Genomic DNA, 288,358 nt, shown 5'->3' with positions numbered 1-288,358 from the left:
GTGATTATTTCTTAATATCACTTTGCAAGTGTTTTATTTTTGAATTATTTGTTTATGTCAGTTTAAAAGACTAGAAGAACATATATAGTATTTAAGTGCAGTCTTGCACAATCTAGCTATAGGCATTACTTTTGCAGAAAAATGCTTTTGCACATATCTGACTTTTATGACAAACAATGGTGCAAAGTGGATCCTGTAAATTCTTTTCTCATTTTGACTGAACTTCTGAATTTGACCATATAGAACCCAAATGGCTGATTGTAGAAAATGCAAACAGCATCTGTTGAAGGATCTGAGGCAGGATGCAAGCTTTTCAGTTTCTTTTCTCCAGATAAAAAGATACTCTTTTGAAATGAGCTTGATTTATTTATTTATTTATTTAATTTTATTTATATGCCGCCCTATCCCAAAGGACTCACCTGATTATGAGCACCAATCCTGAATATCTGTTCAATTGTCAAAAATACAAGTGTAGTTTGCCATTGGCCTTGCCTTGCTTTCTTCAGAGATACTTTATTTTTCAATTTTTTGGCCTAATCTATAGTCTCTCATTCAAGTTCGAGGTGACTCTGATTATCTTTGAAAAAACAGATAAAGTGACAGACTTGAACACTGGGCGCTATCTAACAAAATGAAATTCAATGGTGAAAAAAGTAAGGTTCTACATTTAGGCAAGAAAAACCAAATGCACAGGTATAGTATAGGTGGGACCTTGCTCAATAGTAGTAACTGTGAGAGGGATATCAGTCCTAGTGGACAATCACCTAAATATGAGCCAGCAGGGTGCTGCAGCTGCCAAAAAAGCCAACTCAGTGCTGGGCTGCATTAACAGAGGGATAGAATCAAGATCTTGTGAAGTATTAATACCACTTTACAATGCCTTGGTAAGGCCACACTTGGAATACTGCATCCAGTTTTGGTCACCACAATGTAAAAAAGATGTTGAGACTCTAGAAAGAGTACAGAGAAGAGCAACAAAGATGATTAAGGGACTGGAGGTTAAAGGAACGGTTGCTGGAATTGGGTATATCTAGTTTAATGAAGAGAAGGATGAGGGGGGACATGATAGCAGTGTTCCAATATCTCAGAGGCTGCCACAAAGAAGAGGGAGTCAAGCTATTCTCCAAAGCGCCTGAAGGCAGGACAAGAAGCAACAGATGGAAACTAATCAAGAGAGAGAGCACCTAGAACTAAGGAGAAACTTCCTGACAGTTAGAAAATTAACCAGTGGAACAACCTGCCTCCAGAAGTGGTGAATGCTCCAACACTGGAAGTTTTTAAGAAGAGACTGGACAGCCATCTGTCCGAAATGGTGTAGGGTTTCCTGCCTGAGCAGGGGGTTGGACTCGATGACCTCCAAGGTCCCTTCCAACTTTATTATTATTATGGATCATCGCACAGTCAGCCAGATGTTCAGACTGGATTTGGCATTTTGTCTACCTATCGAGTCCTTACCCAGGACCTGGGATAGGCAGATGTGGATGTTTGATGGTATTACAGATATCGTCGCAGGATGGAAGCAGTTCCTAATAAGGCCGCCTTTTGCAATTGACTAATAGCGAATTTGTCAATGCCAATGGTGTTCAAGTGGTGCTCCAGTTGTTTTGGGATTGCACCCAAGGAGCCTATTACTATTGGTACTACCCTTGCTTGCTTTTGCCACAGTCTTTCTATTTCTATTTGTAGGTCTTTGTATTTTGTTATCTTCTCCAGTTCTTTCTCTTCTATTCTGCTATCTCCAGGCACTGCCACGTCCACTATCCAGACTTTTTTGTCTTTCTTATCGACAATTGTTAAGTCTGGGGTGTTATGTTGCAGGTGCTTATCTGTTTGAATTCTGAAGTCCCAGAGCAGTTTAATTTTATCATTTTCTATGACTTTCTCTATTTTATGATCCCACCAGTTTTTGCTTACAGGCAAATGATATTTTTTGCAGATCTTCCAATGCACCATTGTTGCTACTTTGTCATGCCGCTGCTTGTAATCAGTCTGTGCAATCTTCTTGCAACAGCTTACCAAGTGGTCCACTGTTTCTTCAGCTTCTTTGCATAGGCGGCACTTACTGTCTGTTGCTGTCTTCTCAATTTTGACTTTGTATGCATTTGTCCTTAAGGCTTGGTCTTGCGCAGCCAGAATTAGTCCCTTGGTCTCTTTCTTCAATTTTCCTGCTCTTAGCCATTGCCAGGTCTTATTATAATCTGCTTTCCCAGCTATTTTTTTCACGTATTGGCCATGTAGTGCTTTGTCTTCCCATGCCTCTATTCTGTTCTTCATTTGGTCTTTCTTGTAGGCCAGTTTGGTTGTTATTTCTGATTCTGGATGTTGTTCTTTCCAGAACTGGTGCATTCGTTTTAGATATCCTCTTCTTGTTGGACTTGATCTGTAGTAACAGATCATTATTTTTTTGTTTTCAATCACTGTGTATCTGCGACAGGAAACACCTTTTCTTCCAGTAGTTCTGCAGCTGCTGGCCCTGGTTGCTCAGCCAACAGTCCTGAGTCCTGTAACCCATTTTTCACCAGATATCCAGGAACTCCAATATCTAGCATGGATCTTGTTAATCTGGGCGACATCCGAGCCGGTGTGGCATTCTGTAATTTATGTCTCACCATATTTTTTATGGGAGAGACACTCTTTGTCTGACTCCTCTGATGAGACCTGTCCAGTATGGTTGAACCTCTGGCATAGCTCTCATCTTCCTCAGAGTACACAAGCCCCATAACCACGCCAAGGTAGTGCCTCACTGGGGGTATTATTATTATTATTATTACTATTATTACCTGCTGTGACCCCTTTTCTCGAATTATATCCCCCAAACTAATGTAGCTGCCTGTGCTGTAGAAGAAATGCAGTTAGAACAATGTATCAATAAGATACATACTGTGCATATCTATGTCTGATCTGCTCTGAATTGGAGCTTCTGCACTATTTGTTTCTCATTTTTTCCTAATTTGGGGAAGAGCTTTTTGTCTTTCTCAGTGCTGAATCTCACTATCTGCACTATGCTATATCTGCCATCTACTGATGACTAAATAAATTGCAATACAATATAAAAAGTTGCTACAGAAGCAAACATAGAAGAGGTAGAATCAATGCATATATAGTATGTGTTGGGGAAAGCAAACACTTCAATGTACATATATTATGTGCCTATGTATATAAGTACAGATAGCAATATCGAGAGGATTAAAATATACAAAATAAAACATTCCTAATGAATTTGGGTCCTACTTTCAGCACTTTTGGAATTCTGTCCTTGATGTGCCAGGCCAGAGCCGGTGGTGCCTTGAATTGGGCAAAATTGTGCACCCCCATTCAGAAATATTAAGCCTGTATTAATTGAAATTACATGATAAGTATTTATGGTAAAACCATAATCCAATCTTTTCTTTTCCTTTAGGTTGTGCCCCGTGCTGATGGAAAAGTTCATACTCTTGTTCTCAGGGATGTGAAGCTAACAGATGCTGGTGAAGTCACACTGACTGCACAAAATTTCAAAACTAAAGCAAATCTTTTTGTAAAAGGTAAGCTTTGAGGATGGATAGGGTATATGGCAAGATTTCAGAAGTGGTTTGCCACTGCTTCCCAGGGCTAAGAAAGAGTAACTCACCCAAGATCATCCAACAGGCTTTCTGGCAAAGGCAGAACTAGATTTCACAGTCTCCCGGTTTTTAGCCAGGTGTCTTAACCACTACATTAAACTGTCTTCCTGTGAACCAAATACACAAGATCTAAATATCTGGTTTATTTTGTTCTTCAGAACCACCCATAGAGTTTACTAAACCCCTTGAGGACCAAACTGTAGAGGAGGAAGCTACTGCAGAATTGGAGTGCGAAATATCCAGAGAAAATGCATCTGTGAAATGGTTCAAGAATGGTCAGGAAATTCACAAAACAAAGAAATACGATATCATTGCTGATGGCAGAGTCAGAAAACTTATTATTCGTGACTGCACATTGGATGATGCTAAAACATACACCTGTGATGCTAAAGATTTCAAAACCTCTTGTTTCTTGAATGTTGAACGTAAGTCTGCTTGTACTTTCCTTACAAGATGCTTTGATGTGTTGTTCAGTCACTTCTGATTCTTCATGACTCAATGAAAGTAGTTCTCTGGGACTGTCAGCCATTTTTTTCCCCCTTTGGGATCTTGCAAAATTGTGTAACCTTCTTGCTTCTTGATGCCTTCTTTTCTATAGCCTTCAATTTTCCCAAGCTTCTCCAAAGGTTCTTGCTTCCATATTTTGTTCCTTGAACATTGAAGCCTTAGTTTCATTGCTAGCATTTCCAGTAAATATTCTCATTTTAAAAATGCATTTAATTCAGTTTGTATTGCCACTTTTCTCACAGTTTAAAACAACCAACAGTTTAAAACAACCAACCAATAAAAACAAATTGAAAAACAGATATACAAGCTTATAAAAGTATCAGTTGCTACATTCAAACAAGCAAACAAAAATCCTCCATGATCAGTGGCAAAATCCATCATTGTATCAAATGCAGCACAGCCATTGTAAGAACTTCCCCCCAAGCACAAGAAGAAGCCATATCTTCAAGGCCTTCCTAAAGTCCAGCAGGGTCAGAACCATTTAGTATTCAATGACTTGTTCTTGCAGGGCAAGTATTCACCCTGCATTATCATTCAAAGGCTCAATGGTACTATATCCCCCCCAAAGTGGGTATGCCAGTCTTTTTAGTATTGATAATCTATAAAGTAATACTGGAGGTTTGTATCTGATAGTCTGTTGACACACAGTCATCTACCTAAGAGCATGCAGAGTTTATCCTACATTATAAAACTTCTCCAACCACTTGCATTTTATTTGATTTTGCTCTTCTATAAATGTCAAAACATTAGCAGCCCTGGTTATAAACATTTATTTCTATATAGGTCTGCTCTTAATTGGAATATACACATTTTCTCTTCCAGCCCTTCGTGTCGAGTTTCTTAAACCTCTTACTGATCTTGAAGTTAAGGAAAAGGAAGCAGCTCGGTTTGAATGTGAAATTTCTCGGCCATCTGTTAAGGTTTGTGATTTTTAGTAAATCTAATACCTGAACTTTTGATTACATTTTATTTAGAAAAACCTAACACTTATCAGAATCCATCCTGTTTCCATCAAAGAGTTAGATTCTAGCCATTATGTTTACCCTAAATACCTGCATAAACCAAAAGTTGTTTACTAGGCTTTGACTTGTAGGCAGTCATTATCCACCACATTCCTATAGTTGCTTCTTTCCTGTCATTCTCCTCCCTAATAACAAAGATTAAAAGATATATAAATCTTTTATTCTATAACTGAATCCAATATAGACGGAATACATTTTAATACATATTTCATTTGCATATTTTTAATTGTAATTATTATTGGTGTAAAATAACAGTTGCCATTTTAAAAATATGCAAATGAAATATGTATAAAAGTGTACTCTGTTTATATGCTGGGCTCAGTTAAGGAATAAAAGATTTATATATCTTTATTAGTGGAAGTCTTACCACATAAATATAATGGGCTGTCAACTGATGGCAAAATTGCCCTCATCCTTCTTTGCATCTGTATATACTTTAGGTTCTCTTTGTCCAAGCCAATAATCCCGTCATAATAGCTAAAGCCATTCACATGCCATCCTATCAAAACAGATTCCCAATCAGCTGCATTTGTGAGAATATCCTTCTACACAAATTTTGATTGGTCATGTGGCCAGGGTTTTTTTTTTTTTAGAAATAAAGCTCTGCTGGTGCAATCTTCCACTTGTTCATTCAGGATTTGGAATTCTGGACACAGCACTCTTTTATATTAGCAATTCCTATAAAGGGGCACAGTACCAACAACAACAAAAAGGTTATTCTAGCTAGATAACCACACCTAGGAAGTGAGGTTGGGTTGCTTGGTTCAAACCATCAACTTCAAAATATCAAATGAAACAATATGGATTCCAATATCATTAAATCGAGATTCCAGTGCTTTACTAACATTTTGAAAGCTTAACTTCTAATACCTATTATTATCTATTATTATCTTTGAGTCAATTTCATATTTTGTCAAAAATGTTAATACAGGCACAGTGGTTTAGGGATGGAGTCGAAATTAAAAAAGGCAAGAAATATGACATCATTGCAAAAGGTGCCCAGAGAATACTTGTCATCAACAAATGTTTACTTGACGATGAAGCAGAATATGCTTGTGAAGCAAAAGCAGCCAGAACTTCGGGCATGCTTACAGTGATAGGTAAAATTGAATCTCTCTTTTTTTGCATGTTTATTTTATGCAAATTTTATCCAAATTGTCATGGAATAAAACTATGATTCCTTTATGCAGAGGAGGAAGCTGTCTTTACTAAAAACCTGCCCAATGTGGAAGTTAATGAAACAGACACCATCAAATTTATTTGTGAAGTCTCCAAACCTGGTGCAGAAGTAACATGGTTCAAAGGAGACCAGGAGTTGCCAGAAGGTGGCAGAGTTGAACAAAAAGTTGATGGCCGAAAGAGAATTTTGATCATTCACAATGCTTGCCTAGATGACGCAGGAGCCTACAGCTGCAAGCTTCCAAACGCTCAGACTACAGGCAAACTCAAAGTCAACGGTGAGATGCTTGCTTTGATAGCTTTCAGGATCAGAGAGTGGGTGGGCAGTTAAAGTAGGCAGTGAAATGCTGAGCTCATTTGCTGCTTAAACATAAAAAGTTTCAAGTCTATTCCAAAGCAATCTCTGCTTATGTTCAGCCACAGTTCCCTGTATGGCACCCAGGAATATATTTCTAATTTAAAAATGGAAGGTTGGCATTCTGCAAAAGAAATAGAAGCTTTAGCATCATTTTTAATTCCAAGTTCTCTGGGCCCATAAGCTTCTTAGAAAATAGTATTTAAAAAAAAAAAAAAAAAGCCTGGTGGCTGCACTCAGTTGGTATTTGGGAAGCGAGCAGGGATGCCAAAAAAGAAAAAGAAAAAGCAAGTTTAGATAATAGAATGAATCCTGCTGGTAAATTAATTCCTTAGATTAGAAAGCCAACAATCAGTTTGTGAGAGTATAAACCATCAACAGGATTTCAAATTTCCAAATGTGGCTATCAAAAGACTGGGAATTCCAAGTATAGGTCATCTGCTGAGTAAAACAACTACTTTTAAGTTAAACTGAGTAGTCTGTCTTCTTTTTACTAACAGCTAAATCATAATTCATAATTTCTTTTACAGAGCTTTCAGCAGAGTTTATAACTAAACCGCAAAACACTGAAGTTATTGAAGGACAAAAGGCAGAATTTTCCTGCTCCGTGTCTAAAGATGGTGTTGACGTGCAGTGGCTCAGAGGCGATACTATTCTTGAAGCAGGCGACAAATATGATATACTTTCTGATGGCAAAAAGAGAGTCTTGGCCATTAAAGAATCCGTCTTGGATGATGAGGGACGTTATACTGTCATGCTTGGAGATGTCAAAGCAAAAGCCCAGTTGAAAGTGATTGGTAAGGGTTTTCTCTCTCTCTCTCTCTACGTGTCTGTGCATGCTGTTATCGTATGGTTCAGTATGCAGCTTACAAATGATGCACTAATTCCATTTACAGAAAAACTCAGGATTGTTATTCCACTGAAAGACCAAACTGTTAAAGAAGGAGAAGAGCTTGTCTTCAACTGTGAAGTTAATACAGAAGGTGCCAAAGCTAAATGGTACAAAAATAACGAACCGATATATGACAGCGCAAAATACATCATGGTCCACAAGGATTTACTGTATTCTCTAAGGATCAGAGATGCTCATCTGAATGACCAGGCAGTTTACACGGTGACACTAACAAATCCTCGAGGAGAACATGTCAAGTCCTCTGCTAATTTAACTGTGCTTGGTAAGTGCTCTACACTAGTAAATGATCTGGGATATCAGTCATACCCAACTTTAGATAAAAACATAAAATAATTACATTTAATTAATCTCTCACCACAGAGGAGGATCTCAGAATTGTTGAACCTCTTCAAGACATTGAAACCATGGAGAAGAAATCTGTCACCTTCTGGTGCAAAGTTAACCGTCTTAATGTAAAACTTCCCTGGACAAAGAATGGTGAAGAAGTCACTTTTGACCGCCGCATTTTATACAAAGTGGACAGATACAAGCATTCCCTTATTATTAAAGATTGCGGGTTTATAGATGAAGGGGAATACACTGTCACTGCCGGCCAAGATAAATCTGTTGCAGAGCTTATTATCACAGAAGCACCTGCTGATTTCATCGAACATTTGCAGGACCAAACCGTTACTGAATTTGATGATGCTGTCTTTAGTTGCCAGCTTTCCAAAGAGAAAGCAGCTGTGAAGTGGTACAGAAATGGGCGTGAAATAAAAGAAGGCAAAAAGTAAGTGCTACTTCAGCCATGTGTTTTCTGCTCTTGTTTCTGCTCTTGTTCCTTAACAGAACGCGTAATCCTGTTTTTTTCCCGTCTGATCTAAAGGTATCAGTTTGAAAAGGATGGAAATCTACACAGATTAATTATAAAAGATTGCAGACTAGAAGATGAATGTGAATATTCCTGTGGAGTGGATGACAGGAAATCCAGAGCAAGACTCTTTGTGGAAGGTACGTTTGCAATTTTGGTTTATGTGCCTTCCCAAGTCTCAGTACTTTTTTTTAAGTTAAAAGATAGAGTGATAAAATACATGTTTATGGATATTTCTATCAGAAATTCCTGTTGAGATCATCCGCCCACCAGAAGATATTTATGAAGCTCCTGGTGCTGATGTCATCTTTTTGGCTGAACTGAATAAAGATAAAGTGGAGGTCAAATGGCTGAGAAACAACATGATTATTGTCCAAGGTGACAAACATCAAATGATGAGTGAAGGAAAGATCCACAGGTTGCAGGTCTGTGAAATAAGGCCCCGTGACCAAGGAGAATATAGATTTATTGCCAAAGATAAAGAAGCTCGAGCTAAGTTAGAACTAGCAGGTAAGTCTTTCAAACTGATTTATCATACCAAGAAAGATCATTTACAGATGTAACAAAAATCTTTCAATTCACCTTCTGAATATTAATTCCAGAATTCTTAATTTTAATGGGAATGAAAATACTGTCTCCCATAAAAACCGTGTAACATCTTCCTTGTGTGTACCACTATGCAATTCTATTATGTCTTGATTTCATACCTCATTGCTATTTCATTAATATCTAGCACTTATTTGTTCTATAGGGAGGCTTTATCAGTTATCTTGAACGTCGCGGTGTGAAAATCTTACATTATTATTTGAGATTTTATATACAATATATAAATGTAGTTTTTATGCACTGAAATCTCTGCATTTGGGCAAGCAGATAACTTTACCCATCTTAGATAAATTATCTGTGAATTATGAAGGCAATAACAAGGTCCCATTGCTTTGCGGTTCAAGACACACCCAAACACCACAAAGTACAATAAATTATTTTTAAAGTTCAAGATTCACTTAGCTTTGCTTTTATCAAACTCAGTTGAATGCATCATTTCTGTAACCTATGTTCAAACGCTAATTTCTTTTTATTATTTTTCGTAGCTGCTCCAAGAATAAAGACAGGCGATCAAGATCTTGTGGTAGATGTTGGCCAGCCATTAACCATGGTAGTTCCATACGATGCTTATCCACGAGCAGAGGCCGAGTGGCTTAAAGAAGATGAAGCCTTACCCACTCAGACTGTTGATACTACAGCTGAGAGTACTTCTTTCAGAATTCCTGCAGCCAAGCCATCACACAAGGGAAGTTACAAAGTTATACTGAAAAATAAACATGGAAAAGCAGAAGGTCGCATTAATGTTCAAGTAATCAGTAAGTTCTTAACTTCCAAAAACTGTCCTTTTAGTTTTTCCTTATAATAGTAGTTTAACACCGGTACCTGTAATTTTAATACATAAAGCATTCATTTAATAGTTAAAAGTTCATAATAAAGAGGTTTGATTTGATGGCTAAAACTGAAATTAAAATAAATAAATAGTCATGCAACCCATTGAGCTATATAACTTACATCAGCCTCAAGATTTGCCATTCCATTGAATACATCCTTTTCCCCTAAAGATGTACCTGGCCCGGTGAGGAACTTGGAAGTCACAGAAACATTTGATGGTGAAGTCAGCCTTGCATGGGAAGAACCAGAAAGCGATGGTGGTAGTAAGATTACAGGTTATGTGGTGGAAAGGCGTGACATCAAACGCAAGACCTGGATTTTGGCAACTGATCGTGCTGACAGTTGTGAATACACAGTAACTGGCCTTCAAAAAGGCGGAGTGGAGTACCTCTTCCGTGTGAGTGCGAAAAACAGAGTCGGCACTGGTGAACCTGTGGTAACAGATAAACCCGTTGAAGCAAAGAGCAGATTTGGTAAGAAAATAGTTCCAGGTATGTGAGAAGATTAATTTTGTTTAAATATTATAGAGTAGAAGTAACACATGTTTGTAATTTTCTCTCCATTTTGCAGAGGTGCCGGGTCCTCCTCTCAATGTACAGGTGGCTGATGTGAACAGATCCAGCGCAACTCTTACCTGGGACCCACCAGAATATGATGGAGGATCTCCAATTACAGGCTATGTGATTGAGCTGCGTGACCGAGGATCAATTAAGTGGGAGCCAGCCATGACTACGCCAGCCCATGAATTATCTGCCACATTGACGGATGTTGTGGAGAACAAAGAATACTTTTTCAGGGTCAGAGCACAAAACCAAGTTGGAGTTGGCAAACCCAGTGCATCCACACATGCAGTGAAGATAACAGATCCCATTGGTTAGTATGCAGACAATAAGAGAATCGTTTTCCAGTATCTCTCAGTGATAATTTTATTTATTCATAAATACATATAAAGCATAGAAAAGATTTGAAGATAATTAGGGGGGAAATATGAGAAAATGGGTTAGGATTTAAGAAATCATTAGCTATGAGAAAATAAGAGACTAGAAGTGTCATGTTCAAAACAGACGGCCAATTTCTTTCAAATAATTTCCACGTTCACGGAGGAAGATGCAACAGACTTGAAGGATATTTCATTAGAAGGTTCTGGCCAGGTTCTACTGTGCTATTTTAGGAATAGTCTGAGATTTCTACAGACACAATTTCATCTTTTTATTTTTGGATTTTGTGCATTCTTCTTGAAGGGACCAATATTTAAACCTTTCAAATTACTATGTCTTGCAGAAAGACCAAGTCCTCCTATTAACCTTGATCATTCTGAGCAAACTAAGTCATCCGTGAAACTGACATGGGAGCCTCCACTAAAAGATGGAGGTAGTCCAATTTTGGGCTACATAATAGAACGGCGGGAAGAAGGAACAGATGACTGGATTCGCTGCAATGCAAAGCTGGCACCTAAGCTTTCTTATACCGTAAGTTGTAACTTCTTTCTGGAGCACATGAAGCATTGAAACATTTTCAGAGATGTCATTTACAATAATTGCCCCTGTCTTGGCAGGTGACTGGATTGACACCGCTAGCTAAATATTATTATAGAGTCTCTGCAGAAAATGCTGCTGGTATATCAGATCCAGCTGAGGCTATTGGACCACTAACCGCAGATGATGCACATGGTAAGCAAATTTCATTGATCTCTGACATGTCAGCAGTTCAAAGTAAATGTTATATAAGCTTATTACTAAAAATCAATCCTCAAGTTCTTGCAACTAAAGCATCCGGATAGATAGATAGATAGATAGATAGATAGATAGATAGATAGATAGACAGATAATCTTTATTGCCATTTTTTGATAAGGGCACAATGGCACACATTAAAAATGAAATTTAGTTGCTTGCTCTAAAAGTATACACATATATAACACACATTTAAACATCCTATATACAACATATGTATAGATGTACAACCTCACATATACGTAACATATAAATATTAATCCCTGTCCATCTTGAATACATAACAGAAGGAGGAGCTTTAGAGTTAACAAGGTTAATACTGTATGGAGCAAAACTGTGACTGAATCTGGATGTTCTGCTTCGGATACCACGAAGCCTCCTCCCAGAAGGTAACAAAGAAAACAGGTTGTGAAGAGGATGTGTAGTGTCCCAGACAATCTTGTGGACTCTACTCAAGCAATGCTTATATGCTATGTCCTGGATGGAAGGACAATAATTTTTTCAGCCATCCTCACCACTCTCTGCACCGCCTTCCTGTCTGAAGCAGTGATGCTTCCAAACCAGACTATACTGCTATACAGCAGGATTCTCTTGATCGTTCCTCTGTGGAAAGTGGTAAGGACAGGGGAAGGAAGATGTGCTTTTCTCATGCGATGCAGAAAATGCAGGAGCTGCTGTGCCCGCTTCACCAGTGTCTCGCTTATTGCAAAATAGGAGCTATGTGCAGATCATCTGTTGTAAGCAAATCTACTGCAGCCACCCAGAGGTTCAGTTGGGCTACTTTAAGGCTCTTTTGAGTATGATGGTAATAGCTGGCAAAGCAAGGCTTTGGCAGGCCTTGATGCAGGCACACGTTTGCAGCTACTTCACATATTCACAATGTACTGTAGATCCCGAGGTAGACTTTGCCATGAGCAAAGATCTTGTCAAATATTCCTTGCAGATGTCATCACCGGGTAGAACTGGAGAATATGATAAATATTTCCATGTAGTTCTGAGATGTAATTCAGATTTATCCAAAGAGCTATTATTTCATGTTGCCTGTTAAGCACATAAATAGTACCCTTATTCTTCTATAAAATTGTTCTTTAAGCAGAACAGGTCTTACTATCAGGTTTCTTCACTGCAATTGTATCAAATTGGGGGGGAGGGGAGAAGTCTTACATCAAACAGAGGAGTCATCTTATAATAATACTTCCAATTATGGCAACTATCTTTTCACAGCTGCTGTAAATGAAAATTAAGCCTATCATAGAAATTGGCACAAATTAATTGGCACAACGTATGTTTGTTTTCAGTTGGACCTACAATGGACTTAAGTGGCTTTAAAGATGGACTTGAAGTGATTGTTCCAGAGCCAGTCAAAATCCGTGTTCCCATCACTGGCTACCCAGTTCCCAAGGCCACATGGTCAGTGGGTGGCAAAGTTTTAGAAGATAGTGATCGGGTGAAAATTGAGACCAATATTGCCTTTGCAAAACTGACTATTACGCCTAGCGAACGGCGAGATAAAGGCATTTATACTTTGAAATTAGTCAATCCTGTATCGTCTGTATCAGGAGAAATCGATGTTAATGTCATTGGTAAGCATTCAGTTTTAATATTAAGTAAATGTTTGTTATACAGTAAATTGTCGTAAATTAAATGAACACTCTTACAACATTAAATGACCAAACAAATATCAGCACCTTTCAATATATATAAAAACACTCAATTACAGTATCTTCTACTTTCTTTTTCACTGTGAAATTCCAAAATATAAAAATGTTGTCATTAAATAAATATTCAGGATATCATTTTATATGCAATACTCAGAATTAAGCACTACTGCAAATATTTGGAAGTAATTTTAATTTTATAGGTATAGGCAGCTTTTAGTAAAGTATATTTTTATATTTATACTCTCCTGGTGTTCGTATTTTATTTGTATCATATATATATATATATATATATATATATATATATATATATACACACACACATATATATAAAAGCATGATGAACTAGGGCTAAAGCCAGTTTCTATATGCCCCTTCACCAAATTATTTCATCTCAAACATCATCATATAAATCTTTATTGTGATTCTGAAATGCCATTAAACCTTAGCTCTTCCAAAGGATCTTTGGAAGTGGGATGAATTTTAGTCCCTGTGGAGATCCCAAATGTGCTTTTTTCAGGAAGCAACAGGATTTTCTTATTTTTCTTTGAAGAAGTTTATTTATTTATTTATTTATTTATTTTCAAATATTTATATCCCAAAGGACTCAGGGTGGCGTACAAAGTTAAAACAATGATAAAACAATAAAATAAAACAGTCCGATCATATCCCGGCCCCCTGGGGACATCAGCCCCAGGCCTGCCGGAAGAGGAGAGTTTTAACGGCCTTCTTAAAGGCCAGCAGGGGGGGAGTAGTTCGAACCTCGGGAGGAAGTTGATTCCACCAGGTCGGAGCCACCACAGAAAAGGCCCTTCCCCGAGGCCCCGCCAGCCAACATTGTCTGGCCGACGGGACCTGAAGGAGGCCCAATCTATGGGACCTCACCGGTCTCTGGGAGCTGTGCGGCAGAATGCGGTCCTGTAAGTAACCTGGTCCTATGCCATGAAGGGCTTTAAAGGTGATAACCAACACCTTGAATTGCGTCCGGAGACCCACAGGAAGCCAGTGCAGCTCGCGGAGGATAGGTGACATGTGGGCGTACCTTGGCGTGCCCACAATCGCTCTCGCGGCTGCGTTCTGAACCAACTGCAGCCTCCGAAAAAGTTTCATTTCTTATCCAAGAAGCTTCTTCAGCGCTGACTGGTTGGTGGGAAATGGAAGGATTTATATTCCTTACAGACAGCTGGTCATTTGCATTCTTTTAGAAAGTCATTGAAGCCACTTGGAGGTTTATCTGTGTCTTCACAGATAAACAGATGTCCTCAGAGACATTTCTGTGGAGATATTAGTTCCCATGTCACATAGTATATGGTTGCTATGGTGTTGTGTTGTATTAGGTTTTAAATTTGATTATTGTATTTGGCATGTAAGCTACTCAGTCACTAATGATTAAAGTGGTATATAAGTATTAATTAATCAATATATGTATAGCTGTGTTATAGGTTTTTAATATAATAAGCATTTATTTTCAGCTTGCCCAAGTGCACCAAGAGAGCTAACAATTGGAGAAATAACCAGGAACACAGTGCAACTAACATGGGAACCTCCTGAAAATGATGGTGGAAGCCCTTTGACTGGCTATCTTATCGAGAAGCGTGAAGTGAGCCGCAAAATATGGATTAAAGTATGTTTTGAACCAAAAAATATTTTTTACTAAAGTCAGTTTTTTAATTTGGAAATATCCTGGGCTACGATACGAAAAAGAGTGTCTTGTTTCTGCAGGTGATTGACAAGATTCTTGACCAAGAGTTTATTGTCCCAGATCTTGCCCAAGGCAAAGAATATTTATTCAGAGTTTCAGCTTGCAACAAATGTGGACCAGGAGAGCCTGCTTACATTGATGAGCCAATTAACATGACAGCACCTGCTAGTGAGCTTTTTTTTTATTAGTTGTTCTAAATAATTTTGGATTTCTGCATGTTCTGTATAATTACTCAGGCTAAATGTTGCCAGTTAACAAACCCATTGAAAAAGGAAATTACAAAGGCATACATTTCTGATGGCACCACAGGCTTTCTAACTTGCTCCTAGTTAATATATCCATCTGCATATTTGGAAAAGCTGTTTGTTAGACTGCAGGACTTAACAGAATAATAACTGTGGAAGATTATTATGGGGAAAGTAGCAGGGGAGGTCACAAAAAAATCCAGATACCACAAAGTGGAAGTGAACATTTCTTTCCATTCACACTTCACCCACAACGATAAGACAACACATTTTCCCTCTTACAGCTGTTCCTGATCCACCAGAGAATGTTAAATGGAGAGATCCAACATCTAAGTCCATTTTCCTTACATGGGACCCACCTAAATATGATGGTGGCTCACGTATCAAAGGCTACATAGTTGAAAAGTGCCAGCGTGGCACTGACAAATGGGAGCCTTGTGGTGAACCTGTAATTGAGACCAAGTAAGTAGCAGCAGTAGATGGAATTCTTTTACAAATGATTCTTATGGCACTTAATGATACTATTAATTAACTGAAATGGTGTTCTGATTAACAGAATGAAAGTGGCACCACTTAACGAAGGGGAATGGTATGCTTATCGGGTGAAGGCTCTGAATAGACAAGGAGCCAGTAAACCAAGCCAGCCCACAGATGAAATCCAGGCAGTGGACGCAATGGGTAATTAGTTGCCAAATTATATTATAGCAACATATAATTTTTATTTCTGAAAATATTGGGGGGAGGGTGTACAATTATATGAAATGAGCTGTTAGATGGGTAACATATTTTATTCATGCTGTTTTTATTCTCTGTAAATCAGAGGCTCCAGAGATTTTCTTAGATGTGAAATTACTGGCTGGAATCACTGTCAAAGCTGGAACTAAAATAGAGCTGCCTGCAAGGGTAACTGGAAAGCCTGAACCTCGGATTACCTGGACAAAAGCAGAAAATATCTTGAGACCTGACAAAAGGATCTCCATTGAAACCAAACCTGGCCATTCCACAGTAATAATATTAGACAGCAAAAGGAGCGATAGCGGCACCTATATTATTGAAGCTGTAAATACCAGTGGACGGGCAACAGCAACTGTTGAAGTTAATGTTCTAGGTATGCTATTTCTGTGATTAATTCTCAGCATCTTCCTAATTCCGTAGCTGAGGTGGAAACTCAAACTGTTGTTATGTCTCCACAGATAAACCTGGTCCACCAGCGGCTTTCGATGTGTCTGAAATAACAAACGTGTCTTGCCTTTTGACATGGAATCCTCCTCGAGATGATGGCGGATCCAAAATCACAAACTATGTTCTAGAGCAAAGAGCTGCAGACAGTGAAATATGGCACAAGTTATCATCTACCATCAAAGAAACAAAATTCAAAGTTACAAAGCTCACACCCCTTAAAGAATATATCTTCAGAGTCAGTGCAGAAAACATGTATGGAGTTGGAGAACCAGCACTATCCCATCCTATCATTGCTAAATATCCATTCGGTAAGTTTGTTCATCTGAAAGGCAAGGACACTTATCTCTGTATTTTGGTCATATAGAACCTATTTCAGTGGGGAGCAGCCACTCCAACCAGTGAATCGTTTTGTGAGAACCACATCACCTCCCCATCATTTTTGAGGTTGCTGATACTGTGGGGCTAATTTTTGCAGAAGGTGTCAATGCATCAGGGGAGTTAATATGAGCAGCTTTCCTGGCAGAGCAACAGCCAGTAGCAGCAGCCATCTGCATTGAAATTACAAATACGTGACCGCTAATTTTGACTTTGTATTTCTTGGTTCAGATACACCAGGTCCTCCAACAGGTTTAAAGCCTGTTGAGATCACTAAAGATTCTGTTACATTAACTTGGACTGAACCAGATGAAGATGGTGGCAGTCCTATCACAGGGTACTGGGTTGAACGGTTTGACCCTGATCAAGATAAATGGATACGATGCAATAAAATACCAGTTAAAGATGCAACATTCAAGTAAGATCATTATATTCTTACAGAAGAAAAATCATATTTTCAAATTAAAAACAAACACATATACTTGATATAGTATTATGTATGAAATATGTTATTAGCTCCAAATAATTGTCTTGCTGCCCATCACTTGAATCCTCATATGCTGGTGGCAATATATATCACAAATCCTCTCCATAGTCATCTTCTCTGCAATGTAGGAACCACAACTGGTGTGGTAATAAAGTAACAACTGATGTTTGTCTGTCACTGAAGCAGTTCAAGAGGATTTGTGTTGATAATGGAACCTCTTGGACATTTTAGCTTTCTAGTAACTTAAAGCATTTAAATCATTCAGAACTATGTGTTGAATCTGTTCCTTTCTAAAATAACACACATGGGTCCTATATATTAGCTCACAAATGAGTGGAATATGTATATAGTAAGCTTTTTTTAAAAAAATGTGAATGTCCTGCTTAAAGTACAGACTAACAACCAAAGGAAAGACATCTACCTGCCCATCATTTTTCCTTTTATCTGCCCTTCAGGTTTCACCAATCTTCCAAGTGAAGTGGAGAGAATGCTATTATGTCATTAGACAGGAAAAATTGTATTTCACAGACACACACAAACACACAAGCACACACAGGCAATTAAGAGCATCTCATTTTATAAATAAATAGCAAGACAATATCACCTAATATTCTTGGCTTTCTTAAAATATTAAACAATATACAAAATATGCAAAATATTAAGCAACGTACAATATTCATGTGCATTATCTGATTACAGATTTTGTATTGAGCTTCAGTGATGGCAAAAAAAAATCCTGGGATGAGAAAGCTTTACATAAGCATTCTTCCACAAGTCATCTCTTTATAATATTTATATGGTAGATGTAAATGTATTTAATGTTTCAATAGATGAGAATAGATGTAGTTCAGGTTTGATCTGTGAAGTCCTTGATGCTCTCTGAGCTTTGTTGTGTTTGTAATGAAACATCTGCAAGCAAACAACCAAGCTCAGAGAGCACCAAGAACTTCTCAATGTTTTTTATTTACATCTGTGAAAAGATATACAGCAACATAGTACATATGTTTAATAATATTTACTGCTCAATGAACATTGAAATATATATATATTTTCATTATTACCAGGGTAAAGGGTCTTACAAACCATAAGAAGTACAAGTTCCGAGTCTTGGCAGAGAATCTTGCTGGGCCAGGAAAACCAAGCAAACCCACAGAGCCCATCTTAGTGAAGGATCCCATTGGTAAAAATTAACCTAGATTGATAATATAATTTAAACTCTTGTTTTAAAGTTAGCCCGCCAGATCTAAATGTTCAATTTATGTACAGATCCACCATGGCCTCCTGGGAAACCAACGGTGAAGGATGTTGCCAAGACGACATGTTTCCTACAGTGGACAAAACCAGAACATGATGGAGGTGCCAAAATTGAATCCTACGTGGTGGAGCTGTTAAAGACTGGTACAGATGAATGGGTGAGAGTGGCCGAAGGTGTCCCCATGACAGAACATTTCCTCAAAGGACTTATGGAGAAACAAGAATATTCTTTCCGAATAAGAGCTGTGAACAAAGCTGGGGAAAGTGAACCCAGTGAACCCAGTGATCCTGTGTTGTGCAAGGAAAGGCTAAGTAAGTAACTCCTCCTGAGAATCCAGCTTGAGGCTGAACAGAGCTTGAACACTTTAAAAACTTGCTTGCCTTTATCCTGGAAAAAGGATAAAATAGAAATGCGTTCATAACTACTTTCAAAAAGAAATGGAAGCCATTATCTCTTTTTTTAATCCTTTATTTCTTTTTCTTTCTTGTTCACCATTCTTTCTTCTTTTGTTTCTTCTCTACTGTTTATATTGTTTTTTTAACTCGTTAAAAATTTCTTCAATAAAGCTACATTTAAAAAAAAAACATGAAGAATGATGGCGGCAGACCAGTTCAGCAGTAATGTGATTTATAAAGACATTAATGGAAATGAACAAAGACATTGCCTTTAACCCCCTGCTTGCTTTTTTTCCAAAGTAAAACCATTTTGTTAATGTCTTCACAGATCCCCCTTCACCGCCACGATGGCTTGAAGTCATTAATATCACTAAAAACACTGCAGACCTTAAATGGACCGTGCCAGAAAAAGATGGGGGTTCTCCTATTACAAACTACATTGTTGAAAAGAGGGATGTGCGCCGGAAAGGCTGGCAGACTGTAGATACCACAGTAAAAGACACCAAATATACTGTGACACCTCTGACTGAAGGCTCTCTCTACGTATTCCGTGTGGCTGCTGAAAATGCAGTGGGGCAGAGCGATTACTGTGAAATTGAGGACTCAGTTCTAGCCAAAGACACTTTCAGTAAGTTTTCTGGGTTCATGTTCAAAATTCTGTGCAACAAGCTAGCTCCTGTTTCTAAAATTCTGGTTTATCTAATATGAATTTCATTTATTTTAGCTACCCCTGGAGCACCATATGCCCTTACACCAGTTGAGGTGACAAAGAGACACGTTGACTTAAAATGGGAACCACCTAAGAATGACGGTGGCAGGCCAATTCAACGGTAATGCTATTAATAAAGAAATATTGGACAATATTTGTGTAGAGATTACATTTGCTGTGTGTAAAGTGTTACTGTTAAAAAAACCATTTAAAAATATATGACTGGAGAGGAATTAATAAAGTTTATATATTCAGAGCACCCATTTCCCACAAACCAGTAGGAAATTTAGGTGAAGAATGGAAAATACATGAAATATGTTGAGTAATCAATAGAGACAGATACCCATTTCCCAAGTGATAAAGATATGCTCTGTATTGAGAGAAGTGGGATATGATAATTTTTGATATGCATTCTAATGTAGGGTCAGGTTAGTTATCTGTATTCAAAGGAAAAAATCAATTTAGAAGTTATGTAAGTGGTGTAATTTGTAAGTAAGATGACATAAAGGAATTGAATCACAAACAGGATGCTTAGAAAATAAGTTTGGTAAGAATGCTATTAATTTGCTAGATAAGGTGATAGAACTAGTAGCAGAACAATTCGTTTAGGACTCCAGTGCTGCAGTGCTCCAAAAAATCCAAGGCCTGGTTAGTTATTAGTTGCAGTTTGGAAAGGAAACAATGAAGATGGAGAGCTGTGTATAACTATTCCCTTCCTGACAACTTTCTGGATCCTTCTCCTTATGCCACTTATTTCAAGTGGTGAAAAAAGTCATATAGGCCAGGGGTCTTCAAACTTGGCCCTTTTATGACTTGTGGACTTCAACTCCCAGAATTCTGGGAGTTGAAGTTCACAAGTCATAAAAGGGCCAAGTTTGAAGACTCATGATACAGGTCATTCAAATAATTGGTCTGAGTTTGTCCCCCAAAACAAATGAGAGTTTAGATTCCTTCAACTCTCAGTTCCTCCTTGGCCAAATCCCTTTGGGGACTTTCTGGAGTCAACATTTCACTTCACTGATTACATCAAGCCATTTCAAGGTAACCAGTTTTCTGCTCACAAAAGTAAAAAAATTGAGCGGGCAAAGATTTATGAACGCAAATTACACATCAGAAAAGAACACAGCAGGAAACTGAGCTCATCCTTTAAATCAGGGGTGTCAAACTGTCGGCCCACGGGCCAGATGCATCATGCTGAAACCTGGCCCACCCCATTGCCGGCAATGGCAAAAAAGTTGCAATATGTTGTGACACGTCACGTGATATTGCGAGTTTGACACCCCTGCTTCAAATGCTTCTGAGGTTTATTATTTGCATGGAATACTATAAGTATTACACCAGTGATGCAACAAATAATCAGTGTAGGTACATTTCAATTTTGTTTTTTATTCAATGTCTCAAATTGATTTCATTGCATAACTCCATACCATTCCTCTTAATACAGATATGTTATTGAAAAGAAAGAGAAGCTTGGCACACGTTGGGTGAAAGCTGGCAAGACGGCTGGACCTGACTGTCAATTCAGAGTAACAGATGTCATTGAAGGCACGGAGGTGCAGTTCCAAGTTCGTGCTGAAAACGAAGCTGGCTGTGGTCATCCCAGTGAACCAACTGACATCCTGGCTATTGAAGACCCCACAAGTAAATTAGAATAAAAACCATAATGTAAAAAGATTACCGTATATTCCGGTGTATAGGGCGACCCAGCGTATAAGATGACCCTCTAGTTCGACACCGGGTCGCAAGACGATCGACGCCGAGTCGCAAGACCATTGATGCCGAATCGCATGCCTAGAAAGTCATCTTATACGCCGGAAACTATGTTATTTCCGGTGTATAAGACGATCGATGCCGAGTTGCATACCTAGAAAGTCGTCTTATATGGCAGAAACTACCTTATTTTCGGTATATAAGGCAACTCAGCGTATAAGACGACCCCCAAGTTCAGAGGCTGTTTCGATGCTCTCAAAAGTCATCTTATACGCCGGAATATATGGTAAGTTAGGTCAAACAGTTTTATGGGAACTAATACACTTCTCTCCATTCGGACAGGTCCTCCTTCACCACCTCTGGATTTGCACGTAACAGATGCAAGCAGAAAACACATTGCCATCGCATGGAAACCACCTGAGAAAAATGGTGGAAGTCCTATTATTGGATACAATATTGAACTCTGTGAAGCTGGAACTGAAAAGTGGATGAGAATAAATTCTCGGCCGGTCAAAGACTTGAAATACAAAGCAGAAGAAGGCATTGTACCCGACAAGGAATATATCCTCAGAGTCAGAGCTGTGAATGCTATAGGAGCTAGTGAACCTTCAGACATTTCAGAAAACGTTGTAGCCAAAGATCCCGATTGTACGTATATTTCTCTCCAAAGCAGTCATAAAACATACAGCCACAATAAAATTGCTCTGTAACACAGATTGAGGTTATTTTTCTCTATTTTTTAAATAGGTAATCCAACTGTTGATATAAAAACCACAGATATTATTGTGGTGGAAGGTCAAAAGTTAAGTATTCCAGTTCCCTTCAGAGCGGTTCCTTCTCCAACCATTTCATGGCATAAAAGCGGGAAGGAGCTTAAAGTGGGCGAAAGAACCACCATGAAGAGCGACTACACCTCTGCCTTGCTGGAAATCACAAATGCTGTCCATGCAGATGCCGGTGTTTACACCATTACCTTGGAGAATAAGTTGGGTTCAACTACTGGCACAGTGAATGTCAAAGTAATAGGTAAATGGGTTGTTTTCTGTTAGCAGACATTTACATTCGGTTCATAGTGCTGAGCCAATGCAAGGAGCACTGTTTTACACACAAGGAAATTGTCTCTGGTGCATAAGCTCTCAGCATACATACAAAAACAGAGTAATAGGTCATGGATTATAAATCATAGTTACAATCATTAATCATAAGATACAAACAATAAGTGATAAATCATAAGATACCAATAGGAGAAGGTATAGGAAAGACGAGAAAGATAAGGTGTGAAAACGGTACTTGCCGTAAGCCAACTTTAATGTTATCTAGGTATTCTAGATATGATGGAGATCAAATAAATAGCCGAATTGTCTTTTATTCTAAGGAACTGTAATTGGTAGGCATGTCATTTATCACAAGTAGGGATATTCTTCACATTCTTTGAATTTTTGTTGCATATTTTTCAAACTTAAAACCTGTATGTACCTTCATCTAGGTCTGCCTGGGCCATGCAAAGATATTAAGGCAAGTGAAGTAACTAAAAGCTCATGCAAAATTACCTGGGAACCACCAGAATTTGATGGCAATACTCCCATATTACACTATGTGTTGGAAAGAAGAGAAGCTGGGAGGAGAACATACATACCGGTGATGTCTGGTGAAAACAAATTGGCATGGAATGTAAAGGATCTTATTCCAAATGCTGAATACTATTTCCGTGTTAAAGCTGTCAATAAAATTGGAGGAGGTGAATACCTCGAATTGAGAAATCCAGTGATTGCTGAGGACCCAAAGCGTAAGTTTATATGTTAACGAAGAAGTGCTTAGAGTGAAATTGTAATTTTCCCCATACCTTCTGCTTATTTCTTTAATTTTAAATTTTCAATACACAGAACGACCAGATCCACCTCTTGATCTTGAGACTCATAATCCGACATCAAAGTCAGTAACGCTCACGTGGAAACCACCATTGTATGATGGAGGAACGAAAATTATGGGTTATGTTTTGGGAAAACTGGTTAAAGGAGGAGATAAATGGGAGAGATGCAATGACTATTTAGTGCCTCTTTTGACTTATACTGTAAAAGATCTTGAAGAAGGCAAAGAATATCAGTTCCGAGCCCGTGCTGAGAATGCTGCAGGAGTTAGTGAACCATCTAATATTACTCCTTTAATCAAAGCAGTAGATCCTATTGGTACGTTTTACACTTTTTTTCTCTCCTTATTCATTGTTAATACATAAAAATGATATTATGCTATACAGGTAGTCCTCAACTTATGACCATAATTGACACCCCCCCCAAATTGCTATTGCTAAGCAAGACATTTCTTAAGTGAGTATTGTCCCATTTTACAACCTTTCTTGCCACAGTTGTCAAATGAATCACTGCAGTTGTTAAATCAGTAACACGATTGTTAAGTGAAACTGGCTCCCCCAGTGAAGTTGCTTGTCAGAAAGTTACGGAAGGCAACCCCAGGACATTGCAACTGTCACAAATGTGAGTCAGTTGCCATGTGTCTGAATTTTGATCACGTGACCCCCCCAGGCTTGCTGCAAACGGTCATAAATGAGAAAAAAGACCATAAATCACTTTTTTCCAGTAACGTTTTAACTTCGAGTGGTCACTAAATGAATTGTTGTAAGTCGAGGACTAACTGTAATTGTCACACATAAATTAACGTTGGGTTGTGTTTTTTTTTTATTGTTACAGAGGCTCCAAAAGTCTCCCTTAGTGCTAATTTGCAGGCTGGCCTTGAAGTGAAGCAAGGTGCTGATATTCCATTAGATGCACGGATTTCAGGTTCACCTTACCCAGAAATTGCTTGGTTATGGAATGATGAAATTATCCGGCCGGAAGAAATTAAGAAGAGAGTCATCAAGGTTTCCAGGAAGAAGAAAGGTGAAGCTGAAGAGGACGAGCCTTTCCGGTTATCCTTACCTGAGCGGCTAAGCATTGACAACAGTAAAAAAGGAGAGTCTTCTCTGGTTGTTCGAGACTCACTCAGAGCAGACCATGGCACATTCACTATACGAGTTGAAAATGACCATGGGGTAGCTAAAGCTTCCTGTGAAGTCAATGTTTTAGGTACGTCCCTGTACATAATTTACTCAGTTTCTTATTTGAAAGACATGTTGTGATACATGCAAGAGTTAATCGTTATTTTTGTTTTAAAAATAGATGTTCCTGGACCTCCGGTCAACTTTATTTTCGAGGAAGTTAGAAAAAATTCCATAACTTGCAAATGGGATCCTCCTCTTGATGACGGTGGTAGTGAAATACTGAATTATGTCTTGGAAAAGAAAGACAGCGCAAAAACTGAAACTGGCTGGGTCACAGTCACTTCCACACTTAGGCATTGCAAATATAATGTGCTTAAATTGATTGAAGGAAAAGAATACGTCTTCCGTGTGAAAGCCGAAAACAGAGTAGGACCTGGACCACCAGCTCTTTCCAAACCTGTTGTAGCTAAAGATCCATTTGGTAAGTGTTATGCCTTAAAAGAAATGGTGCATCATTTCCCTTCAAAAAAAACGCATATTGCCACATTTTTGTAGCGATATTAATTTTAAAACTTTGATTCAGAGATGGCCTTCCACTTCTGTTTTATGTATTGCTATGGAAGCCTCATTTTGGGTTTATGCCTGAGATCTACAAAAGAAAGGTCTAGTCTAGTGCAATTTCAATCCTTTCAGAAGAGGGAAGGTTAATTTATGAATAGATTAAATAGAGTGTCTTAAGCCATTCTCTCTTAAATTAAAACCATCCTAGATTGGTGGGAAATCGAGAGACTTATCTGAAAATAAATAGTGTGGAAATCATAGATATTTTTTTTCATGGTAACCACTGGTAAAATTCTATTGCGGTTAGCAACCGACATTCCGAATAGAAGATACTTTGAGAAAAGACAGCATAGCTATTTGAAATTTGTAGTATAATCCTATAGTTTATTACTCAGAAATAAACCCCCTTGATGTATTTCTGTAGGACTGTATTGAACATTTTATAAATAATGTAAATACTCTATCTGTCAAATAAAATTCTTGCATGAAATTTTAAATACATGTGTTCTGGCATTAAAAATCTGCTTTTTTCTTTGTGTATAGGTCCTCCTGATGCACCTGACAAACCTTTAGTAGAGGAGCCTACCAGCAGTAGTATGTTGGTTAAATGGAATGAACCTAAAGACAATGGCAGCCCCATTCTGGGATACTGGATTGAAAAACGTGAAATCAATGGCACTCATTGGGCTCGGGTGAATAAAGATCGTGTGAATGCTCTGGAAACAAGAGTTGAAGGATTGTTGGAAGGATTAACATACGTTTTCAGAGTTTGTGCTGAAAATGCAGCTGGTCCTGGCAAATTTAGCCCCCCATCAGATCCTAAAATTGCGCAAGATCCAATATGTAAGTTCTTTATAAATACAGTTATCATTGGTCAAGATAAAGGAGCTTTAAATTACTATCTATTAATATTGGTTTATGTATTTATTTTCCTCAGTACCACCTGGCCCACCTATTCCAAGAATCCTTGATACAAGTTCAACATCTATTGATCTAGCATGGGAAGCTCCACTATACAATGGAGGTGGAGACATCACTGGATACCATGTTTATAAGCAATTTCTGGGTTCAAATGAATGGTCCCGTTGCACCGAGAAACCAGTTAAGGTTCTAAGCTACCTAGTTAAAGGAATTAGAGAAGGTGCTGATTACAAACTTCGTGTGACTGCTCTTAATATTGCTGGAGAAGGGCCTCCTGGAGAAACAGAACCTGTAACTGTTGCAGAACCTAAAGGTATTATCTTTTTTTAATTTGAAATAAATTCTTGTGTGAAATAATTACACGAGTCATTATGAAATAATCAATGCTCTTTCTTTCTTTCTTTTTTTGACTATAGAACCTCCTACTGTGGAACTAGATGTTTCTGTCAAACAAGGTGTTCAGATACTGGCAGGTCAAACCCTTACACTGCCTGCCACTGTAACTGGACGTCCTCATCCTACAATAGTGTGGACTTTAGAGGATGGGGAAATTGACAAGGACCGAGTGGTGATTGAGAATGTTGGCACTTCATCAGTATTAAGTATCAAAAATGCACTCAGAAAAGACCATGGAAGATACGTGATTACTGCAACTAACGAGAGTGGCTCCAAATTTGCTGCAACCAGAGCAGAAATCTTTGGTAAGAAATACTACATTTAATGAAACTATTTGAGGAAGTATTTGTGCCTTTGTTATTATACTTTGTATCTTCTTTTTTCAGATGTTCCTGGGCCAGTAACTGATCTGCATCCTGTTGTGGTGAACAGAAAAATGTGTCTGCTTAACTGGGACGATCCCAAAGACGATGGAGGAAGTGAGATAATAGGCTTCATCGTAGAGAGGAAAGATGCCAAAATGCATACTTGGAGACTCGCTGTGGATACAGAGAGATCAAAATGTGATATTACTGGTCTTGTAGAAGGGCAAGAATATAAATTCCGTGTATCTGCCAAGAACAAGTTTGGCTGTGGTCCACCAGTTGAACTTGGGCCACTACTTGCTGTTGATCCCAAAGGTATTACTTTTTGTTAATATGACTCGTGAGAGTATTTTGAGATACTTTGACTCTTAATTTCAACTGAAAAATATTTGTATTTATCTATAACACCAAGATTTTTCTGTTGATAAAAATCATTGGACTATTTTTTTCACAGTTATAGCTGAGGCATATGCATTTCTTGGAAGAATACTATAGTCCTATCAAAAGAACAGTTTCAGCATTGCTAATGCCTGCAATCTAATGTTACTAGCATATTGATTGCTTTTGGGCAAGATAGAACATTTTTTTTAGTGATTTAATATAGTCAAGGGAGGAACTATTGCCAATATAAATAAATATAAATCTAAATAAATAGCCCATCTATCTTTTATACGCCTTTCTGTTCATAAGCATATTGCAAACAGGCTTGGGCAGAAACAGAGAAGGATCTCTATGCTGTTCTCTGGGTGATTCACAGTAGATCACTCATGGTTTCCAGCTAAATAATAACCACAATATATTTTGTATACAAATATTATGAGTTCAATCTAGTTCTGATAGTGAAAGCAGATTTGTCCTCAAACACCCTTCCCCTGGTTTTTGTTGCATGCTTTTTGCAGTTGTCCCTGTTTGGTGGATCTTGGGGTTTTTCTCGAAATGCAAAATAAATTTAGCAAGACTGACCTCTGCTTACTTCTGGTTTAGATTATTTATGATTAAGAACCAAACTGAAGAAATACAGTAGTCCCAAATTAATTTATCCTAAAAGCCTGGGGAATAAATTTGGAACTCATATAGAATATATGTAAAAATATCCATTGGGATATCAAAACGCTTGACTACCAAGAGAATATTAAAAATATTAATATTTTCAAATTCAAATCATGATCATGAAAATAGACAGAAATATTAATTATATTTCTTGCAGAGAAAGGGAATGCTTTTACACTCTTTCCAAGTTTTGATGAATGCACAACCACTTACCTTTAATCACAACTGTAATATGAATATTACAAATATAATCATAATTGTAATATGAAAGCTGTCTGTTGACTGACTCGGTCAATGCCTCCTTTTACCAAAGTGCTTTTTGGAATGATAACTGAATGGCAGGGACACAGAAATCTTCAAAAATGCATTCACATGGGCAGAATAATATGTGTATCTAATTCTCTGAAAACAGGGATGTAATACCAAATGAATTCATTGTTTAAATATTTCATGCCTTAATTTTAAGTCATACTACTGCATAACCATAGATGGGATTTTAAAAAAAACCTTCTTCCAATGCAAGTCTGTGAATTAAAGCTATCACCATAACTTTCTTCTCACAATAGGCCCTCCAACTGCCCCTGAGAGGTTCATGTATACAGAGAGAACAAAATCATCAGTTACCCTTGACTGGAAACCTCCTCGTAATGATGGAGGCAGCCCCATCATTGGCTACCTTGTTGACAAGAGAAGACATGACTCAAATGAATTTGAAAGAGTCAATAAAACACCTTGCCGAGCCACCTCACTTCTTGTGGATAATCTTGCCGAACTGCATATGTATGAATTCCGAGTCAAGGCAGTCAATGAAATTGGAGAAAGTGAACCTTCACTGCCCCTCAATGTTGTTATCCAAGACGATGAAGGTGAAGTGCTTTAATAATTATGCCTTAACTTTAAGCATGAACTGGGAGTCTATTATTAATATATTCTAAAGAACTGCATTGTTATTGATTGTGCTGATTTCCTTTTAGAACCTCCGACTGTGACATTGCGTCTGGCCGTTAGGGGAGATACTATCAAAGTCATGGCAGGGCAGCCAGTGAACATTCCTGCTGATGTGACGGGTCTTCCCATGCCAAAGATTGAATGGTCCAAAAATGAGGTTCCTATTGAGAAAACATCAGATGCGCTTAAGATCACCAAAAAGGAAATATCTAGAACAGAGGCCAAAACTGAACTCAGTATGCCTGCAGTAACTAGAAATGATAAAGGCACTTACACAGTTACAGCTTCCAATCGTTTGGGCACTGCATTCCGCAATGTTCACGTTGAAGTATTTGGTAAGTATCTAATGAGCTGCTTCATTGATTAAAAATGTCTTCCATTTGTTCTGATATAACACAATGTTGAAATGGGTTTTTAATCTAGATCGTCCTTCTCCACCGAGAAACCTCGCCGTTTCTGACATTAAAGCTGAATCTTGCTGTTTAACCTGGGATGCTCCACTTGATAATGGTGGCAGTGAAATTACTCACTACATTATTGAGAAGCGTGATGCAAGCAAGAAGAAAGTAGATTGGGAGGAAGTATCCAGCACTGTGGTAGACAGGCGATATGGGGTAAATTTGATTTTGAAGAAAAATGCATGGTTTTAAGATGAAAACTACAGGATGCAAATATGACCAGAAGAGAAGCATTAAAACAATTGTTTATTGTATTTTGATTAAATTCAGGGCTAAGAGATCTTTTAATGCAATGTCAGCTTGGAACGAGCTACCATATGTTAGAACTGCTAATTATAAATAATGATTATGTAGTACTTGACTTTAACATTACAAAATACTTGCAAACTATTGATGTAAAGCATACCCAGACAATGTTTCAGAATGATTTTTTTAACCATTCTAAATATTGTTAAACAAAAATAACTGGAATGACCAATTCATGTTTAACCACTTATGTTGAAATTTGTGGAAATAATGTTAATTAATGACACATAATATTTCATGGTTTTTGTTGTTGTTTTTTTCAGGTCTATAAACTGACAACCGATGGTCACTATCAGTTTAGAGTTAGGGCTGTAAACCGATATGGAACAAGTGATGAATGTCTTTCAGAGAAAGTGGTCATCAAGGATCCTTATGGGCTACCTGGGCCACCTGGAAAACCAAAGGTCATCGATCATACTAGGTCATCGATGCTTGTAACATGGACACCTCCTTTGGATAATGGTGGAGCACCAATTACCGGCTATTGGCTAGAGAAGAAAGAAGAAGGAGGTGTCTATTGGTCTCGTGTTAACAGAGCACCTGTAACAAAACCCTCAGTGAAAGGATTGGACTTCAATGTGTTGCGTTTGATTGAAGGAGTAAAGTATCAGTTCAGGGCGATGGCTATTAACATTGCTGGAATTGGTCCTCCCAGTGAACCATCAGATCTTGTTGAAGCTGCAGATCCAATCTGTGAGTATACAGTATAGGGAAAGCATTAAGTGTTCCATGACTTCAAAAGGCATCCTCTGCCATTTAGTTTCATCTACCCTGAATCTGTCTAATAGCAACCCTATGGTTTTATCCCATGAAATGTGGGTGTTAATATATTGTGAATTTCCTCTCATTGCCATAAGAACATATCTTCATAATCTATAGCAACTTCCCTTAATTGTTTGTTTTATTAGAAAATATATAGCCTATATCTTTAGCATTTGAAGTTTTTTAACTTCAGCCAAGTAGAATCTATATTGCAGGGGTTTTTTCCCCCTAAAACAATGAAGATATAATTCTCATTCAGAATATTTTACATTTGCCCCGTAGTTCCTCCTGGTGCACCATCATGCCCAGATGTCAAAGACAGAACTAAGTCAACCATATCTCTCGCATGGAAACCTCCACAAAAAGATGGCGGCAGTCCTATTAAAGGTTATATTGTTGAAATGCAAGAAGAAGGTATGGATTGGAAGAATGTGAATGAGCCAGACAAGCTGTTCCCTACCTGTGAATGTACCGTTCCCAACCTGAAAGAGCTAAGAAAATACAGATTTAGAGTAAAGGCTGTAAATGCTGCAGGGGAATCAGAGCCAAGTCTTGCTACTTCAGAAGTACCATGCAAGGAAATTCTAGGTAAGAATTCTGGAATATTTTCTGTTACAATGTGAAATAAAGTCAAAGACTATGAAAGATCGAATAATGTGTGAATGGAGAATCCAGAATAGCTGCCCAACTTATTCTTGTTAATTAAGGAGAGGTGAACAGTGTCTAGAATTTCTGCCATTCCTTTTACAATCTACTGTATCTGCTACTAATGTTTTACTGTATTATTTTTTATATAAGCAGCTATAGAACTTTGTTAAAATGAGAGACCTAGCTCTTTTATACATGTATATTTTTCATGAGAAAAAGACATAAATGATTATAAGTAAATTAATTTCAGTTATGTGATTTATATCTTGTAGAAGAGCCAGAAATATTTATTGATGTTAAAGCACAAGATTTGCTTTCTTGTCGTACTGGCTCAGCTATCAAAATCCCAGCAATTATTAAAGGACGCCCAGTTCCCAAAGTAACTTGGGAATTTGAAGGAGATGCAAAGAAGGCAGTAAAGGTCAGTAAGAAAAAAAATAACACTATTTCAAATTTCAACTACATTTATTTAAATATCTTTAGATTTACTGTTTTCTCTTTTATTTAAAGGATGGACATAATATACCCGAAGATGCTACAGTAAGAAATAATTTATATTTGAATTCATTACATTTAATTTTTATTTCAATTTAAATAAAATTAAATTTATATATCACTATATTCACTATTATAAGACTTAACCGCTTTAATTTTAAAATAATTTGTAAGTGAGTTCATTTGGATTTTGTCTACATAGGTGGAATCAACTGATACCAGTTCAGTAATTACTATTCCTGAGTGTAACAGAGGTCATTCTGGAAAATATAGCATTACAGCAAAAAATAAAGCAGGACAAAAAACTGTAAACGTGAGGGTGAATGTTCTTGGTAAGTTTATTGAATCTCAATTTTGCACCATGTCTCCAGTAATATGGTTTAACTAAAGCTAAATAATTCTGTGTTGTTTTCTCATTGATAGATGTTCCTGGGCCACCAAAAGACCTGAAAGTAAGTGATATAACAAGGTGCAACTGTAATCTTTCATGGAAAATGCCAGACAATGATGGTGGAGACAGAATCAGAAATTATATTATAGAGAAGAGAACTGTTGAAGGGAAAGCCTGGACCAAAGTTAATCCAAACTGTGCTGGAACGTCATTAATTATTCCTGATCTCATAGCTGGACAACAATATTTCTTCCGCGTACGTGCAGAAAACCGCTTTGGTGTTGGCCCACCAGCAGATACAATTCAAAGAACTACAGCACGAGATCCCATCCGTGAGTTAAATCAGAGTGAAAAACTTGCTTTTATTAGGATAATATAATGTTTACGAGTGCTTACTCTGTTCTGTTTGTTTCTATTTAAAAAAAGAACCTCCTGATCCACCAATTAAGCTTAAGATTGGTGTTATCACCAAGAATTCTGTCAATCTGACTTGGAAACCTCCAAAGAATGATGGTGGTGCTCCTGTGACACATTACAATATCGAGTGCCTTCGTTGGGATCGTACAGGTCAAGGCAAGGAGGCCTGGCGCCAGTGCAATAAACGTGATGTGGAAGAAACAAAGTTTACAGTTGAGGACCTTAATGAAGGTGATGAATATGAATTCAGAGTGAAAGCAGTAAATGAAGCAGGTCCTAGCAGACCATCAGCTACAGTTGGACCTATTGTTGTCAAAGACCAGACATGTAAGTGTCATCATCATCATCATCATCATCATTTATTTCAGCGATTGATCAACAAAGTTTATAACAATGCTAAAATTAAAGCTATCCCACTGTGCCAATACACTAATCTACTTATTGTAAGAATAACCAAAATTTCAGGTGCTAGCTACTATTACATTTAGAAATATAATTAAGATTACAAAATCAACTATGAATGCAGTACTATATGAATCTATGTAATTTGTATGCTGTTATATAAAAGTATATAGAATGCTAAAAATGACCAAGTATTCATAGTATGATTGTCTAACACAGAATATAAAATCACAAAATCACTAAAATTTTACAGATATTTCAAAACTGAGTATTAATAAGGTGACTATAAAATTATGATACAAAAATGTATATAGAACATAAAAAGAGATGGCAGTGAATCTAAAAGAAAAATACCCCTCCCCCAAAAAATACAATTATGGGCATTGTTTCAATTGTTCTAATAGCTCCAATGACAAACATGTGAATTATGGTTAATAGGTGTAACAAAATGAATATAATAAAACTATGTCAGTGACTGTTACTGACAATTTGCAGGCAAAATTTACAAATAATGTAACTATATTTTACTATATAATAATGTAACTATATTTTGCTATATTTGAGAAGCAATAAGAAGTTTTTCACTTTAATATTCAAGTAAAAATATTTTTACCTCCATATGCTTTATATTGATAGAATATTTTTTACTTGGTTTTGTTCGTAGGTCCTCCATCAATTGAACTCAATGAGTTTATGGAGGCAGAAGAAGGAACAGATATTAACATTGTAGCTAAAGTGAAGGGTGTGCCTTTCCCTACGTTGACTTGGGCTAAAGCTCCTCCAAAGAAACCAGATGACAAACTACCAGTTATATACGATCAACATGTCAATAAAGTTGTGGGTGAAGACTCTTGCACGTTGGTGATACAACAGTCTCGTAGGAAGGATACAGGCTTGTACACCCTAACAGCTGTCAATAATTTTGGAACAGATTCAAAGGAGATGAGACTAAATGTTCTAGGTAAATATTAATAATTTTTGGTTTTGACAATCTAATGTATTGTTTATTACATAATGTTACAATTTGCTTCACTATACCAAATATATTTCTCAGGTCGCCCTGGACCACCAGAAGGACCCATTAAATTTGAATCCATTTCAGCTGATCAGATGACATTGTCTTGGCTACCTCCAAAAGATGACGGTGGCTCTAAAATAACAAACTATGTTATTGAAAAAAGGGAAGCAAACAGAAAGACATGGATCAAGGTTACCAATGAACCTAAGGAATGCATTTTCACAGTTCCCAAGCTGGTTGAAGGCCATGAATATATCTTCCGCATTATGGCACAGAATAAATATGGCATTGGGGAACCTCTTGATAGTGAACCTGAAACAGCAAGGAATCTTTTCAGTAAGTACAAAATTGTTTCAAAAAGATTTATCTAGAAATCATAACTGAAGAGGAATCAGATTAATCACTATGATCATTACAAACCAGAGTTGTATCAAACATTACAAATCAACAGTTATTTCAAATGTATTTATAATGATTAAAGTCTTCAAAAATATTTTTTCTTTACAAAACTTGTATAGTTTCTCAGAATGCACCTTAATTTTATATTAACGCTCAATTTTTAATTGTATTGAATTGTATAATTTTATTTTATTTATTGTATGTATTCTATTGTATGTAAAATTGTATAATTTTTTAAATATATTATATGTATTCTTTCTGGATAGCCCCTTTATTTTTATCAGTAAAAACATATTAAAATCTCTCAATTAGAGTCCAAATACTTTATTATGCATCATTAAATATAGGATTCTGACAAAGAAAATCCTATTTGCTCCAGCATCATGAACCAATCATGCTGCTCGTGGGATCATCTCACATGTGAAATGATGGTGGTTGGCAGAGAATGCAGTAATTGTATTGACCCCTATAGCTTTAAGAGGCTGGATTTAAAAATTGTCCTCCCCCAATTGCGGATAATTTGCTGATGGTTCAGTAAGTAGGAGAATTTGAGAGATGTGAGTTACAGCTAGATATCCCAGTCCCTCTTATTTTGCACAGTTCCATGTAAAAGCTGCAAACTATAACGAGCGATAGCACTTTATTTTACAATCTGTGTATCTTTTTTTCCTAGCTGTTCCTGGAATTTGTGACAAACCAACCATAAGCAGCGTCACACATGACTCCATGACTGTCAACTGGGAGGAGCCAGAATATGATGGAGGCTCTCCTGTGACAGGTTACTGGCTGGAGCGCAAAGAAACCACTGGAAAGAGATGGACAAGAGTTAACCGTGATCCTATTAAGCCTATGACCCTTGGCGTTTCTTACAAAGTAACTGGCCTCATTGAAGGCTCAGATTATCAGTTCCGTGTATATGCTATTAACGCTGCTGGTGTGGGTCCACCAAGCATGCCTTCTGATCCAGTCACTGCAAGGGACCCAATTGGTAAATGGCTTCAGTTGCTTTTTGTTTCCTATGAAAAGAGGGAAAGAGAGGCATTATCAAACAGCTGGCAGTAAGGTTTATTATAAATAAATGTTGTTATGTTTTTCAGCTCCACCTGGCCCTCCAATTCCAAAGGTCACTGACTGGACAAAATCATCAGTTGATCTCGAGTGGGCTCCACCATTAAAAGACGGTGGCTCTAAGGTTACTGGTTACCTTGTTGAATTCAAAGAGGAAGGGAAGGAAGAGTGGGAAAAGGTAGGTAATGAGATGCCATGAAAATGTATTTCTGACACATTATGGCAGGGCTTGTTAATTGGACATATTCAGGAAGCAATGATAAGCACTGAGCTCCATCCTCCAAGATGTCTCGGCTTCATCAGTCTGACCTCACAACAGCAAGATCACTGCTTTGGCTCTCTTCAGGAAGCTTTTACAGAAACATGGAGAACCTATGGAGCAAGAGGAAGGAAGAAATAAAAGAGGAAAGGTGTAAGGCATTTGTATCTGACAAAGCCTTTGTGTCTGACAAAGAACTGAAAAGAAAGAGAGGAAGACAATGTTGCCTGTGCCCAGAGATACTGCTTATGTTACATCAGCTGCCATACAGGATGTTTCTATACCAAAATACTAATCAAACCACTTATCTGAGAAAGTGCTAGAATTTATAAAAAATAAATCTACTAGCGGTGACTACCATCACTTTTAAAAATGTTACTTTATATACAGATCATCTTAATGTCTAAAATAAGACTGTATTTAAAAAAAATCATGGCACGGAACTTTACAGTCAATTGCCATATAAGAAATGTGCATGCCCATATGAGAGTCACCCATATTCCTTTCTGTTCTAGTTTTTCTGCCCTGCAGGAAATGTCTTGGGTGACTCTGTGTTATTTTTCATTTTCAGGCAAAAGACAGAGAAATAAGAGGAACCAAGTTTGTCTTGGCTGGATTAAAAGAAGGAGGCTTCTACAGATTCAGAGTCAGAGCAATCAATGCTGCTGGTATTGGAGAGCCTGGAGAAGTTACTGAAGTTATTGAAATAAAGGACAGAATAGGTATTTCTTAGGATAAAATATTATCTTTTTTTTTCTTGAATGGGTAGAATATTGAAACTCTATCTTATTTACCTTATACAACATCTTAATGAATTGGGAAGTGTTTGAGTAAATAAAGGGAATCTATATTCTGAAAAAGGTAAACGGCTTGAAAGATTAGGTGAAAAACCTCCATTGCTCGGGAGGGCCTGTTTTCCTCATAAATTTAATTTTGAACTTATTCTTTTTGTACCTAATTACATCATTATATAACTGTCATTCTGTTTTATTCCCCCCATCTTTTTCTTACCTTCCAGTCTCACCTCAGATGACTCTTTCCCTATACCTTGTTTCCCCCCCCCCCGGCTCTCAGTCTTCTTTGAATTGCTGCTGGAAGAAAGTTGTATGTTTTAATGCAGTGGTTCTCAACCTGTGGGTCGGGACCCCATTTGGGGTCGAACGACCGTTTCACGGGGGTCGCCAAACAAGGCTGTCCGCCATTTTTCCCCCTTTTCTTTGGCCACGCCCCTGGCACCCGGTGATATATAAGTGGTTGGGGGTCACCACAACATGGGGAACTGTATTATGGGGTCGCGGCATTAGAAAGTTGAGAACCACTGTTTTAATGGATAATGTATTTCAGCATATAAGTGTCTTTTGGCCATGCCCTTTTTTAGACTGTTACTTCTTATGACAACACTTGTGCATGAAAATACACCCAGAGAATTATATCATATGTAATGTAATGTGTTATATACACATATTTAGACAGAATCTTCAGAATTAGTTTTATTTGTTGAAAAGGAAAGGCATTGTACAGGGTTTTTGTATTTGCTTATACTTTCTTTTCTATCTATTCCATTTTCCTTTTTGAAATGGCATATGGCATAGATAAAATGCATTCTTTGTTTCTACAGTACCTCCTGATCTTCAGCTGGATGCCCACGTAAAAGACAGAATTGTTGTTCATGCTGGTGGGGTCATCCGCATTATAGCTTATGTCTCAGGAAAGCCACCTCCAACTATTACTTGGAGCCGGGATGAAAGACCTCTGCCGGAAGAAGCTAAAATTGAGGAAACTGCTATCAGTTCTTCTATGGTCATAAAGAACTGCAAGAGAAGTCAGCAGGGTATCTACACCCTCCTTGCTAAAAATGCAGGTGGAGAAAGAAAGAAGACTATTATTGTTGATGTGCTAGGTAAGCTGCAAAAGCTGAATATCTGGGTCTCACTATTCTTGAGGATCTTAGTTTTTGGAGGCAAATGTTCATCCTGAATACATTTTTCTTTTTTCCTTTTTCCTTAACAGACGTACCTGGCCCCGTTGGAATTCCATTCCTTACGGAAAACCTAACCAATGACTCTTGCAAACTTACGTGGTTTTCTCCAGAAGACGATGGAGGTTCAGCTATTACCAACTATGTTATTGAAAAGCGTGAAGCAGATCACAGAGCTTGGACACCAGTGTCTTATACAGTCACCAGACAAAATGCCACTGTGCAGGGACTGATTGAGGGCAAAGCATACTTCTTCCGTATTGCACCAGAGAATATCATTGGCATGGGGCCCTTTGTAGAGACAACAAAGGAACTCCTAATAAGAGATCCAATCAGTACGTAGCTTTATCTCTTATCTGCACAGATTGCAGTAAAAATGGACTTAGGAATATATATTTAATCTGCTGTATATGTTTATTTCTAGCTGTGCCAGAGAGGCCTGAGGATCTTGAAGTAAAAGCAGTAACTAAGGACTCTGTTACACTGACTTGGAACCCACCAAAGTATAATGGTGGCTCTGATATAACCATGTATGTTTTGGAAAGCCGACTCATTGGAAAGGATAAATTTACTAGAATTACAAAAGAGAAAATGCTTGATCGGAAATACACTGTGGAAGGATTGAAAGAAGGTGACACGTATGAGTATCGCGTGAGTGCTTGCAACATTGTGGGACAAGGCAAACCTTCATTTTGCACAAAACCCATCACGTGCAAAGATGAAATTGGTAAGTTTGATCTCTGGAAGCCAAACCACTAGCACACGCTGGTTGATTTGTTATATATTTTTTTAAAAAAATGCTGATTTTTCTTTTCTTTTTCTTAAACAACATATTTAGCTCCTCCCCAACTTGAGCTTGATATCAGAGAAAAGCTGACAGTCCGGGTAGGAGAAGCATTCAGTCTGACTGGCCGATATTCAGGCAAGCCAACACCGAAGATTACTTGGTACAAAGATGACATTACAGTGAAAGAAGACAAACGAACTATGATCCAGACTACTCCGGCTACAATTTGCTTGGGTATATTAAAATCTGTCCGTGAAGATTCAGGCAAATATAGTGTTGTTGTAGAAAACAGTTCAGGATCAAGAAAAGGATTCTGTCAAGTTACTGTTGTTGGTAAGTCTTGTTCTAGGACTCAGTTTACAATATTTGCTTGGAAGATCTGGGTGAGGGTTGATTGAGTATAGTTAAAAAAGCATATGAATTGTTAATGTGTTCTTTGAATTATAAGTGAATTATAGCACATGGAATATAATGTCCTGCTGATTTGAAAAATGACCTGACCATAAGGTGCCTCTGCCAATTGCTTCTTTTCAGAGCAGTACCTATACTAAAAAGAGTCCCATTTTTGTGAGATGGGCAGCTATATAAATATGTTAAATCAATGAATGAATGAATGAATGAATGAATGAATGAATGAATGAATGAATGAATGAATGAATGAACAGTGCCAGTCCTCAAAGGATGTGAGGGCATGACAGAGGAGTACAGAACAAGGAAATCTGATTCTCTAACAATGTTGCCTTGATGTGCCTTTGAATCTTAACCAAATTAGAATTTGAACATTTTGGTTTTTTTTTACTATAACTAACAATGACCTGCGGAAAGTTAAAAATAGTATGCAAGAGGATGCTCATTCCAAATGGTATAGTGGCCACTTTAAAAACCAAGATGAATTGCATTAACAGGATGGGAAAGTTGGTCTAATACTTCTCAGTTATCTGGTAACTAAGTTATACACTAATTTATAGACTAAAATTAAAATATGTAAGAATAAGATTCTTGTAAAAAGAACTCTATCTCTGAAATTTTTTTTTTCATGGATTGGAAAGATTGAAGGATCTTCAACCGAGTACAGTGAAATAGAACTTCCTTATTTCAACAAAAAGTCATTCCACTGTTTGCAGTGGAGCCATATGTTCTTTGGAGTAGATATGTAGTGCAACACTTGGCAGAGTAGGAAGCAAGAAGATTCCCAAATGAACAGGAGAAAACAGATTTTGAAATAAGTTTTACATCTAAAATATAGAGTTCAGAAAGTGCTTACATTTTAGAAATTAATTTCTTATTCATGCCTCTTTATCAGTTACTTTTTAGTGCACCATTTCCCAATGGTTGCCCTCTAGACTCTGCCAACAAGACTTAAGCAATGCAGTATTTACTTTTTCCAAATATTCTGTCTGATTAATCCACGAGGTTACATATCTCAGCTCTAATTCCCAAGTGATTGAATCTGCTTTTGTTAAGTAGCAAAATACAGCTGATGTATACATAACTTTACCCTATTAAGAATAAATCAGATTTGGTAAGTTGGGAGGGAGAAAAGAATTACAAATTTCATTTGCTAATAGAAAGCAAAGTAACCATATATTTAGCTTTATCGACTGTCACACATGTTAGAAATTAGCACTGTTTATCTGCTTTAGGTGTTGTCAAATTTGTGCATTTTTATTTGAATTGTTCGTGTGTATTTACATTTATATTTGTATGCTTTTCAACAGACCGTCCTACGCCTCCAGTGGGGCCTGTCATTTTTGATGAAGTACATAAAGACCACTTTATTATTTCCTGGAAACCTCCCTTGGATGATGGTGGTAGTCCAGTTACAAATTATATTATTGAGAAGAAAGATGCTAATAGAGATCTCTGGATACCAGTTACATCCGCAAGTGTCAAAACAACATGCAAAGTTCCTAAATTATTGGAAGGAAGAGATTATGTTGTCCGAATTTATGCTGAAAATCTGTATGGCATAAGTGATCCACTGATATCTGATGAAATGAAGGCCAAGGATCGTTTTAGTACGTTGCCTATTTTCCAATCTATTTTAATTACTTATCTGCCACAGTCTTACGTTATATTTCATATACCTATTGTTCTATAAATGGGTTTAAAAAGTAATATGTTTTTTTTAGGTGTTCCTGATGCACCAGAGCAGCCAACTGTTAAGAATGTCACCAAAGATTCTGCATTAGTTACCTGGAACAGACCACGCGATGGAGGAAAACCAATAACTAATTACATCCTAGAAAAGAAGGAAACAATGTCTAATCGATGGGCAAAAGTTACACAAGAACCTATTTATCCAGATACCCAATTTAGGGTACCTGATCTCCTTGAAGGTTGTGAATATGAATTCCGGGTCGCGGCACAAAATGAAATTGGCATTGGTGACCCAAGCCCCCCGTCAAAACCAATCTTTGCTAAAGATCCAATTGGTATGTTTTAAAACACTTTCTTACCTGCTCTTATTCAAATCAGCATTCTCAAACAAATATTTTCTCTTCTCATGGCTGCTGTTCGTTTTCTTTTTTTTTAATAGTTAAGCCAAGTCCTCCAATTAATCCAGAAGCAGTGGATAAAACTAAGAATTCAGTGGATTTGTCCTGGCAACCACCACGTCATGATGGAGGAGGGAAGATTATAGGCTATCTTATTGAATACCAAAAGGTTGGAGATGAGGAATGGAAAAAAGCCAATTATACTGCTGATTCTTGCCCTGATACAAAATATAGTGTAACTGGCCTCACCGAAGGTACTAAATATAAATTCAGAATCATGGCAGTTAATGCAGCAGGTGAATCAGAGCCAGCCTATGTCCGTGATCCAGTGGAAATCAAGGACAGACTTGGTAAGCAGAACATTAACTTTTGTTCATTTTAAAGGCATGACATATATGTGTGTGTGTGTGCGTGCGTGCGTGCGTGTGTGTGTGTAGGTCTTTGGTTATTCAGGTTTTCTCCCGCGTAAAATTGGAAGTGTCTTGGCGACGTTTCAACGAAGTCCCATTCGTCATCTTCAGGCTGGTGTTTTCGGCTTCGTGCTTCTAGGAGCAAGCACGAAGCCGAAAACACCAGCCTGAAGATGACAAATGGGACTTTGTCGAAATGTCGCCAAGACACTTCCAATTTTATTATATATATATATATGTGTGTGTGTGTGTGTGTGTGTGTGTGTGTTTTCTGAGGTTTTCGCGGGTATTTGTATGTAGGTCTTTGGTTGTTCGGGTTTCTCCCGCGTAAAATTGGAAGTGTCTTGGTGACGTTTCGACGAATGGGACTTCGTCGAAACGTCGCCAAGACACTTCCAATTTTACGTGGGAGAAAACCCGAACAACCAAAGACCTACATATATATATATATATATATATATATATATATATATATATATATATATACCTTGAATGTTTCTTGATGCACCCTGTTGGCCCAAATATGGGAGAAATAAATCTTCTTTCTATATATATATATATATATGTTCAAAAGATAAAAGACGAGCACCAGGAAATAAAACAATCAAGTGTTTAATAGATAAATAACCTAGCTTTCGATGGCTGTATTGCTGCCATCATCGTCAGGGTGTAAAAGCCCAAGGGTGGGGGAGCTTGCTTATATATATATGCTTTCTGAACACAAAATCTTTTTTTCCCAGAGCCTCCAGAATTAATCTTGGATGCTAATATGGCACGGGAACAGCATGTTAAAGCTGGAACTACACTGAGACTCAGTGCTGTAATTAAAGGAATTCCATTCCCAAAAGTGACTTGGAAGAAAGAAGATAAGGAAGTTTCTACGAAAGCAGATATTGAAGTTACAAAAGTTGGTAGCAAACTGGAAATACGTAATGCTGCCCATGAAGACGGAGGAATTTATTCCCTGACTGTGGAGAATCCTCTCGGATCAAAGACTGTTTCAGTAAAAGTCGTTGTGCTAGGTAATTGTGCTAATATGATTTTCAGGTATTACTGGGAAATAAGATAAGAAGCATGAGCAAGTAGTAAAAGAGGAAAGAATATTGATCCGCTCCATCTCATTTTCATATCTCTTTGCAAATTTGGGGATGAAAAGTTCACAGGGCTTTTCACTTATTTCTGTTGACCTAGGTGGCCTTTTTTATTTAAAAGACTAATGATAGGTATTATTAAATATATCAAACTAATTTCAATGAATCATTGTTCCTTATTAATATTTTTCCAGATAAGCCTGGGCCTCCTAGGGATTTTCAAGTGAGTGAAGTTAGAAAAGATTCTTGTTACCTAACTTGGAATGAACCTGAGGATGATGGTGGCTCTGTCATTACCAACTATGTTGTGGAAAGGAAGGATGTTGCTGCTGCTCAGTGGTTACCAATATCATCCTCTTCTAAGAAACGGAGTATGTTGGCTAAATACCTTATGGAAGGCACTCAGTATCTCTTCCGTGTTGCTGCTGAGAATCAGTATGGACGAGGACCTTTTGTTGAAACTCACAAGCCAATTAAGGCTATGGATCCACTTTGTAAGCATATTTCAGTTGTTGTTTTTTTTGTTCATACAAAATGCTGTCATGCAATAATATTAATCCACAGCATGTAATATGCATCTTCATATTAGCACAGACCTATAGAGTAGTTGGACTCATTGAGTCTAATCCCCTTGCAGGAATCCAGATAAAAGCACATGATTATCCATACTCTGCTTTTACACATCCAGTAAAAGAGAGCTCACTATGTTCTTAGATGATTGGCTCCAGTCAAGCACCATCAGAGGTTTTTCCAACATTCAGCCAAAATATGGCTTCCCACAATTTAAGAGCCTTGATCTATGTCCTGCACTCTGGTATGATGGAGAACAGGATCGGACCTTCTTCTCAGTCACCCTCCTTCTGATATTTGACAATCACATTTCTCCTCAGTCAAACTTCTTAAAGATAAACACGCCCAGTTTTTTTATTTCTCCTCATAAAGCTTATTTTTATTCCAAATTATTCCTTTTGCCTTTCTTCCCATCTATTCCAGTTTCTCAAGCGTATGATGCCATGAACTGGACATGGCACTTGAAATAGAGTCTGATCAATGTAGAATGTAGTAAAACTTTTACCTCCCATGATTTAGAAAATACACTTTTACAGATGAGCTATCAATTTTCATGTTTAACAAACGTTAAATACGTGTTTTATATGTTTAAAAATAGAAATATAATTTTACTGTCTTCTTGTGTTATAAGATCCACCTGGACCACCAAAGAACTTACATCATGTAGATGTTGACAAGACAGAAGTCTCTCTTGCTTGGAATTGGCCTGATCGTGATGGTGGTGCTGAAATAACTGGATTTTTGGTGGAATACCAAGAAGAAGGAACAGAGGACTGGACGAAATTCAAGACAGTCCCTGTGCCAGAATGTGTTGTTACAGGCTTACAACAAGGAAAGATTTACAAATTCCGTGTGAAAGCCCAAAATATTGTGGGTCTTAGTCTTCCAGACACAACTATACCCATTGAGTGCCAAGAAAAGATAGGTAATTTCTAGTTTTATGGCTGTCATACATCATACTAATAACTATTGCCTACTTTAATTACTAAGATAAACCACATGGTAACTTTTATTTATTTATTTTTTATTTCAGTGCCACCATCTGTTGAGCTAGATGTGAAATTAATAGAAGGACTTGTTGTTAAAGCTGGCAGCACAGTAAGATTCCCTGCAATCATGAGAGGAGTGCCTATTCCCACTGCAAAATGGGTTACTGATAATACTGAAATCAAATCAGAAGGCAATTACAAAATTGACACTGACAACTACTCAACAATTCTTACTATTAAAAGTTGTACAAGAAAAGATACTGGAGAATATTTACTCACAGTATCCAATCTAGCTGGAAGCAAAACTGTAGCTGTTCATTTAACCGTCTTGGATGTTCCTGGTCCTCCTACTGGCCCAATTGATATTGTAGAAGTAGCTCCAGATCACATGGTTATTGCTTGGCGGCCTCCTAAAGATGATGGTGGTAGTCCTGTAACTAATTATATTGTTGAAAAGCGAGAGTCAAAGAAAGAAACCTGGGGAGTAGTCTGTACATCACTTAGTCAAACAAGACTTAAAATTCCACGCCTACAGAAGGGTGCTGAATATATCTTCCGAGTTCGTGCAGAGAATAAGATAGGCATTGGTCCACCTCTTGATTCCCAACCAGCAGTTGCTAAGTCTATGTTTGATCCACCATCTCCTCCTGGTAAACCAACAGTTCATGATATTACTGAAAATGCTGCAACAGTAAATTGGACTATACCAAAGTCTGATGGAGGAAGTCCAATAACTGGGTATATTCTTGAACGTCGTGAAATCTCTGGCAAATGGATACGAGTAAATAAATCACCAGTACTTGACCTGAAGTTCAGAGCTACAGGCCTTTATGAGGGCAACACATACGAATTCCGTGTTTTTGCTGAAAATAGTATTGGTCTAAGCAAACCATCTCCAGTTTCAGACCCAATAAAAGCAACACGTGCTATCTTACCTCCTGGGCCTCCAATTAATCCAAAACTCAAAGATAAGACCAGAGAAACAGCTGAACTGGTATGGACAAAACCACTCAAGGATGGTGGTAGCCCTATACTGGGATATGTCGTAGAATGCCTGAAATGTGGAACAACTCAATGGAATAGAATTAACAAAGATGAACTTATTCGACCATGTGCCTTTACAGTACCTGGGCTAATTGAAGGAAATGAATATAGATTCCGTATCAAAGCTGCAAATATTGTTGGAGAAGGAGAACCTAGAGAATTGCCTGAAACAGTTCTTGCTAAAGACATTCTGACTCCTCCAGAGCTAGAACTGGATGTGACCTGCCGTGATGTCATTACAGTTAGAGTAGGCCAAACAATAAAGATCCTAGGCAAAGTGAAAGGTAGACCAGAACCTGACATAACATGGTCGAAAGAAGGCAAAATACTGACGAAAGATAAGCGCACTGACATAATTCAAGAAGTTCCACGCATAGAGCTACAAATTAAATCAGCTACAAGAGCAGACCATGGCAAGTACATTATTGCAGCTAAAAACAGCAGCGGACATGCCCAAGCATCTGCCATTGTTAATGTACTTGACAGGCCTGGACCTTGTCGGAATCTGAAAGTCAGCTACGTCACTAAGGATTCCTGTATGATCGCTTTTGAGAATCCGGAAGATAATGGTGGCTCCGAAATTACAAATTATATAGTGGAATATCGCCAACCAAATCAGAAAGGATGGTCAATAGTCTCTTCTGATCTTACTAAGAGGATGGTAAAAGCACATCTCATAGAAAATCATGAGTACTTCTTCCGTGTTTGTGCAGAAAATAAAGTTGGTCCAGGTCCAGTTGTCGAGACCAAGACTCCAATCCTTGCCATTAATCCAATTGATAGGCCAGGTGAGCCTGAAAATCTTCATATTGCAGAAACAGGAAAGACATTTGTGCATCTGAAATGGAGAAGGCCAGACTATGATGGTGGTAGCCCCAATTTATCTTACCACGTTGAGCGAAAACCGAAGGATTCAGATGAATGGGAAAGAGTACACAAAGGCAGCATTAAGGAAACACAGTATATGGTTGATAAATGCATTGAAAATAAAATTTATCAGTTCAGAGTTCAGACTAAGAATGAAGGAGGAGAAAGTGATTGGGTAAAAACAAGTGAAGTTGTTGTTAAAGAAGAAGTGCAAAAGCCAGTACTTGATCTGAAATTGTCTGGAGTACTCACTGTGAAAGCTGGTGAACCAATTAAAATTGAAGCAGGGCTTAAAGGCAAGCCGCAACCGGAAGTATCTTGGTCAAAGGATACTGAAGATTTATCCAAATCTCCAAGGGTCAAAATTGAAACAACTTCACATTCATCTAAGTTGCTTCTTGCAAAATCAAGACGTACTGATGGTGGTAAATATGTTATAACAGCTACTAATCCAGCTGGTAGCTTTGTAGCGTATGCTACTGTAAATGTTTTGGACAAACCAGGACCAGTAAGAAATCTCAAAGTCTCTGATATTTCAACTGACAGATGTAAAGTCAGCTGGGACTCGCCCGAAGATGATGGTGGTTGTGAAATACAGAATTACATCATAGAGAAATGTGAAAGCAAGCGTATGGTTTGGACCACATATTCCTCTTCAGTGATAATGGACTCTGTACAAGTAACACATCTCATAGAAGGGAATGAATATATCTTTAGGGTTCGTGCAGAAAACAAAATGGGCACTGGTCCACCAACAGAGACTAAGCCAATTATAGCTAAAACGAAATATGATAGACCTGGTCGTCCTGATCCTCCAGAGATCACAAAAGTTAGCAAAGATGAGATGACTGTAGTTTGGAATCCACCAGAATATGATGGTGGAAAATCAATTACAGGATATATATTAGAGAAGAAGGAGAAGAGGTCACTAAGATGGGTTCCTGTTACCAAAACTGCAATTCCAGAAAGACGCAAGAAAGTTACAGATCTCATTCCTGGATATGAATACCAATTCCGTGTGAAGGCAGAAAATGAAATTGGAATTGGTGAACCAAGTTTCCCATCAAGGCCTGCAGTAGCAAAAGACCCAATAGGTAATTATCTTTCATGTAACATTAAATTAACATTTTAACACTCTGTTTGAGTCACTGAAATGCTTATTTTTGTACTTTGATCTATTTTACAGAACCACCTGGTCCTCCCATCAATCTTAAGGTTGTTGATAGCACAAAAATGTCTATTACACTTGGCTGGGGAAAGCCGCTCTATGATGGTGGAGCTCCAATTATTGGATATGTGATAGAAATGAGGCCAAAAACCGAAAAAGCTGGTCCCAATGAAGGATGGAAAAGATGCAATGTTGCAGCACATGTCATTCACACAGAATTTACTGTGACGAGTCTTGATGAGAAGGAACTATATGAGTTCCGTGTTTCTGCCCAAAATCAGGTTGGCATTGGTCCTCCAGCTGATTTGAAGGAAGCTGTTTCTCCAAAAGAAATACTTGGTAATTTTGCCAATCAACCATTAAATTGTGTGTTACTGATTTTCTACTTTGCTGGGTACTTTTACAAACAACAATCTTTTTTTTTTTTTTTTACTTTTCAGAGCCCCCAGAGATAGAATTGGATGCTAGCCTGAGGAAATTACTTATTGTCAGAGCTGGATGCCCCATCAGACTCTTTGCTATTGTTAGAGGACGACCAGCACCTAAAGTCACCTGGAGGAGAGTGGGAATCGATAATGTGATCAGAAAGGGCCAGGTTGACTTGGTTGACACAATGTCCTTCTGTGTCATTCCTAATTCAACTCGTGATGATTCAGGCAAATACTCCTTGACTCTTGTTAACCCTGCTGGAGAAAAAGCTGTGTTTGTCAATGTCCGTGTTCTTGGTAAGTATCAGGGATAATCAGGGGTAGAAATCTGCTGCCTTGTTTGGTTTAACAAACTGCTGAAGATTGGTTTAATGCTGTACCTGTACCCCTTGTTTTCTTTATAGATACTCCTGGACCTGTTGCAGACTTCAAGGTCTCTGATGTCACTAAAATGTCATGTCAGCTTTCATGGACACCACCTGAGAATGATGGTGGTAGTCCTGTCACACATTACATTCTGGAAAAGCGTGAAGCTGATAGAAAAAGCTGGGGAACTCTTATTTCAGATGTAAAGAAGACTAGTTTCAAAGTTGCTAACCTTGTGCCTGGTACTGAATACTTCTTCAGAGTAACTGCAGTCAATGAATATGGTCCAGGTGTTCCAACAGATACACCTAAGCCAATCATGGCAACAGATCCTCTAAGTAAGTATTTATTTATGTAGCTTTCTCCCCAACAAATTGCAATACTGACATACCCACTAAAATAATAAGTATTTGTGCACAATATATAAATAATACCTTAAGTGAAAGCATACATTAAGAATATTTAGAAGTCTATATTACTATGATTATTAGAATCACCATGATGAATTTCATGCATTAAAACAATTTTAAAAAATACTGGATTAATTACATACTGTATATACTATTCAGTGGTCCTACAAAGGTAAGAATTTAGAGTAGAAGTCCAGGACTCAGCTTAGAAGAATAAACAAAAGAGTTCAAATATTCTACAGAGTTTTAAAATCACTTTCTTGCATCTTATGTATTCAGTAGAAAATCGAACTGGATTAAATTGTTAAAGAATTTAATGGTTAACATGGTAATTAACCATAAAAAGTTGCAATGATTTTAGAAACGATTTAATTCAAACAACTGCTGCTTGGAATGTTTATATTTTACTTTTTGCCTGTTTTATTCTTAAGGCGAACCTGATCCTCCAAGGAAACTTGAAGTAACTGAAATTACCAAAAACAGTGCTACATTAGGATGGCTGCCACCATTGCGTGATGGTGGTGCCAAAATTGATGGGTACATTATTTCGTATCAACAAGAAGGGCAAGCGGGTGATCACTGGACACAGTACTCTGTTGTAAAAGATCTTAACATTGTTGTTGCTGGCCTAAAGGAAGGGAAGAAATATAAATTTAGAGTGGCTGCGAGAAATGCTGTTGGAGTGAGTTTACCAAGAGAAACTGAAGGCATGTTTGAAGTCAAAGAACAACTCAGTAAGTAATTGTGATCAAATATTTTTATTTTGTGTCTTTATTTTATTGAAATCAATTTAGATGGCACCGATCTCACTAACACAACTATGATGGCTAATAAAAGTTTTAAAATACAGTGGAAAAACGCTTACCACAATCAATTAAAAATATAAAGTGGCTGCCAAAGAAACTCTGCACAAGTAGTGTGGGCTTAATTGCTCTATTGGGACACATGGCTGGGAAAACAGCCAAATCTTTAAGGCTTTCCAAAAGGTATGCATTATTGGCATAAACCTAACCTCTGGTGATAATGGTATTCCAGAGGACAGGTGCAGAAAAGGCAAATTTCCTGGGTTCCCGCCAAATGATAGTTTCTGATTAATGAGACCCAGAGCATACCCCTCTTGCCTGATTTAATGAGAGAGGTGAAGATAATGGGAGTACAGCATTCCTTCAATCAGCCTGGCCCCATACTTTATACGTAATAATCAGGCTTTACACATAATAATCAGCACCTTGAATTGCACCCAGAAGCAAATTGGGAGCCAATCCAGCTTGCAGAGCAATGGTGTAATAACAGGTTAATGAGGTTTGTGTCTGCCATTGTATTTTGGGTAAACTGAAACATCCAGATGTTTTTCAAGAGCAGCCCTACATAAACCTTATTGCAGTAATCTATTCAGGAGGTGACCAAAACATGAAACATGAGTGTGCAGGGTTTCTTGAACCATGAAAGGGTGCAGTTGGTGCCACCCCCCACTTGACTGCCACCTGATCTTTGAATCCAGAAGAATACCCAAATTGTGCACTCCTTCTTTCTAAGGTAGTTTAACCCCATGCAAAACTAAAGATGGAAAAACATCATATCCAGGAAGTCCTAAAACTCAAAGTCACTTCATCTTACTATGGTAGTTCTGCCGCATCCAGACATACACTTCCCCCCCCCCCAACATAAGTCACTCATAATATCGAGGTCACAAAAGCTAGCAGCAGCCTGAGATTTGGTTTTTTTAAAAATCCCTTTGCTGACATAAGTTGAAGATTTTTCAGAATTCTACATGTGAAGAACAAAGTTACTGCATTGTTCACGTCATTCATTTTATTTCTCTCAAATGTAAATTTTTCTTTGTTGAATTTTAATTTTGCAGTGCCACCTAAAATTCTGATGCCAGATCATATCAGTATAAAAGCTGGACAGAAACTCAGAATTGAGGCACATGTTTATGGGAAACCTCCGCCAACCTGTAAATGGATGAAAGCAAACCAAGATGTGCTTACTTCGAGTCGCCTGGCAGTGCATAAAGCAGACGGCACTTCGGTTCTTATTATTAAAGATGTAACTAGGAAAGATAGTGATTATTACAGCCTAACAGCAGAAAACAGCTCTGGAGTAGCTACTCAGAAAATCAAAGTCATCGTCATGGGTATGCTTGATTTTCTTCTCCCAAGCTTGAGCATCCTTACACATTTATCTTTTATGTGTTCCTCAAAATCTATACTAATTTGCATCTATATTTTTGTATCTTTCTATAGATATCCCTGGACCACCTCAGCCACCATTTGAAATTTCTGATATAGATGCCGACGCCTGTAGTTTGTCTTGGCATATCCCACTTGAAGATGGTGGTAGTAACATCACTAACTATGTGGTTGAGAAGTGTGATGTCAGTCGCGGTGATTGGATAACCGCAGTAGCTTCTGTCACAAAAACAAATTGCAGACTTGGAAAACTGACCCCTGGTCAGGAATATGTCTTCCGTGTTCGTGCAGAAAATCGATTTGGTATTTCTGAGCCACTTCAATCTGATAAGATGGTTGCAAGGTTTCCATTCGGTATGTCTGACTGTCTACTTATACTATTGTCCTCAGTAGATATTTGTTGAATACTGTTAGTGTTATTTTTAAAAACCTATCTTTTGTTTTATTGCAGATGTCCCCAGTGAACCTAAAAATGCACGTGTTACCAAAGTAAACAAGGATTGCATTTTTGTAGCATGGGATAGGCCAGACAGTGATGGAGGCAGTCCAATAACTGGCTATCTCATTGAGCGTAAAGAAAGGAACAGTTTGCTGTGGGTCAAGGCCAATGATACCCCTGTGCGATCCACAGAATATCCATGCGCAAACCTAATTGAAGGGCTAGAATACACATTTAGAATCTATGCTCTGAACAAAGCAGGCGCAAGCAAGCCTAGCAAACCAACAGATTATGTGACTGCTAGAACAGCAATTGGTAAGTTAAACATTTTGCATATATTTCACTATAGTATGCTAATATAAATTGTTAGTATTAATGCTGAGTCTTGTTCCAAAGTTTTAAAATATCAAATATATTCAATACTTCAAAGATTTCAAAAGGAGAGTCAAGCATATACTTATATTTGTTCTACTCATAGATTTTATTTTTGCTAGATCATGCCCGCAGCTTGTTTAGTCTTAGATCAGCGGTTCTCAACCTATGGGTCGTGACCCCATTTGGGGTCGATCGACCATTTCACGGGGGTCGCCAAGCAAGGCTGTCTGCCATTTTTTTCCTCTTTTCCAGCAGCTGCCTTACCTCCCTTGGGCTGGGCCAGCTGGTGGCCCAGCCAGTGGTCGGCCTGCTCCATTTCTGCCGCTTGCCAGCTACGCCTCGGCCGGCGCAGGGGGCGGCACCACACATGCGTGGCGCTCCCAGGCAGGGAAAGTCCTCAACTTACGATCGGTTGGATAGTCCTTGACTTACGACCGGTTTAGTCCTTGACTTACGACCGGTTTAGTCCTCGACTTACGACCGGTTGGGGGTCGCGGCATTAAAAAGGTTGAGAACCACTGTCTTAGATTTTATAAGACTTGTTAAAATATGCAGTGTTACATGGAAGCTAAGCTACATGGAAGCTAACATATGCAAGTTACATGGAGGCTAAACTTGATCTCATTTGATTTTTTTAGATCCACCTGGCAAACCTGAAGTTATTGATGTGACAAAGAGTACTGTGTCTCTTGTCTGGGCAAGACCAAAACATGATGGTGGTAGCAAGATAATTGGATACTATGTTGAAGCCTGTAAGCTGCCAAGTGCTAAATGGGTCCGATGCAATGCTACGCCCCATCAGATTCCTCAAGAAGAGTACACGGCAACTGATTTGGAGGAAAATGCTCAGTACCAATTCAGAGCAATAGCAAAAACAGCAATAAACATTAGTGCACCTTCTGAACCTTCAGATCCAATAACTGTTCAGGCAGAAAATGGTAAGGAATTTGTTAGCTAACACTAAAGCTGAGCTTCATGCTTTTCAAAAAGTAGTCTTCACCATTCTTTCTTTCTTTTCCTTTTCTTTTTTAACTTTTTCAGTACCACCCAAGATAGAGCTCGGGGTAGGTATGAAATCCTTACTTGTAGTAAAGGCTGGAACCAATGTTTGCCTGGAAGCAAATGTATATGGCAAACCTATGCCAACTATTACTTGGAAGAAAGAAGGGGAGATTCTAAAACCAGTGGAAGGAATTAAGATCACCACCAAGAGAAACCTGTCTACTGTGGAGCTCTTCAGTGTCATCAGAAAGCAGACAGGAGATTATACTATTACTGCTGAGAATGCAAGTGGTTCCAAGTCAGCAACTATAAAGCTTAAAGTGTTAGGTAAGTTAAAGATGAATGAGAAGTATGCTATCCCGCTAAAATGGGATGGATCCGGTATTTCACTGTCAAACAATTGTGTTTTCCAGACAAACCTGGTCCTCCAGCTTCAGTAAAGATTACAAATATGTATGTAGATCGAGCCATGCTCTCTTGGGAACCTCCTCTTGAAGATGGAGGGTCAGACATTACAAATTACATTGTTGACAAACGTGAAACAAGTAGACCCAACTGGGCTCAAGTCACTGCCAATGTCCCAATCACTAGTTGCAGTGTTGAGAAGCTGATTGAAGGACATGAGTACCAATTTCGCATTTCTGCTGAGAACAAATACGGAGTAGGTGATCCAATCTTAACTGAAAATGCGGTGGCTAAAAACCCATATGGTAAGCACTTTTTAGTAACTCCTTCAGTCCGATTGTTACTGAGTTATACAACTGCTTAAGTGCACTTCAAACATTTATTTTTAGATGTACCCGGGCCTTGTGATCCACCAATAATTAGTAATATAACAAAGGACTTCATGACTGTGAGCTGGAAAGCCCCTGCTGATGATGGTGGCTCCCCTATAACTGGATATATTGTTGAGAAACGTGAAACAAAAGCTCTTAACTGGACAAAAGTGAATAGAAAACCAGTCATTGAAAGAATGATAAAGGCCACTGGACTCCAAGAAGGAACAGAATATGAATATAGAGTAATTGCCTTCAACAAAGCTGGACCAGGCAAACCTAGTGGAGCATCTAAGGCAGCATATGCTCGTGATCCTCAGTGTAAGTTGACATGTGCAGACACGTGCATGCACGCACAAACACACATTATTTTTATAGCTATGTCCAAATGTTCCTGCCATATATAACTGTGCTTTTGTTTTTATTCCCAGATCCCCCTGGGCCCCCAGCATTCCCAAAAGTTGTTGATAGTACACGTAGCTCTATCAGCCTGTCTTGGAGCAAACCGGCATATGATGGTGGAAGCCCCATTATTGGCTATCTTGTTGAAGTGAAACGAGTTGACACAGAAAACTGGGTCCGATGCAATTTGCCAAAGAATTTGCCTGATACACATTATGTAGTAACTGGACTTACAGAGAACACAGAATATCAGTTCCGCATTTATGCTGTCAATAAAATTGGCTACAGTGACCCAAGTGATGTACCCGACAAGCACCTTGCCAAGGATATTCTAAGTGAGTACTTTGAAAAGAAACTGAATTGGTGATTTTAATCCAGGGCAAGATGCTCAACCTGTGAATTCATGTGAACCTGGTATATAAACCATTGCCTTTCAGTTCCCAGCCACAATGAAACAATCCAAACCTCTCTCTTCCTAAAAATCTTCTTTACTATAAAACCCTCTACTTTTCATGCCAACCATAATATCAGTATTTTTCCTTACTGAAAACATTGTTTGCTCTTCTACTTTAAGAAAACATTTTTTTTTCTCTTTCTGAATGATACTCGAAAGATATACTTCCAAGAACCAGACTGGTCCAGTGGTTAAAACGCTAAGCTAAAAACCAGGAGACAGTGAGTTCTAGTCCCACCTTAGGCATGAAAGCCAGCTAGATGACCTTGGGTCAATCTCTCTCACCTCAACTCACCTTAAGGATTGCTGTTGTGGGGAAAACAGGAAGAGGAAGAAGTATTAGCTGTGTTCGTCACCCTGAGTTATTTATAAAAATAATGAAGGTGGGATAAAAAATAATAAAATACTTCTTCAGTATAAAACAGACTATTCCTCATGGGAAATACCTAGACAGCAACACTACAGCATGTGTACATCCCAATTTGATTGGAAGCCTGGAGTGACAAGAGATAGGCTTAATTCAAGATTCTATACAGAAGGAAGTAAGAAATAGAATATACAATAGCAATAGACTTATATACTGCTTCATAGTGCTTTACAGCACTCTCTGAGAGGTTTGCAAATGTCAGCATGTTGCCCCCAACAATCTCAGTTCTCATTTTACCAACCTTGGAAGGATGGAAGGCTGAGCCAACCTTGAGCCGGTCAGGATCAAACTCCTACCTGTGGGCAGAGTCAGCCTGCAATACTGCAGTTTAATAACTCACCATGTGAGAAGCCTCTGTCTGCTATTGGTTAGTTAACATGCAGTCTGAAATCTTGAAGGGAAGTCTGAAAGACCTTTTAGAAGAATGTTCTCTTTGAACATTGCTTCATCATTTTTAATTCACCCTATGTCATTCACTTTATATTTTCCAATCTTCATTCAAACACTTGATTTTTTTTTTTAATCTTCTATTTGAAATGCAGTTCCACCCGAAGGAGAACTTGATGCTGAATTGAGGAAAGTCCTTATATTACGTGCTGGAGTCACTATGAGGATTTATGTGCCAGTAAGAGGACGGCCGCCTCCAAAGATTTTTTGGACTAAAGTGGATGCCAACATAAGAGACCGGGCAGGAATGGACATCAAATCAACTGATTTTGATACTTTCCTGCGTTGTGAAAATGTCAATAAATACGATGCTGGGAAATATGTCTTGCATTTAGAGAACAGCTGTGGCAAAAAATCATACACCATTGTAGTCAAAGTTCTTGGTGAGTGCTAATCTCTATCTGCCTATCTGTCTAAACACATGCATCTTTTCAAAACCCAATAGTTCCAAAGTCATAAATTCTTCTGACTTTATATGCAAAAATATTGTATATTTTAGTCAATAATTGCAGTTTGTTAACTTGTTTTAATGCAGATACTCCTGGTCCCCCTATTAATCTGGTTGTAAAAGAAGCATCTAAAGATTCTGCTTTCATCTCGTGGGAGCCTCCTCTAATAGATGGTGGCAGCCCAGTGAAGAATTACGTGGTTGAAAAACGTGATGCAGAAAGAAAATCATGGTCTACGGTGGCTACAGAATGTCCAAAAACCAGTTTTAGGATTTCTAACTTAGAAGAAGGCAAATCCTATTTCTTCAGAGTTTTTGCTGAAAATGAATATGGCATTGGTGACCCCTGTGAAACTCGTGATGCTGTCAAAGCTTCAGGTAAAATCATTCTTCTGTTACTGAATTCTTAAAAGTCTCTTGTCTTTTAAAATTTCTTATTTTATTTAGAGACTTTTTTAATGTAAGTATATCCATATATTTCTTGTTTCAATCAGAAACACCTGGACCTGTTGTAGACTTAAAAGCTCCGCAGATCACAAAGTCATCCTGCAATTTAACTTGGAAAAAGCCTATAAGTGATGGTGGAAGTCGTATTAATGCATATATTGTTGAGCTCCTGACCGGTGAAAACCAGTGGAAAGAAGTTATGAGATCTATAACTCTTCACTATTCAACAAAAGACTTGAAAGAAGGAAAAGAATACCTTTTTAGAGTGAGAGCACAAAATGAAGCTGGATACGGGACACCAAATGAAATTACAGTGCTGGCAAGGGATGATATTGGTGAGTAGATACGTACAGCCATTCATTTATTATACATATGGTTCCCGTGATCTTTCTGTTTAGTGAAGAAAGAATCTTTCTTGCCAGTATGTTTTGCAGCAAAAATAACAAAGCTATAGAGAATTCCTCCTTTTCACTTATTTATTGAAGAGCAAAAGGGAGCGGCGTGGTAACCTAGATATAGAGCTCTCGCTTCACAATCAGGAGGCTATGAGTTCAATCCTAAGTAGCTGCAGATATTTCTCTGGGCACAAAGAGAAAATATCTGTTGTGAACTACGCATAGGTGTCAGGAAGGGCATCTAGCCAGTAAATGCTCAGCTCCATTCAATCTCCCCAATTCCAACCCGATGCAAGCAATTGAAGGGTTATTAAAAGAAAAAAAAAGAGCAAAAAGGAAGTTATTCTATTGTCTGAATTGAACTTGTAATTATTCGCCTTCTTTGGTTTATAGTGGCACCTGATCTTGATTTAAGAGACCTCCCAGGCTTGTGCTATTTGGCTAGAGAAGGAAGCTCTTTCCGTCTGAAAATTCCAATCAAAGGGAAGCCAGTACCAACAGTGACATGGAGGAAAGGAGAAGACCTTCCTTTAACGGAGACGGGAAGAGTGGCCTTTGAAGCTACAGCAGTTAACACGTCACTCCTTGTTCGTGACTGCCATAAAGGTGATGCTGGAAAATATACGATTACACTGAAGAATGTTGCTGGCAGTAAAGAAGGCACGATTTCCATAAAAGTGGTTGGCAAACCTGGAATTCCAACAGGCCCTGTGAAATTTGAAGAAGTTACAGCCGATGCTATGACATTAAAATGGGCTCCTCCTAAAGATGATGGCGGGTCAGAAATCACAAACTACATCCTTGAGAAAAGAGACAATGTGAACAATAAATGGGTGAGCTGTGTCTCTGCTGTGCAGAAGACCACCTTTAGAGTTACAAGACTTCATGAAGGCTCTGAATATACATTCAGAATCAGTGCTGAAAATAAATACGGTGTCGGTGAAGGTCTAAAATCTGAACCTGTAATTGCAAGGCATCCATTTGGTGAGTAATAGAGTGGCTCTGAAGTATTTTCAGGCAGGATGGTGCTTCCTCTGCATCTTTGTGTGATTGAGTCTAATTTTTCACATTTGGTAGATGTTCCTGATGCTCCTCCACCACCCAAAATTATTGAGATTAGGCATGATTCTGCATCTCTGACATGGACAGACCCTAAAAAGACTGGGGGCTCACCAATAACAGGTATACCTTTTGAGATACATTTTGCTTAAAATTTCTCCTAAGTTTACTCCTTGAGACACATTTTAATGAACTCACCTTTTCCTTCTTCGTAGTACAGGCTTTGCTTTTGAGCATATTAGGTGACTGAAGAAAACAAAATGCTGGCAACGTATAACAATAGTACTCACTAATATTTAGAATGCAAAATAATTTAAATAGATTCTGTATTATTTTAAATTTTTTATTTATTTAAATGTTAAATGTAAATAAATGCATACAAGTAAGAACTTGCCAGGTAATTTAGGGTAATGAGACACATATTTTAGTGGAACAGCAAGAAAGTTTATCCAGGATAAACATGCAAATGGCTAAACTGCCTAAAGATTAGAAATGTAAAGGATGCTACGCTGATTTTTATCAGTTCATTGGCACTTATATTATTACAATAATAAGCAATGTTTGTTTGTTTCTCGGTAGGCTATCATCTTGAATTCAAAGAAAGAAACAGTATTTTGTGGAAGCGAGCAAACAAGACTCCTCTAAGAATGAAAGACTTCAGAGTGACAGGACTAACTGAAGGCTTAGAATATGAATTCAGAGTAATGGCAATAAATCTAGCTGGGGTTGGGAAACCAAGTCTACCATCTGAACCAATTGTGGCTCTTGATTCAATTGGTAAGTTATTCTTTCATCTCTCTCTCTCTCTCTCTCTCTCTCTCTCTCTCTCTCTCTCTCTCTCTCTCTCTCGCTCGCTCGCTCGCTCTCTATTTATCTCTACATCTCTATCAATAATCTATCTATCTATCTATCTATCTATCTATCTATCTATCTATCTATCTATCTAATCTTTCTCTAATTAGTAATGGATAATCCTATATTCTGTTGCTACTATTTTCAGATCCTCCTGGGAAACCTGAAGTTATCAGTGTAACTCGGAACTCAGTAACTTTGGTCTGGACAGAACCAAAATATGATGGTGGACACAAATTAATTGGCTACATAGTGGAGAAACGTGATCTACCTTCCAAAACCTGGATGAAAGCAAATCATGTGAATGTTCCTGAATGTGCATTTACAGTGACTGATCTTTATGAAGGCTCAAAATATGACTTCAGAATTAGAGCAAAAAATACTGCTGGAGCCATTAGCCCACCATCTGAACCTACAGGAGCCATTACATGCAAGGATGAGTATGGTATGTTTTCCATATATATATACATATATATTCATACATATATATACATACACATATATGTGTGTGTATATATCTATATCTATATCTATATATCTATATCTATATCTATATATATCTATATATATATATATATATATATATATATATATATATATATACACATACACACACACACATCTTATTCAATTAATTTTAAAGATGTTCCTGTCTTTCTCATTTCCTGAACTTTTTTATTACAGAGGCACCAACTATTGTCATTGATCCAACTGTCAAGGATGGCTTAACTGTTAAAGCAGGAGACACCATTGCAATGTCTGCTATAAGTATTCTTGGCAAACCACTTCCAACTTCAGTCTGGTCAAAAGCAGGAAAAGACTTTAAGCCTTCAGAGACTGTTCACATTGAATCAACACCAACTTCTTCTGCCCTTACTGTCAAGTATGCTGCCAGAAAAGATTCGGGCGAATATACAATCACTGCAACTAATCCTTTTGGTACTAAAGAAGAACATGTGCATGTGAAAGTTTTAGATGTACCAGGTCCCCCTGGACCAATTGAAGTCAGTAATGTCTCTGCTGAAAAAGCTACTCTCACATGGACTCCTCCTACAGAAGATGGTGGATCCCCAATCAAGTCTTATGTGCTTGAAAAGAGAGAAACTAGCCGACTGCTATGGACTCAGGTTGCTGAAGACATCCAGTCTTGTAGACATGTTGTCTCTAAACTTATTCAAGGAAATGAATACCTGTTCCGTGTCTCAGCTGTGAACCAGTACGGCAGAGGAGAATCATCTCAATCAGAGCCAGTTAAAATGGTGGACAGATTTGGTAAGCAAAATTGGCAAATAAGTTATATAATAAGTTTACAGCATCTGTATAAAAATGTTAGTATTCTTCAACATTTTTTTCCCCTTTCCCTAGGCCCTCCTGGTCCCCCTGGTAAACCAGAAATATCAAATGTTACAAAAAATAGTGTGACGGTGAGCTGGAAGAGGCCGACAGATGACGGTGGCAGTGAGATAACAGGTTACCATCTGGAAAGAAGAGAAAAGAAAGGTGTGAGATGGATTAGAGTTTCAAAGAAACCGGTGTCAGATCTTAGATACAAAGTAACTGGACTACTAGAAGGAAATGAATATGAATTCCGTGTCAGCGCAGAAAACAGAGCAGGAATTGGACCACCAAGTGATATTTCCCAACCAGTGCTAACTAAAGATGCTGCATGTTAGTATAATTCTTGTACTTTGAAAAATTCTTCCACCCTTACTGCTTTAATGGCCTGATTGCCTATAAAGTGTTTCTAATCTAAGCTCTTTTTTTCCCCCATCATTATAGATCCACCAGGACCTCCGGCAAATCCACGAGTAACTGATACGACAAAAACAAGTGCTAGCCTAGCATGGGGGAAACCTCATTATGATGGTGGACTTGACATTATTGGCTACATTGTAGAGCACCAAAAAGAAGGAGAAGAAACATGGGTGAAAGATACCACAGGAACTGCTCTAAGAATCACAGAATTTGTGGTTGCTAATCTCCACCCAGGAGCCAAATACAATTTCAGAATAAGTGCTATCAATGCGGCTGGTGTGGGCGAACCAGCATTAATTCCAAATGTTGAAATCAGAGAATGTGAAGTGTCTCCTGATTTTGAATTGGATGCTGAACTGAGAAAAACTCTTGTTGTCAGAGCCGGATTGAGCATTAGGATATTTGTTCCAATTAGAGGACGCCCGACTCCTGAAATTACATGGACCAAAGATGACATCCCACTTAAAGCACGAGCCAATATTGAAAATACAGATTCATTCACTCTCCTCATTATCACAGAATGTAATAGATACGATGCAGGAAAGTATTTGATGACCCTTGAAAATGCTGCTGGCAAGAAGACTGGCTTTGTAAATGTAAAAGTTTTGGATACACCAGGACCACCAATAAATCTGAAGCCCCGAGACATATCTAAAGATAGCATTACTCTCCAATGGGATATGCCTCTAATTGATGGAGGTTCACGTATAACAAATTATATAGTAGAAAAACGTGAATCAACACGTAAGTCATATTCAACCATCACAACCAAATGCCCAAAATGTTCCCTTAGGATTCCTGGTTTGGCTGAAGGCTGTGAATATTACTTCAGAGTATTTGCTGAAAATGAATTTGGAATTGGTGAACCTGCTGAAACTGCCGAACCTATAAGAGCATCAGAAGCACCGTCACCTCCAGACAGCCTTAATATTATGGATATCACAAGGAACTCAGTCAGCCTTGCTTGGCCAAAGCCAGAACATGATGGTGGTAGCAAGATTACTGGCTACGTAATTGAAGCACAGAAAAGGGGTTCAACTCAGTGGACACACATTACTACGGTGAAAACATTAGAATGTGTGGTAAAGAATCTAACTGAAAATGAAGAATATACTTTCCAGGTTATGGCAGTTAACAGTGCTGGAAGAAGTGATCCAAGAGAAAGCAGGCCAATTGTTGTTAAAGAACAAACGATGCTTCCCGAGTTTGATTTGCGTGGTATCTATCAGAAAACCATAATTGCTAGAGCTGGTGACAACATCAAAGTTGAGATTCCTGTTCTTGGTCGCCCCAGACCAACTATTACCTGGAAAAAGGAAGATCAATTGCTCAAGCAGACACAAAGGATCAACTATGAAAATACGGCAACTGCAACCATTTTGAACATTAATGAATGCACAAGAAACGACAGTGGCAGATATCCTGTCTCTGCTAAAAACATTGTTGGTGAAGTTAGTGAAGTTATAACTGTTCACGTGCACGATGTTCCTGGACCACCCACTGGACCAATTAGATTTGAAGAAGTTTCATCTGATTTTGTCACCTTTTCATGGGAACCTCCACTCAATGATGGAGGGGTTCCAATTAGCAACTATGTTGTAGAAATGCGCAAAACTGACAGTACCTCCTGGGCTGAGTTAGCAACCACTGTTATACGTACCACCTACAAAGCAGCTCACCTGACTACTGGAACTGAGTATCAATTCCGTGTTAAAGCTCAGAACAGATACGGCTCAGGTCCGGCTATCAGTTCAGAGAATGTAATTGCTAGCTATCCTTTTAAAGTGCCTGGGCCTCCAGGCACTCCTCAGGTCATTGCAGTCACAAAAGACTCTATCAGCATTAGCTGGCATGAACCCCTGACAGACGGTGGAAGCCCAATTCTGGGCTATCACATCGAAAGAAAAGAACAAAACAGCATTCTTTGGCAGACTATCAACAGAGCCTTAATATCAGGCAACACCTTCAAATCAAGTGGGCTGATGGATGGCATTGCATATGAATTCAGGGTCATTGCAGAAAATCTGGCAGGCAAAAGCAAACCAAGCAAGCCATCTGAACCAACCCTTGCTCTCGATCCTATTGATCCTCCTGGAAAGCCAATCCCTCTAAACATCACAAGACATGCAGTAGCGTTAAAGTGGACAAAACCAGAATATAACGGAGGCTTTAAGATAACTGGCTATACTGTTGAAAAAAGAGATCTTCCAAATGGCCGATGGCTAAAAGCAAACTTTAGCAATATATTAGAAACTGAATTCACTGTGAGTGGGCTTACCGAAGATGCTGCTTATGAATTCCGTGTCATTGCTAGAAATGCTGCTGGCGCCATCAGCCAGCCTTCTGAGCCGTCAGATGCAATAACATGCAGGGATGAAATTGAGGCACCAAGAATAATGGTTGACGCTAAATACAAAGACACTCTAGTAGTAAAAGCAGGTGAAATTTTCAAACTTGAAGCAGATGTTGCAGGTAGACCTCCACCAACTCTAACATGGACAAAGCAAGACAAGGAACTTGAGGATACAGCAAAATTGGAAATTAAAATAGCAGATTTCTCTACAGTTCTTACCAATAAGGACTCCACAAGACGGGATGGTGGTGCATATACGCTTACAGCATCCAATCCAGGTGGCTTTGCAAAGCACATTTTCAATGTCAAAGTTCTAGACAGACCTGGTCCCCCAGAAGGACCTTTGTCGGTGTCTGATGTTACCATAGACAAATGTGTCCTGACATGGCTGCCACCTTTAGATGATGGAGGTGCCAGTATTGACCACTATGTTGTTGAAAAACGTGAAACAAGTAGATTGGCGTGGACTTCTGTAGCCACAGAAGTTCCTGTAACAAAACTGAAAGTCACAAAGCTATTGAAAGGCAATGAATATGTGTTCCGAGTAATGGCTGTTAATAAATATGGAGTTGGCGAAGCTCTAGAATCAGAGCCTGTCCTAGCAGTGAATCCTTACGTAGTACCTGATCCTCCCAAGACACCTGAAGTCACAGCTATTACCAAAGATTCTATGATTGTATGCTGGGGACATCCTGATTCGGATGGAGGAAGTCCTATAACCAATTACATTGTAGAACGTCGTGACAGAGCTGGATTACGCTGGGTGAAATGTAATAAGCGGGTTGTGACAGATTTGCGTTACAAAGTTTCTGGACTTACAGAAGGCCATGAGTATGAATATCGAATAAAGGCTGAAAATGCTGCCGGTATAAGTGAGCCAAGTCTTAGTAGCCCATTCTACAAAGCTTGTGACACTCTTTTCAAACCTGGTCCACCAGTTAATCCCCGTGTCTTAGATACAAGCAAGTCATCAATTACAATTGCTTGGAATAAACCAGTATATGATGGTGGCTCAGAAATTACTGGCTACATGGTTGAAACAGCATTACCTGATGAAGATGAATGGAAAATTGTAACACCACCAGCTGGACTAAAGGCCACCTCTTTTACTATCACTAATCTAAAAGAAAACCAGGAGTACAAAATCAGAATTTATGCCATGAATTCCGAAGGCATTGGTGAGCCTGCTCATGTTCCTGGGACACCAAAAGCTGAAGAACGAATGCTTCCCCCTGAGATTGAACTTGATGCAGAGCTGCGTAAAATTGTGACTCTTCGAGCTTGTTGTACTTTGAGACTTTTCGTTCCAATTAAAGGAAGACCAGCACCTGAAGTAAAATGGTCACGAGAACATGGAGAATCTTTAGACAAAGCCATAATTGAATCCACAAGTTCTTACACTTTACTTACGGTTGCAAATGTGAATAGATTTGACAGTGGCAAATATATGTTGACAATAGAAAACAGTTCAGGTAGCAAATCTGCTTTTGTAATTGTAAGAGTCCTCGATACACCTGGTGCCCCACAGAATCTGAAAATAAAAGAGATCACCATGTCATCTGTCACACTCACCTGGGAGCCTCCCCTCATAGATGGTGGCTCTAAAATAAAGAATTATATTGTTGAAAAGCGTGAAGCAACAAGAAAGGCATACTCTACTGTTATAGCCAATTGCCACAAGACCAGCTGGAAAGTGGACATGCTACAAGAAGGTTGCAGCTATTACTTCAGGGTTCTAGCTGAAAATGAATATGGAATAGGTCTTCCTGTTGAAACATCAGAATCAGTTAAAGTGTCTGAGAGGCCTCTGCCTCCAGGAAAAATAACTTTATTAGATGTGACAAGAAGCAGTGTGTCTTTGAGTTGGGAAAAACCTGAGCATGATGGAGGAAGCAGAATTTTGGGCTACATTGTAGAAATGCAAAGCAAAGGCAGTGACAGATGGGCCACTTGTGCCACTGTTAAAGTCACTGAAGCTACTATAAAAGGATTGATCCAAGGGGAAGAATATTCCTTCCGTGTTTCAGCACAAAATGAAAAAGGAATCAGTGATCCTCGGCAACTCAGTGTACCTGTCATTGCAAAAGATCTTGTGATACCTCCAGCATTCAAACTGTTGTTTACCACATTCAGCGTACTAGCAGGTGAAGACTTAAAGGTTGATGTTCCTTTTGTTGGTCGACCCAAACCAACTGTAACATGGCTTAAGGATGATGTGCCACTAAGGCAAACTACTAGAGTAAATGAAGAAAATACAGAAAGTAACACAGTGCTAACCATAAAGGAAGCATGTAAAGAAGATGTTGGAAAATATTTAGTAAAACTTTCAAATTCTGCAGGAGAAGCAACCGAAATTCTCAGTATTATTGTCCTCGATAAGCCAGGCCCACCCACTGGACCGGTGAAGATGGATGATATAACTGCAGATAGTATTACCATTTCTTGGGAGCCACCTAAATATGATGGCGGCAGTTCCATCAACAATTACATTGTAGAAAAACGTGACACATCTACTACAGCTTGGCAGATTGTTTCAGCAACTGTTGCACGAACTACTCTAAAAGTGAGTAGATTAAAGACTGGAACTGAATATCAATTCAGAATTGCTGCTGAAAACAGATACGGAAAAAGTACTTATCTCACATCAGAGCCTGTGGTTGCCCAATATCCATACAAACTACCTGGCCCACCTGGAACTCCATATGTACCAGAAGTCTCTAGAGATACTATGGTGGTACATTGGAACGAGCCAGTCAGTGATGGTGGCAGCCAAATTATTGGCTATCATTTGGAGCGCAAAGAAAGAAACAGCATATTATGGGTTAAACTGAACAAAACAGCAATTCCTGATACTAAATTTAAAACAACTGGACTTGAAGAGGGACTTGAATATGAATTCAGAGTTTATGCAGAAAATATTATTGGTATTGGAAAGGCAAGCAAATGCTCAGAATGTTACACAGCTCATGATCCTTGTGATCCCCCTGGCTGTCCAGAACCGATAATTGTTACAAGAAATTCTGTTACTCTTCAGTGGAAGAAACCAGTGTACGATGGTGGAAGCAAGATCACAGGCTACATTGTTGAAAAGAAAGAATTACCAGAAGGCCGCTGGATGAAAGCAAGTTTTACTAATGTAATTGAGACTCAGTTTGCAGTAACTGGCCTGGTTGAGAATCAAAGATATGAGTTCCGTGTGATTGCACGTAATGCAGCTGGTGTTTTCAGTGAGCCCTCTGAAAGTTCAGGGGCTATCACAGTGAGAGATGAAGTAGAACCACCTCGTATAAGTATGGATCCCAAGTTTAAAGAAACACTTATAGTGCATGCTACTGAATCATTTAAGATTGATGCTGATGTTTATGGCAAACCACTGCCTTCTATTCAGTGGCTGAAAGGTGACCAGGAACTAACAAACACAGCACGTTTGGATATAAAAAGTACTGACTTTGCCACAAGCCTAAGTGTGAAGGAAGCTGTTCGTATTGACAGTGGACATTATATATTGTTGGTGAAGAATGTTGCAGGTGAAAAAACTGCTTCCGTTCATGTCAAAGTTCTTGACAGACCTGGGCCACCTGAAGGGCCTGTTGTTATAACAGGGACAACTGCTGAAAAATGTATGCTATCATGGAAGCCCCCACTGCAGGATGGAGGCAGTGACATTTCACATTATGTTGTTGAAAGAAGAGAAACAAGTCGCTTAGTTTGGACTTTAGTTGATGCCAACGTGCAAACTCTTAGTTGCAAAGTTACTAAACTCTTGGAAGGCAATGAATATATTTTCCGTATCATGGCTGTCAATAAATATGGGGTTGGCGAACCTCTTGAATCTGAGCCTGTACTTGCAAAAAATCCTTTTGTGGTACCACTTCCACCAAAGGCTCCAGAGGTTTCAGCTGTTACCAAGGATTCTATGATTGTTATATGGGATAGACCAGCTTCTGATGGAGGCAGTGAAATTTTGGGTTATGTGCTAGAAAAACGTGACAAAGAAGGCATTCGGTGGACAAGATGTAACAAGCGTCTGATAAGTGAACTTCGCTATCGAGTCACAGGACTTCTGGAAAATCATGACTATGAATATAGAGTCTCTGCTGAAAATGCAGCTGGTCTCAGTGAACCCAGTCCACCTTCTATCTACTATAAAGCTTGTGACCCCATATATAAACCAGGTCCACCAAATAATCCCAAAGCAATAGATGTTACAAGATCTTCAGTTTTCCTTTCTTGGGGCAAACCAATCTATGATGGTGGCTCTGAAATTCAAGGATACATTGTTGAAGCCTGTGATGTAAGTGTTGGCGAGTGGGCAATTTGTACACCACCAACAGGAATTAAGAAAACAAATATGGAAGTAGAAAAATTGTTGGAAAAACATGAATACAAATTCCGTATTTGTGCTGTTAATAAAGCAGGTGTAGGAGAGCATGCAGATGTTCCTGGAACCATCCTTGTTGAAGAAAAATTAGAAGCTCCCGATCTTGACCTTGACTTAGAACTGAGGAAAGTAATCACTGTAAGAGCTGGTGGCTCATTAAGATTATTTGTTCCTATCAGAGGCCGCCCAACACCTGAAGTAAAATGGAGTAAAGTAGATGGTGATATCAGAGAAGCAGCTATTATCGACAGTACCAGCAGCTTCACCTCACTTGTTCTTGATAATATGAATAGATTTGACTCTGGAAAATACACTCTTACTTTAGAAAATAGTAGTGGAACAAAATCTGCCTTTGTCAGTGTAAGAGTCTTGGATACTCCAGGTCCTCCTGTTAACTTGAAAATCAAGGAAATTACCAAAGACTCTGTTACAATTTCATGGGAGCCTCCAGTGATAGATGGTGGAGCTAAAATTAAAAATTATATTATTGAAAAGCGTGAAGCCACAAGAAAATCCTATGCAGCTGTTGTAACAAACTGCCATAAAACATCCTGGAAAATTGATCAGCTCCAAGAGGGTTGTTATTATTACTTCAGAGTTTCTGGAGAGAATGAATTTGGAATTGGCCTGCCTGCTGAAACCAGTGATCCAGTTAAGGTGGCTGAAGTTCCTCAACCTCCGGGAAAAATAACAGTGGATGATGTTACAAGAAACAGTGTTTCATTGAGCTGGGCAAAGCCTGAACATGATGGTGGAAGTAAAATCTTACAGTACATTGTAGAAATGCAAGTTAAGGGTAGTGATAAATGGTCAGAGTGCACACGTGTTAAAGTTCTTGAAGCAGTTGTTACTAATTTAACCCAAGGAGGAGAATATCTCTTCAGAGTAATGGCTGTAAATGAAAAGGGTAGGAGTGATCCACGATCACTTGCAGTACCAATAACCGCTAAAGATCTTGTTATTGAACCAGATGTCAGACCAGCATTCCACAGTTACAGTATACAAGTAGGACAAGATTTAAAGATCGAAGTACCAATATTTGGTCGACCTAAGCCCACTGTTTCTTGGAGCAAAGATGGCATTCCATTAAAACAGACAACCAGAGTAAATGTAATTGATTCACCTAATCTTACTGTTCTAAATATTAAAGAAACAAATAAAGAGGACAATGGAATATATGAAATTTCAGTTGCTAATGTGGTTGGACAAAAATCTGCATCCATTGAAGTTATAACACTCGATAAACCAGATCCTCCTAAAGGCCCAGTTAAATTTGAAGATATTAGTGCTGAAAGTGTCACACTATCATGGAATCCTCCAGTATACACAGGTGGTTGCCAGGTTACTAATTATATTGTTCATAAGAGAGATACAACCACGACTTCATGGGAAGTAGTTTCAGCTACTGTTGCAAGAACTACTCTGAAGGTGACTAAGCTGAAAACTGGGTCAGAATATCAATTTAGAATATTTGCAGAAAATAGATATGGGCAGAGTTTTGCCCTGGAATCTGAACCAGTTGTTGCTCAATATCCCTACAAAGAACCAGGCCCCCCTGGAACACCATTTGTGACAATAGCTACAAAGGACTCTATGATTGTGCAATGGCATGAACCAATTAATGATGGTGGAAGTAGAATTCTAGGTTATCATCTTGAACGAAAGGAAAGAAACAGCATTCTGTGGACAAAAGTAAACAAGACTATTATTCAAGATACACATTATAAAACAACTAATCTTGAAGAAAACATTGAATATGAATTTAGAGTTTCTGCAGAAAATATTGTTGGTGTAGGCAAAGCAAGCAAAGTTTCAGAATTCTATGTAGCACGTGATGCCTGTGACCCACCAGGTTGTCCAGAAGCTATTGTTGTTACAAGAAGTGCCATCACTCTGCAGTGGACCAAGCCGGAATATGATGGTGGCAGCAAAATAACAGGCTATATAGTAGAAAAACGAGACTTACCTGATGGTCGATGGATGAAAGCAAGTTTTACCAATATCACTGAAACTCAGTTTACTGTGACAGGTCTTACTGAAGACCAACGGTATGAATTTAGAGTAATTGCAAGGAATGCTGCTGGAGCAGTAAGCAAACCTTCTGACAGCACAGGACCTATAACAGCAAAAGATGAAGTTGAACTTCCACGAATTTCCATGGATCCAAAATACAAAGATGCAATTGTTGTAACTGCTGGTGATACTTTCAAACTTGAAGCTGATGTACATGGAAAGCCAATTCCTACTATTATGTGGCTGAAAGGAGATAAAGTCCTTGAAGATACTGCTCGATATGAAATAAGGAATACAGATTTCAAGGCGCTGATTACTGTGAAAGACGCTATACGTGTTGATGGTGGGCAGTTTATTTTGCAGGCAACCAATGTTGCAGGAACAAAATCAGTACCTGTAACAGTAAAAGTACTAGATAGGCCAGGGCCTCCAGAGAGTATTCAGATTTCTGGAGTTACTTCTGAAAAGTGTTCCTTAGCATGGGCTCCACCAATCCATGATGGTGGCAGTGATATTTCCCACTACATAATTGAGAAGAGAGAAACTAGTCGTCTTGCTTGGACAGTTGTTGCATCAGATGCTGTAGCCACAATGCTAAAGGTAACAAAACTTCTGGAAGGCAATGAGTATATATTCCGCATAATGGCAGTTAATAAATATGGCATTGGTGAACCTTTGGAATCTGCACCCGTACTTATGAAAAACCCATTTGTTGTTCCTGGTTCACCAACATACCTTGAAGTCACCAATGTTACAAAGGATTCTATGACAGTCTCCTGGCATCGTCCAGATAGTGATGGTGGCAGTGAAATCATTGGCTACATTGTAGAAAAAAGAGATAGAACTGGTATTAGATGGGTGAAATGTAATAAACGTCGAATTACAGATTTACGATTAAGAGTCACAGGACTAACTGAAGATCATGAATATGAATTTAGAGTATCTGCTGAAAATATAGCTGGAATTGGTGAACCAAGTCAAGTTACTCCATACTGGAAAGCATGTGATCCTATGTTCAAGCCTGGTCCACCCACTAATGCCCATGTTGTTGATACAACCAAGAATTCGATCACAGCTGCATGGGGTAAACCTATTTATGATGGTGGCTGCAAAATCCTAGGATATATTGTAGAAATCTGCAAAGCTGATGAAGAAGAATGGGCAATGGTTACTCCACAGACTGGTCTGAGAATCAATCGTTTTGAGATCAAAAAACTCATAGAACACCAAGAATACAAGCTAAGGGTATGTGCTCTCAACAAAATTGGAGTAGGTGAGCCTGCAGCAATTCCTGGTACAATTAAACCAGAAGATAAACTTGAAGCTCCTGAACTTGATATAGACTCAGAATTAAGGAAAGGAATTGTTGTCAGAGCTGGTAGCTCTATCAGGATCAATATACCATTTAAGGGACGCCCTACTCCTGAAATCACATGGTCTCGTGAAGAAGGGGAATTTACAGATAAAGTTCAAATTGAAAAAGGAATAAATTACACACAGCTATCCATTGATTATTGTGATAGAAATGATGCTGGGAAGTATATACTTAAACTGGAGAATAGCAGTGGTTCTAAGTCTGCATTTGTTACAGTTAAAGTACTTGACACACCAGGACCACCACAAAACTTAATAGTCAAAGAAATAAGGAAAGACTATGCTGTATTGACCTGGGAACCTCCAGCTAATGATGGTGCAGCAAAGATAAAGAACTATGTCATTGATAAACGTGAGTCAACCAGAAAGGCATATGCAAATGTGAGTGCCAAGTGCAACAAAACAAGCTTTAGAGTTGAAAACCTTACAGAAGGAAGCATTTATTATTTCAGAGTTATGGCTGAGAATGAATTTGGGATTGGTAGTCCAGCTGAAACTGCCGATGCTTCAAAAGCATCAGAGCCACCTCTACCCCCTGGAAAAGTGACACTAACTGATGTGACGCAGAGAAGTGCATCATTTATGTGGGAGAAGCCTGAACATGATGGAGGTAGCAGAATTTTGGGCTACATTGTTGAAATGCAGTCAAAAGGATCTGATAAATGGACTGTTGTTACTGAAAGCAAAGTCTGCAATGCAGTTGTATCTGGTTTGATTTCTGGACAGGAATATCAGTTCCGTGTCATGGCATACAATGAAAAAGGCAAAAGTGATCCTAAGCCATTGGCAGTTCCTGTGATTGCCAAAGATCAGACAATTCAGCCCAGTTTCAAACTGATGTTCAATACATATACTGTACAAGCTGGAGAAGATCTTAAAGTAGAAATTCCCTTTATAGCTCGACCAAAGCCTACTATCACTTGGGAGAAAGATGGCCAGCCTCTAAAACAGACAACCAGATTACATGTTGAAGACACAGCAACTTCAACTACATTGTTTATTAAAGAAAGCAGCAAGGATGATTTTGGAAAATATACTGTCACAGCAACCAACACCGCAGGCACAGCAACAGAGCATTTTAGTGTAATTGTGCTAGAAAAGCCTGGCCCACCCCAAGGACCTGTCCACTTTGATGAAGTTAGTTCAAACTTCGTAGTCCTCTCATGGGAACCACCAGCATATACAGGTGGCTGTCAGATATCCAACTACATTGTCGAGAAACGTGACACTACAACCACTGTTTGGCAAATGGTATCAGCAATGGTTGCAAGGACAACTATTAAAGTAACAAACCTTAAAACAGGAACCGAGTACCAATTTAGAATTAGTGCTGAAAATCGATACGGAAAGAGCAGTGCACTAGATTCTAAGCCAGTTCTTGTACAATATCCATACAAAGTACCAGGGCCACCAGGAACCCCTTATGTCACTACAGCCACCAAAGATCACATGATAGTACAATGGCATGAACCAGTTAATGATGGAGGAAGCAAAGTTCTTGGATATCATCTAGAACGTAAAGATAAAAACAGCATCCTTTGGACAAAGGTGCACAAGGCCCTTATCCAGGACACAAAATATAAAACAGAAGGTCTTGAAGAAGGTCTTGAATATGAATTCAGAGTTTCTGCTGAAAACATTGTTGGAGTAGGCAAAGTTAGCAAATGTTCTGAACTGTATGTTGCTCGGGATGCTTGTGATCCACCAGGCCGTCCGGATGCCATTGTTATCACTAGAAATTATGTAACACTAAAATGGAAAAAACCTGAATATGATGGTGGTAGCAGAATAACTGGATACACTGTGGAAAAGAGAGAATTACCTGAAGGCCGTTGGATGAAGGCCAGTTTTACAAATGTAATAGAAACTGAGTTTACAGTAAGTGGTCTTGTAGAAGACCAGAGATATGAATTCAGAGTAATTGCAAGAAATGCAGCTGGTAGCTTAAGTGAACCCTCTGAAAGCACAGGGCCAATTATTGCTAGAGATGCCATAGAAGCACCAAGAGCTTCACTGGATCCTAAATATAAAGATCTCATTGTTGTTCGTGCGGGAGAAACATTTGCTCTTGAGGCTGACATCCACGGAAAACCTATTCCTGATGTTAAGTGGTCAAAAGATGGAAAAGAATTTGAAGAAGCAACTGCGAGAATGGAAATTAAGTCTACAATTGAAAGAACAACTCTCACAGTCAAAGACTGTGTCAGATTAGATGGAGGACAATACACACTTACCCTGACTAACGTTGGTGGCACAAAAGCAATACCAATCACTGTAAAAGTGCTTGACAGACCTGGACCCCCAGAAGGCCCTTTGAAAGTTACAGGTGTGACAGCAGAAAAATGTTACCTTGCGTGGGGACCACCTTTACAAGATGGAGGTGCTAGCATTTCACACTACATTATAGAAAAGAGAGAGACAAGCCGGCTTTCATGGACACAAGTATCATCTGATGTTCAAGCTCTGAATCACAAAGTAACCAAACTTCTTTCAGGCAATGAGTACATTTTCCGTGTAATGGCTGTTAATAAATATGGAATTGGTGACCCTCTGGAATCAGAACCTGTATTGGCATGCAATCCATATAAGCCTCCAGGTCCTCCTTCCATGCCTGAAGCTTCTGCAATCACGAAAGATTCTATGATTGTAACCTGGTGCCGCCCAATTGACGATGGCGGAGCTGAAATTGAAGGTTATATACTAGAAAAGCGAGACAAAGATGGCATTAGATGGACCAAGTGCAATAAAAAGAGACTGACAGACTTAAGATTGAGAGTAACTGGACTGACAGATGGTCATTTCTATGAATTTAGAGTTTCTGCTGAAAATGCTGCTGGTATTGGTGAGCCTAGTGAACCATCAATTTTCTACCGTGCTTGTGAGGCAATATATCCACCAGGCCCTCCAAACAATCCAAAGGTAACAGATACCTCCAGATCATCTGTGTCCCTGGCATGGGGCAAACCTACTTATGATGGTGGCGCTCCTGTTAAAGGATATATTGTAGAATTTAAAGAAGCTACTGCTGATGAATGGACAACTTGTACACCCCCATCAGGTTTACAAGGAAGACAATTCACAGTAACAAAACTTAAAGAAAATAGCGAGTATAACTTCCGCATTTGTGCTATGAATTCTGAAGGGGTTGGAGAACCAGCAACTATCCCTGGTAGTGTTGTTGCGGCTGAAAAAATGGAACCTCCTGAAATAGAACTTGATGCAGATCTCAGAAAAGTTGTCACAGTGCGTGCTAGTGGCACATTACGTTTGTTTGTCACAATTAAAGGAAGGCCAGAGCCAGAAGTGAAATGGGAAAAAGCAGAAGGCACTCTGAGTGACAGGGCTCAGATTGAGGTAACCAGTTCTTATACAATGTTAGTAATTGACAATGTAAACAGATTTGACAGTGGAAAATATAACCTGACTTTGGAAAACAACAGTGGCAAGAAAACGGCATTTGTTAATGTGAGAGTACTTGATACACCAAGTGCACCTGTAAATCTGACCGTCAGAGAAGTAAAGAAAGATTTAGTGACATTAGCTTGGGAGCCTCCTCTTATTGATGGTGGAGCTAAAATCACAAACTACATAATTGAAAAACGTGAAACAACAAGAAAAGCTTATGCCACTATTACAAATAATTGCAGCAAAAATGTCTTCAGAATCGAACAGCTACAGGAAGGATGCAGCTACTACTTCCGGGTCTTAGCTGCAAATGAATATGGTGTTGGTTTGCCAGCAGAAACAGCTGAACCAGTTAAAGTTTCTGAACCACCCTATCCACCTGGAAAAGTAACTCTTGTAGATGTTACTCGCCACAGTGCTACTATTAAATGGGAGAAACCAGAGAGTGATGGTGGCAGTAAAATAACTGGCTATGTAGTAGAAATGCAAACTAAAGGAAGTGAAAAATGGAGCACCTGTACTCAAGTTAAAACATTAGAAGCAACAATATCTGGATTAAGTATGGGAGAAGAATACACTTTCCGTGTCTGCGCTATAAATGAAAAAGGAAAGAGTGATCCAAAACAACTTGGAGTCCCAGTAGTTGCAAAGGACATTGAAATCCAGCCTTCAGTTGAGCTCCTTTTCAATACATTCAGTGTTAAAGCTGGTGAAGACCTTAAGATTGATGTACCCATTAGAGGAAGGCCAGTACCATCTGCCAGCTGGAAAAAGGATGGTATGCCTTTAAGAGAGACAACGAGAGTTCATGTCCAAACTTCAAAAACATCCACCTTGCTAGTAATCAAAGAAGCTTCAAGAGAAGATGTAGGAAAGTATGAATTAAATGTTGCAAGCAGTGCTGGCTCTACAACAGCTATCATCAATGTAATTGTTCTTGATAGGCCAGGACCTCCAACCTCATTACGTATTGATAATGTCAGTGCTGATAATATATCCATATCTTGGGAACCCCCTGAATATGATGGTGGATGTCAAATTAATAATTACATTGTAGAGAAAAGGGAAACTACAACAACAACATGGAGCACCGTATCTGCAGCAGTTGCACGAACTTCAATTAAAATAGCTCGCTTAACCACTGGATCAGAATATCAGTTCCGCATTTCTGCAGAAAATCGCTATGGCAAAAGCACTTACGTTGAAACTGCCCCTGTTGTGGCAGAGTATCCATTTAATCCACCTGGCCCACCTAGTACTCCTCGAGTTGTACATGCAACTAAAGCATTTATGGTTGTAAGTTGGCAGGAACCAGTTAATGACGGCGGTAGCAAAGTACTTGGTTATCATCTTGAACGTAAAGAACGAAGCAGCATCCTTTGGACTAAAGTTAATAAAATCCTTCTAAGTGATACTCAGATGAAGGTCACAGGCCTTGATGAAGGCCTGATGTATGAATATCGTGTGTATGCTGAAAATATTGTAGGAATTGGCAAATGTAGCAAATCATGCGAACCAGTGGCAGCAAGGGATCCATGTGACCCACCTGGCCAACCTGAAGTGACCAATATTACAAGAACATGTGTCTCACTATCATGGACCAAGCCAGAATATGATGGTGGTGCTAAGATTACAGGCTACATTATTGAGCGGAAAGAGCTCCCAGATGGTCGTTGGCTGAAGTGCAGCTTCACCAATGTACAGGAAACTTTCTTTGATGTGACCGGGCTTACTGAAGACCAGCGCTATGAATTCCGTGTTATTGCCAGGAATGCTGCTGATCAATTTAGTGAACCATCAGACTCCACTGGGCCAGTTACTGTAAAGGATGACATAGAAGCCCCAAGAATTATGATGGATGCCAAATTCAGAGATATTGTTATTAAAGCTGGAGAGATTTTAAAATTCAGCGCTGACATTGCTGGACGACCCTTGCCAATAGTTTCATGGACAAAGGATGGCAAAGAGATTGAAGAAAAGGCAAGAATTGAAATAGTCTCAACAGATCATTCTACAACAATCACTGTTAAAGACTGCATTCGACGGGATTCGGGGCAGTATGTGTTAACATTACAAAATGTTGCTGGAACAAGATCATTAGCAGTTAACTGCAAAGTACTTGACAGACCAGGTCCACCAGCAGCCCCACTAGAAATTAAGGGCCTGACTGCTGAGAAATGTTATTTGTCATGGGGGCCACCTCAGGAAAATGGAGGGGCAGAGATTGACTATTATATTGTGGAAAAACGTGAGACCAGTAGGCTTGCGTGGACTCTTTGTGAAGCAGAACTTCCAACAACTTCCTGCAAAGTAACAAAATTACTTAAAGGAAATGAATATATTTTCAGAGTGATGGGTGTAAATAAATACGGTGTTGGTGAAACCTTAGAAAGTGAGGCTGTCAAGGCCTTGGATCCTTTTACTGTTCCAAGCCCCCCTAAATCTTTAGATATTACCAATGTGACAAAGGAATCCATGACTCTTTGTTGGGCAAGACCTGACAGTGATGGAGGAAATGAAATTTCTGGTTATGTGATTGAAAGGCGTGAGAAAAACAGTTTGTGGTGGATACGTGTAAATAAAAAGCCAGTTTATGATCTCAGAATAAAATCTTCAGGCCTTCGGGAAGGATGCGAATATGAATATAGAGTATATGCAGAAAATGCTGCAGGTCTTAGTCTTCCTAGTGATCCTTCACCCCTAATAAAAGCAGAAGATCCAGTTTTCCTACCATCACCACCATCTCGGCCCAAGATAATGGACCATACAAGATCTCATATAACAATTGGATGGATGAAACCATTATTTGATGGGGGAGCTCCTATTATTGGATACACTGTTGAATACAAGCTAACTAGTGAAACTGATTGGTCAACTGCTATTCAAAGTTTAAGAGGAACAGAATACACTGTAATAGGTCTTACATCGGGAGCAGAATATGTTTTCAGAGTAAGGTCCATGAACAAAATTGGTGCTAGTGATCCAAGTGATGCCTCAGAACCTCAAGTAGCAAAGGAAAGAGAAGAAGAACCTGTTTTTGATATTGATAATGAAATGAGAAAGACACTAGTTGTGAAAGCTGGTGACTCATTTACAATGACTGTGCCTTTCAGAGGAAAACCTATCCCTAACGTACTATGGAGTAAGCCAGATACTGATCTCCGTACACGAGCAAATATTGATTCCTCAGATAACCGCACCTCGCTTACTGTTGAAAAGGCAACACGAGATGATTCTGGAAAGTATACACTGACATTACAAAACATTGTAAACACAGCTACTTTGACATTACTTGTTAAAGTTCTTGATTCACCAGGACCTCCATCTAATATCATTGTAAAAGATGTAACAAAAGAGTCTGCTGTGTTATCTTGGGAAGCTCCGGAGAATGATGGAGGGGCTCCTGTGAAGAACTACTACATTGAAAAACGAGAAGCAAGCAAGAAAGCTTGGGTCACTGTAACCAACAATTGCCATCGTCTTTCCTACAAAGTCGCCAATCTACAAGAAGGCGGAATATATTACTTCAGAGTCTCCGGAGAAAATGAATTTGGTGTTGGTGTTCCCATCGAAACCAAAGATGGAGTTAAAATAACAGGTGAGTAATATTTTTAAAAAAAAAAAATTATGTGCTTCATTTATGATTTATTGAAGTACATTTCAGTGAGACTTAACATCCATGCTTTAGTTTTAATGTATTCATAATGCTTATGTTAACAATATAAATTTAATGCGAAGTAGCAATATAAATTGATGCAAAGCCACAACAAAAGATGTTTGTCTTAAGGATTTGCTAATAAGTAGAGTTCCAATATATGTAAGGAAGTCAAGTACAGAGTTTTGCCATGCAAAATATTTATTTGCAGAGTATCTTACAAATAATAAGCATGCATCTGGCATGATTTTGTTCTCAATTTATTCTCCTATTTTTAGAAAAACCAAGTCCACCAGAAAAACTGGGAGTATCAAGCATTACCAAAGACAGTGTATCCCTTGTATGGCTTAAACCCGAGCATGATGGTGGAAGCAGAATTGTTGGCTACCTTGTTGAAGCCCTAGAGAAAGGGCACCAAAAATGGGTCAAATGTGCTATAGTCAAGACAACCCATCACATTGTCCAAGGTCTCAAAGAGAACATGGATTATTTCTTCAGAGTATTTGCCGAAAACGAAGCTGGTCTGAGTGATCCTAGAGAACTTCTTCTTCCTGTCACAGTTAAAGAAAAAATGGGTGTGTATTCCATTGCTAAGAATAAAGTTGTCTGAATTTAACTGAAAATGGAATCATTTGTATTTTCAATATTCTTAATGTAATATTATTGCATTTTTCAGAATCACCTGAAGTGGATATGAAAGGTTTTCCGAACCATACAGTTTATGTGAGAGCTGGTTCAAATCTAAAGGTTGAGATTCCAATTTCAGGAAAACCCTTGCCAAAGGTGACTTTATCCAGAGATGGCATTCCTCTCAAGCCAACCATGAGGTTTAATACAGAAACCACTGCAGAGTGTGTAATTATTAACCTTAAGGAAAGTGTGGCTACCGATGCTGGTAAATATGACATCACCGCTGCAAACTCCAGTGGAACAACAAAATCCTTCATCAAAATTGTTGTCCTGGATAGACCAGGTCCCCCAATTGGTCCTGTGGTGGTGAGTGACATCACTGAAGAAGGAGTCACCTTGAAGTGGGAGCCTCCACATTACGATGGTGGAAGCCAAGTCACAAATTACATCGTGCTAAGAAGAGAAACAAGCACTGCTGTGTGGTCTGAGGTGTCTGCAACAGTTGCTAGAAATATGATTAAAGTCATGAAGTTAACCACTGGAGAAGAGTATCAATTCCGTATCAAAGCAGAAAATCGCTTCGGCATTAGTGATCACCTTGATTCAGCATGTGTAGTTATAAAACTGCCTTATAGTAAGTATTTCCATTTTTTGTTCTGGTTTTCTGAATTTTTCAGACATATACTTTGCTAACTTTGCCTCTCCTGTTTATTCAGCTATACCTGGGCCACCTTCAACACCATGGATCACGAACGTAACTCGAGAAAGCATCACTGTTGGATGGCATGAGCCTGTTTCTAATGGAGGTAGTGCAATCATTGGTTACCATTTGGAAATGAAGGATAGAAACAGTATTTTATGGAAGAAAGTGAATAAAATGATTATACGCACAACTCACTTCAAAGCCTCTACCATTACTGCTGGACTAATTTATGAATTCAGAGTTTATGCTGAAAATGCAGCAGGCATTGGAAAACCAAGTCATCCATCGGATGCAGTTCTTGCAATTGATGCGTGCGGTATGTATTCATAATACAGCATCACATTTCTAATTTTGACTTTAGTGCAACATGTTCTTGGTCACTTAGCGTTGGATACTTATACAAATGTTAATTACAAATGCAACTGTTTTCTAAATTGCAGAACCACCAAGAAACGTTCGAGTCACAGATATTTCCAAGACATTTGTCAGCCTTTCTTGGACACAACCAGCTTTTGATGGTGGTAGCAAAATCACTGGATACATTGTGGAGAAACGTGATTATCCAAATGGAAGATGGGCAAAGGCTAGCTTTACCAACGTCATAGAGACCCAGTTTACTGTATCAGGATTGACTCAAAGCTCTCAATATGAATTCCGTGTCTTTGCTAAGAATGCCGCAGGTTCAATTAGTAATCCTTCGGATGTTTTAGGACCTATCACCTGTGTGGATACATATGGTAAGAAATGTATTAAGCCCCCCCCCCCCCAAAAAAATCTCTTGATTTTATTTAAAGGATTTGAGTGATCATCGCTGGCAGAAATATGCAGCTGAATTCAAGGGTTCTTAATATGACAGTATCATGTAGCCTTATATTTGATTTTCTTTTGGATATCAGATTGTGCAGAATTTTAGTTGAACTGCATATTTCTTCTTACTTAACTGCTCTTCTGTGAATCTTTTAGCGTGTAAAGTGTCTTAATACCATCTTATTCCATTTATTTTTCATTAAGGTGCACCTGAAATAGATGTACCACCAGAATATACAGAAATGGTCAAATACAAAGCTGGCACTGCGGTTAAGCTCAAACTTGGGATTTCAGGAAAACCCATACCATCAATAGAATGGTTTAGGAATGGCAAAGAGGTACAAACAAGTGCCCAAATATCTATTGAAAATACCACTGAATTCGCCTCCATACTGATCAAGGATGCAACTCGTCTCAATAGCGGAAGCTTTGAACTGAAATTAAAGAATGCCATGGGCTCAGCATCTGCTACTATTAAAGTACAAATACTTGGTATGCTTTGAAACGTATTACACTTCGTTGTTCTTTTAAATGCCGCTAGCAATGGTTATTCTTGTATATTAATAGATATCATTTCCTCAATAGATAAGCCAGGACCTCCATGTGGGCCTGTTCACTTTAAAACAGTCACTGCTGAAAAGATTTCTCTTCTGTGGGAACCACCAGCTGACGATGGAGGTGCCAAAGTGACACATTACGTTGTTGAAAAACGTGAAACAAGCCGTGTGGTGTGGTCTATGGTTTCAGAAAAACAAGAAGAATGCAATGTCACTACCACCAAAATCATAAAAGGAAATGAATACGTTTTCCGTATACGAGCAGTAAACAAGTTTGGTGTTGGCGATGCACTGGAATCTGAGAGCGTTGTAGCTAAAAATAGATTTGGTAAGATTGATGTTAATAATGTGCATTCTGAAACATCTTTAAGAATGTATTTGCTAATTGATTATGTTGATCTAATGCAATTTTTTTTCCCCTCTCAATAAAAATACAGTTACTCCTGGACAACCTGGTATGCCAGAGATCACCATGATAACCAAACAGTCAATGACTGTAAGCTGGACCAGGCCTACTGTGGATGGTGGTAGTGAAATAAGTGGATATTATCTTGAAAAGCGTGATAAGAAAAGCCTAGGCTGGTTCCGAGTCATTAAAGAAACCATTCGGGACACCAGACAGAAAGTCACAGGACTAACTGAAAACAGCGAATATCAGTTTAGAGTCTCTGCTGTGAATGCAGCTGGCCAAGGCCCTTTCTCTGAAGCATCTGACTTTTTCAAAGCTGCAGATCCGATCGGTAAGAACCTAGGCATATGAATGGCAGCAAGGTTAAAGGAACCGAAAATAAACCTTCTTGAAATGGCACGATCAAAAAATAAGGACATGATTTTATTGGTTTGATTATTTAATTTATGTGCCCATCCATTTCATGCTATACATTGTAAACCCTGGACAATTTATAATTAAAATCAAAGTATCAAAATATTAAAGTTAACAAGATTAGATCTGACTGTATTCGTGACAGAAGCACCTACAAAGCTAACCAGAACATGCTTCTGGAATGAAAGGATTTGCTGGCTGACACCGTTGCCCAGGGGATGCCCAATTGCCCAAAATAATGCAATCTTTGGGGAGGCTCCTTTCATGTCCTCCAATAAGATTAGAAAACTAAAAAATCAGAAGCAAGAATGGCATCTTCCCTATTAGTCCACAAGTCACCTCCAGAATACCTCCGGTCACCTCCAGTATACAGTGCCCCAACCAGGACCGCAAGCCAATCGGTAGAGCCAGTTTTAATGTCCTTCTGGAAGGCTAAAAGGTGGGGACAGGCCTCACCTCATGTTTTGTTGTTCTGCCTGTTAAATAGCTAGTGTTTTGAAGTTTCACGTTACATTTTATTTGATTTACAGAAAAGCCTGGGCCACCCGTTAAGCTAAAAGTTGTGGATACTACAAAGACATCTATCACACTTAGCTGGACTAAACCAGCTTATGATGGAGGAAGTGCAATTACCAGCTATGCTATAGAAAAGAGAGAAGGTGATGAAGAAGAATGGTCCGTAGTGAGTGCAAGAGGAGAAGTGAGAACCACAGAATACGTTATTTCTCAACTTCAGCCAGGACTCAATTACTACTTCCGTGTAGCTGCTATAAATTGTGCTGGACAAGGCGAACCTATTGAAATGACAGAACCTGTACAAGCTAAAGACATTCTTGGTATGAAATTTTAATCTTTTTCCTTCGTTCTTTTCCATTTGTTTTGTATTTTTGGCTTTTCCTCAGTGTTAACAATTTGATGTTGTTGTGTTTTTGCAGAAGAGCCAGAAATCGATTTGGATGTAGTTCTCAAGACCTCCATTGTAGCTAAAGCAGGTCAAGACGTGCAAATAATGATCCCCTTCAAGGGAAGGCCACCTCCAACTGTCGTATGGAGAAAGGGTGACAAAAATCTTAGTGTTGACGAAAGATACATCATCCAGAACACAGAATCATCTACTCTTCTTAGTATTCCTCAAGTCACTCGCAATGATACAGGAAAATACACCCTTACAATTGAAAACGGAGTTGGAAAAGCCAAAACCTCCTTTGTGAACGTCAAAGTGCTTGACACTCCATCTGCATGCCAGAGACTGCACCTCAAAAATGTTTCTCGTGGAACTGTGACTATGGTATGGGAACCACCACTCATAAATGGTGGTTCTGAAGTTACAAATTACGTCATTGAAAAAAGAGATGCTACAAAGAGAGCTTGGTCTTCTGTTACAGCAAAGTGCTCCAATACATCCTTTAAGATAAGTGACTTATCAGAAAAGATCCCATACTTCTTCCGCGTTCTTGCAGAAAATGAAAATGGATTAGGTGAACCATGTGAAACTTTGGAACCAGTGAAGGCTGCAGAAGTACCTGGACCCGTGAGGGATTTAATCATGAAAGATTCATCCAAGACCTCTGTCACCCTACAGTGGACCAAACCTGAGTTTGATGGTGGTAGTATTATCTCCGAGTATGTTATTGAAAAAAGATTGAAAGATGAAACGGAATGGTCATATGCAGGCATAAGCAAGGCATGTGAATTTGAAGTGGAAAAACTTAAGGAGCTTTCTGTTATGGATTTCAGAGTGTCAGCTAAGAATGAAAAAGGAAGAAGTGATGGTGTTACAATTGGGCCAATTACAGTGAAAGATTATGTAATAACACCTGAAGCAGATCTTTCTGATATACCTGGAGGACAGGTAACAGTGAGAATAGGTTACAATGTCCATCTTGAATTGCCATATAAAGGAAAGCCTATACCCAGTATGAGTTGGCTAAAAGACAACATGCCTCTTAAAGAAAGCGAACTGGTTCGCTTCAAGAAAACGGAAAACAAAATAACATTAAGCATTAAGAATGTGAAGAAAGAAAATGGTGGCAAGTACACTTTAATTCTTGACAATGTCGTCCACAGAAAGTCATTCCCGTTTACAGTGATCACACTTGGCCCACCATCCAAGCCAAAAGGACCAATCAAGCTAGATGAAATTAAAGCAGACAGTATGATTCTTTCATGGAATCCTCCTGAAGATGATGGAGGAGGAGAAATTACAGGCTACAGTGTGGAGAAGCGAGAAACTTCACAAACCAATTGGAAAATGGTCTGCTCTAGTGTATCAAGGACAACATTCAAAGTTCCAAACCTTGTGAAAGATTTAGAATATCAGTTTAGAATTCGTGCAGAAAATAGATATGGAGTAAGCCCACCACTTAACTCGGTAGAGGTCATAGCTAAGCACCAGTTTAAGCCACCAGGTTCACCAGGAAAGCCCGTTGTTTACAACATAACAGCTGATGGAATGACCATATCTTGGGATGCTCCCCTTTATGATGGAGGTGCAGAAATTACTGGATACCACGTGGAGAAGAAAGAAAGAAATAGCATCCTGTGGCAGAAAGTAAATATCTCATCAATATCTGGTCGAGAATACAGAATTACTGGACTAATGGAAGGCTTGGACTATCAGTTCCGTGTATATGCAGAAAATTCTGCTGGACTAAGCCCTGCTAGTGATCCTAGCAAACTCCATCTGGCTGTTTCCCCAGTTGGTAAGTGATTGAACACACTCAGTGTCAAATGCCTATGTTGATAGCCTGTCAGAATTGTTGCTGATTACCGTGCATACATTTTATTTTCATTCAGATCCACCTGGCACCCCTGATTATATTGATGTGACAAGAGAGACAATTACTCTCAAATGGACTGCACCAGTGCGTGACGGAGGCAGCAAGATTGCGGGTTATAGTATTGAGAGACGGCAAGGACCTGAAGACCGTTGGGTCAGATGCAATTTTATTGATGTCAGTGAATGCCAATATACAGTTACAGGACTTAGCCCTGGGGACCGGTATGAATTCCGAATCCTTGCAAGAAATGCTGTTGGGACGATCAGCCCTCCTTCTCAGTCTTCAGGCTATATCATGACCCGAGATGATGCTGGTAAGTCTTACTTAGTAGTACTAAGTAGTAGGGGTTACCATAAGTGGTTATACGTATTCCAGGATTTGGAATTCCAATTTTTTTCAAAGTTTGTGAGCATGTTAGATTTTCTCAGTCAGAATGAATCAGTATAAAGCATTTAGGTTGCTCCGTGCTATGCATTATTACAGGTAGTCCTTAACTTACAACCATTCATTTAGTGACCATTTGAAGTTATAACGGACACTGAAAAAATGTGATTAATGGTGGTTTTCACACTTATGACCATTGCAGCATCCCCATGGTCACATGATCAAAATTTGGACGCTTGGCAACTGGCATGTATTTATGACAGTTCCGGTGTCCCTGGATCGCGGGATCCCCTTTTTGCAACCTTTTGATGAGCAAAGCCGAGGGGGAAGCCAGATTCACTTAACAATCATGTTACTAACTTATGAACTGCAGTGATTCACTTAACAATTGTGGCAAGGAATATTGTACAACTGTTTAACAACTGTTTTGCTTAACAATAGAAATGTTGGGTTCAATTGCAGTTGTAAGTCAAGAACTACCTGTAAAGGGTTTCAAGTTCATAGAAAGGAATTGATTGATGCAGTTAAAAACTGCTCTTATTTTGGCAAAGATATACTGTGAAGATACATCGTAAGGTTATTTTATTTCTTTTTCTTTTCTAGTTGCACCCAGTATTGAATTTGGTGCTGAGCATTTTGAGGGTCTTACAGTCAAAGCAGGCGAAAGCATAAGACTTAAAGCCCTTATCACGGGCCGGCCAGTTCCCCAAGTGACCTGGTTTAAAGACGGAGAAGAGATTGACAAGCGATTGGGCGTTGAAATAACCAGCGCTATTGGCTATAGTACCATATTTGTTAGAGATGCTTCTCGAGACCATCGTGGAGTATACCAGGTGGAAGCCAAGAATTCATCAGGCACCAAACAAGCAAACATAACCATAAGAGTCCAAGGTAATTTGGCATCATTTTACTAAACTTATTTGGCTCGAACTGAGTAACCTTTATTTAGCCATTTTCTTTATTCTCTATGAAATGCAGCACCACTTAAACAATTACATGTTTATGTTACAGATACTCCAGGGAAAATAGGGGGCCCGATACGCTTCACCAATATTACTGAAGAGAAGGCAACACTGTGGTGGGAGCCTCCAGCTAACGATGGCTGTGCAGCCATTACTCATTATGTAATAGAAAAACGTGAAACCAGCAGAGTATCCTGGGCGCTAATTGAAGACCACTGTGAAGCCTGCAGCTACGTAGCACTTAGATTAATAAAAGGCAACGAATACCAGTTCCGAATCTCTGCAGCTAACAAGTTTGGGGTCGGCAGACCTCTGGAATCTGATCCTTTCGTAGCCCAAGCGCATTACAGTAAGTTCATTTTCAATAGAAAACTCCAGTTTGTGTGCTAGTTAGCCTTCCTCCAAAGTGCCATCTAATCTGCTATTTTCATTCTACAGCTGTTCCTGATGCACCCGGGACTCCAGAGCCTAGCAATGTAACAGGGAACAGCATCACTCTCACCTGGACAAGGCCAAAATCAGATGGCGGAAGTGACATTGATGAATATATCTTGGAGAGAAGAGAAAAAAAGAGCATTCTCTGGGTCAAAGTATCCAGCAAGAGACCCATTTCCGAGACAAGATATAGAGTCACAGGGCTAACTCAGGGCAACGAATATGAATTCCAGGTTATGGCAGAAAACAAGGCTGGCGTGGGGCCACCTAGTGGTGTGTCGAGGTTGATTAAATGCAGAGACCCAGTTCATCCCCCAGGTCCTCCTACTGTGGTCAAAGTGATAGATACATCAAAGACAAGCGTCACCTTAGAATGGACCACACCAGTTTTTGATGGCGGCTTGGAAATTATTGGCTACATCATTGAAATGTGCAAAGCTGATTTGGGAGATTGGCATAAAGTCAATGCTGAGACTTTAATCGCTACCAAATATACTGTGACTGACTTAGAACCAAATGAGCATTATAAGTTCCGAGTCAGTGCTGTAAATACCGCAGGCAAAGGAGAAAGCTGTGAAGTTGCTGCTTCAGTACAAACAGTGGATAGGCTTTCTTCCCCTGAACTTGATATTGATGCTAACTTCAAGCAGACTCACATAGTCCGAGCAGGTACAAATATCCGTCTCTTTATTGCCTTCAAGGGCAGACCTGTTCCTATTGCTACATGGTCCAAAGCAGATTCCGATCTCAACTTACGAGCTAACATTCACACAACAGATTCATTCAGCACATTAACTGTAGAGAATTGCAACAGAACAGATGCCGGAAAATATGTGTTTACTGTAGAAAACAACAGTGGTAGCAAATCTATTGCTTTCACAGTTAAAGTGCTAGATACTCCTGGACCACCAGGTCCTATTACATTTAAGGATGTGACTAGAGGCTCCATCACTTTAATGTGGGATGCTCCCATTTTGGATGGAGGTGCACGTATCCATCATTATGTTGTGGAGAAGCGAGAAGCAACCCGCCGTAGCTGGCAAGTTGTTAATGAAAAATGTACCCGCCAAATAGCTAAAGTCACTGATCTTGCAGAAGGTGTACCCTATTTTTACCGTGTCTCAGCAGAAAATGAATATGGACTAGGTGAACCGTGTGAATTAACAGAGCCAGTGGTGGCCACTGAAGAACCTGCTCCACCTAAGAGATTAGATATTATTGATACTACTAGGTCATCTGTGGTACTTGCTTGGCTTAAGCCTGATCATGATGGTGGCAGCCGTATCACTGGATATCTACTAGAGATGAAACAGAAAGGAACTGAAGTTTGGCGTGAAGCAGGTCAAACCAAGCAGCTTACTTTCACAGTGGAAGGTCTTACTGAGAACAATGAATATGAATTTAGGGTCAGAGCAAAGAACGATGCTGGCTACAGCCAGCCAAGAGAAGCTTTCTCCTCTGCCATTATTAAAGAGCCACAGATTGAACCAACAGCCGATCTTAGTGGAATAACTAAACAACTTATAACTTGCAAAGCTGGAAGCACGTTCACTATTGATATACCAATTAGTGGGCGCCCTATTCCAAAAGTAACCTGGAAACTTGAGGAAATGAGACTCAAGGAAACTGACAGAGTGACTATCAAGACAACCAAAGATAGAACCACACTAATTGTCAAGGACAGCATGAGAGGTGATTCTGGCAAATACTATTTAACTCTTGATAACACGGCTGGGATGAAGACATTCACTGTCACAGTTATAGTTATTGGAAGACCAGGTCCAGTTACACGCCCCATAGAAATATCATCGGTGACAGCAGAATCCTGTGTCTTGTCCTGGAAGGAACCTGAAGATGATGGTGGGACTGATATTACTAACTACATTGTTGAAAAACGTGAATCTGGTACAACAGCATGGCAGCTCATAAACTCCAGTGTCAAGCGTACACAGATCAAAGTTACTCATCTCACTAAATATATGGAATATACTTTCCGTGTCAGTTCTGAAAACCGATTTGGCGTCAGCAAACCTGTTGAATCAGTTCCAGTGGTGGCTGAGCATCCATTTGGTAAGGAATCATTGTTGTAACAAATGTGCACAAATTTTGCTTGAAAAAGAATCCAGGTGTTTTAACGTTTCTCTCTTTTTTAATTAGTCCCTCCAAGCCCTCCCACAAGACCCGAAGTCTATTTTGTTTCGGCCAATGCCATGTCTATCCGATGGGAAGAACCATATCATGATGGTGGCAGCAAAGTTGTGGGATACTGGATTGAAAAGAAAGAACGCAACACAATCCTTTGGGTAAAGGAGAACAAAGCTCCATGCTTTGAGTGTGACTACAAAATCACTGGACTTGTAGAAGGTCTAGAATACCAGTTCAGAACATATGCATTAAATGCTGCTGGAGTGAGCAAGGCCAGTGAAGCTTCTAGACCAATTGTGGCCCAAAATCCAGTTGGTAAGCATAGCACAGAAAAAGCATGTTTCCTGTTCTTATTTAAGAGAATCATTTTTTTTTAATTAAAAAAACCCTACATTTGACTATAATGTTCTTTTTCAGATCCACCAGGCAGACCAGAAGTGACAGATGTCACACGGTCTTCAGTTTCATTAAGCTGGACTTCTCCACTTTATGACGGTGGAAGCAAAATTGTTGGCTATATTGTAGAACGCAAGCCCTACAATGTGACTGGAGATGGACGCTGGTTGAAATGCAATTACACCATTGTTTCAGAAAACTTCTTTACCGTAACAGCCCTCAGTGAAGGAGAGGAATATGAATTCCGCGTCTTAGCCAAGAATTCTGCTGGTGTGATTAGCAAAGGTTCTGAAACCACAGGTCCTGTCACCTGCAAAGATGAATATTGTAAGACTTTTTTTCACAGGTATTTCAATTTTGTTGAACATGTCACCTTTAAAAGAATTTTATGTTGAGAGTTTATTCATCTTGTTTTTTCATAGCACCACCTAAAGCTGAGCTGGATGCCAAATTAAAAGGAGATATTGTAACTGTTAGGGCTGGATCTGATCTTGTTCTTGAGGCATCGATCGGTGGAAAGCCTGAACCCAAAGTGTTTTGGTCTAAAGGCGACAAGGAGTTGGATTTATGTGAAAAGATCTCTTTGCAATATACCAGCAGGCATGCTGTTGCAATCATCAAGTTCTGTGACAGAAGCGATACAGGAAAATACACATTAACTGTTAAAAACGCTAGTGGAACAAAACAAGTTTCTGTTTTGGTCAAAGTACTTGGTAAGTATTTCACAGTTCATAATTTCTGAGAGAACAAACTCTTTCTTTTCAAGCCAATGTTATATCATTGCACCAATTCTTTATTATTATCATCATTATTTTGTCTACAGATTCTCCTGGTCCATGTGCTGGCAAGATCACCATTAGCAGAGTGACAGAGGAGAAATGTACCTTGGCTTGGAATGCTCCTCAAGAAGATGGAGGGGCAGAAATTACTCACTACATTGTGGAGAGACGTGAGACTAGCAGGCTGAATTGGGTTTTTGTTGAAGCGGAGTGTGCAACCCTCTCGTGCGTAGCAACAAGACTTATCAAGAATAATGAATACATATTCCGTGTAAGAGCTGTCAATAAGTATGGACCTGGAGTCCCACTTGAAACAGAAACAATGGTTGCTAGAAATTCATTTAGTAAGTGCCTCCTTACTTCAGTTAGATTTTTTTTTTCTTCTGGATAGATGTGTAAGAGATGTCTAATTTTTTTTCTTTTTTAAAAAAAAAAATCATTTCAGCTATTCCATCACCTCCTGGGATGCCAGAATCAGTGGGTGCTGGCAAAGAGCACATCATTATTCAGTGGCCAAAACCAGAATCTGACGGGGGAAGTGAGATAAGCACCTATCTGGTAGATAAACGAGAAAAGCGAAGTCTACGCTGGACCCGAGTAAACAGAGACTACACCATTTATGACACCAGGTTGAAAGTCACTAGTCTCATGGAAGGCAGCGAATATCAGTTCCGTGTTACCGCAGTAAATGCTGCTGGCAACAGTGAGCCCAGTGAAGCATCTCAATATATTTTGTGTAAAGAACCATCATGTAAGTTCCCCAAACTAATGTCGTTATTGTTAATTCCAAATTGAGTGATATAAATGATTTCTTAATCTTGGTTATCAAATAGTCAACAGGTTTTTTTAAAAAAAAATTGAAATCTCAGATGAATTTATTTGTTTGTTTGTTTGTTTGTTTATTATGGCATTTATAACATTTATATGATATCTTGTGACTAGGTTCTCAGGGTTGCTTATGCTTTTGCATTTAATTCAGTGAAATCTTACAAAATCAATTCTCTTTTAGTTGACATAGATAGGCACCTAGCTTGATCAGATTGGGATAACTATCAATAGTCAATGTTCTGTCAGAAATAGTGCTCTGTTTAAATCAGAAAACTGTATTTTATTTTTTTTTACAAAAGATTTGTCTTCAAGCATTAAATACTACAGGTCCAGCTGGTTTAGTACAATTGAGACAAGTAATTCCTTTTAGGGTCAGGGGTATCAATACATTACTTTATACTGCACTTTTGATCTAAGTCATCACTATATATTTCCATCAGAGAACATTTCCTTGGATCAGGTAAACTACTAACTCTATAACATCAAAGTTTTTGCAATCAAAATGAAACTTTCCCAAAGCCTTCAAGAAAAATAATAGCAATAATAATAATAACTTTATCTTTTCAAAGATACTCCTGCACCTCCTTCTCCTCCAAGAGTTGTAGATACCACTAAGACAAGCATAAGCTTAGCTTGGACAAAGCCCATGTACGATGGCGGAGTTGATATATTGGGCTACATTCTTGAAATGAAAGAAGAAGGCACTGACCAATGGTACAGGGTCCATACTACAGCCACCATAAGGAATCCTGAATTCACTGTGACTGGACTTAGACAAAGCCAAAAATACCGCTTTAGAGTGGCAGCCACCAACATAAATGGGATAAGTGAATACAGCGAGTCACCAGCCGAAATAGAACCTGTGGAAAGGCTAGGTAACCTCACATTTATAAAGCATTCACAGATTTCTATTTACATACCTGTGTTTAGATTATTCAGACAGAAGCTCATCTTTTATTTCTTCTCCCATTGACAGAAATACCTGACCTTGAGCTTGCTGATGACCTAAAGAAGACCGTTACTGTCAGAGCCGGTGGCTCTTTACGTCTAATGGTCTCCGTGTCTGGCAGACCAGCACCAAGAATTACCTGGAGCAAAGCGGGTGTTGACTTAGCAAGTCGGGCTATCATTGACACCACGGACAGCTATACACTCTTGGTTGTGGATAAAGTTAACCGCTATGATGCCGGAAAATATGTCATTGAGGCTGAAAATCAATCAGGAAAGAAATCGGCAACTGTTCTTGTAAAAATCTATGGTAAGTTAACGCCTTTTTTTTCTTTTTATGACCGCCTTGTTTATTTCATTACGAATTAAAAGATATTTGAAACTGCACAACAATCAAGTCACAGAGAGCCAGGCAAATGGCAAAAAGAGAAAAAGTTAGAAGCATGATTATACCAGTGGCGGTCTATGAGTATTGTTTTGTCAAGAAGGGAAAAAGAATTGTGTTGCACAACGCAATGTAATAAATAATTAATATTTTCTTTCACTCCCCCATAGATACTCCTGGCCCTCCAGGATCTGTGAGAGTAAAAGAAGTCACCAAAGAATCTGTAACTATTACTTGGGACGTTCCTGTCATTGATGGTGGAGCACCAGTCAATAACTATATCATTGAGAAACGTGAGGCTGCCATGAGGGCTTACAAAACAGTAACTACTAAATGCAACAAAACCATTTACCGAATTTCTGGACTCATGGAAGGAGCTCTATACTATTTCCGAGTTCTACCAGAAAATATCTATGGTATAGGTGAGGCATGTGAGACATCGGATACGGTGCTTATATCTGAAGCCCCGAGTGTGCCACAGAAACTGGAGGTGGTTGACATTACTAAATCGACTGTAACGCTTGCCTGGGAAAAACCACAGCACGACGGAGGCAGCAGATTAACCGGCTATGTAATTGAGGCCAGTAAAGTTGGAACAGACAGGTGGATGAAAGTCGTAACCCTGAAACCTACAGTCTTTGAGCATACAATCATTTCACTAAATGAAGGAGAACAATACCTGTTTAGAGTCAGAGCACAAAACCAGAAAGGTGTCTCAGAACCAAGGGAAATAGTCACAGCCGTCACCGTGCAAGAGCAAAAAGGTAAAAGCCATGGTGAAAAGTGAAACTTTGTTCGTAGCAATGATTCACAGTTTGACTTGATTAACCATATGATTTTTAAAAAACTCTCTTTTTTCAGTTCTACCCACAATTGACCTGGCTGGAATTCCTCAAAAGACCATTCATGTACCAGCTGGAAGACCTATAGAATTAGCAATTCCAATTTCTGGACGGCCACCTCCAGCTGTTTCTTGGTTCTTTGCTGGCTCTAAACTAAGAGAATCAGAGCGTGTCAAGATTGAAACAGTTGCCAAACTCACTAAATTAACTGTACGCGAAACAACAATACGAGATACTGGGTCGTACACACTTGAACTGAAGAATACCACTGGAACTGTTCTTGATACACTCAAAGTTATTATTCTTGGTAAGATTTTCAGTCTGTTTAAAATATATCCTTGTCTTCTATTTTGTTTTGATCATTTCCCCCCTAAGTAAACCACACTGTTGATTTTTTTTTAAAAAAATATATTTTTGGAATCCTTTATGCTTTATTATTCTTTTCCACAGATAAACCTGGACCACCCATCGGGCCTATTAGAGTAGTTGACATTGATTCAACTTTTATAACTATTTCCTGGGAACCACCTGAGATGGATGGTGGTGCAACATTAAGTGGATACGTGGTAGAACAACGTGATGCCCACCGTCCAGGGTGGTTACCAGTATCTGAATCTGTAACTCGGACAACATTTAAATTTTCTAAACTGACTGAGAATGCTGAATACGTATTCCGTGTGGCTGCGACGAACCGCTTTGGAATTGGATCCTACTTGCAATCCGAGATTATAGAATGCAAGAGCAGAATCAGTAAGTTAATATTTTGCTTTAGCCCTCTGCATTAAAAACTAAAAAGAGATATAAAGAAATATTTTAAGACCCAACATTATATAGATTCTGTTCTTCTTTTGCTTAAATAATCAGTTACATTGAACTGGTCACAAAATACTTGTTGAAAAAAATATAAAACTACGATTAGAGGGAACATACAGTAATATGACTGTAAATGGAATCACGTTCTCATTTTTTTTCTGCTTTATCCATCTAGGCATCCCAGGTCCTCCTGGTACTCCAGAAGTGTTTGATATCTGCCGTGATGGAATGACACTTACTTGGTATCCACCAGAAGAGGATGGTGGTTCACAGATCTCTGGCTACATTGTGGAACGCAAGGAAGTTAGATCAGACAGATGGGTCCGTGTAAACAAAATTGCTGTGACTATGACACGCTACCGGTCAACAGGGTTAATTGAAGGCCTGGAGTATGAACACCGTGTCACAGCTATCAATGCTAAGGGCACTGGCAAACCAAGTAGAGCATCAAAGCCTGCAGTTGCTATGGATCCAATTGGTAAATAATGTACTATATTTGCTAGGAAATATTTAAGAAATAGTAGATTCTAATATGTTGAACTGCCTTTTTGAAAAGCAGTGTTAAATGTGCAGTTCTCTTAACTAGTTCTCGTTATGCATTCCAGCTCCTCCAGGCAAACCTCAGAATCCAAGAGTTACAGATACTACAAGAACATCGATTTCCCTGGCTTGGAGTCCACCTGAAGATGAAGGTGGATCTAAAGTCACTGGCTATTTAATTGAAATGCAAAAGGTGGACCAGTTTGAATGGACTAAATGTAACACCACACCCACCAAAATACGTGAATACACTCTAACCCATCTTCCACAAGGGGCAGAGTACAGATTCCGTATTGTAGCCTGTAATGCTGGAGGTCCTGGGGAACCCGCAGAGGTACCACAAACAGCCAAAGTAACAGAAATGCTTGGTAAGAAAATTGAACTCTTTCTCCCTAAACAGAAGCCAATGCTTAAAACTTAAGAATGCTATTTAACCTTTTTGTATCTAACATGAGATTTTTTTTTCCTTCCCCCAGAATATCCTGATTATGTACTGGATGAAAAATACTTGGAAGGTGTATTTGTAAGGCAAGGTGGAGTAATTAAGCTCACTGTTCCAATTAAAGGTAAACCTATTCCAATTTGCAAATGGACTAAGGACGGACATGATGTTCTCCAGAGGGCTATGATTGCCACTTCTGAAACAGATACTGAATTGGTTATCAAAGATGCAGAAAGAGAAGATTCTGGTACTTACGATTTAACACTTGAAAACAAATGTGGCAAGAAGGTAGTCTACATCAAAGTCAGAGTCATTGGCATTCCAAATCCACCAGAAGGACCACTTGAATATGACGACATACAAGGGCGCTCCATTAGAGTCAGCTGGAAGCCTCCAACTGATGATGGTGGTGCTGATCTATTGGGATATATTGTTGAAAGGCGTGAAGTACCAAAGACTGCCTGGTACACAGTTGATTCCAGAGTAAAAGGTACATCATTGGTGGTGAAAGGACTCAAAGAAAATGTGGAATACCACTTCCGTGTTTATGCTGAAAACCAATTTGGTGTGAGCAGATCTCTGAAATCTGAAGATCCAGTTGTGCCAAAGACACCTTTGAGTAAGTACACATCTCAGTTCTGGTGGTTGTGGTTGTTGTGTCGTTACTAAAAAAAATATATTCTTTAGCCTTTTTTGCAAAAACTAAGTATGTCTTCTGATATGTCCGCAAAGGAAATATGTGAGATAGAATAGCATTTAGACATATATACCGCTTCACAGGACTTTAAAGCCCTCTCTAAGAGGTTTACAGAGTTAGCATATTGCCCCCAAGAATCTGGGTCCTCATTTTACTGATCTTGGAAGCATGGAAGAATGAATCACTCTTGACCTGATGAGGATCAAACCCCTGGCACTCAGCAGAATAAGCCTGCAGTACTGCATTCTAATCATTGCACCACCATGGCTCACCATGGTTAGGTTAGGATGAAAGATAATGACTAGCCTAGTCGTTATTATTTAGAAATGACTAGCCATTTCTAAAATATCACAACTGAATAGAGATTTAAACTCAGTTTTCCTGGGGGAAGATGGATAGTAACAGTTGTGTTCTTCTTAACAGATCCTCCAGAGCCTCCAAGTTATCCACCAGAAATACTTGATGTCACGAAAAGTTCTGTCAGCTTATCTTGGTCCAGACCTAGAGATGATGGTGGCTCTCGTATCACTGGCTATTATATTGAACGCAAAGAAACATCTACTGATAAATGGGTCAGGCATAACAAGACCCACATCACAACTACAATGTATACGGTCACAGGACTGGTTCCAGATGCTGAATATCAGTTCCGTATTATCGCCCAAAATGATATTGGCGAAGGTGAACCTAGCCCTGCTTCTGAACCAGTTTTGTGCAAGGATCCATTTGGTATGTAAATATAATAACAATATCAGAAGGCATTTAGGTAAACATTCTGGAGAAGATAACACTTCATTTCTTATGATTTCCCCCCCCCCCTTCATTTTACAGATAAACCAAGCCAGCCTGGAGAAATTGAGATCATTTCTATATTTAAAGATAGTATTACTCTAGAATGGGAGCGCCCTGAGTGTGATGGTGGTAAGGACATCATTGGATACTGGGTTGAATATCGCCAATATGGACAGACCGCATGGAAAAAATGCAATAAAGAACGCATCAAAGACAGACAATTTATGGTGGGAGGCTTGCTGGAAGCTACAGAATATGAATTCAGAGTTTTCGCAGAAAACGAAACTGGAATCAGCAGGCCACGTAGAACAGCAATGACAGTGAAGACAAAACTGACATGTAAGATTTATTCATTGTATTTTATGGTACAATCAACAAAGTCATTAGAAGATACTAAAGTAACGAGAAGAATGCTATGGGATCCATAATGTTGGTTGATTTGATTGTATACTTTTAGAAACAACTTGACAGTTCTAACATACAGACTGAGAAATTTAATACAGGTAGTCCTTGACTTATGGCCACCACTGAGTCCAAAATTGTAGTTGCTAAGCAAGACAGTTAAATGAGTTTTGCCCCCATTTTATGACCTTTTTTGCCACAGTTGTTAAGTGAATGACTGCAGTTGTATAGTCAGAAACACAGGTGTTAAGTGACTCTGGCTTCCTCATTGACTTTGCTTGTCAGAAGGTCACCCAAGGTGATCACATGATCCTGTGACACTGCAACCATCATACATACGAACCAGTTGCCAAGCATCTGAATTCTGATTGCACGACTCTAGGGATGCTATAATGGTAGTAAATGTGAAAAAATGGTCACAAATCACTTTTTGCAGAGCCATTGTAACTTCTAACAGTCACTAAACAAACTGTTGTAAGTTGAGGACTACCCGTATATTTCTTCTGCCGAGTGGAATCACAATATGATAAATACAGTACTAATCACAGTACTAATGAAGCTAAATGTGATTTTAATGTTTAGAAAAATAAAAATTATATGTAATTCTATAATATTTTGGTTGAAAAGATGGAGCCTAGTAAAATAAAAGATATCCCCAAAATAGGGAACATTTAGCATTTTTTCTTTCTTTCTTCTTTTATAAATGCAGCTGGAGAAGCCCCCGGAGTAAGACAAGAAATAAAGGAGGTCACTACAAACCTAGGGGAGACAGGTCAGCTATCATGCCAGATTATTGGGAGACCTCTTCCTGACATTAAATGGTATCGTTTTGGCAAAGAACTAGTACAGAGCCGAAAATACAAGATGTCGTCCGATGGGCGCACCCATACATTGTCTGTGCTGACAGAAGAGCAAGAAGATGAAGGACTTTATACCTGTAAGGCTACCAATGATGTTGGAGAAATTGAAACCAGCGGCAAGCTCTTATTGCATGCTCCTCCACAATTCCATCCTGGTTTCCCCTTGAAGGAGAAATACCGTGCAGGTGTAGGTTCTACTCTTCGCCTCCATGTTGTCTACATTGGTCGCCCAGTCCCTGCTATTACATGGTTCCACGACAAGAAACTTTTAAAGAACACTGAAAACATTACGATTGAGAACACGGAGCATTATACCCACCTGTCCATTAAAAATGTACAGCACAAGACGCATGCCGGCAAGTACAAAGTGCAGCTCAGTAACATTTTTGGAAGCGTTGATACTGTACTCAGTGTGGAAATACAAGGTAAGTGCTACCTTTTCCTCCCCTCCCCCCCAAAAAAGCTGTGTAATCAACCATGTTTTTCGTGTATGGCTTCATGCACTGCCTCCTTTTCTGCAGATAAGCCTGATAAACCTGCAGGACCAATTGTCGTGGAAGCTCTGCTGAAGAACTCTGCAGTCATCAGCTGGAAGCCACCTGAAGATGATGGTGGGGCCTTCATCACAAATTATGTTGTAGAGAAAAGAGAAGCAAAAGAAGGTGCCGAGTGGCAACTGGTGTCATCAAGCATATCTGGCAAAACCTGTAGGATTGTTAATCTAATTGAAAATGCAGGGTATTATTTCCGCGTCTCTGCTCAGAACGTATTTGGCATCAGTGAAGCATTAGAAGTGTCTTCAGTTGTTATTATCAAGACACCATTTGGTAAGTACATGTAAAAATAAATCACAATCCATTGTTGAATTTATAACTGGCTACTAAGCAAATCAACTTCATGTCCCGGAAATGTTTTATGTTACAGAAAAACCAGGACAACCAACTCAGCCAAGTGTATCTGCTATTACAAAAGATTCCTGCATTGTATCTTGGAGGCCACCAGCAAGTGATGGAGGCTCAAAGATTAGAAATTACTACCTTGAAAAGCGGGAAAAGAAGCAGAACAAATGGATTGCTGTTACCACAGAAGAAATTCATGAAACTGTCTATTCTGTCACAAGCCTTATTGAAGGTCTGGAATATGAATTCCGTGTAAAATGTGAAAATCTGGGTGGTGAGAGTGAATGGAGTGAAATTTCACAACCGATCATTCCCAAATCTGACATATCAATTCAGGCACCACATTTCAAAGAAGAAATCAGAAATCTGAACGTGAAATTTAGAGGTCATGCCACATTTGTTTGCAAAGTCACCGGTCACCCTAAACCTGTTGTAAAATGGTTCAGGCAGGGCAAGGAGATTATGGCAGACGGTGAAAAGGTGAAGATACAAGAATTTAAGGGAGGATATCATCAATTGGTGATTACAAATGTAACAGACGACGATGCTACTGTGTACCAAGTGAGAGCAACCAACCAAGGAGGATCTATTTCTGGAACTGCCTCTTTAGATGTGGAAGGTAAATTATGTGGGTTTTTTTAAAAAAATTACAATTATTTTTTTCTTTATTTTTTAAATGCAAGCTGATGGGCAAAAATCCAAACTTCCTTTTGATTCCTTATATTTAAGACCTTTGTCCAATAATTTCAGTGCTAACAGAGCGAGGGGTAGGGTCAGTGATGGGATTCAGCCAGTTTGCACCAGTTCGGTAGAACTGGTAGCTGATTTTTTATTGCCCAGGCCCAGAATGGACTTCCGGAAACAGCATCCACACAGAGAACCGGTTGTTCACATATTTGAATCCCACCTCTGGGTAGGGTTAGATTAGCTTTTGACAAGCTACCACTGCATGGAATCTCATCTCAACAGCAAGCCTTATAGAATAATCTTCTGTACTTCGAAAAATGAACTTTATGAAGATACATAATTTAAAAAACAATATATGGAACACATTTTTAAAACAATTAATATATGTTGTACCATCATTTTCAGGGAACAAATATCTCACAACTGCTTCTATCATAGAAAAAAAAATCAGTTTTGCCTAAATTGGCATTCATAATTTTAGCATGGCTTTTGTGAAATATTTCAGTTAACTTTCTATCGTGCTATTAGATAAATCTTTTTGATGTATTTATCTAATAAGAAGCTCTGGCAAAATTGTTGAAAGCTGCATTTTGTGTTGACAATTTCCAAATATTATAATATGAACAATACTCTTTGATTATTTGGCAATGGAAAGAATTTATTGCAAAAAGTAAATTTCAAATATTAGCCTTTAAGCTGCAGAAATGTCCCACTCTCTAAGAATCAGTTTTCCTCTGTTAAAAACAGAATTAAATTTGTTTACTGTATTCAGTTTTGCTAATTTAATTTTTCTTGTCTTGCTTTTTTTTTAAATAGTTCCTGCTCAAATCCACTTACCTAAAAACCTGGAAGGTATGGGAGCAGTTCACGCCCTTCGTGGTGAAGTTGTTAGCATCAAAATTCCGTTCAGTGGCAAGCCTGATCCAGTGATCACTTGGCAGAAAGGACAAGATCTCATTGATACAAATGGACATTACCAAGTCATTGTTACAAGATCCTTCACATCCCTTGTTTTCCCTAATGGGGTGGACAGAAAAGATGCAGGTTTCTACATTGTCTGTGCTAAGAACAGATTTGGCATTGATCAGAAAACAGTTGAATTAGATGTGGCTGACGTCCCTGATGCGCCAAGAGGATTGAAAGCAAGTGAGGTTTCAAGGGATTCTGTCAACTTAACCTGGAATGCTCCAGCCAACGATGGTGGAAGTAGAGTCACACATTATACTGTTGAGAAACGTGCTACAACAGCTGAAAGATGGATCCGTGTTGGTCAAGCTCGTGATACACGATACACTGTAGTAAACCTATTTGGTAAAACAAGCTATGTCTTCCGCGTTATAGCAGAAAATAAGTTTGGTCAGAGTCAGCCTTCTGAACCAACAGACCCTGTTATAACCAAAGAAGATAAGGCAAAAGTAATTAACTACGATGAAGAAGTTGATGAGGCCAGAGAAGTCACCACAGCAAAGGCAGCTCATTCTTCTACAAAGGAACTCTATGATAGATATATGATTGCTGAAGAACTCAGCCGTGGGCAATTTGGAATTGTTCACCGGTGCATTGAGACTGCTTCCAAGAAGACTTACTTGGCTAAGTTTGTCAAAGTTAAAGGTGCTGATCAAGTACTAGTAAAGAAAGAAATTTCTATCCTAAACATTGCTAGACACAGAAATATTATGTATCTTCATGAATCATTTGAAAGCTTAGAAGAGTTGATCATGATCTCTGAATTCATCTCTGGAGCTGACATCTTTGAAAGATTGAACACTCCTGGTTTTGAACTTAATGAAAGAGAAATTGTAAGCTATGTACGCCAAGTATGTGAAGCCCTGGAATTCTTACACAGTCACAGCATTGGAAACTTTGATATCAGGCCTGACAACATTATTTATTTCACAAGAAGAAGTTCTACAATTAAACTTATTGAATTTGGCCAGGCAAGACAACTGAAACCCGGTGATAATTTTAGGCTTCAGTTCACTTCTCCTGAATATTATGGTCCTGAAGTCCATCAACATGATCTGGTTAGCACAGCCACAGATATGTGGTCACTTGGAATGCTAGTGTATGTACTTCTCAGTGGCCTGAATCCTTTCCTTGCTGAAACAAACCAACAGACAGTAGACAACATCATCAGTGCTGAATACAATTTTGATGACGAAGCCTTCAAAGATATAAGTATTGAGGCCTTGGACTTTATTGACCGCTTACTAGTAAAAGAAAGAAAATCTCGTATGACTGCTACAGAAGCTCTTAACCATCCATGGTTGAAGCAGAGAACTGAGAAAACCAGCACTAAAGTAATCAAAACATTAAGACACAGACGTTACTACCAAACACTGGTGAAGAAGGAATGGAGTACCGTTATATCAACTGCCCGTATTTCATGGGGAGGTGCTGTCAGATCTCAGAGGGGAGTTACTGTTGCTAAAGTTAAAGTGGCATCAATTGATATTGGCCCGCTTTCTAGTCAAATAATGCATGCTGTTGGGGAAGAAGGTGGACATGTCAAATATGTCTGCAAAATTGAAAACTATGACTCGGCCACACAAGTGAACTGGTATTTTGGAGTAAAACAACTGGAAAACAGTGAAAAATATGAAATCACCTACCATGAAGGCATAGCTACAATGTACGTCAAAGATATTGGCAAAGCAGATGATGGTACATATAGATGCAAAGTTGTAAATGACTATGGGGAAGACAGCTCCTATGCAGAACTATTTGTTAAAGGTGTCAGAGAAGTTTCTGACTATTACAGATGCAGAACTGTCAAGAAAGTGAAGCGCCGAGTAGATACCATGCGACTTTTGGAGAAGCCGCCAGAATTTACCTTGCCTCTATATAACCGAACAGCCTATGTTGGTGAAAATATCCGGTTTGGAGTAACTATAACAGTTCACCCAGAACCTCGTGTAACCTGGTTCAAATCAGGTCAGAAAATCAAACCAGGAGATGATGATAGGAAGTATATCTTTGAAGCAGATAAAGGTCTTTATCAACTTCTAATCCACAACGTTAATGAGGAGGATGATGCTGAATACACTGTGCTGGCACGTAACAAATACGGTGAGGATAGCTGCAAAGCTAAACTAACTGTTGTTCATCATGCTCCTGCCGAAGCTACCACTCTGCGACCCATGTTCAAAAGGCTGTTGGCAAATGCTGAATGTCAAGAAGGCCACAATGTCTGCTTTGAGATAAGAGTCTCTGGCATTCCAAAACCAATACTGAAATGGGAAAAAGATGGTCAGCCTCTCTCAGCTAGTCCCAATATTGAAATTGTACATGAAGGATTAGATTATTATGCTTTACATATAAGGGATACCTTGCCTGAAGACAGTGGCTATTATAGAGTTACTGCTACAAACAGTGCTGGTTCTACAAGCTGCCAGGCTTACTTGAAAGTAGAACGCTTGAGATATGTCAAGCGTGCATATAAGTCTGAAGAAGAGAAGCAAAAAGTTGTACAGAGAAGAATTGACAAGACTGTGAGAATGGCAGAAATTCTTTCCAGAACAGAATCTGTTCCATTGACACAAGTAGCCCAAGAAGCTCTGAGAGAAGCTGCTATTCTATACAAACCAGCTGTAACCACAAAAACTGTCAAAGGTGAATTTGAACTGAAGAAGGAAGAAATTAAAGAAGAAAAAAGACTCCGGATGCCTTACGAGATCCCAGAGCCCCGCAGGCGCGTGGCCACTGCTCTTGAAGAAGATCAGAATATCAAATTATTTGTGCCTATGTCAGACATGAAGTGGTACAAGAAGCTGAGAGACCAATATGAAATGCCAGGAAAACTTGACAGAATTGTTCAGAAGCGACCCAAGCGCATTCGTCTCTCCAGATGGGAACAATTCTATGTGATGCCACTGCCACGCATTTCGGATCAATATAAACCTAAGTGGCGCATACCTAAATTGTCACAAGATGATCTTGAAATAGTGAGACCAGCACGTCGTCGTACACCATCTCCTGATTATGACTTTTATTATAGGCCAAGAAGGCGATCCCTTGGTGACTTATCTGAAGAAGAACTGCTTCTGCCTGTTGATGATTACTTGGCCATGAAGAGAACTGAAGAAGAAAGATTGCAACTTGAAGAAGAATTGGAGTTAGGCTTTTCTGCTTCACCTCCAAGCAGAAGCCCTCCACGCTTTGAACTGTCCTCTCTTCATTACTCTGCAACAGAAGCTCAGAGAGCTGCAGAACTATCTAGAGAAAGAGAGTTGAGATATGGAAGCTATCATATACCCTCTAAAGAAGACACAACTGCAACTTATGCACAGCTTCGACAACGTCATGACAGGGCAGCTTATAGACCATCTAAACAAAGGGAGAGAATAATGGCTGAGAAAGAAGATGAAGAACTCCTACGACCAGTTACTACTAGACAGCGGCTCTCTGAATACAAGAGTGAACTGGAATATATGTCACAAGAAGAAAAGAGACGGTTGAGAAGAAGGAGAGAAAAAGAAATAACTGAGATCACATCAAAAGAGGAAGAAGAGGAAATAGAAATGGTGAGGCATGTTCATCGGGAATATTCACCTCCTTCAAGGTTACTTAGAAGAAGACGTTCTCTTTCTCCAACTTATATTGAACTGATGCGACCTGTGTCAGAATTAATTCGACCTCGTTCACATCCTGTGGAAGAACCTGAGAGAAGATCTCCCACGCCAGAAAGAACTCGTCCACGTTCACCAAGTCCAGTATCTAGTGAGAGATCTCTCTCTAGATTTGAAAGGACTGCAAGATTTGATATATTTTCCAGGTATGAGTCCATGAAAGCTGCTCTGAAAACTCAAAAAACAATGGAAAGGAAATATGAAGTTCTGACTCAAGAACCCTTCACTCTAGATCATGCTCCACGCATCACTCTACGAATGCGCTCACATCGAGTCCCATGTGGCACCAACACCAGATTTATTCTGAATGTTCAGTCCAAGCCAACTGCTGAGGTGAAATGGTTTCATAATGGTATTGAAATCCATGAGAGCCATAAGATACATTCCACTAACACTAGTGGTGTATTGACCTTAGAGATCCTTGATTGCCATATTGATGACAGTGGCACATATCGTGTTGTGTGCACAAACTATAGGGGAGAATGTACGGACTATGCAACATTAGAAGTTATAGGAGGAGACTATACTACATATAGTTCCCAGCGCAGAGATGATGAAGTTCCTAGAACTGTTATTCCTGATCTGACAAGAACTGATACATATGCAATCTCTTCATTTAAGAAAATTTCTGAAACTGAAGCAAGCTCTTCGGTAAGAGAAGTCAAGTCAGAACTGACAGCAACAAGGGAGTCATTGTCATCATATGAACGTCATGCTTCTGCTGAAAAGAAAATCAGTGCGTCAGAGGAAAAATCAATAGAAGAAAAAGCTGTGCACCGGAAATTTAAAACCACTCTACCTGCTACAATATTAACAAAACCCCGCTCAATCACAGTTTCTGAAGGAGAGACTGCAAGATTTTCTTGTGACACCGATGGTGAACCAACACCAACAGTGACATGGCTACGTGGTGGACAAGTTCTTGTTTCTTCCGGGCGTTATCACGTGACATGCACTGAATATAAGTCTACATTTGAAATTTCATCTGTTCAGATCTCAGATGAAGGCAGCTACACTGTTGTGGTAGAAAATTCTGAAGGAAGGCAGGAAGCTCACTTTAGTTTAACCGTTCAACAAAAACGGCTTCCAGAAAAAGCAGTTACGTCACCTCCAAGGGTCAAGTCTCCTGAACGTCATGTGAAATCTCCAGACAGAGTAAAATCTCCAAAGCGAGTAAAGTCTCCTGAACCATCTCCTGCCCCCTCCAAAGCAAAATCAACTGCTGCAGAGAAAACCGTACCGGCTGAAAAAACAGACCTGCCAGTTGCTGTTGCTCCCAAGATAACACAACAACTGAAGGTTGATGTTTCTGGTGATAAAGTAAAACTATTCTGCTCAGCTGAAAGCAGTGTGTTAAGTGTTCGAGAAGTATCCTGGTATAAAGATGGCAAGAAATTAAAAGAAGATGATCGTTTCAAATTTCATTATGCAGCTGATGGAACTTATGAACTTAACATTCATAACCTTCAGGACTCTGACCAGGGTGAATATACATGTGAGATTATCGGAGAAGATGGCTCTTCTAAAACTAGCTTTCAGTTTACTGGACAAGCATTCAAAAATATAAGTACTCAGATATCAAGCTTAGCCAAAACGCAAAAGCTGGTTCAGAAAGAAGCAGAAGTCCTTGAATTATCTGCCCAAAAGAAAGCTACAGTGACTACTCAAGAAAAGGCAGTAGTCCAAGAGGAAATTGTTAAGAAGTCTCTAATACCTGAAGATATTAAGAAGCCTTACCCAGAAGTTAAAGCCACTACCACCAAAATGTCAGTGTTGGCAGGCCAAAGAACTGTTCTCAAAGCCAATATTTCCAATGCTTCTGATGTAAAATGGCTGCTAAATGGAATAGAGTTAGCTAACTCTGAAGATTATAGATATGGTGTATCTGGAAGTGACCATACATTGACCATTAGCAAGGCTACTCAGAAAGATGAAGGAATGCTTACCTGTGAAGGAAAGACAGAAGATGGTATCATCAAATGTCACTTTGAAATGGAAGTTTCCAAAGATTTTTCAAATGCCCCAACCTTCATCACTCAACCAAGATCCCAAAATGTTAATGAAGGACAAAATGTGCTCCTTACCTGTGAAGTCACTGGAGATCCTTCTCCTGAGATCCACTGGTTTAAAGATAATCAACCAGTAAGTAATTATTTGTTAGCCATAAAAAATTTATTTGCATGCATGGATTAAACATGACCTTAATTAAACCTCTCTTCCTGTTATCAGATTGCTCTCTCATCCAACATCCAAGTGAATCGTTCAAAGAATGTTTATTCTCTGGCAATCCAAAATGCTGCATTGAGCGATAGTGGAAAATACACAGTCAAAGCAAAAAATTTTCATGGGCAATGCTCTGCAACAGCATCCTTGACCGTCCTTTGTAAGTTTATTTTGTCTTCCAGTTTTCTCTTAATGGCATTAAGACTTAAGTGATATAAGAAAAGCAGCTGATTTTGTGAATTCTTTAATGAAGTACCACTTTATGGACTGAATCTAAAGTGCAATATAAATGAGGATGTTACTATATTTAAATAAGCATATAATAAATATTTAAGAAAACATTTCATACCAGCTCAGTGTTGCCATAAAGCTTTCAAGTATCCTAACATATCTTGGCTATTAACCCCTTGGTTCTGGTGATAACCAATTAAAAAACTCTCAAGAATATTAAATTCCAAAAGGTGCACAGCCTTCAGGATTTTAAAAAGTATTGGAAGTTTTCAGATAAAATATAAGGTTGTACATATCCGAGGAACCATTGGGTTACTTTGTGTTTGCTATCTATATGTACATAGACTTGTATTTAAGGAAAACTGTGGTATTTTTTAATGGTGCTTTCAATGAATATAAATAAGGAGAACAAAGCACCATTCTAAGTATTTCTTCACAATTCTTTAGTAATTATAATTTGAATTAGTAATTTTAAGTTATATTTTCCTGATCATTGTAACAATAATTTATTTAAGATAGAGAGGGGAAAAAGAGCATTCTTGCGTTATTATCCGTTATTGGAACCTTATGTCAAAAACCAGTTTTCCTCAAATTGCAAGCCATTCCTGTTTCTCTTTTCATAAAGTCATTGGAGAACATGCGTCTTTACCAGCTAATGTGGTGTCATTGGTTCTTTTTTTCCATGTATGTTTGCTACGCTCCACAGCTCTAATTGAAGAATCTCCAAAAGAGGTAGTGTTGAGGAGAAGTGGTGAAGCAAGCATGCAGGAGAGTTTTTCTTCACAGTCAATTCAAATGTCCGCTTCTAAACAAGAAGCTTCGTTCAGCAGTAGCAGTATGACTGAAATGAAATTTGCAAGCATGTCAGCCAAAAGCATGTCTTCCATGAAAGAATCCTTTGTAGAGATGAGCTCCAGCAGTATAACGGGGAAATCTAGTCTGACCCAAATGGAAAGTTCAACTAGTAGCTTGCTTAAATCTGGTATGAGAGGTGAGCAATACCATTATATGTAGACCTAGAGAAACCCCTGCTACTTCCTTTAGAATACCTCCCTTCCCAATGAAGTCAGAACCTCCACTGAAAATTAATTATCAACTTTTTTTTTCTTGTTTTGCAAAGGGATACCTCCCAAAATCGAAGCACTTCCAAGTGATATCTCCATCGAGGAAGGAAAGGTGCTGACCATCTCCTGTGCTTTTTCTGGAGAACCTACTCCTGAAATAACTTGGTCCCGCAGAGGGCAAAATATTTCTAGTCAGGGGGGCAGATTCCATATTGAAACCTGTGAAGATTTAACCACGTTTATCATAATGGATGTCCAGAAGAACGATGAGGGCCTTTACACGCTGAATTTAGAAAATGACTTTGGCATTGACTCTGCCACTGTGAACATTAACATTCGATCAATATAGAAAAGTGCAATTATTTTCTTTGCACTTGACTTCTGCCAAGTGACTCATATTGACTCAAATAACTGATTTGTAAATATATAGTTTTTAAAATAGTATTTTTATACCTTTCTGAACGAGACAAGATCCTGGAAATTACACTATGACTTATAGTCATCGTTAGGTGACTTTTAAAACATAGTTTTTCATGTGACGTGTACATACTGTATATAGCCGACGATAACGGTTATGGAGATTTGTACCATTTATTTTATGACATTTGAAAATGTAACTTTTGGAACCGTTGGTAGGAGAAAGTTTCTGACGGAACGAATACCCTGCTCAACATTGAACTAATATTGGTGCCTCAACACAAAGTTGATGTCTAAGATTGCCTCAACAGGTAGAGAGGCTCCCTGTTGAAGACTCCTTTCCTGACACCTAAGAGATGATGCTGTGCACGTTTCATGCGTGCATGAATTTATTTGCAATCAGACACATAAGCCATTGGTGAGGTTTGCATTTACCCTCCTGTAAGCCTCACTCTAATAGCTTATGTTGGGTCTGATCAAAGTCAAACTTTATTTTGCTCATGACTGATTGACCATAGATGGAACAAAATGTCAGCGGCCAGCATTTTGTTCATCGCCTCTTTATGCATTGTTTCTGGCACAATGACTGCCTGAACAGCTTTACAAAAAAAGTAACATCACCTGGCTATCCCGTTGTTGAATGAAGCTGTTTAGGAACTCATGGACAGAAGCAGTGCCAACTCTTGGAGGTTCCTTGGATGCAGTGATTGTGTAATAGTGTTAGTATTTAGGTAGATAATGTCAAGTCCGGGTAACTAAGTTCTGAACCACAGTTTAAAGAAAATATAAACTGTTGCTATAACATCACATTTAGCCCTGGATATAAATTTAGTTTAGCTTCATAAGTAGTAAACTGTTAGTGAGCTCTTAGCTATTTTACTGAACCTCCTTGAGATAATGTTCCTTTTAAATAAAGCATGCCACCTGCACATTACCACTCTGTGTCCTGGTTCTTCTTCCTTTTCCCTCTGTGTTCTATTGCATTCCTACTTTCAACCTCTGTTTGTTGGTGGGGGGGAGGGTAACCCATGATCCAGAAACTGTAAATGAGCCTTCAGTTCCTTAACATTGTGAAATTCAGCTATATGATTTTGGATTGTTGCCAGACACAGTTTCTCCTATTTAAATGTTTAATCTTATACATACACAAAATGAACCCTTTAAAGGGGGTGTCAAGCTCAATTTCATTGAGGGCCACATCAGCATTGTGGTTGCCCTTGGGGGGGGCAGGTGGGGGTGGCTGGCATAGGGGTGGCCTACTGGTTGGGCATGACCAGCTTAACCCCGCACTCGTATCAGGGGCCCCTCTGTGGGCCTGGGCAGGATTGGAGAGGATCCGTGGGTCTCCAGCAGAGGGGGGTGGGACCAGGATGAGCGCTGGGGTATGGTTCACTGGAGGAGCCTCACTGTCCCTCTCAGGCTGTGCAGGGGGAGCTGGACAGTGGCACGGACTTCCCGGAGCCCTGGGCAGCAGAGGTCAAGTGCCTAGCCCAGCCCTTGAACTCCCACAGCACCAGGACTCCATAGCCCTCCCTAGCCCAGCCACACTTCCCTGAGGGGGCACCCATCTGCGCTTACCTCCTCCTCGAGGCTGCTGCAGCTGCTCTGCTCACTTTCCATGGTGGGTGCAGGAGGGCAAAGTGCATGGGTCAAAGGGAGGCCCACTCCCTCTCCATGCGAAGAGACCTAGCTTTGTAACCAAAGCATCCTCAGCAATAGCATAGGAGACCACCAGGGGATGGCGAAAGGGCAACAGGGCTGCTGGTGGCCAAATGCTAAGGCAGGACTTCCCTCAGGCCCTCTCTCCCTCTCATTCCAATCTCCCTTTCCTTCCTTCCTTCCTCCCCTCCTTCCCTCCTTTTCATTCCCATCTCTTTCCTTCCCTTGCTTCCTGCTTCCTTCCCCTCCTTCCTTCCCTCCCTCCCTCCCTCCCTTCCTCTCTCTGTGCCCAGAAAGGGACGAAGGGAGGGGGAGAGGTTGGCAGCACTTCTCTCAAAGAATAACAGTGTTGCAAGAGACCTTTGAGGTCTTCTAGTCCAACCCCTTGCTCAAGCAGGGGATCTATACCAATCCAGACAATGGAATATCCAATCTCTTTTTAAAAGCCTCCAGTGATGGAACACCCACAACTTCTGAAGGCAAGCCTTTTCATTGGTTAGCTGTTTTCACAAGTCCTTAGTTCTAGGCTGGTTTTCTTCTTGATTAGTTTACATCTATTACTGCCTTCTGATGCTTTGGGAAATAGGTTGACCCCTTCTTCTCTGTGACAGCCCATCAAATATTGGAACACTGCTTTCATGTCATCATCACTAGTCCTTTTCACTAAGCTAGACATACCCAATTCACACAAACATTTGTCATATGTTTTAGCCTCCAGCCCTCTAATCATCTTTGTTTACCATCCATTTAGACCAGATGTCCCCCGGCTTGGTTTATAGAACAGTGGCCACAAACAGAGCCTTCTCAGAGACAACACCCCAATTATAGAACCTTCTCCCAAGGAAAATATGAACAGTGCATCCCTCACCTCCAAACACACTGTCCAACCAGGCATATGTAGAACAACATATTTTATGGTCAAACGGCACTAAGTAAATTACTACTAATATTTTTCTTTCTTAAAATACACACTTTTAATATTGTTTTAAGCAGTGCTGGTGATGCTTTACAATAGCTACTGGTTCAATTTCTCTCTCTCACTCACTCACTCAAACACAAACACTTTCTCTGCTTTCTCCCCCTTCTCTCTGTTTTCCTCCAGCTGCACCTGAACAAAGTGGGAGGAGGTCAAAAAAAGGGGGGGAGAAAGGGGGAAGCTCCCCTTTTTTGTAACACCTTGGCTTCCTCCTCCTCCTCACATACACACACAGAGAGAAACCCTTCCTGCTTTCTCCTCCTTCTCACCCTTTCTCTCCAGCCACCACAGAGGCTCACACGTTGCTGGCCATTGGCAGTTCCAGGCTGAGGCTCTGCATCTGGCGTGAGTGCTGCGTTCCCCTCTCAGGCCTACCACTGGACAGAGAGGGTGACCGTGACCGGGAGCTAGCCAACACTTGGCTTGTGCCACCACACGTTCCCATCTCCGCGCCTTTCATCCCACAAGCTGGGCATGCCCTAGGGTGCTAGGCTTACAGAACACCATGGGCTGAGCAAGGAAAGGCAAGGCACGAGAAAGCAGGAGAGGCTTGGCAAAGCAGGGCGTGGCTGGGCGTGATGTGTTAGACTGGGAGGGGAGGGGTGGGGTGAGGCAAATGACCTGCAACTGCTGTTGCACACCACCAGCCCATGAGTGCTTGCTGCTTCATGTGTGCGCTGGGGAGGGGCGCCGAGCTGGGTTGGGGTGGGCCAGTGCTGGGGCAGCAGAGGCTGGTCCCTTGATATTTCTGGGACAGTCCCAGGGGCCAAATCAGGGCCCTCCATAGGCCGGATCTGGCCCGCGCGCCTTGTGTTTGACATGTCTGAAGTCCACATACTTTATTCCCAGTACACATCCCTAATTCTTAAAAAGAAAAATTAAATAAAATATAATGGCATGAAAGCAAAAAGTGCTTAACAGGAAAGGGAATTTCCTTCATCATTCCGTTGTTAAATATGTGAGACTCCTGCCTTGCATTTTTCTACCAGGAAAGGAAGCAGCAGGAGAGTTGGGGATTTTTTTTACATGTACTGCTTGTGTTTGTTCAAAATTGCAAATGTCACATGTGATTTGCAATCGAAATCTGGGGGTGATGTTTGAAACCTGAAAGTGTTCCACTCACAGGATTACCAAACTCATTCTGCATTTTTTTTCCAAAATAGAGAAAGTCACCTCTGTAACAGAGAAGGCCTAACAGAGTTCATTACCGCTCCTACTCATAAAAGTTGTACTTTAAATATATGCTCAGTCTTAAGAGTGAAAAGTTTAAGACAACACCAGAACCAAAGGAAAAATAACACAATTGCACATCTTGGAAACAAAAATGAGCACAGGCCTTTGGCTTTACCCTTTCTGCTCTTCCATTCACTGTTGGAGAGGATTAGCAGTCTCTAATATAGTGCAAACAGGACCCAGTGCAGTTTGGTGTTAAGTGCAAAAATAATTATAAACCTGCCTTTGTTTGCATGTGTAACTGCTGAGCAGTTTTGTGATGCCAATTTGTTCAAGTATTTCAGCCATTATTATAAAATGAAGTACTGTAGAGCAGGGGTCCCCAACCCCAGGTCCGTTATGCATGAAAACACCCAAAGGTTTACAATGAGGGCATATAGGCTTGCAAATAGGGCATTTTGGTCTCTCAAGCATTATCATTGGGTTTCTGGAGTCCAGAACCTTGATGGGCTCAATCATAGAAGCAGCAGTGATTTGTAGGCCAATTCAACAATGACAAGTTCTCCTGGGCTACTCTTGCCATCAGTCCCCTGCCCCCAGTGTAGCCCTTAGATGCCCTGGCTAGGAATAGGAGTTGTACCTGCTGTTTTGAGTGCAGACTTAGAGAGATAGCAAATGAGAGTCAAGGTCCTACCCATATTGCCCCTCAATCCACCTGGGTGAGGTGTCCATTAGCTATGCTGCCTGGAGCACTGTATAAGCTTCAATCGAATGCATCAGAGGAGCACCAAATTACATAAAGCTGCTTGTATCCTTGCAATCTAATGACAGTTGGTCAAAAATTAGGCAATTATAAAAAGAGGCTGGATTTATAAAAATGAGAGAATGCCTATGTAAAAAGTGCATTTATTGAACACTTACTTTTTTTTTTGGAAAAAAATTTTATTTATTTATTTTTTAAAAAAAGTGTTCCATGGTCAATACATTATTAACTAAATCTATTCCAAAGTGAATAAAAAACAAGAACATACATTTCAAAACACTTGACAACTTTGGACGCAACCCCTCTGACATGTCTGTGCAAACATTGCTGAACTTCAAGTCCCATCTTTCCTCTTTGCTGTGGCAGAAACAGAGTGGCACTGCCAGAGCGATTTTGGACCAACCGGGCCCATGACGTACCATAGATCAGGGGTCCCCAATCTTGGCAACTTTTAAGACTTGTGGACTTCAACGCAGCCATGCTGGCTGAAGAATTCTGGTAGTTGAAGCCCACAGGTCTTAATGTTGCCAAGGTTGGGGACCCCTGCCATAGATGGCTGCTCCGTGCTTTAGTTAGAACTTGGCCTCCCAGCATCGACAGAAGCAAGTTGCAGGGAGTGCAAACAGAAGAGAGGATCTTGCTGTATTTTTCTGCCCACCACGGCGAAAGCCACCCTCCCTTTGGTATAAAGCAGTGTTTCCCAAACTTGACAATTTTAAGGCATGTGGACTTCAACTCCCAGAATTCCACAGCCAGCAATGCTGGCTGTGGAATTCTGGGAGTTGAAGTCCACATGCCTTAAAATTGTCAAGTTTGGGAAACACTGGTATAAAGGATCATTGACATACATGTTCTGCTGCAAACACGAATACATTACAACAGCAGCTGAAGAACAGATTTTATAAAGCAGCATTAAATTAAAAAAAAAACTTTGGTGAAAAGACACTCTGAATATTATTTTTGCCTGGAACTAAAAAAGAAAAGTTGGGGGGGGGGTTGTCAGTCCAGGCAAAGGAAGCATTGTTTAACACAAGAAGATTAAAATATGCCTTTACTTGAGGCTGTAAACCCCAACACTGGATGAATTCTGCCCAATTAACTTGAAAAAACAAACAAGCAAACACTGCCACAAGGCATATTTAGTGAGAAAAATCTCCTCAGCAAGAATTAAGCCCCTCTTCTTATCTCTTCATCACAGTAACAATAAATAGGCATTTAATAGTGCAAAAAGGAATACGTATCTTTTAAAATGTTAAAATATCTTTAACCAGTGTATAGCATAATGCCTCACAATCACATATTTTATATGCGTGCTTAGAAAAATACTGCACATCCATGACATATTTCTGATTGGCTATATTTTTGGGTGCAAGTGAAAGAAGAAAAGGCAGATGCTTTGAACGATTAGGCTGGGATTTAATTGATCAGGTAAGGTCTAACTAAAATTAAGCATTAGCAAATCTCTGCATATCCGTTTCGCTTGATAGCACTGGTGGAACTCAGTGTTTAATTTTGGCTGAAATATTCCCTCTGATTCATTGACCTTCTACCTTGTTCAATGGAATTTCAGATATACTTTAAGAATCTAGACGGTTATCTCTAAAATAAAAAAGACAGTGGTGGGCAAGAGATTACTTACGAGATACCTTTTAGGAACCACCTCTTTCTTTTCACAAACACCACCACCAATTTGTCCTGAAATAAAAAGTGCCATTACAATATGATGGATTGCCACTGACATTAATGGGAAAGAGACTGTCCTCAGAGGAATGCATTGCTGGTAAAGCAACTCTGAGATGAAATTCAGCAGATCAGTCCAGGGCACAAGGTTTTCCCTATTCTAGATCTGAAACCTGTTTCTCAAGGCTGGTCTGACTATCACACCCAGTAAAAAGAAGAGCAGTATTTACAAAGATGCATCCACCTATCTATTAAAAAATACCCAAACTGAAATTTTCTTTTTAGGAAAATACTTTTGCAAGTCAACTATATAAAGATAAAATACACGTCCAAGATAGTTTTTACCTTATTCTATAAAGTGCAGAGAGAACCTTCACATGGGGGACTACTACTCCCCCACGATAAGAGCAGAATTACAGCAGCTTTTGCATAGCGTTACTCAGAGGAAGTGGGGTCTTCTCTTTCCTCAGGAGATTGGCTCAGAAAGAGTCTCTTCGGCTACTCCGGCTTTCTGAGACAGCAACAGCTTTGCTTCAGGAACAGCCGGTGGTGCCAAATCTCCATTGAGGGCTCCTTTAGAATTGAATGTTGCTAGTCCTGCAACATGAAAAGCACACCTCAGTCAAGTTGCCCTTCTTTGCTTGCTTCATGCAAGGAGACATTATTGTTATCTGAATCACAGGGCTGTGAGCTAAGGAAAGATGTTCCAAAGGAAGCCTTAACTCTACTCTTCCCGGGCAGGTTTTGCTTCATGTGGACAGATACCTAGGAAGCTCTTAGGCCAGATACTTGTCCACTTAAGCAAGCATTATCTACCTGTAGAGCAGAGGTCCTCAACCTTGCCAACTTTAAAATTTGTGCACTTCAACTCCCAGAATTCCTCAGATAGCTTTGCTGGCTGAGGAATTCTGGGAGTTGAAGTCCACAAGTCTTAAAGTTGACAAGGTTGAGGACCCCTGCTGTAGAGTCTTTGATGCTCTCTGAACTTGGTTGGTGGTTTTTTTTTAGACATTTCATTAACCAACTGGGTAACATCTTTGTTGCTGAAAGGTAGTGGGGTTTGCTCTCTGTTTATATACAGTGCCTTGCCCTGTCAGTGTACCCTAATCCCTAAATGTTACCCAGTTGGCTGATGAAATTCAGTAGGGCTCCACAGTTCAGTCCCGAGCTACAAGTATTTTTTTCTATTGCTTTTACTTAGGCTAGCAACAGCCTTTGATATGCCAGCCTTCCCATTGCCATATATTTTACACTATCCCAAGAAATCATCCCACGATCGAAGTCCTACATATATAGTAAATCACATTTCAGAGTTAGATCCCTTCTGAAGAAAGCTAGTGCACTGGTACCGGCTCAGGTACGAGATCCCATTAAAAGCTCAACTAGCACCCAGCCCCAGGTGTTAGGAATCCTGTGTGCAGTTCAGAAAACTGACCACAGGAATGGACTGCCTTTGTAAGTCAGGACTGCACAATGGGCAGAAGCAGTGGTTTATAGTGGCAGGAACATGAAAGAGTAAAAGAAGGATTTTTTTTCCCTGAGTTTTTCCTACAGAGGCATGGGGGGGCTGTCTTCCCTTGCTTTTTAAAACTATCTCACCCCCAAATGGGAAACACTGCGTTGGACTTTTAGTCATTGCAGTCAGACAGAGATGAGACGCTACAAAAGAGGCTTAAGTCCTCACACTGTCCGATTCTTCATCCTGATCTTCCTTCTTCACACCACAAGAAATACCACTGAGTTTAATTTTAACTTAAGATACATCTACTATATAAGAAAATTGCCACTGCTTAACATCATTAAAGTTAGGAAAAATATGTCTCTGAATTACCACTTCAGTGTTTCATGTGCACTTTTTCGCTACTTGCAGCATTGTGCCTGTTCTCTATCTTTAACTACTAAATCCATCTTAATTGAACAAGTGTAGTGCAAGAGAGTTACTGTAACTTAGTTTGAGATTTACTGTTATTCTAGCAAAAACACAGGCTAAGATGTAAGAAAAATGAGTGCACAGTAATGACGACATCCATAAGGTAGTATGTCCTTACTGTCTGTATCGTCAAAGGGAACATCTATGGAAGGTTCTGTATCTGAGACTGTTCTTCTCCACCGGTGGGAAAGCTGATGGGAAGACACATTTGGTTCTTTTCCAAAGCGACTGCTCCTAAAATTAGAGTATTGCACAAGTTATGACATATTCAGTTTGCCGGGGCAAACTGGCAGTTCTGGGTGTAGGGTGGCCAAAGGGTAGAGATAGGGTAGAGATAGGTGGATGGGGTGAGTTGGAGACAGTCTCAGGGCTTTTCAACCAGTGGTACGGATACCACCTGTGGTACATTGGCACCTAGCAGGTGGTACACAGCCATCCTAGAAAAGTGATAGCGGGGGAGGGGAATGAGCTGAACGGTGGCAGCACCGCACAAGTCTGAGCAAGCGATGGCTGGAGCTGCAGGGCTGTCAGGGCTCAGCAGAAGGGCCATGATCAGCGCTTCTTCGGAGTTGTCAAGGCTCAGTGGAAGCGCCAGGATCAGCGCCAAGCTCCAGCTGGAGCTCGGCAGTGATCCTGGTGCTTCTGCTGAGCCCAGAAGAAGTGCCGATCAGCTGGAATGTTGCATCATCTCCAGGGTCTTGTGATTTACATTTAGATGCTTGACAACTGATTCATATTTATGACGGTCACAGTGTCCCAGGATGTGAAGTGACCAAAACCTGCTGCAACCACCCAGCAGACCGGGGGGGGGGATAAAAATCAACCCCACCCCCGCTGCCAATCCTCAACAGAAATGCTCAGAACAATGATAACCTTGAACAGGAGGAAGAGCGCCGCCGGGTGGGCAGGCGTCTTGCTCAGCTGTGCCTTGGGGGGCACTTTTTTCAGTACCATTGTAACTTCAAAGTCACTAAGCAAACTGTTGTAAGTCGAGGACTACCTGTACTTTATCATTTTTTTCCTTTTGGGGGGATCATCAAGTTTTTGACACCTTGCTAGGCGACTGGTGGTACTCGGATATTGCCATATCCTAAAAGTGGTACAATGGGTGAAAAGGTTGAAAAGCCCTGCCTTAACTTACTGAGGCTTGGGGCTGAAAGGGACCGAGAGCAGAATGGCTTGGAGTGGGGCGATTATTTATTTATCAACCTGCAATTCTTGGTTAACAACCGCAAAGAGAGTGCTAGGATTACCGTAGTACACCAGTCAGTCATGCGATATTTCACTTTTGAGTGCCCTGACTTACAAGGTCATAACTGTGAACAGTCACTAAATGAGGACTGCCTGTACAAGACAGAACTATCATAGTGAATTCAATCTAGTCATGAATTAATTTTCAATTATATCATGTAAGAGAAACTCACCAGAACTACATTTTTTCAAAATTAATGTGAGATTATATGAAGCAACAGGCTGTGAATTTCAATTACCAGACCATGGGCTGTTCCCATTGATTTGGGATCGGGCAATATTTCACAATGTGATAAGTGAATCTTTAACATTTTGGTTCTAATTTGTTTGATTTTGAAATAGTAATTATTTAATCACAACTTCATATTTACCTCTCAAGGGTACAAGTTCCAGGATGGCTAACAGAACGTTTCATCTAAAAAAATAATGTAAGTAGTAAAGCAGGTTATTATAAATTTTGAAATACTAATTGTATCTTAGTCCATTTCTAATGAAATATTATTTTAAAAATATGTATTTAAAATGTTTTCTTCAGAATTTACAGAGGAAGAATATGCATTATCTGAAAGTAAATGACATTTATAACATCAGAATTAAAAAATAATTATTGCTTTTATTGTTGCGTTTAAGTATTTAGTTTCCCAAGGGCAAGGAGACCTGGAAGCACTATTTTAAGCAAAGGAGGAGAAGAAACCATGGCTGCTTGGAAGGTCAAAAGTTTAGGGCTGGGACTAGTCAGCCATGGAGGTCTTCAGTTTCCATTAAACTCCATAGGTCAGGCATGTCAAACTGCCAGCCCGCGGGCCAGATGCGTCACAACGAAACCGCACCCACCCCATTGCTGGCAATGGGGAAAAAGTCGCGATACATCGCACGACGTCACGTGACATCGCGAGTTTGACATGCCTGCCATAGGTAACCTTGGTTTTTTGCCCACAGACAAATATTATTGGACAGTAAAAGTATATGGTAATATCCTCCACAACATGCAAGATTGTTATCAGAAGTACATGCTTCTAAAGGCAAGGTTTCCTGTAAGGTTTGAGACTTTCATAACTGATGGCAGAAGCCTAGCCTGGTGGCCTGTACAAGGACAACACTGAGGAACCGTATGCTTGCTTGTCCCCTATTGCTCCCTCCCAAAGTTCCCCAAATCCTAGGAATGTTTGACATTAAAGAATATCCAACCATTTGCACAGGTGAAGGAGACACAGGAGAAACTAAAGGATCAGGATGAGGCAACGGAAACATCTCTGGCTTAAATTTGGCATTTGCAATTTTCACACATTCTTCAAGTGTCGTGATAAACGTGTCACAGGTGGCACTGAGCAAGGAAGAAGCTTCATTCATATTCTGAAAACAAAAGGAAAGAGCAGATATTGGAAACTCTTGGAGCAAAGTGTTTCCTAGCAAAACCTTTCACCAATTTAACTGTAATTTAACTATAAACCAACAATTATAACTGCTGGTTTGTAGGAACTTAACTGACTTTGATGAACACCTAATATTTTTCCAATGGCTAGGTAGGGTGCAGATGTTGACCGTACCACCTCAGACACTTTTGTTGTGGTAAACTTTATTATTGTGGTAATAAAGTTATTACTTTAAATATTTAAAAAGAGAGAAGAACAGGCAGCTTTCCAGATGTTGGCAAACTGGAGAAGCTCCAGCCAACATATTCATTATCAATACAGGAGCACATGAACGGTGCAAGGAGCTGGAGCTAATGAGATAAATCAGGGGTCCCCAACCTATGGGCAGGCCATGGACTGTTGGCCATCAGGAATAACTGGTGAGCGCCACCCCAGTTGTGGTAGCATCACTGTGTGGGCACTAGCGGCCCCATTTGCGCATGAGCAGGGGCGCTAGCACCACCACTGTCAAGCAGACGGAGCTGCGCATGGGCACATTTCCCTACTGCTCCCTTTTCTTCCGGAAAGTTGGGGAACTCTGATCTAAATGGCCTCTAACATTAACTCTGTGAGTCAATGTTTATGTTTCTTGCAAGTGAACCTGAAATGCATCCCCTGAACAAGAGATGGCAGATTTTATTTCTCTTTTCCACTGCAGCACAGATGGCATTCCCCCCCCCCCGCCTGCTTTTATATAGAAGATTGTAAAAGCAATTATTCAGGATGGTATTATCACAACAACTAATCAACCTTACAGAAAAAAAACAAAGAATTGTTAATTGTCCATCTCCTGAGCACAAAGATCTCTCTATTTGTTAAATACAAATGTAATGGTTTTCATGCTTTGGAAACTGATTTTGACTGTAGTAGACTGTGCAAAAAGGGGCTAGAAGAATTACTGGTTTTTACACTTACATAAGTGTCACATAACAATTTATTATTTGTGATTTTTATAAAGTGTGAAGACTGATTCTAAAATCACTATTTTTTAAAGGTATATTCTAAATTGGGTCTGGGGTCTGTACTTTTTACTTCCTTTCACTTTACAATCAACAAAAAGTGAATTTATATTATAGGGTTGCCAAGATTCTGATGATATTGGATTTCTAACTGATGTAAACAGCTTTATTTCAAAATAGACAGAAGCAAATAGTTATTTCTTTAGAGGCTGAGAAAGGTTTTATAAGGTGGGAGGAGTTTGTTGATCTGAAGCAAATAGATTCCACAAAAGTCTGGATATTCATACCTTAATGGTTAAGTATGGTATTGTTCAGTAGGTACATTTACTGAGCAACTACATTGTATTCTAATAGTGTATTTTCTTCTTTTAATCTACAACACAAAATCTGATCAGAAATTACATGAATTACATATACTTTTTAAATAATTAGCCCTTCAACATCCTGATTTTGTCAACAAAAATTCTGAAAATATTGTTGATAATGTGGTAATTGAGATGAAATAGAAAATAGCCATTGCCTCCGAAAGTTGCTTTATATTTGAAAAATGAAATTTGAAATTTCAGGCATTGGATTAAAGGCAACCTAGAATTATGGACTGATGTAAGGATTAAGATTATGAGTTTGAAGTAAAAAGATGTTTCACACTTGGATTGAATTAATAATTAATTGAATGTTAATCAAATAAGATGATTTGTTTGTTTTATAATAGGGATGTTCTGAGCTATGATAACTAACTGGATGAAATTTGAATTCTGTTTAATGGATTGAAATGATTTAAGGTTGGACACTAGTCGGTTAGCTTAAAGAGATTGATTAAGTGATGGATTAGACATGTATAGGATAGATAGATATATACATTTAGATATGTCTAGGTAGATCAATATTTTTGTTTAAAAATGAGATTTTTTTTATATAATGGATTAAAGGTAATCTAGAATATTAAGAATGTATTTTTTTAGAATGTTAGGTTCTTTTGTATGAAAATTATTAGGTAATGGAATGAAGAAAATTGAAGACATGTTTTAGAGTTGAATTGAATTATTAATTGAAATCTAATGATGATGTGATTCTTTGATGACATGGATGTTATTAGTAATTAAATGGATGAGATTTGAATTCTGTTTAATTAATTGAATTGATTTAAGGTCTAATATTATCTTGTCAGCTTAAAGAGATTGATTAATTGAGGGATCAGATAGGTATAGGATAGATTAATATTTTATTTTAAATAGGGGAGATTGGTGGAAGAAGAAATAAATAAGAATTTGATTAAATTAAGAAAGTAGAACATATTTGGAAGGGATATCTGAATTGAAAATGTTTTTATTTGAAGTTAATTTGATTGCGGTATTGTAAATTTATAAAGCTTTAAAACAGGATCAGGTTGAATAAATTTAAGCTAGAATTGGATATTTTAAATATACTATGCTATTAGAGGGAAAAAGAGAGGGAATACTTGATGTATTGATTGTACTATGTATATATGTTTTGTTCTAGGATGTTTGATTACCCCAGAACCATGGTGTGTCCTGAATACTTTGTTTTAAAAAATAAAAAAAACCAATAAAATTTGTTTTAAAAAAAAGTTGATTTATATTTCATAGATAATAAGATTAGGGGTAGGTGCATCTAGTTTATTTTAATAGAAGAGTTAAGATTTTGTCTAGTTAATCTATAAATTGGGTAGATAAGACTACATTACTCAGTAATAATTTTGGTATATTAACCCATACGCTTTACAATTGTTTACTGATTTTTTTTATTACCTTGGTTTAATGACTTCTAAAAATGTTTCTGATACTGGTTAATATAAATTAGGTCAACAATGAAACAAGATACAGATGGTCTAGAATTTCTTTAGTTATCTGGGTAAAATAAATGCAATTTTCAACAAGGTTAACTAGTTAAGAGGCTTTTCCTATTTTTATTCCACCACACTATTTTAAATGTTTTATAAATTATTATAATTTATAAGATATGTCGAATGTGTTCATTGCTTTAGGTTGTTTCTAAAAATAATAAAGGTGGGATACAAATAAAATACATAAATAAATAAAACAATTTTACTTCATAATGTAGTCTCACTGCATATGTTATATTATAATAGGGCTGCTGAATGAACCAATGTACCCCTGTTGAAACAGTTGGAGTATTTTTTTGCAGAATGTAAAACAAAATTTGATTATATCACAACATTTCTTTATAGTTTATAAAATTATTAGCTGGACTCAGATCTCAAAGGCACTTGTTCTCTGAAATACTCCATCTGTTAAATAACTTGGAAATATGTGCAGCTCCTAACTTAGTAACTTATCTTTATAAGGTGTGGAAGGAAGTAGATGAACACATATACAAACACACACACATTTTTTTCTGTTTCCCCACAACCTCACTAGGAGATCCACTTTGTTTACAAAACTGCTGAAGAAAACACAGCAAATGAGAATAAAATGCCAATTCTTTCTATTCCAAGGACAGGGGAAAAAAACGGGAGAGATGGGGAAAAGAGAGAGGGAACAGAATGTGATAAAATCTGAAATCCTAAATAGGAAAATACAGTGACAGTTTTATTACATGTTTCAAGTGTCTTCATTTTTGTAGCCAAACTTTCTTGTATGGGATATTTTACTGATACATTAAAACCTTGATTCTTTGGGTTTTATTACTGAAGTTGAAGTGGATTCAATCAATAACTTTAGATGTAATGTAAAAAAAAATTAAGACTTTGGCCACAAACAGTCCATTGTTTCTAAAGCAATTGAATTGCTTAGGTAATTTTTATCAATTTTTGTAATTTGACACGCAAAATATCAATCTAGATCAAATGATAGATACTGACACAAATTATACTGTGCAAAATGATCTAAGTTGACAAAAATGAACACATTTGGATATAGTGGACATTTGGATTTAACAGGCTAAAAACAGAGACAACCCATACTTCCAAAAAACCAGTTAAATTAAGGTTTTACTACATTTGAAGGGAACAATAAACATTTAAAAATATAATCTAAAAGTATTCTGTATATCTGTGAGATTCAATTATTACTGGTAGTATGGCAGTGATGAGCTACTAAGGTACTCTCAGATAAAGCTATGGATCCAACATGATACTGTTACACATCTTTATAATCCAAGAACTTAAATAGGTGAATATTACCTATATATTACCTCAATGCTAGGTGAGGAATGATTCTCATCATGATGAACATATTCTTGTATTGTATGGACCTGCTGCATCAAGAGGTCACAATAGAGACGCAGTTCAGACATTTTGGTTTTTAGAGATTCGTTGGTTTCATTTATTTCTGGAAGAATATCAGAAAATGGAAACTTCACTAATCATGGCTATAAGTACCGTCCTCAAAAATAAGCATCAATATTCACATTTAATCTCTTTCAAACTGCCTTGCAAACTTGTTGAACTTCTGATCTTTTTGCCAATTTCCAATTTAACCTCTGTTTTGTAGTTCTTCATAAATCCGTTTTTTCCAATGGGTTTACGAAGTGTGTAGAGCATGCTAACTGTTTTGATGCACCCTGAAAAAGTGACTGATGGCAGGAGTGTTGGCTCCTTTGAAAGCGGAGATGCTATGTTACACAGAAAACAGTCTTAGTGTATATGGGTCAATTTTGCCTTCCTTTATTTATACTATTCATGTCCAGCTGCAGAATCACTCTGAAATCTGCAGTCTTCCTAAGTATCTGGCTTCTCTGACTGGGAGGATCCCAAGAACTATTATCTAAGTTTTCTTCACTTGACTGACACATTCTAATCTATCATAGAGTACAGGTAGTCCTTGACTTACAACAGTTCACTTAGTGACCATTCAAAGTTACAACAGCACTGAAGAAAGTGACTTACGAGCATTTTTTACTCTTACAACCATGCTCACATGATCAAAATTCAGGCACTTGGCAACTCACTCAGATGGTCGCAATGTTCCAGGCCCCCTTTTGCACCCTTCTGACAAGCAATCATGGGGGCAGCCAGATTCATTTAACAATTGTGTTACTAACTTGGCAACGGTGATTCACTTAACAACTGTGGCAAGAAAGGTCATTAACTAGGGCAAAGCTCACTTAACAAATGTCTTGCTTTGCAACAGAAATTTGGGCTCAGTTGTGGTCATCTGTACATTCATTGTTGCTCAGGGCAGTAGAATTATGTGCACCCTGAAACAGGATCCACAAAACCAGTGGGTTTTAGTTTTAAGTAAAAACACCTCAACAAAATCAACTCAACAAAAGGAACAGATCTGAATACATGTAACAAAGAAAAAACTTTAGCAACTTCAATGTCACTCAGCTAATTTCTAACACTGACATTCCCAAAATGTTTACGATGGAATGGAGAGGAAGCACCCTGCATACCACTTGTCTCAAAAGGTATAGGCCAGTGATGGCAAACCTTTTAGAGACCGAGTGCCCCAAAACAATCCCGACCCCACCCCCACTCTGCCCCAACTCCAGCCTTGTCCCCCCTCCCCCTCCCTCTTGCCCCACTCCATCCCAACCCCACCCAACCCACCTGTAGGGCCACCCACCGCCTCCATGGCCCACCGCAATCGTCCAGGCATCCCAACAGCACCATGGCAGCCACGTCCTCTGCCCATGCCCCACAGCATCAACTCCGCATGATGGGGCATGAGGGCAGAGTCTTGTCCCCAGCGCCTGGCTGCCATGTCCTTGGCTGTGCTGCTCCACGCAGGCTGTGCTTGGGGATGATTCTCCAGGGGGGTTGCTGGTGAGGAGGGGGCCATAGGGGGAGGCGGGATTTGGGCAATGGTGCTTGTGCCCTCAGAGAGGGCTCTGAGTGCCACCTCTGGCACGCGTGCCATAGGTTTGCCATCACTGGTATAGGCTTTCCTGCTTGAGCAGAGGATTGGACTAGAAGACCCCTGAGGTCCCTTCCAACTCAGTTATTCTGTTAAGCAAAGCCATAATGGCTACAAAAGCTCCCCTACTGTTCAACACATAGGAAGTGAATCACGATGCTTTCTAATCATGAAAGAAAAAGAAATAAAATTACATGTTGGCAATAGTAGCGAATGTTACATGTACTTTTGATGGTTTTGAAGAAGCTACTTGGGTTTCAAGAAGGTAACTTTTAACCATTCCATAATATTTTAGAAAACATAGGCACCTTTTTCTTTTTTAGTTCTGGCATCTGTCAGACAAGCTTTGGAGCTCCCAAGGGTTACTAGCCACCTCTGTCGTTCAGCAGCGTTAACAGCTTTCATGTAAAAATGTTGTTCTCCTGGAATTATTAGCTCCATTCTGGTGCTATCTGTAGGATGAACTTAGGAAAGAGACAAAACATAAAATAAGCTTATACGTTTTGTAAAATCACTTAGAATAAGAAAAGTGTTAGCTAAATAAAAATGTATTCATATATCAAATTTAACTGCCCATCTCCCAAATATAAAGGCTCTAGAGCAGAGGTAGGCAACCTTGGCTCTTTTATGATTCATGGACTTCAACTCCCAGAATTTCTGAGCCAGCATGGCTCAGCTTGGAAACCTCTCCCTTTCCCCTCAGCATGGCTGGCTCAGGGATTCTGGGAGTTGAAGTCCATGACTCATAAAAGAGCCAAGGTTGCCTACCCCTGACCTAGTGGGATCAGGAACAGAAGCAGACGTACTTTTAAACTAAGGAAAAAGATGTCTCAAGGACATGTTCAGTCTTGGAAACTATGTTTGGTTCCAGAATTGAGCTCATGTCCGTTTCTTGGGATCCTTCTTCTCCCCCAAAGTTGCTATGGCTCCCTATTGTGTGTTCCTACAAGTAAACAATTTAGAACCAGAAAAGTCTAACTGTACGCCACCACGCCTTAGCTCTGATAACTGCACAGGCCAAAATAAAAGGCAAATTCCACAGTGCTAATCTTACCTTTGATTTCACAAACGGCCATTTTTATACTTCCTTTGCTGCCTTTACCAACATCATCCTGTGAATCGTAATAGGATAATATCCCGTTATCCAGAACAAACCAGCGAGGCTTCCAACCTAAGAAAATAGCAGAAAACAACGTTCATCTGTTTTGCTACAAATATAATTTTCACATACACTCCAACACCATCCTTCATATATAGAACTTACAGCTGAAAGCAAGATTTATATTTATTTACATTATGTTTGGGAATAAATGCTGCCATTTTAATAACATACATAGACCAACCTACATTTTGAAAGTTGATATTTATTAGATAGAAAGACCTAAATAGCTCGTCTAAAGAACTTTAAATTGCTGATAAATTTCACTTCTGCAATTCACTCTGCTGGCACAGATGGACATGTTAAACTTATGTATCTGATATTTTAAAAGATTTATACAGCTGTCATATTATATAAAGTAGCTCTATGTGGCTAACAACAAATAGACAAATTATAGGTTTCTTTTTCTAAACAACAAATAGACAGATAAGATACAAAAAAATGAAAAATCTTTTAATACCATCAAGCACTATAACAATCCCATCATTAAACCATCAATACAGGGCTCATCTTAGCAGCCTTTGGGAAGCCAAGGAGATTTGGCACCCTGCACACTTCAGAGGGGAGGCAGATGCACAAGTTAGGCACACCTACAAGAAAGGTTTGCTTTCTAGAACCCACCAGATGGTGGGGGGGGTGGACCTACAGAGAACTTCACCTATTGCAATCTAGTGAGGTGGATAGAAGTTCTCCAGGAGAGGAAGATAGCTGATAGCTAAAATCTTGAAAGAAGCCCATTCAGCTGAGCAGTAGCAGTCTAACATGGTTCATCTGTGGGGTGTCCAGAATTACACACCCTGCTGAATTCTGGATTAGATAGAAATTCCAGTTGCAGGTGGTTTACAGAGCAGCTCTGTGTAGGGTGCATTGCAATAGTCCAAAATGGAAAGTGACCTGGGCATGACTGACTATGAGCAGAAACTCCAAGTCCTACAACGGTGCAGCTGACACACAAGCTGAATGTGTGCAAAGGCCCCCCAGGACATGATTGCCATCTGCTCTTTGAGCAGGAGTCATTAGTGCAGGAAGTCCTCCAAATTGTGCAGCAACTTTGTCAAAAATGCAATACAGTAACTCTTCAGATCCAAGGGTCCCAAACCCCAGAGACTAGAGTCATGTAGCTAGTTTCTTTTCATCCAGATCCACATCCTCCAGGCACTCCATATATTGCAGAAATCCAAAGATTTGCACAGAGCAGAACAAGAAAGGGTATCAACCAAAAGCAGTGCCACAGTTGTCAAGCCAAAGCCCTGATTAAGCAATTTATGGCTCTCACTGCACCAATCAGCAAAGCTGTTTGATTCTGGATGCAAATAAGGCTTTGCTAAACCCAAAAGAGCACGGTAATTTTTGCCCTCAGCTGACCCCATAAAAGAAAAAAATATTGGGTTTTTTTCAAATCTAACTTTACTCTAATGACTTCATGGAGTAAATTATGTAGTTTTCTTCGTAAAATTATGGAAGCAGCATGACCTCTTCCAGAATATGTGTGGGCATGTCTTTAATTCCAGAGTCTAGTTATAGTCTTTTATAGATTACAGGTAGTCCTTCTTATGACCACAACTGAGCTCAAACTCTAGGGTGCTACGTGAGACATTTGTTAAAAGGGTTTTGCCCCATTTTACAACCTTTCTTGCCACAGTTGTTAAGTGAATCACTGCACTGTTAAGTTAGTAACACAGTTAGGTGAATTTGGTTTCCCCATTGACTTTGCTTGTCAGAAGGTTGCAAAAAGGGATCACATAACCCTGGGAAACTGCAACTGTCATAAATGTGAGGCAGTTGTCAAGCATCCAAATGTAAATCATGTGACCCTGGGGATGCTGAAATGGTTATAAGTGTGAAAAATGGTCATAAGTCACTTTTTTCAGTGCCGTTGTAACTTTGAACGGTCATTAAGCAAACTGTTGTAAGTCAAGGACTACCTGTATTGACAAGATGCAGAGCGAAGTATTTCTTTCTAATAAATAAGCATCAAGAAAAGTCTGATGATTCAAATCTGATCTTTTTCCCCCTTAGTTTAAATTATAAGTCTCCCAAAGTTGTGGGGAATCAGGTGGCCCATAAATTGTATAAATAAATTCTAAATACCAACCACAATCAATAGATGCCTAACCAAAGGCCCCAAATTCCAAACTATTTCAAGCAAACTATCATGTCTAATAAGCAGTAATATTATATTTATGATATAAGCCTTCTTATGAGAGCCATCCTGAGGATAATTCAGCTTATGAGATGAAGCATATACAAGATGTACAAGCATATACTTAAAATGCAGGAAGTATCATTAAGATGACTCATGTTAAAACGTGCAAACTTTCCTGAAGTGGTTCCTCCTCATTGATACACCTAATAATAATGAGATCAATTATAGGACAATTTTAAATACCCTTTTGATTATTTTTTCATCCAGAAAGACCTAATCGCTATTATCTAGGGAGCCAGTAAAACAAGAAGAGAGTGAAAGGAAGTAGATTTTCTTCTGAAATAAAGATTCAGGGTAGAAAGCTTAAAAGGTATCTACTGCAAGTAGTCCTCGACTCACAACCACAACTGAGCCCAAACATTCTGTTGCTAAGTGAAACATTTGTTAAATGAGTTTGTACCATTTTACAACCTTTCTTGCCAGTTGTTAAGTGAATCACCGCAGATAACTTAGTAGCACGATTTTAAGGGAATCTGGTTTCCCCATTGACTTTGCTTGTCAGAAGGCCGCAAAAGGGGACCTCATGACTCTGGGACACTGCAACCGTCATAAATGTGAGTCATTTGCCAAGCGTCTGAATTTTGATCACGTCACCCAGAGATGCTGCAATGATCGAAAGTGGGCAAAACAGTCACGAGTTCCTATTTTTTCAGTGCCACTGTAACTTCGAACGGTCACTAAAATGAACTGTCGTAAGTCGAGGACTACCTGTACTCAAGCCACTAAGCTGCTGAAATGCTGAAACCCGCTCTAAACCAGGACCAGTGTCTTTACGCTCTGAATGACAAGCCGTTTCAGCGCAGGAATGGACTTCTCCATCATTCCTAAACACTGGCTGGGACTGATGGGAGTGGGAGTCCAGCATCTAAAGAGCTACAGGTGTCATATCCGGGCTGTGCCTTTCGTCTCCCTATACCACGGGTAGGCAACCTTGGCTCTTTTATGACTCGTGGACTTCAACTCCCAGAATTCCTGAGCCAGCTATGCTGGCTCAGGAATTCTGGGAGCTGAAGTCCACGAGTCATAAAAGAGCCAAGGTTGCCTACCCCTGCTACTCTTGTCAGCCAGCCGCCCTGTCTCTTCCTACAAGACTTTGACCGGCCAAAGCCTTGCCTCTTTCCCTCTTCCAGAGGTTGCTGCTGCTGCTGCTGCCCTTCCCCCCCTCCCCTTGCTTCGATATCGGGAGAGAGGCCGCGCCTTTATTCCTCCTCGGAGTCTTCAAAGCAGAACCAGCAACCGAGGCCGCGAGGCCAACGGACAAGGCAGCCCAGCCCCACGCGCGACTGACAGGAGCCCGCCTTGCCGCCTGCCTTCCAGCTTACCTGTGAGGTAATTCGTCCACTTGTACAGGACGCCTTCCATCGTTCAGAGCCGCGCCTGGCGCACCATCCTGCTCGCCCGCCTCTCCTCCTTCAAGAGCAGCACCAGCGGCGGCAAGGCCGGCCCTCCTCGAGCCCCGCAGCCTTCCAAGGCGCCGGCGGCGGTGACAGCAGAGCAGCAGGAGGAGGCGGAATCCGCGATGGGCATCGAGGGGCGGAGAGGCTTAGCTCGAAGGGCAGCCTCCGTCTCCGCCGCCGCCTTTGGGTCCGGCTGCAGTGGGAGAGGCGGCTGTCCAGTCGTGTTTGGACTCACTCATTGCCCGTCTCTGAGGAAACAAAACAATGAACGACGTCTCTTCCCCTGGTCTCAGCTCGCCTGCCTGCCTTCGCCTTCCCCTTCCCCTCCCCCTTTCCCGGGCCTGGGCGTTTGCTGCCATCGACCCTGACGTCTCATTTACTTCCTGGATGCAGGAAGATGATGCTGGCTGAAGAAAACAGGCCCTTACGCGCATGCTCGCATCGTTGCGGAACTCCGAAGAATATCGTCGCCTTCCTTTTCCCACTCCTCCTCTCCCCCCGCTCCCGGCAGGATGGGAGACTGCGTGTACTCCAGGCTCCCACCTATATAAAATCTAACCGCATTGGTTTCTTTGCTATCTAATTCATCTTTGCCTGGAGCAGTGTTTCTCAACCTTGACAATTTTAAGCCATGTGGACTTCAACTCCCAGAATTCCACAGCCAGCAATGCTGGCTGTGGAATTCTGGGAGTTGAAGTCCACATGCCTTAAAATTGTCAAGGTTGAGAAACACTGGCCTGGAGGAACATATCCAGTATCCCTATGGGACAAGTCTATTGATTCCAGTCTGGCTGGATAGTATCGCTAGCCGCAGGCATCGGTTTAGAAGGCTTGCCTGCTCACCTCATAATATAAATGAAGCCGTTCAAGAAAATATTGGGGGGTGGGAAGCCTAAGAGGCAACTTTCCCAAAGTATGATCGGTGCTTCACTTTCATAGCTTCGGAGAAAAAAAGAAACCGCCCCCACGAGGCAGCAAGAGACTTCAACCCTGCTCATCCTATCCGTGTCTAATAATCACCCTCCCTCGCCTTAACTAAACGAGAAAACGCAGCAAGAAATGCAAAGCCAACACTCTAAAAAGTCCAACGACCGCACGCTTTCTCTAGCAAAAGGGGAGAGGGAAAAGAGGTGAGGGGGCAAAGAAATAGGAGCAAGGCGCACCCACGCCTTTTACGTATCCGCCGGAACAGGGCAAAAGAGCAAAGCGGCCTGCGTAGAGGGGAATAGCCGTGGCCACGCCGTGGCCACGCCCCTCTCGGCTCCCGTGACGTCGAACAATGCTACTATAGTGCCACGCAGCCCGAGGACCAAACTTGCAACAATGGCTTTGCGCGCGGGACTCTGCTTTCTACTGCAGGCATTTGCCCTCCTTCTTATTCAGTCCTATGGGCAGAAGGCGGAGGGTCCCCCTGCAGAAGATGTCCAGATAGAAATCGTGCATGTCCCCGAAGTCTGCGAGCCCAAGAGCAAAAAGGGCGATCTACTCAATGCCCATTACGACGGTTACGTAGGTAGTAATAAGACCAAGTTTTATTGCAGGTAAGTTTATGGCAGTGCACTTTTTTTAAACTCTCACCTCCGTCAGCTTACTTTAGATAAAATGCCGCTTTGGCTGATCTTCTGGCAGTGTCACAGTTTGGTTACTCAACTGTATAGATGTACTCGAAGGCAGTTTTTAGTAATATTTAGTTCAGCTGCTTTCCAAAGGTTTATGCCCCGAGGATGCAGGTGTTCTCAGCATACTTTGATAAAACTCTGTATTGCCCTGTATGCATATCCTGTGTCTCCCCTAACAATCTCCCCTCAATATAATTATGTTACCTATGAGAAACATTTGTAAACAAACACTACAAGCCCAGGAAGCATTAAAAACTCGATTGAGTTGTGTACTATATATGCCAAAATATTGTATTCAGATACAAATGTCCCTCCTACCAACTCTCTTGACTTAATGTGGTGATTCGGTGCTACATTGCTCAAATCCTTAAGCAGGAATAATTTGGTTTTCAACTAGCATCACCGGCAGATGCTTGCCCTTGATTACAAGAAGCATGAATGAGAAATATACTAGATAGCTCCCTTGTACTTTTGATGCACTTTCAGCAGGATGGAGGAAGTTACTGGTGGATCCTTCCTAAGGTATCTTATTGTCTGGACAACTCTTCATTAGCTTCATATGATCACAGTAGTACTGAGGATCTCTGCCATTAACAGAGATTTAAGCTGGTTTTTAATAATTAAGCTCCTATCTGTAGTTATAGCCACTCCAAGGTTACATTAAGTGTAAATACTAACAAAATTATGAGTGTGTAAGATAAAGGGAAAGCCTGTTGCATTCTTTGGGTCCATGTAGAAAAAATATCATTGGTGATATTATGCTAATATGTTGAGCTAATTTCTTAAAGTATACTGTTTCTTTTCTTTGCAGTCGCACACAAAATGATGGCCATCCAAAATGGTTTGTCCTTGGTGTTGGCCAAGTCATCAAAGGCTTAGATATTGCAATGATGAATATGTGTCCTGGAGAGAAACGAAAAGTGATTATTCCTCCTTCGCTTGCCTATGGAGAACAGGGCTATGGTAAAATATGGCTAAATATGAAAATCTTTTTTATTGCATAATTTGGCATCCAGACTAAAGAGGATTATTGAGATGCTAGAGCATGTCACTTTTACATACCAGTAACACTTTTCCTTTTTTTTAATCAGCTTTTTTTTCTGTAAATGTTACTTATCCATCAGCACTTATGGAGTGACAGTGGCACTGAGAAATTGCTGCTTACTCTCAGGCTCTTTGCACAGTCATTTAATAATGTTATTAGCTGCAAGATGTAAAACAAAAAAGCATGTAGAACAGAATGAGCCAAAGGACATGGCAGCCTAAAATACAGCAAGGAGAGAAAGGAAGGAAGAGAACTGTCTTTAATGCACTTTTTCTTCTAAGTTAAAGTTAATGAAATCAGAGGGGAGAGCCCCCTACAGACTTTCCTAACGCCAATAATAACTTGCTTTCCATAGCCATGTTACTGCATTGTGATCCGTCAACAGATATTATATAACAACACATGAGCATTGTGGAGACTAATGATGATTCTTTTTTCAGGCAGCAAATGAACCTACAACCTGCTTGTTCTCTATCAGAGCATACTCCTGCATGCTGGGCAAAGATGATCTAGTTAAGAATGTCAAGAATGCATGTGGCTTTTTGCTTCTTTCCAGGGTATTCCTGTGGTATGTATTGCTCTTGGAATTGCTAGTGACTGAATTCTTTTACTAGGCTTTGCTACTAAATCTTGAAATAGAAGGGAGGGGAAATATAAGTAGTCTGTGTGGCTGCTGCATGTGATTTTAAAAATGACAAGATAATGATCATTGAAATGCCCCAGTTTTATGAAATTACCCTCCCAACCCCGCACCCTCAACTAATATATAATGGTACATATGCATAACTATCTAAATGTTCAATTACCTCAGTTAGTTGTTTTAGGAAATATTGGTGTTCTTTTTTATAATTGGCCAACCTGACGTATTATGGGTAAGGTTCAAGTTTGTACAGTACTCAATGGGCAGCAGTGTAGCTGTGACAGACCTAGATGGCACTCACAATTTAAGCATCTGTGCAATCAGTCTGTAGTGATTTTCAAAATCTTACAAGATTTGACTATTTCTAAATCCACATGAAAATTTTGCCAGTCGACATTTATACATATAGAGAATTGTATTAGTCTCTGCCTGTTTATTAACAGTAAATTCTTTATATGATTTTTTTTATTTCAAAATCGTTTGTGATGAAGAACATACTTTAATTTTTAGTTTTCAGAGCTACATATGGATGTTCCAGAATAAATTCTCAGATTAAGGAATGACAAATCTAATCCCTATGATCCAACTCTTACTTGTATAAGCAACTCCTGCTACATTTCAGGCAAAAGTCTTTCGTAGCCCTAACCAAGTCATTTTGAATGTAGTCACTTTGAATAAGTTCTCCTATGAAGAAGAGACTAGCTCCTTCCTCTACTGACTAAATGCACGTGCATGGCTTGTGAATCACTTTTTCAGACTAATTCTGGAAACTCCTTCAATAATAGCATCTGTCTTCCAGTGTTCGGTGTTGTTATTTCTGAAAACCTGCTAAATCTTATATATTCCATTTTGATGTCCATTTTCCTTTTCTGAGGTCCTTTTGTCTTTCTTGAAATGTTAAATGTTTTCTTGCTAAAGCTTCTTTCCCTTATTCCTAAAAGTCCATATACTAATAAGAACAGAAGGATGAAATTAATTTCTGATCTGCCAGCACTATGTGACGCAGATACAGAACTCATATCATAGTCAACAGAGTGAGAACACCAACCAAGCACCCGATCCTACCATTTACTATCCTCCATTGGCACAGCAAAAGACTTCAGGATGAAGAGTGCATTGGGCACTGTTCATTTACATTGTGTCTTTGATGATGGAAGATTTACTCCAACCCAGTGGTTCCGCAAAGCACTTCCCTCGATGTAAAATCCATCATTACCACATTGCTGAAGAGCTGTTGACATATAGTGGTCTGTGGTTAAAATGATCAGAAATCAGAATGTGCATTTCCTATAACTTTTCTGTTACATTCTTAGAACCAGCAAAGATTCCACCCAATGCAACACTGATCTTCGAAATTGAACTGTATGCAGTAACTAAAGGACCACGGAGTGTTGAAACATTTTCTCAAATAGATCTGGATAGTGACAAAAAGCTTTCAAAGGAAGAGGTATGAAGAATAATATTCTAAGTCACTTCATTAAAGCATTTCATTTGTTTTACAGAATCAATTTATGAAGTATTGTGGAATAAATGTATGAACTGCTTTCTTTTTCTAATCATTTTTTTATTTTAATTTTTTTTTGTTCTTTTCTTGGAAAGGGATGGCTGAATCATCACTAGTTCAATTAGTTTATTCACTTTGGATGTCTGTTCTAAAAGAGTAGAAAATGCTATTTTTATCAGTCCTCCAGAGTTGTTTGAATTCAGTGTGGCTTTAAAGCTGGGTGGACAAGTTGTTACTCTGGATACCAATTCTCAACCTTCATTATTAGTTATGATGACTAGTATTGATCAAATTCAGAATTCAACAATTTCCGGGCGGGTCGCATGTTGCCCATCCCTGTTTTAAACCCCCTGTGTGGAACCCAGGTTCATCTCCAAAACTTTATGACATTAGCCATGAGTATATAGGTAGTCTCCAATTTATGACTGGTCGCTTAATGACCATCCCAAATTACATTGGTAGGAATGGGTACTTTATGATCCATAAAGCACTCCTGACTGTCATAAAAAGTCCCACCCTCCCTCCCATAATCACTTGAACAAATTTCAGCTCACCTTTACAACGGTTTACAGAATCCCATAATCTCCTGACTGCAATTTGCCACATGTTTTGCAGATTTTCAGTCAAATACACCGATTCAGAAGAATGGGTTCGCACTTACAATTGCAACATTTTCTTAATTACCATGGATTCACTTAATGACTGGTGATTCACTTAATGATCTCTACAAACTGTTGTAAAATTGGGTCTGGTTATATGGATGTCTCAACTTATGACCATAATGACTTATTACTCCAATTGCAGTAATAAGTCAAGGACTACCTATATTGTTGCATTTATAGTAGAAAACAAGCAATTTTTTTTTCTGTGCTTGTCTTGTTCATCTTTGCCAAAAAACACAACCAGACCATTGAATCCTTCTTGCAGATGAGTTACTTTAACTGAGACTCTTTTTGCTTTCCTAGTAGAAGATTCTACTTGACTTCCTCTTTAACAGTGACATTTATTGGATTTATCCCTCATGCAAAACAAGTAGTTTGGAAAAATCATCTTCCTTGATTGTAAGTTGCTGGTGGCTTGTACTAATGATGGCTGCCAGCAAAATGGATCCCTTAGAAGAATCACAATCTACCAGAATCAACCCCCATGCTGTAGCCCTGCTATGTTTCTTAAAAATATTTTCCAGAAGATTAAAGGTGCAAGTGTGAAGTCAGCAACTAAAAATTTTGTTTTGTGAGTTAAGAGTGTGTTTTGTGGCTATAGAGCAGGGGTGTCAAACTGCCGGCCTGCAGGCCGGACGCATCATCCGGAAGCCGCACCCACCCCATTGCCGGCAATGGCAAAACCGTCCCGATACGTTGCACGACGTCATGTGGCGTCACGAGTTTGACATGTCTGCTATAGAGGGAAACTTCACATATTTTAGAATATAATGCTTGTCTTCTTTTTATATGGTATTTTGATTTTCAGTAGTTGATTCTCAGTGTATTGGGGTTCATAAGACTTATTAATGTGCTGCACATCTTGCTATTCAAAGCGACTCTGGATGGCTTAGAATACAGTAAAAATAAAATATAAAAACAATTATGAATATAAGAGCAAGTTGAAATTATGATTGTTTTTAATTCCTTTAGATAAACCATTATTTGAAGAAAGAATTTGAAAGAGATGGCAAAAAGCGGGATTCTTCTGTTAAAGACACTGTTTTGTTAGATATATTTAAAAGGAATGACCACGATGGCGATGGCTTCATATCTGCCAAAGAATACAATGTCTACCAGCATGATGAACTATAAAAACATACTATTCAAATGTCTACTTGTTGCTTTATGGCAGTGGTTCTCAACCTGTGGGTCGGGACCCCATTTGGGGTCGAATGACCATTTCACGGGGGTCACCAAACCATGCTGTCCGCCATTTTTTTCCCTTTTCCCTAGCTGTCCTACTCCCTCTTATTGGTGGCCACACCCACTTGGGGGTCACCACAACATGGGGAACTGTATCATGGGGTCACGGCATTAGAAAGGTTGAGAATCACTGCTTTATGGACTTTGGGGATCTTGCAGTTTTTATGGGCCATGGAGCATCCACAAGGAGTTCCGCAGCCATCACAACTGGATGGCTTGGCTGTACTCGCTCCTCTTCCTAAATAAGTCTTTGTAGATGTATCCAAAGGAATTTAAAGCTTTGGCTTGGATTTGATGAATCAAACACACATCGCGCACAAAGGTATAATGAAGCAGCTCCTTTGGTTTCACTGAGATTTATCCTTTAGATTTATAACCACATTTTAAAGTCTTTTTAGTGTTACATACCAGTTTATGTACATTCACTGTGGTAATTTTTACACTTTTGTATTGAGATTAAAATTTGTTTCAATTATGGTCCTATAAAGTGCAGCAAAAAATAAAATCTGAAAATGGGGTATAATTGGTTTGCGTCCTAAACTAAAAAGAAGACTCATAAAGTATGCAAGAGTTTCTAGGATCTAAATCTTTGGAGCCAACATTCCTCAATGGCAAATATTTCCAAATCTATGTATTTGCTATGACATTTTTAGATTAAGAAAAAATATTTTTAAGATTTTAACTCAAAAGTGTACGTATATTGCTTTATGTAGATCACAGGAAATCCCAGAAAACAAATTTTGGAAAGCAAAATTCTCTTAATAAATTATTCTGAATTGATATTTATTTTTATAACTAGAAAACTTTTAAAAACATAGATTCAAATAAAAAACTTTTTGGTTCTGTCTTTTACATGTTTGCAGTCAAAATTCACAGAGCTTGATGGCACAATCAAATGTTCAGATTCAGAATTGGATCCAGAATAAGTTAGTTGCATTTAAATTCCACTGAAATCAAGATGAAAAGATAGCTGTGAGTTAGCTAGTTCCATTGGTTTTACAGGGAGCAAAGTACAATTAGCTTTGGAGCCAGCCCTTAAACATTTATCAGAAATCTACTTGATTCTTTTGTGCCAGAGATCAAAACAAGGCACAGCATGAAGTCGCACAAACTTTTGTCCATTATAAGAACATTCAAGGCAACCATAAACTGTTTCCCTTCTGGAATTCCCCATACCACATAAAGAACAACGACCTTTAGGAATGTTGTTATTAAGCAAATTCACTCGTACATGGGCTCCTTCTTGAAAATAGTTTGTTGAAATGTCAGTCATGCTTGCTGTTTTTTCATAATCTGCAAAAAGGTCATCTAAATAATTATCCGAGTGGACAATGATATCCATCGCCCTTTTGTCTGTAAGAAAGCAGACATAAAGAAGAAAGAGTCTTAAATTCAAGTGGCACATTATATGGCAGTGATGGCGAACGTTTTAGACCGAGTGCCCAAAAACCGGCCTGCCCCCTGGCCCGCCCCTACTCTGCCCCCCCTGCTCCTCCCACCCACAGGGCCACTCACCATAGATCACCCAGGCAGCCTTGCAACGCCATGGTGGCCATGCCTTCTGCCTGCACCCCGCAGCATCATCTGCACATGATGGGGCGCGAGAGCGGAGTCTTGCTCCTGCTGCCCAGTTGCCATGTGCTTGGCTGCTCTGCTGTGCATGGGCTGTGCCTGAGGGAGCCTCTCCTCCAGGCAAGCTGCTGGTGAGGGGGAGGCTGGGGCAACAGCATGCGTACCTACAGAGAGGGCTCCAAGTGCCACCTCTGGCACGCGTGCCATAGGTTCGCCATCACTGTTATATGGGTTACACAGTAAAATAGCCGCAACATACACTTCCATTTAGAAACTGCATTTATTATGTAATCTGCCATAGTATTACTCCACACTCGCTATTAATAGAATAATTTTAGCTGCTTAATAGGATGCTATTATGACATCTCATTCAAACGTAATCAGTGATTTTTACTTTCTTTTTTTCTATCTCATGAATATATGCATGGGAACAAAAATATGCCTAGGTATGTGTCACTTAAACATTAATTTTAGTCAGTGCTTTTTTTGTAAAAAAAAAAAAAATGCCGGAACTCACACATGTCATACAACCCGCCTTGCCTACCCTACAAGGTTCCATCCAAAAAAGGTGCTGGAACTCCATTCTGGGCGTTCTATGACAAAAAAAGCCATGATTTTGTTAACTAAAAATTCTTTGAATTTGTGTATCAGGATAGTCTGAAGGAAGGTTCATTCTGTTCTATGAATACTTAAGTTAAACTCTGATTCCTCCACAGTAACAGAAATTAAACTTGCCACCCCTTTACAGAATGGAAAATGTTAAGAGCAGAGTTATATCGAACCTTCACATCTTCAAAGCAGCTAACAACACTCTGAGTAATATTTTAATTGGGGATTTTATACATTTTATCCTCCTTCCTCAATAGGATCAAGTATATATAAAATTTCTTCAGTGATTATATTCTCTTAATCTAGATCAGAGAACTGATTGCAGGAATTTGGGAATATCTGGATTATAGTATGTTAGATTTTAAATACCATAATATAGCTATAACATTTTATTGCTGAACATTGAAAGGTGTCTCCCTAATCTACAATTTTATATGAAGTAAATTCAATCATGTTAATTAAAATATATGCAATATGTTTATTTTGAAAACAATCAATTTTAATTGGTCCCATAACAGTCTTATTCTGATTTTAAAAACCTATCTCACTGTTATTAAATAATAATAATAATGATAATAATGTCTTTAAATTAAACTAAGAAATGTAAATAAATATTAAATATCATACTTCGATGAAACAAATTTTTCCTTAATTTGGTTAGTGAAAATGATCTTGATGGTTCTTTTTCAAATCCTCCTTTTGATTCTGGAGCAACACAAAATTCTGGGAGAGAGAAAAATATTTGAAATAGTGTTACTCAAATGCAGCAAAAAATTAATCAGAATAATGACATTTTATTTGTTTTACAACCAAGGTAATAGTATTGAATTATTAGGAAATGATACAATATCTACAGTGTAGGAAGGTTGATTCAGCAATGGACATTTGGACTTGGAAGCCAATTTTTTTGCTAGATCAGTTATACCCCAAATGGTTTTCTGATGATTTATGTAAATAAAGTTGATAAAACTACATGATAATGAATAAAGACCTTTGAATACAGTGCAGATACGATTGTGTACCCCATTTTCTCTTTTGGCCCCTTTTGATTTTTTCATTCTAAACCCGTGTTTCTCAACTTTGGCAGCTTGAAGATTTGTGGACTTCAATAACTGGAGACTGTGATGTTTTTCAGCCAGACTACAGATTCAGTTAGTGCAACCATCAATCTGATATATTGCATCAGAGCACTACTTAATACCCCATTAGTTAATAACCGTTAAATAACTATTGAACTGGGCTGCAACAGATAAGCAGCAAACATGGAGTTTTCAAATGAATATTACATGAATGTGTTGCTCAACCTGGACTCAAACTATTCAGGACAACAGCACTTCTTTTAGGCTAATCACCTTAATTAGTATGTTGTTTTATTTTTATCAGTTTAACTGGCTGTAAGCTGTTTAGCCCAGACAAGTCTTATTATTGGACATTATTACAGTCTCTATTATGCTTCTAATAAAATGAAGCTTGCATTTTTTAGAACAAAACACAATGTTACTAGCTCTCCTCTATTTTGCAATTCATTCTTTACTGCTGTTTCCCAAGCAGCTTTCTTGCTATGCCAAACTCCAGTTTAGCTAAAAAAATATACAGGAGAGGAGGAACAAGCTATGATAAGATGAAGAGAAGGCAGAGAAGGGTTAACTTTCCCTCACCTATGTAGACATTTTTTATAAAAGTCACTTCATTATTTCATAAAAATGAGAAACCTAATTGCCTCCTACTAAACTGAAAGTATTGATAAATGCTTTGGCATGTCATATTGTAGTTATGGAACCATGCAAAATAAGATTATCAGTGTGTCTTACATTTACATTGTGAGATGAAGCATGGGTGTATTCAGGTTTAGGCTCTGAAAAAGAATAACCTGAATCATACCATCAGTCAAGACTGCAGGCCAAATATTACTTACCAAAATCACCATCCAGGCGAATATAAAGTTCAAATATGCTAAATGCAATTGTTGTATGTGCAGGAAAGACAATTGCTTTGTCACATCCTTTGTAATTATGTTCATCAATAATATGAAACTAATTAGAAAAGAAACATGCATACTGCATTAATACTGCATTCTCTAAAAATGATAGTATCTGAATAATATATTACAATGTAAGTTCTAGAAAGTAAAGTATATTTTCCAGTAAAACTTTTTCAAGGGAAATAGAATCATCCTTGTCATCATCACCAAGAATTCTAATGAACAAGGACAAATGACAAATAATCCAATGAATAAAGCATGATTAACATGTCTGAAGTACAAATCAGATAAATCTGATCAGATTGAACTTTAGTAATCCCTGGGTTCAATTTCAGTTGCAAATTTGTGGCACATTCATTGGCACAACTCAAGGAAGCACTTGCTTAAGGAATGGTTCAGAAAGAGAAGTGACAAAGACTGTTCTTGAAGGCAAGGGAATGTCATGCATGCATCAAACCTCCTTCTTCAAAGCATATAAATGAATTGGAATGATACATTTAACTGGATAAATTTGCACTGATTTCAGAGTCTGCAGATCTTTGACCTATGTGGAAACTTAACAGGCAAGCAAGACATTTTTTGTGTATATAGATCAGAAATGGGGAACTATGGCCCCTTTATGACTTGTGGACTTCAACTCCCAGAATTCCTGAACCATCACAGCTGACTCAGGAATTCTTGGAGTTGAAGTCCACAAGTCATAAAAGGGCCACAATTCACCACCCCTGATATAGACTGACTAGATCAACTATACATTTTTGGGTGAAAAGCAGTTTCAGCATTCCTTATTTCTACTACAAGAGCAATTAAATTGGAGTTAATTTGGCTGGTTTTTTTCTGTAAATCTTATTTAAATGATTATTAAAATGTATAGAAGATTACTTTGTAATAAATCAGTATGGAATAATGCATATTTAAAGCAGGGATGCCTTTGGGGGATGTAAAAAAAAAAGTGAAGATGCTAGGCCCAATCATGGGATCAAAGCTCTGCCCATTTTTCACCTGCCTGCTGTGCAACATATTTTAAAAACAGGTGGGACTTAAATCCCATGACTGGGATCACCATCTTGATTATTTTTATTCTCCTCATGGATGCCTATTTAAATCCAGAGATAAAGTATTCAATACAAGCGATTTTGATATGTGTGCTCACTTACTCTCATTGTGTCACCTCTCATACCAGCATGAACAGAGAGAGAACACTGTCGAGTTGTTCGAATACTCTCCATTACCACACAGAGAACCGTTCTTCTACTTTTTCGTGACTGACGAACAAGGCAGTGCTCAAAATCCACTTTTCTAAAATAACAAAGAAATAGCTCTCAGAGTCTTGCATTATTCCTCTCATGATATCTGAAGTCTCACATTGGATTTGGGTAATATTCGCAGTTCTCAAAACTCATGCATAGGGTGTAGATATAAAGTAAGCAAAAATCAGCAAGGCAATAAAAATATATATATACCAACCTACTAGTTAGTTCTCTGAGCAATGTTGGCACCTCAACCTCATGCTTAGTTACAATACCGAAAGAAGCCTTCACTGCAAGTGAATCTGACCCAGCAATACTGAGTCCAGAAAAGTTCATGATGTGATTTCCTTGCTTGCCATTAAGGGCTACATCAGATTTGTCTTCATAATTTAGTAATTGATAGGATGAAATACCTAAGGAAAAAGATGGTTTATCAGGGTCTTTAAAAACATCATATTCATCTATATTAAGAGATGACAGACTTAGTGAACATATAAAACCAATCTTGGAATCTTCAGATGAACTCCAGATTATATTATCATAGAAAGGGTTTTCTTATTTTTTTCTTTTTCTGAGGTAGAGAAAATGTCACACACATACACAAACACAAACACACAAACACACACACACTGAAGGTATCAATATATTTATCTCATTCCTTTTTCAGAGCATATGATTTGCAATGGTGCAAAATATTATGTTTTTCATTGTTATCAGCCCAAACTGCAAGTAACAACATTCCTTCTCTATAGAATCAAAAAAGATTTCATGATGTGGTAAGTTAAAACGTTTGTACATAAATCACAGAATAGGTACTGTTATGTCCTGAACCTGTGCAAGCAGGCTCGGGGCATTGCAACGGTCCCGGCAGGTGCAGGCTGCCCGGGACCAGACAGGCTGTCGCCAGTACTTGTGCGCATGTACAAGTGCTGGCGCGCCAAAAGTTGCAGATTTACCCGGGGATGGCCTATATAAGAGGCCAGGAGTTTTGGGCGTTGTCGGCGTTTTCTAACTGTAAGCTGAACACATGAATAAAGAAGTTTCCTGAGAACTACAACTGTTTCTCGTGTCTTGCCATTTTGGGAAGGACGCAACACTGGCGACGAAGGTGGGATTGCCTTACATCAACAAAAAGATGTAAGCTTACCCGAGTGAGTCCTGAGCGGCAGGAACGGCGTTGACACGGCAGCTACCCGCCAATCCAGCATGCATTCGGGGGTAGGCTGACTGATAGACCCTTCCTGATACAAAAATGGCAAAGATTGGAAGGCTTTCGGAATTCGACGTCTCACATCCAGAGAGGTGGGAGTCCTACGCAGACAGGGTGGAAAACTACCTCAAAGTGAACCAAGTGAGGGAAGAAAGTTTGAAGGCTGCCACCCTGCTGTGCGTTTGAGGTCAAGACGCATTCGAAATCGCTGAGAACCTTGCAGCACCTGTTCCTTTAGACTCTGTCAGTTACGCAGATCTAAAAAAGCTACTGAAGGAGCACTTCCAGCCTAAGATGTCCGTCATCGCGTGGCGCCACACCTTCGAGCAGAGGGATCAACGACCCAGAGAATCGGCCAAGGAGTACATTGCCGCATTAAGGAAAGCCGCCAAACATTGCGAGTTCAAGGACCTCGAAGAATGACTGAGGGACAGATTCGTATGCGGGCTCAGGCATTGTGAGCTACAACAGAGACTTTTTGCTAAGGAGGACTTGTCTTTCCAAGATGCCTTGAGAGAGGTCACCGCAGAAGAAGCAGCGGGCGGCGCCATCAAGAACATGCGGCCGATCAGGAACAGTCCAGATGCTGCATCCGTGCACCAGGAAGAAGTCCAAAGAAACTCTGAGGAGGATCCGGATGAGGAAGTCGACCGTCTTCACCCCACAAAGGAAGGGAAACAAAAAGGAAGCTCTTCAGCTCTCCCCAAGTGCATCAGCTGTGGAGGTCGCCACAGGAGAACCGACTGCAAGTTCCGCTCCGCTATCTGCAGGGTGTGCGGGAAACAAGGACACATTGCAGCTGTGTGCCTGGGCTGTCAGAAGGTACAACCTCAGGAAGAATTGCGCCTGAAAGGTACCAGGGTCCCCAGCCAGAATAGGGTGGGGTTTTGCACTTCGCGAAGAAGCATCTATAGGACAGGCACACACAAGCCAATTAAGAAAAAGCTGTCACTTAAGGTGAAGCTACAAGGGGTTCCATTAGCTATGGAACTGGATACGGGGTCTGCCCTTTCAATCATTTCCATGCAAACGTTTAGGAAGATTTGTTCCGGTAGTGGAACTCAGGCCAAGCTGACATTGTGTTAACAGACTTTCAAAACTCCAGAGTGTGTGTTAAGGGGGAGGCCACCCTTAACGTACAGTATAAGGATTTTGAAGGTCCACTAGACCTATTAGTAGTAGGGGGTGAACGAACGAGTCTCATAGGACTCGATTGGTTTGAGGCCTTGGGAATACACGTCACAGGGCTCAACAGCCTACAAACACTCGACCTACAGGAAGTCTGCAAAGAATTTGCAGATGTTTTCAGCCTCCAGCTAGGCACATTCAAAGGACCCCCTGTGTCCTTAAAGCTAGACCCCACTGTCACTCCCATTAGAATTAAAGCAAGAAGGTCCCTTTTGCTTTAAAGAGTAAAATTGACACTGAGTTGGATAAACTGATCCAACAAGGAATTCTGGAACCTGTTGACTCCAGTCCCTGGGAGACCCCCATTGTCATGCCTCTCAAGGCAAATGGGGACATTCGCATCTGTGCTGATTACAAATGCACTCTGAATAAGGCATTGCAGCAACATGCCTATCCTGTTCCTGTGGTCAGTCATATTCTGGCCTCCCTCAAGGGGGGGCGTGTTTTTGCAAAGCTTGACCTAGCTCAAGCATATCAACAGCTGCCTGTTGATGATGATGCTGCTATAGCTCAGACTATTGTGACCCACAGAGGGGCTTTCAAGGTAAAGAGGCTCAATTTGGAGTAAATGTCGCTCCTGGGATTTTCCAAAGCGTAATGGAAAACACACTACGGGGTATACCAGGGGTTTGCCCCTATTTTGATGATGTCTTAATTGCAGGAGACTCCACACACATTCTAGCTGAAAGGCTAAGGGCTGTCCTGTTAAGGTTCAGGAAAATGGGCCTCAAGCTTAAGAAGGACAAATGTAAAATTGGGGTGCCTTCTACTGATTTTCTGGGATTCAAAATTGACGCTGTTGGGATTCACCCTGCTGAATCCAAACTAAAAGCCATTATGCAAGCCCCTAGGCCAAAGTCTAAGGCCGAACTACAGGCTTTCCTGGGCCTTCTGAATTTCTACAATTCCTTTCTTCCACATAAGGCTAGTGTAGCTGAGCCTCTTCACAGGCTATTAGATAAACAGGCAGTGTGGCAGTGGTCACAAACACATGAGGCTAGTTTCAATGAGGTCAAGGCCTTGCTCACTTCTAACAGTGCACTTGCACACTTCAATGAGTCCCTTCCTGTGTGCACCTCAGGTCTGATGGAACTCAGGTTCCTGTTGCATATTACTCCAGGACATTGTCTTCAGCTGAGTACAACTATGCTCAAATAGACAGGGAGGCCTTAGCTGTTGTTGCTGGAATTAAAAAATTCCATGATTTTTTATATGGCAGGCATTTCACGGTCTTCACTGACCATAAGCCTTTGCTGGGACTGTTTACCACACATAAACAAACCCCCCAAATCATCTCCCCCAGGATGCTCAGGTGGTCTATCTTTTTGTCTGCATATGATTTTTCCCTACTTCACAAGCCTGGGAAGGAAATGGGCCATGCTGATGGCCTCAGTAGATTACCCCTGCCGGTAATAGAAGCTGACCCTGCGCCAGCTATCAATATTCTCTCTATCCAAGCCTTGCCCGAGTCTCCCCTGAATGCCAGGGATGTAGCCGCTGAATCGGGCACAGATCACACACTTTCACGTGTCCTTTCTTGGGTTTTGTCTGGATGGCCTGAGCACTGTCCTAGTCCTGAGTTTCAGAGTTTCTGGTCTAAAAGGAACGAGTTGTCCACCTCTCAGGGTTGTCTGCTTTGGGGAAGCAGAGTTGTCATTCCCACCTCAATGAGGACTAGGGTCTTAGGTTCCCTCCACGAGGGTCATCCTGGCATTGTACGAATGAAGGCTCTTGCGTGCAGCCACTTGTGGTGGCCTGGCCTAGACAAAGACATTGAAGCTAAGGTGCATGCATGCCACCTTTGTCAACGCTCGCGCCCTGAAATGCCCCAAGCTCCTGTGCATAGATGGGAGGAAACACAATCTCCATGGTCTAGGGTGCACATTGACTACGCTGGGCCCTTTCAGGGTCAATTCTTCTTGGTCCTCGTTGACAGCCATTCAAAATGGCTTGAGGTTGTACCTGTCTCATCCACCACCGCTGCAAAGACTATTCAGGTACTGAGGGGGATTTTTGCCACACATGGGCTCCCAGACGTCATTGTGTCTGACAACGGCCCTCAATTCACTTCCTCCGAATTCCAAGCTTTCTTGCAGGCTAACATGATTCGTCATGCCACCTCTGCACCCTTCCACCCGTCCACCAACGGTATGGCTGAACACATGGTGCGCATCACCAAGGACGCCTTGAAGAAACTTACCTATGGAGACTGGCATCACAGGTTGGCTGACTTCCTCCTTTCTTATCGCACCACACCGTCCACTTCTACAGGGAGAAGCCCAGCTGAACTTCGTTGGGGGCACAAACTGACTACCAAGCTTGACCAGTTGCATCCGGACAGACTGCCTCTTTCTGTCTCACACCCCAGGGCACCTAGGCAACTACTTGTGGGTGCCCCGGTTTGGACTCGTAATTACGGGCCTGGTCATACATGGGTCCCCGCATCTATATCCAGGGTCACAGGTCCTCTATCCTACGAGGTATCCCTGGACAACGGTCGTGTCCTGCGTCGGCACATTGACCAACTTCGCCCTAGATGGGACCTTCCTGCTGAGACTCCTGGGTCTTTTCCAGGGGGGGAGGGGGAGTCCTTTGGGCAAAGGGAGGGGCATGGAATGATGCCCATTATCAATGGGGAAGCCACAATCAGCCCATCCCGAGATTCCGCAATTGCTCCCAACAGGAAGTCATGGAGCCCAACTAGAACCCAGGCATCAATGCCTACTCCAGCCAGGGAGTCACCCCGGGGGCATGATCACTTCTCACCCGCATAACTCAGTACTCCAGTCAGAGAGAATACCCGGGAGCATCCCAACAATCCATCCCCTGCAAGAGAGCTGGCACATACTCCTCCTAGTTGGCCTGACTTCAACCCTGTCCCTAGAAGGGGGCAAACACACAGGGAGGTGGTCGAGGAACCAAATCCCGACTACAACACCTCTGACTCCACTCAGGGGACAACTGAGTTTTGGGACAGTACTGAAACCCACACAAGCCCGGGCACAGAACGGGATTCAGGGGACAGACAGCCTCCTGACAGGTCTTGGACGGACCTAGGAGGTTCTACAGAAACGCCCAACAGTGACAGTCACTTAGAAGGGCCAGAGAGCCTACAGCTAGGCGGGACAACCAGGTCACATAGTGAAAGAAGCCCTGGCCTGACGAGCCCGGTGGGCAAGCAAGCAGGCCAGGCATTGGAGCACAGTCTTTGGGAATCACCAAGGCAAAACAAGGGGGACAGGCACGCATCACCCCTCAATCAGAGGGTACTTGGCAAGCACCCTGAACTTAGGAGGTCACAGAGAGCAAGGAAATCTCCTAAGTATTTGGAGGATTTTGTAACCCTCTTGGCCAAACAGAGCTAGTAGAAAAGTAGAGCACTGAGGCTGATGGAAGACCAGGAATACCTGGTATTGGGGAGCATGGCACTACACTATAGAAATGAGTTATGTGTTATTATGGTATAAGGAATAGTTTTAGGGAAGGGGTGTTTTGTCCTGAGCCTGTGCAAGCAGGCTCGGGGCATTGCAACGGTCCCAGCAGGTGCAGGCTGCCCGGGACCAGACAGGCTGTCGCCAGTACTTGTGTGCATGCGCAAGTGCTGGCGCGCCAAAAGTTGCAGATTTACCCGGGGATGGCCTACATAAGAGGCCAGGAGTTTTGGGCGTTGTCGGCATCTTCTAACTGTAAGCTGAACACATGAATAAAGAAGTTTCCTGAGAACTACAACGGTTTCTCGTGTCTTGCCATTTCGCGAAGGACACAACAGGTACAGCCATAAAAGATTTTATATTCCATCCAGACTCGGCTCAGATACACTTCCTTTTTGCTTTAATTGCAGTGGCATTGAGCTGTAATTAATTTTGGGTGGGCCCTATGGATTATTAAACACTCTACAAAATTGTGAGTTATGTGTGGTCTGTGGTTAACCTTAGATTTTCTGTGTATTTTAGGCTTGGGCTAAACTACCTAGAGAAATACCTTGTGAACCCCTTCCAAATCCAGTGCCTGAAAGATCACAGGCCAGATGTCTGATCATGCGAATACATGCACTGCTGATGCTTCTGTTGGAACAATTATGAGAGGACTTGAAGTAGCCATCCTGAGCCTTTGAGAAGATATGGCCCTTTAACATTGTGCATTCTGCGACTCTGTGCTTTCTTCATATAGCTGTGCTCTGAATAGCTTTACAGGACCTTCTGCTTCTATAATAAATGTTATCAGCAGGATGTCGCTGCAGGAGACCGTGAAGTGTGCTCTCTTCTAATAGTTTCCTTCTTTATGAAGATATGAAAAATATATTTCTGGCAAACTAAAAGCATTTTCCTATCATTTACTTTAAGACCAAATTAAAACTTTGAAAAGCTAAACAGCTAACATAAAAGGAAGAACAGGGAAACAGCACTGTAATATGGCTGAATTAAGTTGTGTAAGAAAAGAAATGTCACATTTCATTGGAGTTCTAATAAAACGCATGAACTTGTATAATTAAATATTAATGGTGCAGTATTAAGGATATCTGTTACAGAGTAAATCCTATCAAATTCAGTTAGGCTTATGTCTACACAAATATACTAAAGTTCACATTGCAATCAGGTATTACATATTTATCCTATTACAGAGAACAGGTCACAGAAATAAAATGAGTAAATGTTTTAATAACAAAAAGCAAATTGTTAACATGTTTTCCTCAGCTTTCCAATCCTGTAATGAATGCACTAGCACTTTTTAAAATAAATTCTTAATATCAAGCTATTTGAATTCTTTTTTCCCTTAACAATAGCTTTGCCTCCCCCCCCATGCTGCTTTGCTTTCTATTTTGTTATTGTTATTGTTGAGCAAATTATGTATAGTTTTATAAGCTTTGAAGGATTTTACAGGACTTACCTGCAGAAATTTCTTTCTCTCCTTGAAGAATGTCTTTTAGGCTGAACGGGGTTGACATAAATTTTGAACTTTTAGAAAGAAAGCAGTTTTTCTTTTTGATAACAAGACCGAGAGGTTGATATTTATCAGCTTCACTGAGGCTACGGACAGGAACTAATCGACCTCCATCACCAACCTGCTTAACAAAACTTTTAGTAGCAGCAGCAAACATATTATACATACATATTTAAAATAATAAAACTCTTGTCAGACTCTTGCAATTTCCAAACCATAGAGCCATATTAAAAAGTTGATAAATACAGGGGAAAAACTCTGCGTTGTCCTAAAGTTGATTATATCTAACTCTCCTTTTCATTGGCCAGGTAGAGTCAAAATAATTAATAATAAATTAGCAAAGTAAACTGATAGGACACGGTTCGAACAATACCTTGCCGTAGTACCATTCTAGCTTCTACAACACTTTCACACAACATAGAAAATCTGCTATTTTTAACTGCATTTAATTTTTTAAATGATGTATGTTACTATACTATGGGATTTTCCCCCTCTAATCTCTGTGTTCTTTTCTGCTATGAAACTAATTCAACCCAAATTTATTTTGGTAGGAATTTTCAGTTAACGTGCATAGTTTTGAGATCCCTAAATATCACAGTTCAACTGAGTTGTCTAATTTCTAGAATTTTTATGGAACTCCAGACATTTTTTGTCTGTACCCCACTCAAGTTTTCCCATCCTTTCGTCAGTCTTTCTTTCAGATTTAAATATAAGAGACACAAAAAAATGACCAGCTAACAAAATTATAACTTACTTTATTTTTCCATGTTGTCATTCAACATTTAAATAATGAAGTATAGCTTGACTATACACAATCTTATCTATTTATATATCTTTATCTGTTTACCTATTTTTCTGTTTAGGCATTTTTTATCTATATTTCTTAGATGCAAATATTAAACATACTAATTTCTTTTTTAATTTAAAAATTTTCTTTGTGTTGTATGTTGTTTTTGGTTTATTTTGAAACTAGAAACCCATGACCCATTGGGTCATTGTTTCAGAGATATCTGCTTACCTAAAAAAAGAAACAGAATGACGATAGGTGGGCAAAAAAAGTCAATGAGAGTGAGAGCAAATTTATTTAAATGGATAAATAAGTACAAATGTATATATTTAAATTATAAATAATGTGAAAAATAAGAAAAATAGCAAAAGAAAAAGATAAAAAGAAAACGGTTATAGACATGAGAGTTTTAGTTTTTATTTTTTTCTTCCTAAAAGATTTCAATTTTTCAATTGAATTGTTCAGCTTATAGCAGTGGTGGCGAACCTATAGCACGTGTGCCACAGGTGGCATGCAGAGCCGTCCCTGTGGGCATGCATGCCATCGCCCCAGAGGGAGGCAGGACCAAGCTGCACTCCTCTGTCTCTCCATGTGTGCTCTCGCTCTCTTTATCTCTGCACTGGGAGTCAGGGAGCAGCTGCAAGAGCTGGGCGGATCAGGGCTGGATGGTGGAGGCAGCTGCCAGCATGAGTCCAGGTAAGCCTCCAGAGCGATTTTTGCGGCACCCCTGCAGCCCGATCCGGGCTCTGGAGGCCTGGAGAAGACCTCTGCTGTCCGGATCTATGCACGCAGAGTGATTTTGTGCCCCCCCCCACGGCCGATCCGGGCAGCAGAGGCCTTTTTGCAGCATCCCAGCGGCCCGTTCTGGGCGGTATAGGCCTTTTTGAGCTCCCCCCACAGCTTTTCCGGGCGACAGAGGCCTTTTCCAAGTAGCAGCGGCAGCGGGATCCGTGCAGCGGGTGGAGGGGAAGCAACAGAACGGCACTCTGCAAGGGTTGGGTTGGACACACATGGGGCTGCTGCCTCACTTTCCGTGCCATGCAGGGGGTGGGCTGAACTGGGCACGGAGCCTTCATGCTACTTCTTCCCTTGCAGACATCGGGAGCACCCACCCCTCATCCCAGGGCAGCTTCCATCATCCTGCACTCTCCAGCCTGTCGCCAGCCAGCCAGGCACATTGAGCTCGGGCCTTGGGCAGATGGAGGCCGGAGGGGAGTGAGAGCTGCAGCTGCCCATCTCCTCTGCCTGAGGATGCAGGCAGGGAGAGGCACTGCCTGGCTCAGTAAGCCACAGTTTGCCCGCAGGAGGAGGATGGGAGGAGGAGGGCTGGCTGGGGATGGGACAGAGCTGCCCATGGGGGGAATCTGATCAACCCCAGCCTGGAGGGAGGGAGACGGCAGTGTTTGGAAGGGGGTGTAACTGCCCCCTTCCCCACCAAGCCATCAGCTAAGCAAGACGCCCTCCTGCCCATTGCCCCACCTGCCAGAGACCCCCTGGATCTCCCCCAACCCTGCCCAGCCCCCATAGGCATCCCTCCCCAGGAGCAAAATTGAGCTGGCCACGCCCACCCTGGCCACGCCCACCCAATCTACCATGACTACCATAGCCACGCCACCCAGCGAGCCACACCCACCCGGCACCCGGCAATACATAAGTGGGTTTTGGGTTGCAGTTTGGGCACTCGATCTCTAAAAGGTTTGTCACCACTGGCTTATAAGTTATATTAAAGGTGGAAAAAATTTGAAGTGATTTATCTTGGTTTGATTTTTTTATGTCTCAAAAAACTGGCATTTTAACAGGAGTGTTAAAAAGTAGACTTTTTATATCCACTATAGTGGATGGATGGATGGATGGAGAAACAAACTTTAAAATTACTTTTAAAGCTACTACATCTCAGGTAGTAAGTTATATTCATATTTTTCTGACACAAGACCCAAATTGCATTTATGATATTAATGAACCATATTGTAATATGTTGTAAACCACTATTTAGGCTAAAATGCAGTGTTAATACAGGTAGTCCTTGACTTAGAACCACAACTGAGTGCAAAGTTTCTATTGCTAAGCGAGACAGTTAAGTGAACTTTGCCCATTTTACAAGTTTTCTTGTCACAGTTGTTAAGCGAATCACTGCAGTTATTATGTTAGTAACACAGTTGCTAAGTGAATCTGGCTTCCCCATTGACTTTGCCTGTCAGAAGGTCGCAAAAGGGGACCGCATGACCCAAAACACAACTCTCATAAATGAGAGTCAATTGTCAAATGTCTGAATTTTAATCACATGACCACAGGGAGGTGCTGCAACAGTTGTTAAGTGTGAAAATCATAAGTCACTTTTTTCAAGTTCATTGTAACTGGTCACTAAATTGTTTTAAGTCAAGGACTACATGTACTGAGCAAGACTAGTTTTCTAATAAGTTACTCTTTTCCTCAGCATAATCTATAGCACAGAGTTGTTATATAGGCTTTCTCCAGTTTAGCTGGAGTTAAGTAAGGCTTCCAACTTTCAATATTAAAGAGTTACAGTAAAAAAAATTCATTTTTATTCACAATGGAGGAAACTGGAGAGCATCGGCATTTGAATTTCATGGCAAATGTTATTTTTTTCCTCATCATTTCAAAACGGAAACAAAACCAACATCTCATTTTTCACTTGAAGGTAATTGTCAAGCGTTAGTAATTTTTCTTTTTGCTGCTTCTAGCACGAGCGCTCGGCGTCAGCCATGACAGGCGGAATAACAAGCGTCTGATGACATTGCAACGCAACCATTGCTCTTTCGGAAGCACATGCTATAACGAGACATCTTCGAAACCACGGTTAATGGGCCAATCCTGCCCCATCTTAGCCCAGATGGGGCAGGATTTGGCCCATTAACCGGGATTTGGAAAATGTCATTCAAACCGAGCGCGATAGAGCCCAAACAACAAAAATCGCCGAGAGCATGGAACGAGAGCCCGCCGGCTTCGGGCTCCTCCTCACGTGACTCACCGGAACCACGTGAGTTCCATTAAGTGGGTGGGCGGGCAAAGAGGAGGTTGCTCTGGCCAGGGGGAGATGGAGGCGCTGGTTGGGGGTAGCGTGGCTGCGTCTCTTCCTTGCGCGCCCTTAACGCCGGAGGAATTGTCCGGGCAGCGGAACTCGCCGAGAGCAAAGCCGAAACTCGCCAGGTTAGACGGCGCGCGGGGCGGGTGGAGGCGCCGCCATAAGCAGTCCGTGAGAAAAAAAAAAAAACGCCCGGGAATTTACACCGCGAAGAGGGAAGGGGTTGCGGGCGCCGTGGAGCTTCTTGGGGTGTGTTTGTGTGTGTGGTGAGGTGGGGTAGGTGTCGCCTTTTAAAGGCGGCGCGTGCGGCTGGCACCCTTCCCAGGCCCGGAGCCACAGATGCCGAGCTGCTTGCATTTACATGTCGCGGCCCCCCAGAATAGGCGTATCTCCCCCGGAAACTTCCGAGATGGTGGGGACCCAACTGCTGGAAAAAGTACGAAGACTAGAAATGAAAAAAAAAAAAATCTGGCGCAATTTGAAGGCAGGAAAAGAGGGCTTCCTTGTCGAAGGTTCCCGGTTTTGGCTCTAAGCAAGGTTGGGGGAAAAAAACGCAACCTCTTCCTTGACTCCTTGCAAGAGCTCTGCTTAAGTGTTGAGCAGCTCTATGGGTTCCTTCGATTTGTGACTTAATGTAGACGTCCACATGGTTTTCATGGCAACAGGACGGAAATGGCTTGCTCTTGCCCCTTCTGGGGTCCGTGTTGGCTTCCAAGTCATGTTTAGGTCCTTGAAATTTTCTGATGGTTTCTCATCCGAGGACCAACTGAATCTAATCCTGTCTAGTTTTTCAAAGTTAATTAAGGTTAGCTCAGTAGCATTACATAGCTGAAAGGGTAATGGATTCAACTTAAATACTTTTGTTAAAATTTGGTCTTGGGGTTAATAGAATAACATGGAAGGGGAAGAGAGGGGGGAGAGAGAAGAGAGAATAGAAAAGAGAAAATAGTAGAAAATAGAATATTTGGCCAAGTGTGATTAGACACACAAGGAATTTGTCTCTAATGCAGAAGCTGTTAGCATATGTGCAAAACAACAGAGTAGTAAGAATCATGATATCAATAAAAGGGAATAGTAAAGTTAAGGGTAATAATACTACAGCCATACATGAGTAAATATATTTAGACATAAGACAGTATTGTGAGAATTAAGCAGAGTGATGGGACGAGGGGAAAAAAAAAACTGTCCCTGTGTCTAGTTGTTTAGTATGCAATTTCATATACAGTAGCAGTGTCCCAAGGCAAAGAGTTGAAACAGTTTATGTCCAGGATGTGAAAGGTCTATAAATAGGTTCTCAGCCCTCCTTCTGACCTGCACAATAGCAGTAAGACTTATATACTGCTTCATAGTGCTCTACAGTTCTCTCTAACGGTTTTACAGAGTCAGCATATTGCCCTCAACAATCCTCATTTTACCGATCCTGGAAGGATGGAAAGCTGAGTCAACCTTGAGCCAGTCAGAATCAAACTCCTGGCAGTTGGCAGAATTAGCCTGCAATACTGCATTCTAACCACTGCACCACCACCACAATATAAAGGTCTTCTATATGGAAGGCAGGCTGATTGCAGTTGTTTTTTCTGCAGTGCTAACTATCTGCTGGAGTGTGTACTATCTGCTGGAGTCTGTATCCTGTTTGGATGACAAGACAAGTTGTGGAAGTACAAGTGCTATAGACTCAATATTTCCTCTATAAAACTGTATCAACAGCTCCTGGGCCAGTCTGAACTTCCTGGGTTGATGCAAGAACATTCTTTGTTGTACCTAATGGTTCTAATGTGAGGTGTCCATTTCAAATCCTGGAAGATTATAGAACACAACTTGAAGGATGCTACTGCCGATATTGTACTGTTTGATACAGTAAAGAGGTGGTAGAATAGAAGGACTCCTGAAATCCACTCTCATCTCTACAGTTTTAAGCATGTTAAGCTCCAGATTGTTCCAGCTGCAACACAGGGACAGTTCTCCAACCTTCCACTTATATGCAGATTAATTGCTGTCTCAAATAAGACCAATGACTGTTGTACCAGCTGCAAGTTTTGATTTCAGTTGGGGGAGAATAGGCAATACTCTTCGCATGTGATATTTTCTTTTAATTCTGTGGGGAATAGCTAATGAATATTTGCATGCAAGGTAGATGCAGCTTCCATGCACAATATTCTTCCATGGCTGAATGCATTTTTCTCTGAACTACCCATATGTTTTTAAGATGTCAGAGCATCTTTTCATATAGAAGTGCCTCAGCTGAACACATGCAAGGTTGAGACCCATAAAACTGCCATTTTGTTTATGACTAAATAAAAAAAATGCTTTTCAATATTTTAATTGACAGTTTCTGAAAAACGCAAAGTCGTCTTTAGAAATTGAAAGTGTACCATGTCATACTTTATTTACAACCATTAGGAGCAATTGTATGTGTGTGTGTTTTTTTTTAATAGAGGTAAAAAACTAAAACAGTGGGTGAAGGAAAATGATGGCTGTTTCTTAAAGAGTTTTGTCCTTTCCCTGGGTCTGTGGAATTGCTTTGTGCAACTTATAGAGAAGTTCCATTGGATTTGAGATTTACTTTTAAATAACCATACATGGGATTTAATGCATGTTTATGCGTAGCTGGTGTGTTTAAATTTTATTTTATTATTTATTAATTTAAAAATTAATAGCATTCAGAGCAAATCTGATTTTTAAATTTTTTTTTTAAATGTTTAGGAAATGCTATGTTTCTATTTCTGATGGGTCTTGTTGATAAGAGAAGATCATCTATCATAGTGATTGGGAGGTAGCAGTCTGAGCTCAGCGATGTCCCAAAGATATTAAGAGAATGGATAAGTAAACATTAATTCAGAATGATCAGAAGACTTTGTGTAGAATTTAAGCTCCAGTGCATCAACCCATATAAAGATTTTGACTGCTTTACACTGCAGACAAGTCCTATGTTCTGTGTATGTCAGCTTTTCTAAGTAGGCTAGGCCAGGAAGCAGGCACCAGGAGAAATACTAAAATTCTTTTGATTTAGGTTGTAAGCTACAGCCAGGTTCAGAATATTTTGGGATAATGATAAATGATATAAAACCTCTGGTCCCAATGACTGACCCAGATTGGATTTGGCAATATTATCCCAGGACACATATATTCACCTTCATATGCTTTTTGGCATTTGGCCTCTCTATACATCACCATACTGAATTTGAAATGAAACCCTCAGGATGTGAGTGAAGACTTTCAGCTTTAATTCAGGGAATTTGACCAAAGTGTAGCATTAACCATTGAGGAATTACTGTATAGCCAGCTTAATACACCCATCCCCATTTTTAGTGACTCAGTATATACAAATCTGAATGTATATCTTAAAATCCTGACAGTGTTTTTCTTTCTCATCCTCTTATATTGGAGACCCAAAGTGGGGCAATCTCAATTATTTCTTTTTCCTCCCTACTCCTTTTTTTCTGAGCTAAGTTCTTGTTTTCCTCCATGCTCTTCCTTCTTTAGTTAAAAACTTTTCCTTCAAGCCCAGCAGAAAGGCATGCTTTGAATGTTGGAATGCATTGGTGGACATGAGACTTTAAAAAAAAAAAACCATTATGAATCAGTTAAAATTTTATTACTATTTATTACAGTTTATTTATGCAGAGGGTTTTTTTTTTTTTGCCAATGATGTTTCTGATTGTTAGCCACTCAAAGCCTTCAGCAATGCCAGCTATGTGACTTTGGGCCATTCACTCTCTCTCTCAACCCAACCCACCTCACAGGGTTGTTGTAGGGAAAATAGGAGGAGGAAGGTGTGTAGGATGTTTGCTGCCTTGAGTTATTTATAAAAATAATAAAAATGGGATATACATGAAATAAAGTGAGTAAAATGAGCGGCATATAGATAATAGAAGTAAAGGTAAAGGTTTCCTCTGTCCAGTTGTGTCCGATTCTAGAGGGCAGTACTCATCTACGTTTCTTAGTCAAGGGAGCCAGTGTTTTCTGAAGACACTTTCAGGGCATGATTATAAGCATGATCATGGAACGCTGTTACTTTCTCACCAAAGTGGTACCTATTTATCCACTCGCATTTGTATGCTTTCGAACTGCTAAGTAGGCAGGAGCTTGGACAAGTAACAGGTGCTCACCCGGTCGTGCGGTGCTCAGGTCTTGAACATGGGCTGTAAGCTCAGCGTCTTTAACCACTGAGCCATTGCATCCCCATACAAATACTATATGCAGTTGTTGTTGTTAGTTGCGAAGTCGTGTCCAACCCATCTCGACCCCATGGACAACGTTCCTCCAGGCCTTCCTGTCCTCTACCATCGCCTGGAGTCCATTTAAGCTCACGCCTACTGCTTCAGTGACTTCATCCAGCCACCTCGTTCTCTGTCATCCCCTTCTTCTATTGCCCTCAATCTTTCTCAGCATTAGGCTCTTCTCCAGTGAGTCCTTCCTTCTCATTAGGTGGCCAAAGTATTTGAGTTTCAACTTCAGGATCTGGCCTTCTAAAGAGCAGTCAGGGTTGATCTCTTCTAAGACTTATCTGTTTGAATGCCTTGCAGTCCAAGGGACTCGCAGGAGTCTTCTCCAGCACCATAGTTCAAAGGCCTCAATTCTTCAGCGCTCAGCCTTTCTTATGGTCCAACTTTCAATAAAAGATTTCAGAATAACTAGAAGGAGCCATCACTAGGGAGAAAGTTCATGGTTGAGGAAAATGAGACATTGGGAGACTCTAAATGTTTTCTTTAAGGAAGCAAATAATTTCTTGAGCCTAGATGGAGGAGGATGATACAAGAGAAATTGACTTAATCCTTATTACCCACTCCAAACATTCTTTTTTTATAAAAATGTGAATGGCAGATGTCATAGTTCTTCAACAAACTCTCTGGTTTGACCATCCCAATTTTGTAATACCTGATGAACATCAAAATGTTATGGGTAGAAAAGTTATGTTTATAAATAAGTGCATGAGAAAATGAAATGAAATTAATGTGATGTAGGGATTTTGGATACCAGGGATCTGTTCTGTAGAGAGAGGTTTTTCCATGAACCAGAGGGGGCATGGTTTCATGTGCTGCCTGCATCCCACGGATGGAGCTTTGCTTGTTTGCGTGGCCTGGTTTCTGGCCCAGTGCTGGTCCACAGACCAGGGGTTGGGGACCCCTGATGTAGACTCAAAAAAGATAAGTTATTTGATAGATGTGTGAATGTGCATATAATAATGTCTGCATTTCCTTAAAACATGATGCCTTTTTCTATGCTCATGTAGTGTAACTATGCAGGCCCAGGAAAAGATGCAGTTAGTTTAAGGAAATTCTGAGAGATTAAGGCATGTACCTATGCACTCTCCAAATGGTCTTTTCCTTTCTGAATCTAGATCAGTGGTTCTCAACCTGTGGGTCGGGACCCCATTTGGGGTCGAACGACCATTTCACGGGGGTCGCCAAACAAGGCTGTCCGCCATTTTTCCCCCTTTTCTTTGGCCACGCCCCTGGCACCCGGTGATGTATAAGTGGTTGGGGGTCACCACAACATGGGGAACTGTATTATGGGGTCGCGGCATTAGAAAGGTTGAGAACCACTGATCTAGATTGCTGTGCAGCCCTAATTAAGACGAATTTATTGCTTAAGGCAACATTAAATTGAAGCGTGAATACAATATAGTGTAGATATATGTACCTTACACATTGCAGCTCTCTGAAGGAGAATGGGTGGTACAAAAAATGTGATAAACAAATTAAGTTGTCTTTCTACATTACAGCTAATTTGCACTTTCTCTTCTCATACTTCTGGGATCATATCCAAATATAGCTGATATTTACTAAGCTAAATGACAAATAAGATGACATTCCTTTTTATTTTCCCATTGTACACATTTGTATGAATTAAAAGTATAATCACAGAAGCATACTTTACATTTTCTGGGTTCTAATCTCTAAATGTCATGAATGAAAAATTGAGAAGTTATTTTCAAAAGAAAAACTAATTCTTAAATATTTTTCATTTTCTTACATATTCTTAATCATTTGTTGAACAGCTTGGAGGAAATTATTGCAGCCAAACCAAACAAAACACCGATTCAGCTATTGCTTGAATATGGCACAAAAGCTCACCTTAATCCTGAATATGAATTTGAAAAAGCCGAGGGAGAAGTACATATGCCCATTTTCACGTATAAAGTCATCATAGGTGACATCATTGCAACAGGTTTGTGAAAATGTAATGTATTAAAATGTATTTCTTTGATTCATTGCATGTAGTGTTTCTCTGAAAAAAAAAATGAAGTGTTTCTTCTGTTTAGCATATTGTCTCCTCATAACTTGTGGCTCCCAGTGAGTCCGAAATAACAGATGCTACTGAATTTCGGCTACGGAATTGGCCTTGCTGGCTGGAATTGATAAAAGTTGTGCTTTAGCAAAATTTACAGAGCCATATGTTGTGCACCTATGAAAACAAATAGAATGGTTCATGATTAGGATATCAAAATTGGAGGGGTTTGAGAATGCTCCAGTGTTTATATACAATGTTTATATTGTATTTTTGCTGAAAAAAAATATAAGGTTACCATTCTCTTTGTTCTTAAGGAAGCAGATAATATTTATATGGAAGAAAATGGGGTCAGAAGACAAATGATTAAATTTAGAGATAATGTTGGGGATAGGGGATATGGAGGAAAGAGTGGATCTCATGGCATAAATATCTTTCCAAGGCCATCTCTCCCCAAAACTGTTCTAATCTGTGTGGAAGGCAGTCATTTAAAAATGTAACAGAGTGTGATTTAGAACAGTTTCTCGACCTTGGCAAATCGAAGATGAGTGGACTTCAACTCCCAGAATTCCCTAGCCAGCTATGGCTTGCTGAGGAATTCTGGGAATTGAAGTCCACCCATCTTTGAGTTGCCAAAGTTGAGAAACACTGGTTTAAAGGATGAATCCTGTCCTACTTTCTCAAAGGTTCATCCCATCACCACTATCTTCCAGGCAGCAGCTAATGTTGTGCTATAGAGGGGCATTCCTCCCTCACCTGCATATATTTCCTTCCATTCTCCTTAGTTCAAACATTTCTCTTTCTTCCTATTTCCATTCTGTTCCCTTTAATTCAATTTCAGAGCCCAAAGGGCCGAGGTTTATCCTGATATCCTCTTGTCCTTCCTAGCTTAATCACTTTTGATGTAGCCTTAGAACTAATAAAACACTATATAGATACAAATTCTGTGTGTTTTTTTCAGAGCCTTATTTATACTGCCAAATGTGATTGGCCATTTTGTTCCCTTGGAAAAAAGTAAATTGGCCAGGTTTCTGTAGGATCAGGGTAGTGAATTTACATTTTAATATTTTGAAAAATGAATTTATTTCAGTGCATGATGATTGCTAACTATAAGCCCCTCTTTTTTTCCTTTCCCAGACAAAATAGTAACAGAAAACTATTGCTTGAAATTCAGATATTGAGATCTTTATTGTTACTCTGCTTTGTACAGAGATATATTTTTGTTTTTATTGCTTCAGGAGAGGGTCGCAGCAAAAAGATTGCAAAACACAGAGCTGCTGAAGCTGCACTGAATATTTTGAAAAGCAGTCCAAATGTCTGGTAAGTTTGATGTTGAGCATTGTGATGGAATACCATTGAGCAGGCAGTTAGCTAATTCACAGTGAGAATTGCCTCTGCTAGCCCTGTTTCACCTTCTCCATCCTGCTCACTGGATCCCTGATCTTCATATGTTGATAGAGGAAGTTCTCACATTTTTATAAATAGTACTAGATATTCCTGAATAGGGGAGGCTGGACAGTGTCACTTATTTTGAAAAGGTATTGGAAGAAACAAAGTATTATATAACAGCATCTCACATGTCTCTGTTAGGAGTTAGATGATACACTGAAATCTTTTCTGGCATTTTAGATCTTGTCAGAATTTTTATCATATTTATGACTCTAACTCTCAAAAAGTTGATGACGTCATGAAAATCTGATTAGGCATGAACAGGTGGGAATTCCATAATTACTGTGAAATGTAGTTTTCGGAATTAGTATTGTCTGAGACCTGTAGAAAGCTATTATACTTTATCAAATATGCTGGGAAGAGGATATCCGAGAATGAAAGAGAAAGAAAAAAAGGGCATCAGAAAGTTAAAGGTAATATTAGAGAATAGATATCCATTGCTTACTTCAGGATCTACTTATCAAACTAATGAAAAAAAAAAACAGGAAAAAAAATGGGATAACAATTCCTGTGAAAAATCCAGGACATTTGGCATTATAATACATGTATAACAGTACTTTCTAAAGTGTCCATTTTAAGTTTACTATGTTCATTTTAGTATTTCTATGCCAGACCATACAATCCCTGAACCTATCAATCAAGCACAGAAACAGACCAATCCGATTGGATCATTGCAAGTGAGTTATAATGACCTTAACGCTATTTTGCTAATTTGATATGTATTATATTTTTATGTTTTAAAAAGTTCAAGGAATCCTAAATTACAGTTACAAACCAGATTTACAAAACTTTTTTTCCCCCTCCTTTTTATTTTCTGATGGCAGACTAATGGCAGGTAGTCAGGAACAGGTTGCGTGAATGAGGGAAGACTGTTCATATCCCCCTCAGGAAAGAATGCAACATAAAGTGAAGTTGGTGATAACAAAAATAAGTGAAGAGAAAAAGGAAAATGAAACTACTGATAACAGGTAGTCCTCGGCTTACGATCCCAATTGGGACCAGTAAGATGGTTGTTAAGCGAGTCACACCCAATTTTACAACCTTTTTGCCATCATTGTTAAGTGAATCACTGTGGTTGCTAAGTGAATCATGCAGTCATTAAGCAAATTCAGTTTCCCCCCATGGACTTTGCTTATCAGGAACCGGCTGGGAAGGTTCTGAATCAACCCAATCACATGACCTTGGGATGCTGCAACAGTCCTAAATACATAGTGGTTACCAAGTACCCATATTCCAATCATGTCCATTGGGATGCTGTGATGGTTGTGAAAGTGCAAGGATCAAACTAAGTCATTTTTTATCAGTGCCATTGTAACTTTGGTTGGTAAGCAAATGGTTGCAAGTTGAGGACTACCATATTTCTGCCAAAAACAGAAAATCTTTCTCTTTGAAGGATGATATAAAGACATTTTCTTCTGTAGAAATATTAGAATAGAGCTGGAAGGGACCTTGGAGGTCTTTTAGTCCAACCCCTTGCTGAAGCAGGAGACCCTATACCATTTCAGATAGGTGGCTGCCCCATCTTTTCTTTAAAAACCTCCAGTGATGAAGCACCTACAACCTCTGGAGACAAGCTGTTCCATTGATTAATTGTCCTCACTGTTAGGAAGTTTCTCTTTAATTCTAGGTTTCTATCCTTGATTAGTTTCTATCCATTGTTTCTTGTCCTGCCTTCTGGTGCTTTGGAAAATAAGTTGATCCCTTCTTTGTGGCAGCCCCTCAAATACTGGATTACTGCTATCATGTCACCCCATACCCAATTCCTGCAACAATTCTTCATACGTTTTTGTCTCCAGGCCCTTAATCATCTTTGCACTTTTCCTAAACTCACAACATCTTTTTTGTAATGTGGTGACCAAAATTGGATGCAGTATTGCAGGTATGATCCTACCTCCAGGTAGGATTTATAAAGCAGTACTATTATTTCACATGATCTTGATTCTATGCCTCTGTTTATACAGCCAAGGATTGTATTAGCATTTTTGGACTGCTGCTGCACATTGCTGGCTCAGTTCCTGTTTTTGAGCCAGGTTTTGCCTAATCTGCACTTGTACCTTTGGTTTTTCCTGCCCAGGTGTAATACCTTGCTTTTCTCCAAAATTGGTTTAAATGTAAAATTCCTCCACATTTTTCTTTAGTTCACATTGACAGTGTTGATGGGAAGCTTACAAAGAGCTTGAGTGTCTACTCCATCCTCCTGTTTCCTTTGTAATTGCAGTATGGGTAAAGGCTATTTTATCCCAGATTTTAGATGCATTTCGGAGCCAGAAGCACTATTTAATTGAAATTTTGATTTAACCGGCTGTTCAAGTGAGGGTGTCAGTTAAATACAAATGCCCCTCTTTTTCTCTTTCCCTTTTCACAAGTTGAATACAGGCACTTGTGAAGATAATTTCTTAGGTCATGAAAATTTAAAAAAAAAATCCTTGGAATTCCTGATCAAGAGGCAAAGCACCAGTGATAGAAAAGTGGCTGTATTTGAGTGGACATTTTTTGCCCTTACTTACTTACCCACCAAATTCTTGTGGAAGTTTAGGATTTACTTTTAGCGATCTCATCCTCAGCCTTAGGGACTATTGAAAGCAGCTTTTGGCTCCAATTGCTTCGTTACTAAAGAAGTGTTGATTGGGGCAAGAGCCAGGGCAGGAAAAATTGCCACTGCTGCAGCGTCTAACCACTGGCCTGCCTTGTTGATCTTCCTAGCATCTTCTGCCCTTCCCTCTTTTGGGAAGACCATCGCTTGCCCACTGAGTCTTTCCAGCCCCCTTTTCTCAATTCAATCATTGCCTAAATGTGTTGCCCAATCTTCCCGATGCATTGGCTCCCTCCCTTTTCCATGAATTCACACACAAAGCTTGTGCAAATGCCACAAAGTCATCTTAGTACCTTTCTGCTCTCACCTGGAACTCAGAAGCACGTCCAAATCTTAGCAAAAATTGTACGCACTGTCTAGATTGCTTCCCCCAAATAAAAGAGAACCCCACTATTTTCACCATTATATTCAAAGTCAGTGAAACTGAGGTCTGTTTAACAGAGGATTTACTGTAATTAACATTGGGGGTTTGTTTCCTGTGCTGGATGGGAAACTTCTGAAGTGCAGGTATTCTTTTAAAGCTGATTCTAAACAGTCTTCTCTGTATTTTTTCCCGCTTCAAGGAACTGGCTATGAGGAAGGGTTGGAGATTACCTGAATATTCACTGGCCCAGGAGACTGGGCCACCTCATAAGAGGGAGTTTGTAATGACTTGCAGAATTGAAACATTTGTAGAAACAGGTACGTCATTCTTTTCCAAAATGACTTGAATTTAGCACAGGATTAAAAACGATGAATTGGTTGTTTCTATTGTTTCATACTTTTTCATGTTTATATAATTTTGTTTGATAAATGGTCTTGTCAGATATTTCACTCGGAAGCCTGGTTATAAATACTTTGAATTAAAAGTACTTCTGGACACATGGCTGCACATACAATAAGGCAGGGAGAAATAGTGATTTATTTTTTTTTTAGACCTACCAGGACGTTTTTATACATACCAATGCCTGTACACTGGAAAGTCTAATGTCCCTTATCTATATTCTTGTGGAATATCCTAATTCATGATTTTTTTAAAGCAAAGGTAGATAATTTTTTTTAAAAAAAAACAGTATACCCCTGATCTATTGAATTACTACTACTGTGTTTTTGCCCCCTGATCAATTGGAGTTGGAAGAGGAGGGAGGGAGGGAAGGATTCCAGGCATATATTTCCTATTATATGAAATGCCACTGAGTCGAGAAACTAGAGGTAAGTTTCCTTAATCTCCCCTTGCTTAGAGGAAATTTAATAGGTCTAATAAATAAAATCAGGGCAATTTTTTTGAGTTACATTGGCCACATTTCAATACAATAGAACATCAAAACACTGGTCTGTTACCCTCTGAGCATTGTAAACTGAATGCTTTTTTCCTTTCTCTCTTTGGTATTTCAAAAGTTTGTTTGCCAGAAATATCAGGCCAGTAAAATCTAACAGTACAGTAGCTGCTTGATAAAAGTAATGTAAAATTATATGCATGTTGATGGAGGGAAGATTTCATAACATTCCTAGAGAGCTTTTATTTATCTTCTGATATGACTGTTAAGCCAGCAGTGCGTGTCTTTTTCCTGTCCCCTCTCCTGTACTTAGTGCACAAAGCTTCTGTCTTCCTGCAAGGACTAATCAGATAGTCAAAGTACCTGTCTCTTATTTCTATATATATCCTACCAGAAATTATCAGGAATATAGCAAAGTTTTGCTCTCAGCAAATATTGGAGCTTATCACCATTTTGGTGAGAGGTTATTCCCAGCATTCTGTCATTAATTTGCCTTGCTATTTGTTTAATATCATGCAGCATATTACTGATCTGTTTTTCAGTTGATCTCTGTCTCTAAGTTCATAAAACAGAGTAGAAATTAGGATTCGGTATGATTTATCTATGTATTGGTGCAATTCATCTGTGCAGAGGCCTTTATCCCTGTAACATTTTTATATGGTTAAAAGGATGCCATCAAATAAGTCTATATTTTATCAGCTGCATTTGCTGCTCCTTTTAGTCCTTTTCCCATGGAGACTTTACCTTCAAACTGCATCCAAGTGGTCAGCCTGCTGTGGTAAGGCAGGTTCAAATGAAGCCTTAGCCAAGTTAGCAAAGCCAGCAGCATCTCTCTCTTCCTTATATTCTTCCACACTGTTCTGTATTCTCATCCATATAATGATTTGATGAATCAATACTGACATTAGTTAGAAGGGGTCTGAGAGGACCAGAGTTAGCCGTTGATGCCTATTGCTAAAGTTAATAAGTGCAGAACAAAATAGATACAAAGAGAATTTCAAATTTGTGGCTACTGAAAGGCATGTGCATACCCCAAATGTAATCCTACCTGACTCTGGAATGTAATTGTCTACTGTAATCCAAAATAGTTCTTTTATCTACTTCAATAATTTTACCTTTTCTTTACTATCTAGGTATGGGAACATCTAAAAAATTAGCAAAGCGAAATGCTGCTGAGAAATTACTTGAAAAATTCCACAGTTTTTGTCAGGATAATATCACAATTTCTTTAGTAAGTAATTCATTAAATTTAATAGAAAGTACCTGCTTTAATCACTGAACTTTATTAATGTCTTCTTCATTTCTAATAATCATCTTCTGTCTCCATTTCTCATCTTTTTCTAATACGTAAAGGATGACATTTTTATACAAAGTAGTTTGGGAATAACTTCCATTGAGCATAATTTATTTCTGAGCAAGCAAGCATTGAATTGAACCCTGCAGGTCCCTCCAAAAGCTACGATTATTTGTAAATCAGGAGGTACAATTCTTTTCAGAAGAAGGCTTCTTCCTGGCCCTTGATTGGTAGGCTGTGGTAGGCAATGTTACCACACACTGGGCAGAAGAGGTATGGGCAGAAAAATACATCTGATTAAAATTAATCAAACACAAGTAATATAGCAGTTTTTCCATGCATTTCATAACTTTCTTATGTTTGCTACAATGACAATTTGGTGGCAATGTTTGGAGAGGATTAGAGGGATACAATCAAGTCTTCTGAGTTGCTGAGTTATAGTCATTGGAACCCCATTATAAACACTTGTGGGTCCTACTTTTTCCATTCTCTGATAGCCCCTTTCTTTGCATGGCTTCACTACCCAAGAACTGTTTTATATGGGTGAATAGATGCAGTCAACCAAGTCTTTATATCTCTCCAATAATTATATACAGCCAAATAACTACTCTGTATTACAGTGTTTCTCAACGTTTGTGTGACGGCGACCCCCGTCACACAAACATGCCGCGCATGCGTGGCGTGGCACGCATGTGCGGCGGTGTGCCCCCTGAGGGGGGGAAATGGCGGATCGCATTGTTTGGCGACCCCCGTAAAATGGTCGATCGACCCCAAATGGGGTCGCGACCCATAGGTTGAGAACCGCTGCTGTATTAGCATCAAGGACTTCCGGCTAATATAACTCACCATACACTAAATAAATACATACTAATTACATTCACAGCTCCTTTTCATCCTCTCAACGAAGATGAGGGTTTTTTATATACTGTATTTTCCGGTGTATAAGACGACTTTCTAAGGCGTGGAAATCGGCGCCGAAGTCGGGGGTCATCTTATATGCCGGAAATTACGGTAGTTTCCTGCGTATACGATGACTTTCTAGGCATGGAAATCGGCGCCGAAGTCAGGGGTCGTCTTGTACGCTGAGTCGCCTTATACGCAGGAAAATACAGTATATGTTCTAATAAACCCCACCTATCCATTTGGTATCCATGATGAACTGCATTACTATTTGGTATAAATTACAGTACATTATTTTGACAGCAACATAAGGCTTGATAAACTACAGTTCTGCACATGATTAAAGGTTCAAGAATGCTGTCCTTTCCTTTATTTGGCTACCTTCTTGAAGCACTGGAGAAAGCAATGTTTTCTCTTCAGGTGCTGGAAAAAAATGGCTGTTATCTTTACAATAGGTTTTCTCCACTACTACTTAGGCTGATGGAAATGCTAATTAAAACAGAACTTGTTTTTGCTTTGTTCTATTCATCTTTTATTGCTTTTCTGAAAATGTAAGAGGTTTTACTTTCAACATTTTCAGCTTTTTAAGTAATAGAATGTTAGTAATACCTAATCATTTTTCTAAATATTAGTGCATTGACATTTGATTTTAAATAACATAGTCCACCATGATTTACAATATTATAATAAAAGAAAAAGAAATTGGAAAAATTTTAGCCAAAAAAAACCTAAAACCCAACAACCATCCTTGGTGAGAATGGGAAAAAACCTAGTTTTGGTGTCCAAAGTAATATTTTAGAAATACTATAAACCACTGCTTTTTTTTGTTTTAAAAGAAAGAACATTCTGCCATGTCATAAATTGCTATGAGAACTCTTATTCGCTTCAAAAATTGTAGTGTATTGGACAACTGTTTGAGAAATGTTAAAATCAAAATTCTGGATTTCTTTATCCAGAGAGGCAGAGTGAAAAACAAGTTTAAAACAAAGGTGGAACTGCACATTAAAGTGAAAATAGCTTTAAAAAGACGTAGGCATTTTTCTTAAGAGTTAAACTATGTTTTTTATTAGATTTATATCCTTTTTTCGCTTTAGCTGTATCTCAGGATCAGAACTGCTAAACAGCAGAATGTTTGCCCATTAGCAAAACTGTCTCATTCAGGAAATGGATCATGAAAAAAAGTCTGTTAACTGTCTTAATGGGTATAAGCACGATTACATTTTAATGTGGATCCAGTGTGAACTGGCTCATTTGCAAGGAACTTTTAACTTATCATTTCTATGGAATCCATGTGCAATCTTTCCGAGGCCTGCTAAGGTCTGTATTACTGAAATATAAAAGTCTGCAGCCAGGATAAAAGCTCAGTTGGATATTATTTACATATATAGCACAATTGCTCTCTGTTCATAAATTACCCCTTTTTAAATGGGTAACAGTATGTGGAAGTTTCTGAAGTTTGCAAGTTGTGTGTCTCTGATCTGCGGCCTCAACCTAAGCACAATAAAAGGGTTGGAACAAGAATGGAAATTATAATTATTATATTCAATAATAGCTTGGCCTAAATTCTGTTCTCTAAATAAAATAGTCTTGATATTTGGTTTAACTTTATTTAAAGGTAAATTCCTAAAACATAACCCTTGAAATATCTGCAGTTTTTAGGAAAATCCACCAAAGCTATCAGAACTTTCAGTTTATCACCAAACTGACTAGGTGATTCCTCTAATGTTACTGCTGCAGCTAACTTTCTTTGCCCTGAAACAGCCTTTCTCTTTCCTATTTCCCTCAATCTGCCATCATTTGGAATTGATGATTAACTCAGTATCATGAGAAAACTAAGAACTAAGATTGGTATCTTCTTAGAATTGTGCAGTGTTTTGAATTCCAGAAGAGGTACTACCAGGAGTATGAATACAGCACCTTCTACCACCCATTAACGCCATCATCATTGGTCTCTAGGATCACAGGGCTGCAGTGAAAACTTTCTCTTACTCGCCTTATGATCCTAGACCATAATTTGGCTGCTTTAAAGAGTCACAGACAGATGCTGCCTTTGCATTTCCACATTTTCTAATTAAAACGTAAAGCATTGCATCATAAGTTCTCAGCTCAATAATAGAGAATTTTAAAAATATTGGTTGCATGACTAAATACTAAGTAATATTATAATGTGTGGCAAAATCTAAACCTTCATTTGTTTCAGGGAAAAGAACAAATGCATAATTTGGGATGCACATGGGATATCTTAAGGAACTCTTCTGGTGAAAAAATTACTATGTTGAAGATAAGCTCCCTCAATATCCCCAATACAGACTATATTCAGCTCCTTGGAGAAATTGCAGAGGAGCAAGGTTTTAATATAAAATATTTGAACGTAGGTAAGACCTGGTAAATTATAAGCATGCATTCCTTCCTTTCGTCTTTTCTCTCTCAATACTGCTAGAGCAGATGGTATGTATTCAGAAATTATTTTACAACACTTAGTCTGAATATTTCTTCAAGTATACTACAAGCAGAGAATCAGTTTCTATATTTTGGCTGTGTTTTTTAAGGCTCAGATACTGTTCTGTAGCTAGTTTTAAGAACATTACATAAAGTTATTGTTAGATTTCAAGAGCATAGGAGGATCACCATGGTTAGCATTAGAGTTCAAGAGGGTAAGAAGGTCAGCATGAGAAAAATGTATATAGATAATGGAGTCTCATTGCTAGCACAGGATAAAAAGAATGTTTTGGAAACCTCCACCCTCATAAAAAGAATAGTTTCTACCTCAATCTTCAGAATAAGACAACATCTCTGATGACTTGGTGATCTGGTCAGAAGATTTGGGAAAGAGAATTTTCCCAGGCTTTGTTTGATCAAAGATAGTGATTTTCTGCTTATCGCCCGTTTGTGTCTATAATTTCAGAGGAGTTGAGTGTGAATGGACAATTCCAGAGCCTCGTAGAACTTTCAACCAATCCAATCATAGTTTGCCACGGGACAGGAATCTCCTGGAGCAACGCCCACAATGATTCAGCCCACAATGCGCTACAGTATTTAAAAATCATAGCTGGGAGGAAATAACAAAGAATGAACGTGGGTATATTTGTATACTCTGCCTGTCTTAAAATTGAACAATTTCCAAATTATTGAGGCTGTTTTTAAAGTCACATCACAACCTTTGCATTCATGATTTGTATTATAAAGAAAGTGTAACTTAAACCTATTAAGATGTTTTTGTTTTATTTATTTTGGAAAACTAGAATCAGGAAAATCGAAACCTGCAAAGCTGCGAGCAAGGAAGGAGACATACAGCCTACAACTCTATAGTGTTTGATGAATCAGTATCTTCAGTACCAAAGTAATCATTAGTGTGTGAGCAGCTGTTTCCCAAAAGGAGCCTTGAATCCAATGCCTTCTTTCTTAATACTATTTTGTACAGGGATGGGGAAGTCTGGCTTGAGGCAAGCCTGCTGAAGAGTGCAGTGTGTTCAGCTGGAGGGAAGGAGTTTGTTCCTTCAGAATGCCATGCATTGGGAGCAGAAAGTCCAGCTCATTCTTCTCCCTTATTTATTTCTTACCTTGTTAATATGTTGCCTTGTCAAAATAATTAGATATTTCACAGAGAAACCACAAAGCAAAACATAAACCATAACTTCATTGTTTCAGAACATCTTATTAAAAGTAGATTAAAATTGAAAATCCAACTCCAAATAAATTAACTAGTTTCTTAAAAATCAAATTGACATCCATAAAACAACCCAGCATGCAAAGAATTCAGTCCCTCCCAGCCCAGTGAAACAAAACATCTTCAGGGTTCTCCTGAAGAATAATGTTGCAGTGATCTTCCAGACTCCATTAGAGGAAGACAAGTCACCAGCAAGGCCTACCTCTTCATCCATTATCATCCCCCAGAGCTCCATAACAGGCAGATAGAGACACTATCTGGCCCAAGGTCACTTCAGTTAGCTCATCTTTCTATTATGCTAAACCCATTGCCTTCTACTGTAAACCAGCCAAACTCCAACATTCAGCATTTTGACTCCAGAAGATACACTCCCATACAATCGGAGGGGGAAGTGTTCCCTGTCCCTTGGCTTGTATATATATGATGAACTCACTGAAGCACCACGTAGTCACAGGCAAGCCTTTGCCATTATGGTAGTCTATAGCGGGTAGGCAACCTGGGCTCTTTTATGACTCATGGACTTCAACTCCCAGAATTCCTGAGCCAGCATAGCTGGGAGTTGAAGTCCATGAGTCATAAAAGAGCCGAGGTTGCCTACCCCTGGTCTATAGTGAGCAACAGACTTCAGAATAGCACACAGATAACCTTGGGGGGGGGGGGGGAATAAAGTGCAACAAAGAGACTGAAGACTGAGTCTTTGGTATAAGGGAGGAGAAGGGAAACGCTGTCAGGCTTCCAAGTTTTTGTTATCCCAAATCTATAGCAGAGTTTTAGTATTTCTTGTGGCTTTCCTAACCTGGCCTGCCTTGAAGGGCAGACAGACACAGTTACAATTTTTCTCTTCTCAGGCAGCAGTTTCTATAAGCAGCTGATATCTTCACCTTTCACTGGAGCTATGACAGTGGTGCCAAACAAGCCCCTTACTGAACTTGCTAGGTCTCCCACTGTAGTCCTCTGCTTCCATATGCTATTCTGTGTCTGCATGGCAGCAGATAAGTTGTAATGTGTTACAGCGACAAAAGGAGGTAATAACAGTAGTAATAGTGTGCGTCAACTGGAATTGAAACGCCACACGTTTGTCACATTGATAGTGTCTTGCCATTCCCAGCATTTGCTCTTTCTCTTCCTCTCAGCCCTTCCCTTCCAATTCACACCTTCTGCCTTCCACTTTCTTACACTTTGCTTCTTTTTTGTATCTGTCACTTGGTGTTCCACACAATTGAGTTTTACCAGCCTTCCCAGTTCTCTGCTCTTCCATGCTGTTTGATACACAAATACCTGTCCTTACAATCACATTTCATTGCTCAGGAACTGCCAATATGAAAAACACCCATACCCAAAAGCCTTAAGATCCCTCCACCAAAATGCCAAATGTAAAGCACTAGCTTGCAAAAATTGCCTGGCAGAATGGTAATACTTACCAATCATGTTGACCATCATTCATCTATTCACTCATACAATTCATATATACCCCCGTCTTGTCTTAAAGCAAATACATGGGATAATGTACACTAGCTCAAACCCACACAATGAATTTCTATGACTAAGGGTGGCTCTGAATCCAAGTCTCCTAAGTCTAGATTTAACACCCTAACCACTCTATTATTGTCTTGTATGTCAATTTAGCTTTAACGTATCCTTCACTGAAATAATAAAAGTGATTTTAAAGGTTTAAAGTGATGGAGAATATCTTGTTTCTGGTTCATCCTTTGTGGTAAGGCTTACAGACCGGATGAGGAACCATCATCAGCTGTATTTGGTGGTTGGGCTGGAGATTGGACATGCCTCCTCTTATACAGTTAGAGCAGTATACTAGATTACAATCACATTATACTGAGAAAGGAGCACTTATGAATTATGTCTTAAACATATGTTCTACTGGATGTTATGAAAAGTTGCCAACTTTTTTTTTAATGATTGCATATTTCAGTAGCCAGGGGCATGGCTTCTGATCTCTGTAGACTTAATTTCCTTGAAGTTACTTATGTAGGCTGGCATTTCTTTAAGATTTCATAACTCATGAACTATAAAACTGCTTGAATTTAGGCAGGAGGCTGAATTTTGGTGTCTTCATGAAAATGCTTACAGCTTGGACCTCAAAACTTGTATTTCTAATATCTGAAAGCTTCAAAGAAATGATATAATTGTACATAATAGCCATTATATATTATTCACTTTTTGTGTTTAAATTTCTTCTCAATTGTGGCCTTTTAAAATATAGTTTGAAGATTAATTCACAGAAATGATAAAATTTGTTATCACTGCTCTTTTTTCATTAGATGTGTCATTCTTTAATAAATTGTTTTAAACAATACAAATTGTATGTTTTTGTTTGAGAAAAAACTCCATTGCTTATTTCTTAAATATGTCCAATTAATAATGCAAGTAGAGCCATAATCCATAATTTACATTAAATGTGCCTTATTCAGTACTAGATATGAATGCAGCCTTTAAGCAACTGTAATTTTTTATTTGTTGGGATTTTCAAAGTATTAATTGGTAGAATTCAATACAATCAATGGCAAGCACAATACAGTAGAATGTCTCATTGAGTTTGTAAATCACAAATATGTGCCATATCAATCATATTGAACGTAAATGAATATTTTTTAATGTGAAAGAAATAGGTGCACATAAGATCAAAATGACATCAGTTTGCTCATACAATAATGCTCACACAATAAGCGTGGGCAATTCAGTTCATTTTTAAGGCAATTTTTAAGTATTCTTAAATTTCTTACAATTGTAGGAAATGCAACATTTTATCCATCAAATACAATGAAAACGTACCATTGCTAGTGATAAGAGAAAGGTTGTGTTCCACTTAGAATTATTTACATAAGCCAATAAATGTTATTTTGATTGCAGCAGCACAGAAATACTGTAGGTTTTAAAATGTTGAATATCTATAATCCTCTATTTGTGACATACGATGTGATCTGAGCTTCATCCAAGTCCTAAGAATGGATAAAAATGGTTCTGGCTAAACTATTCCCAAAACTCTGTCATGTTTTTTAGGATGTTTGTTTAACCAAAACTGATTAAGAAGACTTGTTCCAATCACACTGTAAGACACAGTGCTGCAAGATTATAGATGGTTATAAAGTATTCACAAATGTATTCACTATTGTCCAAGATGTCCAAAGCAATCTGAACAGGCAACAATATTTAATTCCCAATCATTGAATACTATGATGTCCACAAGGAAATGGGAGAGGCTTCAGAAAAAGTACAACTGATCACGCAGCTTTTTAATATCAACTGTTCCGTCTAAAAACCAGTTTACATGACTATTTCATCTTTGAAAATTAGCCATATTTTTAATCACTGTCTGGTTAAATTTTTTACAGCAGCGGCTCCCAAACCTTTGAGTATCAGAGACCGGTTCCGTGGAGAGAGGTTTTTCCATAGACCGGAGAAGGCGTAGTTTCGCATGCTGCCTCATCCCGTGGATGGGGCTTTGTTTGCGTGGCCCGGTTTCTGGCATGCCGTGGACGGGTGCCAGTCCACAGACCAGCATCCCAATAAGTTAAATAAACATAGGCTCTAAAATCCCAACCATGTTATTTCCTTTGAAGGGAGCCAAGAAGCTTAATTTGCCTTGTGTGAAAATTCTCTAAATCACTGGTTATCGCATGCTAGAGCATACATTTATATATTTTAAAAAATTATCCCCAGCTTCCAAGGAACTGGATACTGTATGTTCCCAAACATAATTAATATACAGATTTTTCAATCGCAGAAAGAAACGTGATTTTTTATGCTATACTAATATATATTCTGTCTTTTGTGCAGAGTTAATAACAAATTAGCTAATTGTAATGGTACCCCTAATTTTTTAAATCTACAATGCTGTAAGAATATAAAAAATATTGTTCTCTTGGCTTCCCTTCTTACGTTACCTTATTTGGCTCCAAGGAGGTACAACTTTTGTCTAGAAGATATCTAGAACCTAACATATTCAGCAATATCTAAGTATTCTGAGGGATTAACAAGCAGATTGACATTTAATAGGCTAGTCTATTAAAAACAATGGTCTTTTTATTCAATGGCATTTTTATAAAGGTATACATGAGTTTTCATATTCAAGGCTGAGGATAAAGACCACAGAGATTTGCAAAATGATCCTGTGCAAGTATCACAATATTCAATCTTCGTATTTAGCTTCAACATGGGTAGTGGGATAAAGGCAATATTGAGTTGGGATTGCTGAAAGTAAGGTTCAAATCTCTTCAGTCATAGGGTTCACTGCAGAAATTGGGAATCACTGCAATCTTTACAATATTAGATTGCAATCAAATTGCAACACTAAAAAAAACTTTCTGAAACGTCAAAAGTGATTTAAAAGTGCTGTGTGTATAGAAGTCAGTTTTCTCACAAATGGTACATTGCATGACATTTATCAGAAGAGGCACACTTCTGAATAATTGATAGTATAATATCATGGTGAGTCAAAAAAGGAACTGTTACTGTATTTTGTCTTTGGAGATACTTTTGAAAGTGACTTGTGGCTTGTTGATACTTCAGGACCCTAAGCATTCTTCCTAATACCAATTACTTCTTTGAATTAAGCTACAAAAGGAAACAGAGAAAAGCCATGATTTGATGGCACTAGGGCAGTGTTTCCCAAACTTGACAATTTTAAGGCATGAGGACTTCAACTCCCAGAATTCCACAGCCGGCAATGCTGGCTGTGGAATTCTGGGAGTTGAAGTCCACATGCCTTAAAATTGTCAAGTTTGGGAAACACTGCACTAGGGTGGTGTAATTAAGATCTAATTCCATTCAATTCAATTTCAACATTTGCAAATTTTCTAACTGACATTTACTGCTGCTGATTCCAACTTGGTTCGCTCTAGATGTGCCAGATCACAATATCTTTCTTTTGCACCAAGCTTTATGCAGCCTGGATGGCTCTAGCTAAAAACAATTTGAGGGAGACTAATAATCTACTGGATTAGGCTTTTTATCTTTAAGAAAAAAAAGCAATTGATAAATTGTAGCATACTGTTTTGTAATACTGTTTCTTATTCGAATACATATAATGTCAAAAATATGGAGCTCAATATTGTCTTTTAAAAATCCTGATAAATAAGGTAAGTCACAAAAAGAACTTTACAATATATATGATTTTATAGGGGAGCAATTCATTTGTTGATTTGGATGAAAACTGGACAATCCTGGGCATGGACACAAGTCACGTTCTGTTGAAATAAATAGGAAAACACTTATTCATAATACATTGCTTGCATTAAAGTTATTACATATTACAGACTTAAGTACCCAGTTGCAAAATTGGCACCATTCCAGAAACAGAGATGGCTGAGAGAAATTTTACTGAAATCTAATAGGGTTGACTTGGTAGACAGAATGTGGTTATGGTTCACTCTCTAATTGTATGTATCAGCCCAGAACGTAAGTTCCTTTGGGCAACCACAATCATTTATGAACGGTGAAATTAACTTGGGAAGCTTGCAAAACATCAGTTGATTTGATCAAGGACTTCACCTAAGTGTCCCTCCAAATCCTGACTTTATTTTTTTTTCTACTGAACTCCCATTTTGGAACTGTCATTTCTAAAGAGAGAAAAGCACAGAAGTAACAATAGTTAATAATGATAGTTCTGTGATAATTATTCAAGTATGTTTTGAGTCTATGTGCCCAAGTCTACATTCAATTAATGCTGAGACTGCATGCTAAGAATCAGCAATGCAGAGCAGAGAAAGGGAAGGGACAGATTCCTGTTACACAACTGGGCATCTCAGTCTGCTTCTAGATTCTAAAAAGCCTCATTCTTATCTGTTCCCAATCTACAGAAGATTTCCCCAAATTTTCCATTATAATATGGAATTATAATGGGATGGCTGATTGGGATGGCTGGGAGGATAGATTGAGGGGAGAGAATGAATTCAGTCCTTTGCAGAAATTCACATTCACCTTCTTAAGTTAATTCTATAATTTACATTCACATTCCTCTTCTTAATTCTATAGTTTTCATTTTTCAATGTATATTTTATCTGATTTAAATGTACTCTGACTAGCAGGGTTTTTTTTTCTTTTTGGAAGTATTTCTTTTTACAGTTCTTTTTCTGAAAAATATAAGATTCATGCTTAAGAGGCCAAATTTACTTATTACCGCTAGCTATTGTATTTTATAGGTTAGATGAAATAATCAAATATAATGTCTCCATCTCATGAACATTTCCACACCAGCATGAATTGCCCTAGAATATATAGGCCACTGATGAGAAAACTGCTTCGACGTTTCTGCAAACAGAATGAAGCAATGTGGAAAGGGAAAACATTTTTCATGGCATGAAATATACAAAGTTCTTACCTAAACTTATCTGTTATAAGATGTGTGGTGAAGGAATAAGTGTGGTGAGTTTGCTCACACAGTTAGCATGAATTTATGGTAGGACTATACTGTCAGTTATGACTAAATATGATATACTTGCTTCAGATTTAATTTAGAACCTTACAAAAGCAGATTTTAAAATACTGTTTCCCCCAAAAAAAGACCCGATCTTTTTTTTTTTTTTTTTGCCTCCAAAAGAGGCACCAGGTCTTATTTTCGGGTGGGGGTGTCTTTTCCATGCACCGACAGCCCCACCCAGCCAGCCCACTTTTTCTTTGGCCGAAGGAGCAGCTTCATTCTGCAGCTGAGAATGGAGCTCTGGCCTGCATTTTGCAGTTAGAGACCTTTCCGGAAGGCCCCTGTAGCCAAGAACCGAGTTATGGATTCAATCCAACCAAGATATGGATTTAATCCATAGCTTGGTTCTCGGCTATAGAGGCCTTGCAGAACCAAGTTATGGATTGAATCCATAGCTCAGTTCTCGGCTGCAGTGGCCTTGCAGAACCAAGCTATGGATTGAATCCATAGCTCTGTTCTTGGCTGCAGTGGCCTTCTGGAAAGACCTCTGATTGCAAAATGCAGGCCCTGGGGACGCTGCAGAAGAAGTGGGCTGGCAAGGAGAGGTCTGGCTGCAAGGTAAGTGGGTGCACGGCACGTGGAGCAGCTCCACACCTCCACCCCCACCCTAGCTTGATTTTTAAGTGTGTGCCTCGCCCCAAAACTAGGGCTTATTTTGGGGGGTAGGGCTTACTTTCAGGGAAACACGGTAAGTGCTACAGTGAAATGATTTCAAGAGTATCCAGATTTTTAAGAAACTAGTTCAGCGAAACAAGAGATCTGGATGGATTTCTTTTCCCTAAAGTAGTTTAGATTCTTATATTTCACAGTGTCCTGCTTTGAAAACTAAGAGAACCAGTAAAGCAATCTTGAGTGTATTTCGGTCACTACATATACTTTCTAGATGGTGGCATGCAGGCAACAGTTTGCAAGATTTGCAAGGCAGTGTTTGGATTAGGGTTCTGTCTTGCGTAGAATAATATGAATATGCTTGGAGTAAACCTGGGTTTTGTTGCATTTGTGATACCTTTGGGTCAAAATGGACCCAAACTGCCTAGTTTTCCCCCATCATTAGCAGGGAATGTTTCACAACTAAACTAAACTGGTAACCAAATTTACATTTTAACTATCTGACTAAAATGTGTGGTGTGAAAACTTTGCTTGACCAAAGCCATCATGGGCAGAAGAGATCAGTATTTATGGGCCCAACTGGTGTTCATTATGGCATATGAAAGTTTGTATTTTGAAATTTAAGAGGAGAGAGCAAATTAATTAACAAATGAAATGAAAAAAAAAAAAAAGAAGTTTTATGTCTCTGAAAGGATAAGATAGTTGATCCTACAGAGTGGAATTGATGAAAACATGTATGGAAGTGAAAGTGAGGTTTAATTATGAAGGAAAGAGCTATAATATTAATTAGAAATCAATGTTATCTAGATTATTAAAGATGCATATGAATATAGGAATCCATAAGCTGTTCAGAATTGCATCAGGGATGAGTTTTGAGAAACATTGTGCAATATTCTGAAAAGTTCAATCTGGGAGAGGGAGAATACTATTAAATGATATTAGTGAACAGAAAGAAGACGAGAGAGTACAGAAAAAAATGCATTGGCCACATGGAAAATGAATGAAAAGCATAACTGGTAAGCAGTAAGTATAAGTCTACTATTCTTCACACGTTAAAATAGTGTTCCCTTGATTATTTTAAAATGAAAAACTGACAATTATTGAAGGCACAAGAGTGATGAAAAGTTCAGAAGTTAGATGTCATATCATTACAGGTAGTCTCAAAAATGGATCTTAAGAAAAAAAATAGACATGGCAGAAAAAGAAATGAAAAAAGTAGAATAACTACAGGTAGACAAAATATGCCCTGTATGGATAAAATTGAAAACTAATTACCCAATAATCTAAAAAAGAGGGTAGACTTGACAAAAGAGAATATGTAAGCTAACTTAAAACAGTGGGGAAAAATATTTTACAGAACGTCACAGAGGTTTGTGATCATGTACTGAAGGAAAGTATTAAAATGAATGTTGAAATCAAAAGTCTGTGAATGAGCAATACTCAGGCAAGAGAATCGCAATGAGGAAAATATTTAACATACATATAGAGAAAAAAGTTCCAAAGAATGCAGTCACAGAACAACAGGGAGCTACTTAAATAAATGCAGGAAAGAAAATGCAGAGCAATTTGGATGGAAACAAATAACTGTGAAATAACTATAAACATATCCATAGAATGAATTAGTACTGATAGGAAGTGATCTCTAGAGAACAAATGAAGACTGAACTGTAAAACCAACGTATGAAGGAAAAGTAAATGGATTCAGATGAAATCGATAATGAAGGAATATCATGGTCGAATGAGCTAATGAAACCCTCAAGAACTTGTAGGTGAGATTTAGAAACAAAGGCAACCTCTGAAGTGGGGTACCAATGTGCTGGAAGTAAGAACGGTTTTCAAGGATAAAAAAGTTATAGTGAGTTCTAGAGGTGTAAATATAGCTACATTCATATACTCCGAATCTATGTCTCGTGGTTGCTTACTAATTCTTATTCCTTTTCCACATTTTGCATTTACCTGAAAGAAAATATGGCTTGGACATACAGATGAATTACAGCTGTAGTGCAATACAGAGGTCCCCAACTTGGCAACTTTAAGACTTGTGGACTTCAACTCCCAGAATTCCTTAACCAGCTTGGCTGGCTGAGGAATTCTGGGAATTGAAGTCCACAAGTCTTAAGTTGCCCAGATTGGAAACCCCTGGTCCAATAGATTCAAACTTGTTACATGAATACAAGTAAGCATTTGAAATTTAGCCACTTAGTTTAATGGCTGGGTTCAAGAACAGGCTCAGCTAGTTTGCTAAATGAACTGATTATCCAGGTGTGTACAATATGTAGAGCCAGTTTGGTCTAGTGCAGCGGTTCTCAACCTATGGGTCGCGACTCCATTTGGGGTCGATCAACCATTTCACGGGGATCACCAACCAAGGCTGTCCGCCATTTTTTTCCCCTTTTCCGGCGGGTGCCTTACCTCCCTTGGGCTGGGCCAGTTGGTGGCCCAGCCGGTGGTCGGCCTGCTCCGTCTCTGCCGCTTGCCAGCTACGCCTCGGCCGGCGCAGGGGACGCACCACGCATGTGCGGCACTCCCGAGCAGGGTAAGTCCTCAACTTACGACCGGTTGGGTAGTCCTCGACTTACAACCTGTTTAGTCCTCAACTTACGACCGGTTTAGTCCTCAACTTACGACTGGTTGGGGGTCACAGCATTAAAAAGGTTGAAAACCACTGGTCTAGTGGTTAAGGCACCAAGCTAGAAAGCAGGAGACTGTCAGTTCTAGTCCTGCCTTAACCATGAAAGCAGGCTGGGTGATCTTGGGCAAATTACTTTCTCAGGTCAATCCATCTCACAGGGTTCTTTGTGGGAAAAACAGGAGGAAGGTTTGTGAGGGATATTTTCACTGTCTTGAGTTATTTGTAAAAAATAATAAAGGCAGGATACAAGTAAATAAAAATAAATAAATAAATAAATATTATAAACTAACCAAATGGCCTGCCTTCAAATAACATGCTAGTCAAGCTTAAAACTAATCAACTTTAGCATGTTATTTGGGAGGAGCATGTCATGTGAAAAATAGCTTGATTGATAACTGACTTTGTTAAGCATCTGGTCTTGACATTTTACTAAAGATTTGTTAATATTTATAACTTTTTAATTAATAATTCTGGCTTTGAAGAGACAGTAACAAAATGCTGCGAGGTTACTGAAGACTGAATGTAAAAAATGGAATAGTAAGGCATTCTTTCTTCCTAATTTTACCAAGATTGACTAAACTATAATTTGTAAGGATTATTACATTAAAAAAATCCCCAATGTGATAGTGGCATGCTGTTGTATAAGGATCATGTAAGAGTCCATGCATATTTTATCCTGTGCATTCTAATTCTTTTTTTTCCATTTAAATGACATGTGCATATCAGGAAACAAAACATTCTCCTTCTATACTTCAGAGGCTCGTACTAGAATATCGTGCATATTTTAAGCCTTGGTCAAACACAAGAGATCCGAAGTTACAACTGAAATTCAAAGCAAAATTGCAGCCAGATAATAAATGTCCAGATAATATGGTGCATCCCAGCTGGAAGTAACTTCAGGAAGTTAAGGCCCTATTTTTAAACAGGCTGTCCCTTAGACAGGTGTGCTTGTTGATCAGAAATGGACATGGGGAGAAATAGGATGAATAATACATAGAATACATAATCAAATACAGTTAATTTGCTTTCGGGAAATTATAGCCATCTCTGTGCCTTTACAGAAAAGCAATAAAATGCAATCAGTAAAATACAGTTATGTGCCATAAATATACAGAAATGTTATTTTTGAAATATATACAAGAAAATCTTTTCTATTGCCAGTGGACATAAATTAAATCACTGGACATAAATGAAAGACAAGTTTCTATTAAAAAGCATTAAGATTTTCACTTTATATATTGATTTTAGCAAAGCATGGTAGCCAACTAGACTTAATTTTGAAGGAGTCATCATCCAGGCTTTTTCCACATATACATCAAAATGTGCTACATAATAGCCATTTAGATCATTTCTTCATCCAAAAATATAATTGCTTTATGAAAAAGCAATAAAATATAATTTTGCATAAAAATGATATTAGCAAGATTCAACTGAGAAAGTAGAGCTTGTATCACATTACTTCTCTCAACAATTCCCCAAAAGGTGAGAACAAAAATATATAATGTACATAAGAAAGCATGAATACATAGATTATCAGGATGATCATATCCCTGCAGGATGCTTTTCTAATTTAAAAGATGTGCTTAGCATTCATGCACAGTTTTAGGGAATTTTAATTCTATAAAGGGTTATGAAAATGAGACAGAATGAAGTCATGAAAAGAGATGGTATGTTTATCACAGCATTAGACATTGAGAATATGAACTTAGATTAACTTTCCAAGGTCATTATAAAATTAGCCAGTTTCCTTTCAACCTGTCTATATAGAAACACAACCTGCAAAGATAAAACATTTCCAGATCATCCTTTTCCTTGACAATTACAGTTTATTTTCCATCAATAATACACTTTATCCATTATTTAAAATATCAACAAAAATCCTGCTTTAAAAATCTGCCCTTGAGAAATGACAAATAATACATATTTTAAAATAACAATGTACAACTTGACATTGTTTTTAAGGCATGAAAAATGGCATATGAATGGGAAGAGCATCTAGAAAAGCACTATGTTGTTTTTGATAGAGCCAGTCCAAGCACAACACATCAAAAAACAATCCGACTCTAGAAATGAACAAGTGTTCGAATGTGAATCAAGATTCAATAACTACATGTGTAGACATTATAGAACTTAGTTATAACAAGGTTTTATTGTTGAATTCTTCATGTTTATTTAAAGCACCAGATACTCTACAAAGCATCTTTGGCCAAATCATGCTTCTTTTATGCTGCACTTCCAGTATCTCAATAGATAAAGGGTGTGGGCATTTTCCTCCCCTCTTTTCAATTTAATGATCACAGAAAAGTTCAGAGTCTGGGCTAATGCACTTTTGGAAGTCTATTATAAATTGAATGTAAAAGCAAAGGAAGGTTTCCTGCAGACCCACAAATCACCATCAGCCATAAGAAACATGTTGTGCATAGTGGTTTGTTTCTTTAAAAAAAAAAAAAAAAGACTTATGTTGCTATATCTACATTCTCAATTTACCAGAGTTTGAGTGTTTCTATTTTACTAAAGCCAGGATCCTTTCGGAGTTCCCAATAGGTGTCATTAGAAACCCATGCTTCTCTCTGATTGGCTTCAATAACTTTTCTGCAAAATTAAAAAAGTTATTGGTTAAAATAAATTCAGAAATACTGTTTAAGAGAATAAAAGCATACTTCAATCTAATTTACTTGTTGAGGAAACCTTCTGAAAAATGAAATTGCAATAAAATAATCCATTTTATTTAAGCATAAATCAACAATCAACAAATAAAAGAAGAAAAACACAATTAGGATTAAAAAAAAGAAAAAATAATTGTTCTAAAATATCTAAGAAGGATTAGAAGAGATATTACTGTACAAGCTGTAGAATGTTACTTAGCTATGGTCAAAAATGTCAAATCACATTGACCTAATAAATAATAATAATAATAATAATAATATAAAACAAGTCAAAATGAATAGGATATTTAGTAAAGAATGGAAATAATAATTCTTGGTCAGTGTCTGGGTAGAAGGGATAATACAGAGTATCATGTTCCAGCATTTCAATTATTTCTCCACCATGTGGATACATCTTTGCTCAAAAGGGATCCTTCAGCATGTCCCTTCAGTAACCGCTGTTGTGCGGGCGCTGATTCTAGCCCAGGGATAAAGCCCTTCTAAATTTTGGAACTGTTATGCAACTAAGTTATTTGGCTGACTGAAGAAGATATATGGAGCGGCTCAAAAAGTTGTTTCTAGATAGAGCTTATAAATCAACCCACAACTCTAAATCAATGGCCCCTTGTTTGAGATCAGCTAATGCACAATCATTTTAAATAGGCCAGCTTTACTGTGAAACACACATTTGTCACACAATCGGCTACTTAAAAAAGAATCAAAAACTTGGTTTGAACTCTTTCAAGACAAAGGAATGCCCTTTAAGGGCCCAACTAAACTCCAAAAAGTTGCTGGGCTTGGATCTTAGCTGAAGATATTTTAATCGCTGTAGATACATACTGAGACCCTTTGGAGAAATAAAAAACATATAAAGCCAAAGAGGATTTTTGTGCATTTAGGGTAACATAATCGATGTGAAATTTCTGGTTGCCTGTAGTATGGAAAATAATCCCCAGATATTTAAGACCTACTCTGTTAGATAATTATTTAGCTGCCAGACATGTGCCTTAGCAAAAAACATGATTCTGATTTTGGAGTACTTAATTTCTAGCTGTTCTTCTTGACAGTTGCCCACCAAGTTTATAAAGTGCCAGTTTTAGGCCAATCTGTGTCTGAGATCTTGTTTTCTTGCAGATGTTTCATTACCCAAAGTAGGTAACATTATCAGTGGTCCTCAGATAATCTGTGTCTAAGGAAACAGTGCAGCAACATCTGCATATAAAAGAACAGAAATATTCCACTTCCCAATATTGGCAGATCAAGAGATGGGCTATTCAATGTGTCTATAAGAGAGTGTATGAGCGGCTTTCTCCGAAGCCTGTCTGCTCATCAGCCAAGATATTCTCAATTACAACCCAATCCAGGAGCTTGTTGTACAAATGCTAGCATATAATTTACTAATTGGCTAAAGGGCCAATAATCTCTACTTCTCTTTTTTGTAGATTGAAATCGCCAAAAGTAGGCCCCAATCATCAGAGACCTTACCACATTTATCAATATAGGTGAATAGGAAAGCCAAAATGGGTACCCACCAATCTAAATTGTTTTGAATGTCCTCCGCTAAAATGATCTCGTATTCTGGAGCTTTGTTCAATTTCAGCTGTTTCATCAGTTTTATAATCTCAGAGCCTATCACAGGGGATGAGGGGAGGAAAATCTTACACTTAACTAGTTCAGGTTCTTCAGCCAATTTCTCTACTCCTCCATCTGGTGTTAACAGGAAACAGGCTCTTCTAACCAACCCTGATTTGATAGCAACTGCCATGCAGCCAAGAAACAACTGATTTCCTGCTTTAAAGAATATAAAAATGATCGTCTTTCTTATTCAACACAGGATGAGTTGCTGCTCTGCTCTGATGCTCTTCAAGAGGAAATATAAACAGTTATTATAGACAAAGAAGAAATAGGTTTTGATAGAGTCTTGGAATCAACTCATTTCTGCTACTCGTTATAAGACCTCAGCTCTATCTGGAAATACATAACTCTATAATCTGCGTCCTCTAATTTACAAATTTTATCTTTTATACCTGCTTCAGTCTGGGGACACCACTTCATATTGTTGTATACACAGAAGGAATTACTCCATCCGAAGAGGGATTAGACTATAAATAAAATAATTATTTGGCAGAGAAGGAGAAAAGAGATTGAATTTTACTCTTACGTACTTGGCAGATTTTTGTTTTTCTAAGTTCACAACGTTACATAAAAGAGAGGAACTGCACATACTGTACACTTATTTGCTTGGACAATTCTCTTTATCTAGCTAGGGGAAAATTTATGAAAGATAGCGCATGCATAAAACACCAATGTGAGGATCAAACAATGTTAGATCTCTGAATTTCAAGAATAATACAATGACTACATATTACAAATAAAACTGATTTCTCACTATTTAAATCAAGTTTCACAAAAACCATCATCTTTGAGTCAAACCTATTTGAGGAATAAGACCCTAGGCTACAACCAATTTTCTCCCTGTGTTTTGAAACATTTTTGAAAATAATTCAATTTACAATAAGAAACATGCAGATTTTACATAATACAAGACAATTTCTAATGCCAAAAACATTAGTATTTTTATTAATATTTTTACACCATTATATAGCCCCATTCTGTTTGTACAAGAATCACAGAGAGAGAGATTACTTACTTAAAAAATTTTGGTACATGTTCCATATTATTTTCCTCTAAATAACGTCTCCGGCATCTCTGGAGTTCTTCAATTCTTTGTTTTTCTGTTGCTGCTGCTTCTAAATTTCCATCTTCCAAGTACCTATAGTTAAGAATTAGATCTTTCAGTAGATATATACCAACCTTTAAATAATGCAACAACAAAATCCAGAAATCCTAAACTTCAGGAAGCACCTAAATCACATGTTCTATACAATGCAGATTAGATAAAGTTGATAGCGCTGTCATTCAAGTAAACAAATTTTGATTGAATCAGCACAAATATATATGATTAAACTCTATGGTTTTGGAGAAACAGTCTCCCTTCCTTTTTTCTACAATATGCAGTTGCATATTAATGCAGATAGTATATTACAAAAAGTATTTATGAGGTGGGAAGGGGAACAAAATAGGAAGGGAAACCTCTTTTCAGGTGATCCCTGTCTGCTGCACTGTTTGTAAGTTCACATATTAAAAATTTTAAACACTTCTCAAATTGTCTGGTGCAAGCTTTCCCTGAGCAGCAGCGATCCACATTTCAGATGAATTTTTTAACATTAATGTTCTTTATAATATTTAGTCAAAAGCAGCCGTAGCCATTTTTTAAAAAAAGGGAAAAAAGCGTGTGCTTCTTGCCTTTGATCTGGCCTGAATCGAGCATCTGTTTTTGGAAGAAGGTCTTTCAGTGCAGGATCTAACTCATTCAACTCAATGGCAAACCTTGTGAAGCCATAGTAATGCTCATAATTTGTTGGCATGGAACCTGTATTAAAAAATAAAATAAAGATAGTAATTAACCCCTGTGAATAAACACTAGGTCTACACGATGAAGAAAATACTTGTCCTTGCTCTTCATTAAACACCTTATATGCAGCACTGCCAACTCTCAAAGCTCTCTAAACCAGTGGTTCTCAACCTTTTTAATGCTGCGACCCCCAACTGGTTGTAAGTCAAGGACTAAACCAGTTGTAAGTCAAGGACTAAACCGGTCATAAGTAGAGGACTACCCAATCGGTCATAAGTCGAGGTCTTTCCCTGCCCGGGAGCACCACACATGCGTGGTGCCACACCCTGCGCCAGCCGAGGCGTAGCTGGCAAGCAGCAGAGATGGAGCAGGCCGACCACCAGCTGGGCCACCAGCTAGCCCAGCCCAAGGGAGGTAAGGCACCCGCCAGAAAAGGGGAAAAAAATGGCAGACAGCCTTGCTTGGCGACCCCCGTGAAATGGTCGATCGACCCCAATTGGGGTCGCGATCCATAGGTTGAGAACCGCTGCTCTAAACAATGGTTTTGTGTGAAGACATTATTCCACCTGCTATAGCGATGATATGGATGATGGTGCACTGCTCGTGTTTTTGTCAAAATATGTTCTACTTGGCTAGGATCCCCATGTGCTTTCCCAAACCTTGTCCCATAAAATCCCTCTTACCCAGAAAGGCATGAAATGGTCTGACACAATCACTTCATGCTTCTTTGTGCAAGGAGAACAAAATTACTTCAGGAAGAAAGATCATCCTGAAAGATTCCAGAGAAGATGGATACTTAGGCCTTCAATGGTCTTACAGACACTACTGAAAGTTGGCCTTCCACATCACTGAGGCACATCACGGGCATTCGTATTATGCTTTATGCACAAGAAGCAATGGGTGGAAACACAAGAAGCAATGGGTGGGAACTAATCAAGGAGAGAACCAATCTAGAACAAAGGAGGAATATCCTGACAGTGAGAACAATTAATCAGTGGAATGGCTTGACTCCAGAAGTTGTGGGTGCTGCAACACTATAAGGAGACTGAACAACCATTTTCTGAAATGGTATAGGGTCTCCTCCTTGGTTGAGGGTTGGACTGGAGGATCTCCAGGGTTCCTTCCAACTCTGTTATTCTGTTTTTTTTTATTTACCTTCTATTTTTATATTGCTGAATCAGGCTGAATCATGGGCATGTACAAGTAGATAAAACCAGAATGCAACATTATGAAGCAAGGACCTTATGAAAATCGTCAGTTCTGGCAGTTTTCTGAAAAGATCCCAACAACGCCATCTTGTGAAAAACACTGTTTTGAATGCCCATTCTCTCACTTAATATATGAGTTTAGGGGAGATGACAGCGTATCAATTTAATAAATCAATATGTGGGGAACCCTTAACATCCTGGCTTGGCATGAGCATACAGGATGATCTAATTTTACAGAAAGGAAGCAGTTCTGAATAGACCTTTTATGTGGTCTTCTGTTGCCTCCAACCACCTGGCAGCTGCTGTCTGAAACTGACCAGACCTTAATCAATTTCACACTAAAGGTTTTTGTTGTCCACATGGGTCATAAAATGAATTTTTTTATTATCATTAATTATAGTCATATTTACAAATGGTTGCTATCCAAGGCAGTTGCTAAAAGAGGACTATCTGTATTGTGGTCCACCTGGAAACTTTAAGATTTAAAAGAATAAAGAAAATTCAAATTCTCAACTAGTTCTCATATGACTTTTGTTAAATCAGAAAACCAGCATTTGAATTATAGGAGAACTAGGACCTGCCTCATAGCTACTAATTTTGAAAAGTTAGAAAAACTCAAGCTTTAGTTCAGAAGATACAACTTGTATCCTTGATCAAAGAATCCTATTTTTTTTCTCCATCAATAGAAGTACTCCATAAAATCCACTACATTGTTTTTACTTTCTCTTCCAACGTTCTTTATTTTTTTAACGTTCAGTTTCACAAAATTCATCATTCAAATACGGGGAAAAACTGACTGTAATCTTGTCCTAACCACTAAGTCTAATTGATTAAGTAAGTGACCATTTCTTTTTTCAGAGGAACTGCTTTTTTTTTGTTCAGCTTGAAGAATATAAAAAATGTGTACAATACTGAAAAATGCACATTCATTTTAATGGCAACAGCGGCATTAATCATTTACCCTCATGCTCAAAATATTATATCTCTCTTCACCCAACTTATATTATTTAACAACTTGTAGCATTTTGCATTATTCCTGCTTGATCTGAGAACGTATTATGGAACACACAGCTTTCTAAATAATCCGAGTTTGATTTAGATTTCATCATGGACTTACACTTACAGTTTCTAAGCTACAATTAATGTTCCTAGCTATCATATCTGGCATACTGAGATGAAATCCCTGCGTCCATAGTACAGATTCTACTCCTTTCTTTATTACTGGCTTAGTTATGTTTAGAATTATATAAATGTCATGTATTACCAGGCCTCCATATACATTTTGCTGAAGGTGCAATTCCACAATATAATCCTTCATGCCATTTCCCAAAAAGGCGATGTACCACTTTTCCTTCTTGGTCCATGACAATACCTTGAACTTCATTTACATTAGAATTCCAGTAATTCACCTAAAAATGTTAACAAAATATTTGGTTTTATTAAATGGAAAACAAATCATCTAACATCAAGAGTATCTCTGCCATCAATCAACAGCAAGAATGCAACCCTCAATTCCTTACTAAGAGTGCTCAATAACTGCTCTGATTCATCACACGCAATCCCATGAGAAAAAAATATGTCATCTTGTTTATGACCCAACACATCGTATATGTGAGTGCTCTGAGTTATGGCAGACTTCTAATTTAAAAGGGGATTGTAATATGAAGGTCTGCTTCCACAGGCTACTCCAATTCTGTAGAAGATCATAAAAAGGTGATTGCTGGGATAATGGAAAAGGCTGTAAAAGTAAGATTATTTTATATCCTACTCAAAAATACTTTAGTCTTCTTGACAAGTGGAAGCATTTTGTAGGGCAGATTTTTTTCCTGTCTGGAGCTCAAAAAAGAAAATAGCATTCTTGGTTAGGAATCCAGCCACAACTAGGGAAGTTGCCACTAAATTTACACAATCTGTGACAGCTAATTGAAAGGACTATTAACTGTTCTCCCCACTGAAACAGAAGCCTATAGAAGCTGGTGTGCATACTCAGTGCATTTCCAGACATTTCTGTGAATAGGTCATTGACAGAATGCGTAGCCCCTTCACCATTCACGATGATAATCACAGTAAAACTACCTTGATAAATGTGAGCTTACAAATACAGACACTGCTTTTTGTATTTCTGATTGTTACTTCTCCATAATGTTCTATCCATCTCCTTCCACTCAGGATGTTATGTATGCAAGTAGTAACTTTGTTCCAAACATAGCAATCACCGTATCTAGAAAGAAAAGGAAGAGTAATACATTTCAGAATTACCTTTTTTAAAACCATTCCAAGCTCACGTGCAAATAAATCTTACTACATTTCCAATATTAAGAACAACTCACAAAGAAGGAAAAGATGTACCTCTTCAATCATTTAAACATTTATATTCTACTTTTTCTCTATCTTTATATCCACAACAATTTTTACAATCAATTTTTGCATCGCCATAAAAGTGTAATGCAACATTAATCAAACTTAAGTCTATATCCATCAGCAATTACATCACACTGATTCCTAAAGCTACCAAAAAATCTGGGGGAGTAACAAGACTTAAACACTGTTAACAACAGGCCTGACAAGTATCTGGAAAGTCATCTCACAGTCTGGCATGGTAATAATAAGAATACGCCTGCTTTGGCAGATTTAAAAAGCTTGTCCATCAGGTGTTTGGATTTCTCTCTACTGAAGCTGAATACTTCCACTGTCTTTTTTTTTTTCCATAAAAGCTCTGCGCAACATTACAGCATTTTTAAATGATAATTTTGATTGTCAGATATTTTCCTGAAATCATGCTTTACAGGGTACTTCTGATAATGGAGGCACTAACATCCACATAATAGAAAATTTAAAAAAAACCTTTTTATACTCTTCTAGAGCAGGGCTTTTCAACCAGTGGTATGGGTACCACCTGTGGTACATTGGCACCTGGCAGGTGGTATGCGACCATCCTAGAAAAGTGGTAGCGGGGGAGGGGAATGAGCTGAACGGGTGGCAGCACCGCACAAGCCTGAGTGAGAGATGGCTGGAGCTGCAGGGCTGTCAGTGCTCAACGGAAGCGCCAGGATCAGCACCAGGCTCCAGATGGAGCTCGACACTGATCCTGATGCTTCTGCTGAGCCCAGAAGAAGCGCCAATCAGCTGGAATGTTGCAGACTCTCCAGGGTCTTGTGATTTACATTCAGATGCATGGCAACTGATTCATATTTATGATGATCACAGTGTTCCAGTGTCATGTGAAGTGACCAAAAGCTGCTGCAACCACTCAGCAGACGGGGAGGGGAATAAAAACCAAACATCCCCCACCCCACCCCTGCTGCCAATCCTCAACAGAAATGTTCACAACAATGAAAACCTCGGACAGGAGGAAGAGCGCCGCCGGGCGGGCAGGCAGGTGTCTTGCTCGGCTGTGTCTTGAGGGGCACTTTTTTCAGTGCCATTGTAACTAAGAACAGTCACTAAGCAAACTGTTGTAAGTTGAGGACTACCTGTACTTTATCACTTTTTTCCTTTTGGGGGGGTCATCAAGTTTTTGACACCTTGCTAGGCGACTGGTGGTACTCGGATGTTGCCATATCCTAAAAGTGGTACAATGGGTGAAAAGGTTGAAAAGCCCTGTTCTAGAGAAGACAACGCTTACATTCACAAGATAGAGTTAATCACAAAAAAAAAAAAAATGGTTAACATGAATGCATCCACTTGCAGCTTGCAGGTCTGCCAACTCCCTCACACCAATTATTGTCTCTGATAATTCTATTGCTTGTACTGTATGCAGTTCAAAAAATACTTCTGGTAAAAGTTAATGTAAGCCACTGACAGAGATTAGACTGAGACAAAGACAGCCAGTGTTGTAAATGATTAAAGTTCTGGACTGTAATTAGAGAGATCCAGATTATATCTCCTTGTAAGCTGCAGACGTTGACTGAGTGATTTGAAGCCACTTTCTCACAACACAGCCTATCACCTAGAGTTGTTGTGGAAAAAAAGGCAGGGTACCTATTTCGTTCCCGAACAAAAGGCAAGATATAAATCTAATAAAAAAATTTAAAAATAAATTAAAATGTCAGTTGTGTAAAGCAGGACTTTTCAACCTTTTCAATGACTGTACCACTTTTAGGACATGACAATATTTCGAGTACTACCAGTGCTTAGCAAGGTGTCAAAAACCTGATGACTAAAAAAAAGGGGGTGGGTGGGTTTTATTGATTAGATTCATTTGTTGTTATAGAAATGGCTAGTTTACATTATTATGGAAAAGTAAAAAGTTGAGGTTCGATGTTAATGCTTCCCTCTACTGCAATAGAGAAAGTCGGAAGTCAATGCCTTTTCTTTTTCCCTTCTCCCCCTCATTTTTTCCTCCTTTCTTCCTCCCCACTGTGTCCTACTATTTGCTTTTGTATTTTTATATTTTATTCTATAATCTAATACGTTTCAAACCATAAAAAAAGGAAAATAGTACCAGTTTTAATTTCTTCAGTGGCGGTTCCTTTGTTGAATCACTTTCCCTTTGTACTGACAAATGTATGATGAATTTATCTATATTTATTAATATGCGCCACTACCTTGGTGGTCAGATAGCTGGTCGGCCCTTCTTCCTCTCTCCCTCTCCTCTCTCTTTTTCCTCCCTGCCTGCTGGGCTCTCCTTCCACAGCTTCTTCTCTGTCCCCTTCTCTTTCCCCGTTGTCTTTTTTTTCTCTCCCGCCAAAACGACCTCCCTTTATATCCTCTCCCCCCATTTTTCTCTTTCATGCACCTCCAGCTGATTCCTCTCCTCAAGGCTGCACTTTTCCATCCCCTTCTCTTTTCCTGCATTGTCTTTTTTTCCCCTCTCCCTTTCCCACCAAAACCTCCTTTTATATCCTCTCCTCTCTTCCCCTCCCTCCTCCTTTTCTCTTCAGTGCACCTCCAACTACACGCTGCTTCTGGAAGTGCCAATCAGCTGGAACCTGGCACTGATCCTGGGGCTTCTGCTGAGCTCCATCAGCCCTGCAGCTCCAGGTGTCTCTCCCTCAGGCTTGTGCGGTGCTGCTGCTGCTTCAGCTCATTCCCCTCTCCAGCTGCACTTGTTTAGGATAGTCACGTACCACCTGCCAGTTGCCAAAATGTATCAGTGGTATGGGTACCACCAGTTGAAAAGCCCTGGTCTAAAGCTATACAGTGGGCTGTATACTGATGAGAAATCTGAGTCATTTTTTTCAGTTTATTGTTCCGTTTGCGTATTGCATTAGTTCTATGTGAAGCAAGCTGAATTATAAGATGTTGGCATCAGCTGATCAACTGCAACATGCTTCAGGATAAACATACTAAAGAACAGTAAAACTAAAAAATGCACCAGGTTTCCTCCACTTTCCCAACACTCTTCAGTTTGTACAGGGACATATTTCATTTTCAATTATTAAAATATATCTACCCTTTTAAAGAAAATAACAAAGGAAAATCTGAATGATTTCACTGTTCTCGAGTTGTGCCGGGCAACCCTTCGTAAGGATCAAAACACCATCCATTCAAGAAATGATCATCAACAGCAGTACCTTTTCACACTAGCTCAACCAGAATTCATTTCCATATTAATTGTTATTGCTAGGACACAGGGATCTGGTTCTTCAGGAATCCCAGCTTTCTTACTGCTGCCTAAAAACAGATCCTATTCCATTTTGCACATTTTCAGATTTTGTATCTGTCATGTTATACAATAACGTGCTGTTAACAGTAACAGTTTAACAGTAAAAAAAAAAAGGCATAGAGACTAAAAGCACTTACTTAGGAAGTGTCACATTCAGAGTTCCAATTGGCAGTATTTCCATCGATTTCCCCCAGAATTTGTTTTTCCATCTAATATCTGAAGAGAAGAAATATTTATAAAGATGCAAAATGCTATACACATTTATTCATCTCACGTATCATATAAGCTAATATATCTTGTTCTAATCAGAGCAATAGGCTAATCCAGAGGCAGAAAACTGCTGATTTCTAATTTCTCAATGTAAATATATAATAAATAAATAAATAACATTATTGTAACTGTTCAAGCTAAATTTCAACAAGTGAATTGTATAAAATCTAATTTTCTTTTTTTTTTAACTGAAATTTGATTCATCCACTTGTAACTAAAATATATACCTTGCCAAAACACAAAATTCTTTGATTCACAGTGACAGGCAGAAATGGGTGGGTGATGGCTAACCTGGAAAAAAATTACATACAAGTAATTATACATACAAAATCTACACAAGATTTTTTATATTCATCACACTTTGAAAAAAAAATCTACGCAACCATGCAAAGAACATGAATGCAAAGCTGAACTCTGCAATGCTGAATTTTAGCTAATGCTGCAAAAACAAATAATGTTTTAAAACAAGTCTGAGGATCTTCTCAACAACACTTCATAAATCAAGAGGAATAACTCTCCCTCCTCCCAGAAATTAAAGTCATACAACAATATGCGCCGAGATGGCGCAGCAGTTAGAGTGCAGTACTGCAGGCCACTTTAGCTGACTGTGTTCAGCAGGTCAGCGGTTCAAATCTCACCGGCTCAAGGTTGACTCAGCCTTCCATCCTTCCGGATTAGGTAAAATGAGGACCCAGATTGTTGGGGGCAATGTAAATATATATATACATTGCTTACTGGTGCTTGCACTTAAAGCGGTATATAAGTCTCATAAATAAATAAATAAATAAATAAATAAATAAATAGCTTTATAATAGCTGTTCATACCTGCTCTGAGAAAAATCGAAATCCCTTGTCTTCCCTGATACACTCGTAAGTCTCACCAAGGAGAGGGTTAAAAGGCTTGCTTCCTGCTCTGTAGTAAGTGGAAGCATATCCTGAAGTTGCAAAGGCAGCAATAAGGGCCTAATTAGAACAACAAAACAATATTTAAGAAAACAATTCTGAAAGAGACTGGCTTGACACATGTAGCAACTGTATAATCAAACATGTTCTTTTCTAAGGTTGCACCTTTGTCCTGTTTACAGTAAAAATGTGTTGTATTTTTTTATATTATTTAATTCTCATTTGCTTCCGGAGTGTAGCAAAGATCTAAATCAAAACAGAAAGAAATGCCAGACTAATGCTCTATTATTAGACACAAAAGCTTTTCAATGCAGGAAAGAAAAATGGAAGAATGTTACATCTTGAAGACTTAAGGGGAAGACAGGATGGACACTGAATCTATGTTGTATATCTGCTTCTGTATAATATTATATATAATGTAATAATGCACTTACAAATATACAAGGTTCCGTGGAAAAACAAGAGGAAAGTCAAGATAGGAATCTGCATCTGAAGTACCTACAGAGGCCATATTTATTTGTTGTGGGGAATCACGGCTTTATTATGAGGTGCAGAAGATGAGGCAAACCAGAAGGAAGGGAGAGAGTTGGATGTTTTAGCTTCAGGATTTATGGAAGCAGTGCTTTCTATTCCTTCCAAATAGGATCACAATATAAACTATTTTATTGCTTTGAGAACAAACCAATTTCCCAATTTCAAGTTCTCTTCTCAGTTGCCTGGGAACCAGAAACTCCAAATAAATGTTCCAAACTGAACTCTTAGTAGATATGTCTGAGGGTCTGATATAACTGAACAGATGATAGAAAGAGCTACAGATCATTTCAGGGAGAAAAATGTAGTTGTTGACTGTAGTAAACTTTTCATTCATATATACTGTGCATATGGGAGGAATATCCTGCAATAACTCTTCCATTCTTGTATTTCCAGATCAGAAACGTACACCTTCCTAAGTGAATTTCTCCCACATTAGTATTTAATCACTTCTATAAAAAAAGTTGCTAACAAAAATCTACTACTTTTTTAAAAGGCAGTATTGCAATAAGGAAAAAAAAAACAATGGATGTATCCTGTGTAATTAAAATATTTCTTTACCTTTGAAAATATATCATAGTTAAAAGTCTTTATAGAGATTCAGCTCACAATAATTTGGGTATATTTCCCAGACACAGAAGATGGAGCATCATTCATGTATAAATATAAATATAATGGACTTTTTCCTATGCAAACCATAATTGAGTATGTATGTATGTATGTATGTATGTATGTATGTATGTATGTATGTATCTGTCATTCTCATAGAATGCAATGCAGTGAAAGGTACTTGGGCAAGACTTTGCAATATAAACATTGCCAATACCCTCTTCCTGTCAGAACCTATTTTATGATTCTCAGACAGAATAAGAGATGGGCAGGCTATTTTGGAATTTTTAAGTATATTACAAAATTCATTTTTATAGGCAAACAAATGGTCTTTTTGTAAAAACTAGAGGCCCTCATTGTGCCAACATCATTCCTTTTTTAGAGAATGCAAAATATCAAGAGGTCTAAGAAAGAAGGAACACATTATGGAACACCAGGATATGTTCCATAATCAGGCCCATTACCATACGTTCATAGGGATCATCGCTTTCAGCAGCTTTGTCCAAAAGTTCACTATATTCCAGTTCCTCGCAAAGATGTTGCAAAGTATTCAAAGGCTCATTGAGCTCTACAGGCATTGATACTTTGGAAAGGTCCTTCCCAATATTATTTCTCAAAATGTTCCACAGATTTATATTACTAGTATCAGGGGAAGGTGTTGGAAGACATGTCCTTCGTCCATTTCTGAAAGCACCTCCTGTTAGCTCCCCATTCATTACTAAAAGAGAAACAGAACAGAATATCATGAAACCTATACAACATGCTGATATATACATATATACATATAGTGAGTATATGTTTATGTGTGTGCAGCGGGTGTGTATGCATGTATATGGCATGATATTACATAAAACTATAGATCTCACAGTCACTGATTTATTTAGTGACTTTTCAAAGTTACAATAGTGCTAAAAAAACAGCTTTAACATCCAGTCTTCACATTTATGACTTTTGCAGAATCTCTCTTTTAATTTTCTCTTAATTATTTAGCCCATACTAAGATGTCCTCAGAGAGAAAGAGGAAAAATAAACCTAGTTCAGCTGAAGGAGCAAAGGAGAAAACTGAAGTAAAATTATAAGCATGCCTGCAATCTCATGATTTTTACTTCATAACTGCTTTGCTTAACAACCAAGTCATAGATCCCAACTGTGGTAGGAATACCTGTACTATGTTTGAATTTTAATTATGTTACATTAGTCTGCAACAAAGTCTGTAGACTACAGTAAGGAATCTCCTTATTTGGGGCCACGATTTGTTTGCTTATTTAAAATCAACTAACCAAATGTACCACTAAAGTCATATTGTCTCCTGATGTCATGGATTCAGAAATTCACTGTGGGGTTAGTACCACTTTTTTGAATTTGTTACAACAATTGAGCCCATAGTCCTTCCTTGTATCTGACTAAATCCTGAGTGACAGACAAAAACCTTAAAAAACACATTTAAAATCAATAAAAGGATTAAGAATCGTCCCAAATGAAGCTTTTATTGTGCATAGAATTTTACAAGGCATCCAGGTATCATTATTTTCTTTATAAAACCACACAATGCCTTACCATGGCTTTACCTAGATTTTCCTTTGCTTTGTCATGTGTACATAACAAACTGTTACAGAAACAAAGATGGAATAAGCTGCTTACCTTGAAATATTCAAACAGCAAAGTAAGTCGCAGGGGTACATATTTGTTTAATCTTTCATTGCTTGCCTTTTTACCACTTTAGTTTTTTTTCTCCATAGCTTCCTCGACAGATGGAATTACAGAATTATATCTATGCATTCATTCCCACTTTTGCTTTTCTATTCCCATTAATTTATTTTCCAAACAGATTTTTCTTCTCTTTTAATTATTTTTAAAAGAAGGCAATCTCTTTTTTTGAAAGGATTTTTTTTTAATGTTACTGTACTTTTGCATATAATTCAATCAACTACTTGCTGACAGAGGCAGAAATATGAGTTTCAGAAAAGAAGCATGAAAAAAGAGGAAGAAAGATGGTTTATTTTTTCTCCCAGGCCCATTTTCTGTAAAATAATTGGAATAGCTTTAAAAACTCTAATTATATCTTTTCAAATAATAAATGCAATAAGGGAAATTGTTCACATATTACTATTGTTTATTTCCCCAAATATTTTTTTGTAGCTGAGTACTAATTCCCCCAAGTAGCTGAGTACTAATTTTTTATACACAGAGTACAGCTTTCAAATGTAAATACAAAATACATTTCAGCCACTAAGGGGCACTATCATTTTCATCAAAAGGAAGAAGGATTTGGTATCTGATTTGCTTGTAAGCTTGTCTATTGCTGAATTTTTACCTAGCGGTCAGGCCTGCTCTTGACTAGGTCTCAAAGGATAGAATTCTGTTTTATTGTCATGTTAATCACTTCTTCAGTCTTCAACTTTATTTTTTTCAGTGTGACAAAATTAAGGGACCTTGGATTTCCAGGGAAGAATTGCTGAACTGAAGACGGTTGCACCAGAATGAAGAGCTGGTGAGTAGACCAGCTTTTCATAATTCCTCTCCGGACAAGGAGAGGACTTGAGATCGGCCCATGTGTGCTCCAGACAGTTGCTCCTCATGAGAAGACCTCAAGACAGTGGTTTCCAACAGATCTAGCAATCTGGGAGAGTGGGGTTCTTATTCAAATCATGGTTGGTATCTTTGAAAGGACACTGGGTTTGCATATTTTTCTAATTACTTTAGGAAACTGTTATTGTTAACTGCCTTTCACCTATTAGGAACATTTGGAGTGATGTTTTACGGCACCAGGTAAATTTCCTTCAATCCTTAGCAAAATAAAGTTTTAAATACAATATTAATGACTTTAAAAAAATCTTTCTGAAATAAACAGTAAAGGGGTAATTAAAACTTTGAAGTTTTAATAATTTTTATTAAAGTTTAAAAACACAAAGATAAAAAAATTAATACAAACTAAGAAAAATATAACAGAATAAAAATGCAAAAATTAAAAAGATATATATCCTTATATACACATATATGTATCTTCTACATATAAATATTGAAAAGCATTGATATATTAAAGAATATATATATATTAAAGGAAAAATACTTTTGCTGATAGAGCTGAAATAATGAGATTTTATGGATTTATTTATAGATAACAGATGGGATATGGGAAGAAGAGATGGTATGTTATGAAAAGAAGATAAGTGATTAAAATTGTTTATACTTGTAAAGAAGGGGGAAGTCACTTCTTTATATATTACTTTATCTTTACTACATTCTTATTTATTTTTCTTTAATTTTTCTTTTTTCTTTTTTGCACCTTCAATTTTTTCTTTTCAGTCTTTCCTTTTTTTATTTCGCATTTGTTTTTATTGCTGTAAATTGTAATATTTAACAAAATTGCTATAAATAAGCAACAAAATTAAGAGATCCTGGGTTGTTGGAATTCTACAGTTTATAGTTCCATTTGTAAAATGTTAAATGTTAAAAATATTTGTATGTACGTTCAATTAGCAAAGGAAAAGGCTCCCTGTGGATTTTACTCCACTAGTCGTTGTTGACTATAGGGGCGGCGCTCATGTCTGTTTCAAGGCTGTGAGTCAGCACTATCCAAAGACGTTTCTTCAGACATGTGGCCAGCATGACATTGTGGAGTGCTGTTTTCTCCCTATTGAAATGGTATCTATCAACTCACATTTACATACTTTTGAACTGCTAGGTGAGCAGGAGCTAGGCAAAGACAGGTGCTCAACCTCATCACATGACGCTTGGGTCTTGAACCCAGGCTGTCAATCATCCACCCAAGAAGCCCAGCGTCTTAACTGCTGAGCCATCGTGCCACCCACTCAATTAGCAAATGTAATTATTTAAATAAATTATATATTTAAATTTAATCAATATTCCAAGCGTTATTGCACGAGAAAATGAAAATATAGAATTTGTCAATTGGAAAATAAAAATAAAGTAACAAGAGAGAGCAAAGATGGGAATTATGCACATAAAACAATACAATACCCTGAAGTGACCAAAAGAAAGACGACTAAGATGAAAAGAGGTTGAAAATATCTTGTGATGGCAAAGAGCATAGGATAAAGGCAGAAAAATGAATTAACAGAAAACATGCATTAAAAAGAGCTCACAGAATTAAAATGGAAAGAAAAGTAATTTTCTGCAATTAATAAAGTAAATTCGAAGCAATTTGAAAGTAGCTCTCAGAGTGGAGACTCTTTGTTTGCCTCTGTATAAATTATATAAAATTTATTTTCTAAAAGTCTAGAAACCGCATACTTTGCTGAGAAATATTGTCTCCAACACTAGTGTTGTCCTCGGATATATTGTCGCTCACATCACTTATGTAAGATTCATCATCAGAAGCCTAATGAAGAAAACAAATAATAACATTGATTATTACTATTATTATACTGAAGAAATAGATGTTATTGTGATAAATTCAGATTCCTTATTTTTATCTTTATTTTTTTAGGTCCACTCTGTTTGTCTGCAAGTATTCTGCCCATTCAAATAAAACATTGATAGGTGCGCATACCTGTGGTAAATCCCCCTCTTGGCAGAGCAACAACGCAACAACTGCTAAAAGCAAAAGCGAAAGCAACAGAGAGATTTTAAAAATTCTTGCATTTTTGCCGCCATTTTGTAGTCGTCCTCAGTATTACAGGTCAGATATGATAGCTCTTATTTTATTTAGGATTTCAGAGTGTTCAAATAATATGTACAGTATATTAACTTAAAAACATTTGCAATAAAATTAACTGATATGATGGTCCTCATACATGAAACACTGGCTGAGACATACATGTTTATGAAGGACATCAACAAAGCAGTTAATAGATGTGAATGATCTAAAATGAAGCATCCAGTACTTCAAGCTCACGTTACATAAACATAAATTTATTATAAATATGAATTACACTGCTGAGTAAAGATTGTTCTTCCTAACCTCATTTTCTGATGAGCTTGCAGACAGAAGCACTTCTTGAGCATCAAAAAATTCAGAGACAGATTCAGACATGGAGAGCCTGCTCTCATTAGAAACTTGTTGCGAAAGTGGGAGACTAACATGGATCTGTTCACCTGTCTATAAAAGAAAAAAACATATACATGAATTCTGCATATTGTATAGTTAGCCTAAGAGCTTATACAAGCTATGACAAAACAAAAATCATACCAAGCCATGAAGGATAGATGCCCTGCTTCTTTTCTATATTTCTTTCCTGCATACTGATAGAGAAAATAAAGCAGAGATGGCCCTGTAAACCTGCCCTGTATCTAGCAAATTGAGAATTTAGTTGAAAAGGAGTCATATTTTCAGGATGCACTCAAAACTTTCTGATACCTGGAGAAGGAGATGCATTACTTTCCTCGGGATTAATACAATTCTTAGTATGTTTGCACTGCACTTCCACATGTATTGAGGAGACTTGCCACAAAATACTGGCTGTCTAGAATTCAATTCATACTCAGCCAGCCATTCCCTCAAAGAGGGAATTCTATTCTTCCCCACTGTCATTCAACATTCTGTAATTACTGACTATGTTCAGTTCTGAGTAAGTTACATTTCCAGGATTGAGTATGCTAATAACTTTTAATTCTGATTATAGTCTTCTTACCACTCTGCTATTAAGTGTGCTATTAGGAAAAGCAGTGCTTGTATTCTATTTACTGTACTTCAAGCACTCCTCCCTGTTTAGGAGAAGTCATATATAAGCTCTGTCATTCAGGCTTGCAGCATGGATCTCTTTTATTTCATTACTTCCCAATGCAAATTATATTCCATTAAAATAACACTTCTTGATATACAACAAAGCTCAACACACATCACTAAGAAGCTACTGCAAAAGGATGGGAAGACCTAAGAATATAGGAAAAGCAATTACTGCAAACCAAGAAAATGAGAAGCTATATATGCTGTCAGATGCAGGAAATTCTGTTTCAAAAGGGGCGTAGCAGCTTTAAAAAGTACCTACATGTGTTTGCCTCAATTCATACTATGGAGGAATTCTAACTTCATGCAATAGACGTAGCTTCAAATGAAAGATGCAAGAAAAATATACTTTTGTCTGAATTGAAGGGTTAACCAACAAAGTGCATGGTAAGGTAATTAAAACATGGCATAAAATGCAAGTAAGAGAGGAAGAGAGAGACCATAATGTTCAAGAAAAGGAGTCTGAAAGAAAAATATATAATGAAATAGAGATGTTGGTGAAGTTTTACATTTTCTAACCTGGAAGGTCTCCTGCCAAAAGGAGAACAGAAAAGAAAGAAGATCATCAACAGGTATTGTTGCAATGCTAACTGGTTTATCTTCCATCTTTAAAATTGAAAGCATAAGATTGATAATGCCAAATGATCAGAAAACAGAAAGGAAGCAGACAATTCTTACCATGAATGGAGTAGTGGAGTTACTCTGAGAACCTATACTGATAATGACTAATGCTTTTTGAACACATTTTAAACTCATTTTTAAAGATCTAGAGTTAGACTAGCCAAATAAGGTAACTGACTGTATGGACTGATCAGAGTGGCCAAAAAATGGCAGAGAAGAGTTCTAAACCCATTTCTATCAACTGAGCAAGAGGCTATAAAATGGCAAAGGTAGTTCAAGAACTGTTAAGTATAAAATAATATGCACCAAGGCCAAAAATTTTAAGTCCAAAACACACTGATGGCCACTGAATAGGCAAAGATGAACCAGAAAAGATCATGGGATCATAACAGGAACCAGAAAAAAATATATCAGTTTAGATTTTTAGTTTTGAAAAAAAGGTAGCAGGTATGAATAAATTATGCATGATATAAATAGACAGAAAATGTATAGTATTTCTCTCACAGCACAGAAATTCAGAGGCATATTTAGGAAAAAGAAATGAACGTCTATCTTCCCACAGTATTTAAATGTAGAGAATTAGCTATCCTAAAATCAATTGCTGATCAACTAATTAGATGTCATCGAGTTGATGTTAATTCTTTTTTTTATGTTAATTCTTGACAACCATATGCATAAACATTCTCTGGGATAAGCCTATAGCTTAGGTATAATTTAAAAGGGTATTCAAGAAATTCATGGGGATAAAGTTATCAGTGGCTATTAAGCCAGACAGCTCTAGGCCAATCTTAGGATCATCTCTGAAGATCAGCTACAGAAAACATGAATAGAAAAAATGCTAAATATTCACAGGGTCCCCATAGTAACCTGGGAACAGGCTGTTATATTATATAGGTAGTTAATATAAACTGGCATGGCTCTTATGTATTTACATTTCAGCTGCACGTTCAAATACTATCTGAATGAGGTTGCCAAATATTCTACTCAGCAATTTAAATTATGGTTTTCCAAAGGGAATTTCCCACTAATTATAGCTTATTACTTTCATGAATGCAATTAGAAAATTATTATCTAAAATGAGTTTGTCCCACTGTGTGCCATCTTTGCCAACCATAATCATTTAACCATTAATGGTTATTAGCAGAATTTAACTATGGTAAGTCCATTAGAGCAATGCCAAAGTCTTACCTCATCAGGACTAGGGATAATATTTACACTGACAACCTGATCACAAAGAATAGACTCTGAATGTATTCTGTTCAAACGACTTCTTAGTTCAGCATTCTGGTTGAGAGCCTTAAAATAATAAAATTGAATATTTAATTTCAACTGCACAAAAATAGTAAAAAATAGAGCCAAGCTATCTTCATCTCCTATATCCTGGCCAAAGCATAGTGTTATTATGCAATGTGTTGGGAAGGATTCATTTCCAAAATTAACATCTCTTGATGATCATAAATGCTACTCCCCAAAGATTTATTTACTTATTATGCATTATTGTAACTACAGTATCATGATATTTCCTCCCAAGATTTTATTACTGGTTTTATGGCTTTGATGTTGAGAATACCCTAAAGTCCCTCACACTTTAGATAAGTCTGAGATCAGGATAAAATATGGAAGATCCACGTGCACCCTTTAAATCAGTGGTTCTCAACCTGTGGGTCGGGACCCCATTTGGGGTCAAACGACCATTTCACGGGGGTCGCCAAACAAGGCTGTCCGCCATTTTTTCCCCTTTTCTTTGGCCACGCCCCTGGCACCCAGTGATGTATAAGTGGTTGGGGGTCACCACAACATGGGGAACTGTATTATGGGGTCGCGGCATTAGAAAGGTTGAGAACCACTGCTTTAAATAAAGCACGCCTTGGAAGGACCAGTGGTAAAAGCGGTGCTCAAATCTTTCCCTGTGGAATATTTTCTTATTCAGAATAATTTCCACACTGCTTTTATACAAGAAAATTAATCAGATTTCTATATTTGTTTCCTTTATGAAGAGTAAGCCATTATTAGAAAAACAGTCTATGGAGAATAGGCTTTGAAGCCTATCTACCTGTTACTGTTCTAAGTAAATGTGTAACCTTTCTAGGGAGACATATCAATTTAGAAATAGTGTCTGAAACCGTTTTTGCATCTCATTATATTTGGCTATAAAGACTGAAATTCAATACAAGTATCTTACCCAGAGTTAGACTTACACAGAATTGGCCTGCATACCTATAACACAGATACTGACTTGTTTCATTAGTTTATGAACAAAAAACTAATTCGAAATCCCTTCCATTAAATTCTGTCATCTGATAGGATATTGGAAGCACACCTTCTCTATAGAAGCCCTTTGGAATAGCCTCCCAACTGAGATTTGAGAAAACCCAAATATTTTACCCTTCTGGAAGGCCATGAAGACCTGCCTCTTCCTCCAAACACTGGACTAGAGTGGGGGTTTAGCCTGGAGATTGAGAGGTGATTGGTTTGACCCTGATGGAAAGGCTTGTTCTGTTTTTATTAGTTGTTATGAATCACCTAGGATCTCAATGTAAGAGAAGCAACCCATATGAGTTCAATAAATAAATAAGCATGCATGCATAATTTCCAGTAAGAAAACATGCACTTAATAGAAATAATACTTATAATAATAATGACTGCTGCTTGCAAGTCTTTAATATATCACTACTTATTACTGATATCATCCCTCTCTCCCCCTTCCCTCCCTCCTTTTCTCTCTCTCTCTCTCCCCCTTCCCTCCCTCCTTTTCTCTCTCTCTCTCTCTCTCTCTCTCCTTTCAAATCAGTCTTGACTCCTGGTGACTGCCTGATCAAGGGCCTGCAGTTTTCTTGGCAAAATTTAGGAATGGTTTGCCATTGCTTTCTTTCTAGGGTCAAGACTGGATAAAGTTCACCCAATTGGCTCTGTGCCTAAGGCAGGACTATAATTCAGTCTCCCCAATTTCTAGCTTGGTGCCTTAATCACTACACCAGATTGGTTCTCATATTAATATTATCCCATACTATTGAATATATTTGTAACAGAGTGCAAATATTCTCCAAATAATCATTAGCTTTTATATAATGGGGTAGGAAAAAAAAAAGCAACAACCTCATCTCCTGAAATGCCTTATTTACCACAAATTAGAAAACATACATTTTAATATTAACTGTTTAATATTAAGTAAGGTAGACAAACTTGATTTATGAAACTGAATTCTATTTAGTAGCAAAAGAGGATTCACCGAAACATATCGCAATGAGGGGAAAGTGGGACCGTGGAAATTTTGGCAAACATTTTGGTGATCAAAGAAAGAGAGGAAAAGATTAGTAAAGAAAAATATGATTTCACTTGTTAACCCTGATTCTTTTCTAGATTTAGAGATGTTTTATGTTCTTCTACAGAAACTCATAAGAAATGAAAACTAAATGATCAGAGAACTGTAAGATGCCAGACTGGAAGCAAAATTGTATGCCATGTTACTATTTTATCTTTAAAAAAATAATACAATAATTACACGACAATAAAAATGCTAATTGGGTCACTTAGATGATATTGTGACCAGAGGCAAAAGAATAACATCCTACTAGATATGGATTATTCCATGAAAATTTTTTTTTTCTTCCTCACTACTTCTTTGCCTATTTTCCTCCCTGTAGAAATTGCTACACTAGGAAAGGAGATATTCTAGGATACTGGGTTTCAAGATATTCTATAAATGCTAATCAATAAACATTGCAAATAATTTCCTCTTCCTTGGGAAGGAAAATGAGTAACAAAATAGAAGAGGTTATAACCAAAACCTGTATCATCTAATCACCTCATGAAAAAAAAAAACCCGAATGAATGAAGCAAGACAATTCCACAACAAAAACCATAATTAGAAAAATTCTAGAAATTAAAGCATGACTTCAAGTAGAAAACAGTAACAGTAAAACAAACATTAAAGAAAAACTATAGATGTTAACAACTTAATATCAACATTAATTGTAAATATATATATATATATGATACTATATAGATGTTAAGGTGAAACTGAGAAAAATATCAATGGGATTTTGTATGCCTTACTTCCATGCAATCGATATTGTATTGTATTGTATTTATTACATTGCATTATTGCAAATGCAGATTTTATTTAAACAGACTAATCATCTGAATGGAAAGGTGGACAGATAGAAAGTCTACACCTAAGTATTTGTGAATTCCTTTTCTTCAATGGTACCTTATCGCTGAAACACCCTTCTCAAAAATACTTGACAGATACCTTCGATATAGTTCCAAGACAGAGGTCTCTTATTCTCCCATTTTTGTGAACAGTTACAATACTTACAACTTTTATTGCTACTATTATTACTGTGGTTTAATGCTGATTAATTATCCATAGTCTAGCAGTTTGTGAGTTTTTATTTTGGTTGTTGTTTTTTAATATGGGTTTTTTTTTCATCTACATTTTACTTCATTCGTAGTAAGTGGAATGAAATAGCAGTACATAGAATTGTGTGGTGTATTATGATCTAAATTACAAAAGGAAACAAGATCATGTTATGCAATCATACAAAAATTTGCTGCTCTCCATAAAAAATATCTATTTCAGTTGATATCTACTGTAAATAAGCAGATATCAGATTAATCAAGGTGGGGTAGACAACATTAAGGCCAACAAGCTACTATTTTTCAGTTTCAAGAGCCTCTCTTATCATGCAACTAAAATATGTCAATTTCCCACTGAAAATTGGTAGCACAATTCTTCAGATGAAATTGTTGTAAACCTCAGGATACAATTTGGGGTGGTGGTAGAGGTTTCTTTTTTCTTCTCCATAAAAAAAAACCTTGGAAAATCTTGGGCATGATGTGTCATATTAATTTACTTAGCACCACACCCTCACAGCAAAATAGATTTAAAGGATACATAGGAAACAGAGTCTACCACATTAATACTTCTACATAGCTCCCTTTATAACTAAGATACAGGTGAATGCCAAAAAAGGAGGTTAAAGATATGCTTGAAGTGGAATTCTAGATAGCAGAAAAACAAAATTAAAAATCAGTATAAAGTATAATGTTAACATCAGTATAATGTTTTTTCAGCAGGAACAATATTAAATTGATTTATCTTATAGAGTAGATTGAAAACACTAGGAAGGAAAAGAAATCACAAACATTCGTTTTTTATTATGTTGCATGGAAGCATGAAATATAATGGAAATTATTGCTGGTACTACTTTGTATTTCACTATCTATTAAAAAGTTGCCGTGTGTAGTTAGAAACAAACACACACACACACACACACACACACACACACTGTACATTATAGCTGTTTCAAAAGTCAACATTCATTTTCATATCACCTTACCTGAGAAAGTGATTGTCGAAGACGTATCATCTGTGTGTTACGTCCTGCGAAATCATGATCTGATACCATCTGTTTCAGCTTTTCCTTTTCTATTGCTATACTGTTAAACGCAGACTTCAAAAGAGAATGTACTAAAGAAGAAACAAGAATGTCTTTGAAAAACACCCTTATTGTTTTTTGTATGCAAGTAATTAAATGTAACCTAAATAGGTTATAGAAATGAGCAGCATGCAGATTACAATAGGTAAGAAAAGCAGTGGTGGAAAACACTATATACAGGTAGACCTTGATTTACAACAGTTTATTTAGTGACCGTTCAAAGTTATAATGGCAGTGAAAAAAGTGACTTATGACCATTTTTCACATTTACAGCTATTTCAGCATCCCCATGGTCACATGATCAAAATTTGGATACTTGGCAACCGGTTCATATTTATGATGGTTGCAGTGTCCCAGGGTCACGTGATCTACTTTTGTGAACTTCTGACAAGCAAAGTCAATGGGGAAGCCAGATTCACTTAACAACTGTTGCAAGAAAAGTCATAATAAAATGGGGCAAAACTCACTTAACAAATGTTTCACTTAGCAACATAAAAGTTGGGCTCAATTGTGGTCGTTAACTCAAGGACTACCTTGATACAAAATACCTCTTTAGAATACTTTCACAACTGTCTCCCCAAAACTGAAAAGGGTTGACAGCAGCATCTCGGATACACACAGCATAAGTGATTTATATTCTGTTCTTGAAAATGTTTCAGCAAACTATGCTCTCTCGCAGCTCCTAATGATAGACTATATTTGCTTCTGACTTTTACTACAATGACAGCCTCAATAGAACAAAGGCTTTTTTAAACAGATTATACTACCACAAGCTTGAGAAGTTTCAAGAAAATTAGCTACTGATCTGATGAAAAAAACCCATCCAAGCAATAACACAACTTTCATGCAGGTATAGCTTTGTATAAGGATATCTATTTTGCAAGTTTACTAGAAGGATTCCTGAAAACCAATTCAGGAAGAAAAAGTCTCTTAGGTAACTGATTCCACCTGTTTACATTTTCACAGATGAAATGGCCAAACTAGCAGCAGTGCCCAGTGGGATATGCTAACACTTACCTTTCTGAGCCATGAGGCAAAATTCTTCCTGGAGTTTTAGATAGTCTGTGGAGTTTTCCAAAGGATCCGCTACATGAGTTGGTGGGGTCTGAAATTCGATGTCCGCACAAAGGTTAGGATTAGATGAATGCAGGCGAACAGGAGACATTGTCGTACTGAAAGGAACCTAAAATCAACAGATACATCACACTGATTTCCATGAAAGACCAGAAAAACCTTATAATACCTAAATAATTTCTTATATTATTTTAGGCTTTATTATTGTAAATATTTAGAAAGTGTTGGGGTTTTTTTCTTTTTTTTTTAAATTGCCTTCCCAGCAGAGGGTTCTTTCTGGTTTCTATCACTAACAGAACTCTGCTCTTCTATTAACTGAACTGGAATTTATTTTTTAAAGTATCAGGTTAGAATTATTTTCCTTTTTATATATCTTATGAAGTTCAAACCATATAAACACAATTAGTATAGCATTCTTCCATGTCTAAAAGATGTGCGGTTTTTGGCTTAAATATTAATGTATTGGGCGAATGAGCCTATCTTAGTGATTGCTATTTTTATCACTCATTTTTGTTCTTTGTTAAATAATGTTTCTAAATAGATTTGACTCTTGTATTTGTGTGCACGCAGACTCTTTTTATATCCATACACATGCAAATACTATGAAAATGTTCCCTTAACAGTTGCTACCATTTTAGCAAGTGACTGGTGATTGAAAACTATATCAAGTTGTTTTTTTTAAGTAGCATTATGGTGCTGATCATGTTTGGAAATCCATTTTTTAGATGTGGACACGTTGTAGGACTGTATATGACACTGTATTTAAGCTGTATTTTAGTATTATCTTAATTTTTAAAACAGAAAACATGCTTTAGATTACTTATACAACATTTAAAAAACAGTGAGGTGATAAAAACAGCATCCTTTTGCAAAAATCACACTAAACATGTACTAAATTGTGAGATTCACATAAAATAGAGTGCTCCACATTTCAGAACCACATCTCATAAAAAAACATGGACAAGCAGCATTTATGCAAGTGATTATATTGTGTGAACTTCCTACAAAATGTGAGTAAGCAAATCACGGAATTCCATCAAAAATCCTCACCTGGAAGCAGTCCACCACTTTTGTTTATTTTGCAGCGAGTGCCAAGTTAGGCTCCTTTCTCTCAAATCAATGCTGATGCTTTTTGAACATTAATTGAAAAATACTTATGCTATGCAAGGAATAGATAGTTTTCAAAACACACACAGAGCTAACACTTATAATGTGCAAAAGTAAGGGTCTTCTAAAGACAGCAAAGTACAACAAATCATACTATATATTGGAGGGAAGGAATAAAATAATGGATTTTAATCAATACCTGCTGAAATTATTCCTGAAAAAGCAGATAAGTGAATGGTGGCATTGTAAATATATATTATATTCAGTTAATGGTTTCAGCACACACTTAAACAGATCGGTAAATTAAAAAAAAGATTTTTCCCAAAGAAGAGTTAATATTAATATTGAAGAAATACATCTTCAAATCACATATTGTTCTGGTGTCTAAACTGGTATAATTTGAAAATATAGTATCTTATTTACATTAGCTTTCCCCCAAATTCATGCTATCAAGATGCTTTTAAATTGAATCCCCCATAACTTTGTTCATGATGGTTTTCAACAATATCTGGAGGGCATGATTAAAAACTACCCTATATAATACTTAGAATTAAGATTCTTTGAATATCTTGAAAGGCCCAGGATATATGCCATCTCCATTTTTTTATTATTTTCTAAAATATGTTTCTGTATATATATTAAATGTACATTGAATATGTATAATTTTAGTACAAAACATATGTGCAACTTTGAGATATATCTGTAAAACCTATCCTAAATATGTATGCAATCTGACATACATGCTCATAAAAACAAACACACATAAATGCTTACAATAATATACATGCTAGTCTATGGCATCAACATGAACAACGTAAGTAATGTTAGATATGTATTCAATTTTATTTTAAAATTTATTCCAACTCAAATTGCTCATGTAATTTAAGGACCAATACTTGGAAAAATATTACAAAATAGGCCTATGCACACTTTAAATATGATACCAATGTGGTTTTGATCTCACACAAGTGCAGCCTCTCTCTGCTGATCATTTAAGGTACCCCCCATTTAAGTATTTTCTCTATAAGCCTGAAAAAGGTGCTGTTGTTTAAGAACGGCAAGAACTTTAATGTGTGGATTCCTTAATTGTCTCACAAGACATCCTAATTGCTTCGTCCTAAGAACTTTCAAAGCTTGCCCTGCCAATCACAAAAAAATTACAGTCTTCTGAAATAATCTGAACAACAGCAACATAAAAAATCACACATTACTCTATATTTTAATAGATTATTTCCTTTTTCATACTATTTGAAACTGGCCTAAAATAAAATTGTTACCAAAACGTGACTGAAATTCTTATTTAGCTAAACTATAATTCTGTTGTTTCTTTCCTTTAGATATTTAGTTATTCTAACTGAAATGTTAAGTTCCATTTAAGCAATTATCTGGAATCTAAATCTCAATTAAATCCACTAAGTTCCACTATATTTAAGCCCTGAACGGTAAACTTTTCCAGGGGAGAAATAAACTAGGATCTTTTCTTTAAAATGGAAGCAGGAAAGTGTTTTAAATTCACAACATAACTATGAGGAGGAAAAAAATAAACCTCATATAAAGACTGAGGGCTAGGGCAACCACACCTTGCCTTCTAGAGCATAGGTGTCAAACTCGCCATGTTACATGACATGTTATGACATATTGCAACTCTTTTTGCATTGCCGGCAATGGGGTAGGCGTGGCTTCAGTATGATGAAACTGGCCCATGGGCCAGCAGTTTGATACCTCTGTTCTAAAGGCTCTGAAAACACTTCTCCAACATGGGGAGAACATTTCTTGCAATGGCTTCCTTTGAGGATGATAGGAGACAAGGACAGAAGAAGTTCACACGAAGTTAACTCATTCTCTGGAAAGCTCTGGGGGAATATTTGTGCTCCACAGACCAAGTATTTATTTAGCCTATGCTCTTTCAAAAAGCTAGGATCTAAAGAGATCCAGCAATTCCCCCATCAAAGAAACAACTGATAACATTTTTAAGATTTAAGGTTTTCTTAATCTTGGACTTTTGAAATGAAGGAAGTAACTACATTACCCAAGAATCAGAAAACAAGAAAAATGCCACTTATGAAAACCCCAGTTTGCCAACAGAGCATATTTATACTTCCGACGGCACTCTGAATCCTTGTTTTTGAAGGGAGGGTCACTGACTCTGAATAAATGCAAATCATACCTTAAAAGATCTAACTAGGCCAGGGAGAAATCTCTATCTACCTTATTTTTTAGTTTTACATATTTAATTTTTTAGCACACATACAATAGATCATAATAAAGTAAATCATACATTTGAATACAGATATGAACTAATTATTTAAAACCAGTTGAATATGACTATTTCAAAACTGACCTCTTTCTAACAATCTAGGCAAGAGGAAAAGAAGAGAATAAATTTTATATAGTATCTACAAACTGGACCAATGGTGGAATAAAGGTGTGATAGGCTATTTATCCTTTTGTGAAGGCCCATTTCAAATGTTTGTTTACAACATTTATATTTAACTTTTAATAATTATTCAAAAAATTAAAAGTTCCATAATTTTGTGTTCAGCACTATTCCACTTCTAAATATTGGTAGTCCTCAATTTACGATCACAATTAAGTCCGAATTTCTGTGGCTAAGCAAGACACTTGTTAAGGGAATTTTGCCCCATTTTATGATCTTTCTTGCCATAGTTGTTAAGTGAATCATTGCAATTGTTAAGTTAGTAACATGGCTGTTAAGTGAATCTGGCTTCCCCATTGGTTTTGTTTGTAAGAAGGTTGCAAAAGGGGATCACATGACCCTGGGACACTGCAACTGCCATAAATACATGCCAACTGCTAAGCATCCAAATTTTGATCAAATGACCCTGGGGATGCTGCAGCGGTCATAAGTGTGAAAAAAGTCACAAGTCACTTTTCTCAGTGCCTCTGTAACTTCAAACAGTCACTGAATAAATAATTGTTAAGTCTAGAGTTACCTACAATTTCTGATGTATTTGGTCAGTTCAGCTGCAAGCACAATTCCAATTCTTATTTTTTTGTGTTGAGAAGGATTTGCTTATATCAAAGGTAATTTCCTACCAAATAAGCCTGCCTGAACAAGAAGTCCAGTGACATGTACAATAAACAGATAGTTCCTCAAAAATGACTTTCTTAAATGTGTCAAATTTAAAATGTCCGACATATGGAAGGGTAAGGAGGGACAATTTTATTTTTTTTATTGGCACCAAGACTGATCACTGCAGTAACCTACTTCATTAGCCGATATTTAATTGTTATTAATATTGTTATTTTAAATCACTATGTCTTTTGGTAAACATACATTTTGTTTTGTCATTTGTTAATATTCTACTGAATTGTTTCAGTTATCTAGTGTCCTGTATTACAGGGCTGAAAAGTGGCTCATAATTAAATGTATTTTATATATTAAGATGCTAATTAGCTACACCAGTGGTTCTCAACCTGTGGGTCGGGACCCCATTTGGGGTCAAATGACCATTTCACGGGGGTCGCCAAACAACGCAGTCCGCCATTTTTTTCCCTTTTCCCTTAGCTGTGCTACTCCCTTTTATTCTATTGGCTTTTGAAAGCCAATAGAATAGACTCTCTTGAATAGAGTCTAATTCTATTGGCTTTCAAAAGCCAATAGGAATTGTCCAGGCTGTCTCTGCCCTGCTGAGCCCGCCAAAAGTCCCATTCTGCAAATGGTGCTGCACTAGTTGAGTAGTCCTCGACTTACGACGGGTTGGGGGTTGCGGCATTAAAAAGGTTGAGAACCACTGAGCTACACGGTCACTTATTACTTTATCATAAAATCTCGTTATAGATGTCTCAAGCATTCTCTCTCTCTCTCTCTCTCTCTCTTTTTTGGCAATTCAGATTCATGAACTGTCTGTCGCTTAGTAATTGTGGGACCTATTGAGGGAATCAAACATAAATAATTAAATATCTTCTCTGAGTTTCTGAATTGTTTGTACTCTTCTACTTCCACCTAGTCAAATTAACCCAACTTTATTTCATTGATTAATTGATTTGTTCGCCTTCTATTAGTTGTCTTAGTTATCTAAAAAGAAAAATAATAAAATATTAACAATAATGGCAGTAAGATGACTTTTTGAGAATGGAGCAGAAATGAAACTTATCTAATAATGTAATATGACATGAAGGAATTCTTTAATGGACCTTGTACAGAAATCTTTTTTTCCATTAAAAGAACAAGTACGGCTTAAGCAACCGAACTGAGAAATAATGCTACTCAGAATTCACTGAGTTCACTCCAAAATGAGCATTAGATTTGAATAGTCTTTTACTAATATTCATACATCCTGGTGTGTGTATGTGTGTGTGTGTAAATACAACATACATAGGCATTTGGTTGTTTTATTATCACTCCATTTTAGCACATTTGCATTTTTTGGAGAGGGAGTTATTTATAAAAAAAATAATAAGGGCAAGATAAAAAACAAAGAAACAAATACATTTTGGATATATACATCTTCAGGGGGAAAGTGGATTGTGTATTTTATTATAAATAAATGTGAACAATTATACTAAGATCATAATAATTCTGATATTAAAACCCTTTCTCAGTAAACATCCACATTTTAAATATGAATTTGTGTGTGAGTTTGTATGTGTGTAGTTTTCTAGTTATACATATTATATTAATTTAATTATTTTTATGAAACTCAGTTGCCTGGCTATGTATTTCTCTTTCGATTGTTATTTCGATTGTATTTAAAATCACTACCCAAGAGGAAACAGAACAATTTTTAAAAGGAAAAAGAATAGATTTATAAGCTACATAAAATTAAATTAAGATCTCAAAGGTAAGCATTAGATAAATGCTCCATATCAAAGGTCAGGTATAATTTCCAAACCATTACTAGAATCAAATCAATAATCAATAATTAACTGAAATGGCTGATATGTCATGTCAGAATGAACATTTCCATCAAGTGTTAAACTTCCATCCTCATTGAACAATTCAAGCAGAAACAAATATATTAAAGCTTCAAGTTAAGAGAAATCCAAATTCTGAATGTGTTACAAGTCTGTATGTAGAATCATTATTTACAAATGTTTCCACGTTGATTTAAATTCTGTCTGACTTGCTTTTCAGTTATAAAACCTCTGTATTTCCCACAACTTTGCCTCTCTTCTAGGGAGGGAAATACACGTGGTGACTTGGAATTTTTTAAGCCTTTCTTTCTGTTTAGGTCACAGAATCCACTAACAGAGAAGGAGCATATAGTCTGGGGTCACAAAGCCTAGGGCAGGGGTAGGCAACCTTGGCTCTTTTATGACTCGTGGACTTCAACTCCCAGAATTCCTGAGCCAGCCATGCTGAGGGGAAAGGGAGAGGTTTCCAAGTTGAGCCATGCTGGCTCAGGAATTCTGGGAGTTGAAGTCCACGAGTCATAAAAGAGCCAAAGTTGCCTACCCTTGGCCTAGGGGGCCCTCCAAAGTCTTGGGAGCAGCCTCACCAATTGTTGCTCCTAATTACAACTTTTGCACCTGTCAGGGAAAAATACCGAACACATGAGGATGGAGTGTATCCATTATATTTAATTTAATTTAATTTACATTTAATTTAAATCAACATTTTTTTCTTTCCTTCACTCCAGCCCTTGGTCAGTTTGACCCGTTTTGGAGGCTGATTCCCAAAATGCCATTCAAAGGCTAAGTGGGCCCCCAACTAAAAAAATCCCATAGACGGCCATGCATAAAGAGGTGAGTGAGAGCGAAGGAGCTGGGCTACTTTTCATCAATATAATAGCCATGGTACTAGCAATAATTCCTGGCAATGTAACATCTGTAATGCTTTACATACTGCTCATAATGAGGAACACCATGAGCATAAAACACAAAAGAATTTAGCTCAGAAAATAAAAATACAACCACTTATGTGAGAAAAGACTATATAAACAATACAATTTACAGTCCAGTCACACTGAAGGTTTTTTTTGCTAGAACCACATTTTCTCTTTCCAAAATCAACAGGATCTAGAGTCCATGAAGTTTGGCTAGATTTTTGTAAGGTGCTTTTATAAAGTCCTATCAATCAGAGCTTTATGATCTCATTTATATTTGTGTGTAAATATAAAATGCTTGCGTTCCGCCACCGTCCCCCTTATGTAACAGGTCTAGTTTTCCAGCCTTGCCCTCTAAACTTCCCCAGTGTGACCAGCCTTTGAAGGGCTCCAAGCTCTCCATATGGTAAGTGCATGTTCAAGGTATATAGTTTCTCATCTTTAAAAATGGAGATGCCTTGACTGAGGAGTCCACTCACTGTTGTAGCCACTGCTGCTGCTAGTCTCTGCCGGCGCCGTGCAGTACCGAATTGGCCCTTCAGTGCAGTCCCTTCCTGACAGGGAACATGGAAAGAACAGGGAAGCAAAAAGAAGGAAGAAGAATGATGGAAGGCAAGAAGGAGACAGATGATCAAAGAAAGGAAGGGTTGGTTTTTTTTTAATGGAATATTCTTCCTAAAAAAGCCAAATTGCATAACTCTCTGAACCTAAACAGGGACTATCTATCTTATCCTATGTCTACTGTATATATGAGGAAGGAAAAGTTATTTGTTTTCTTCCTTCGGGTAAGATCATGATAATTAAACTAAATGAAATTGTATTGCTTGTTGATTGGCCAATTCAGGAAATAGGTAAACAAATAATCAAATCTTAGCTATAATTCAATATTGTCAATCTATAAGGAATCATCAAAATTTATCATAGTTCGTAGTGGTAAAGAATATTTTGGTAGAAAAGAACTTTTGTTTTGTCACTGAATCATATGCAGTAGAAATTCAGAATAATTATTATACAGCTTTCTCAGTACCATCTGACTGTGGTCCACTATGATTTATGTCTAAACATTTATCATGGAAATAATAAAAAAATAGGTATGGGGTAAAAAGATAACAAAAAACTAAGGATGTGACATTCAGATGATTTACTTTGTACTTCTAATACAATCACCTGGAATGCTGCTCTATGCTTTACAGGTCAGCAGGGTGGCTACAAGAAAGGGGTCAAAAAAGCGAAGATAGCAGCCACTACCAGGCAACTGAGGCGCTGCCCTTTTTGCATGTATCATAAGGACTTTGAGTCCATGACTGTGGCAGACATCAAAACTATTTGACCTCTCTGCAGATTTCCTACATTTTAGCTAGACAAAAGTAAGCTCATATTTTAAGTTTTTCCAAAACTCATATTTCCTATAGATTTTTACATTATTAACTTGTTCCATTTTCTTTCAAAGCTATTCTGCATCCCCCATCCCCAAATAACACCAAACATTAAATAACTACCTATACGTCTCATCTACCAAAAGAGTGATGACCATCTTTTGATATGCCATCTAAGATCTACTGTAAAGTTACCTTTCCACAGCATGCAGCAAACAGTCGTTTTGCAGGATTATAAACAACTCTTTTTAAAGCCACACCGTAACTTTGTATGTCCAACTGACAATAAGTAAGATACATAACATATTCCTAGCTGGGCAGGAAGGTTTCCCCTCTGCCTCTGAAGCTTGTTCAAGTTAACTACATTTATTTCCATCCAGAAAAAGGGAGTAAGACTTAAGATTGCACAAATCTTTGCTTCATTCCTCCTGCACAGTTCTTTCATTTTATTCCTGGACTATATGTAATATGAAGCAAACAGACTTCTATCCCTACAGTGGATGTTTCCCTTCAGCATCTCTTGCTTCTGCAGCTCTATCCCTCTAGGTCTTCAACTCTAAAGCATTGTTTAATTTGAAGGGGAATAGAGGTAAGAATCAGAAGTAACAGATGGAGGATGTGGGAAAACTCTGAATACAGCTAAAACTGATGTTGAATACAGTCATTACTATATTTTACTATATTTTAACCTAAGGAGCTCAGAAAAGGGCACAGAAAAGAGAGAAAATATTCATTTCCATTTTATACCAGATGTGATTTAAACAGATGCTTAGTTATATCTAGGAACCTTTCTATTATGAGCCACCCAAGAGAACTAGTCTATTACAATAGGAGAAATTTGGAATCCTGTTTTTTTTTAAAAGTCACATATCCAAAAATAACTCCATGTAGCTTCTAATATATTTTTCCTATTTCAAATGGTTTTCATACTTTAGCAGCAACAAATGAAGCTGCACTAAAATAAATAGATATATAGTAAATAGATTAAAGGTAAAGATTTTTCCCATATATTTGTTCTGGTTCTAGGGGGTTGTGCTCATCTCAATTTCTTAGCTGAGGGAGCCAGTATTGTCCAAAGCATTTGGTCATGTGGTCATGTGGCCAGCGTGACTTTACACAGAGATGCATCTCAAACCCTGGCTGTCAGCTTTTCCAGCTGACCAACTAAGAGTCCTTAACCACTAAGCCAACACATTCCCAGTCAATAAATTATTAGTATTAAATCAGAACACTATTGCAAGATTAACATATTACAAATTTATCTATTTATTTAACGCATGGCGTATCATACATGGACTAGCAATATATTAACATTTCATCTAGATTAGCAAAACCCAGTAAAATATAAATGTTAAAAAGATCTATGTTCAAATACCAATGTCTAGGCAATGTAACCATTGAAACGCAGCATTGTTTATATTAAAAAAAATCAGATACTAGATCGGTATACAGTATGCCCTCAGCTTACAACCAATTACGATGTGATCTATAGTTTGATGTGGGACCCCATAGTCACATTGAGGGGAGGATACTCTTCCCCATCTATACAGAGCATCCATCTACATTAGAAATAGAGACAGTGAAATTAAAATTTGGATCCAGGCTTTCAGATCAATCTTCATTAATCCCACATATCACTAAAATATCAATTTACATAAAAATGCAAAGCTATGTTTTAGAATGTTGCAATATTTATTTCTTTTTTGTTGTTTAATTTTGGTGATTTGATAGAAAAACAATCCTTCAGACTGTTGACTGTTATTCTAAAATCTTTCCACATAATTTCAAAAACATTACATTAATCCCAAAATGTGCAAATTTTGTAGGCTTCTTAATTATACCATGTGGGAAAATTATGATAAATAGGTCACAAAGCAATGTGGGAAAATTATGATAAATAGGTCACAAAGCAATCTAAACAGAATTTTTGAAAGCAGAGAATAAATTTAGAAAAATCTCCTTGAAATTTCTGCTATATAAAAAAAATAGCTGAAACATTGCAGTCTGCACTTAGGCAAGAAAAACCAAATACACAGCTATAGAATAGGCAACACCTGTAGTAACTGTGAGAAAGATCTTGGTATCCTAGCAAACCATTATGTAAGTATGTGCCAGCAGTGTACTACAGCTGCCAAAAAAGCCAATGCAGTCCCAGACTGCATCAACAGAGCAGTAACATCAAGATTATAAGGAGTAAAATAGCCTAAATTTGATATTCCTTACACAAGACATTAACAAAACCACTGTTATATAAACATTTCATGCAAAGCATGCCACATCATCTATATGTAAAAAAACCCTCATTTTACTTATAGCCAGTGGTGGGATTCAGCCGGTTCACCAGAACCGGAAGCTAAGCTGAGTTCGGAGAACCGGCTGATTGTACACTGCTTCTGGAAGTTCATTCTAGGCCTCAGAGGCTTGGAAAAGGCCTCCACAGCCTAGAACAGCCCGCCGGAAGTGTGTGGATGCCACTTCCAGAAGTCCGTTCTAGGCCTCGGAGGCCCAGGCCTGCATCCAATAAGAGAGCCAATTGTTCAGGTATTTGAATCCCACCACTGCTTATAGCAGAAACATAATTCAAGTAGAAAATGAAATATTTTGTATGCAATCTTAGTTTCCCTTCTTATCTGATTAACTGTACACCAATTAGTACTGCCTTACAAATAGTTACATATTAGAAGTTAGCTTTTTCCCCACTGATTTTGGGGAAAGACATAGCAGGTTGTCTCCATGCTAGAGACCAAAACTAATTTCAGCTTGAAGGCACATATTTTAAACAGAATTTTTTATTGCAAAGCTCCAGTGTGTGGTGTGACTCAGGGTAACAACACTTTCTCTCCTACTTCTAACTTCAGAAAGAATACAGTGGAAGTCATTATATTCCTTTTTTTCCAATGTGTCCTGTACACTTATAAGCAATTGTCATTAGACCTATATTATTTCTCTAAGTAGAAACTACTTATTTTCAAGTTTGTAATAGTCTCTTTGTGAAAGTAGTCATTTAAAAAAAAACATGTGAAGATATCCCACTTCACTCATAAAATAAATGTTTATAAAGTTGTTAGAGTGAATTCTTCCATAAATAATACATTCATTTCCAAACTTTAGAGAATACATGGAGGTCAAGGTCAAATTTTTCATTGTTCCCTGAGTTTCACTGTTTTTCTGCAAAATTTCATCGCTAGGATAGGTAACATACCAGGAAAACTCCATTTTCCTATGCATAAATTATGTTATCTAGATTAGTATGAAATGTCTACAGTAAAATAAGAAGCTCAAAGAATATCTAGAACCCAACATTATCTTTTGGCAAGGCTCTGTAATAGTGCAATCCTATTATTTCCTATAAGACACACATTATTTGTGACAGGATATATTCCATTCTAAATAATTTTTGCCAAGAAAAGAATATAAGGATGTGGCCTGATGAGTAGGATATGATATAATTTTCAGTAAAGATGAACTGACAAAATGACACTATGGTTGAAATTCAACTTCCCAGTGATTGTTTCAATTCCAGGAAATATTATTATTATGCCTTTTCACTGTGTATGTTCTTAGGCAGCCAATTCTATATAGACAGCTGATTGATTACATGCCACCAAGTCATTGCCGATTTAAAGAGTTAGCAACCATATACATAGATTTTCTTCATGACTATCTGTCCCAAACTTGGTCTTCCAATAATACACTTATCATCACTGCTAGTGAGTCCATCTAACTGAGTCCTCTTGTCCTTCCTTCCATCTTGCTCAACATTAGAAATGTCCAGAAAGCTAGGTCTCTGCATGTGTCCAAAGTAGGATCATTTGAGTCTGGTCATTTGTGTCCCAAGTGAGAAGCGTGGATTGAATTGTTCAATGAACCACTGAACATGTTTTCTTCACTGTTCACAGTATTCCCGGAGTCTTGTCCAACGTCAGACTTCAAAAGCACCAATGAAACTTTATGTCCCGATTCTTCAAAGTCCAACTTTCACTTCCACAGAGCATTACCGTTAATACCATGGCTTGCACAGTTTTGATCTCTATAGTTTATAGATGCATTGTGGTATTTCAGTATCTTTTCCAAGGCCTTCATGGCTGCTCTAGCAAGTGCAAGTCTGCAGCCTAATTCTTTATTGCTTGTTCCTTTGTGTTGATGATTGATACTAAAAGATAGATGCTACCTGCAATGTTGATATCTTCCCTATCAATTCTAAGGCTGGTTGTTCTAAGACTGATTGTTCTACCAGTCGTCATTTAGTTTAATCCCATTTTTTTCATTGTGCTCGTTTGAGTTTTAGAACTAGTCTTGCAGACCTTTGCATTTTTGTTATTAGGGTAATATCAACAACAAAGCAGAGGTTGCTGATGTTTTTTCCTCCAATTTTAAAATCATGACATACTTCAATCCTTCAATAAGCCTCCCTTATTATATATTCAGTATATAGATTGAATAAATAAGGGGAAAGTGCATAGCCTTGACTTATTGCTTTGCCAAACTTGAGAGAGTCTGTTTCACCATGTTCTTTCTGCTGATCTGTATATAACTTTTTCATGAACACATAAAGTAATAATCTTCTTTGGTTTGCTCTCCAATTGTCTATTCCCATTGTTTTTGGAAAGTCAGCCAATGATTCTCATGAAGATCTTCCCAATGACTGGTAAAATCCTAAGTCCCAGTAGCTTTTGCATTTGCAACTATTGCCGTTTCATCTCCATGCAGTGGAGACCTCCTCTGACTGTCAAATAATGGGTAATAGTGAATGTAATCATTGAATTAGATCATCTCTACCAGCTTTGAATACCTTGGCTCTAATTCCTTTCATTCCAGCTGCTTTACCATTTTTCAGTAGAATTAATGCTGTTTTTATTTCATTAAATTCTGCATTCAAGACCAGATTTTGTGGCACTTCAATGAAAAGTTTTGGGTTTTTTTGCCTACATTAAGGTATCTAGAAAAATAAAAATTTGGGTATCTACACCTCTGATACAACATCACTTTTGAGTAGATAAACCTTGCCCTGCTGTATGTAACTGCTCTGTAAGTATAGCAATTAGATGTGACTTCCCAAAATGTATTCACACACAAAGTAGACAATATATATTCATCATGTAACTTATGATATTGCCTTGATAACAAGGAATCAACCTGTTTAGGTCTCTCTCTCTCTCTCTCTCTCTCTTTCTTTTTTCTTTATTTAATAAGCCTTTGTGCTAATAGGAGAAATGATATGGTTACCAGATCAACGCTGTAAAATCCAAAGAACCACTAGATGGAAATAAAATTCTATAGTTATCTGCTACCTTCCAGCGGTCCTCTGGATTTCTGCAACAAGGTCTAGCAGTTCTAAGAAAGGACAAATAATTATAAAAATAATTTGAGCAGCAGACCTTAATCTTAAATTTTTAAAAAGCTATCAACAATTAAATATCCAGTACTTCAAATCCAAGTTAATTTTATGTTTTTATTATTTTTAAGAAATACTTAACCAAACCATAGTTAAAATATAGTGAACTCAGTACCTGAAGCTGTATTTTAGCATCTTTGCTCACACTTTTTGTTCTCCATCTTCTGGTGACACGCTTGTCCTTCTTATCTACACTGTTAGCCTATGTTATAAAATAATTAAAGCAGTAAAGCATTGGGTTAAAGCTGACAAAGCTGACATGGACAATACTGCAAAAGTTAGTAACAAACACCCAGCATTCGTTGACTGCCAAAGTGCTAATCTATACAGTATGATACAGATAAAGCAAACAGGCCATTAAAGACAGTTTCAAAAACAAGAATTGCAGTACAATTCTTCAACCATTTATGCTAAAGACTTCTATCTAATATTTGCTAACTAGGATAATTTCATTTTTCTTTTCAGAACAGTTCTTAACACGAAGAACAAAAGGGCAACTGAAAATTAAATTTAGAACAAAGTATATGAATTTAAATGGACTCCAGAAGATGGTAGAGGACAGGAGGACCTGGAGGAACGTTGTCCATGGGGTCGCGATGGGTCGGACACGACTTCGCAATTAACAACAACAACAACATGTGATTTAGGCTTAAAAATTATTTCAGTTTACGCTCATTAGAGAACTTGACTGTAATAATGAATAATTCTGCACTATCTTGTGTCATACTCGAAGTTCATATACTGACAATGACATGACAGAGAACATTCATACAGAATATTTCAAATGCAAAATAAGTAGTATAAGCAAGCATTATTTCAATAATTTTTAAAATCTATTTTGTTTACCTGCATATCTGTGAAGCTAGGTGCTGACTGAGTTCTCTGAAGTATTTCTAAGTTCTGAAGAATTTTACTGAGTTTTACAAGATTTGATTGACAATGTGCAAGATCTGACAAAAAAACAACACATTTAGAACAACAAAAACGTATTCTGATTAAGATTTTATTTGCTAGAGGAACACAAGAGAATTTACTGAAATGACATCTGAGCCCACTCCCCATTACCCATAACATTCCATAAAGGAAACAAGGTGATCACACAGTAAAAATACATAAATTTTGGGCCACATCATGCTAACCGAATTTGGGCTCCCTTCATCTATTCCATACAACTGTTAAATTTCTTCCTGCATGTCCCCAAACCTCCTGAGAATAACTTTAGATAATGGTGGATATCATGATAGCAAATCATTCCATATGCAGAATGGAACAATTTATATGCTTGTGGGGTGACCCATGGGGAAAAAAACCTTTGCTTGGAAACACTCAGAGTTTTGGGGAGGTTTTTTTTTCTTTGATTCTTCAACCTTCCTAAACTATATTTCAAGGCAAATAATGGGAACATCCTAAAATTCATTTTGGATTATCTTTAATCCCTACAATTATTCCTGAGTGAAATGATAACTATTTTAAAAATTAAAAAAGATACAGTGAAGTAGAAAGTATAAAATACGTTGTTCGTATTATTACCTATAATATAGAGAAGCTACAGAATTTTCAGCTCTGTATTACATAGATGTGTACTACACAGGAAATATTTGTTAAATGGAAATTGAGTAGTTTTAACTATAAAATATACTAACATTAGGAAAGACTTTTGATTAGTCCTGAAAATCTAAATGTTGATGGTTCTTGGAAAAATTGCATATAATTAAAAAGAGGAGGCTTCATTTTAAGTACAACCAAGGGAGAATTCCTATATATTTTTTTGCTCTATAACATATAATAAGTACATTTTCATTGTAGCTTCAAGCTATGTTCTGCTGTATCAGTAGCAGTGACTGATGACTAAAGGAAGGAGGTGCTCACCTTCTGCACACTTGTCCATCTCCTCTGATTCTTGCAACCAAGCAACTACTTTACTTTGCCCAGTAGTACACGTTGCAGGTAGACTATTACTGCAGGGGATAGACGGTTGCCAGGGAAAACTATTCTGTGAAACCTAAAGAAAGATATACCCAAATATATGCATATACCCATGAGAATTCTGGGAGAAAAACTGCCTGTGATTAAAAAATAAAGTAGCAATCGTTATTCTCTTCTTTAAAAACTGAGGCATGTATGTATCTGATACTCTAGTCTAAATTAAATAACAAATATTTCAGTAAATGCAGTACAGGTAGTTGTCAACGTATGAACACAATTCAGCCCAAAATTTATGTTGCTAAGTGAGGAATTTGTTAAGTGAGTTTTGCCCCATTTGACGACTTCTCTTGCCACATTTGTTAAGTGAGTCACTGCAGTTGTTAAATTAGTAACAAGGTTGTTAAGTGCATCTGGTTTCCCCATTGACTTTGCATGTCAGAAGGGTCCAAAAGGTGATCACATGACCCCGGGACACTGCAACCATCATAAATGTGAGTCAGTTGTCAAGCATCCGAATGTAAATCACGCGACCATGAGAAACGATCACTAAGTGAACTGTCGTAAGTTGAGGACTCTCTGTACAGTGTTGGGTATGTTCTTCTTTTCGGTGTCACATATAACGGCATCCATTTTCATTTGCGTCCATAATGGTTGGAAAATGAGTGGCTAGCAATGTTGTATATTATAAAACAACTCTGTATGAACTGAAGGATGGTATTCTTCCTAACCAAAAAAAGGTTGTACCTTAGTTTCCAGCATTGTGGCATTAGCAGCTGGTGAAGATTCAGTGGTGGAAGTTGAAGGGAATATGTGGAAATTGGCATCCTGTGGCGATCGCACAATCTCGTTCTGACGATATAATCTATGATGGCGCAACTTTGACACCCAAGCATCAAATGTATCCTGCGACTTTACCTAATTAAAAGATCAGTGTGAGTGAGGAATCCAGTAATAGTACTTGATTTCCCTTTTTCAGCATAACTTGAAAATAAAAATCAGTAGAAATACTCCTTACTTTTAAATGGTAGATATGCTCCTCGGTGTCAAGATCTATTCTACGTGCTTTCTTTTTAATTGACATAACCGATAATCCCACATCTATGCTCCCATGAACCTTTCCTTTCTGAGTCTGAAAAAAAAAAGTAAAGATATGCACAGTAGGAAATAAAAGGCAAAACTGGTAACTTGTTGCTTTTTTTAGAATGAACAGACAGATGTGTAGCTTTCTGGGATATAATGCAAAGGTACATAAAATAGCAAAAATAGGAAAAAGTTGGGAAGACATCATGTGCTGCTTATCCAGGACAGGGTTGATATGTAAGAAGTGCACTGCTTTTTTTCACACATACATATGAACATTTCGTAGGCTGAGTAAATAAAAGATGTGGAATAATTTTGTATAAAACTATTTTAAGAACAAAACTAAGCAAATGACAGATGTTTAAATATGAGAATGAAAAACAAACCTGAGGCTATGATTCAGATAATCTACATATACGTACAGGCTACATATCTAATTTAAGTGACATTTCTCTGACAGCTACTTTTATTGCTAAAGAAATAAATTCAGATTAACAGTGGCTCACCTACGTAGTAATGAAAGCTATGATGATAAAAAATGGCTAATTTAACTCTGGTAAGATGCATCATTCATAAGCAAATACTAAAGATCAATTTATACTGATAAATAACAAAAGTTTGTGCCCTCATGAAAACTTATACCTGTATAAATTTCAAAATAGGCCCAAAGGCACAAACTACATAAATAAGCATATCAGCTCTTATTTGTCATCTATTATACACCTATTTCAGAAATAACTGAAAATAATGTTACCTAAATAGTTAAGTCTGCCTCTGAATAAAATATCAACATGTTCTGAACCAATTTCCCCTCGATACAATTATACACAAAAGAAAGATTAATTATAACTAAGATTGCTTTTGTGTTTTAAGACCATTTTGTACTGAAGCTCTTATTTTATAAAATAAGTAACACAATGTACTTAGTTCTAACATATATATATAATCTAAAACAATTACGGAGTTCTAAAGATGCAACAAAAACTAAATTAAATTCATCTTTAAATCTACAATGCTACAGGCCTTGTTTGCTTTATACTGCTGTTTATTAACAGGGATCTTTTAAGTTGCTATATTATGTAGTTTCAGCAATAAATATTTATTATTCCTAATATTTTTCTAAACTTGGCTAGATTTTTCCAATGTTTATGGAATTGACTTGTATTATTATAGTAAAAATAAATGTTTTATTATGGACTACAACCACTTTATAATTAAAGTAAAACAAAGTTACAATTTAAAATCTCTAACTACTTATTGTTACAGTAAACCCTTGATTTACCAATCTTCATTAAAAATTGGTTCATGAAAGTAATGGAGAAAATTCATTTACTGTTTTATGTATTCCCTTTGCGATTTAATGCTTATTCAGATCTAACAATCATCCCTTCCCCTCTATTATGCTGTAAAATTGAGGGTTTGCTGTATTTTGTAGTTCACTGAGCAGCAAATGGCACATACAGAGTTTCCAAGGCACTTGACTTATAAGGACTCAGGTGCTGCATAATAGGTACATTGATGTTATCTATCAAATAATATTGCAAAAGGCAGAACACTGATCTGACCAAAGTAAAGTTTCAAAGTAGTAGTATTAAGGCAAGAAGCTGATGTGCTTTTGGTTTTAAATCTTAATAATTTAAAAGCCAGAGGGTGGAGTTTGCTGGCTCATTATAAACAGGAGTTTACCCTGTCAATCTTAGTTGGAGTGTGTTTTCTTCCCTGATGTAGGGAGAAATCACAGGAATAAGATTTCATCTCAAGGTGATGAAATAACTGCTAGAAAACAATCAAGCTCAGAGACACTAACAACCCAGCAGTTTAAAAATTATCTAATTGCCACAAATAAAATCTGGCAAATTATAAAACTGAAAAATCCAGAATGTTTGAGAAAAAAGGAGGAGGGGGGGGAAATTGAATTGAATGGGAGGATTTGTACCTTTTCTCTGCAGTACAGGAATATCTGCATCGTTACTGGAACTACGCATCCAAATAATATGTAACATTCATTTTTCTTTTAAAGGCCCTAGAGTTACTTACATCAATTGGTGACTTTGAATATTTCAACATTCCATTGTCCAGAACAAAAAAGCGCTGCAGAAAAAAAAATGTAGATCACAATGCAGTGGAGAATATATAAAACTATTAATGGAGACGTAAACACATTGCATGCAGCAATAAACATCATTACAATAAATGAAGGACCAAGCTAGGGGTAGATTTTCCTAGCTATGTGGTTGCCCCACACCAACTTGATGGAACATAATCAATCAATCAATCCTAAAGCTAAATCATTAAAGTTGCTTTGTGAACTGAGCTATGGTATATGGTAATACAACCCATCATTTGTTTTTATAAATAGCTCACAGGATCATACTGGAACAAAGTATTTTCGGAATAGGTTAAAAACAGAACCTATGTAGTCTTACTGAATAAGGAGCACTGATGTCCCCAGAGCAGAGAAAAGAAGGATCTATAAGCCCTTCAAACTAGTCTAGGCAAGAAGCACAAACCAATGCTAACAGTATCTTTACTGTAAGGTTATAGAAATAAAATCTTGCAAGCCTGAAAGCACCTCTCATATCATTTTATTTTTTCTTTCTAGAAAACTAGGGCGGGTGTCTTCCTGAGATGCCTTCCTACACTCCTTTTCCTCCTATGGACTGAGATACTTTGGCATGACAATTATCCAGTCTGCAGCTCTTTCTCCTGCTTCCCAAGGTCATCCCAACAGACCATGACAGAATCAGACTGACACAAGCAGCACTGCAGCATTTGATGCAAACCCTGCCCCTGTCTATGTGCACGGTGATGTAACAAGGATGTCTCAAAAAAGAAGAGCTTCGGATGCAATAGTGCTTTCATCATTCTGACAAAAGCAGCAAGATTCTGTGGCTTATACCGATGAGGGGCCTGTCTGAATTTCTGAGAGTGAGTCTGCTTTATTTGACAGAATGGAATCAAGGCATTCATGGGGCAATGTCAATTAACCCTACTGAATTACTGCATCTGAAAGCTTGCCTAGAATTAGGTTTCTGAAGGCTAGGATGTTAAGCATGTTTACTTGGCAGAACCCTTTAAATGAAGAGAACCTGATTTCCGGCAAGTCTTTGTATTCGGGATAAGAATTAAAAGACACAAAGTCAAACTGATAACACTTTTTAAAAGAAGCGTTCCTGTCAAATGCTTCTCCAATCTCAGAAAAATTCTTAACTTTCTTAAACATCAAAAATTTACCCAGTTTCATACATCGTACTCAGGGATCCCTGCATCATCACTTCGTTCAATAACTGATTGTGATGGCGTCTGAACAATTACTTTCACAATAATCAAACCAACATTTGATATGACAGACAGACATTATTGAGTTTTAAGAAGAATAGTAAGAACTAATACAAACTAAAATAAATAAAGAAAAAAAGAGATTTTAAAAAAAGTAAAAATACCAAAAAAGATAAGAGGAGGGTAAAGGAAAAAAGGAAAGTGGGAAAAAGAAGATATTAAGAAAGATATAAAGAAGTGACTTTCAATCGTCTTCTCAGCAGGTATAAATACAATTATAATTTAACCTCTCTCTCTAAGATTACTTCATTACTCTCTTCTTTCTATAGTCTATCCTTTCTAATCATCAAAACTACAAATCATAAGTCCACAAAGGGTTTCCAGTCACCGCTAAATGTAGATACAGTTTTTTTCTTTAATCAAATAAGTCTGTTTAGCCATTGCATTTGGTATTTTCTATTCCATACAATATACTTTACTGTGACTCGCATATGCCTTCATACAGAGAATACAATTTATATTGCAGTCTATTTTATCTCCCGTTTTTTCTCTCTTTGTGTACAGTATGTCTATAACTGAATAATACATATATACGTTGAGGCAGTTAAACCTCTTTAAAGGGTATATGATCACATGCTAACTGCTTGTTTCTAGCCCTGCAGGAAGGTTTAATCACGTTCACTTGAATGTTGACAGAATTCAATATATTACACGAGTGCAAAACAAAGAAAGAGGTGAAAGCCTCCTTCAGATTCTGCCACTCAATTCAAGGTCAGGGACTAAAGAGGTAGGCATGGTTCAATAACTGCTCGTCAGTTTCTGAAGAGAGTTCAATTTGCTACAGAATTGATGAATTTTGTGTGATAATTGAAAATAATGGCACCTAACATGCTTTCCACATGTTTTACCTTGTGCCAGCCTTTTAAAGGCCATTTCCTTTTCTTCAGCATGAATCCTTCATGTTTGTCTGGCTTCTGGACATTAGTCTGGCCAATTTTCAAGCCTTCTATAATTTCCCAGTTGTCTGGCTCCTGAGTAAAGGGGGAAGAAAGGGAGGGAACAGAAGCAAACAGATCAAAATTTCACTTTTGTGGCGCCTATTGTTCAAGTTGTTTTGGCAACTCTGTGCACAGTTACATAAAATCCATTCCACTGAATTCAATAAGACTGCCTTTAGTTAGCAAATAAAAAGGAAACTGGATAGTACATAAACCACACTGAGAATATAAATGTTCCAGAACTCTATGCTATGGAAATTACTAAGGGAAGTATAAGGTTAAACTATATAACTGGGAAGGTCCCAGGAGGTACCAGTTTTTGGGGTATCCTATTCCATTCATAATTAATCATGGCTAAAATCTCCTTAGTTCTATTTGGGTTCTTTTCCCAAAAAATGTTTGGAAGAAATCTGGTTTGTATATACAAATCTGAAGTTGTAGCAAGCAAAGATGTCATCCATTTGCAAATGAAGCACCTAGCCCTAGCATAATAACTAGGTACATCAAGGCACAATAATTCTAGAAGGAATGTTTCAAATTGTAAACATGTTCTTTTACTGGAAACAAATGACGAGGGCTGATTTGCAGCATTCTGCATAGCAATAACAATCAAAATCATGCTACTCATCATGCTTGGTCCCTTAAGTTTTTTTATAATAGAACAGAGACTTGTAAACAGCACTTCCATGCATTACTGATGTAATATAGGGATACATTAAAGGACTGTGTTATGTTGAAAAAAAATTCACGATGTACCTTGCAGTATCTATATACAAAATTATTCTCAAAATCCCATACAGGTAGTCCTCAACTTACAACCACAATTGAGCCCTAAATTTCTGTTGCTAAGTGAGACATTTGTTAAGTGAGTTTTGCCCCATTTTACAACCTTTCTTGTCACATTTGCTACGCAAATTACTGCAGTTGATAAATTAGTATTGGGCCCAAATTTTTTTTTTTTTTGTTAAGCAAGGCAGTTAGGTGAGTTTTGCCCTATTTTACGACTTTTCTAGCAACCGTTACAAAGTGAATCACTATAACTGTTACATTAGTAACACTGTTGTTAAGTGAATCTGGCTTCTCTATTGACTTTGCTTGTCAGGTTGCAAAAGGAGATCACATGACCCCAGGACACTGCAATCGTCATAAATATGACCCAGTTGCCAAGAGGCCAAATTTTGATTACATGACCATGGGGATGCTGCAACCATCGTTAAGTGTGAAAAATAGTCATAAATCACTTTTTTCAGAGCTATTGTAACTTCGAACGGTCACTAAATGAACTGTTGAAAGTCGAGGACCACCTGTATTAGATTCCTTAGTGAATTGGTATAATTAAAATTGACCAGAGAAGGCACATGCAAGGTCCATTTCAAATAAAAGTCCTTTAATTAATGGAAATTTTTTTCAAAAAATAGTTGATTAAATGTAAGAGTGCCTGGCTGAGGAATTCTGGGAGCTGGAAGTCCACAAGTCATAAAAGGGCCAAGTTTGAAGACCCCTGCTTTAATGCAACCACTTCAGTGCTTTGAGGAGTGGCAGTTGGCTTATAATGTTGCTGCAAACAAATGATTTGCATAGCCTTATTGAACACATCCAATTATTAAATACGTTCTGCAACCACTTTCTTTTGCAGGGACTAAGACTTTACTTACTTTAGATACAACGATTGGCTCATTTTCTAACAATTGTTTCCCAATAATCAAGTCTGTGCTTCCAGCAGAAGCATTTCGCTCTAACACATGACCACTCTAAAGCACAAAGAAAAGAATGGAGTAAATTTTTGTCACAGAAAATAGTTCTCATACTAAGATGTTTTGAGGGAATGGAAATACACTGTGTTCACACAAAACAGATATCATATCATTACCAACCTTTATAATTTAATATTTTTAATATTTTAATATTAAAGCACAGAAATATCTTATGAGATATTGTTACCCAAGCTGATTCAAATGGAAAGGCAACATATATATTTATTCTAATAAGCAAAACAGTATTTTCAAATTTTAGTACTGAATGTTATTTCAGTCAGCATCTTAATATTCAACAGGCTTTTTCTGCCAACTTAAGGTATTACTGTATAATTAACTTTCCCCCTAAAATTTCCAAAATTAGGTTGTTATTATAAAATGGCTTACATCCACAGCTGTCTTGTCTAAAGTTCAACAGGAGATTGTGTACACATTCTTCTTATATAAAGTGAACATATGTGAGACAAGAATGGATTCATGTATAGGAATATTATAATTGGGTTGCAGAAATTCAGACCACCAATAACAGGGCAGCCAAGATGTAAAGAAAAATCTGATTCTTTCCCACATCTAGTAGTTATCTGGATTTTTGCTCCCAAATGTAGTAATACTAATTATGATGGTAGATGCTACCCATAGCAGAGCAAGTTCATTAGACTTCACAGATGGATACTTTAAGAAAAAACTTGATGAAATATCTGAGTGCATTCACTTATACACCATAACAATGTGAAAATTAATTAGATCAAAATAAGTCAAACTCTCTCTCTCTCTATGCTTGGAAGATAAACATGAGTTTGATCCTGCCTTGAGCTGAACTGAATTAAATCTGTCAAGCACAGTACTATAAAGCAGAATAAATGTATTCTTGATATATGTGTTTGAAAGTACAAAGATTTGAATATCTGTCTTGCAATGTTCTTTTGAAAGTGTTTTCTTTTAAGGTGACTCACCTGTTCCTTATCAAAGCATAATTTACAGAAAATTGAGATTTTAAAAGAGCAGAATATTAAAAGAATTGTCTTTAGATGCTTGATATTTGCATACGAAAATCATGCTCAGTTAAAATTTCTTGAGGAAACAATTACACAAATACACAATTTGTCAAAAGAAATTTACAGAAAGTTGGTAGTTATCTAGGGGAAGGTTGACAACAATTCTACTGGGGACACTTTAATTTGGATTTTTGCATCAAGAATAAGTTGGGCTCAGTGGATTATTTGAGCTCTTCCACTTGTACGATTCTAGAATTACACTGGTTTATCAGCTTCTGCCTGTTGAATGGCACCACTGGGCACAGCCCAACTGGCTTGTTTATATTTTTGATCCAGGAATATTTGTCAATATGCTATGATATATAAATCTATTTTTTTCAGACCCTTGCTTTAAGATAATGGTGCGCCATCTATCTTATCTGTCTATCTGTCTGTCTGTCTGTTTTAAATAGTAATGAGCCTGACAAGAGATTATAAAATGAAAACAATCCAAGCAAACTGAGGTGTTTATTTTGATATGATATACTATGATCTGGAGAATCTTACGTTTCTTTTGTTTCGATGGAGTTACATTGCCTCAAAAACAACAAGTGTAAAGTTTAAAAATAGTCTTGAACTTGCTGATCTTGCCTGGGTGATGTAAGATGAACACTTTCACTAACTGTATGGTATAATGACAGCAAATGACATCAAAACATTGTACCAGTTCGTAACTTTCAAATCAGATTACAGCAATATGCTCTACTTTATGCATAGTTTAGGAATTGCACAGGAAATGCAGCATCTAGAAAGGAGTCTGGGGCTAATAACAGAGAATTTTATATCTTTTTCTAAGCGACTGAACTTGTTACTTGTATTTTTGAGGGGAATAAGTACTATTATCAATACTTTAAAGCTTTAACCGCTTAAGTCCAGCTTTAAAGATCCATCTTTTCTGACTGGTTTTTAATATCGTTTAATTGTCTCAAATGTTTTGATGCTTTTATTTTATTTTATTTTATTTAGTTAAGTGATTTACATTTTATTCTAACCACCCTCAGCCATTTAGTAAGGGTAATAGAGAGGCAACATCAATAGCAAAATAGATGCATCATGAAAACAACTTAATAGCAAGTGTGACTAATGTTTTGTGGGAGACAGAAATTTTTCTAATGACAGAATTTAAAATGATCAAATTAAGGTTTGTGAAATTAAAAGATTAATTAACAAATGACAAATGATTACTGGAGTACAATATTATCAATTCTGCATCTTTCTTAAACTGGAAATAATTACTAGAGAGTAATTTTGGCATAAAATTACTTGAGGGGTTAATAAAACAATTTGCAACTGCTTGTTTGTGAATCATGAATCTCATTTGTGATTGCCACTGCTGAGTCCTTATGTAAAAAAAGAAAAGTGTTTTATTTTGGTATGGGTAATGTCAGAATCCAAGACTAGGAATTAGTCATGCCTTAGATCAGTGGTTCTTAACCTGGGCGATATTGCCCCCCAGGGGGCGATTTCATTTTTCAGGGGGGCGATGGAACAAAAAGGGGCGATATGGGAGCGAAGGAACAAAAAGGGGGCGATATGGGGGTGATGGAGCGAGAAGTTTTGGGGACACTTTTGAGACTTTTTCGTACAGTGAACAGCTGCATATCTGTCATACAAAAACATCAGATCACTCGCTATTAGTGGATTGAATTGTGTTTTCAAATGTTCCTCCAGCTAGCTTCAGTAAAGAACGCCGTACATATGTGAATACACATTACTTATCTTCATGCGCATTGCGCAGCAGCCTCTACCCTTTTTATATTTCTTTTTGCATCTTAAATTTTACTTGTAATTCAATCATTAAATGTTACTCTTTTTCTTTTCAGGCATTTCAATTTCTTGCAATTGAATTTTGTTTTCAGTGGTCATTACATTTAAGTGTCTTGAATAAATAAGATAATAATGAAATACATGTATCACGAAGTTTGGGAATAAAGTGGTGGGTGGCACCAAAATTTTTCAAACAGTTGAGATATGGGAAAAAGACTGGAAATAAATTATTTGCATCGATATGTCCTGATGACAATTTTAAAGAAAACAAAAAAGTGTTTGCATAAATTGAAGAATTATTTCCTATGTTGTGATTGAGAGGTGATGTTGGGGGAGGGGGGCGATGACAACTTCCTCAGTGGCTCAAGGGGGCGATTCATTCAAAAAGGTTAAGAACCACTGCCTTAGATCACATTTTTATAATTATTTTAAACAGCAATATTCCATATAAAAATAGTTATCTTTCAGCTAAATCATGTTTAGATTTGGAATTAATAATTAATGCCCAATTCCAAATTACTTCTGTAAGTTGGCTCAAGTCACAAAGATATATTCTACAAAGTATGATATAACCATTTATGATCTCTTCCTTATAGACATGTTAACAGCTCTCAAGGCAGCTCTGACAGGAAAATTTCCTCAGAACAGCAATGGGTCCCTTGTGGATATAGAGGCATTCTTAGGAAGTAAAATGGCAGGCTTTATAGGACCAATATTTCACTTTGATACACTGTTAGCCATTACCATCAGTATTCCAAAAAGGAAAAAGCAAAGGATTGACCCTGTCAGTACTGTTTGATCATAAGGAATCAGAGAATGGCAGTAGAGCATCTGAAGGAGGGTTGAAAATAACTCAATATTGTTAGAGGTGGAATGGGAAAAGAAAACATAAACTAACAATAGAACTGAACATGTTCAGTTTTTTCTTTAACAGGTGAAATAAATAAAGAACCTCCCAACTAATTTGCAGGATTTCTACATCCATAATTAAAAGAATATTCTGTCACTTACCTGCCTAGTATCCCACTGGGAATATGATGAAGAGGAGTCAGCTTTATGTGATGGTGTGGAGGTTCTATGAGCAGGAGATATACCTTTCTCTTCAGAACTCATCACTGCAGCTAAATTCTAAGGGTCTCCTTTTACAGATTAACACATTCCGTTCAGTTTTCCATGGAAAGAGGAAGCCAAGTGCTTTTCAGCATTTCTCCCAGAGTTTATTCTTTACATGGGTGGGTCAAATTAATGTAAAAGGCATCCAAACCAAATCTTGAAGGAGAAAGGAAAAGAGAGAGTGATGGTATACTATGTATTCATGAGTTTGCATGAGTTACAACGTCAAACAAAAGCAGGTCTCTTAGGTTCCATCTATCAGATCTATGAAAATTATTTAATCTTCAGTAAAATAAATGGCCATTTCTATTCTTCATAATAATTACTACTTTTTTCAACAACAGAATTCCTCCTCAGATGATATTGATTACTCTGTTCTGATGATTTCCCAAATGACACATCACAGTACTTTGCAAATGAATTGTTAAAATCTTTATTTTTTTTTTGAAATACAACTATTGTAAATGTAAAACAAGTGTCATTCACAGAACGGGTTGTAAGCTTAATAGTTACAGTAATCATAGCATATTTATTTTCTCCACAAAAACAACATTGATATGAGTATGAACATTCAGTGTTACCAACAAATAGCCATTTGCAGCATGTTCTCAATAAGTTTGGAAAAAATAGACACAACTGTCAGTGAGATGTATATGTGTATATGTATATGCATATACATATGCGTAAGTATATATCGCCTTTATTATTTTTTTGTGGCAAGCGTATCTAAGATGCCTTCCTCCTCTTATTTTCCCCACAACAACAATCCTGTGAGGTGGATTGGGCTGAGACAATATTACTGGCCCAAAGTCACCCAACTGGCTTTCATGGCTAAGGCAAGACTTGAACTCACAGTCTCCCGCTTTCTAACCTGGTGCCTTAACCACTAGACCACTGGTGTCAAACTTGCGATGTCACGTGGCGTGTCACGTATCGTGACTTTTTTCCCATTGCCGGCAATGGAGTGGGCGCGGGCAAGCAGTTTGACAACCCTGGTCTAGCCAAACTGACTCCCAGTAACAAAATATATATGCTATGAACCATTTTCATCTTTACATGATGTACTATTCGACATCTACCAAGAAATTACTAAACATTCAGTACTACCGTACTTTTTTCTAACATTAGATTCCTTGTTTAAAACAGACACACGTATAAATGCCTTTGATCCACCCTTTTTAAAAAAAGCAGTTAAATAGTATCTGCACTAATTTGAGAAAGATCAAAGCATTCTGCAACTTCAACTGAATCAACCATGATTTGCTTTATTTTCACCTATAATCTCATATATTGAAAGTAATGTAATTGGCTATTTCACAAATTGCTATTAAAGAAATGAACAGATACATTATTTAGCTGATATGAGTTTTAAGTCACCTCAACTCGAAAAAGAGACAGTTAATATTCTGGAAGTATTTTACCAAAAAACCCTAAACAAATGAAAAAATATATTCTAAAGATAAATATGAAGAATATATAGTAAAATAAATATAGTCATCACATATTGCTGTTAAATGCTGCAGATGAGATGCAAAAGAAAGATATTTATGTTCTTAGTTCATATACCACAAGCTAACTGTCTGTGACTAAGTCATACATTGGTCTCAGTTATATACAGTTTTAAATTACCAGGTCAATATTAGCATACCTCTTAAGAGGAAAGATAAAAATGTTTTATCCAGCTTTCTATCAATAACTATATTCCTATTTTATTTCAGAGTTATCCTAATTTAAACCTCCAGGCATCAAATTTCAAAAAAACAAAGTTTCCAAAGCATCTGGAATCATATTTCTTCTATAGCTCATCTTACCACTAAGGTTTGTCCCCCTCCCCATTTCTTTATTCACAATTACAACTTTGGAAGAACCTGTATTTTCAGGTTAATAAGACTGCCAAGGATAGACATAAATCATTAAAATATGTCAAATAAATAAATAAGCAAGTAAGCTTATTTTAAATCAAGACTGAAGAAAATGGGGGTTTTGACTTACTAATGAGAATTAAAACAGAATATTCTCAAAATAGATAAGATGTGTACCTTGAATATTAGAAATCGTTATGAGTTGAGTTAAAGGACTTGGAAATATAAACATTAATAGTTAAATTTGAATATTGAATACTGAATATAAAGGCAATTAAGATATATACAAACTAGAAATGTATTGATGAATTAACAAATATGTTTTTACTTAGTGGTAATAATAAAAATTATTAGCTTAAATATAAGATAGTAGATATTGAGAGAAAAAAGAGGAAGTATTAAATGTTGAAATAAGAGAAATTTTGGTTATTAAATTTAAGATATTTGGAAATTACCAGAAAATAATATTGTATTATTAACGAACTGATGTAAGACCAGTGAATTGTGATAAAGGGAATTGGGATTATTTAAAATTTGAAAAGTTATTAAACATTAAATTTAAATATTTATGGGAAGCTAAACATTGGGAAAAACTTACCAGGAGATTGATTGTCTAAAAAGATAGAATGTTAAAATAACTAAGATATGCAGTGCTTTTTTTCTAAAAAAAAAAAAAAAAAGATGCCGGAACTCACACATGTCATACAACCCACCTTGCCTACCCTACAAGGTTCCATCCAAAAAAGGTGCCGCAACTCCGTTCTGGGCATTCTATAAGAAAAAAAGCCCTGAAGATATGTATAAATTAAAAATTATTGATAAATGTAAGAAAGTTATTTGTATTAAATTGATATAATAAGAATTGTATTAATTCAAATGTGAGACAGAAATATCAAGGGAAAAAGAGAGGAAATATTTAATGTAATAGTTTGTGATTTGTACTGAAGAAATTTGTATGCTATTGAATTATGAAACAACCCAGCCGCCATGCTGCTTTTCAAATATGTAAATGTAAAACTGAAAAATCAATACATGTTTTAAAAAGAGACAAAACAATATGGGGTAAAAGAAGACAGAAGGGGCGTTGTCTTACCTGAACGCCTTTTCTCAGTACGGAGATGGAGAATCCACCTATGGGTTTTCTCTGTCTGCCTGCTCTTGAGATCAAGTAGCCAAATTAGCCACGCCCCTCTTGCCAGGAGATCCAGTCTTAACGAGGGTGAAGCAGCTGAAGATGAACTTGAGGTTGGCTCTCAATTCCCTAGAACGGCCTAACTGATCCTAGGGTGGGTGTGGATTCTCCATCTCCGTACTGAGAAAAAGCGTTCAGGTAAGACAACGCCCCTTCTCCAGTACAGGAGATGGAGAATCCACCTATGGGACATACCAAAGCCTCACTGTCCCAATGGGTGGGAAACAGATAAGGCCGGAATAGATTCCCCAGAGACCACTTGCTGGAGGACCTTCCTACCAAAGGAGGCATCTGCCGAAGCAAAACGGTCAATTTTGTAGTGGCGTACAAATGGAGATGGCGAGGACCATGTTGCAGCCCTGCAAATCTCCTCAATGGATGCCTGAGTGTCCCAAGCTGCAGAAGTTGCAGCATTGCAAGTGGAATGGGCAGTAAGATGACTTGGAGTCGGCAGGGAAGCAGACTGGTACGCTTCCGCTATACAATTTCGGATCCACCTGCCAATGGTGCCCGCAGAAACCTTCTGTCCCATGGAAGCCGATCGGAATGAAACAAAGAGGCTTCTGATCTACGGAATGCCTCCGTGCGCTTGAGGTAACGTCTCAAAGCCCTGCGGACATCCAGTGTATGCTACTGCAGCTCCAAGTCATGCGTCGGATTTGGGCAAAAATTTGGTAGAATTACTTCCTGTGATCTGTGGAACAGGGAATTTATCTTTGGGACGAACGAAGGATCTATACGTAGGACAACCCTGTCACTGTGAAAAATGCAGAGGTCATTCCTGACCGATAATGCAGCCAGTTCCGATATTCGTCTGGCTGATGTGATGGCTATCAGGAATGCCACTTTTAGGGACAGGTGTTTCAACGAAATGGTTCCTAGAGGCTCAAATGGTGGTTTTGTGAGAGCACGGAGGACTCTCGGTAACTCCCAAGTTGGGTACCTGTGAACAACAGGAGGTCTCGTGTTGCACGCCCCTTTGATAAATGCACGAATCCTGGGATGGTGAGCCAAGGGAACTGAATCCTGACACGAGAGAAGAGTGGACAGGGCCGCTACTTGTCTGCGAATAGTCACAGGGGCAAGGCCTCTGCCCAGTCCGTCCAACAGGTAATCCACTATTTGGGGAATGGTCAATTTGGATATGACAAGTTGTCGCCTCCTACACCAAAGGCAAAAATTCTTCCAAGTGGAATCATAGATGCAATTGGTCGCAGGACGGCACGCAGCCTGAATCATGGAGATGGCTCACAAGGAAAATGATTCTTGTGTCATTATGCTGCGTTCAAGCGCCAGGCGGTCAGTTGCAACCATTGGGGATCTGGATGACTGAGGGTCCCCTGATGCAGTGACACCTGATGCTGCTTTTCAAATATGTAAATGTAAAACTGAAAAATCAATACATGTTTTAAAAAGAGACAAAACAATATGGGGTAAAAGAAGACAGAATTTGATATTACATCTGAATGTAATCATGGAGCGCTGAAATCTCCATTGTTGAGTTTAATAATATATGAAAATGATCCTAATTACTGGAAGCAGTTCTTCCTTATTACAATCATGACTGAATCAACATTAAAATTACTGATGAACATCTAATGTGGCAGATAAAACCGATACAACTTTAGCCTATAAACTTTATTTTCTTTTAAAGCCAGTGTCCTTCGGTGGATCTTATTTTTATAAACAGAATCATTTTTTTTAAAAAAAATGATGGCTGAGTCAAGTATTAGTCATCAGAGGTTATGGCTTCAGTTGTAATTAACAGCACAGCATACCCCAAAGGGCTACAAGAACAATTCTATTTGTACTTTTCAAGGCCACTTTCAGATGTGTTTTTATTAGTAAGTTAACTCTTTCACATAGTCCAATATTAATTCCCAATCTACCAACAGACATTTTTGTTATAACCTATATGCCAGAGGTAAGCATTGTTGGAATGTTCATGAACAGGAAGAGTCATGTGGAGCCAATGTGAAGAAAGTGCTACTGAGTCTGTGCAAAAGAGTATTAAGTTAGGAGCTGGATTTCCAGTCTCAAGGTTTTGTCTGTGGTCTGTCTCTGTAAGAAGTCTTCATTAAGCTACGTTGCTGTAAAGAAGAATGGTACTGTAAATATTTTTATATAAAGTTATTTGAATCAGCTAAATGCAGTCAACTGTGAGAGCTTCTGATTTATTTTTCACCAATAGAGAAATTAAAATTCTCTAACAAGCATCATTTGCCTACATACAGAAAACAGACAAAATATGCATAATATGCAGGTTAGGGCTGGACTTCAGCTGCAAAGAAAAAGGAAAGAGAAAAGCAACCCAGAGCTATGGAATGTCAAAAAGCTCCTTCACACCATACTCCTGGGCTGAGCATCCCAAAAATCTAACAGAGTTTATTAAATTAATTGAGTTGAGATGACTACTGGAGTAGAGGAAGAACTGAGTAATAAGTTTTCCTTAACAGCCACAAATGAGAGTGAAGGTTACACCCCCGCACATAATCTTTCTGCTAAATACCAGATTAATCTCCAGTAAATAATATCCTGCTGAATCTGTATTCATAAGTATATAATGAATTAGAATCACCATGCATAGCTTTTCAATGAAAGGTTGTATAAATTACTAGTATTATTGATAGTGCTATTTGTTTGTAGGAGACTACCCAACAATCAGATAAAAGGTTCCAATCCTAGATTGCTGCTTGTTTATCACAATGGACACATAAGTAAAAGCTACATCATTAAATGTGACCTTCAGAATATCTATTTATTTTAGCATCAACCATAGATCAAACAGGTCTTTAAATAAATAAATCAATTCTCAGTTGTCTGTATGGTGTGGTATGCCTTGTCTGACACTAGCTTCCTAGAAGTCTGTGGCATCCATCATAATTTAAGTTTCTAAACAGAGATGATGCTTTAATTATAGACCACAATTCTTTTCAGTGCAAAACATTCCTTTCCTAATGTAAGCTTTTTAACAGCATGCCAACAGTTTCTCGCTCTCTTCCAGATTTCTGCCAGAGAAAACTCTAGTCTGTATACACAAGTATTTTTGAAGGAAAAACCTTTGACTGCTTTAACACTATTTGAAAGTGTTAAGAAAATACCATATTAAGTATCATAGGAAGGGCATAGATGAAACAGTTGTCATTACAGCACTATAAAAATCTAAAAAGACAATTTCTATGATACTTACAACAGCTAATTCACTAATAGAGATGGATACCCTTTTTTTAAAAAAAATCAGACCAGTTTTGTATTCTTAATTGGATTTCTCCTGGAAGAAAATGATTAAGACATTATGATATAATTGTCAATGCAACTCAAGATGCAGTGATTACAAACCTTATGCAGCCTATGAAAATATGCAGAGATTAATCAGATTATTGACTGAGTGCTCTGATTTGATTTATATCCCACATGACCTCCATTTTATCCCCCACAATAGAAATCCTGTACAATAGAATGAGGGGTATGCTCCGCGGCTCAAAACCTCCCTCCCGGGCAAAGGGGGGGAGGGGAGTATCACCTGAATAGAGGTAGAGCCTCTGAGACCCTCCAGGAAGCTTTCTTTGGGGGGTGAAAAGAGTGCTCCCTCGGAGTTCGGGTTGCCTCCACCTCCCAGCTGTCTTTGTCCCAGCTGTTGGGACAAAGCAAGACGCCGCTCCCACCTCCGCGCTTAAAGAGACCAGGTGAGTTATTTTTAAAAGTGGACAGAGCTGGATAAAGGATTTTTTATTGGAGCTTATTTGGACTTTACTTTGAAAGGTTGATTTTTATTTCCCTTTTTTTTGTGAGAGTGAAAGTAAAATGGCGATCGGAAAGTTTTTTTTTTTTAAAAAAAAAGTGAGTGAAACGGAATGTAATGGATTAGACTGTTTTTTCTATTTAAATTTTTCCTTAAAGTGGATTTGTGGTTTAGGAAGATTTTTTTTTTGTTTTGTTAAACTTTCTTTTGTTATCTTTTTCTTTTTTTAAAAGGGATCTTTTCTTTTGTATTTTTTAATTTTTTTTTTTAAGGAGGAAAGAAGAAACGAAACTTTTTCCTTTTGAAAATGGCTTCAAAACGGCAAGTAACATCTACAGTACCTAAGGTGGCTTCTTCTCCGGCGATCTTACCAGTACAACAACCTAAAGCTACACCACCACCCTCTCCCCCTTTGCCAGTAGTAACGGTAAAAGATATGCAAGACATAATGGGAAATGCTGTATCTCGAATTAGAGGGGAAGTGAAAGAGCTTTTAGTGGAGAATAATATTATTTTGAGGCAAGATATAGTTATGGCTTTAACAGGACTTGCTTCTGTGGTTGAGAAGCTGGATTCTAGAGTGGAAGAAGTGGCAGACAAGGTGGAGATCTTGGAAGATAAATTTGAAGGCATGGAAAAAAAGATGGAAATTTCACAAGATGATATTCTTATGTCTCAATATAGAGAGATGGAGTATGCTTTAAGAATCAGGGGGTTGAGGGAAGACATGCAACAAGACTTGAGAGATTGTAGTAAATGACTTTGCTGCCATTCTGGATAGAGAGAAGGAGGAAATATTTAGAGAAATTGAAAAAATATTTAGAGTTAACTCTTGGGTTGCAAAGCAAAGAAATCTGCCAAGAGATGTGGTAATCTATTTTGGGAAGAGATCTCTGCATAATGAAATCATACAAGCTTTTTATAATAAGAGGTTTCAGATTGCTGCTCAAGATGTCATCATTTTAAAGGAGATTCCATCTAAAATTTTAAGAAGAAGAAAAGAGTTTGCTTTCTTAGCCAATGAACTTAAAAAAAGATTGATGCCATTTAGATGGGAGATTCCAACGGGCATCGTGGTGAGTCATGCGGGGACGCGTTATAGACTTAACACTGTTTCTAAAGCAAAGGAGTTTTATAAGTCGGTCCTGGGAGCAGGCTCATCACCACCTATGATGCAGAAAGTCTTGGATGGCAAGGAGGTGGAACAGCAGTCTGAAGAAGTAGTATTGATGGATGTTGGAAAATCACAGGCTGAGTGGTTGCAACAAGCAGAGATCAAAGAGCAAAGAATGACTCGAGCAGCCCATAGACGTAAGGAAAAGGAACAACAGAAGAAAGAAGTTAAAGAAGTTCTACAAGAAATTGTTTCGGTGCCTGTGGGAGGAGCAAGACCCAAGAGCTCTGCAGCACATTCTTCAATGGCAGATCTTCAAGCAGTCTTCTCCAGGCTTTTGGTTAAGGGAGATGGTAAAGTTCCTGACGTGGAATGCTAATGGTCTCAACTCCCCCCAAAAGAGAAAGAAAATATTTCATTACCTAAAGCAACATAACAATGATATTATCTGTCTGCAGGAAACACACATCATTTCTAAAGATCAAAAATATTTAGTTAATGTTCGTTTGGGATCTCATTTTGTATCTTCTGCTCCCGGGAAAAAAGGGGGAGTAGTTATTTATGTTAAGCAAAATTTACCAGCCTGTTTAGTCGAATCCGATCCCCAAGGGAGATATGTTATGATTGAAGTGGGTCTGTATGGCAAGAAAGTACTTATAGTGGGTTTGTATGCACCAAATCAACAACAGGAACAATTTTACAGACTGTTACATCAAAAACTAATTCTGTTGGACTATAGATCTGTCATACTAATGGGAGACTGGAATGGTGTTTTAGATACACAAAGAGACAAAAAAGGACCCTCTATTTCTTTTAAACAGGCTAAATTACCTAAAGCCTTTTTTGATTTCAAAGAGGACTGGGAGCTGCGAGATTATTGGCGTGAACATAACTTGGAGGAGAGAGATTTTACTTTCTTTTCGGATAGACATCAATCTTTCTCAAGAATTGACTTTTTCTTGATTACAACGGATTTATATTTTAGGCTGAAGAATGTTAAGATTTTTCCTAGGACATTGACGGATCATAGTCCAGTTTGGATGGAATTGGTTAATGAAAAAGAGGAGAGGAGATCTTGGAGGATGAATGAAAATTTATTTAGACAAGAAAAGAATGTTCAAAAATTAAAGGAGCAATTAAAGGATTATTTTGCTTTAAATATGTATAAGGGAACTTCAATGTCAATGGTCTGGGATGCAGGTAAAGCCTACATGCGGGGGATTTTGATACAAATGAATAAGGTTCATAGACAGAAGCAGGTGCAGAAACGTAAGGAGTTGGAAGATGAGATTAAATTAAAAGAAAAAGCTTTGATTTTAAACTCCACAGATGAGAAGATTAAGGAATCTATAAAATTGCTTAAATCACAATTTAATATGTTGATGGCTGATCAAACTGCAACTAATTTACTGTATATGAAACAAAACACATTTTATAATGCTAATAAACCAGGGAGATGGTTGGCTTATCAATTGAGAAAGAAGCAGAAACAGAGAATTATAGATAAAATAAATTATAATGGTAAATTGGTATATCAGAAGGAGTTGATTAAGAAATCTTTTTTAGAATATTATCAAAAATTATATACGAGTACTAAAGTACAGGCTTCAGATATAGATAATTATTTAAAAGATGCTAATTTTCCTAAACTAACAGAAGATCAGAAACAAGAAATTAATGGCCTGATTACTAGTGAAGAAATTGAGACTGTAATTAAAGAATTAAAATTAGGTAAAGCACCGGGTACTGATGGATTGACATCTATCTATTATAAAACTTTGGTACAAGAGTTGATTCAACCTTTAAAGGAGCTTTTCAACAATATATTACAGGGTTTAGAGACCCCTTTGTCATGGGGTAGAGCTTTTATATCTTTGATTCCAAAAGAAGACCAAGATCTCACTTTACCAAAGAATTATAGACCTATATCTCTTTTAAATGTAGATTATAAGATTTTTTCAAAAATCTTAGCTAATAGACTTATGAGGGTCTTGCATCATGTAATACATATGGATCAAACGGGTTTTATAACTGGAAGGTATATGAAGAATAACGTTAGACAAATTATTAACCTATTAGAATATTTAGATAAAAACAATCAAGTTTCTGCAGGATTGATATTTTTAGATGCTGAAAAAGCTTTTGACCACCTGAATTGGCAATTTATGTTAAGATTAATTGAGAAAATGAATTTTGGAGAAAACATATTACAAGCTCTTCGTATTATTTATCAAAAGCAAACAGCACAACTTATAGTTAATGGGGGTTTGTCAGAGGTGTTTTCAATTCAGAAGGGGACTAGACAGGGTTGTCCATTGTCACCATTGCTGTTTGTTTTAACTTTGGAAATTTTGTTGATTAAAATTCGAGAATCACAGGAGATAAAAGGAATAGAAGTTAATAAAAAAGAATATAAATTAAGGGTTTTGCAGATGACTTGGTTGTTACTTTATCTCAACCAACTGATTCTGTAATAGAGTTATTACAATTGATACATCAGTACGGACAGGTTTCGGGTTTCAAAATTAATAATAATGAGACTAAGATATTGTCTAAAAACATGACCAATTTGGATAAGGAGACTTTGGTTAGGTTGACAAGATTTTGAGGTTGTTAATAAGGTAAAATATCTGGGGGTTATTTTATCTGCCTCTAATGTAAAATTGTATAAAAATAATTATGAAAGGCTGTGGGTCAAAATACAAAGAGATTTGGAAAATTGGGAGAAGCTGCAACTATCCCTATTGGGGAGAATTGCAGCGATTAAAATGAATGTTCTGCCAAAGTTTCTTTTTTTATTTCAAATGATACCCATTTTAAAGAATGAGGTTAATTTAAATGAATGGCAGAAAGGTATCAACAAATTCATTTGGGCAGGGAAAAAACCAAGAGTAAAACTTAAAATTATACAAGATATTCGTGAGAGAGGTGGACTCAAGGTACCGAATTTGAAATTGTATTATGATGCTGCTGTTTTAACATTAATTAGTGATTGGATTAATTTAACAAATGTAGAAATACTCCTCTTGGAGGGCTGGGATTTACTTTTTGGATGGCATGCCTATTTAATTTTTAATAAAAAGGTTGATAGGGTTTTTAAATCTCATATTATAAGGACTTCTTTACTTCGGGTTTGGAAGAAATATTATAGAAGTGATTTTAAAATCCCATTATTGGCTATACCATGGCACGCGATAGAAGGGATAAGGAGAGGAGTTAAGATGGATAGTGTTTCTTATGCACAGCTACTTAGATGGGATGGTAAAAACTGGCAATTAAAATCTTTGGAAGATTTAACACAAGAAAATATTACTTACTCATGGTTTCAGTATAGACAAATAGTGGAGAGGTGGAAGATAGATTGTAACGTGGGATTGCTTAGAGAAGAGGAGAATTTGTTAAAACAAATAAAAGATCAAAGACGAACTCATATTAAGAGAATTTATGGGGTGTTAGTAGAATTGGATTCAGAAGCAGAATTAATTAAAGAATGTATGGTTAAATGGGCACAAAATTTTGATGAACCGGTTCTATTAGATACTTGGGAGATTATTTGGGTGAGGAATGTTAAATTTACACAAGCCCAAAATTTAAGGGAAAATTTTTATAAAATGTTTTATAGATGGCACCTTGATTCACAAAAATTGTCTCGTATGTATCCTGATTTGCAGCCTAAATGTTGGAGATGTGGATGTTTGGATGCTACTTATTATCATATCTGGTGGTCATGTAAAAATATAAAAGCTTTTTGGATTAAGATATGGTGGAATATCCAAAGAATTTTTAGAAGAAGGATAACATTTACCCCACAATTGTTCTTGTTAGGTATTGTTTCTGATTGTGATAGTAAAGAGACTATATTGATGTTAAATTTAATCACAGCTGCCAGGTTGTTAGTAGGGCAATGTTGGAAGAAGGAATCTTTGCCTACTTTGCAAGAGTGGTTTCTTAAAGTTTCTTATTTGGCGGAAATGGCAAAGATTTCGGCTTTCTTGAAAGATCAATCGCAGGAGAAGTACCTCCTGGTATGGAAAAAATGGATAGATTTTATACAATATAAGTTGGATATAAAAAAATATTATTTAGTTTTTGAATAATTTATATTTAAAATTTAAGATATTTCATAGATATTATTTTTTTTAATTTTTTTTTCTTTTTTTATTGGATTTTTTTTTCTGTTTCTTTCTTTCTTTCTTTCTTCTTGTATTTCTTTTTATGTATATTGTTGTTAACTATTTTACAATTTGTTTAATGAATGTATTTAGATTTGTTTGTGGTTTATATGTATCTTAAGATTTTTTTTTTAATTTTTTAAATTAAGCCTGTATTCAGCTCTGGGAAGGTTGTGGGAGGGGAGGGGAGGGGAGGGAGGGTTTGGGGAAGGGAATTTTCTTCTTTTTGTAAAATTTAAAAATTTTCAATTAAAAAAAAATAGATTGAGGGTTGTGTGTGTCTATTATTTTTTCAGCAGTGAAGGTAAAACCTATACCTCCCCAATTCCAGTCTTTAATACCATACTGGACCACCTAGCTCTCAAAAACAAACATACAACGAATGAGCACAGGAGAAAACCCAGATGGACAGCAGAATGAATAGCATTGAATGTTGTGTAGTATGTATGGCAAGATTTTATTTCATCATTATGATTTCTGATCTTCTACAAACTGTTTGCATCACCTATAGGATACTGGTATACCAAAGCTCTTCTGCATGAGAATTTTCATATTAAATTATAAATAGGCAGGGACATAGAACTCTGCATCTACATAAAAATTAAGTAGTTGGTATAATTAATAATAGCGCCATCCAGGTTCATTATTACAGATTTTACCATGGTTTATTTCAGGAGTGGATTTAGTCTGAACACAATAATATTGTGTGTGTGTGTGTGTGTGTGTGTGTGTGTGTGTGTGTGTGTGTGACAACTAGATGGTAGAAGTCTTGGAGTACAGGGTGGTGAGGGTGACTGCAGCTGGGATTGGGCTGGGGCAGTTGCAGCCTCCCAGGTGTGCGAGATGAAAATATAGCCCCCTTCTCATATAAGATAGGGTTAGAACGAACCTGAAATAGGCCCCCACAGAAGTGATTTGAAGCTTTAACTTGAACTTTATGCTGTTTCTCAATAAAGACGTACTATTTGCAATCTGCTGAGCTTTGTGCAATAGAAATTGCAAAGTAGGGACTGGACCTGATTGATTTGCCATTGGCCTATAGCTGTCCTTTGGAATCTGCTATGCCATATGATCCTCATTGCAATGGGTTATTACTGTAAGTGATGTTGTGTTATTAGGCTATGTTCCAAATTATTAGAAAAATAAACCTCTGAATCTTAAAGTAAGAATTATTGTTTTGTGTTGCTGTCTCTTGTTTTTCCATTGGTTTTTTTTTCCATGCTGGGGCTTCTTGGGGCAGCTGCAGCTTCACACCAAGGTGGTCAGAAAGGCAGAGATGGGGGGGGGGAATAAGCTGTTGGGAGAAGTTGAAGAGGAAGCAGTGTCTTAACTGGGAAGAACCAAGGCTTGGGGTTGGGAGGGACCAAACCTCAAATGGCTAGGATTGGAGTGAGTCCTTGACTAACAACTGGTGGAATTCAGTTAATGACAGCAATGAGGAGTGCCAGGATTTTCATTACTAAGCTATGTGTCACATGAGATCATACTTTACAACTGCATCACATAGTCACAGAAATTCTGGTCCCAATTAGCATTGTAACCCGAGGGCTACCTGTACAGAAAACTAGTTCTTTCTGACTCTGCAGCCGAGGAATGGTGTGTCTAGCGATAACTAATATAAGGCACAGCCATGCAGACAGATGTAATGCACTGGGCCACCTGATTCCCATAAGAGATTCCCATAAAACAGGGGTTCCTAACCCCTGGTCTGTGGACTGGCACCAGGCCATGGCATGCCAGAAACCAGTCCGCGCAAACAAAGCCCCATCCACGGATGCAGTCAGTACATGAAACCACATTCCCTCTAGTCCAGGGAAAAACCTCTCTCCATGGAACCGGCCCCTGGTGCTCAAAAGGTTGGGGGCCTCTGCCATAAAAGCCCTGTATGCTCCCAACAATCTACTTTATTCGCAAGAAACCCTTTCTACACAGATTTACTCAGGACGTGGAAAGTGACAAACCTCCTGCTTCCACAGTCCTTTTTGTAGCTTAATGGGAGCAGAGAGACCAAATGACATTGTAATCTGTTCAGAAGAAGTGGCCTGAATCAGTAAGAAATTCACATCTTTATTATGTATATCAAGGTTAAGGACAGGAACAAGAGTTAAAAATCAAAGAGCAAGGAAAAAAAAGAGCAACTGAAGTGTTCAGTTTTTATCTCTGCAGCTGCTGTCTTACACAGACAAAAGCAGAATAATTGGATAAAAATACACCACAGTTTAGAATATTTTTAATAAAATAAAATAAAAATTCACATCAAGTTTCCACTGATTCCTATATTGCTCTATATATCCTAGATCTCCAATTCTAAATTCTGGGGAACTGGATTCTTGATTTCTTGGCTTTGAACAAACTGGAAAAAACATGCTCCACTCCTCCCAAGGGAGAGAAGGCATATAATAATAATAATAATAATAATAATAATGATGATGATGATGATGATGATGTTGTTGTTGTTGTTGTTGTTGTTGATGGAACGGTCTCCTTCTCTTTTCAGTCTTGATCTATTGATCAGAGTTTGAATTTATCAGGCTTTGATGCTCTCTGTTCAGTATCTCAGTTTTTTCCCCAGACAAGTATGTTCTTTATCTTACAGTTCTTCACTTTTTAAAATGTAAGATGCTTGGAATCATTTAGAGTTGGATGGCCCCTAAATTCAATGAAATATAGGTAGTCCTCATTTAGCAACTGCCTTCTTTAGCAATCATCCTCAGTTACAACACTGATGAAAAAATAACTTTATAACCGTTCCTTACATTTACACCTTTTACAGGCCTGTAAAGCAAAGGAATGCTGAAGTAACAACATAAACACAATTGTGATTTCACTTCACGATTACTTAGCTTAATGGCTGAGTATTATTATTAAATGAGGACTACCTGTATATAAATGTTACAATAAATAATGAAACAGATAATTTTGTCTTGCCTTTTCTAGGTGATCTAGATCACGGGTGTCAAACTCGCCACATCACGTGGCGTGTCGCGACCTATCGTGACTTTTTTCACATTGCTGGAACTGGGGTGGGTGCGGCCTCCACATGATGCAACTAGCCTCCAGGCTGGCAGTTTGACACCCCTGATCTAGATGACTTGTAATTTTTTTTTCCTGACAGACACCTGCTTTTAACCCTTTGAATCCTTGCTTTGTGCTCTGCAATCTAATCTTGCAGGTATGACTTCATTCAGCATGTGGCTGAACCTTTGGCAGCTTCTTTTGTTCTGCGCATCTTTTGATTTTTAAAAGTACACATTTAGCTGCCGCAAGCTTCCTTTTATAGCAACTATAATGGTGAGCTGGACTGCTTAGTTCACCTTATCAATAATAATCCATAATGAGTATTTATTCCAATCTCAGGAAAATAACTCAGAATTTAGCATCAGGAGTTAAATGGCCCATTTCATTCAATGGTGTCCAATGAAATCCACATAGGATTTTAAAAAATAAGTCCAAATTGTGGCCAAGGAATGGATACTAGAATTATGAGAAAATGCTATGACTACAACTTTGTTGGTTGTATCTTATCATTTGAGAGTGTATTTTATGATTTATGATTTATCACTTTGTTGCTTGTATGTATACTGAGAGCGTTTGCACTGGAGACAAATTCCTTGAAGTGTCTGATCACACTTTGCCAATAAAGAATACTCTTATTCTTATTCTATTGGCTACAACTAAATGTGGAAATCATTCTAGCATTTTGGTGATCTTTTACCAGCTGGATGAAACATGAAGAAGGCATGTAAATATTAAACATGCTTCCTGCCTTTACTTAACCCTTTTAAACCTTCTTTTACATTAATTTTGCATTTTTAGTCACTGCTAGCTGCACCAAATATCATATATGCACAACTAAGACAGAATATATATTGTAAAATAAATAAATTACAATAAGTGCCCCAGTGGTAAAATACTATATTAGCTGTATCATGTAAGCAGAATCTCTAAACGTGAATTCAAAAACAGTACTAAAATACAAATCACCAGAAAAATTACTGTGACAATAAGATTTTCAAATTAACAAACTATAATTCTATGGATCAAATAGTATCAATATAAAACTTTGAATCAGGAACTCATTAATGAATGCTTCTCCAAGAAAACTAACAACATTCTCAAAAGTGAAACACATAATTCTTGTCAGTGAGGCAAGAATGACTCAGAATAAGGAAAAAACTGTGTAAGATATTGGTTTGTTTCCAGTCTTTTTACTCTATCTGCAAGGAGGTTTGCATACAGAATGACAAAGCATCCAAAATATGGCAAAAAGATCCTGGCTCAGAAAGCCATTTGCTGTAATAGAAATAGCAAGAAAAAAAATTTTCTGCATATTTTATTCTGAAGTCTAATGATACTCATAATGCAACATCATATTTTGGAACAGAGATATGAATCCAAATCACTTAATTGAAAAGATTAAATGGACCATAGCAAAACTAAGTGAATTGGAAGAGGGAATAAAGAAAGCAAATTATTATTATTGTCGCACAGCCAACCAGATGTTCAGATTGGATTTGGCATTTTTGTCCACCAAGTCCTTCACAAGGACCTGGGATAGGCAGATGTCGAAATCTGTTGGTGTTACAGGTATTGTCGCAGGATATAAGCCGTTCCAAGTAAAGCTGCCTTTTGCAATTGATTGATAGTGAATTTGTCAAAATCGATGGTGTTCAAGTGATGCTCCAGTTGTTTTGGGATTGCATCCAAAGCAACTTATTACTATTGGTACTATCTTTGCTTTTTTTTTTGCCACAGTCATTCTGTCTCTTACTTGCAGGTCTTTGCATTTTATTATTTTCCCCAGTTCCTTTTCTTCTATTCTGCCATCTCCAGGTATTGCTATGTCCATTATTCAGACCTGTTTGCCTTTTTCAGTGACAATTGTTAAGTCTGGGGTGTTATGTGGCAGGTGCTAGTCTGTTTGAATACTAAAGTCCCAGAGCACTTCAGCTTTTTCATTTTTATTATTCTATTATAGACCCATGAGTTTTTGCTTGCAGGCAAACGGTATTTCTTACAGATCTTTCAATGCACCATTGCTGCTAGTTTGTCATGCCGTCGTTTGTAGTCAGTCTGTGCAATCTTCGGCAGCAGCGAAGCAGATGGTGCACTGTTTCTTCAGCTTCTTGGTAGAGATGACATTTGCTATGTTTCTGTCTTTTCAATTCTGGCTTTGTATGCATTTGTTCTTAAGGCTTGGTCTTGTGCAGCCAAAATTAGCCCCTCTGTCTCTTTCTTCAACTTTCCTGCTCTTAGCCTCTGCCAGGTTTTGTCATTATCTACTTTCTCTGCTATTTTTTTTTTTTTATGTACTGGCTATGTAATGCTTTGGCTTTCCATGCCCCCTTTCTATTCTTCATTTGGTGCTTCTTATAGGCCAGTTTGGTTTCTCCAGTACTCAGTAGGCCTCCCTGGCATACCAGCTTCAGTGCATCTTATTCACTACCCTTCAGATATTCTTCCAATGCCCTTTTTTCTTTTCTTCAACCATCTGATGTACTTGCGACATTCCATGCCCACCCATTTTACGTGGTAAGTAGTCTGTCCAGGTCACTGTGTGGATGAAGGGCATGATTCACTGTCATTATTTTTCTGGCCTTCTTATCCGGAGCCTTTAGTTCTGCTTTAATCCAGTCCACTATTCCAGCTGTGTATTTAATGACTGTAACTGCCTTGATTATATTTCCTCCACTGAGTTTGGACTTTAAGATCTTCTTCACTCTTTTGATGTATTCATTTCTAATCTTTTTCTTGACTTTAATGTGCTTGATGTTGACAGCTTGAAGGATGCCCAGGTATATTTATAATGTTCATCTTCATCCAGTCTCTTGAAGTTATTTCCATAGGACATCTTGATTCCCTCCGTTTTCACTATTTTTCGCCTATTGATGGTGAGGGTCCAACCCAAATTCCATTGTAACACCTGACTGTATATACGGACAGTGTTGAACAGCAATTCTATTTCAGATGATATTTTTCCATACAGCTTCAGATCATCCATGTAAAGAAGGTGGGATAGCCTGGCAGATTTTTTTTTTTTTATGTTAGATAGCCATGGCCTGAGTTATTCAATATTGTTGAGAGAGGAATCTGTGCAATGACAAACAGTAGTGGCAATAGTGAGTCTCCTTGGAAGATTCCTCTCGTTATTATCCTCTCCCATTTGGAAGATTCCTCTCGTTATTATCCTCTCCCATTCTATCACCATTGATCAGCAACTGTGACTTCCATTGTGCCATTGATCTTTGCACAAAACTTCTGATGTTTTTACTGACTCCTGTTATTTCTAGGCACTTGATTTATCCAATCATCTAGCAGGGAATCAAATGCCTTCTTGTAATCAATCCATGCTACATTCAAGGTGGTCTTCTTCCTCCTGCAGTTTTCCAAAATCATCTTGCCAATTAGGAGCTGAGCTGATCTGATTCCTCAGCTGTTGGGACAGTTTTCTTTTTGCTCATGGGGAACAAGCATGTTTTCAACTAGATGCTGTTGGACTGAATCAGCTACAACATAACAATCATACAAATAATTAGGCTTCTCAGAGGCACAGCAAAAATTCTTTACTCTCTAGACCAGTGTTTCTCAACTTTGGCAACTTTTAAATATGCAGACTTCAACTCCTGGAATTCCCCAGCCTGACTCACTGGCTGAGGAATTCTGAGAATTAAGTCCACACATCTTAATGTTGCTAAGGTTGAAAAATACTGCTTATTCAGAATATTGACTGACCTGAAACAGATAGGTCTAGAAAAAAATGATGGGATCTACCTACTGCAAAAATCAAAGCTGTGGGTCTAAGCTCCAGGATTGAAAAGCTAGATCTCTTTGTTTTACCTTTCTAAGTTAAGGGACTTTGCTGGCCCAAGTGATACCTGATCTATGTAGACATAGCAGTTTTCTCTTGTGGTGGAAATATTAGTTCCTGCCTCACCAGCTTAATTCATTACAGCAAGCATTACACAATCATGCAAACAACACATATTTCTCTTAAGTATCACCAACGAATTGTAACTTACCGGTAATATTAAAAGTAGACAGGAAAGAAAACATGAATGATTAGCACAAGTAAATTCAAGCATTAACTTCAGTGAGACTGTCAGCTTTATAGATTACTGCAGTTTTAAGAGTTTCATAAAGACGTTTACAGATAGAATATTTATGCTTAGCCTTTAAAACAGGAACATCTTTCTATATTTTAGCTTATAATATAACCATATGAATCAGCTAGGGCCAATGAGAATGTGAGATAAAGCACACTTATCTGGATTTTATCTGTCTGCTTCACTGCTTAAAATGAATCTTGCACTCTGTTCCCACAGTGATAAATGCACCACTAAAAGCTAGCATGCCTATCCAGCATTGAGTCAGAAGCACTGAGGCACTTCTGAGTTGAAAGGGTTAGCCGTTCTTTATTCTGCTAGGCAGAATAATATTCATCACCATCTTAGGAAGAAGATTTTGCAATTAAAAGTTCTTCTGCTGGACAAAAATGAAATTTGCACACTATGTTTAAAAACTGCTACATCAATGGATTTAGAATGCTGGGATATTTTGCACAATATCTAAACAAATCTAAAATTAAAGGCCTGTTTTACATAACTAGAAATCTGCAAGGTCACCTTGGCAAATTTCAGCTATCAGGCAAACTGCAGGTCAAACATTTTCCTAATACTCCCCAAATTCAATTGTCTACCAGATGTCTTCAGATTTGGCCGACTGCCTCCCATATCACAATCACAAGCAAAAGAATATGTATGAGAGAAATTCCTTCTTTTTTTGCTCATATATCCTTAAGTTAGTTTAAACCTGGAATGAAAATACTAAACAAGCATACAAAGTTTCTGTCTTTGAAGAGACATTTTAACGCTAGGAATGCCTTCAGTGGCCTTTTAGAATTGTGAACTGCACAGACCAGTTTGCATGTTTAAGATCCCTTTTTTCCCTAAATATTAAAAATTTAATTGTATAATATTACATGAATGAATGAAGCTTCTTTTTCTGTTTATTGTGTACTTATGTTAAAATACAGCACCTTGAAGAGTAATGTAATTGGAGTAATTTAATTCAATTTTCCCCCTGCACAGGCTGCAGCGATTGGCCCGGGCAGACCATATGGATGCCTGGGACAAGAAAGGCTGCTCCCAGCCTTGCATGCACACGCACACGCAATTGATTGGCCAGCAAGGTATTGTGCAGGGAGGCTATAAAAGGGGGCGGCACCATTTTAAAATCTGTTCTGTTGGTGTTGCAATAAAGGAGAACTGTTGGAACTCATTGCTTCGTCTCGATGCCTCTTTTCCTGAAACAGAACATTGGCGACAAAGGTGGGATGCCTGCAAGGCAAACAAATTAAGAAGCCAAGCTGACTCACCACAGGGGGGCTTGCAGTTCGGAGAAGAGTGGCGCCTGGAAATCGATTCAGCCTGCCAGCACAGAATGCTGGGGGTGAGCTCAGAAAAGGGGCCCCTTCTCAATCCTTGCAGCAGGAGGCGTGGACGAAGTTCCTGGGCTGAAACAATGGAAAAGATAGACCGGCTTTCAGAATTTGACACAGCTCACCCAGAACACTGGAGCTCGTACGTGGCCCGGGTGGAGAACTACCTCTGGGTGAATCAAATTCATGAAGATGACCTCAAAGCTGCCATGCTGCTGCGTGTGTGTGGGCAGGAGACCTTCAAGATTGCAGAGAATCTGGTCGCCCCAGCACCACTGGAATCAATCACCTACACAGAATTGAAGAGGATGCTTCGAGAGCTTTTCGAACCCAAGCTCTCAGTGATTGCCTGGTGACACGCGTTCGAGCAGAGGGACTAGAGTCTGCAGCAGAGTTTGTTGCAGCCTTACGGCAAGCAGCTAGGCCCTGCAAATTCAAAGACTTGGAGGAGAGACTGCGAGATCGGCTGGTCTGTGGTCTGCGAAGCCGGGAGTTGCAGCAGAAGCTCTTCGCAAAGGAAGGCCTCACGTTCCAAGATGCCCTGAGGGAAGTTTCAGCCGAAGAAGCAGCAGGCGGAGCTGTAAAGGCCTTGCGGCTCACCAAGCCCCCTCAAGTTCCAGCCACCATCCTTCAAGAGGTTGCTCACGAAAAATCCGAACAGGATCCAGAAGTGGAAATGGACCAGTTGCATCAGACTCCAGGGAGAAGGCCTCACGGAGGGAAGGCCCAGCCAGCATCATCCCCTCAATGCATTGGGTGTGGAGGCCGCCATCGCCACACAGACTGCCGTTTTCGCTCTGCCATCTGCAGGGCCTGTGGGAGGCAAGGCCACATTGCCTCCATCTGTTTGGGTCGCCAGAAGGAACGTTACCAGAAGAATTGCCTCAGAAAGGTACCAGGGTCCCCAGCTAGAACAGGGTGGGCTTCTGCGCCTCACGTAGGAGCGTTTTTAGAACGGGGGTCTACAGGCCACTTAGGAAGAAGCTTCACATCGACGTGAAGTTGCAAGGGGTCCCCTTATCGATGGAGCTGGACACTGGGTCCGCTCTATTGATCATCTCCCTAGACACCTTTTACAAAGTCTGCAGCAGAAGCGGCCTACGGGTTAAACTCAGGCCATCAAACCTCATCCTCACAGATTTCCAAAATTCCAGAGTCAAGGTGCAGCGTAGGAATTTTGAGGGGCTACTGGATGTAGTTGTGGTTGGGAGAGACCGTACAAGTCTCATTGGACTCGACTGGTTTAAGGCCCTGGGAATTCAGTTGACTGGAATACACAGCGTGCAAACAACAGGCCTGGCTAGGGTCTGCAAGGAGTTTGTAGATGTGTTTAGTCCAGAACTTTGCTCCTACAAAGGCCCTCCTATTTCTCTGAGGTTAGACCCAGCCATAGCCCCCATTAGAATCAAGCCACGCAGGGTGCCCTTTGCCTTAAAGGGTAAAATAGATGCAGAGCTGGATAAACTGATTCAGCAGGGTATCTTAGAGCTTGTGGACAGTAGTCCATAGGAAACACCCATAGTTACGCCACTGAAGGCCAATGGTGAAGTCCGAATCTGTGCAGACTAACAAAGCGCTGTAGCAGCATTCGTACCCAGTACCAGTGGTCAGTCACATTCTAGCCTCCCTCAAGGGGGGGCAGATCTTGCTAAGCTTAACCTGGCTCAGGCCTATCAACAATTGCCAGTTGATGAGAAAACGGCCGAGGCCCAAACTATAGTGACTCACAGGGGGGCATTCAAGGTAAAAAGATTGCAATTTGGAGTAAATGTGGCCCCTGGCATCTTCCAGAGTGTAATGGAGCAGACGCTCCGAAATATCCTTGGCGTTTGCCCGTACTTTGACGATGTCCTCATTGCTGGGGACTCAGCTGACAATTTAGCCAAAAGGCTGAGAGCCGTTTTGCTACATTTCCGCCAAGCGGGGCTGAAGCTTAAGCAAGACAAGTGCAAGATCGGGGTTACCTCCACTGAGTTTCTAGGATTCCACATTGATGCTCAGGGCATCCACCCTGCTGAATCCAAGCTGTAAGCAATTCAGCAGGCCCCAAGTCCTAAATCCAAGGGCGAACTTCAGGCCTTTCTGGGACTGCTAAATTTTTACCACTCATTCCTTCCTCACAAGGCTGCAGTGGCTGAGCCGTTACACCAGCTCTTGGACAAACAGGCCCCTTTACAGTGGACACAAGCACATGAAAAGAGCTTCAAAGAGGTCAAGGCCTTGCTCTCTCCAAATGCGGTCCTAGTGCACTTCAATGAGAACTTGCCAGTGTGCATTGCCTGTGATGCATCCCCTTATGGGATTGGGGCTGTGTTAAGTCACTTGAAGGCTGATGGAACACAAGTCCCAATAGCATACTACTCTAGAACCCTATCATCAGCTGAACGCAATTATGCACAGATAGATAGGGAAGCCTTAGCCATAGTGGTTGGCATAAAGAAGTTCCATGACTTCGTATATGGCCACCACTTCACGGTCTTTACAGACCATAAACCACTGCTGGGGTTGTTCACAACGAACAAACAAACACCACACATAATATCCTCACGAATGCTGAGGTGGTCTATCTTCCTGTCTGCATATGAACATACACTGGTTCACAAGCCAGGCAAAGAAATGGGTCATGTAGATGGTCTCAGCAGGTTGCCATTACAGCAGATAGAGGCAGATCCAGCACCTGCCAACCGCATCCTGTCTATTCAGTACTTGCCTCAGTGCTAGGGACGTGGCTGCAGAAACAGCCACCGATCACACGTTAACACGTGTGCTGACCTTGGCGTTGTCTGGATGGCCTGACACATGTCCAGGCTCAGAATTCCAGAGCTTCTGGCAGAGGAAGCATGAGATTTCCACCTTCAAGGGGTGTGTCCTATGGGGTAGCCGGGTAGTAATCCCAACCTCATTGAGGACTAGAGTCCTGCAGTCTCTGTATGAGGGACATCCGGGAATAGTCCCGATGAAGATGTTAGCACGCAGCCATCTTTGGTGGCCTGGGCTCGACAAAGACGTTGAGGCCCAGGTCCATGGGTGCACTGTTTGTCAACAGTCAAGGCTGGAGATGCCCCAGGCCCCAGTTCATAGGTGGGAGGAGACTCATACCTCATGGTCGAGGGTCCATATCGACTACACTGGGCCCTTTCAGGGGCAATTCTTCTTAATTCTTGTGGACATCCATTCCAAGTGGCTAGAGGTCATGCCTGTCTCCTCCACTACCATTGCTAGGACCATCCAGGTGCTGAGAGGGATCTTCGTCGCACATGGACTTCCAGATGTCCTTGTCTCCGACAACGGGCCCCAATTCACATCATTTGAGTTCAAGGTGTTCCTCCAGGCCAACATGATCCGACATGCCACATCTGCACCATTCCATCCAGCTTCCAACGGCCAGGCTGAACAAATGGTGCGCACAACCAAGGATGCCTTAAAGAGGATCACTCATGGGACCTGGCATCACAGGTTAGCGGACTTTCTTCTTTGCCATCGCACACCTTGCACAGCTATTGGAAAGAGCCTAGCTGAACTCTGCTGGGGTCGCCGCCTCATCACGAAACTGGAAAGATTGCACCCAGATCGGGTGGCTTCACAGGTGTCACAGCCGCGGGCACCTAGGAAACTACAAGTGGGCGATCCGGTCTGGCAAGGAACTATGGACCAGGACATATCTGGGTCACAGCAGTGGTATGCAAGGTCTCTGGGCCGCTGTCATATGAAGTGGTCTTGGACAATCGTTGTGTGATCCGACGTCACATTGACCAACTGCGCTGGAGACTTCCCAGCAACTTTTCCGCTCCTAGCTCTGCTCTCGGGGGGGGGGAAGGACCACAATTACGATTGTGGACCACAGTCTCTCCAACATCCCCAGGCTTCAGCTATTGCTCCAAACAGGGAGTCTGCAGAAAGGGGGTTCGCCATGGAGGCAGCTCCGGGCTCTGGAACTCAGGCCACTCCAGCTGCTGGTCTAGGGCTCGAAGGACAGTGCTCCCAAGAGGAGTCCATTGTGGACTTGGGGAATTCCACCCCACCTCTGGACTTGGGGAATTCCATCCCCCCCAAGGAATCCTGGCTTGGATTTAGCAGACCCAGCCAGTCAGCAGCTGGGTGGGTCCCCTGGGTCTGTGGGGCAACAAAGTCCTGATCTGCCTAGCCTGGCAGGCGACAAACCGGCCATGAGAAGATCAGGGCGGGCCAGAGGTCCTCCCAAATACTTACAAAACTATGTACGGTCCTTGTCAGTCATGGGCAGGCCTAGTAGTCTGGGTTAAGTAATGCAGCTCAAGGGGAGTGAGGAGCATGGCGGTAGCAAGACTGTAGTGTTGTGAATATATAGATGCAACATAAGCAATGTAATGGAGTGTTGGAGTATTTAAAATAATAAGTGTGCCTTATTATTTTAGCCAAGGGGGGAGGGGTGTTATGTCCTGGGCTGGCAGGCACAGGCTGCAGCGATTGACCCGGGCAGACCATGTGGATGCCCGGGACAAGAAAGGCTGCTCCCAGCCTTGCATGCACACGCATGACAGGAAACGATCCATTGAAATGATTGGCCAGCAAGGTATTGTGCAGGGGGGGCTATAAAAGGGGGCCGCACCATTTTAAAATCTGTTCTGTTGGTGTTGCAATAAAGGAGAACTGTTGGAACTCATTGCTTCGTCTCGATGCCTCTTTTCCTGAAACAGAACAGTAATCTTATCCCCTTTTGCTGCCCTGGCATGCCGCAGAAATGTTGCTACTGTTCTATGAAAGCTGAATACTATAGCAAAGAGATCATTTTCAACTCAGAGCCCTCTTTATATTTATTCTGAAGGAACTTAAACCAACCAACACAATCAAATGTGTGTAGCTTTTTCACCTCTATAATTGTAAAGATGTAATTTTAATTCATGTTGCTGGCTATTTAGCAAAAATTGCACTGCCCTGTACATTACTGGATCTTAGAAATGATTCGGAAGCAAAAACTCTGATTTTCTTGACAAGAAAAAACCTTTACTGTGCTCAAGACAAAGAAAATGCTTTTGTAATGGCTTCCAGAGTCACTATGTTCTGTGTAACAGATTTCTTCCTATATATTACAAGGATGATTGAATTACCCAGAATCTGCAACTCATTCTGGGAAATCATTTGGCCATGATTTATGTTAAATCATTTGATTTAACATAAAGGGATAGCAGACATATATATAGTTTTAAGCAAATGTAAGAAAAAAGTATTCTTTATTTACCATAGGATATTCCAAATATATGTAATCCTGGATGTGAGGCTACTTCAGTTCAAACAATGCCAGATTTTTTTTTTTGCCATATTAACTAAGTGACAAATCAGTACTTAGCACATCTTCATAGAAATATAAATATGATGTCTTAAATTGGGCATTATATACAAGAACCATTTAGCCTAGGTTATTAAAGCAAGCTCACACTCTTGATAGGTTCAAATTCAGTGTATTACATGTACACTTTTTTATTTTTTTAAAAAAATCACAAGTGTCACTCACTACCTGTTGGAAGAACAGGAGAAAAAGGAAGAACTAAACATGCACACAAAATGGAGTGTCAGGAAAACAAGATGACAATATGAGACAAAAATGAGCATATGTATAAGACTGGGATGCTGTTGGGCCAATTTATCGAGCTTCTTAAACCACAGCATAATATCTGAAAAACACTCCATCATAACAAGCATGCATTTTAATCAAGGGACAAAAATGTGCTGTATCAGGTTATATTTAGTTCCAATCTATGCTACTCATTGATTCTTCTACTAAATGTAATTAAATATTTTTAACTGAAAGCTCAATGAATAGTTTCTTACAGTCAGATATTATTAATTTCACTACGACTTATTTTCAAGTAATTTTTCTCTTTCCTTGTTTGCTACATTTGCCAGTCCTCCAGAGAACTTTTAACAATTACATCGAAAGCAGTGTAAAAAATTCTGACATAACTGATGATAAAATGTGTGAGTTCTGAAGATGTTTGCTATTTTAGTTGCAATGTTCCACCTCCACGGAGTGTTTTGGCTGCACCTTTGATACCTCATTAAGAATACTATGTTGCTCCAGCAACCATTCCTATTTATTCTGGGATCCTGGGCAAACAAGATTTCCATCTTAAGCTTGATGAAGGTCATTCTGGCAATTGTAATGCTTAAGCACAGGTTATTATTACAGCATGTCAAGCAACCCGCTCTTAAGATTTCCATCCTACCACAAAATCTTTATTTGCTACAAATAGAATAATTCTGTGGGGAATGGTTTCTAACATAGTTGTGATGTCTGAATTGATTACTGTTAACTGCACAGAAGATTTTGCCAAATCCAACACCTTTTAGCTAGACGTATATTTACATCTTCATTAACACTCTACTGTTAATCACTTATTTAAAATACTAGCGTTTTTTTTTACAAATCAGAAAAGGAATATAAACATCAGAATAGCCAATAGTGTTAAAAGAGGGCAGAAGGTGGAACTTTGCACCAATGAATCCAAATACTCTTTAACAGAGGAAAATCTAACATTACCCTTTATTCTAAAGACTAATTCTGCACTTCAAGGTCTCTGTAAAGCTATTAAGATTTTTTTGTTGTTTCTAATTGGATTTTTAAAAAAATCTTCAAATGTGCTGAGTTTAGATTACTTGCAGTTGGAACTGGGTTTCAGACTAATATAGAAGAGACATTTTGCTCCCAAAAATTCATTGTTGTTGTAGAAGTGAGGAAACAATTTTAGTGAAACATGATGGTACCTTCCTTGGCAATCAAATAAAACCATGCAGATCCACTTAACCCTGGCAACTTTTAATATTTTTTTTCTTTGTATGTCAAATTCATTCACACAGTGATTCTTAGTGAATATCCCCTTTTTAAGCTTATCATCCTTTTTATGCTTAAATGGAAGAATCCTCTTATCTAAACTCTTAAGAGCAACCCCAAAGCACGCATGTAGGCATATGCTGTATTTTGATATTCTCTAAGGCAGTATTTCTCAACTTTGATAACTTTAAGATGTGTGGACTTCAAATCCCAGAATTCTTCAGTGAGAATGGCTGGCTGAGAATTTTGGGAGTTGAAGTCCACACATCTTAAAATTGTCAAAGTTTAAAAAGACTGTCTTAGAGAATATTGAAAGACAAAATATGAACATACACATGCTCTGGGATTGCTCTTAAGAGCCTAGGTAAGAGGCTTCTTCTGAAATTTAAGCATAAAAAGAAACAGCTGTGGCAGGGACAAGAGAGAAGTGGCTATACTAACTAAAGTGACTATTTCTGCAACCTAGGCTGGACACAGCAAAGGTTCAAAAGAAATTTGTATCAAGCCCTATGAACTTCTCTGTTCTGACAGAATCAAACAGGACAATCAACTTCCAAGGGATTTTACAGCATCCAAGTGATAGTAGCAAAGGTACCATCCTACCATGCAGGATCAAATAAATTATGTCTGATCTATTATTCATAGAATTGTTTTTTGCCTCCAGGAGCAGTTGTAAATTAACTACTTAAAGTTCCGTAAAGGCCATAAAGAAAAGCCTGTCAATATGTTTAACTTACTCAAACTGAAAAATACATAAAGATGAGGTAGGGGGATTTACATTCTGAACACCGTTACCTGGATGTATGAACATTCACCAAATGAGACCATTATGCTGCTGACAATTTGGTCACATGCTAAGGGAGGTCAAGGTAAGTTAAGAGAGCCTTACTCTTTAACACAGAGAAATAGAAAGATTATTTTTCAGTCTAAACACAAAAAGGACAAAACAGGAAGCAATATTGCCAAGTTTAATGACCCTATTCTTACATCTGGGAGATACGGGTGACCTACCCAGGAATTAATCTCCTTTTATCTGCATTTTCCTTTGAAATAAACAATGACACTTTAAGACGTTAAGATGTTCAGGACCCCACTCAGAACAAACATATCCCCAAGTGCACAAAATTAGATGTTCATGATTTGAAGTGAGTGAGTAATACAAATGTTGGGTAAAGAAGGCATCCTCTACAGGACTACTAATTCTGGAATCTAAAATGGCAGTATTGGATGCCAGCTATCAAAGTATAGCTGGGCTTTGTATGTTCTATTCAGCCAAGCTAGGCTGAAACCTAAAAGAACCATTCCAAAATTCAGAAAAGATATTTTACTGGCCTGCTAAATCTGATGCTAGAATGCAATGTGAAAAAAGACGACATGTAAGCAAGAGCTAGCATAAAAATTTATGCAAATAATGGTAGAAAGGGCTTGACCAACATTAGGGGGTAGATCACATAGTTTTGGGGGATACTCCTGCAGCCTCTGAAGCTTCCCTTGGCATCAACCAAGTTACCATTTGTCAGAAACCATTTCAAGGAGGGAGGGAGGATATCAAAAAAATTAAGAGGCAAGTCTGCATGATCAACTCCCCTGTGACTATTACATGTGATGAGGAGAGTAAATAGGAAAGGCATTTGTGTGCTGGACTTGAATTACAGAAAAAGCATTTTTTGCTCTTAAGGCTCTGATTTACTCCATTCCCCAAAAGTAGTTTATTCTTAGTTTAATATTCCTTTCTTAAGAGAAGCAAATCAGGTATCCTAGTTTTACACTTCCCAAAAACAATGAGAAATATTTTCAAACTCTTTACTTGCCCCTACAAGCTGAAGCTGCTAAGTATAAATAATTATAAGCATGCATCATCATCATCATCATCATTAACTAGAATTTGGGATTCATTCACAATATTTGAAATATAGAGAAAAAAAAAACTTCTTTGCACACGGAAAAGTGTACTTCTACCTGAATTTGGTGTACTTTTTTTCTTCTCCGGTATATTCCGCTGTACAAAACCTGTTCATGTTGGATACTTCCCATTCTCACTGTCATCTGAATTGATATGACTGTATACAGTACTGTGAAAGTACCGTGAAACTCATTTAACAGACTAATCAGATTGAGGGGGCTCATTATTCACCAGTATCATTTCAAAATTACCACATCATAACAAGTTATATAATTTGTATAATGAAATCATTATGTAAATTATATAAATGACATCATTACACAAATGATGTAAATCACTGAGAAATCTCTTGTCACATGAAATGTTTATTGTAACAAGGTCTATTAAATCAAGGTTTCACTGTGCTAAAAGGAAGAGACCTGCTGCCTACAGCTATGAACGGTACAGACAAAAATTAGTAGTTTAGGAAGTATGTCCTCCAAGGTAGGTTTTTTTCTTCTTATTATTATTATTGAATTTCCCATTGAGAAATACTTGGTAAAGTGCTTTAGGAAACACTTGAAAATTCCCGATAAAGCTAAAAATATGATACTACTATGTGACCACAAACACATGTTAAGCTGCCATAGTACCACAGAATCAAAAGTAAATTATTCTTTATTAGATCAGGTTTCTATCAACATTTAAGATACCAGCAGTTAAATGTGTTATGTGATCAGGGAACAAAAAATCCATATAAGCCTTTTAGTGTTAACCTAACCTCTTCCCTCTGCCATAGGGGAACATCCTTTTGACCTATCTAGAAAAGACTGCTGTTTCTTAAAAATGTAAGAAGGATTAATACTATTCAAAACTAATACAAGAATCCCCACTTTCTTCCAGGATCATTTACTGGTAGAACATTTACAACCATTCTTCCACGATTCAAATAATTTATTTATGTTCAGCTTTGATATCTTATCTAAACTGTTATATACTGTTAACTGATATTTAAACTGTTAAAGCAGAAAAATATGCTCTTCTAGACCTGATATTTAAAAAACATGAATTTTCCTTTACTAGTTACAAGTAGTAGGATAGACACACCCAAGCATTTAAGATACAATAGCTTAAATACACTTATTTTCAAGTGAATATATTTTGCAACTTGTAGAATTTAATGCAAACTCAGGCAAGACAGCTCAGATATTCTCACTGAGTAGAACTATATACAGTATAATATTTCAATATTTGAAAGGAAAATACATTGTGGGATATTATGAAATTATGAAGTCTGCACATGATACTAGACTGAATTCAGCATAGTGAAAACTAAAGTGGTTCGTGAAGAACTCTAAACATTATTCCTTAACATTGGGAGAATGTACCATGCTTGCTTCCAAATAAAATCCTTAGCCCCGATCCCTGACAAAAGATTCTCATCCACATGTATTTTTACTTAAAAAGCAGAAACATTTTAATGCCTCATGATTTGTAAATCAAAATAATTCTTGCATTAAAAACAGGATAAATTACCTCAACAAAAGTAGCTCCCTTTCAATCATGAGATTTACCGCCTTCAGCATTAATCTCAATCTTTTATCAGAGGACTGTAGCCCTAAAATTAAAACATAGTACATTTTTCCTTATTAGGATAAATTAGATGGACTATTTTGGTGGCAAAATTAGTTTGACTGTTTTCTTCTGGCCATGTAAACTGCAGTGGGAATAGGAAGCCTGGAACATGAGACATTAATCTGGGATAGTGCTGATATTTTATAGGGCAGAGAAAATATATCAGGAAAGGGAAAAGGGGCAACAGATTCTGTCTTCTACTGAAATTACATTTACAAAACAGTTAAAGTTCCTATTTGCAAAGCTTTCAGCAAGGAAACATAAAGTACCCAAATACCTCAGAAATATAAATGAGTAATAATTGATTTTATTTGTATCTCACCTTTATTATTTTTATAAACAATTCAAGGTGATGAACATACCTAATATTTCTTCCTCCTCCTATTTTCCCCACAACTACAACCCTATGAGGTGATTGGCTCAAAGTCAGCTGGCTTTCATCTCAAGAACGTAGTCTCCCAATTTCTAGCCTGATGCCTTACCCACTAGACCAGGGGTGTCAAACTGCCGGCCCACGGGCCGGACACGTCATCCGGAAGCCGTGCCCACCCCATTGCCGGCAATGGCAATACCGGCCCAATATGTTGCGCGATGTCACGTGACGTTGTGAGTTTGACATGTCTGCACTAGACCAAACTGGCTCTATGTAGTTACTACAGTATATACTTGCATTTAGCATGAAGGTAGAAGTTACTGGACCTTTGAAGCCACTGCCTCTCTCTACTTTTCTGTATTTTAGTTGGAAATAAAATGTTTCTTGAGGGATTGCCTGACATTACATGACAGCATTATCTATCTAGCAAATGCCTGTCAAAAATTTATCACATGCATAAGACAGTGAAAAAAAGTTTCATGAAAAATGTTCAAGATGGTAACAATTAATAGTACAGAAGTGAAAACTCAACAGTAAATTTCTTTACTTTGTCCTGCTGACTATGTGCAACTAGTATGTCATTTTACTCCAGAAATTTTTGGGGACAAAGGGGTGTACTAGCTTCATAAAGCCATATGTAATCCAATATGTAAACAGAGAAAAGATATCTACTCAGGAATTAGTGAAACAAGGACTTAATTGCCATGCAGCAGACACTTGTTAAAAATGAATTAAATCTAATAATGAAATTTGGAGGGAAATAATCCTCAATTCCTAAAGAAAATCATTTTAGATTTCAAAATGAATCATACATCAGTACTTGGCTAACATTTGATCAATTATACTATTCTATTAAATGAAATAATAATAAATGCATATTTTCCCACTTTCAGACCCTCAAACTCTATGTCTTCAATAAAGGTAGAGTTTCTAATATAGATCAGAAATGTCACCTCTTTATATGGAAGCAGAAAAGAGAGATTCCTCCATAACTCTGCTTTTTTTTTATCTAGCACAGGCCAAAAATATGCTACCAATGGGACTCCCAAAAGCCCACCATAGCACAAGTTATTCCATCTGTCATCTCCAGGAACAGCTGCAACACTTCGCCCCAGCTGGAATGCTTACAGCCACAGCTCTCACTCAGGCCATCCTGCTCCTTCTTCAGTAGGTTCTAAAAGATACCCAGAGAAGATATTCATGTTGTTGGATACATGGACAGATCTCCTTCAGAATCTCCTGCCAAAAATGAAATCCTGATTATCACAATTGATTAGACTAGTTGGCTGACCTTGCAACTAATTTATGTATACACCACAAATTGTGTTTATTGTGTTATATATCAACAGATTAACTGCCAATGTCTCCTATCGCCAGTTTAAAACTGTAGAAATAATACATGAGGACCTCCCATCATACTGTAAATATGATCCCCACAACAGGGATGCTGTGATAAGCAATGCTGGTTAGCTATGTAAGCTTGTATATGGAAACTGACTGAGAATACTTACAGAATTATACTCCATCACTTACCATTCTATAATATTTTTACTCATAGGAAATTACCTTTGCATATACATTATTTTAATTACTCTTTTCTGCAAAGGTTCTTTACCCTTTTCTTCTTGAAGAAAAGTCTTCTTGAAGAAAAGAATTTTCTTAGCCAATGAGAAAGACGTTCAGGGTTAATCTTGAGGAAGATAGTTCATTATCTACCCCAAATTAACTATAACAATTATTGCAGAACCTGCTGTGTGGAGACATCTTTCTGCTGAAGTTTGGGATCAGCTTCAGTTCCGGCACTTTGAAGAAACTCAAACACGTGTGGGGGTCTGGCCTGTTTCCTATATTAATGCTTATGTAGCTGTCAATATGTAAATAGGTTACTGTAACTGGACAACCCATCCCCCCAAAAAATTCTCCACCCATTTCTTCTTACATACAACATGTAAGTGTTGTCCATTTGTCATGAATGACAGAACAACAGACTGCAGTAATTACAGAAAGACAGAAAAAGCGTGCTTTTGATCTGTATTTGTATAAAATTTAGGAATCCGTAAGCTTCACTTCGGAAATATTCTTTCCGTTATCTGCTAAGTAGCATGTGGGAAGTTCTAGAGTCAAAGCCTCATTGCTCATCCTGCATACCTGCAATGCCACAGATCGTAATTCTGCTATAGGAACATAAGGCACTTGCTACCTCAGTCTATTTGACATTGACTAGAACTGGCATTTCAGGGTTTTAGGCAGCCGTTGTTCTAGTTCAACCCAGAGATGCCAGGGATGAATTTGAGATCATGGGTATGCAAAGCAATGAATTACACAATTACACAGGTTCACAACCAGGCACAGGAAGCAGCGGCACGAGATAGGAATTGCAAACCTTTAGGCCTGATGATGTTCTAATCAGCAGAAGCAAGATGAAGAGGGACCAGGGAAAAGCTATTTTCTATAGCATTATCCGTTCACAGAACTCCTTTCCAAAATTGCTTTTTCCTTTACCTGACTTAATTATTCTGTACCTAATTATTATGTAACCTTAATTACTGTTCAACCAAGTTTCAATTGCATTCTCCTCCCTGATAGTAAACAATTCTGATATCATTTTCAAAAAAATAAGTATATAAATTGCATTAATTAAAGGAGGATGCTACCATAAATACGGTATTCTCTAATCTACTAAGTAAACTAGTTTATGATAAAAAAAATTATCTAATCAAAATTCAGTTAGCTCAGAGTTCTGAACATAATAGAAAATTGGGCAAAAAAAGCTTCCAAACAATATTCTTGCAATCAGTTGAGTTTGGAACATTAAAGCTAGAAGTCTTTTTATTATAAATCAAACACAGTTGTTTTTTAAGAGCATTTAATATTAAAACTTTTCTTTCCCACTGTACACAAACTGGACTTGGGCCGCTCTCTGCTTCTCAGCCCAACCTACTAACAAGACTGTTGTAGAGAAAAATGGAGAGAGAAAGCACTATACATGCATCTTCAGCTCCTGAAGTAAGTTGTAATGGTCCATTAAGTCAGTCCAGATATTTGGTGAATGCAGGAATGAGTCCATGCAATTTTCGTGGCCGGATTTTCTGAAGTGGTTTGCTTTGTGCCTAAGACAGGACTAAAGCTCACAGTCCCCCGGTAGCTTTAACCATTATTGTGTACCAAAATGGCTCTCCTAAAGACAAAGGTAGAACAGAAATCTAATAAAATAAATAAATATGTAAATTCAATCATATTTTGGGCTTTCCATTAAGAAACTCACATACAACTCTAAAATATGTTGATTTCAGTTCATATATAAGAAATTGCAGATAATGTATCTCTTAAAAGCAAACAATAATATAAAGTGTTATTCCAATAACTTCAATTGATTTTGCCTTCAGTTTGGTATTTTAGCTTTAGTTTTAACTTACGTAATGTTTTTAATGTATGTTTAATCGTTCTCATTCTAGTAGCGTATTCTAAAAGCATTTTAATTTCTCCATACATTCTGCAAGTGGGTTAATACACTTACAAATGGTTTAGAAAAGATCTAACCTACTTATTTTAAATTATAATCTTCACATCAGCATATAATTTAAACACATATTAGTAATTATAATTATACATGGGAATAAATATTAACAATTAACACTGGAAGAAATGCTCAGAAGCAAAACATTTCAATCAAACAAATATATTTATAACTTTTAAAAGTCACTCCATCACAAAGAGCATTAAAATGGCAATTAGGCAGCAACATTTTCGCTTCCCTGCATTGACAACACCAAAAATAGCATCATAACAGTGTGCATCTTTCTCCTAAACTCCTGAGGTAGATTAAAGCATTTGGTTTATTATGGAAGAGAGTCATGCTACAATTTAAAATGTTATGGATGAATGGAGAAGCTGTGGTAGCAGTATTTTCATTTCCATTCTCCTCCTCAACACATAGCTTGATTTTGTTTTCCGGCACAGAACCACAATGTGCATTTAAATTTCTTACTTGCATCAATTTATACTGAAATAAAATTATTTGGCAACTTCATTTAAATCTGCTCCCTCCCTGTCCCAATTCAGATTTTGAAAGTCAAGGATATTATCACTTAGTGAAACTACATTGAAATTTGTGTCTTTTGGAAATATGAGTAAATATTCAGCTTATGTACATATGTTACACAACTATTTCAAATCAAGCCAAAGAGAGACATGTTATTAAGAACTACTTTATCTTTTAGCTAGTGGCATCCTGTTGCTAACCACTTAGAGAATAACAGCCTTTATCATTGTAATTACATGCTAGATTTTCACTAGAGTTCTGCTACTGTAGTTTTCAATAGTCAATGAATTTTGCAGTTTTTAACTTACTGCCAATATTTTAAAAAATATGTGGCGAGTAAGTTATAAAGTACGGTATATTCAATTATTTTGAGACTCCATTCAAGAATCACTGTAAATATAATCTTCCAAGGTGGCTCAGGCATTTTATCTTACAGATGACAGATTGCTAAATGAAAGCTACACTGCAGGTTGTTGTACGACCTTGGAAATGCGTTTTACTATGAAAAATACAACATAGATATTCTTGTTACCATATTGCTATAACCTGGTAGAAATACTTAATATTACCATACAGCATATTAGCGCTAGTAGAACAATTTAAAGCCATGTGAAATATTAATGTTTTACACAACTCTGAGCAAATTAAAAATAAATAAAATTAATTTCTCTCATTAATTTAAATTTAAGAGAGACTTAGAAGATACTTTAATATATCTGCCATTATCAAAACTTGGGACTTCCATTCTCCAACACACACAGGAACAACTCATTTGCCACATATTTCAAAATGATATTGTAGGTAAAGGGGAAAATCTCCTGATTTTTTTTTCTAATAACATAAAAAGATCTTTCCAAGCCCTTTCATTCCATTTCATTTCAGCATCATTGAGTTATATAACATGCCCTGATGTCAGTTCCAAGTTTTTAAGCTTCATTTATAGGTTTATCATAGCACAGCCCTTGAAGCATGCAGCTTCCCCCCCCCCTCATTATGCAAGGAAAAGTACCCTTCCCAGGCCCAGCTTCTCTGATGACATCGTTAATGCAGAGCAGCTCCCGCTATGCAGGGGACTGAGCACTGACTGCAAAACCAGAGAGGAAAAAAAAAGTCTTTGCCCTCTTACTATCCATTTGGAGCACGAGAGAATTAAGGACACATATTATCCGGTTGTTTGTTTGTTTAAAAAAAGTAGGCTATGTTTAAACTGCAGCGTTATTTCTATTGGCACCCACGAGCAACCCGCACTTTCCCGTGGACTCCGAGACCCGCGCGCCTGCACACAAACACCCTTCCCCCACAGTCAACGTGCGCCCAAGAATGCAGACCTACTTCTCTACTTCAGTCAAGCTGATGGGTGTGGACAGGGGCATGAGCTAAGCTAACACTGCTCCTCTCCCTCCCCTGCCAATAGGGAACCCTGGACCGCTGCAGTTTTCTGGCTCGCCGGCCTGTGCGCAGTTCTGTCCCCCATCCGCACACAGCCATTGTCAAGTCTGCAAACGGGCCTCTCAGACCCGGCCCGCTGCTGCTCTGCGGCGTTACGTCGCTCCCGTTATCTGCATCAGTCGTTCTCCCTCCAGTTGCAGCGGCAGCCACTCTGACGGGACTGGATGTGGGGCGAGCCGCGGCATCCCCCTGGTCGTTTTCTATCCTAACCCCACCCCGACCCGCTAGCCCGGGGTCGTAGAAGGGGGACAGATAAATCAAGGGAAAGGAGTCTCGTCGCTACCCCTCCACCACCACCACCACCCCGGTCCTTCCCCGCGCAAAAAAGCGGCGGCAGGGGAGAACGCACCTGAGTTAAGTAAGCTCGGAGCGCGCTGTAGGAGGAAAATGCGGACACGCGTGGGGCGGTGGAGGGAGGAAACGGCGTGGAAAGTGGCGGCGGCGGCTGTTCCGAAGGGAAGGCGGCGGTCGTGGCGTCGCCCGCTTGCTTTTCGCGAGGGAGACCAAGTCCCGCGAAGAGCATGCGAAGGCGGCGGCGCGCGCGCGGCGGCTCCTCCAGGCAGCTCCTGGGCCCTCTCCTCCCTCCTCCCTCAACGCCTCGCGGGCGCTCCCGCCCACCCGCCTTGCGCGGAGAAAGCCGGCCGGGCTGTGCCAAGACCTGGAAGCGTAGAGCCTGCCGGAGTCGGATTCAATGCTAAGTCATCCTCCCCCGAGCAGAGCCGAGTCGAGCCGGAGCAAGCGACCGTTCACTCGCTCCAGGCCTCTTTCCCTCCTCCTCCCTCCTCCTCCTCCTCCTTTCAGAGGGTCTTGGCAAAGGAATGGCAACGCGCGTAGGTGTGCTCAGCAATGCCAGAAAAGGACTCAGAGCTTACTAGCTCTCTTTAAAAAGATGCCGGAGTAGCGGTTCTTTACAAAGCAGTAGTATATGCCGTCCTTAGGAAAAATGACCCTAGTTTTCGTTTCTCTTAAACCAACCATAGAAATTAATCCCGCTGGCTTTAGAATACAGTGTTTGCATGCACTTACGCATGTGACAGTTACTCGTACCTAGTGTCAATTGGGTAATAGAGGTGTATAGAACCTGTTCCATGTATTGCAGAGCAGCAGAAAGACCGATGAGTATGTACCCATGGTCTGAGTTAAAACTAAATAAGTAACGCTGTTATTCGTGTTAAATATTTGCATGCTGCCCTTCAAAATATTTTCCCTGTGGAGAAGGAGGGTAAAAGAATTATAGCAGCAGTTTAATATTTTGGGTTCCAAGGGGGGGGGGAATGTGAAATATAACATGCAATATGAGGGTTTTCCAAAGAGAGAGATACACACACATAAGAAGGAGGTCATAGGAAGGCTATTGAAACTTTAAACTTTCTTGGCAGGCTGGGCTGAAGAAACCAACCAGCCATTTTGAACTCGTATAGACCTGAGCCTAGATCTCCTTAATGACAGTTGTAACATGTAGGTTCTGCACTGTAAAGGTTATTTAATCCAGTTTCTAGAGTAGATTGAACACTATATTGAATGATGGCAACTGCAACAAATAAGTAAATACTCAGACTGGCCATAGGTTATCGCATTCTTCTATTGTACAAGGGTCATTAGATATTCTGTTCTGCAAGGTGATATTGGAAGAAATAACTCAAATCTTGTCTGGACAAGAAGTGATTGACTTCTGACATCAGAAGCATACATAATCACATGTATTTTAATATTGGGATGATGGAGGGAACAAGGAAGCAAAACTCAAGTAACTAGAGACTTGGAATAGTTTTGATTTCTCGTGTCCTGAATAGCATACTGTGGTACATACAAAATACAATGCCTTTCACAATCTCATAACCACCAAATTGATTATTGTTTAGTCAGGTTTTTTTTCCAAGGGTTCCACAAGAATTATTTATTAGATTTATATCCCTCCTTAGTTTTGAATTTGATAGGTTTCCATCAGAGACTTAGGTAACAAAAAGTTAATTTGAATGCAGTCATTGTCCATCACTGCCTCTTGATTGGGAGTTCTGGGTTTTTTTCTGTTTAACTAACAGGTTCCATAGTCTGAAACAGTTTGAAGTTTGGTTTAGAGCAGATAGGGTGAGAATTGTAGGTATTGAATCCAGCAAATCTGGAAAGCATTTGCTTTCCTAGCTTTATCAACTCTATTCTGTAAGGACATCTTGCAATCCAATGCAAATAATATTCTGACCTACATTGTGTAGAATTAGAGGGCAGAAGAAGAGAGCAGAAATGATGAATAATGCTGTATCTTTTGTAAAAGGCCAGATGACTCAAGCAAGTTATCCATCCACAAGAGAAAGGAAAAACATAGTCATTTAATAAAAGGATACCTTGCCAGGAAATAGTCCAACTGCTATATCAAACATGTTCTTAATGTTGAAGAATGACCTTCAGCTCCTACTTGACAGTTGCAACAACAGTAATCTTCACTATAAGATTCTTACAGTGCAAACACTCTGATCAGAAATGTCACAACTCTTTCAGTGATCCTGGAAGAATCTCTGCTAAATGCCGGAGTATTCAAAATTGCAGTATTTGGGAATGAGATTTTATCGAACAATTCTGAACGCATTCTGTGGGCCCATCTACCACTCACTGTGATGTGCTTTGTTTCCATTATCGAGATAGGAGGAAAATATATCAATATAAAGCAGTCTACTTTTTCTATGCCTTGAGAATGAGGCTGGTCAGTGCTGCTGCTCTAATGAAATATAAAATACTGTAGGACAATGATTAGTGGGTTCCTGGTCAGCCTTTCGTCTCCCAGCCTATCTTGCCACTGGTCATTCCCATGAATGCAAAAATGTTCCTCCAACATTTCTAATGTTGCAGGTTCACTTCATGGAGAAAAACAAGAAAATGGTCTAATCAATTTCTTTATCTACATCCCTGACAGTTGTGTTTTTGGATCCAGAAAAAGCAGTTATCAAAAAGTTGAAGAAAACTTATCCAGAAAATTTGTTGAACAGTTGCTCCAAGATTGTTGAAAAAGCTGGTGACATTTCTGATCAGACTGTTTTCACTAACAGTTACAGATTGTTTTCTGTACAGAATGGTCACAAATTAAATGTAACTACGGTACATGGTAAAAATAAAAGAATTTTATTCAGTGGCATTTGTCAAGGAAGATCTTTCTCAATTGTCAGTTGTAGTTCATATATTGTATTCAGACGAAAGCACTAGGACAAGAAGCAATGGATGGAAACTAATTAAGGAGAGAACCAACCTACAACTAATTTCCTGAAAGAACACTTAATCAATTGAATGACTTGCCTCCAGAAGTTGTAGGTGCTCCAACACTGGAGGTTTTTTAAAAAAGATTGAACAACGATTTATCTGAAATGATATACGATTTCCTATTTGAGCAGGGGATTGGACTAGAAAACCTTCAGAGTCCCTTCCAATTCTGTTATTTTGCTATTCACTAATTTTGCAGTATAATATTCATTGGGGAAAATAGCCACCCCCTTCTAGACCAGCATTCAGTCTTATATGAGATTAATTGTCCTCTCTCCACCACCATTACCACCAGATAAAAAGTTTGGTATTTCTCCTAATCACAGCTGAAAGAACCTTGGAAGAAAAGAGTCCACTGACCAGGGATGATTCCACAACAGGTTTGCTAGACCAGATGGAGCCTAGTTCATTGCTCCTCTTCTATAGGCCATAAAGTGTACATATGGGAATCTTCTGTTGCAATAGCAGGGATAATACTACTTTCATGCCAGAAATGCTTTTACTTTCCAAGGGCTCATTTACCTGGCAATTTCTTGCACTACTGGCTTAGTATCTTGCCACGCAAAACTAGAAGAATAGAATAGAAAGAATAGAAAGCAAATACAGAGGAGGAGGAGGAGGAAGTAATCTTACAATTAATACATGAGTCATGACACTCAGCATATAGTTAATTCAGTTGAGATGGGAAGAAATGATGTGGCACCAATTGAAGCATATACGCTAAACAATGCATTGAAACCTTCAACCATATATACATGGCTGTCGGTGGGTACTGATCTGACTCATTCCACATTTGTGATGATATCCTATCAGTATGCAGTATTATGCAGTATTTTCATGGATTTGTGCCTTATATCCTCCCACCTAGATGTGTGAAGATGTGTGGATGGAGTCGTTTTCCAGATAACAGATAGTTAAAAGCAAGTCCTATTTTATCCCAACACAATACCTAGTCTGTTTTTCCTTAGAACTGTTACATTTCAGTTCTCTAATTTCTCCTTTCTCATTATACACCAGAATTATACTAGCAATAGTAGACAACAAAAATCATTGGCTAAATTTAGAACACAATTATTAGACGATGCCTAAATTCTGTAAACTGTCTGTGAAAGCATAGGAGGTTGCATGGCAAAGTAAAAAAGAGAACCCAAACAGCATCTCTTGAATGCCATTTATATAATAACCCTGCTTTTTGTAGGATTAAGCTGAGAATCAAAGAAGTTAAATGTAGCAAGTGTTGTTAATGTAGAGAATGAACAGATGCAAATCAAATACAAGTATAAGATATGTAGTTTCTCCATTCTAAAAAGTGACCATGGCAAAGGTTAATATATTACTTTCTTGATATTTGCTGCAAATCAGTCACCCCCAGTCTTGCCAGAATCTTTCCCAAATAACTCATTTTTACATAATTAGAAAAGGTCACAATAATTTAAATACTATACCATTATTATTATTCAAGATAAACTTTAATCTCCATTAGGTTAATTAGATGATACAGTTATAGAGGATACAGCAAGGAACTGAGAGCTCATGCAATTTAGCAATGGAACAGATGAGAAGAGTTGAGGGGAAGATCCTGTATCGTAATTCATAACTTATTCAAGGTACACTTTCAAGCAAGAATGAAAGGAAGTGGAACAGAAAATAATACTGTATGAAGCAGCATCCTGCAAAGCAAATTCAAAAGGCATCTAATGCTACCTCTGAAATCTTTTAAAATCCTTAAAATATAAACTCATTTTTCAAAACAAAATATTTGCAATGAACTCAGAGAGGCAATCAATAGTACATATCTACACAATATAAACTTATTGTTTGTGCTGAGCTTATTATGTTTGGTAAAGCTGCTAATAATGATTGGTTGAATTAATCTATACTCAAGGAAACTGAAAACAATTAGGTAGATTTGTTTGAATGTGTGAGCAGAACAGAAGAGCAAAGTCTTTGGAAGATATCCAGGCCTAAGAAAGGAGAGGGCAATGCTCTAATATAAGCTGCTTCAAGGAATATTTGTTCAGAGAAATAGGACCCGCCAACAAAAGAATCAAGGGGGGGGGGAAATAACTAGACAAGCAAATAGGCAGACTCAAAATTACAGTGCCATGAAAGGGTAAAATTAATATATTGAAATAACATTGATTAGGAATGCAATAGACATTTTTAGCAGACATGAATGAACAGTGTTTAAAATATTGTTTAACAATCTTAAAATTGCCCCATACACCTTTGTTCTCCTATTCTTATTGGATAAAATGTTAGAGAGGGTGTATTTAATTTATCAATATTAAAAACATTACTGTTGACTAAAAGATATTCTCCAGATATACAAGGATGATCTTTTCCACACAGGAATTAACTCCTTTCTCTGAAGTATTTTGCAGTGTCCTTAGATAAAAGTAGGAGTGGATCCAATAACTATTATATGGAGTCTCTAATACTGGTATCTGTTCCTGAAAATGTTACTAAAATTTGAAATGTGTTACCTATCCAAACTTATTGCAGGTGCTAAAGGTTAAGATTTCTAAGGGGACATAATTTTTTCCTAACATTGAATTACAATTTAAAATTCCCTTACAGATTGTATATGCTTCAAATGACTGGATTCGATCTATTGCAATGCCAATATATAAAAGAAGAAACAAGATAAACCTGACTAACATTCACTCATTTAACTTTCTTAGTATAATTAGCAACTTTCCAGACATTTCCATGGGAGTTTAATGAAATAGATGGAGCAGCACAATGTCCTGCAAGTAGGTTTAGGGATGGTCAATGTTCAACCAATGTATTTATTTGCCTCATTTAGTAGAAAAGTACTACAACAGCCCTTGGGGCATCTGTCATGATATCTTGACTGGTTTACATAAATTGCAATGTGATCTACATAAGGTTACCCTTGAAAAGTATCCAAAAATTTCAGCTGTTACAAAATGCAGCCACAAGGGCAATTTTGGGCACCCACAGAATGGTGCATGTAACACTTCTGCTGTATGAGCTGCATTAGGTGCTGGTTTGCTTCCAGGCCCAATTCAAGGTGTTGGTTATGGCCCATAAAGCCCTACTAGGGCCAGGTTACCTATGGAACCATCTTCATCCCATCACATCAGCCTGTCTCACCCAATAAGGCAGGGAAGGTATGTTGTATATCAGCCAAAGAATTTCAATTGAAAGGATCCAGGAAGAGAGCTATGATAAAAGTAGTCATCTTTTCTAAAGGTGCTGCCAGTCACCGCTAGAAAATTAATGGCTTCTGAATATGCTAAATTGAACTGAATGTCATCTTTCCAGCCATTGAGAATACAGTTGCTGTTACTGCTCAGGCCCATGGACCACCAATGCTACTTTGAATCATGCCCATACAAAGTATCACCCACCAAAATAAACAAGCTGCTATACAGTCTCCAGATAATTAATTATTACGATATAAGACTTGTAGAAGGGACTCAGTCAAATTTTTAAGAAGCTTATTGTAAGTCCCCTGGTGATTCCCCACCTATTTGCTTGGTGTCAACGTTGTTAAAGTCCTATATTTGGCTTAAATTCATCTTTACAGTGATTCTTCTGGATAGCTTTCTCACTTTCTTATGGGTTAATTTCTTCCACACCTGGAAAAAAAGAATTCATTGCACTTAAAGGTATATGTTGTCCCCAACAAACATTTGATCTTACTTGGCTATCAGAAAGCCATTGTAGATTTCAAGCAACAGATATTTGATAACAGGTTTCAGAAAAATCTGAGTATAAGGCTCACCTAAAATTGTATGAGCTAGTACAAAAGATCTTTTCCTCAATTAGTCAATATTTGTTGGGAAACTGCCAGCTAGGCTGGAAGGGATGGGGTCAAGCATGGGCTTAGCTTAGAGTTCTTGCACAGCCACAAGAGGCATAAGTTTCACCTCTCCTAAGATCCATGAAACTTATCTGGTTGTTCCCATGGGAAAACAAGCTATTTGGGCAGATTCTTGTAAGTTAGGTCAAAAACAATAAAGTTGCTTACTTTAATTATTTACGAGTGGTTTTGGTTGCTTGCACTTGCCAATATTTGATGTTCATCTCAAAGGAGTCTTGACTTACCAGATGCAGTGCGTCTTCCTCCATATTAGTATTAATAGTTACATGCCACAGCAAAAGCATTTCTCAGTTGGGAAAATGCAAATTGTCTTATGTGTACTTCTTTGCTTCCTTTTCAACAATTTGATGTTGAGATCTAATAATGCCTATTTGGAAGCTCACACAAATTTTAATACACCATCATTTGTGAATTACAGTCTACTTAAATACAATATTTGAATGTCCACAAGAAGAAAAATAAGACCAAGATTTTACTAGGAATTGGATTTTATTAAGAAGTGTAGTGGCTGACCATACCCTCTGCCTAGCATTCAATATTCTCACCAGTGAGAAATGAAGTCTTCTATAGTGGCAGGGCTGAGACAGGGGTGAAAGGCAGGAGGTCATAAATCTATTCTTATAGAAGATCTCTGGATCAATACTAGCCTTGCCTTCCTGCCTGAGTGTAGCTAATTAATGATGCTATTCCCTATCTTTTATGCAGTATCCTCCCTCTTATGAAATAAATAAGGCTCAGAACTTAATAGCCTGTGGGGGGGAGAATTGATAAAAATGAAATGAATTTTATAGTGCCATCTTCTGGTTCTATAAAATCAGATGTGATTAGGAAAATCAACACAAACATGCACAAGCCCTTTTGAGAGTCAGGTTTTGTATGTACAGTATCTATTGCCTACAACTTGTATTTGAGCTGGCCATCCCCTGAGATGAATGTATCCGGTGAAAGCATTAATGGAACTACTTAAAGTGATTAATTCAAAGAAACTAAGATTCTCATTTAAAGGAAACATTGTTTTAATGGACAGCATTTTCCCCCCAAAAGTGTCAGTAATTGGCATTATCTCATACTTTGCCAGTAGAAAGATTTAGCCAAGTCTGCTTGTTTCATAATTTATTTAACTGCTTCAAAAAGAATATGTCACTCAGAATTGAATTGTGGAGTCTATGGTACCTTTGAGCTTGGTTGATTATTTGCAGACATTTCATTACCCAACTAAGACAAAATAGTGCTACTGAGGATGGGGTTTATATACAGTAGTTTGCCCTGCCAATATTGGTGGGCATGTGGTTTTCTTATTGATAGTTTCTCGATTAAATATTGTTTTTTGCTTGGTTTTTGTCTGGTGTTAATCCCTTCTTATCCCTGCTTATCTGGGTGTTGCCTGCTGGAGAGGATGCCCTGGCACAGGTCAAGCACATACATAAATATGCAAACTTCATTATTAAATGAAGTTTACAAACACACACACTAGATATGGGATCCATACTTTTCATTGTATGTGTGGAAATGCTAGATTCTAGACCAGGGATAGGCAACCTCGGCTCTTTTATGACTCATGGACTTCAACTCCCAGCTATGCTGACTCAGGAATTCTGGGAGTTGAAGTCCATGAGTCATAAAAGAGCCGAGGTTGCCTACCCCTGTTCTAGACACTGCATTATGATCTGTTCTATGAGCCTGAAGAGTAATGATCCTATGGGTTTTCCTCTGATTTGTTGTTGTATTTGTTCATCAAACTGAGTGTAGGTGGTGAAGCAGAGGATAATAAGGTCCATGATTCTGGATATTTTGATCTTAGTGTTTCACTAGATCAAGTGTGTTGTACTGCCATCTTGAAGCCTTTTGCTAGTTCTAAATTTATGGGCATGAAATCGTAAATTCATCTTCTTCTACTTTTAAGTCTCAGATTTTCTAGAGACATTGTTGTGGGGAGTTGATAGAATATTTGTTCCCCTCTATGAGCCGTCCAAGCTTTTTTTATCTTTGGCTGTGTTGCACTTTGGGATGAACACCCTTCAAATGGTGCGGGAGTATGAACGGATTTCCAGAACACATTGCAGACTACAGGAACAGGGCAGAAAACACACACACATTTGCATTACTAAGGTGACCCTGAGGACACTGAAAACCTCCAAATGATCCCAAGGAATCTCTAAAATAATGCAAATGACCAGCTGTCTACAAGGAATATAAATCCTTCCATTCTCCACCATCCGGTCAGAGCTGAAGAAACTTCTTGGATGAGAAGTGAAACATCTTCAAGAAAGAAAGAAAGAAAGAAAGAAAGGAAGGAAGGAAAGAAGGAAGAGAAAGAAAGAAAGAAAGAAAGAAAGAAAGAAAGAAAGAAAGAAAGAAAGAAAGAAAGAAAGAAAGAAAGAAAAAGAAAGAAAGAAAGAAAGAAAGAAAGAAAGTCCAGTTGCCTCCTGAAAAAGCAACTTTGGGACAACCATGATCTGGATGACTGAGAAGCTCCATAGACAGGCAGAGCTAGGATTTTTCTGCATCTCCCTGCTGCCAGCTAGTGGTCGCCCCAACTTTTGCAGTTACCGGTCCTAAATACATGCATTCCATCGTTCTTCATGCTAGACCTCAACAGTTTAGATGTAGGCCAGGGGTAGGCAACCTTGGCTCTTTTATGACTCGTGGACTTCAACTCCCAGAATTCCTGAGCCAGCACAGCTGGCTCAGGAATTCTGGGAGTTGAAGTCCACGAGTCATAAAAGAGCCAAGGTTGCCTACCCCTGATGTAGGCACTTCAAATATTATCAGTCAAAGAATGTAACCATCTCATGCTCGGTTACATCAGTGCCACGAGGTCCATTACTTTACAGAAACGCATCCTTCCGTTTCTATTTACCATAAATCGCCTGCATAGCCCCGCGGGCGAAGTGCAGGTCTTCAGAGTTACAGGACTCACGGAAAGGAGAGAAGATTCCTGGATCTTTTATTTCGGAGTCATTCTCCAATGCGCGAAAGGCAATTGTGGGATGGAAGGGAGTTTTCCAAAAGCTCAGAGGGAATGTGGTTCATCCACCGGTTTCACCAGTTCTGGATAGCATCCGCCATCATCAGCATCGCCATCTTACCAGGATCATACAGATTCACTAGCATCACTTCTTCCGCTTTGCTTTTCCGGGCTCCAAAGGTCCAAACAAACGCAGGCGGGGTATTTTACCTGGTCTGGAAAAATCCGCACGAGGAGTTTCCGTGTCTCTCTGCTGCCAGTTAGTGGTCAGGCGAATTTTTGCAGTCCAGTCTACTGCAAGCCCTGCACGGATGGGAAAATAACTAGGCTACTTCGCCTGATTCTCGATTCTTGTCAGTGATGAAGCAGTCAATCGGAAAACGAGTTTATAGTTTCCTGGAATTTCCAATTTGGGGGTCTCGGAGCACTGTTGCAGCTGTTGTGGGAAAAGGTCGATATGATCGTTGGCAAGGAAAACTCTTTTGTGCTTGAACGTAAACATATTCTCCAGGTTTAAACACTTTTGTGACAGGACGAGGTCCCTTTATTTACTGTTGTTTTGTTTACTGGCCATTATCCAACTCCAGTGGACTCTGCGGTCCAATATACGGCTGGTACGTTAAAAAAAAAATAGGAAAAGCAGCTGAGGAAAGATCTGACAACAGCGATGTTCCTCTGACTGCTGAAAGCGAAAACGTTCTATTTTTTTCTTTCACTGAGATGCCGAGGCACGGCGGCGGTTCTTGTAGTCGATAGGTCGTTCGGTGGCTAAAATGGCCCAATCAGCAGTCGACAAGCCATGGCACGCTGGCTCTGATTTGCCGATGCTATTATGACGCAATTGGCTTCGCTAACTTGGCGGCCGGCGGCTGGAAATGCGTGCGAAAAGTGTGATCTCAGGGCCAGTTCGATTTGACGTGATTTGGCGGGAGGGTTCGGGCTTGAGCAAGGAGAAAAGGCCAGGCTAGCGTAGAAAGTGACTTGATCCGGTTCTGATTTAAGGTAGGCAGGAGGGAGAGAGACCGCTGTTTAAAAGCGGGAAAGGGTTTCCTGCCTATTATTTTCCTGCTATTGTGAAATGCTTCGCTCTCCGTATTTCCTCCTAGAAGAGAGGTGCTGCCTCTTTCTCCCTCCGTTCGCGGCGACCGATGACACAGCCGCACAGACAGAAGGCCCGGTTCCTGTGGCCCTTCCCTATTCCCTCGCTTCCTATCGTTTCTTTTTAATTGAACTAAAAGGCGTTCCAATAATTTTTTTTTTAGGTTCCTACTACTCTTCGTGTTTGAAGCCAAAATCATCACCATGCCATTATTAATGCATCACTACATCTTAATTTTGAATAATGTGTATAGGTTTTTCCCCTCAGATGAGACTAATTCCTCAGATACACAGGTAGTTCACGACTTAACAACAGTTCATTTAGTGACCATTCAGAGTTACAACAGCACTGAAAAAAGTGACTTATGATGATTTTTCACACTGGGGACTGTTGTAGCAGCCTCATGGTCACGTGATTTACATTCAGATGTGTTCATATTTATGCCGGTTGCAGTGTCATGTGATCATATTTTGCAATCTTCTGACAAGCAAAGTCAATGGGGAAGCCAAATTCACTTAACAACCGTGTTACTAATTTTAACAACTGCAGTGGTTCACTTAAAAAATGTGGCAAGAAAAGTCATAAAACAGGGCAAAACTCACTTAACAAATTTCTTACTTAGCAACATAAATTCTTATCTCAATTGTGGTCATAAGTTGAGGACTACCTGTACAGTGGAACAACCTGCCTCCAGTTAATTGTGAATGCTCCAACATTGGAAGTTTTTAAGAAGAGATTGGATAACCATTTGTCTGAATGGTATAGGGTTTCCTGCCTAAGCAGGGGGTTGGACTAGAAGACCTCCAAGGTCCCTTCCATCTCTGTTATTCTATTTTATCCTATCTATTTTATACAGAACACTCTGTAGTTTTATGTATGGCTGTTGTATTTTGCTAGTAATCTTTCACAATTTATTGAAACTTGTTTTCATCTAGGAAAAAAACCAAGTCTTTGTGTATCCTGTGCATTTTTCAATAGTGCAGCATGAAATGACAAATTATTTTTATGGTGTGATGAGGATTGTAGTGGTGTATATAAAAATCAGAAGGTCCTATGTAGAGTATACCACACAAGTCAACAAGTTTCTTTCTTTTTCCTCTGTTAAAATGCTTCAAATACACTTTTTTCAAGATTTTCCTTATCTTGATTATTTCTAAATCCTTTACAGTTTCATATTATTTTTTTTAAATTATCATGCCTATAGTCTTAGGCATCGTCAAAATATCAAAGATAAAGGTAATAAAATAGTGGAAGCTTTATTTTTAACTTTTTTATTATTTTCTTTATTTTTTTTCCACAAGGAAATACTGAATCAGCTAGTCCCAGCATAACTTTCAGTTGTGAAAACTATCTGGGTATTTTTCTATGCAATTAATTACCAAATTAAAAGAGGTCTATTCCTTAATTACAACTTTGTTACATTTGTTCAGGAGACTATGAAAAGAAACTATGTGAAAGTTTTCTAAGAATCCACGCTTACAGAATTTTGAAAGGAAGACAGGTCTTAACCTATGCAAAAGCCAAGTTATTTTTTATAATGGGACTTAGCCATTTAAAGAGTTATTCAGAACCCTTTCCCAATTTCCCCAGAACAGTCTTTAAATTCTGTAATTTTATAGCACATCTCCCTAAACCACTGGTTCTTAACCTTGACAATTTTAAGGCATGTGGACTTCAGCTCCCAGAATTCCACAGCCAGCAAGTCCACATGCCTTAAAATTGTCAAGGTTGAGAAACACTGCCCTAAACTTTAAAAATATATATATATATGCTACACTAGTCACTTTTTTGTTGTTGTTAGTTGCGAAGTCGTGTCCGCTCCATCGCGACCCCATGGACAACGTTCCTCCAGGCCTTCCTGTCCTCTACCATCTTCTGGAGTCCATTTAAGCTCACTCCTACTGTTTCAGTGAATTCCTTGGAAGTCTCCCACTGAACCTGGCTCAACCATCCTTAGCTTGTGAGTCCAGACCTGTGACTTGAATCCTCACATATATAACAGGTTCAATCCTAAACATTTTTATTTTGTAGTTAAAAACATGGAGCTGAAACTTAACTGCATTTTAAAGGAAAATTAATTTTCCAGGAGAATTGGCGTAGATTTAAAACATGTAAATAGAAGGAACAGAAAAACACTAAATAGTTCTTCCTTTATTTTACATTCCAGACTGTGAAATTATAATTGCAAAAAAAGCCTTTGAATTGTATTATCGATTGTATGTAGTGTATACCAGTATTACTACTTTTATTCTTACAGTTAATTAATAGCTTGCAGGGACTTCAATAATAAATATATAGGACTGGATTTTCTGTATATAATAATAATAATAATAATAATAATAATAATAATAATAATAATAATAAAGTTGGAAGGGACCTTGGAGGTCATCAAGTCCAATCTCCTGCTCAGGCAGATAACCCTATACCATTTCAGACAAATGGCTGTCCAGTCTCTTCTTAAAAACTTCCAGTGTTGGAGCATTTACTGCTTCTGGAGGCAGGTTGTTCCACTGATAGTTCTAACTCCTCCTTAGTTCTAGGTTGCTTCTCTCCTTGATTTGTTTCCACCCGTTGCTTCTTGTCCTACCCTCCGGTGTTTGTCCCAATCTTTCTGTATACTCATTTGAAGAACTGACATTCCTTTGGAATACATACACTTCAAGAAATATCTTCGAATTATAATTAATTGATGAATAATCTATATTTCATTTCACATTTATTCCCATATTGCCTTTGTATTAATATTGTTGATATTTCTCACTTCAAACTATATTTTGTTGTTTGAAAGAGTAGATATTTATTTCATTTACCTCAACTTTAAGATTATTGAAATGAAAAAAATGATACTCTTCTGTATTAACAGTTGTAATTTTGGGAAAGCCATACAGACAGTCCTCAGCTTGCAACCATTTGTTTAGTGAGCATTCAAAGTTACCGTGATTAATGACCATTTTTTACATTTATGACCATTGCAGCATCCCCACGGTCATGTGATCGAAGTTTGGATGTTTGGCAGCTGGCATGTATTTATGACAGTTGCAGTGTCCCAAGGTCACGTGATCACCTTTTGCAACCTTCTGATGAGCAAGGTCCACGAGGAAGCCAGATTCACTTAACAGCCATGTTACTAACTAAACAACTGCAGTAATTCACTTAACAACTGTGGCAGGAAAGGTCATAAAATGGGGCAAAATTCACTTAACAACTGTCTCGCTTAGCAACAGAAATTTTGGTTTCTGTTGTGGTCGTAAGTCGAGGACTATTTGTATTTCAAATGTAACCTTTCCTCAAGGAACCTTTCTTTACACTGGTATCTCACTGTACCACTATTATGGACGATATATCCTGGGGAAGTCCCACAGGGTTTCTCTACATTATGAAGCTCTGGATACCAAGTAAAAATGCTTGTACACACCGGTTATTAGAATGTAACATGGCAATGGTTTTTATCATTTTGAGCTTAGGATTTTCAGTTTGATTTTTTTTTCAAGAAGAGAAGCAATATGCAATTAAACCAACAATAATAATGTATTATTTTAATCATATATTTTTGGTACCTGCAAGAATGATGAGTAATTTAAAATTACTGTATAACTAAATAATGGTTCGCGTATGGGAAAAAAACCCCAGTATTTGGATATTTCTAAGAAAAACCTATTCTGAAACTCTGGAAGATAGCATCTTATTGGTTTTGAAAATTATGAACCAGTTACATCAACAGTCTGACAGTAAGACATCTTCCTTTATGTCTATATTCAGAATCAAGTGTGGTTGTCTACAGAAGTCCGATACAAAAACGGCCGTTTAATAACGTTCAAAGTTATAACAGATCCAAACAAAGTTCTAACTATTTCCTCCCTCGCAACCACATAACTGCATTTTTGGCACTCTGCAACAAGCCCATATTTACGATCATTTGCAGCATCCCATAGTCATGTGATCGATTTATGATGTTTTTTGCTGGAAATCGGCATTTCTAGTTTCTGCCCATTTCGGACAATAGGTTCATTTAACAGCTGCAGAATTGCCTAACCATCATGGTGATTCACTTAATAATTGCTACAAAAATGTCATAAAATTAGGTCGATCAGGTGATGACCCATTTAATGACCAGCATAATTTGTGACTATAATTCCAGTCTCTATTATGGCTGTAAGTCAAAAACTACCTGTACAGGGAGTCTGTCTCTTTGAAAGTATTGTTAAAATTCCAGCCTACATGGAATAATTTGACCCAATGTACATTTTATTTGGAAATAAATCTCATGAATCTTTCTTTAAATAATCTGAGTAGTATCTAACTGCTTGGTTTTAATTTTTCACACTGATTATAGAGATTTGTTGTACCAAAATATTAGATCTTGTTTCATTTCTGGTTTATACCATAAATGAGGTTTGGGGGAATAGATACATTAAAATAGTGGTTTAAAATTTTGTCAGACTTTCATTTCTATACATTTTCCCCCACAGATTACCATGGGTGATTTTGAAAAGGGTAAAAAGATCTTTGTTCAAAAATGTTCACAATGCCACACAGTTGAAAAAGGTGGAAAGCACAAGACAGGCCCTAATCTCTGGGGACTCTTTGGCCGGAAAACAGGGCACTCTGCAGGATTTTCTTATACAGAAGCAAATAAGAATAAAGGTAAATTATGTAGATAAATAGGCATAACGGTGGGAGCAATTTGATGAAATTGGCATTATAAAAAAGTTGGGTCAATATTGAGTTATTTTAAAATTGGCTCCAGAATCAGGGAAATAAAAATGGCAGTTAGTGATTACTTCCCATTTTAAAATAGAGTTGTTGGATGTCTTCCTAAAATGACTTTCTAATATACTGTATATAATGCTAGAGTACGAATCTGCTGCACTCTTAATTTTGGCAAACTATATCCCAAACATCCTTGGTTTGTATGCTAATAGTAAGGGACACTGAAGTTGTTAGTCACCAGTATCTGAGAGATTCTTCATTTCTGTGGAGGTGCATATTCTGTTCCTTTAAGGAGTATCTATGATTTATATTTGATGTTTAAGATATTATTAGATTAATAGTGCATTCTATTTATGGTGTGCTATGCATCTACTTAGGCCAATGCTACAAGAATTTGTGTCAGAACGGTGCCTTGCTTTCAGTCCTATGTAGCAAAGATCAACGGTGGAGCTTGACAGTTTGTAATATACTAGGGGTAGTTTGAGCTGGCCAGGAACCTGTGTCAGTTCAGATTTTTATTGTTTTACAAATGTCACTTAATGGGAAAATATTAGTTATATTAAGCTGCAATTCTAGATCCATCTGGGAAAGAAATCTTCGCTGAATATAAAGGGGCCTGCTATTTTTCAATCATAGTGCCTGACTTAAGCTTTCTATATTCAGAAGCGAGATACTGGGTCCTCTTTATATGGAGTTGCCCTTGAAGGTTATTCAGAATAGTGCAAAGTGTAACTGCCTGCTTGCTGACAGATGAAATGCATTACAGCACAACAGCTTTTTCATCAGGAGATTTGCACTGGCTGCCAACTTGCTTTCAAATCAAGTTGAAAGTGCTGGTTATTACTTATAAAGCCCTTTATAGCTTTAGGAACCATCTTACAGTTGCGACCATCAGCAGAATCCCCATTTAATACGGGGTGGCTAAGAAAGCAAGTAGTAGGTACCTACTCCTCAATATTTTGCCCCCACCCACCCAGGACATGATCCCTTGGAACAACTTGCTCCCTACCCAAAGTTAAAATTGCTCCTTCTGTTTTAATATTGAAGCAAGCTGTTTTTCCTTATTCTGGAACTTTGGATACTACAGAGTATGCCAAGATCTGGCTCTTCCCCCAAGCTTTAGGCTAAGATGGGATTGCTCTGAGAGACTGACTGGTGCCTGGGGTCTGTTTTTGTTTTTATGGATTTTTGTGAGCCTCTTAGAATCATTAGATGAGATAAGCACCATAAAAGACTTTTAAAAGAATGAAAAGTCTTGCAATTTAAGAATAGCAATTCATTGGCCGTCTGATTGTTAATATTGATGCTATTGTTGGTATGTTTCATAATGTTACAAAGATATGATGTTTTACATACTGAATATTTTTGGACTATTATTTTTATTATGCTGTGAGCTGCCTTGAGTCTTGGATGGAGGCAGCATACAGAGATTATATAAATAAAATAAAAACATTGTTGGAATGTAATGAAAATAAAACTTATTACAATTTTTTTGCAGTGCAGTGTCTTATTGTTTTTTTCACTGTTGTACAGCAATATAGAACTATATCATTATTCACAATATATACAGTATATATATTAATATATACACCATTACCTTAAGCAATTTCATGGGATGGATATGTGTGCTTCTGTATGTGTGTGTGTTTATATCCCATGAAATTGTTCAGGGTAATGGTTTATTTTCATATACTATATCCCTACAGGAAACTCAGCTAATTACTTTAATGACTGAGCAGGAATTTGAACTGGGTTTCTGATCTCTCCTAACTACATTTTTTTCTTTTTGTGCTGTAACGGCTTGCATTGTGATAGCTAAATCAGATTGCTGAAATTCCCCTGCTGTCATTGTTGGTTAGTTTATTCTGACAACTTATACAGAGGGTGGCTAGATTCTTTATACACCAGTATCTATCTATTTCAGTTTAGTACTGACACATCTTACATTGGGCATAGTCCGTGACAGTTGGGTTTTCTTTTTCTTTTTTTCATTTACCTATTTTCAGCTGTTGAAGAAGGCAGAGACTGTTAATTGCTATCACTTAAGTTTGCTTGTCTAGAGAAAGTTACTTGAATTGCATAAGATTATTCGCATGTTTTGCTGAGCAGGAAGCACTCCTTTCATGTTTTTTATGTTTGAGTTCTAATTCCAAGGGTATACTGGTACTTACTTGAAACATTTATTTGAACATAAAATTCAAATTAAATAAGCCTAAATATGGATAAGAAGGGAAGTTATTATAGATTTGATTTAGAAAGAGTTGGACTGTATCCAGCTTTATCTGTTTCTGACAGAATAGTACCGACTAGCACAATAGGTGCTTTTCCTCCATTTTATATCATATTATAGACTGTCATACTTAATTCTCTCAATTTATTCTATGTATGTCTCTACTGTACTTATTTATGAGCACATTATAAATAAATCTACTAGAATTTGGGGACATATACAGGATTGCAGTGAAGAGGCATCAAAGGGAAACTCCATTACATGGGAGAGTTGTAGTATAATATTGAATACAGCATTAAATATATATCCCATATATTTAGGGGAGGAATTGACGAAAAAATAAGTGAAAGGTTTGACACAAAATAAATAAGATTAGTTTGGTTGTCAGTCTTGACAATTTATTCTAGTTATGTTTTGTTAATTATTACTATTTAATGCTGATTATTTTATTGTGTAATAATATACAGTATATAATTGTTTGATTATATTAGAAAGATATGACATATGGTTTTTGATATCAAAATCAGAAACCTAGTTCTAGATACTGAAGTGTTTACTTAAATAATACAACTAAAATGTTGACTATTTCAGGAATTAGCATTAACCAGTTAATAATTAAAATGTGCTTCAAAAGCCAAACAGAGTACCAGATATGTACTGAATGTTAAATGAGATCTTACAATAAGCAAAACTGGAATTTGCTTGACAATCTTTTTTTAGCTTTTGAATTAATTTTTTTGTAGATACTTTGGTTTAAAACCTGTAATTGGTTGATTACTATTATATTAATAGAAATAGATATTGTATAATTATATATATTTTTCAGGTATTGTCTGGAATGAAAATACACTGATGGAATATTTAGAGGATCCAAAGAAATATATTCCTGGAACAAAAATGATCTTTGCTGGCATTAAAAATAAAAATGAAAGAGCAGATCTCATTGCATATTTAAAAAAGGAAACTTCTTCATGAAACATTGTAGTTTCTGAATACCAAAATTTTCAGTCTGGTGTTTTATTATTGTTCTGGCAGGGTCTTATTAGTTATTGTCTTAAAGAAAATAAAAAAAATATTTCTTTAAAAATTAAGGGAAAATAGTGTCTTCTTTTTACACACATACCCATATCCCAATGAAAGTCAGTTGTTCCATTTATTTGTTTACAGTATGCATAGCTGTTCCTATTACAGACTTCTCAGTTTCAGATAAAAAAAAATAAAGGAACTGGAAGTTTAGTAATGGTGGATAGACAGCTTAGATAAAGCTTCATGAAAGTTGATTTTTGAGAGTGATTGTGTGTTATTTAATTAATAGAACAGACAAAATAAAAAAGGTCATGGAGATACCTATTATTTATTACCTTCTCCAATTGTTTCATCATGTTTTTTTTCTAATAAAGCAATTAAAAACCTTTTTTAATTTTTAAAACAATTATTAAGTTCTCCAGAAATGTTAAGTCTTGAGTAATACATTTTGCTGCAATAAGTAAATAGTTAATTAGTCCTTATTTTTAAGTGAAACATTGGATCATATTAATAGATGCAAATACCTATGTCTGAAGACCCTTTGTTTTGTAATAATTCTGATTTAACTAAAAAAATCTGAACCAAATT

The 288,358-nt window shown here is 38.3% G+C and overlaps 7 protein-coding genes and 1 long non-coding RNA gene across 71 annotated transcripts in view; 4 read left to right on the top strand and 4 right to left on the bottom strand.

The window, feature by feature from the left end:
• Positions 1-106,460, top strand: part of TTN (titin) — a 313,395-nt gene extending 206,935 nt beyond the window's left edge. For 49 of the 50 annotated variants that reach the window (XM_039339406.1, XM_039339428.1, XM_039339419.1 and 46 more), the window contains 121 exons: positions 3,401-3,524; positions 3,761-4,027; positions 4,932-5,029; positions 6,063-6,231; positions 6,322-6,588; positions 7,196-7,462; positions 7,562-7,840; positions 7,939-8,347; positions 8,444-8,568; positions 8,672-8,938; positions 9,520-9,789; positions 10,036-10,338; positions 10,436-10,738; positions 11,147-11,334; positions 11,421-11,535; positions 12,895-13,179; positions 14,727-14,878; positions 14,977-15,124; positions 15,486-15,663; positions 15,758-15,879; positions 16,022-16,309; positions 16,395-16,691; positions 16,990-17,176; positions 18,310-18,425; positions 18,512-18,811; positions 19,224-19,523; positions 19,620-19,725; positions 21,049-21,245; positions 21,657-21,962; positions 22,062-22,340; positions 22,801-23,100; positions 23,198-23,500; positions 24,017-24,391; positions 24,485-24,787; positions 25,411-25,710; positions 25,805-26,101; positions 26,205-26,489; positions 26,571-26,864; positions 28,166-28,465; positions 28,574-28,882; positions 28,971-29,161; positions 29,575-30,004; positions 30,356-30,661; positions 30,994-31,142; positions 31,232-31,261; positions 31,419-31,548; positions 31,640-31,939; positions 32,034-32,351; positions 33,091-33,387; positions 33,481-33,780; positions 34,517-34,831; positions 34,941-35,089; positions 35,742-35,892; positions 36,789-37,070; positions 37,181-37,483; positions 37,573-37,875; positions 37,987-38,268; positions 39,654-39,953; positions 40,068-40,370; positions 40,475-40,783; positions 41,584-41,865; positions 42,129-42,428; positions 43,136-43,429; positions 43,538-46,498; positions 46,591-46,911; positions 47,013-47,297; positions 47,405-47,704; positions 48,208-48,510; positions 49,638-49,913; positions 50,023-50,322; positions 50,420-50,722; positions 51,421-51,720; positions 51,824-52,111; positions 52,198-52,494; positions 52,579-52,881; positions 52,992-53,297; positions 54,386-54,673; positions 54,826-55,116; positions 55,233-55,520; positions 55,974-56,564; positions 56,658-56,762; positions 57,219-57,416; positions 57,640-57,936; positions 58,176-58,763; positions 58,857-59,159; positions 59,271-76,370; positions 76,706-77,002; positions 77,104-77,691; positions 77,774-78,076; positions 78,201-78,497; positions 78,772-79,059; positions 79,153-79,452; positions 79,562-79,864; positions 80,478-80,783; positions 80,883-82,649; positions 82,744-83,040; positions 83,715-84,002; positions 84,123-84,422; positions 84,512-86,578; positions 86,666-86,968; positions 87,071-87,376; positions 87,472-87,762; positions 87,873-88,172; positions 88,274-88,579; positions 89,226-89,531; positions 89,633-89,914; positions 90,160-90,753; positions 90,851-91,138; positions 91,282-91,581; positions 91,820-92,122; positions 92,250-92,552; positions 92,661-93,245; positions 93,747-94,052; positions 94,155-94,454; positions 95,227-95,802; positions 95,899-96,204; positions 96,302-96,895; positions 97,780-103,733; positions 103,821-103,974; positions 104,752-105,036; positions 105,166-106,460. In XM_039339406.1, the coding sequence (XP_039195340.1) occupies positions 3,401-3,524; positions 3,761-4,027; positions 4,932-5,029; positions 6,063-6,231; positions 6,322-6,588; positions 7,196-7,462; positions 7,562-7,840; positions 7,939-8,347; positions 8,444-8,568; positions 8,672-8,938; positions 9,520-9,789; positions 10,036-10,338; positions 10,436-10,738; positions 11,147-11,334; positions 11,421-11,535; positions 12,895-13,179; positions 14,727-14,878; positions 14,977-15,124; positions 15,486-15,663; positions 15,758-15,879; positions 16,022-16,309; positions 16,395-16,691; positions 16,990-17,176; positions 18,310-18,425; positions 18,512-18,811; positions 19,224-19,523; positions 19,620-19,725; positions 21,049-21,245; positions 21,657-21,962; positions 22,062-22,340; positions 22,801-23,100; positions 23,198-23,500; positions 24,017-24,391; positions 24,485-24,787; positions 25,411-25,710; positions 25,805-26,101; positions 26,205-26,489; positions 26,571-26,864; positions 28,166-28,465; positions 28,574-28,882; positions 28,971-29,161; positions 29,575-30,004; positions 30,356-30,661; positions 30,994-31,142; positions 31,232-31,261; positions 31,419-31,548; positions 31,640-31,939; positions 32,034-32,351; positions 33,091-33,387; positions 33,481-33,780; positions 34,517-34,831; positions 34,941-35,089; positions 35,742-35,892; positions 36,789-37,070; positions 37,181-37,483; positions 37,573-37,875; positions 37,987-38,268; positions 39,654-39,953; positions 40,068-40,370; positions 40,475-40,783; positions 41,584-41,865; positions 42,129-42,428; positions 43,136-43,429; positions 43,538-46,498; positions 46,591-46,911; positions 47,013-47,297; positions 47,405-47,704; positions 48,208-48,510; positions 49,638-49,913; positions 50,023-50,322; positions 50,420-50,722; positions 51,421-51,720; positions 51,824-52,111; positions 52,198-52,494; positions 52,579-52,881; positions 52,992-53,297; positions 54,386-54,673; positions 54,826-55,116; positions 55,233-55,520; positions 55,974-56,564; positions 56,658-56,762; positions 57,219-57,416; positions 57,640-57,936; positions 58,176-58,763; positions 58,857-59,159; positions 59,271-76,370; positions 76,706-77,002; positions 77,104-77,691; positions 77,774-78,076; positions 78,201-78,497; positions 78,772-79,059; positions 79,153-79,452; positions 79,562-79,864; positions 80,478-80,783; positions 80,883-82,649; positions 82,744-83,040; positions 83,715-84,002; positions 84,123-84,422; positions 84,512-86,578; positions 86,666-86,968; positions 87,071-87,376; positions 87,472-87,762; positions 87,873-88,172; positions 88,274-88,579; positions 89,226-89,531; positions 89,633-89,914; positions 90,160-90,753; positions 90,851-91,138; positions 91,282-91,581; positions 91,820-92,122; positions 92,250-92,552; positions 92,661-93,245; positions 93,747-94,052; positions 94,155-94,454; positions 95,227-95,802; positions 95,899-96,204; positions 96,302-96,895; positions 97,780-103,733; positions 103,821-103,974; positions 104,752-105,036; positions 105,166-105,458 (63,030 nt within the window). In that variant the 3' untranslated portion in view covers positions 105,459-106,460. The remainder of the gene's footprint in view (positions 1-3,400; positions 3,525-3,760; positions 4,028-4,931; positions 5,030-6,062; positions 6,232-6,321; positions 6,589-7,195; positions 7,463-7,561; positions 7,841-7,938; positions 8,348-8,443; positions 8,569-8,671; positions 8,939-9,519; positions 9,790-10,035; positions 10,339-10,435; positions 10,739-11,146; positions 11,335-11,420; positions 11,536-12,894; positions 13,180-14,726; positions 14,879-14,976; positions 15,125-15,485; positions 15,664-15,757; positions 15,880-16,021; positions 16,310-16,394; positions 16,692-16,989; positions 17,177-18,309; positions 18,426-18,511; positions 18,812-19,223; positions 19,524-19,619; positions 19,726-21,048; positions 21,246-21,656; positions 21,963-22,061; positions 22,341-22,800; positions 23,101-23,197; positions 23,501-24,016; positions 24,392-24,484; positions 24,788-25,410; positions 25,711-25,804; positions 26,102-26,204; positions 26,490-26,570; positions 26,865-28,165; positions 28,466-28,573; positions 28,883-28,970; positions 29,162-29,574; positions 30,005-30,355; positions 30,662-30,993; positions 31,143-31,231; positions 31,262-31,418; positions 31,549-31,639; positions 31,940-32,033; positions 32,352-33,090; positions 33,388-33,480; positions 33,781-34,516; positions 34,832-34,940; positions 35,090-35,741; positions 35,893-36,788; positions 37,071-37,180; positions 37,484-37,572; positions 37,876-37,986; positions 38,269-39,653; positions 39,954-40,067; positions 40,371-40,474; positions 40,784-41,583; positions 41,866-42,128; positions 42,429-43,135; positions 43,430-43,537; positions 46,499-46,590; positions 46,912-47,012; positions 47,298-47,404; positions 47,705-48,207; positions 48,511-49,637; positions 49,914-50,022; positions 50,323-50,419; positions 50,723-51,420; positions 51,721-51,823; positions 52,112-52,197; positions 52,495-52,578; positions 52,882-52,991; positions 53,298-54,385; positions 54,674-54,825; positions 55,117-55,232; positions 55,521-55,973; positions 56,565-56,657; positions 56,763-57,218; positions 57,417-57,639; positions 57,937-58,175; positions 58,764-58,856; positions 59,160-59,270; positions 76,371-76,705; positions 77,003-77,103; positions 77,692-77,773; positions 78,077-78,200; positions 78,498-78,771; positions 79,060-79,152; positions 79,453-79,561; positions 79,865-80,477; positions 80,784-80,882; positions 82,650-82,743; positions 83,041-83,714; positions 84,003-84,122; positions 84,423-84,511; positions 86,579-86,665; positions 86,969-87,070; positions 87,377-87,471; positions 87,763-87,872; positions 88,173-88,273; positions 88,580-89,225; positions 89,532-89,632; positions 89,915-90,159; positions 90,754-90,850; positions 91,139-91,281; positions 91,582-91,819; positions 92,123-92,249; positions 92,553-92,660; positions 93,246-93,746; positions 94,053-94,154; positions 94,455-95,226; positions 95,803-95,898; positions 96,205-96,301; positions 96,896-97,779; positions 103,734-103,820; positions 103,975-104,751; positions 105,037-105,165) is intronic. The other variant, XM_039339418.1, reaches the window with a different exon arrangement.
• A 3,795-nt stretch (positions 106,461-110,255) lies between these two features.
• Positions 110,256-127,461, bottom strand: PLEKHA3 (pleckstrin homology domain containing A3). Its single transcript, XM_039339376.1, has 8 exons — positions 126,858-127,461; positions 123,225-123,341; positions 122,479-122,634; positions 120,504-120,640; positions 116,147-116,311; positions 115,330-115,373; positions 113,826-113,941; positions 110,256-112,374 (listed from the first exon to the last, which is right to left on the bottom strand). Exons 1-8 carry the CDS (start codon positions 126,895-126,897, stop codon positions 112,244-112,246), a joined length of 906 nt encoding a protein of 301 aa, XP_039195310.1. The 5' UTR covers positions 126,898-127,461; the 3' UTR covers positions 110,256-112,243.
• Positions 127,462-128,181: 720 nt separating this feature from the next.
• Positions 128,182-134,165, top strand: FKBP7 (FKBP prolyl isomerase 7). The gene is made up of 4 exons (XM_039339375.1): positions 128,182-128,473; positions 129,363-129,514; positions 131,550-131,683; positions 133,375-134,165. Exons 1-4 carry the CDS (start codon positions 128,256-128,258, stop codon positions 133,534-133,536), a joined length of 666 nt encoding a protein of 221 aa, XP_039195309.1. The 5' UTR covers positions 128,182-128,255; the 3' UTR covers positions 133,537-134,165.
• A 137-nt stretch (positions 134,166-134,302) lies between these two features.
• On the bottom strand, positions 134,303-146,564 carry PJVK (pejvakin). 2 transcript variants are annotated; one of them, XM_039339372.1, is made up of 6 exons: positions 146,345-146,564; positions 139,277-139,472; positions 138,967-139,108; positions 137,744-137,861; positions 136,456-136,551; positions 134,303-135,000 (listed from the first exon to the last, which is right to left on the bottom strand). In XM_039339372.1, exons 1-6 carry the CDS (start codon positions 146,562-146,564, stop codon positions 134,702-134,704), a joined length of 1,071 nt encoding a protein of 356 aa, XP_039195306.1. In that variant the 3' UTR covers positions 134,303-134,701. The 2 variants fall into 2 exon arrangements, with proteins under 2 accessions (XP_039195306.1, XP_039195308.1); XM_039339374.1 differs by lacking the exon at positions 136,456-136,551 and having other exon boundaries at positions 146,345-146,555.
• Positions 146,565-150,196: 3,632 nt separating this feature from the next.
• Positions 150,197-168,533, top strand: PRKRA (protein activator of interferon induced protein kinase EIF2AK2). 2 transcript variants are annotated; one of them, XM_039339370.1, is made up of 9 exons: positions 150,197-150,353; positions 156,230-156,399; positions 157,698-157,779; positions 158,507-158,585; positions 161,065-161,182; positions 162,891-162,988; positions 166,152-166,326; positions 166,857-167,026; positions 167,194-168,533. In XM_039339370.1, the coding sequence occupies exons 1-8, from the start codon at positions 150,241-150,243 to the stop codon at positions 167,012-167,014; spliced, it is 993 nt and encodes a 330-aa protein (XP_039195304.1). In that variant the 5' UTR covers positions 150,197-150,240; the 3' UTR covers positions 167,015-167,026; positions 167,194-168,533. The 2 variants fall into 2 exon arrangements, with proteins under 2 accessions (XP_039195304.1, XP_039195305.1); XM_039339371.1 differs by lacking the exon at positions 150,197-150,353 and having other exon boundaries at positions 156,339-156,399; positions 158,521-158,585.
• Positions 168,534-169,885: 1,352 nt separating this feature from the next.
• Positions 169,886-269,257, bottom strand: OSBPL6 (oxysterol binding protein like 6). 12 transcript variants are annotated; one of them, XM_039339360.1, is made up of 27 exons: positions 268,985-269,257; positions 264,202-264,383; positions 262,673-262,754; positions 231,826-232,083; positions 227,915-228,010; positions 226,170-226,292; positions 224,020-224,073; positions 221,918-222,031; positions 221,647-221,817; positions 220,846-220,978; positions 219,823-219,926; positions 219,092-219,178; positions 212,685-212,759; positions 205,253-205,418; positions 204,137-204,267; positions 199,983-200,090; positions 197,409-197,546; positions 196,739-196,826; positions 192,949-193,202; positions 191,267-191,404; positions 190,669-190,732; positions 190,309-190,387; positions 186,640-186,784; positions 185,828-185,972; positions 183,247-183,373; positions 182,591-182,713; positions 177,300-179,887 (listed from the first exon to the last, which is right to left on the bottom strand). In XM_039339360.1, the coding sequence occupies exons 4-27, from the start codon at positions 231,925-231,927 to the stop codon at positions 179,779-179,781; spliced, it is 2,874 nt and encodes a 957-aa protein (XP_039195294.1). In that variant the 5' UTR covers positions 231,928-232,083; positions 262,673-262,754; positions 264,202-264,383; positions 268,985-269,257; the 3' UTR covers positions 177,300-179,778. The 12 variants fall into 12 exon arrangements, 11 of the variants coding, with proteins under 11 accessions (XP_039195297.1, XP_039195294.1, XP_039195295.1 ...); XM_039339363.1 differs by lacking the exons at positions 262,673-262,754; positions 264,202-264,383 and adding an exon at positions 169,886-172,822 and having other exon boundaries at positions 179,783-179,887; XM_039339361.1 differs by lacking the exon at positions 264,202-264,383.
• A 4,077-nt stretch (positions 269,258-273,334) lies between these two features.
• On the bottom strand, positions 273,335-279,373 carry LOC120306329. Its single transcript, XR_005556246.1, has 2 exons — positions 278,598-279,373; positions 273,335-275,492 (listed from the first exon to the last, which is right to left on the bottom strand). It is a non-coding gene; the product is annotated as an uncharacterized LOC120306329 (long non-coding RNA).
• A 201-nt stretch (positions 279,374-279,574) lies between these two features.
• LOC120306328 (cytochrome c iso-1/iso-2) lies at positions 279,575-287,792 on the top strand. Of its 2 annotated transcripts, none has more exons than XM_039339356.1 (3): positions 279,575-279,707; positions 284,274-284,448; positions 287,571-287,792. In XM_039339356.1, exons 2-3 carry the CDS (start codon positions 284,280-284,282, stop codon positions 287,717-287,719), a joined length of 318 nt encoding a protein of 105 aa, XP_039195290.1. In that variant the 5' UTR covers positions 279,575-279,707; positions 284,274-284,279; the 3' UTR covers positions 287,720-287,792. The 2 variants fall into 2 exon arrangements, with proteins under 2 accessions (XP_039195290.1, XP_039195291.1); XM_039339357.1 differs by lacking the exon at positions 279,575-279,707 and adding an exon at positions 281,647-281,764.
• Positions 287,793-288,358: the final 566 nt, after the last annotated feature.

This window comes from Crotalus tigris, unplaced genomic scaffold (assembly GCF_016545835.1).
Source record: "Crotalus tigris isolate CLP2741 ecotype Arizona unplaced genomic scaffold, ASM1654583v1 scf7180000017733.2605024, whole genome shotgun sequence".
NCBI lineage: Eukaryota > Metazoa > Chordata > Lepidosauria > Squamata > Viperidae > Crotalus > Crotalus tigris.
This window is presented reverse-complemented; position numbering and strand designations above follow the sequence as displayed.

Bases quoted from the DNA above. Each gene is read 5' to 3' on its own strand.
- PLEKHA3 (XM_039339376.1), bottom strand. From the start codon at position 126,897: ATGGAAGGCGTCCTGTACAAGTGGACGAATTACCTCACAG. The intron at 122,635-123,224 runs GTAAGATTAGCA...CTCTTTCCTAAG, and splicing joins GGCCGTTTGTGAAATCAAAG to TTCATCCTACAGATAGCACC. The intron at 115,374-116,146 runs GTTGGATATTCT...TTATTTTTTTAG, and splicing joins CTCCTTCACCTGTGCAAATG to ATGAAACGTTCTGTTAGCCA.
- PRKRA (XM_039339370.1), top strand. From the start codon at position 150,241: ATGGAGGCGCTGGTTGGGGGTAGCGTGGCTGCGTCTCTTCCTTGCGCG. The intron at 161,183-162,890 runs GTACGTCATTCT...TTTACTATCTAG, and splicing joins TGAAACATTTGTAGAAACAG to GTATGGGAACATCTAAAAAA. The intron at 162,989-166,151 runs GTAAGTAATTCA...CATTTGTTTCAG, and splicing joins ATAATATCACAATTTCTTTA to GGAAAAGAACAAATGCATAA.
- OSBPL6 (XM_039339360.1), bottom strand. From the start codon at position 231,927: ATGAGTTCTGAAGAGAAAGGTATATCTCCTGCTCATAGAACCTCCACA. The intron at 226,293-227,914 runs GTAAGTAAAGTC...CCCTTTACTCAG, and splicing joins AGCCAATCGTTGTATCTAAA to GAGCCAGACAACTGGGAAAT. The intron at 191,405-192,948 runs GTAATGGGCCTG...TGTTCTAATTAG, and splicing joins ATGATCCCTATGAACGTATG to GCCCTTATTGCTGCCTTTGC.
- PJVK (XM_039339372.1), bottom strand. From the start codon at position 146,564: ATGTATAATATGTTTGCTGCTGCTACTAAAAGTTTTGTTAAGCAGGTT. The intron at 137,862-138,966 runs GTAAGTGAGCAC...TTTTCTAATTAG, and splicing joins TGAGAGGTGACACAATGAGA to TTTCATATTATTGATGAACA. The intron at 136,552-137,743 runs GTAAGTAATATT...TCTCTCTCCCAG, and splicing joins TCGCCTGGATGGTGATTTTG to AATTTTGTGTTGCTCCAGAA.
- LOC120306328 (XM_039339356.1), top strand. From the start codon at position 284,280: ATGGGTGATTTTGAAAAGGGTAAAAAGATCTTTGTTCAAAAATGTTCA. The intron at 284,449-287,570 runs GTAAATTATGTA...TATATTTTTCAG, and splicing joins AGAAGCAAATAAGAATAAAG to GTATTGTCTGGAATGAAAAT.
- FKBP7 (XM_039339375.1), top strand. From the start codon at position 128,256: ATGGCTTTGCGCGCGGGACTCTGCTTTCTACTGCAGGCATTTGCCCTC. The intron at 128,474-129,362 runs GTAAGTTTATGG...TTTTCTTTGCAG, and splicing joins AAGACCAAGTTTTATTGCAG to TCGCACACAAAATGATGGCC. The intron at 129,515-131,549 runs GTAAAATATGGC...TTACATTCTTAG, and splicing joins CTATGGAGAACAGGGCTATG to AACCAGCAAAGATTCCACCC.